Source organism: Colias croceus, chromosome 11 (genome assembly GCF_905220415.1).
Source record: "Colias croceus chromosome 11, ilColCroc2.1".
Lineage (NCBI taxonomy): Eukaryota > Metazoa > Arthropoda > Insecta > Lepidoptera > Pieridae > Colias > Colias croceus.
The window spans coordinates 10612120-10879330 of NC_059547.1; the positions used below are offsets into that span (position 1 = coordinate 10612120).

The 267211-nt window shown below is 33.4% G+C and overlaps 11 protein-coding genes across 13 annotated transcripts; 5 read left to right on the forward strand and 6 right to left on the reverse strand.

The window, feature by feature from the left end:
- Nucleotides 1-17454: 17454 nt before the first annotated feature.
- LOC123695620 (C-type mannose receptor 2-like) lies at nucleotides 17455-23131 on the forward strand. The gene is made up of 7 exons (XM_045641523.1): nucleotides 17455-17503; nucleotides 17869-17982; nucleotides 18589-18732; nucleotides 19928-20122; nucleotides 20989-21122; nucleotides 21869-21989; nucleotides 22743-23131. Exons 1-7 carry the CDS (start codon nucleotides 17455-17457, stop codon nucleotides 22925-22927), a joined length of 942 nt encoding a protein of 313 aa, XP_045497479.1. The 3' UTR covers nucleotides 22928-23131.
- Nucleotides 23132-24770: 1639 nt separating this feature from the next.
- Nucleotides 24771-30242, reverse strand: LOC123695702. Its single transcript, XM_045641611.1, has one exon. It carries the CDS (start codon nucleotides 30240-30242, stop codon nucleotides 24771-24773), a length of 5472 nt encoding a protein of 1823 aa, XP_045497567.1.
- Nucleotides 30243-40412: 10170 nt separating this feature from the next.
- Nucleotides 40413-154250, forward strand: LOC123695612 (allatostatin-A receptor). Its single transcript, XM_045641515.1, has 5 exons — nucleotides 40413-40642; nucleotides 98917-98963; nucleotides 144188-145051; nucleotides 150758-150913; nucleotides 153937-154250. The coding sequence occupies exons 3-5, from the start codon at nucleotides 144224-144226 to the stop codon at nucleotides 154036-154038; spliced, it is 1086 nt and encodes a 361-aa protein (XP_045497471.1). The 5' UTR covers nucleotides 40413-40642; nucleotides 98917-98963; nucleotides 144188-144223; the 3' UTR covers nucleotides 154039-154250.
- Nucleotides 154251-202855: 48605 nt separating this feature from the next.
- Nucleotides 202856-204770, reverse strand: LOC123695705. Its single transcript, XM_045641614.1, has 2 exons — nucleotides 203677-204770; nucleotides 202856-203193 (listed from the first exon to the last, which is right to left on the reverse strand). The coding sequence occupies exons 1-2, from the start codon at nucleotides 204746-204748 to the stop codon at nucleotides 202856-202858; spliced, it is 1410 nt and encodes a 469-aa protein (XP_045497570.1). The 5' UTR covers nucleotides 204749-204770.
- Nucleotides 204771-215056: 10286 nt separating this feature from the next.
- Nucleotides 215057-225175, reverse strand: LOC123695706. The gene is made up of 7 exons (XM_045641615.1): nucleotides 225169-225175; nucleotides 224572-224688; nucleotides 223285-223353; nucleotides 220772-220942; nucleotides 219161-219424; nucleotides 218636-218799; nucleotides 215057-215251 (listed from the first exon to the last, which is right to left on the reverse strand). The coding sequence occupies exons 1-7, from the start codon at nucleotides 225173-225175 to the stop codon at nucleotides 215057-215059; spliced, it is 987 nt and encodes a 328-aa protein (XP_045497571.1).
- A 1013-nt stretch (nucleotides 225176-226188) lies between these two features.
- On the forward strand, nucleotides 226189-229958 carry LOC123695749 (secretory phospholipase A2 receptor-like). Its single transcript, XM_045641666.1, has 6 exons — nucleotides 226189-226303; nucleotides 227132-227245; nucleotides 227614-227754; nucleotides 228025-228219; nucleotides 228539-228793; nucleotides 229201-229958. The coding sequence occupies exons 1-6, from the start codon at nucleotides 226249-226251 to the stop codon at nucleotides 229365-229367; spliced, it is 927 nt and encodes a 308-aa protein (XP_045497622.1). The 5' UTR covers nucleotides 226189-226248; the 3' UTR covers nucleotides 229368-229958.
- A 5159-nt stretch (nucleotides 229959-235117) lies between these two features.
- LOC123695793 (macrophage mannose receptor 1-like) lies at nucleotides 235118-238052 on the reverse strand. Its single transcript, XM_045641720.1, has 6 exons — nucleotides 237979-238052; nucleotides 237579-237692; nucleotides 236903-237043; nucleotides 236335-236529; nucleotides 235952-236194; nucleotides 235118-235390 (listed from the first exon to the last, which is right to left on the reverse strand). Exons 1-6 carry the CDS (start codon nucleotides 238031-238033, stop codon nucleotides 235206-235208), a joined length of 933 nt encoding a protein of 310 aa, XP_045497676.1. The 5' UTR covers nucleotides 238034-238052; the 3' UTR covers nucleotides 235118-235205.
- Nucleotides 238053-242650: 4598 nt separating this feature from the next.
- LOC123695707 (odorant receptor 85c-like) lies at nucleotides 242651-247645 on the forward strand. Its single transcript, XM_045641616.1, has 8 exons — nucleotides 242651-242696; nucleotides 243732-243868; nucleotides 244481-244841; nucleotides 245193-245346; nucleotides 245806-245911; nucleotides 246443-246538; nucleotides 246915-247073; nucleotides 247570-247645. Exons 1-8 carry the CDS (start codon nucleotides 242651-242653, stop codon nucleotides 247612-247614), a joined length of 1104 nt encoding a protein of 367 aa, XP_045497572.1. The 3' UTR covers nucleotides 247615-247645.
- Nucleotides 247646-251347: 3702 nt separating this feature from the next.
- On the reverse strand, nucleotides 251348-254457 carry LOC123695411 (glucose dehydrogenase [FAD, quinone]-like). Of its 3 annotated transcripts, none has more exons than XM_045641251.1 (4): nucleotides 254227-254457; nucleotides 253736-253879; nucleotides 253058-253191; nucleotides 251348-252985 (listed from the first exon to the last, which is right to left on the reverse strand). In XM_045641251.1, exons 2-4 carry the CDS (start codon nucleotides 253872-253874, stop codon nucleotides 251390-251392), a joined length of 1869 nt encoding a protein of 622 aa, XP_045497207.1. In that variant the 5' UTR covers nucleotides 253875-253879; nucleotides 254227-254457; the 3' UTR covers nucleotides 251348-251389. The 3 variants fall into 3 exon arrangements, with proteins under 3 accessions (XP_045497207.1, XP_045497208.1, XP_045497206.1); XM_045641252.1 differs by having other exon boundaries at nucleotides 254168-254457; XM_045641250.1 differs by having other exon boundaries at nucleotides 254142-254457.
- Nucleotides 254458-257453: 2996 nt separating this feature from the next.
- Nucleotides 257454-258257, forward strand: LOC123695412 (oxidized purine nucleoside triphosphate hydrolase-like). Its single transcript, XM_045641253.1, has one exon. It carries the CDS (start codon nucleotides 257563-257565, stop codon nucleotides 258061-258063), a length of 501 nt encoding a protein of 166 aa, XP_045497209.1. The 5' UTR covers nucleotides 257454-257562; the 3' UTR covers nucleotides 258064-258257.
- A 360-nt stretch (nucleotides 258258-258617) lies between these two features.
- Nucleotides 258618-265246, reverse strand: LOC123695410 (nuclear pore complex protein Nup85). The gene is made up of 9 exons (XM_045641249.1): nucleotides 264985-265246; nucleotides 264216-264905; nucleotides 263852-263974; nucleotides 263478-263690; nucleotides 262324-262433; nucleotides 261538-261755; nucleotides 260692-260901; nucleotides 259965-260064; nucleotides 258618-259793 (listed from the first exon to the last, which is right to left on the reverse strand). The coding sequence occupies exons 1-9, from the start codon at nucleotides 265057-265059 to the stop codon at nucleotides 259589-259591; spliced, it is 1944 nt and encodes a 647-aa protein (XP_045497205.1). The 5' UTR covers nucleotides 265060-265246; the 3' UTR covers nucleotides 258618-259588.
- Nucleotides 265247-267211: the final 1965 nt, after the last annotated feature.

Genomic DNA, 267211 nt, shown 5'->3' on the forward strand with positions numbered 1-267211 from the left:
AATGCGGTTATCAGCTAAATTTACTATTGATTTATTATTAAATCTACCGCTGAAATTAACAGATGTTATTAGGTACAGCGGTTAACGTATAACTCATGGGCATTAGGTGCAATTCCCGGTAGAGACACTCGTGTCACAACAGACAGATTGGTTCGATTCCCGGTGGAAACTTGTACATAAAGAAGTCTAAAATTGACATGAATGGTTTTCTTATCTACAAGAACCGATTAATGAACAAAAAAATTGGTTGTCTGTAAAGTCGGTTTACTGACGATAGTTGAACGTGACAACGTCCGATTGTGCTTCTTTGTCGTTCGTTCCGCGCTCTCGCTCGCACTTCAAGCCTTACATGGAACGCCTCAGAGCGAGGTAACGCCGCATGAGTCATGTTTTTTCGTGCGTGCAGGCGGCTCTATCGAATTATAAGACGTTGTCACGTCAAAAAAGCTATAGTAAAGTATTATACAAAAACTCTGCACTAGTATAAGTATACTTTAAAAACAGCATGTTATATGTAATTTAATCAAACAAATAAGCAACATCTCATACAGCAGCACAACACCACATTTCCTTGGGAATTTCCATTGGGCGAAGCCGTGGGCAGACGGAAAATCTATACTACATATCTATATAAATATTAAAAAACGAGTTTGTTTCTTTGAACGTGCTAATCTCAGGAACTACTAGTGCAAATAGAAAAATTCTTTCGGTGTTTGGCCCATTCATTGAGGAAGTCATCGAGGTTAAGTATATAATATCATCACGCTAAGACCAACAGGAGCGTAGCCACGCGGGTGAAATCGCGGACGCAGCTAGTAGTAACATAGAATGCAAGCAGTAACATAGAATGCAAGCGCATTCTATGTTACTACTAGCTATAATTACACTATCACCTACCTCTGATATAAAACAACGAATAACTTACGGAACCCGTCTCCCCTGGCGCGGGCGGTCTACTAACGTGGCTCCAGTACTGGCAGACCTGCTGCATTTCCTCTGTATCCTCGCGGCCAGGGTAGAAGCCTACCAGCGAGGTTCTTGGCTCACCACACCCTTTAGCATCCAGGTTTGGAACTTGTGGTAACTGTGTTGAGAAGAAATGGTTAAAAAAATTCATAGTAGTAGGATGATTACATTATGTGTTTCAATGCTGTTTTTATAAACTATGCGAATTTTTCTTAAATACGTTTTCTTAGAATAAAAAGTCAATTCTACGTGTTGTGTAGAAGTAAAAGTATTTAAAAAAAACATTCAATCAACCTACGGGTAGAAACAAGCAAAGAAAAATCAAGTCCTATATATTTGTTTAGATACAGCTCTGCACAAATCTCAATTTTATTTAATTACTAGTGGTCCACCCCGACTTCGCCCGTGCTTACATTTTCTCCAACTCCGTACTTCAAGGAATATTATAAAAAAAGATTTAACGAAATCGATTCAACCGTTGTCGAGGTTTGCGCTTGGCGATTTATTTTTATTATATAAGATTGAAAATTCAGCTTTCTAATCGCTAGAAATTAATTACTTCTCATATTCAGAAACCCATTCATAAACTGTAAACATATTTAAACAGTTGTAAATCAAACCAATGAGTGATCTGTGTTTAGAATCGTAAATCAGAAATGCTCTGAATTTATAACCACTCCTTGCTATTTATGGTCAGTAAATGAGAATTTGAATTTGAAATCATTATTTAACTATTTTATACGTTATATTTAACACTCAAGGGACTGATAAACCGCTTAAAAATACAAAATAATAATAATAATAACTTGTTTACATAGAACTACTTTAATGAGAGATATAAGAGATTATGAAAGATATAAGAGATTAGAGATAAGAGGTTTAGTTGAATTTTATTCTTCTGCTGCTATAATTAATACTATACTAATATTATATAAATAAAAATAAATATAATTATTATAAACGCGAAATTTAGGATTCTATAGATAAGTTAATAAGCTTACAACCGCTACACTTACGTTTCTTTAATTTGGAAACATTGATAACACACGATCTTCTACATAAGAAAATCTCTATAAGCTATTGTATTTTTGAGATGTTATTATAACTACCTTTCTGTAAAGTTAATTGAAAGTCTTTAAAGTTACTATATTCTTTAAAATAGACTAACATTTCATAACATACTAGCTTTCCATCCGCGTTTTCACCCGCGTCGTCAAAAACTTAACAAATTATACACTGAAAACAGAATGAAAATCGGTGCAGTGATTTTAGAATTTATTGTAAACAGACAGACAGACGCAACAAGGGACGTTTTATAAGATCAAATAGCACAATAGCAGCTACGTACCTGATCTATGAAGGTATATTCAGCAGATTTAACAGCAGATTCCTCGGAGAGTTGCATTGGTTCCCAACATTGGCAGCACAGGAAGGACAACACAAATGTGACACAATCAGTTACATATTGTACATAGCCGTATAGATTTATAAAGCGATGGAAAATCGGCTGAAAATGGTATGGCGTTAGTTTTATCATGGAGACAATTTTACATGATATTTTTTATGCTTTTTTGACAGTGTCATTCATAAAGAAGACATGGAATACAGGATATTCTGCTTGCAATGTGTCAAATATAAGGTCAAATAGTTACATGTTGTCTTTCGAGAAAGTAGGTTTAGATGGCGTAATAAAAATATCTGTGAAAAATATATATTTTTTCCCGACATTGGCGCTGCTACTGACTTGTCTACTGACCCTGTGTAAATCAGCACTTTCCTATTGCTTCGAGAGTGTAATTGTTTAAGAACCATGTGGGAGAGTATAGAAAAATAACGAACTGGAAAAAAAAATGGAATTGCATATTTTTCTATAATTTGCTTCCAAGTTTTTATATAGGTAGGTATTTACGCTGGAAATTTTTATTGTAGTTGTTTTAAGCCACGCTTATATTTTATCATTAATTTAATAAACTATTATGTGAATTTATATTGATATTTATAAAATATGTTCCTAGCTAAGAAATTTAATAGGTATCTATCGAAAATATTTACATTCTTAGAAATGCGAACTTTATAGAGTTTCGAAGCAACATTTTAATGTAATTGCTGGTTTGCTCGCAAGAAGCATTTTAGATTTTAAAAGTAAATAATTATTTAGACGTTTATTTAATTGCGGTTTTTCTTTTAACGATTATTATTTAATTTATATCGAATACCCTTTTACCCGACTGCGAAAGAAGGAGGGTTAGGTTTTTGTATGTATGTATATTTCTTTGGCACAAAGCCCAAACCGCTGGACGAATTAAAAGGTGTTGGCTAGGTACATAAATTATTAGCAATTGGGCTTTTGTTTTAATTTTAATAATATTGTTATTTATTTAATTGAAATAAACTGAAATAAACACAAAATAATACTATTATTTGTTAAAACTATTTTCGCTAACGAGATGGACCCTACATTACTTGGTATTTTACTCCAGTAATATTTTATGAGTCTTGGACGAGGGTCTGGGAATGTTTCCTATCAAATATGCAGCAATGGACGACTGTATTAAACTTTAATGGAGCGATTTATCGAAAGTCCGACTTTGCTATTAAAAGTTTAAATTACTCTATTGGCTATGGTAAGAGGCTCTGATTTGCGTTGGCGTAAATTAAAATTAGCAAAATTATTCATTGAGGTAGGTATATATCTATCATGTGCAAATGCATTTAAAAATATTTAAATTGGTAAGGTTAAATTTCGACAATTATAATATGAAATTGTTAACCAATTCTTATATCTCACAGTATATTATGAAGCTTTTACAAAAGCTTCCTTCGTGTCAGCAGTATATCTTGCTCTGTCTTACTAAAAACTAACTCAAAGAATTCATCATTTTTGAACATATATTGCTGTTTTTAACAAAATAAACATATTATCAACCCTCGACACACTTTACGGTATGAAAACACAATGTAATTAACCATTAACCTTATTAAAACAATACTGAAACCTGAATGAATGAACATTGAGCATACATGCGGTGCGGCAACGTCGCGCGATACGTCACAAGTACCTCTTTTATATTTTCCTTTCAAACGATGTTTTAATTGAAATAAAGGCTGGATCTTAATTGGTATGCTTACAATTGATATTTGAACTCTCGAAGTCTAACAATTGCTCCTTTAGAAGCCATATTTAATTATACAATGGGAATTTATTCGCATTTAATTATTTTGTATTGTTTGATGTTCGTAACTCGATCTGTTTTATTGGACCTGTTAAAATATTTATTTGTAGAATCAATTCGCTTTGCTAAACTTTTAACACATTTTCTTTCATCCTTTTGTCCCGTGATTTTGAAAGAAAAAAGGTTTAGTACCTACCAACATTTATAAAAGAAATAAGATACCTACACACTTTTGAATCAAAGTTACACACTTTTCATTTACTTGGAACTTTTAAAATAATTTTTCAATTTTATTGGTGTTATTCTTTGAGTATAAGACCGTTATTATAAGTAAGTATAATAAAGGATCAACAGGAAATATTCAGTTGGGAAAAGGAAAGTTGCAAAAAGTTAGCAATCGTAGTGAGAAGAATTATTAAAAAAGTTCGACCCCAAAACTTTGTTAATTACTGGCGAAAATATTTTGCGAGTTACAAAACCTTTCGATTGTATTTCTTAATCTAATCTTAATGTTTATAAAATAAACAAATATCATTAATTATTAGGCAAAGTATAATTATTATAGAAATTATTATGAATTATTTTATTTTTAAATCAATTGCTTACAAAATTTTCTATACAGGTAACTAGATCTGCCTTCTACACCAGTCAACACGTCTTAAAAACATTTAACTCTACATTAGGTAGCCTCTCTTTCAACAATATTCCATCAAAAAACGTTTAAATTTATTTCCTTCTTGTATCAAGGCAGTTTACTAAACATGACTCATGAAATAACTAGGTGAAAGAATTTTAAGTAGGTTTTTTAGTTAACCCATCAGTATTTCGTGTTTGCATTCATTTTTTTAAATTATATGATAGGGAAGCGCTTGACCACGATCTCGTCTGGTGGTAAGCTGAGATGTGGCCTAAGATGGAGCGCGCTTCCCTAGAAGGTACCCGTTCACTCTTCGCTCGACTCTTGCCATCTTATGTTCTATAATATTATTATATCGGAGATGAGCTGAAATTACCAAACGTCTATTTTTTTACACCTTACTAAATCATAAGTTGATTCTCGAGATGTTTTTAATCAATCACACGAAGACGGAGCAACGCGCAAAATATTTGGTAAAATAATTTATAATCTGTTTTTCCCGCTTCAACCCAAGCGGAGACGGGTCGCATAATTATATGTCTGTCAGTTATATCCGCTACGTAATTCTTGGTAAAAATATCTATGAAAAATAAAAGATGATAAACAAGATGATAAAGGTATTTCTATTTTATGTAGTACGTAGATCTCTGCCAAGCGACCTGAAAAAGAAATGAAAAAATAATAAGTTAATATACTTATTAAAAAGAATACGTTGTTATACCTACTTAATACTTATTCTTTTTAAATTTTTACATTTCATTTTTCAAGTCGCCTGGCAGAGATTCCTGTGCAGCAAAAAGGTCGCATTTTGTGCGAAATATTTATATCTAATTAATTTTGTAATTATTTGTACAATAAAGCATTAGTAATATAACATAAATAAATGGAAACATTTCTTTTATGTAGGTACTGATATATTATATCAATTTTACTCAGAATACAAAGAATGTACTTACTCATTTACTAAATTACGTACCAAATATCATACATAATAAAACCTTTCATTAATAAAGCTTTATTGGGTTTTTATGAAATATGTACGTTCAAATAATAATAAATAATTTCAAGATGTATAACGTTGAGTTAATTGAATGATATTGTTAACAAGAGACGATCGTTTTTAATTTAGCATTTATGTCTAGGGTAATATTTGCTTTTAAATATAATTAGGCGCAGTAAGTAATAATTTTCATTATTATAATATTGTATGTAATAACTGGAAATAGACATTAATTGTAATACTGAGAATGTGTGATAGAATATGCAAAAAATAAAAATACTTAACAAATTATTTTCCACAGATTCCACGTATCTACAACTGAATAGAAGAACTTGATATTTTTTATGTAGACATTTTTGCGGGTAGATAGATAGAGGAAGGTTTAGTAGATAGTAGATACAGCTTATATTCAAAACCTTCCTAGTAATTATTCCTCAATAAGAAACTTATATAAATAACTCTCTATTCGTTTATTATCATTATAGAAACATTAGAAACACCTCATTTTTTCAGTCAGTCAAAAGGTGATGGGTCTGAGCGTCCGAAATGAAAAAAGAAGTCGCAAGTGTACTGTTACGGGATGATTTAACGGTATAGACCGTTTTCCAGTTGAATGGTGTTAAGGCACTTTGTAATAGGATGTCCACGCGTTTTGTTTTTTGTGGATTTTTTAAAATTAAAATAAAGTTGGTAGGGATTTGCAAAAGCATCTTTATAATATATGAAAACTGCGGACTAACCAGCAAAACTGAGAAAGCACATTTATGTTTATCATTCATCATCATTATAAGCCCATTGTGTTCCCACTGCAAGGACACGGGAATCAGGCCACCCACCCGTCTCGTCATGTTGTCGAACTTTGATTCGACATGTCAGTTTTCTTCACCGTTTCGAGGAGTGGAGGAGTGATGTTGTCCACTTGCGCAAATAAATTGAAAAATAATTCTATTTCCGTTGTCTGTAGTTAAACCTGTTAATCTAGAGTAATATTATAGAGCTGAAGAGTTTTTGTGTTTGTTTGTTTGAACGTGCTTATCTCAGGAATTACTGGTCCGATTTGAAAAATTATTTTGGTGTTAGATAGCCCATTTATCGAGAAAAGCTATATATCATCACGCAAAGGCCAATAGGAGCGGAGCACTGTGGGTAAAACCGCGGAGCAGAGCTAGTCCTCTATAAATATTGTAATATTAAAAAGTTATTTTAATAGCACATCATACATATTTCACATCAAAAATAATGGTAAACCTCGTCTACCCGCATCCCTTGTCCATTCTGATATCATTTCAAGCGGAAGAAATTCGTGTTGATCCCGACTCTTTATCTGAAACCAAACGAATTTGATACGTAATTTATAGGACACATGGTTTATATTCGCGTGACGCGTTTACGTGCTGACGTTTTTATGAAAACGTTTTGTGATGGGATGACGTAGCTTCAGTTAGCAAGTACTAAGATTAGATTATTCTGTACTTTGGGATAGCGGTAATGTCTTAATTAAAGGTGGTACTATTTTATATTATATTAAGTAATGTATGGTGATTCTATTTTCGTAGGTAGTTTTTTTTAGAAATTCATATTCAGACTTTGTTTTTAAGGTAGAGATCTAAAAAGGAAAAAGTTGTTTATTTTCTCTCATCTGTTAGTTACATAAGTCTTAGTATAGACATAAGTAAATACATTTATTTCAGTACAAAAAATAAATTATACGAACTATAAATGGACTATCTAAATATAGAGACTTCCTCGATAATTATTGGACTATCTATAAGTGAAATAATTTTTGTAACCATACCCGTGGTTTCTGAGATTATCACGTTCAAACAAACAAACTCTTCAGCAATATAATATTAGTATGGACTATAGATATTAATAAACATTTCATAAAATATCTGTCTGTCGCCACGACAATCCGAAAATAATTTACCAATTATCATTACATTTTGTCGATACAGATAGACGTCTTGACATTTGGCCGTTTTCAATAGACAGATACTAATTTAATATTATTTGTATTGTAATTGAAAACCATCGGCTCGTAGGCGTAACGAAGTCTCGTCTGGAAAATCGGCTTTTACACAAGTACCTATATAAACAGCTTTTGTATTGTGGTATTTATAAAACATAAGAAGTGGGGTTTTTCCTTTTCTTTCATTGTTTTAGAAAGTAAAAATACAGTTAATGAGAGGGTAAACAGTGTGGGTAGATGCTATTTTTATCTACTTACGTTTAAGAATCAATTCCTTTCTTACGTTTAAACAAGAAAGTAGGTATTATAATATGAGATCTTAATTAAACCAATCACCAAAATGGATCTCATTTGTTTGAAAATAAAGTCAGGAAACCACTGTGTGAGGTTTCAAAATTTCTCTTATAAATAAAAAAAGAGCGTGTATGCCGAGCACTCGTTTCAGAAGTGAAACTACTTTGGCAAGATTCAAAGATTCAAAATCGTCGCCTTACCCCATGACGTGACGGTATTGCCTTATAACGCGACATTTGAATTTTACTCTCAACGTGCTCATAAAGAAGTTTCACTTAAAAAAAAATGAGAAAATATTAATTTAGGTAAACCGTTTTACCGCTATATTGGAACAATTAATAAAAAAATATTTATCTTAAAATATCGCAATATTTACAATTATTATTATTACTAATGTAACGCAAAAACAACATGTGGTGAATGAATAAAAAACATCGCATTTCATCGGACTGTTTATTTAGAAGCAAGAGATATTTTTAAAACATATGGAAAAATTGAAAATCCCATGTTTGTGTTATATTTGTGAGCGTGATGATCTGATGGGCCCTCTTCACAATGGGCAGCGTTGGCCCAACAAATAATCGTCCATGTTTGCCGCCATTACGGCCATTTATTAACATCTATAATGAGAGTATTAATTAAATATTTATTTTTACAACGTTAATTTAAAACGAACTAACCCCATTGTTCTTCAACACCCGTAGGCTGAACTGCTTACAATCATCAAACAAATCTGTTTTAATCAAACCCCGAAGAATTCATTTGTTTTGCAAAACTTTGAACGTTTCAGTTCAATTTTAACTGGAATTTAGAAATATTGATATTGTAACAATGTCTTTATGAACCAGAATTTGAAACAACTTGGAGTATTGTATTTAAATATGAATAAGGAAAATTAAAATTCAATTAGATTTGGAAAACATATTTGGTTATAATTTCGTCGGTTTAGTGGTAGTAAATTATTATTTATAATAAAATAATATTCTGGACACAGAATGAGCTTTTAATTGAAGAAAAGGGTTCGAAATGGGTCGAATGCTTAAATAATTGAATCATTAATTTATGGTATACAAATTAAAAATATGTAAGTACCTAAATTGCAAAGGACTAGTTAAGTGCTCATGGGCACTCTTGACACCTTCAGCGTTGGGCAAGTAGAGGCAATCACGATAGTGAAAAAATAAGTCTATGATCTGATCAACGGTCATTAAAGGTATAATAAAATTGTCTTTAATATATTTTTGTTATTCTATAAAAGTGTGTTTCTTGTTTCTTTCTTAGATTTATCGCTTGTGTAATCAAAACTATGAACCAAAGCATATATTTTTGTAGCGTATGTATTTATACTTTGGTAGGTGTTACTAGTTTTTGTGACTTTTAGCGAAGGTAATGAGGTCCAGTAAAAATCAGCACTATGTGTATGACATCAGTAAGTATCTATACTATCAAACTACATACAAATAAAGAATTTATACAGATTAGCAATATTCTTAAAATCAACCCGATTATTCGCGAGTAAAATCGCGAGCCACAACTAGTACCCATTACCCAATAATTTAAGGTACGGAAATTAACTAATCGATTATTACAGTTAGTTACATTTGAATCCTATAACAATTTAATTATTTGGCTTTTAATTTTCAGTTACTTTCAATTGAACTTTGCCCTTTTAATTGGACTTTTATTTACTCTAACGCGTAATTGTTTTGGACAAATGAATACGTTTATATTGCTTTCGAATATCGTTTGTTTCAACGTGAAAACAAGAGAAATACAAAAATGTTTATTTTGTTAAATGTTTTTTTAAGCTATTGCACAGCTTCTATCGCGGGCCTTGAGCGCGGGGACCGAATCGAGAAATTCCGTAACGAAAAAACCTCACGCTCCCCACTCCGACGGGCGGAGGTGTTGCTTGAAAGCATAGCATGCAATAGCTTTACCGCGGCAGTCCCCGAGTGCCACATGTCGTTTTATTTTCTAACCTAAGAATATAATGTAAAAAAATTGTAAACATAGCCCTCGATGTGATATTTTTGAAACATAGGGAATACGTGTAAAACCTATTAATTTAAGTACAATTTCCTATACTTTATAATGAACAACTTCATTTCCATTCAATTCCAATCATATTTCAGTACGTTATTAACATAAATTTATAAAGAATAGAAAAAATTCGATCACGAGGCGGGACTCGAACCCGCATCCTTCGCGCCATTCCGGGGCGGATGCCTCACCAACTCAGCCACTCGTGACCCGCCTGAGCAATCGAATTTATTCTATTCCTTCAGTTTTATGTGTCTTAACATTTCATAAACTTCCTTTAACCATAAAGTATTTATTAAAAGCAAAGGGCTTTAAACCTTAACAAACAGAAGATTTCAATTAAAAATTACATTCCGACTGAACAATGGTACATTGAAAGTCGCTATTCGATTCAAATTTCTCTTAAATTTCACAGAAAGGAACGTAATATCTTGAATAGCTTAATTGTTGGAATACTTTTGTGATTTTGACTTTGCTTCTAACGCCTTTATTGAAATTATTTACTTTAATTGACCAATTCCAATTCCAATACCTATAGTGTAGGTATTCTTTATTTCGGTCATAGACCCAAACTAATCAACGCACTTTCTGTATTCTGCATTCAGATTTCAGTTGTTAGTTTTTATCGTTCTTTGCTTCCAAATAGGTAAACAAAAATAATATTTTTTTTTTTTCATTCGACGAAATCTAACTACCTACAGGCCTACATGCATTCATCATAATTATTATCTCAAGGTTATTTCACGATAAATTATCTTTAATTATCTTTACATAGATCAACATTCCTGTTTACAATATAACAATCAACAATACACTCTATCACATTCGTACTAACGTTCTAAATCGATTGTCACACCAAACCAATGACACTTCCCAGAATCCAAGATGGCGGACGGAAATGTCAGACCTTCCATTTCCGCTGGGCTATCTAGCACCTTTACAAGCGGTCGGATTAATTACATTTCACTGAACTTCAATATAGATTGATGACAAAACCTCTAGTCAGTTTGATTTAGCTTTCTGTCTACTGCTTTGTCTTTTTTTAGAACTATAATATAAAATGTAGTAACGTGTCCCCTTGTATTGGTGGATTCTTTCACATTAATTGTTTTTTTCTTTAGGTATCTTAGTATATCGACAAGAGTCGCAATAGTTCTCTAGCAAATTGAGTAGGGTACTCTTTTAGAGACCGTCTTCTGAATATTTGATTATACCTACCTGTCGCTTTTGCTCCTTATTACAAGAAATAGTTTTTATTTCATAATTATTTATTATTGAGAAGTCGAAAATATAAACACGATGAAAGCGACTTTGTCTATAACATTAACGTGAAAGGTTGAACCTATTTCTATTCATTTATACTATAATAAATATTTAAGACAAAACAAGAAAAACTATTTTTTTATAAATTTATAGAAAGCTGATGTAATAAACACGTCCTTCTGAATAAATCTACCACCGAAAATAAAAAGAAACAAGTGCGAACATGCTCATCTAAATTACAAACTACCACACAGCAAAACACGCAAGCGAACCATCAAAAACTACACTAATAAGTCCTTATTATCCTTATATCAACAGTTTGCAGAACAAGTTACAATCTACTGCCATCTATCCCATTTAATCACCAATGGACCAAGATCTCTTTAAGATAAGTTACGGTTGTGTGTGATAGTGATGGTAATGCTTATTTCGTAATGAGAATTGTAAAACAAAGGTTAACCCTTAATTTGGCACCGATAAAAATATTCAAAATATATGAATTTGACAATTTTGTGGTTTTAGGAGTATGTCATAAAGTTCTCGAAAAATGAAAAAAAATCTACCATAGCCCACTGCTGGGAAAACCTGTGTCCGTCACAGCGGACACTGCCAAATTACGGAAAATAAAAACCACAGCTATTTTTATGTTTTTTTACTAAAGAAAAATACAGAAATGAAAATTTTAGAACTATTTGATACCGAAGTACAGTTTATTTTGTATGAAATTAAAAAAAAACCCATTCAAGTTTATTTTGTATGAAATTTAAAAAAAAAGTCTCTAAATTCTACTTCTGTTAGTTGAATTGAATTGCCGAATTTTTTAACTGAATATGAGTTTGTCTGCTCTACGATACTAGTAAAATATCTAGAGAAAAAAAGGTGAAGGAAACTCAAAGGTGAATCATCTTCTGGCATGTCTATGTAATCATCCTCCTCACCTTCTTCTATTGTCGCTTGGTGACGGAATTGAGTTACTCTCCAATAATTGTAAGTCAGCTGAATTTTTTTGTTTTTTTGGTCTTTTGGCTTTGAGTGTAGGTGGTTTCCTAGATCTTATTTTTCGGGGTGCTTATCAAGAAGCTATTGGTGTTATAGGCGTTGCAGGCAATCAAGGAATAGCAGATAGGGACTGAACATTTTCAAAAATGGACTCGCCAATTTCACACACGAAAGAATCTGGTCATCAGCAGGTCTATCAGAATATTCGGAGTGTAATTCTTCATCGACGGATGTATCTATTGTTACGTTAGCAAGGGAAGGTGGTGCAGATGGTGCAGGAGAAAACAGGGGGGTGGATGAATTAGTACGTGCTTCATGCAATTGAGTTTCCGAATCTGATATTTCGCTAGCATGGGAAGGTGTATGTTCATTTGGCACTAAAGCAATAATTATACTTGCGCGATTAGGCTGTTGGCAATGAAAAAAAATCCAAACTCACACACACACATTTTGACGGTGTCCGCCGCAGCGGACATATTAATAAAGTGGTACTTTTCTATACAATTAGCAATGTCCGCTGTGACGGACAAAACATTTCGGTTACAAATAAACACCATAAAAATGTAATAAAGTGTGTATGTTTTTGTAAATAATGATTGAAATGTTTATGATCTAATAAATAAATATAAAATTCAATTCGTTTTTCGACAAAAAATAAGAAAAATAATTATAAATACTTTGAGCAAAACAGGTGGCCGCCTTTTCACAGACATTTTGCGTCCCAACTGACATATGCAATGTTGTCACAATCATTGCTTAATTTTTTACTATTTGTTTATGGTATAAATAAACATTTAATCGATTAAAAATCGATGAACATGAAATAAAAACTTGACAGGATTTATTTTAAGTAAGTGTCCGTCACACCGGACTATACCAAATTAAGGGTTAAGGGTTTATAAACAATCCTGCCTCTGTTGAAGTAATTGGGAGCGATAAGAGCTTTGATTTTTCATCTTGCGAAAACTTATGTGTGAAATTGAATGTAGTTTTTACCAGTGTGCGATGCCACAACAAAATTATTGTACACTTGCCCTTACAACAATAATATCATATATCATATAGTTGGTGAGGCATCCGCCCCGGAATGGCGCGAAAGGATGCGGGTTCGAGTCCCGCCTCGTGATCGAATTTTTTCTATTCTTATAAGGGATCGAATTTTACATCATTAAGATGCTTGAATATCAGTAGATAATAAAATAAACAATAATTATATAAATATCGTTTATAAAACGTTATGTAAATAAATTCTACGTTATGTAAATATTATTACAAATAAGAATCATATAATAAAATATAAATTCCACTTAGTTATATTGAAAATTGTTCAACCATTTACGCGTCTGTACAAGAACCTGTGAAAAACGTGCACACATATAAAGTCTGGATACACGCAGATGTATTTTCATATCAGCTTGCTCACATTTTTTTTCTTTATTCTACAGGGAAATACATACATTACCAGCTCATTTCCGATATCAATTCCTAGACACAATACCCAACGCGCAGTGAAATGTAAACATCTTTGTCAGGATCCTATTACGATATAAGAAAAAGAAAAGCTCCTTCTCATTCGATTGGAAAATGCAAATTGAGAAGTTTCAAATAGATTTTTGCCACGTGGAAAGATTTTTGATAAAAAGATTTGGTTGTTGTTGATAAAAAGATAGAGAAGAGAAAAAGATAGAGAAGAAAAGATTGTTGATAAAAAGATAGAGAGAAGTTGGTTGATAAAAAGATTACATAAAGATTTTAAAATATTTATGTAATCTTTTTATCAACCAACTTTAAAAAAAGGAGGAATTTTTCAATTCGACTGTATTTTTTTGTGTTTGTTACCTCAGAACTTACCATTGGCTCAACCGATTTTGATGATTCTTTTTTATTTGAAAACAAGCGCCCATTTCAATTTTTTCCAGTTCTGACAGTTCATTTTAAGACGGTTTAGCTTTGTGATTAAAAATAATTATTCGTAATCACAAGTCGCTTTCCGCTGTCTGTGTGTCTGTTTGCTTAGATCATCAAAATTACGCAACAGCTTTCGATGTTTTTTTTTAAAGATAAAGTGGTTCTCGAGGAAGGTATATAATTTATCTAGTATTTGATACAGAAATATCAAGGATAATATTATGTAAATAACGTAAATAAATAATGTAAGACTGTTACTTCTTAAGCCATAGAGACTCTTTATAATTTACTCATCATTTAATAGCACATAATCTTGTGTAGACCTTTATATAGGCTGAGTAATGAGTACATATTATATTGAATGTAAACTTATGGAGAAAATTGTTAGATGTCTTACGGAAATGAAAATATTCTTATATCGAATACGAGCATTTTCTCTCTTCCTACTGGTAACGTACTTGTAAGTTGAATATCTTGTTTCATAATATTTATATTAGATACTATTACATTTTATAAAGAGTTTTTATATCTTAGGAAATATTTGATAACGATGAATTAAGGAATCTTAATATCTGGTAAGATCAGTAAGATTTTTATTGAAATAAAATATATATTTGACTATATCCAACAATTCAGAAATACTTCAATCCCATACTTCCTTAATACAATATGATTTCTCATCTAATATATAAAAATCAATGCCACTTTTCGTTGTAATTCCATAACTCGAGAACGGCTGAACCGATTTCGATAATTCTTTTTTTATTATATTCCTTGAAGTACGAGGATGGTTCTTATGTAGAGAAAACGTTAATATGTACCACGGGCGAAGCCGGGGCGGACCGCTAGTATATTATAAATAGCTTTCCACCCGCGGCATCGCCCGCGCAGTCAAAGAAAAACCCACATAGTTCCCGTTCTCGTGGGATTTCCGGGATAAAACCTATCCTATGTCCTTTCTCGGGTATCAAAATATCTCTATACCAAATTTCATGCAAATCGGTTCAGTAGTTAAGGTGTGATTGAGTAACAAACAGACAGACAGAGTTACTTTCGCATTTATAATATTAGTATAGTATATTAATTTTATAAAAGAACATTAGCAACACAATCTTGGATTGATGTCGTTCAAATTATATTAAGAAGTCCGGTCAAAGTATTGAGTATCCTTACAAAACATATGATAGTCGAATATTTCCTTTTCACTCAAAGAAGACGTATGTAATAAACCAAAATACATTTCTCAGAAGGGCAATGTGTAATGTAATTAATGTTCTGAGAATTCAAAAGAAACATTAGCTTCTATAATATTGTTATTATTGCTAAATACTTTTTGTATATGTTGTAATTTTTATCTTTACTTTTTTCTAGTTTGTGTCTATCCTACTTCTAATTATACTTTTCATAATTTTATATAATGTAAAAGTTTTATTTTAAGCAGTAAATGTTTGCATTGTAGGAATGGAACGTTAAAAAATTATTAATGAATATATAAAAGAATATCTGACAATAGTTGCCTTAGCTCAACTTAGCTGTATAGTACAGACTTACTAGTTTTATTGGATATTTGAAATTTTGTAGCATGCTTGCTTTTTACACGCTTTATATTAGCTTCACCTGTATGTTTGTAACCGACTTCTTTGGGCGCGATTTTGACCCACTTTAAACGGCCACATTTCGTTCAAACTTTGTAGATTTATTGAGGACCGATGACAATACACTAATTTGATAAAATTTTCTATTTTTTAGTTCGGTTTTCTATAAAAAGCGTGTTTTTTAGTTTTTTTAAACTATTATTATTAGTATAAGAGAGCTCGTATGAAATCCCGTTAGTATAGCAATCAATGTAAAGTGAAGGAATAAATTTTAATGTATTCTCCGTCAAAAATAAAAACTATTTGAAAATAACTTACAAAAACCATGACATTACTTTGAAAGGCAATACAAAGATCGCTGAATTGGCCGTATAAAAAAAATTGTAATCATTAGTTGAAATATTAAAAATTTGGTCGAAAATTGGCGTTTAAAAATTTCAGTCACGCGAATGAACGAATGTGGAAAATAATTCCATTATTACCGTTTATTTCACGCTTTAAATTCAACACAAATTAATTGCTACGCTCCATGTAACTTGAAGCGAACTGCGAAAATAAAAATTACAGATTGGTGAACGATTGCACTTCTAATTATTTTAACTCGTATTTTATTGGGAGAGCCATTTTTATTATTAAATCGGATAACACTAATATGATTTTAAAATCCGCATCTGTTGTTTGAGATTGTCTGTTCTATTGTATCTCCGTAATTGCTAACAAGTTTAGATTAAAACAACGCTATTGTTTCTTTATATTTAAGTCAATATTAACTATACCTATACAAAATTAATAATTATATATAGGTACACATAAATAAATGTTTGCGCAACAACCTTAAACTGAAGGGGTTTAATTGCATCTATTATTATTTTTAATCGGTCTGTCACTTAAAATAGTGCCGATATACAAAATGATAAGTGATAAGTCGATAATATTAAACGATTTTGGGTTTTACGCTTATCATGGTTACCGGGATTAACCGGGATAAAATGACCCTTTGAACTTCCATAACCTAATTATTTCTATCAATGAAAAGATTGCGATTTTTCTCGGGTAAATATTATTTATTTTACTGCTATTATCATTTATCGTTATACAGTAGAGATAAAAAAATATTTTACACGAGACGATATTCGATTCGTCATAAACTTTTGCATTTATTGTAAAATTACACTGAGTACTGTAATTTGTGTTTAAATAAACATAAATTAGCATTGAACTTAGGAAAGTAAATAATCGTGTACATACTACTTAATCGAATGATTTAGTTTTATCCAAATACATCCATCGTTAATTATACACGATAAAAAATTGGTTGACTGTAAAGTCGGTTTACTGACGATAGTTGAACGTTACAACGATTGTGCTTCTTTGTCGCTCGTTCCGCGCTCTCGCTTGCACTGGAACGCCTCAGAGCGAGGTAACGCCGCATGAGTCATGTTTTTTCGGGCGTGCAGCCGGCTCTATCGAATTATAAGACGTTGTCACGTCAAAAAAGCATCAATGGATACGATTATCGTGTCGTATTGTTTATCGCAACATGTAAAATTATTAATAATAAGTTTATATTATACTGCTCACTATCAAAACATTTAGTATTCACTGCAATGAAGTCATATTTAGTGCTAATTATTTTCTGTGTTATCGGCTCTCTCCGTACGTAATTATAATAATCTATTAAATTGCATTAGTTCACGTTTTAGAAGCCAGCAATTTTTAGTAACTTGTGAAAAAACTAATATTAAATAAATGAAATTTTTATTTTTACATTATTAATAATATTTTCATTCTTATTTTAATTATTAACAACAACAATATTTAGTGTAATGTTTGTTACTGAATATAACATTTTTACCCAAAATTTCCATTACATTTTATATATTATTAAAAACAGTAGTTTGAGAACGTTATTTTAGTTTACAAGTTTATAATTGTTTCTTGGTATACCTAATCTATTTTTCTCGTTTATAATTGTTTCTTGCTATTCCTACTCTATTTTACTCTATTTTGTGGTACTCTAGATGGAACAAGGTTCAGATGTGACTACCGATATTCTCAAGGTGCCAAGGGTTACTTAAAGTTGCACAGAATACCAGCCAATTGGAGAGAAGCAAGATTAAGATGTCATCTTGAAGGTAAGATTTATTAAATTACTAAAGTCACAATCAAATTAAATAACTTGTTCATATTACCTATAATTGAAACTTTAAAAAATAATCTAAAATTATACGGGATTTAGAATAAATAATTTCATTCGCGTTAATTGTATATTTTTACGAGTGACTCTAATTCAACTCTAATAGAGTCAGTTACAATCTCTGTCTGTTTGTTTCGATTTCACGCTTGAACCACTGAATCGATTTTCATATAATTTCGTATATAGATCGAGGGCAAACTTAGCACTCGATCTTCGATTACAAAAAAAAAATTGCGAACCATCCTCCTCTATATAGCATAAGTCGATAATTATATAGAAGTAAAGATAACTTATAAATTATTAACTTTCCGCCCGCGGCTTCGCTTGTTTTGCCTAAAACCTAATAAATTATATACTAACCTAAACCTTCGTTATATACGAACCTTCCTCGAGTCTCACAGATTCACTCTATTAAAAAACCGCATCAAAATCCGTTGCGTAGTTTTAGAGATTTAAGCATACATAGAGACAGACGGCGATAGCGACTTTGTTTTATACTATGTAATGGTAGGAAGATAATATATTATGAATGTGACGTTTACAGGAGCCAAAATAGCATCACCCCTGGACCAAAACCTGAAGGAGGTAATGATCTCCATGATGGATGTGACTCCAAAGCTGAAGTGTAACGGAATCTTCACCGGGATACACGCAACTTTCTCTAGAGGAGATTTCTTCTCAGCTGAAGGTGAGAAAATAATAAAAAAAAAATATTTGAAACTTTTTTGGGGCAACCCTGTATCGATAAAATTTGGTGTCGTCAACCCTGACTCTTATATAGAACGTTTCGTAAAATGTTTTTTCGACTTTTTTGAGACTAACTCTCAATGTTCTGGTATATTATTGTTGTAAGAATTGAAACGCTTCTACGAAGTAGCGAATAATTTTACCTTTAGTTTGTTTTTCTTTCATTACATGCAATTAATAAAAATCTCTTATTTTCATATCTACACAGGAATTTATTTTTCTTCATAAAGTAATATGAATTAAAATTTACATAGGAAAAATGGTACATTGTGAATTCCCTGTTTCATAATTTTATAAATCACTTCTTCGATGACAAAACGTGTTTTTCAGTTTGTACCTCTCGTGGCAATTTTTGTTCTGCAAGCATACATAACTTCACAAAAATCGGTCAAGCCGGAATGATAATATATTATACTTATCGAAAAATATCTCTTTATATAAAACTGAATCTCTATTTTCCTTGGTCACGGCATCACGTGTGAACGGTTCAACCGATTTCGATAATTCTTATTTTGATGTATTCATTATGGTCAGGTGAAGGATCTTATGAAAGAAAAAGTTAAGAATTTGTGCTAGAAATAATAGAAAAATGAGTAAACAGACAGGATAACCGTCTGTCGGGACCGCTAGTTGGTTTATAAAGTTCCCCCGGGGTTATCACGATAATTTGACTTCCACGTATCGTGTTTTATTTCTTTGACCTCAGATATAGGTACATTAATTATGTTTATTTTTAGATCGGGTATTCCCATCTGTTATTTTTATGTATATGAGGAAGGTTACTTTTTAACTAATAAGAGAGAATAAAATCGATAAGTCTAGGATTGGATGGATAGTGTTAAAATATTTTGTATTGGCAATAAAGTCGTAGTAGTTCTAGACCAAAAATATTTTCATGTAAAATGTTACCTATAAAAGTCATATATTGTTATGAAAAAGTTATCAGATCTCGTGTAGAGCAAAGCGTCTAACTCTACACTTGTAACTTTACACTTTTAACTCTACTCTTTTGACTCTACAAGCCTCTTTTAACTCTACAAGCACCAACTTAACAAACTCTACCTTAGTACCTATACTTAATATACTCTACCTTAGCCATTTTACGGCTTAGTCATTTATATTTAACAAAATTTCAGGAGTTCCTCTCTCCAAGATCCCGCACACTTGGGCAGATGGTGAACCAGATAACTATGAAGATAACGAGAGCTGCATACTGATGACCAGCGCTGGTGAATTCGCTGACGTCAACTGTTCAGATACATACCCTTATATGTGTTATAAGAAAATGTCTCAGAGCCTAATCATGAGTGCCTGTGGTACCACTGATCCAGGTAATATTTAGTTCTTGTTAATGTGAAGGTAACAATGACAGCATGAAGAAAAATGGATACTATACAATATACATATAACAAATACTTGCTTCGTCTTTGCATGATATATACCGAAATACACCTACTTTTTATAGTGGTAAGTGGTAAATGGTAAAACTATGTTATGAAGATTTAAAAGTTCTTCTAGAAGAAGTCTAACTGAATGTACTATTGATTTAGAGTTTGAACGCTACTTTTTCTGCTTTTCTTTCTTTGTAAACATCATTTCATGCTATAGGTATATTGTTTAAATGTTTAAAAATACTTATGAATACAAGTGATAACTGCGTTAAAAACAACCGACTTCAAACTTGCACTTGCAAAATTTACAAATACCTACAGACAAAAATGCTCATAAAATAAAAACTACTGCGCCTATCCGAATAAAATTTTTATGGGACCAATTCGACACCATCCCGCATCGAACAAAAAAAGAATCACGTAAATCGGTTCAGAAACCTCGGAGTAATCGGTGTACATACATAAAAAAAAAAAAAAATATACCGGCCGAATTGATAACCTCCTCCTTTTTTTTGAAGTCGGTTAAAAATACTCAATTTTTCCATCGATAGACTTATAGAAGAGAAGATTAGACTAGAACTTTTTCGAATTCTGTTCCATCGCCGGAGTTCCCGGACCATTACGAAATATCTCTTCAAGACTAGAGTGAATAGGCTTCTTGTAGGCAGACCTGCTCCTTCATAGATCACATCACCATTTAACATCAGGCGTAATAGTGGTCAAACGTCTGCCTATCTAGTTTATAAACTGAGGTTCAGAAAGAAAGAAAGATTACGATAATTACGATAAATTTAACAACTTTACAGAATACAATATCGACATGAGGACTGGCAGTTGCTACAAGTTCCACACAGTTCCTCGCACCTGGTCCAGGGCTTATATGACCTGTGCTGCTGAAGGCGGATACCTTGCTATAGTTAATAGCGAAATAGAAGCACATGTGAGTAGAAATATAGCGGGTCTACAGAGTGCTGTATAAACTGCTTTTAGAATTGATGGTACCTCTAATTAAAATGGCTATATTATAAATGGCAATATGTGGCAATATCTGTAGTAACTGCTTTCTGAATTGATGGTTACGTAATAGTATCTGCTGAAACTCCTTTGGATGGTATGGTGGTACCTTATAGTTATAATGCAAAAAAGGAGTCTCCTTAGTCTTCTGTTTGTTTGTTTCCGAAAGATGTCGTGTTTATTATGTTTGAATTTGAATTTATTTTTTTCCTATTTAATATAAAATGTACATGTACATTAGTACATTTATTAGTACATAGTACATTTTACATTAAATAAAACTAGTCTTGAACAATTTTCCATAATTTTATAACATTTAACTCAATAGCTTTTTCTTCACTGTTTTTTTTTTAATCTGATTCACATTTTCAATATTAATTTTTAAATGCCTTACCTTACCTTTTTTATTTTTTTTATTTTTATTTTTTTTTTATAGTGGGGAAATCTTCCAAAGATACCCACGGCCCCCGGGGAAGGAGCCGTGGGTTATGTCGGATTCTTACCGACTAAAACCCCACTGTGATCCGTCGAGCCGCTTTAATGAGGGGGCCGCGGGTATTTGTTAGAATTCTTCCGCAACCCCCTCGGCTGCCTTACCTTACCTAATGTTTTCTCGTCCATCCTTACCATCTTTTCAGTTAATTTGAATTAATATTTCCCTTTCTCTTCCAGGTGATCAAAGAGCTATTCGCCAAGTATCCAGGTGGCAAGATGCGCGGAAACTTCTGGAAGGACATCGCTTTCCTGGGCTTCCATGACTGGGGTGAACATGGAGAATGGCTGACCATAAACGGTGAGAACTTCTTATTATTATGAGCTCCTCTCTGAGGAATGAAAAGTAGATTTCACCTCACATAGCAGATTTTTCAGATTTGCGTCCGACCCATTATCTATATAATATATGTATACATATATAAATGAAACCTGTTTTCCTTGGTCACGGCATCAAGCGTGAACGGGTGGACCGATTTCGATAATTCTTTTTTTATTATATTCCTTGAAGTACGAGGATGGTTTTTATGTAGAGAAAACGTAAATATGTACCACGGGCGAAGCCGGGGCGGACAGCTAGTTATATTATATTAGCGAAGTTTCCAATGTTGATAAACTCTTAATGATTGATAAATCGCGATTCTAAATAGTGGATTAACACGGAACAAATTTAAATATTTAAGAAGCTTTTTTCAAGGATTTTATTATTTTATGAAATTTTGTATTCTTTTGGAAGTTTTTCGTTCAGTATCACTAAATAATCTACACTCATATTATAAAGAGGAAAACTTTCTTTGTTTGTTTGATTGTAATGAATAGGCTCATAAACTACTGGACCGATTTTAAAAATTCTTGCACCATTCGAAAGCTACATTATCCACGAGTAATATAGGCTAGGTTTTATCCAGGAATCCCACGGGAACGGAAACTATGCGGGCTTCTCTTTGAAAACGCGGTCGAAGCCGCAGGCGGAAGGCTAGTAGATAATAAAAAGAGTTTAGAAACTTAATTATAATATTTCTATTTCGCTTGCACTAACAGTATATTATTTCAGGTGATACTCTACTCCAAGCTGGTTATGATAAGTTCTCTGGTGGTGAACCAAACAACGCCACAACAGGGGAGTTCTGTGGCGCCACCTACCGGAACGGCATGTTTGACGACCTCTGGTGCGAGAATAAATACGCGTTTATATGCGAAATGGATCCTGGCAGCTTGGCTTGTCATGACGATACTTAAAGTATTAGAAAAGTTTATTTAAACATTAATAACTGAGGTGGAAAAATGGAAAATGCGTGAAAATTTGAAAAATCCCGATATAAAAAGTGCAAAAATCCCTCATGTTATTAATTATTTTGAAATCCATACTAATATTATAAATGCGAAAGTAACTCTGTCTGTCTGTTATTCAATCACGTCTTATCTACTGAACCAATTTGCATGAAATTTGGTATAGAGATATTTTGATACCCGAGAAAGGACATAGGCTACTTTTTACCCCGGGACATAGGATAGGTTTTATCCCGGACATTCCACGGGAACGGGAACTATGCGGGTTTCCTTTGACTGCGCGGGTGAAGCCGATGGTGGAAAGCTAGTTTATAATAAACATTTTATCACGCAAAATATTCGCTTGACGTCGATACGAAAACAAAGTCAACGACATTTTTCAAACACTTGTGTGCTTTAAAATCATATGCCTATCGTGCTTATAAAATAAAACCTGACCCCTTCTGATGCACTCAAGTGGAAACAAAGAAACTTGTTATGTATAAAGACTTAAGAAAGTATGTAGGTATAAAATGTATCTGTGTGACTTATTAGTCTTGTAGGCTAGATTGTAATTATATATAAGGTGCTATTTTAATTAGCAACCTTATTTAATTAAAAAAAAATCTGTGTGTGACTGTCTCTATATTTTGAACTTAATAAACTTGTTTATCAACCCTCTTGCAGTTTTACTTTTCCTGTCGTGTTATTTTTCAAAGCAACCAAAAATTGTTATTGTTTCAAACAGGACAAAAGTTGCTGCCTAAGTTTTAATCCATTATATAACTCCGCAAAATAAAGCATAGTCCTCTACCGCGTGCATTTGTTTGTATGTTCACGATAACCTCAAAAACAGTAGCACCGATTTTTATTCTGTTTTCTCATATGGATAGCATGTTTCCCAAGCAAAGTTTTAGTACCTATACTATTTATTAAGTTTAAGACAACAAAATCGCATCGTAAATAGGTTTCTGAACTCGTAAAATATGCACGATAAAAGACAACACAAGGTAAATAATATATTTACAGCCAAATAACGTCGGGAAATCCTAGCTTATGATAAAGACTGAGAGATTTATACCTAATATTGCTTACCGTATCAAAATGTCGAGTCACAGAAGATTTGCCTTTTCTATTATTTGCTTTCCCAGTATATTTATTTTACCCAATTTCGCTGAAAGAAGGGTAGCTAATGTTTGAAATTAAATTTAATATCTTGTTTTGCTAATATTTTATATTGCAGTTCGTAATAAAATGAAAATACAAAACTCGAGAATTGTTACTTTTATGAGCATTTGAAAAACCTCATAATAACAATTTCACGAAGAATAAAAATCTTTTTCCATACAAAGTAAAAGTTTACTTCTAACTCTTGACAGTAAAATTATCATTTTATCGATAACTATTGTGTTTATGGTATGAAATTACATTAAACATTATTTGTTTGGATTGTAAAATGTATTAATTATAGCCCCGGTCAGTGGACTGTATGTTCTTGAATAGGGTGAGGCGCAGAGGTTCCCACTTGTTGATTAAAACTCGCAGCGATTTCCAAGGTGATTTATTTACCATACAATATTTACAAATCTTACAGCCTAAGTACATTTCTATCCTACTTAAAACTAACGGTGGGTACGATGAGTAACATGAGCGTAAGGGCACAATACGCCCCGCCCACTCGACCCCACTACCGCGGCCCGGTGCCGTTTTCGCTGGGTATAGCGCGCATCACATAGGCGCGCTCCCGTTGCCCGTCGCTCGGCGCCGCCGTCGTCCCTGTAGTTGCCGTCCGCACCAGAGGGTATAGCGCGCATTACATAGGCGCGCTCCCCGTTGCCTGTAGCTCGGCAACGCCGTCGTCTATGTAATCGCCGTCCGCAACAGCCTCCCCCCGGTGAAGTCCTCGGGACGCAGCCTCTTCTACGGGAAGGACGACGACCTTTGTTACCGGTCGCTTTAATTGATGCCCTCTTGATTGCACCATGACGCTTCTGATTTCCCCATCCGGTCCGGGAAATGTTTGCGTAATTCTTCCTCGTGGCCATACATTTCTTGGAAGCGCAGCGTCGGCAACAATGACAATATCGCCAACCTTAAGCGCTTGTCTATCATGTCGCAGGTGGCCGCGTGGGTTGAGTGTTGGTAAGTACTCGCGTACCCACCGCCGCCAAAACTCGTTCGCTAGCGCTTGAGCTTTCTTCCATGTTCTTTTTGTTACATGTTCACATGCGCCTACTAACGGCATGTCGGAAGGGCCACCCAACAGAAAATGGTTCGGAGTGAGTGCCTCCGGGTCCTCTGGTGTCACCGGCACGTGTGTTAGCGGTCGAGCATTGATCGTGTGCTCAACCTCCGCTAACAGCGTAATTAATATCTCTTCGTGCGGTTCTTTTTGGAAAAGTACGGCGAGAAGCGAAGTCTTTACAGAACGAATAAGTCTCTCCCACGCGCCGCCTTGATGTGGTGCGCCGGGAGTGATGTACTTCCAGTTCATTCGCTGTTGTAGGCCATAGTCTTTAAGTTCACTTTCCCATACTTCAATGGCTCGACGTAACTCAGTATCGGCGCCGCGGAAATTAGTTGCGTTGTCTGAGTACATAACTCGCGGCCACCCACGTCGCGCTGCCATACGCCGCATCGCCATTATTGCAGAGTCGGTAGTGAGAGCGCCGACTAACTCTATGTGTACAGCCCGTGTTGAAAGGCAAGTAAATAGAGCCCCCCAGCGCTTCTCTCTTCGGCGTCCTATTGTGATCGTCATTGGACCGAAATAGTCGAGTCCGCAATTCGTGAATGGTCGCACGAATGCCTCGGTCCGCTCCGCAGGTAGGTCACCGAAGTTCGGCATAGTGGGCGTGGCCTTCTTTATACGACATGTCGAGCATTCCTTCGCTACGGCCTTAACTGTCGGTCTGACTCGCAATATCCAATATCGCTGCCGTAGGTCGTTAACCACACGCTCATTGTTCGCGTGCAGCGCTCTTTCATGTTCTCTTCGCACTAATAGTCTTGTGAAGCGATGACCGCCGTCTAATATGACGGGAAACTTGCATACGTTCGGTATGGCTGCGTGCTTCAAGCGGCCGTTCAGTTGCAGGAGGCCGTATTCGTCTAGCACGGGGTCAAGTTTGGCTAGTCTGCTGCTTCGACATATTGACTTTTTGTTCGTCAATCTTTCTATATCTTCCTCAAACTTGTCACGTTGTGAGGCTTTTATTGCTAAGCGTTCGGCTTCTTCTAGCAAATTAGCGTCGAGCGTCGTCTTGATTTTCTTCGCTCGATTTATAAACATAAGCACATAGGCGATCGCTCGTATGTAACGCTCGTATTTTGAAAAGCGTGTTACATCCGGTACGCTCTGTCGTATGTCGGCTCGTTCTGTGGCTGTGTGATGTTCAACAGCCGCCACTTCTAGCCACGGTGCTTGTTCGGGCCATGATTCCTTCGGTTCGCGTAGAAATGCAGGGCCGGTGAACCAACGGTCGTTCTCGTTCTTTTCTTCGTTATTGATACGAGTCGCGTCGTCCGCCACATTGTCGGCGGTAGGCACCCACCGCCATTGATTTATCTTCGTTAATTCGGCTATTTCACCCAGCCTGTTCGCCACGAATGGAGTGTGACGAGCTTTATCGTTTCGAATCCACTGCAATACGGTTGTTGAGTCCGTCCAATATGTGTGACTCGCCACGGCTAGTCTATGCTCCTTTAGTATAGCGGACGCAAGACGTACGCCGATTAGTGCGGCCTGCAGCTCGAGTCTTGGAATGCTTTGTGTTTTCAACGGCGCTACTCGCGCTTTAGCAGATATCAGCGCTATGCGTACGTTTCCGTTCGGCTCTTCGGAGCGCCAGTAGGCGGCGCTTGCGTACGCTTGCTCAGAGGCATCGCAGAAAACGTGGAGTTCGACTTTAACTCCCCCCGTATTGCCGTACCATCGTGGTATTCGCAGCTTGGTGATGTCATTTAATCGTTTCAGCCAGTCATCGAAGTTAGCGTAGTCTTCTGCCGGTATGGGCTCGTCCCAATCAAGCTTCAGCCTCCATAAATTTTGAAGTATTATTTTGGCCGTGATTGTATAATAGCTTATGAGTCCCAGCGGGTCGAAGATTGACATCACCGTTCCTAGCGCTTCCCTCTTTGAAGGAGGTCGACGGCGCTCTTTCACGTCGGTGTGAATCCTCGCTAAACATGTGTTGAAAGAAAGTTTATCTTCTCGCGGGATCCACACCATTCCCAATGTCTTATTCATATCGTGGTTAGTGGCCACTAGACTCGCGGTCGCCCGTGTTCGCAGGTCGAACGGCGTGTGTTGTATCACCGTGTCGCGATTACTACTCCACCCAGCTAATGTGAAGCTAGCGTGGGCGTGCACATGTATGACCTCCTTGATTGTTTGTATAGCTTCGTCTTCGGTCCTGAAGCTATCGACGAAGTCATCCATATAATGATTTTTCCTTATCGCTTCATATGCTAGCGGATGCGAAAATCGGAAATCTTCAGCGTTCTTGTTTCTAACGCTGTGTGCGATGAATGGCGAACTACGAGCCCCAAATATCATTGAAGTCATTTTAAACGTTTTCGGAGGGCCCGTTCTATCATCGCCTCGCCAAAGGAAAAGCTGTGCGCCTTGATCTTGTTTTCTAATCTTAATTTGAAGAAACATTTCTTTAACGTCGGCCGTCACTGCGACTTCATTTTCTCTATATTTGTAGAGTATTCCCGGCAGTGACTGAAGTAAGTCGGGGCCGTCTAGCAGCTCGTCATTTAGGCAGACGCCCTTATCTCTTGCGGCCGCGTCGAACACTACTCTGAGTTTTCCCGGCTTGTTTGGGTTAACGACTGCGAAGTGCGGGAGATACCACGTAGTAGTCGCCGGTAAGTCATCGTTTGTTACCGGTGCGGCGTATCCCTTGTTAATAAGATTTTGAATCTCCGCCGTGTATGCATGTTTGAATTCTTCGCATCGGTCCATTTTGTTCTCAATGGATTTTAACCTTTTTCTAGCCATCTCATAGTTTAACGGTAGCGTAGGTTTGTCGGTTCGCCATGGCAGGCCTACTTCAAAACGTCCGTCAATGCGACGTGCCGTTTCTTCGAATATGCGTATAGCGCGCTCGTCGACACTCGATTTTCTTTGTGTTACTTTTATACCGAGTGCGTCGATTTCGTAGCTTTTCTTCATTAGTTTTTCCAACGATTTGTTACTAACGCAGTCATCGTCGTTTTCATACGTATGTAACACATTTTCACGACTTAATGTTGTTTTGGGTGTGGTGCCGTGTATGACCCACCCTAGTCGTGTGAGTGACGCTACAGGTTCGCCACGTTTGCCGGTTCTCAGCTTTCTTGATATAATCAAGTCCCAGTTATCGGACCCGATTAACAACTTCGGTTTGACTTTACCGATGACGTCTTTCAAAGGCAATCCTTTTAAATGATTGTATTTCAGCGTGTTCGCGCTTATTGTTTGTCCACCTATTGCTAGGTTTGTCATTGTTCGCACACGGATCGCGTGTGACGCTCCATTGTTTCGTCGGCTTATCTTAATTTGCACCGATCTACTGTTCATAATGTCGCTTGACGCCCCCACCCCGCTTATTCGTAGGGGTTGCGTAGGTCCGTTTAATTCAAGCTCTCGTGCGAGGTCTTCATCGATCAATGATATTGTTGATCCCTCGTCTAATAAAGCATACGTTTTGATTTGCTTTTCGCCATCCGATTTTATATACACCGGACATACTTTTAATAAAACAGCTTGGTTGTTGCTGTTAATAGTAGTCGAGAGTACAACTTCAGTCGGTTTCTCTTCGATCGCTATTTTTTCTTCATGTAACATCGGGTGATGCGGTTTATCGCACCCGTCTATGTCGCACCTTTTATGCTTGCACCGGGATCGCAGGTGCGTGCTAACAATGCATTGAAAACAGGCTCTCGCCTTCTTCATTCGTTCCCAACGCTGGCTTAGTGACATATTTGCAAATTCTTTGCACTTTGGTGTTTCATGCTCGCGCCCGCAACATAAGCAACTTATCTTTTTATCATCGTTATTAGTCGCATAAATGTTCGCGCGGCGTAGCGGTCGACTCTCTCTTTTTTCAACTGTTGTTGTCTCTGTCTTCTTACTGTAGTTGTATGTAAGTTGTAGATCCGCTTCTTTGATGAGATAATTCGACAATGTGAGAAATATGGGCTCATATGTCGTGCCATGTGCTTGACCGTAGTCCGTCCACCGTGCTTGATAGTGCAGGCTCAGTTTATTTAATATTTCTCTGACGAGCATCGTACTATTAACGTAGCTTCTATCCTCTATGCTGTTTAACAGCCAAGCTATATTTTGTACTTTCACGGCGAATTGGTTAAGTTCTACAGCCGTCGTGCCGGGTCGCGGCAGCTTCTTGATCTCATCCATTGCACGGTCGATAATTATTTCGGGTCGACCATAGCATTGGTTAAGCGTTCTCATTATTAGCTCAGGATCGTTCGTTGTGCTTAATAGAACCGCAACAGTGTCGCGTGCGGCTCCCGTTAAACAAGCACGTAACCTGGCTAGATTCTCAATGTTTGTATATTTGTACAGTCGCGTCGTGTCCTCGTACGCGGCCTTGAAGTACAGCCATTCTGTTACATTTCCATTGAACTGAGGTAAATCGAAGCCTTGTCTTGGAGGCGGCCTTTGTCTCGTCAGCTCCTCAAAGACTTCAGTTAGCTTTTCTATCCCGCGATCTCGGGATCTTGCTCTCGGTGTTCCGACTTTCGTTGTGTCGTGTTCTACGACGGGTGACTCATCTCTACGTTGCCCGACCGTATCTTTAGTCCACGCGACTTGTCGCGATGACTCCCCCCGTGTTGGAAAAGGGGCGTCACCGTGTCTTAGTGGCATAGCGGTCGCTTCTTGGCTGTGTCTTTTGAGCCAGTCTTGTACTCGATCTTCTGACTCTATCGGTAGCGCGTCCGTTCTGTCAACAACGCTAGCGTCGTCAGCAATTCTCGCAATGTTCGCTTCCATTTCTTTAAGTATTTGCTCTTTTTCGAGCGCTATCATTTTCTTTTCGAGCGCTAGTAGCTTGCTTCCTGCCTCTGCTTGTGCTTCCTTCATTCGCGATCTCACAGATCTCGTCGTTCTGACTGAGGCCTGTGACTGAGTGTCGTCTACTCGCGTTTCCGTTTCTGCGGGTGCTGTCGTCGTCGTTTCTCGTAGCTCAGACGGTGATGCGGGCGGTCTTGTGTGTGTGACGGCCGCTGCATCCGCCTCGTCTGTCTTCTTCGGTCGGTTGCGGGTCATCATCTTCCCTAACGTCCCTAACGTCCCTAGCAGCCCTAACAGCCCACGGCGAGGTGCTGTAGCAACAGTGTTCGCTCACCGTGAGAATGGAAAAGGTGGATGAGGTAGGAAGGAACTACCCAGCAGAGGACGCAAGTGCGTGAGGTTGCTCGAGGACAAGGAGGAACACCTTGCCCCGTCAGCGTGCCTACAGTCCGGCCCTCACACGATCTCGCGCCTTACCGGCGAAGTCGAACTGTACAGTCGCGTTGGATGCGAACTGGTGACTGCGTTCGAACAGTCACTCCCGCCTTGCGGCGTTAACTGCGTGCGCCCGTTTGGCACCGTTAGGTGGGCTAACACACAGCCGCGGTAAACCGCGTTAGATAAATCAGCCTCGTAGACACGCAGCGCAGTCGTCGTTCGGCTGAGTGTCTTGTGCTTAAGACTGAAGATACGCAACGTTCGTAGCTCGGCGTATTATCTTCTTTCTTCTTAATAAGCACGTCGTCTTCGCAGTGAAGTTTGCTTCAACAAAATCCGGCGCGTCGATGGACCAGGCACTATTAATTATAGCCCCGGTCAGTGGACTGTATGTTCTTGAATAGGGTGAGGCGCAGAGGTTCCCACTTGTTGATTAAAACTCGCAGCGATTTCCAAGGTGATTTATTTACCATACAATATTTACAAATCTTACAGCCTAAGTACATTTCTATCCTACTTAAAACTAACGGTGGGTACGATGAGTAACATGAGCGTAAGGGCACAATACGCCCCGCCCACTCGACCCCACTACCGCGGCCCGGTGCCGTTTTCGCTGGGTATAGCGCGCATCACATAGGCGCGCTCCCGTTGCCCGTCGCTCGGCGCCGCCGTCGTCCCTGTAGTTGCCGTCCGCACCAGAGGGTATAGCGCGCATTACATAGGCGCGCTCCCCGTTGCCTGTAGCTCGGCAACGCCGTCGTCTATGTAATCGCCGTCCGCAACAAATGTATGAAAATATTTTCTGTTAAAATTTTCTGCATTATAAACAAACTAATAAACAAGACAAGTATTATGAATACATAGAGTTAGTTTTAAAAAACTATTCCCCGTGAGTTTCATCGATCGATTTTCATTATTTTTTTTTTATTTAGCATAAAACATACAAAAAAGTGCCTTTGAATTTATAACGAAATACATATAAAAGCAATGTTTACTTTACTTCCAGTTCCATATTGTCTATAAATCAGAAACACACTTTATTTTCACAGACACAAATTCACTTGCAAGAAAATTTATAACTAAACTAGCTTCACGTCAAGTCGTGTTATTTCCATCCCGTATTTTACTCGCATTTTATTTTCTTGACAAATACCTCTTTTCAAGTCTATTTCTCTTTCAAATTTCATCAATATCAACAGACAGACACAAATAGAAATATTTTAGCATTTATTAGTATGCGTAAAATCCTTTTTTTGCGGGACAGTTGCTTTTTAGGGTTCCGGAATGAAATGGCAAAAAACGGAACCCTTATTTTGTTTATTTATTTCCATGTCACACCGTCTCGTCTAAATGTTTTTTTTTATGGTTCTAAAATAAACCTTTGGTACAAAAATATTTTGGATAAAGTTCGTACTTTCACATTATAATGACTGCATTCGACTAGGTCCAGGATCGTTCATAATTGGTCTCCTTATTGGTGTATCTTCATGACAATCGAAGGCACTGAGTCCATGCTTCTTATTGTACCAGAGAATAACCAGGACGAACGTGATGCAGAGGATTATGAAGAATATCAGCATGAAGAGGAAGTAGAGCTGAAAGGAGAAAGCTATTGTTAGAAAGATTTTCATTTCATAGAAGAAAATTATACGTCATAATAATTTGTGGGAGTTTGAGGAAATTAATATACTTTATCTATACCATAAAATAATCTAGTCTAGACAGTAATAAATCTGTACGGTTTATAAGTATATTATACTCGAATATGATACATTATCTCTAGAACTATTCGATTAATTATTTTTGTCATCAGTTCAAGCTACATTATTTCTGAGTGCCATGATTATATGTTACAAGCTGTGCCCCGCGGTTTTCCCCGCAGTGCTCCGCTCCTATATTAGTCTTAGCGTGATGATATTATAGTCTATAGCCTTCCTCGATATATGGGCTATCTAAAACCGAAATAATTGTTCACATCGAACCAGTAGTTTCTGATTAACGCGTTCAAACAAACAAACTCTTCAGCTTTATAATATTAAGTATAGATATTTTTAGTATTCAATATACAACTTAGGGTTCATACGCACTATGCGGGTAGCCGCATTGCGGGTAGCCGTCCGGCTGACCGCAGGATGCGGTTGCGAATGCGGCCAGTCGGACGGCTACCCGCAATGCGGCTACCCGCATAGTGCGGTTGAAGAACCGTTGCGATTTGCGGTCATGTCGATCCATTTCAAAGATGGAAATGGAAGAAGTTGCAGCTATTTACTACATTTACACACGTTACGTATAGAAGAAAAGCAAAGAAAGAAGTACTGGGTGCATCCTTATTTGCAAACACGAGATGAGAGCAAGCATTTTGCAACCACGTGCACACACTCACTCAATGGCAGGCAGCCGCAGACTGAACCGCACAGTGCGTATAGCAACCGTCCGGCTGGCCGTCACTCGGGCCGCAGCTCTCCGAGCAACCGGAGCGGTCTGCGGGTAGCCGCATCGCAGTGCGCATAGAAATGAATATTACGTACATAATTGTGCTTGCGGTCAGCCGGACGGCTACCCGCAACGCGGCTACCCGCATAGTGCGTATGAACCCTTAATGTATAAAGGAAATTCACTAATATACAACCCTCGTTTCCAAAAAGTCGTTTACATCTCATTTCATTTTCCTCATTTCCCTAATTTTCATGCATATAATTCTTCCGGAATGTTCTTCTTAAACCTACAAAAATATGACCCCAATTTTTTGTTAACATCAAAAGGCGAAATGACGGTTTCTCGATGAGGTAATTTAAATGATTTTCCTTTGATCGTAGTTAAATTGACAAATAAGAGTTCTTACCACAGGTTCTTGTTCTTACAGACGAATGGCAGAGGCTACTTCAGCTGTCGCCACCTGTCGACGGCAGCCGTCGACATATTGACTGCTGCCGCCGACGTGTGGCGACGGCTGAAGTAGCCTCTGCCGTTCAAAACTTAGGCCGGTTGCAGAGCTTCAGTGCGTACGTCAGTCGCGCTTGTCATATGTATGGAAATACGCATGCGTATGGTCGGTCTAGCTACGAAAGGTTTTATGAATTTCCATACATGTGACAAGCGCGACTGACGTACGCACTGATGGTCGGTGAAGCTCTGCAACCGGCTTTACCGTTCGTCTGTCAGAACTCTAAGGGATGCAGGTGTGCGCATGCGTGCCTCTCAATGATGTCATAAATTGATATTTGTTTGCACTCTTAAGTTTATGAGGCCACGTTTATGTTTATCTATTTGCTTTAATTTAGTTAAATAGATCAGTGGCTATATTAAATTCACTTGGTTGAAGCGATTAGTAGAAAACTTTTGTAGATGTGATTTTTGAAATAGGGTGATTATATGAACTATCTGAATATTTCATATTAGTTCACCTATAATGTATAAAAAAATTTCTTATTTGGAGATTCACAGAAAACGAATGTCACGTGTTTCAACTAAATTTATCTTATACCTAATATTTTATCGTTCTGGATGCATAGTTTAACAAGTATTTTTAAATCTTATATTCTGTTCTTTATATCTGTTTTTATTATATCAATATAATAAAGAACATTCTGATGAAACTTGATTTAAAAATACACAGACTCGATATTTCGTAGGTACTTTAAGTGTCTTCCTTCTTGACAATCTTCACAGTAACCACTTCATATTATTCACTATACACTCATATATTTTTACTGAAAATCCGTTTTATTAAAATGATATTTCAGAAGTGTAAGAAGTATTCTTAAATAATAACGTTACTTATTGATTGCAAAAAGTTTAATAAGTAAATTTAGATCGAGTATAGATTACCGGATTTAAATGGCGATTAAAACATTATATTTATCCATACTTTTTTATCATTCCTGATAGTAAAACAGTAATAAATCTATACGTAAACAATGAAAGCACACATTAACAAGAAATATTATCACAACATAGTGTAGGTACCTTTTTTAAATTTCACAATTTGAGCGCAACATAATATTTATTTGACCCTATCAACCGACATGAAGCAAACGCATTTTTGGTCCTTCGCGTCCGTTAGATATACATTTAAACAGGTTTAAAACACGATTTATTGTTTATATAACTACACTAAATTAGTGACAATTAGTACATCGAATTAATTGAATATTAATCCTGATAAAAAACTGTTTAAATTTTAAAAATATGTACATATTTATAAAAAAATATCACAAAAAACGTACCCCAACATAAGCGAACAGGGTTGCGTAAGGGGACATGGTGTTTACAACTTCAATGGAAAACTGACTGGCTCTTGGGGCACATTGCCAAATATCTCTTCTCCCGTAGACTTTGTTATTATTTTTATTGATTATCACCTTCGCTATAGTTTCCCGTGGCGTTACCTATGGTGTAGAAATAAACTTTCTTTCTTTCTTAAAGTCAATCATGATAATATACTTAAATTTAGAAAAAACAAGTAGGTGATTTTATATTGACCATGTAAACACGAACAAAATAAGACTGTTAATTAAAAATATCTGCATTCATATTTTGTAATACGTTATAATATAGAACGATTCAACGATCCGCCCCTATCTATACTAATATTATAAAGCTGAAGAGTTTGTTTGTTTGTTTGAACGCGCTAATCTCGGGAATTACTGGTCCGATTTGAAAAATTATTTCCGTGTTATATAGCCCATTTATCGAGGAAGGCTATAGGCTATATCACGCTAAGACCAACAGGAGCGGAGCAATGCACAGCTAGTTATATTATAAAACGGATAATTTTGTGTTAATATTATTTCGAAGTTATACATAACTAGCTTTCCACCCGCGGCATCGCCCGCGCAGTCTAAGATAGTTCCCGTTCCCGTGGGATTTCCGGGATAAAACCTATCCTATGTCCTTTCTCGGGTATCAAAATATCTCTATACCAAATTTCATGCAAATTGGTTCCGTAGTTAAGGCGTGATTGAGTAACAGACAGACAGACAGACAGAGTTACTTTCGCATTTATAATATTAGTATGGATATAAAGTGACTTATAGTAAGTACTAGCTTCCGCCCGCGACTCCGTCCGCGCGGATGTCGGTCTTCGCGTGGATGGTTTATTTCTTCATTTTGAGTAGGTACCTCTGACAATAAAATCTTATAAATATCTATTGGACCCAATTCCCAAATACGGCTAGGCCTATATAATAATACGCAACGTGTGTTCGCGGTTCTACGGAACAACGTCTATGGATACAACTGAAAAATTAAGATTAATTTTTTTCTACGTATTTTTCCAGGATAAAAAGTATCATATTTTACGCCCAGGATAATAAGGTATAATTACATACAGACAGACAGACAGACAGACAGACAAAAATTTTTTTAATCACATATTTGGGTTTGGTATCGATCCAGTAACACCCCCTGCTATTTATTTTTTCAATATTTTCAATGTACAGAATGGACCCTTCTACAGATTTATTATATATATAGATAGAGTATAGAGTCAAGTTAACATTATTTCAAAAATGATCATACGTAAGCATGAGTCATAGTTAACAAGAAACAAATTGATATTGAGATTTAATATCAAGTATAACCTTGTGTACCAAATCTGGAAATACAAGTCCATAACAAATTCGGATATAAATCACATGTTTACCATAAACTAGAAAACATTATTGGAAATGTTCAAAACACTCTCGAAGAACTCATATAAATTTGTAATTTTACGAGAACTCCCGTAAAACCAGCGTAATACTGGCACTCAAGTGAAAAGAGCAGATTTCGTCGTTAAACAACGTAAAAATCCTTTCGAAAGCGAAATATCATCACGTGGAGTGTCAGGGATAATGTTTTATTAGAAAATTCCTATTTAAATTTATGTCCTCTAACTTTAAATAATGGCTGGGCAGACGAGCGGTGAAAACGCCGAGAAATTTAAAAAAAACATAATTATTAGGTACGTCAAATAAATATTTATTATTTCACCTACAGATAGAAGGTTAACCGTCAAAGCTACAGATTCAAATCCCGCCTTGTCAATTTTTTTTCCAGTTTTATCTTTTTTTTTTTTGTAATTAAAAACTTTATATTATCCTGATTTAAGGTTCATTTTTTATTGTATTAACTTGCCACATGACTTTATCGATATAAAATACATTTCAACCTTGTTGCTCTCTCATGTTTAACAATCGCTCAAGTTATAAAATACATAACAAGAAATGAAATTTCCAATTTTAATTATTAGTTTAGTAAACGATTGGCGCCTTTTATACTCTTGATGTCTGCATATATTATAATTTATAATACTTAAGTGTATATATATTTGGTACAATAAAATTTTAGATATAATATGTCCGCTCTTAAAACTGTTCGTTTACACAAAACGCAATAAAATCTCTTAACTCTTAAGTCTTCTTGAGTACTATCTCAAAACATCTCATATATAACGTTCATCATAATCAGTGGAAAACAATATGTGATTTAGAGCAAATAAATCAAATTCTATTTTTTTATACGTTTTTATTAGTAAAACTCCTAAAGAAATAACAAATATGTACTGAGAAATGAAAAAAAAAAAAATGTGTGCGTGTACTAGTGTACACAAGTAAGAAGTGACACTTCTTTATGACCTTATTTAAAAAAAAGTCGAATCCACGCGTGGTAGGGATAAGAAAAAGATGGCGCGTAATGGAAAAATGTTAACTAAATTTTTTTCCAACCCCGATAAAGAAGTTTCACTTCAAAAAGTAACAATGTAGTTTTTTGTGGGTACGAAAAAGATGAACCGACTCTGAGGGATTGTGACAAGCTGAAAAATAACAGCAAGAGATTATTTAGGAAAAGGCGGACGTTCGCAAAAAAATTGTAATTAAGCTTTAAAATCTCAAAGTTGTTTATTTCTTTGGCCACTTTAATTTTATTTATCCATAATATTAAACATAAAAAGAACAGGTATTTGTAAAGTTGTTTTACATAAAATATATTAAATTTAGTTTCGAATGTAATACTTGGAAAGCGGAAAAAACTTGTGGCTTCTAAATCCATGGAGTATTTATTATTATAGTGTAACGAAATTTATCTAAAATAACTAATACTTTCGCAAAAATTTTTCCTAAACATTCTCGAAGTTTCAGAAATGTTAATTTTCTCACTTTTTAGCTTAAAAGAAACTATATAAGTTATATTTTATGCAGAACCTGTCAGGCGCAAACATGAGGGGTCGAGATGTAGGTGTTAGCAAGTGTAGGACGCACTAAAATTGATTTCTTGTTTATATAAAACTAGTAGTTTACCCGGCTTCACCCAACCAACCCACCCGGCTTGGATGTGGGATAAATAAAAAAAACGTAATAAAAATATTTAAAATTTAGCCTGTGGTGTTCGGTCAAGACTCTAAGGTGTTAAAATAATGTTTTAAATCTGTCAATTTGTTTTTAAATCACAAAAAAACAAGTGAAACATATTACAGCATTTCAAATACATTAAATATTCTTAAAAAAAGCTTTTTTCTGTAAAAGTGATATCTAGAGCAGGCTCCAAGGAGATGTTCGTTTGCAAAAATAGCGGACCTAAATCTGACTTCTGATATATATTGTATAGATCCCAGACATCCTATAGACAGATGTTGCCAACCAGTTTTGTGGTCCCCCTCCCCCCACCCCGGTAATTAAATATGGCATCAATCGTAAACAATGGACTATTGTTAATTATTTAAAATAATAATTAAAAAAATATATTCATGAGTTTTCAATCTATAGTGGTTTAAAGTTAACTCAAAAATGGAGCATTTTCGTAAATTTTCTAAAAAATCTTAGAGAAAGTGTAAGAAATGTTATAGTATGCTATATATTCGTGATCTACTCAATAAGCTCTTTCATATTTTGATACCCCACACGGCATGTTTTGGAAATTTTTATTTTTTTCTTTGTATGCCATATTTAATTACCGGGGTGGGGAGAGGGGGACCACAAAACTGGTTGGTAACATCTGTCTATAGGATGTCTGGGATCTATACAATATATATCAGAAGTCAGATTTAGGTCCGCTATTTTTGCAAACGAAACTCCACTGAGAGTCCGGTCTAATCATTTTAGATTAAAATAACCCACCCTGGCCCCGCCCTAATTGAATCGAGAAAGAAAACGTAACCTCCGAAATATTGTAGTTTTGTATTGGTGAAGAAATTTTCAAAATAACGACTCTAGATTTCTTTACCGTCGTTGTCTTCGTTTACGTGAATTAAACTAAATTAAGCTATTGCTTGGCTTTTATCGCGGGCCTTGAGCGCGGGGACCGAATCCAGAAATTCCGTAACGAAATAAAACCTCACGCTCCCCACTCCGACGGGCGGAGGTGTGGCTTGAAGGCATAGCATGCAATAGCTTTACCGCGGCAGTCCCCGAGTGCCACACGTCTTTTTTTTAAGTGAGGTTTTACTTTCGGCATTTAGTTGGTAGGTACCTACAATCAAAGAAAAATATTTTTATAAAATACTCATCATATCTTCTATAATATAAAAATGAATCCCAAAATGTGTTGGTAAGCGCATAACTTTAGAACAGCTGCACCGATTTCTTTAATTCTTTTTTTATTATATTCCTTGAAGTACGAGGATGGTTCTTATGTAGAGAAAACGTGAATATGTACCACGGGCGAAGCCAGGGCAGACCGCTAGTTTACTATAATAACATACATATTGAATTGAAAATCCTTTTGAACTCAGCAAAAAAATATGTAAAACGTTTCAACGAAATTAATAAACAATCACGTAGAGATTCGATTTGATATTTACATCGAAAACAAATATCAGATTATACCAGACGTCCACGAATCAATTACACATACTAGTTAACGCACGTAACTTTGTCTGCTTTTATTTGCAATATTTATGGAAATAACATTTTTTTTAAGTTTTATTATTGACTATTTAACGTAATAATGCAAAATAGTAAATAAAATAAACACTTGAACATAATGAATTTTAAACGCGATTTATTCGTTGACAGCGTCGGGTTTAATAGTATCACAATAGTACTATAATTCATCACAGTCGCTTTCTCTATCTCAATGTATATGCTGAATTTTTTAAAACTACGCAACGGATTTTGATGCGGTTTTGTTAATAGATAGTGATAGAGTGTGAGTAGAGCTAATAGATAGCAGGCGAAGCCGCGGACGGAAAGTTAGTAATGAATAAATTTAGTTTTAAAACCGTTAAATAGTCTTCATTTTTAAAGGCATAATACATAAACACAAGACAATACAGTTAGGTAAAGTCGTTTCGAAGTAAAGGCAGAATAAACAATCTAACAAATAAAAATGTTATTATATAGCTATTATATTACTTATAAAAGTGTGTTTGTTTGTCTGTCTATCTATCGCAAACAATCAATATTAAGTTGAATATCTCATGTTACTTACCCACGCAAATTTGTTGGGAAGAAACACGATACTTTTTGCTAGACATAGTACGTTCTTTATAGTTATCAAATTATTATTATTAAGGGCCGATTTTTCAATCCTTGGTTAAAATATATCCGTCCAATAAAGTATTACACGAACATTTTAAAATGTCACCTGTAAACTGTCATATACGGACATTTAGAATACATTTTTGAAATGGTAGTTTAATACGTTATTCGATGAATAAGTTTTAACCAAGGATTGAAAAATCAGCCCTAACTTTAATAGGAGAGCCAACCATAATAATATTATTAACATTAATAGGAGAGTCAGGGCGGGCGGCTAGTATGTATAAAGTAATGAGCTTTGTACTTTTTGTAGAGCGAAAAAGCTCCCGAATTTAGCATACTTTCTTCTTCACAGCTTTTTCAATATTGACAGACATTTTAACTCGACAATTTTGGCGCTTCCACGGGTTCCCTTAAAATCTTAACCACATGACAGGAGCCTTTAAGCCTGGTCACTTTTAATTAAAATATAAAGTGTCTGACATCGCCCACGGTGTACGCGATAGCTCAGTCAAGCTCAGATCGTCGCGGAGGAGTGTTGTGACCGCACACCAAACTTTCGCAGATTCGGGCGCGAACTCCGAATTACATTTTCGAATTTTTTTCTGACATTTGACGTTTTAATTTTTTTTTCATAACGAAGCAGTGGCGTCGCCCGTTTAGTGACTTGTCAATTTGGTCGAGTGTTGTGAAGTGTAAGGGTGACACTTTGGCCCGTCTTTGCTCATTAAAAGTGGCGTTTTCGTGTCAACAGGATGTGATGTAAGTGCTTTTGTATTCTTTCCGTTGGTTTGTGTCAAGTTTGTTTGACGTTTTTTGATTGGACACTAAAAGTTGCAACTCATTTCCTTTTGCAACAATGATCCATTGACAAATATTTTCAGGAGTTAAAATTAATGGAAACAGTTTTCTTTATCAGGATAAACATAAATATTAGTTGCAGTTAATTATGGTTAGACAACTAAACTATTAGTTCTCTTACAACTTTAACTGTATCCAACTGAATTTTTTATAAATAAATACAATTATTACAAATAAGTCAGAACAATACAAATATTCAATAAAACAACATTAAAATTAAAAATATTAAATGTGTTATAGATTTCCTATTAGGTATATATAATTTAAACAATTTGAATAATAATATCTCCTAAATTTTATTAATCTACTAACAAGTAAATTCAAGATAATATATTAAATAAATACAATTATTTATAAACAAACAAAAAAAGGAGAGTCGATGTTATTTCCTAATGTTAATATTTTTTAGCTCTAACTAAATTTTAAGTTAGATTATGGCTCTAAATAATTTTGATTGTTAAAACCACTGAATCAGTTGTGAAAATTAATAAGGCGTTTGATTTCGTAGTTAATAATATTTTTTTATAGACCGCATTAAAATTACGTCAAGTATTTTCCTTTCATCTCACAAACGACTTTCCGAATATAAAAGTAATTTATGTGATTCAATTTTTAATCAAAAGATAACTTTTAAATTTCAATTGGATTTCGTTTAATAAGTACCTACTGCATTTTATATTTTAAATATTTAGTAAATACAAAATCTCATTTTTGAAACACATTCAATATTAACATGCAAGAAAAATATGCATGAGTTCATGAGGAGAGTGAACAGGTAGATACATTCTAAGGAATTACGCTCCATCTTAGGCCACATCTCAGCTTACCATCAGGCGAGATCGTGGCCGAGCGCCCCCCTATGGCAGCATTAAAAAAAAGAGTAAATTGAAACTGGAAGTAACTAGAAGAAAATAATACAGTAGATACGACAGCGTGATAGAGAACATGCTTCAGATTTAAAATAGATATATCTTCATATAAATAAGTTCGTTTTATTTATATAACTCGATAACAGCTGGGTTGTCTTTTCTCCTCCTTGGAGATAATACCTATTAATAATAAAAAAAAAATCTTAAATATACCTGAGTTCATCCATGGTTTGAAACTAGTATTAAATAAGTTACATCTATTTTCTACTGGCTGTGTACCTCGGCTTCATATTATGTGGTACACTGTAGTTAAGTCGTATCAATCAGAAATCTTCGTGGGCCCATGCACAACATTTGTGAAGATCATCACGATATGATCATATACAAAGTTTATGTTTGTATAAGTCATACAAACAACCGTTTTTTTACACGCTTATACCCTCACGTATGTATGTGTAAAACCGACTTCCTTATAGTCGATTTTGTTTTACTTAAAACGGATAAATTTAATTCAGAATTTGTTCACTTACCTAGGACCTTACCTTACTCTCTTCCACCGTCGGAGTTCCCCGTGGACTACAAACTCCAGCTCTTCAAGTCCAGAGTGAAGAGGCTGTATAATATTATACAGATCAGCTATTAAGGTCTGATACTTTTACTCCGAAGGGCTATTATTAATTCTACTTGACTTAACCAGTACCGACCACATGAGGGCTTAAGAACTTAGCCCCAGAACGTGTAAGCTTAATTAACTTCATAATAATTTCAGTAACCACTTTCTAATTATAACATGTATTGTTTAAATAATTCTAAACAATCCCATTGCTAATTGTTACTTATTACAGCAACAAATTAACACCTACGCACATTTAGTTTCTCAGTTTATAAATAAATCCACGACTTTGTGTAAATAACATTAGTTGGAAACTATTTACAATTTACTTTTCCTGTTTCAAGATGGACGATCAAATATTTTAACGTTTTAATAACCCGAATAAATACTGTTCCAAATAACGATAGTGTATGTATTAAATCGCGTATATAGGTAAATACTTCTTAAATTATTTTATTTATCTTTAAAAGTTGTGTAAGTATATTTACGATACTTCATCATTCTATAAGATTACGAAAATGTCGATCACAGCGGGTAGTTTCAGAGCAATGTATTAAGAAATAAACATATGTACATGATAAATAATACCTCTTTTTTGGGTAAGTCAGGTAATCAAATAAATTTACCTGTCTAAAAGTTAATTTAGATGTAAATTGGGTGAAACCGCAATGTGCAGTTTTGCACGTTTAGCAGTAATTCAATAGTTTCAGGTTAAATTTCTGTATATCGGTGTTTATTAAAGCGGTATTATAAATAACTAGATTTCCGCCCGCGGCTTCGCCCGCGTTTGCAAAGGAAAACCCGCATAGTTCCCGTTCCCGTGGGATTTCCGGGATAAAAACTATCCTATGTGTTAATCCAAGTTACCCTCTATATGTGTGCTAAATTTCATTGTAATCGGTTCAGTAGTTTTTACGTGAAAGAGTAACAAACATCCATACATCCATACAAACTTTCGCATTTATAATATAAGTAGGATTACGTAATTTATACGATACATACATTGGTTTAAACGTCCTAATCATATCATACATTATTATATCTGCCCTATATTTGACTGCACGTTTCGCTAACATACATTGGACAAATTTATTGTAACACTACTTCCTACATAATAAATCTCTACATAGTATAAAACAAAGTCGCTTCCCTGTCTGTATTACCTATGCATTCTTAGATCTAAAGTACTCAACGGATTTTGATGCAATTTCTTCATAAATATTTCAGCAACACTTATATGATAGAGTGGTTCAACTGGAAATTTTTATTGAAAGTTGGCGAAGCGATTGAACTGAAAGCTTGTTTTTAATATATTATTTAAAATAATAATAGCTAGTCTTTAATAAAATCATAAACAGTAGTTTTAATTATTCATAGACTATCTTCTCAGTTTTACTCCCGTAATACGTTCACGACATTTCATAGTACCTGTACATAATATTATAGGCTATAATATAATATAGCTATGTCAGAATATTATAATCTATCCAAGAACCATTCATCCGTTCTTGCGTGATATCGTAACAAACATATTCATCCATCCAAACAATCATAATCAACTATTTTGTATTTATAACTAACTCTGCCCCGCGGCTTTACCTGTATTTATCCGCTCCTATTGGTGATAACATATAGCCTTCCTCGCTAAAGGACTATTTAATAATGAAATAATTTTTAAAATCGGAATTATTTCATGACATTAATCCGTTTAAGCGATCAAACAAACAAACTCATCAGCTTTATAATATTACTATAGAAAATTAATATATTCAGTCGAAAAACGATTTATTATGCGTTAAATACTGTTTAACGCATAATAAATTGTTTTTCATTTATTTAATGAAAACGAATAGCATTTGTAACACATGGCGCGAAAAAATAATGATTGACAGATGACATGCAGGGTTGACAGCATTTAATAAAGGGTTGAACAAATTCGCAGATCACTTAATGTAGAGATGGGATTACAATTATTGTTTTGGAATTATATTATCTTGAATTTAGTATGACTAGTCACTAGAAGAATATTATGTACAAATCTATTTACTACAAAATACATGTATGCGGAGTTAATTTGCCCTTAATCCAACAATATTAGTAATCTTAACAATTAAAATAAAATATTACAAACCCTATGGCCAGTGTCATGACTTCCTGATACAGTAGTTGCTAATAAAACACTTTTAAAACTTTTTAACCAACTTCCAATAAAGAAGAATGTTCCAAGTTCATCTGTATTTTTCAGACTTTATTTTTCATACATTATTTTCCAACTGACAGATAATAAAAACAGAATATACGCAGTACTCGTGTTGGCTATAAATGTTTGTTTGTTTGTCCTTATTTCAAAACAATGCATCCGATTGAGTGTGAGTTGGCTGGAGAGCAGCATAGATTGGTTTTCAGAAAATAATACTTGAAAGAGCAAGCGATGGATGAAATTTGCAAGTAAAATAGCTTTTGCACAATGTAGTGATATGCACTCAAGCAAAGGCGCGTTGAAATGCTAGTACCTATTATAATAATAAAATAGCTTTATAGTATGTAATAAGTAAGTTTCCTTAGTTTCCTTTTCGCGGAAAATAGTAACGAAACCAAAACACATCTATTTTTTTTTATTTAAACAAAATTTACATTAACCAAGAACAAACTCAAAATAAATAATTCACAATCCAATGAATGAAAAAGAGTATTGTTTTAAGATTGCTTTTTAACGACATCCCCAGCTTTCTCACAAAATTACTATTCGAGAAAAGCAATTTCACTTAAACGAATTCAATACCTTTGTTTTATTAACCGAATTCAAATAATACCTCTACCTGTATATTATAAAATATTTCCAACGAACACTATAGTACCGATAAAAAAAAATAAGAGACGGATAAAAAAACAAAACTATTAAAAATCAAACATTTATTTATTCAATTAGATTTCCTATAAGATCACTTTTGAATCGTCATAACATTTTTAACATTTACCACCGATTCGGAAAGCAGTAGGTAGGCAGTAGGCAGTATCTATGGAGAAGAACCGGCAAGAAACTCCATAGTTGCTCTTTTAAAATCATGTCAATATTACAATTTAGTTTTACCATGGACCCAATAATGGTTTTACATAGTAATATTACATTATAATTTATGTAACATTGAAAATTAAAAAAAACGACGTGTGGCACTCGGGGACTGCCGCGGTAAAGCTATTGCATGCTATGCCTTCAAGCCACACCTCCGCCTGTGGGAGTGGGGAGCGTGAGGTTTTTTCGTTACGGAATTTCTTGATTCGGTCCCCGCGCTCCAAGGCCTGCGGGCCGCGATAGAAGCTATGCAATAGATTTAAAAAAATGCATTGTCTACATATCAAGTATTATTACGTTGTTATTATTTATCTGTGGCATTAATAAATAAAAACGTTAAATCACAACTAAACTAAATAAGTGTAGTCAAACAATAAATGTTCACTGAGCGAACTGCAACACAGTTAAAAGAAAGAAAAATCGTTTATTTGAAACCGCGCTAGAATAAGTTAAAACTAAAAACTTAAATGTAACAGCGTGGTGCTGAAAAGAATATCTGCAACATATAGCGTAGTTTGAACACTTTTTTTAATGGTCCCCTATAGCAGAAAGTTCATTCAAAATATAAATGTCATCGGAAATGTATGTAATCTGTCATTAAAGAAATTCCTAGGAAATGTTTACATTTGCACAAATACGCATATATTGTGCTAGTTACTAGTTATTATTCGACGTTATTATATAACTTTTAAAACAATATTTAGGTAGTACCTACATTTCCTCCATAGCTCCAGAATTATCCCAGGATATGTAATATATATGTATTGCTTAATTTTTAAAACAATGCTTCTTACTTTTTCCAAAATTAGCTACAAAATACATTTTTCAGAAGATGTATACAATTCCTAGATTTCAAACTTTACGGTGACATAAGTACTATCTTTTCAAATTAGAAAATGTATTTATTAACGCTCTACGCGGCTTGCTCGGACGCTATTAACCTATGTAAATCGTGAAAGTTATTAATTTAGTAAATTGGTTCCATCACATCCTTGTTTATATGAAATGTTTATAAAGATGCGCATAATAACTTTCCAGGAACTCATATCTATGATGAGTAGTTGTTAGCTACAATTATTAAGAAATCAATGCAAATATTTCAGCAACACTTATATGAATTAAATAACTATTCCTTAACAGTCATTTCTACTAGCTCTACCACGCGGATTCACCCACAGATGAATCCACGGGCAAAATGAAGTACCTATTTCTATAGCTCATGTGTTACTCTGATTTATAATCTATACTAGTGGTCCGCCCCGGCTTCGCCCGTGGTACATATTTCGCAATAAAAGGTAGCCTATGTCCATTCTCGGGTATTAAAATATCTCCATACCAAATTTCATGCAAATTGCTTCAGTAGTTTAGGCGTGATTGAGTAACAGACAGACAGAGTTACTTTCGCATTTATAATATTAGTATGGATTACTGTAACGGTTCTTTTGAATGTTGTTCAATAGTATTTTCGTAAAAGAGTAACAAACATTATATTAGTAGGATATCAAACTACACTAATTATAATAAATGGTAAATACTTTAACATTTCAGAACATATGATAAGCGAAAAACATGTACAAATGGCGTTCTCTCTAGGGATAAAATCTATATCTTAACAATTATTCCTATATCCACACAGGAAGGAACTGAAATGAGCAAATTGGTAAGAGGGAAGGTAAACAGTGAGATGAGGAAAGGGTCGCACTTAGCTGTATCAATATGTACAGGACAAACGTCCAGTGAACTAATACTTGAGCGTTCTGGATTTGCAAGGATAGCTGGACTCTCTGGTGCCACTCGGATTGAAGTAGGATAAAAAGATAATAAAAAAAGACGTGTGGCACTCGGGGACTGCCGCGGTAAAGCATAGCATGTATTCAAGCCACACCTCCGTGCCTGTCGGAGTGGGGAGCGTGAGGTTTTTTCGTTACGGAATTTCTCGATTCGGTCCCCGCGCTCAAGGCCCACGATAGAAGCTATGCAATAGCTTAAAAAGAGCGCGAGTACCGAACACGTGTAAGAAGTGAAAATTCTTTGGCAAGATTCAAAGCTATCAAAATCGTCGCCTTACACCAAGACGTGACGGTGTTGTCATGACGCGACCTTGAAATTTTACTCTCAACGAACCTAAAGAAGACTCGCTTCAAAGAGATATGCCACTAAAATTAAACAATAGAATAAATATTAACGACAAAAAAAAATGACCAAATTCTAAAAGTTTCTTTGATAACAAGCAAATTAAATAAATAAATAATCCTTAAAACTTAGTTTAAAGCCGAACCGGAGACCCTGTAGATTCCGTCTTGTCTTAATTGAGGGTTAGAATTGGAGGATTTATCCCTAAATTTCAATGACAAAGCAAACAACGTCACGGTCATAAGCTAATTCCATAATCCCCAAAAACTTCCCGAAGTTGAGCAACTTTTATCAGTTTTAGACAATATTGAATTAAAAGACAATCCGTCATTTCAACTCCAATACATCTTCGGAAAGACACAAACAACTTATGGAATACTGTGCCGCGCGATTTCACCCGGCAAAATAAGTATTTATATAAGTCATATGTATGTATTATGAAATGTATTATTCTGATTACTGTAAAGTTTAATCCCAATCCGTGCAGAGTTTTTTTCGTGAAAGAAACATCCATCGTCACAAACTTTCGCATTTATAATACTTATTAGTAGGATTCTATACCTCATGTATTAATCTGGTACATAAGTAGTTTTTTCAAACATCTTTTCTCACAAACTTTCGCATTTTATAATATCAGTAGGAATCGCGAAGGTCCACGTTTCTGTCAAATTAGGTCAAACTGGTGTTTAACATTAAACTTCCTACCAAATACCAAACTACGCTCCAAGGATGAATTTGGATGCAATGTTTTTGCTGTTTGTCAGAAGTTTTAAAGAATATATAAATCGCTGGAACGTGACTCGAATATCTAAATCCATGGAATGTATTTGGGAGATAAAAATAATTTCGCTTCTAGCGCTGAACGAAAGTATCTTCATGATATGATTTTTAGTATTATTAATACTAAGTTTGAACGTGTCGGAGTTTTTGTTTATAACTCAATCAAAAATTATGCAGTCATTTCAGTTTATAAGAAACTAGCTTTCCACCCGCGGCCTCGCCCGCGTTTACATAGAAAAACCCGCGTAGTTCCCGTTCCCGTGGGATTTCCGGGATAAAACCTATCCTATGTGTTAATCCAACTTACCCTCTATATTATGTGTGCTTAATTTCATTGTAATCGGTTCAGTAGTATTTGCGTGAAAGAGTAACAAACACACACACACATCCTCACAAACTTTCGCATTTATAATATTAGTAGGATAGGTATTAAGTGTGGGTTCTTAAAATTACTTACATAAATAGTATAACAACTTAGTTAAAATCTGCAATACAAAGCTGAAGAGTGTTTGTTTGGTTAAACGTGTTAATCTGAGAAACTATGGGTCCGATTTCAAAAATTCGTTCAGTGTCAGATACTTAGCCTATTTCATTCCCATGACCGGCTATATAAAGGGATTAATGTGGATAAAACCGCGGGACACAGTTAGTAATCTAATGAAACACAAAAATATACTTCCATATTTTGCTGTTAAATTTATAAAATCACAGAAAATCACAGAATAAGTGCCTAAATTACGAATTAATTCATTGATAGTTTTGTTATTCCTTATCCAAGATAACAAAATAACTCTTTTATTCCTCGCAACCATCTGCCTACTTGTCTTACGAAAAATACAATAGCTTCTATAAACTACACTGAAGCAAGCTGTAAAGCGTTTATTTATAAGGGCTTGGTCCCATCTGGTTGTTAAAATTAAAACGCCATTTCTGTATTTATTAATTCTCTTAATGTTGAATTTAATATCTAAATGTTTCTATTAACTCGACATTTGTTTCCTTTTTTCTTCTAAACATCACTTATTTCCCTTTGTGTTATTTTTCATTGTATTTTTAATAAACATAAAATTTTAAGTGATCTTTTGTTCTATGTTAAAATGTAACGATTAAATGTTAAAAAAAGAATAAACAACATTTATGGAAATTTTCTTCAATGGAATTTTCGAACGTCCGAATATTCTGGAAGCGTTTGATATTATCACAATATAAATAGAAAAGCGAATACCAAAGAAGAATTAAAGGTTGTTAATAATGGCTATAATATTTAATTTAAAATTATCCTTTAATTACACGGCAGGGTTTCCTCGTGGAAATATTATTAAAGTACTCTGATCATGATTTTCTTTATAAGTTTTAAAAGCGTTAAACCTTATTTAATACAATTCAAATATAAACGTGAATCGGGAACATTTAATTTCTAATTATTCGATCGTATTTGTAGAAAAATGGATAAAAAGCAATTCCATATTATAAAGTTACCAAAAATATAAATATGAAACAAAGATGGTTCCATATAATTGCTCACTCATATATAAAATCTACACATAGGTATTTACCGTCACATTGGCTATCGTATGCCCCTTCCAAAGAAAGATTTCCAAATTTTTATCGCTGATAAAATTATATAATTTTAAGGGACGCTTGTCACAAATATATGTACTCATTACGAAAATCATCAGTAAAATTCATAAAATATCGAAAAGCTTTTTACAAATCGCACATTACCAGGAAAAATCTGAATCAGTGTTAGTATGACAAAAATAAAACACATATAAAACATTAAATTGTCTTAACTATGCATTATGAGGGTATATCCACATTACAACCAATGTTTAAACAACGCCATAGTCCCCTACAAACTCAAAAATCGCTTTTACACGTAACACTGCAATGTGACCATACCCTAAACAGTCAATAGTTAAGACAGCCTCATTCAACGTAACTATTTATTCTGAGACATCAAAAGAAGTGTTTGCCATAAAAGAAAATGTTAACGACATCATAATGAAGGCGTCAAAGATTTTTACGACACAAAATGAATTGTTATATCTTGAGCGCTATAAAATTGATGGGTAAATACGCTTTTTTCATGACGTATTTATTAAAAAATAATACACAGTTCATACATGTGAAAATCGCGAGAATTTTGAACTTTAAAAAAGTTTTTTATAGAAACTGAAACTTTAGGGAATAAAATAAGCTTTATTAAAGATCAATTTATGACAATGGTTATAACTAAGTTAATATTCCTGATATTTAATATGATGCTAAATAGTACAGCAAACTGATCACCTACTTGTCCCTAAGAAAAAATTGATCAGTCAAACAGATGTTTATTGTATACACAATGCATCTGCCCTTACCACTCTAGAGGACATGGGACTTTTTTTCATGTACAAAGGACATAGTTACATAGTAAATACATAGTGGTTAAATACTGTAAATTGTAGGTATGTTTTGAATGCGATTATACGTTTCACAAATTAAGATTTGTAGAAACGAATCCCCATTTCGTTCAGTCACAGCATCACGCGTGAACGGTTGGACTGAATTCTGTTTTGTTGTGTTTATTATGGTAAGGAAGTCCTTTGAAAAAAAGAAATAAGTTAATTCCACAGAGAATTAGAAAACTTCTCGTGTTCAATAGTTCGCCCAAATGAATACACGATATTTAGATAATTAAATAGAAAAAGAAGTACAACATAATATTCGATCAATGTGGTAGAAGTAATATATAATAAAGTGAAAGACTTAAAAATAATCTATATTAATATTATAAAGCTGAAGAGTTTGTTTATTTGTTTGAACGCGCTAATCTCGGAAACTACTGGTCCGATGCAAAAATTATTTCGGTGTTAGATAGCCTATTTATCGTTGAAGGCTATAAGCTATATACATATATCATCTCGCTAAGACCAACAGGAGCGGAGCAATGCGGGTGAAACCGCGGGGAACAGCTAGTATTGTATAATAAGTGTTGTCTGTGTTAACAATCTTGTTCTACAAAAAGTTATAGTATAGAAAAAAGGAAAAAAAGATAATCCGAAACTAATAGTGGATTAAAACTAATATAGATCTAAAATAATAGAGTAAATATATTTCAAGAAGGATTCGATTTATATAAGAAGGATTATGTATGAAAGAGATGATTGAATCGAAGATTTTTCTTAAGAAGGAATTCATTCGAACCAGTATTATATTAGTAAAAAGATATTTTTGTATGAACTATGTATGTCGAATAATAATAGATCTATTATTGACGAATGATTGGCTAAAATTTTCTACCATTTTGCTCAATTGGTCGTATTAATCCATTTGGAAAATATTTCTAGACCTCTATTAATATAATTTAGAGCTCTTTTCAAGATAGATACTATTTTAGACTAAAAATGAGTTTAATGAAGAGCGTGTACCGAGCGGTTTTTGTTTTTTTTCTAAAATAAATTTTTGAAAAAAAAACTTCAAGACTATACCTATATGTACAGATTTAAACTGAAAAGTAGAATCACATTCAAATTCGATGGTATTACATAATTTTGTTACAGAGATCCCATACTCCTAAACCATTCACATCAGCTCAGCAACATCAGATGGTGACCATTAGATGCAAAAATCTACATAGATTAAGATAACTTCTGATAAACAGTGTATATGCCACAATTATAAACAAAATTTGAGGGTTTCCCTCGATTTCCCCAGGATCCCATTATCAGATCCTGACCTGGTGACAATGGGACCACCTCTGACGTATGACGTACCAAATAAAAAAAGAATTATTCAAATCGTTTTATAATTGCCGGAGTAATCGCGTAACAAATATACAAAAAAAAAATACAGTCGAATTGATAACCTCCTCCTTTTTTTGAAGTCGGTTAAAAATCGTCGCCGCACTCCATGACGTGATGTTATTGCCATGACGCGAAGTTGAAATTTTACTATCAACGCGCCTAAAAGTTTTATTTCAAAAATACTTTAGTATTATTCCCTTTATACATATATATAGATATTGTAGTAAATAGGTAGATTATGTTTTATCATAATAGATGCAATGAAAATCAAGTGCGGACTAGGATGAGCTTATGTCATCCGAGTTTAGTATAAAACCGGGATTAACACATTAATTTAATCTCGGTTTAACCCGGTATAAAACGGGCGGACGGACCTCTACATACATAATTATATACATACTCTACATAATTATATACATAACTAGTGGTCCGCCCCGGCTTCTAAACATATTTCGCAATAAAAGGTAGCCTATGTCCTTTCTCGGGTATCAAAATATCTCCATACCAAATTTCATGCAAATTGGTTCAGTAGTTTAGGCGTGATTGAGTAACAGACAGACAGACAGACAGAGTTACTTTCGCATTTATAATATTAGTATGGATTACATTAGTATAAAATACTAGCGGTCCACATGATTCATTTTTATAGTATAGATATCGTTTGTCCAATTATGGGTCAGCAAATGCAAAGACCGTTTATTATCTAGGTTTAAATGCAATTTTTTATTGTAAGATAGTAAGATCTAATAAATGTCGCGGCATTTAAAGTTATTTCCTCGGCAACGGCTTGACTTGGCATTCATGAAATTTTTTGTGCATACCTATCGGGTACCTGAGAATTGCAAAACATCTTTTTTCATATCTCTATGAGATAAGAGTAAAAACGTTCGAAAGGGACAGATAGGGTTCTATTACATTTACGTTACTGTCAAAATCAATATAATTATGGAAATGAAATTAGAAATTAGTTTAACGAAGGTCTTTATTAAATAGGTACCAGCTGTTATACAACAGAGAGATCAACTTATACTGGTTAATTAGATCGCGTATTAGGTATCAAATTTAGTATGTATATCATAAAATATTTCATCATTTTAAATGAAATAAATCTTAATATCATTCCACTTTTTGTTGTCAAGCTCCACTCATTTTTGGTCTAATGAATATTCATAAAAGGTTACGAAAATTTATTTTGATTTTGTCCTTTACATATAAACTATAAAGGCACCCTTTTATAAGTATTCTAGAGGTCAGAAGAACAAAGGATCTATTTAGGGTCTGAATAATTGTTTACTAAGCGTTTGCGACTGACTTAATTCAGGCATATTATCTGAATGTCTTTGGATATTAAAGTTAAACAACATTGGATTTAGTATAATGAGAAATTGATTACAGTAAAGATACCATTGAATTTTAAAGCTTAGCTTTAAACGTCTTACGTACAGTTTTAAATGGAATGGCATTGAAGTTCAGATATAAATCTCTTACTGTTTTAGGTATTGGAATAAGAAAAAAAAGACGTGTGGCACTCGGCGACTGCTGCGGTAAAGTTATTGCATGCTATGCCTTCAAGCCACACCTCCGAGCCCGTCGGAGTGGGGAGCGTGAGGTTTTTTCGTTACGGAATTTCTCGATTCGGTCCCCGCGCTCAAGTCCCGCGATAGAAGCTATGCATTAGCTTAAAACTTATTTGAGAACCGAATATTAAAATTCAAGTATTATCTGTAATAAGTTGGTATACAAGTAGAGTACAGTACCATGTTATAGTTTTTCTGTATGTTTTCATGTAAACGAGATTAGTACTTAATATACAAACAAATAAACTTTTGCCCGCGGCTTCGTTCTCATTCAAAAATCAAAATTTGAATCTTTATCACTCTCATAACTATACACCTTCATGTGAATATATTATATTCTATTATCTGTTGACTGTTCTTAGTTTTACATCATTAATATTAAATATCTAAATCCCGAGCTTTCAAGAATCATCATCATCATCAGCCCATATACGTTCTCATTGCTGCTACATGGGCCTTCTTTGAGGGTACAGGCCATAATCCACCACGCTGGCCAAGTGCCGGTTGACGGATGTCACATGTCATCGAACTTTTGATTCTTCGACATGCCGGTTTCCTCACGATGTTTTCCATAACCGTCGAGCAGTGGTGATGTTAACATGCGCAGATAAATTGAAAAAAAAAAAAACAAATTCATTTCCTGCGCGTTCGCCACTGAGCCACCACTGCACCTTCAAGAATAATAATCCTAAATAGTAAATACTATGCTTAAAGTTATGTATGCTTAAAGCTTAAAGTAATAAAATATTGATTGAAGCTGTATTAAACTTCGGTTAGTCCCGCTATGGTATGGTCCCGGTATGGCACCCTCTTAAAATACCTATCAAAAAGTCCCGCTATGGTACCCATCTTTTAGATCTACGTTAGACAATAGAAGGTACAACTGAAAAGAAAAGTGTATCTATAAATAAATACTTTTAGGAGTGTATCAATAAAACGTCTGTTTGCGATATTAAATCAGTCTTTTATTAATTCAAAATATTTATAAAAAAATATCAAACAGTAAAACGAAATATTAATTGCAATGTAATTTTTAAAATAATCAACAATATTAATAACCAATAATCAACAATAAAAAAAATATAAAAAATCCACATCTCAGAAAAATTGCCTCTATCTAACCAAGCGTATGTTTTTGAAAAATGTCTACATTATATAAGTGTAGGTACTCGACTAGAGGACTGTTGGAATTGAGCCAGTTAAAGGTATAAAGAAAATCGTTTTCAGCTTCCTTTATTTCACTTGCAGTTAAATTTAAGTGCACTGCGCAAACGTATTGAATTTGAAAGAATTGTCAACACGTATTTGGGTGTTAAGGTTCTTTTTCACATTATTTTGTTTATACTTTTCTGATAACTATAATTAAAAATTTGGTTGCGTCTTAAATGTGTTTTATTTAAGTGAAACTTCTTTGGTCGCGTTGAGAGTGAAATTTTAAGATCGAGTTATGGCAATACCGTCACGTCGTGGAGTAAGGCGACGATTTTGGTATCATTGAATCTTGCCAATGAAGTTTCATTTCTGACGGGTGTGCTCAGCACACACGCTCTTTTTATTATAATACCTACCTACTTTAAGTATTGAAAATATTGGGATAGACATTAAAATAAATACCTATACCCGGCGCGGCCTAAGATGATCCCTATGACAGTTCGTCTTAGTGATTACTCGTATGATGGATCGTGTCGATACTTTACTATTTTATGGGCAAAGGCGTGGTTTGCATTCAGCCACCTCGGTAAACATGTTTTTACAAATATTATAAAATGAATTTTTAACGTCTATTATGTAAACGAAACGGTAAGTAAAACGAAAGTTTTCCAAAACATTAAAATACACCTTATCATTTTCTCGTAATTTTTAACCCGTTTAACACAGTGTATATTATTTTATCATGAAAATGGAATCCCCCATTTAATTTTTCTAAAAAACTTATATTATCATAGGTAAGTAAATTAACGCGAACGGTAATTATTAATTAAGTATGCTGCGATCTTCTGTTCCATTCAATAGTGAATGAACTATAGCTTAAGCATGGAAAAAATGTGAACTCGTTTCCATTATCGAAATTTGTTTATCGATACTTTCCGCACTAGTCGATAAATGCCAACGATGTAAGTTTTGAAGGACGTAAACGTAAAGTCAGATTGATATAATTTCTCGTAAATGATAAGAATTGTTATAATTCCAACGGAATATCATTGTAATAGGATAAAGCTACGTAAAAATTAATAAATGCCATTTTTAGACGCCTCCAATACGTTTCTAATTTAATGGTGACGCCATTACAAGTTTGTCTCTTGAGAATAACTGTCAGTGTCATAGGGATCATCTTAGGCCGCGCCGGGTATAAGTCATGTTTAAAATCCATTATTTCTAAATAATACTACCGTAAAGTCAAGCACAAGAAAATACTATTCAATAGGTATTATTTCTTTTCATATTAAACGAAGCAAAACCCATTCAGCAAATGTACAAGCCGTTAATAGTTTTAATGAGTATTTGTAATAAAACTAAGTGCTTGCTTTAAAATATTTTAGTTGATTTCTTCTCGAAAGTGCTTATTAACAAAGTCCATTTGAATGTATTTATTTATTCGACGAAATAAATGTTTGTGTTTGAATAAAATATTTAAAAGTTACAGGACGATTAAGGAAAGCTGGCATCTTCACAGTACTCACACTTATGCAATTTTACTGTAGAGTATGTTCAAAAACAAATGCGACTCTAGTTTAATTGTAGACTTGAATTGTAAAATGGGTGCGTTGTAGATAAATTTAATTATGAAAGCTCTCATTATTTATATGTAAAATAACAATTTAAAAGTAACTCAATCGATGAACTTAATTATTTATTCTCACATTCAATTTGTAATAGGTAAAGTATTGAAAATCATTCAATTATCAAATAATAATTAAATTTCATGTCATATTCAAAATAACGATAAAAACAATACAAATAACACGTGCTCTCACTTCCAATGCAATGTGTAAATTTTGTTGAAGTTCCATCTCTTCTTAACACTAGAGCGCTCGCGCCTAAAATTTTCCTTGAGTGCACGCGTGGGTTACATATGTCACCCATTACGACGCACTTTTTTTTCATAAAAATCGTAGTTTAAAGAGTAAACGAAGTACTTATTTATGAATCAACTTTATTTTTAAGTGATGAAACAAAAAAAATATCAATATTTTCTCATTTTACTTAAATTATGAGCTAAACATAAACCTCTGTGAAAAGTAACTAATTTTTTACTTATTGTGATCAATCAGTTGTTTTTACTTTGGAAACTACAAATTTGATAAAAATAATCATCTAATTATACAGTTTAGGAATACTTTGTTCTTATCCAATAAAATTTTATTTTCAATAAAAAATAAGTATGTCCTAGCACTCGAATATGAGTATTTTATTTGGATTTAAGTTACGATTATATATTAATAATTTCTTAAAAGTATAAATTTATCATAAGAGCAGTAAAAAATAAAAGGGGTATACTTGATTTTCACTCGTAATTGTATGATTTCAAAAACTTCCTAGAACGCTCGCGCGGGGGACATGCGTCACCCATGTACTTTTATATTTTCGCAGAGTACACTTCGTTGCACCAAGGAAGCTGTCACGCTGCTAAAATGTCCGGTGATTGATAGTCGGGGAATACCTGAGACAACAACACTCAAGCACGATTCTTTAAAAAAATATTTAGCAATATAATACACTGGGTGACCTATGTCCCCCGCGCGTGCGCTCTAGTGTTAATCGGCCTGTAATTTTTACCACTTAATTGTATTGTCAAAAAAATGACATTCCCCAGCCTTTTTTGGTATCAAATACGAAAATGCTCGAAAATGTATGCTATACTTTTATAATGTATAAAATATGAAATATCAACTATACAGGGTTACTTGTAAAACACCAGCAACCTCGCAGGACAAGATAGCTAACATCATAAGTAACAACATTTGTTCTACGACTTTTGGCATAGCGCAATAAATTATTTTTAAATGATTTTTTAAACTTTTATTGTACTCTCCTAACATTTGTAAGTCTATGTTCTATTCATTATCGGATGGACGACGCGACCCCCCCTTCCCCCTCTCGTTCGCTTCTTGTTTACAGAATTTTTGGGAGGCGTAGAGTTTATAATATTTAAACGGAAAATTAAATGAATATTTTTTTTGTATGAAAATAAAATCTAACAAATTATCAAAAGTCATAGAACAAAAATGTTGTTGCTTATGATGTTAGCTATCTTGTCCTGCGAGGTTGCCGGTGTTTTAAAAGTAACCCTGTATAATGATTAAGATTTAATTCAAATTTTATATATTTATCAAGAATTGTTTGTCAAGAATTGTTTGTTGTTTTTTATTGTATTGTTACCCAAACAATACAATAATTTCGTGATCTTATTTAAACTTGATTTTAAGATTCTTTAACTATATTTATTTTAGTATTACTTTACCTCTACATTCTCTACAACTATGAATTAAACTCGCGTCAAAAAAGGGTTTGTTTTTATAACAATCAACACACCAGACCTTTCCAATTTTGATTAATCATAACAGCCATGTTTATGTATAAAAGTTTATTCCATTAGTATTTTGCTTACAGGACATAATCAATAAACAATAATTAAAAGCACTTAAGCCTAGATTAGGTATGTCAGGGATTAACGTGACATCTATGAGTGCTCCATTATGGATTTTTCCATAATAAACATGTACCAAAACAAGGGCAATGATAAGCTTTAATAGTGTTTTATACACACCTCATATTAGGTATATGAATTAAAAATTAAAGAGAGCTGAGATTTTGTTTTTTTCTGTGTAATGTATGAACTCAAAAACAAACTGTATTAAACTTAATATAACGATAAATTAATTATCAACAAGTAACATAGAGTTTTATTTTTCAGAAACATGAATATTATTTTTTCATTTTTAATCCTGGTTTAACGTGGACGGAGGCGGATCTATAAAAATATGCTTGCTCTAAGAAAACTTGATTGTCTTCATATAAATAGGATTATAGAGATTATAATAATTATATCTGGATTAGTATTCGATTAAAGATTAATTGAAAAAATACCAAAACCCAAAAGTATCTTAATCTCAATTAAACTACAAATTAAAAAGACAATGAAATAAAACATTTACAGCCACTTAATTTTTCAGCCAGAAAAGACGAGGAAATAAAGTCGAATAATCTACGAACAGATCCCTTGAGATTGTACAGCTGATTTCGACTTGTCCCAGGGCCAATTAGCGGAGCGGAAAACTAAGTTTATCATTAATTCTTTTGTAATTAGGAAAGTATAATAAAAAATCGTTTGCGATAACACAGAAGGACTTTCGTACCTAGTATAAGTTATCTGTGGTCCTACTAGTAAGAAAGCGAAAGTTTACGAGGATGAAGTATAATTTATTGTTGCTCTTTCACGCGAAAATAGATAATCGGTTTTGGATGTAACTTTATACATAGATAGTTCGGTTATTATTTATTTTTAGGCTATGTTTTTATCTATATTTAAGCTATCACACACGTATGGTTGACTTGACTGTATAATTTTAAAAATCTTATTTTTTTAACACAAACTGAGTAATATATAAATATAATATTTTAGGTAATATTTCAACTCAACAAGCGGAGCCACATCAAGAGGCTAGTAGATAATTTCACGGTTTAAAAGAAATACTAAATGTTACAAAGACATCTTAATTAAACGTATAATTTAGGCGTCTTTCTCAAGTCGAGGTCAATGCCACAAATAAGAAAGAAAATTATTATGAAGCATTGACCGCTTCAGTTTTAATAAAAAGTAATATTATTTTGTAACTCATTAAGTAAAAAAGGGCCGAATTTATTGTCTCTCTTATTTAGTAATTAATTTTTATAAACAAAATGTCAACATTCCAAAATGTTTTATTTTAGAAATTAGATCGCATATTTTTTAAGTTCTCAATATAAATAGACTTTCGGTGCAGAAATAAAAGCTTGCGTTCTTAGCTATAAATAATTTAGATCAATAGTTTCATTAATCTCAAGGACTCAGATTGTTATTCAATTTTCTTGTTTCCTTTCATAATTATATATACCTATAATGCATCGACCGCTCCAGCTGGTGGAACATAGCTAAAACACAATAATTCTGGGACAACATACAGAATTGAACCTCTTTCTTACCTTTTTAAATGGTAGGTACATAAACCTGCTTAACATTTTTATACATAAGTCTTAACATAATATAATATAGGAAATATATTGTAATACTGTGATACTACCTACCTATGCCTGGCAGAGATTGCTGTTAAGTAATAAGGCCTCTTATACAAACGATGCCTTTTTTGTCATATTGTTTTTGATATTCTAAGTTTGTACAATAATATGTTGTATTGTATAACTGCTGTATATACGATATTATCCAAAAAATATGAAACCTCTATAACGCAATCCAAGTTTTTCCATTACTAAGAACAAATACGACTTCCTAACAAATACCAACAATTTATTTGGCATTTCAGGCTAAAACAAGATTGATTGATAACGTTTAAGTATGAAATATATTTGTTTTATTTTTTGTATTTTTTATTTTAACTCGTATTATAGTAATTAGTGCAATAAAAAAGACTTACAACCAATCTTACAATCCATTCGATAAATCGCTGAATATGACTTTGGATTTAGTAGTAGTTTACTTTTAGAAAGGAAAATAAAACCAAAATATAATTTAAAACATAGTATTTAATTCAAGGAAATAAAACCCAATAATTCTTAATTTATATTATTTAATCATTAATACATTATGTACAAAAAATATTTTAGAAAATATCTACTATCCATTACTTTTTATCACGTCAACATGTTGAAATACAGATTGTTATTTTTATAAAATAACTAGTTGTGCCCCGTGGATTCACCCACGTGGCTCCGCTCCTGATGGTTTTAGCGTGATGATAAATAACCTATAGCCTTCCTCGATAAATGGGCTATCTAACAGCGAAATAAATTTTCAATTCGGAACAGTAGTTCCTGAGATTAGCGCGTTCAAACAAACAAACAAACTCTTCAGCTTTATAATATTAGTATAGATTAGCTTTAATTATCTAAGAAATTACTTTTACCTGTATAATTAGGTATCGCTATGAGTTAAAAAGCAATACAAAATACTTAATCTAGACATCACATATACGAAATTAAATAAAAGACAATTATATATCCTACGTCTTATATATTATTTCTCTTTATTATATAAGCTTCTTGCTTTTTATAATTAAATCATAGACTCAAAGACTCCTTTTTCTTAAATTTCATTAGAGAGACTTCTTATTATAAGCACTTTGAAATTTACTTATGCTACAAAGTAGGGTTGAAAGAGATTGCAAAGAAATTGCTCGACTCAAGTAGTTTATATTAATTTAACGTTGGTACAATTAACTTTTGATATGAGTCTTTCTTCTTTTGAATAAGAAAATCGTTTTAGATAAATACACAAGAATGAATGATGTGTATAATTTTTATTGGACTTTTCTCCGTTTGTATAACTGATAAAACTTACAAAAAGTGAACCGGGCAGAGCTGGCGAGAGTAGCAAACATGAGCAAACTTAAAAATAATTAAGAATAGCTTCGGTGGTGAACCGATATTATGTATATGTATAGTATTATGTACCTACAATTATCATACTATAGGGACATAATACTATACGTCATATAATATATATTAACAATTCAGGTTCAAATAAATCAGACTTACATTTGACATGCAAATTGAAGGAAAAAGTGTACTACTCTCTCTAGACTTTGGAAAAGAGATAGGAATTATACAAGATGGAAATTTAATACTTCCTTTTTGTCAGCTTGTGACTGAACAGAAAAGAGTGGAAGGGAATGGAGGAGGCCTTTCCCAAATTAGGGCAAACAGACCAATCTGCCGATGTCGACTCATCAGAGTCTTAATTAAGTTTTTATATGCACATATTGTTTACCATTGTTGTGTCTGATTAAGGCTAATAAATAAATAAATAAATTTTGTCAGTTTAAACTTTAAACAAATCCACCGTCAACATCCACCCACAAACCTATTCCAACAGACTTATTACCAAAACTTAAATAGTTTCGTTAAACCCAGAATAAAAAGTCTTGGATTAACTTCAGTGCAGAAGATAATCTATTGTACTTTTCTATGATTTAACGCTAAAACATGTAGGTAATAAATATTTTACTTAGACCCTGGTTTTAGTCTGTGTTTAATATGTAACTAGATTTTCGCCCGAGACTTCGCCCACTTTGTCTAAAACCTCATAAATTATTTACTAACCTTCTTCTTGTATCACTCTATCTATTAAAAAAACTACTGCTAAGTTTTAAAGATATTTTATGTACCTATGCATAGGGACATAAACACAGAGAAAGTGACTATGTATAGTGATAAAACGGCAAACCTCTTACTACCATTCTGAATAGGTATACATGAATTGTAGCCGACAAAGCAATCAGGTCCATTATTACCATCAAAGCAACTGATTGGTTCATATCCGTCTTATTGAGCACAAATATCATTCGCCCAATATCCTTACAATTTTGTTATCTTATTCAAACTCTGATTCTGTACTTTTATACAGTTAATGTAGTGAATTGACTCGTTATTCATACTAAAGTAATAGTAGGATAAATAACCAATACGATATTTTAGTAAATTATAATATGGTAGGTTCTGATAAGCAGTTTTATAGGTATAAAATACAAATCAGAGATAATTAAAAAAATCAATGAGTGTTTTAATATAAATATATAGGTTAGGTAAATAACTAGCTTACCGCCCGCGGCTTCGCCCGCTTTGTCTAAAACCTAATAAATTATATACTAAAACCTTCCTCTTGAATCACTTTATCTATTTAAAAAAACCGCATCAAAATCCGTTGCGTAGTTTTAAAGATTTAAGCATACAAAGGGACATAGGGAAATAGGGACAGAGAAAGCGACTTTGTTTTATACTATGTAGTGATGATAGAGCATGTAGAGTTAATTTTTATAAGTTTAGACAAAGCTTTTTGATCCTATTTTTAAACTTTGTAATATAAACTGATTTATAACTCTAATATTTACAATTATTATTTAACTAGCTTCCGCCCAGAAAGATTAAGAAAAATTAAGATTTATTTTTTTTTCTTCGTATTTTTCCCGGATAAAAAGTATCCTATTTTATGCCCAGGATAATAAGGTTTAATTATACCAAGTTTCATCGAAATCGAACCGTTAGTTTTCACGTGATGCCTGAACATACAGACAGACAGACAGACAAAAAATTTTTTAATCACATATTTGGGCTTGGTATCGATCCAGTAACACCCCCTGCTATTTATTTTTTCAATATTTTCAATGTACAGAATTGACCCTTCTACAGATTTATTATATGTATAGATTATTATTTAATACTATTAATAACAAAATACACATTGTATCAGAGACAATAATCGAAAGGAAATAACCAATCAACAAGAGTTTAAAAGACATTTCATATACAATTTTATTCAGCGATCAATTGCTAGCAAAGGTCGCCCGGAAGAGATCGCTTTAAGTTAATAAGTCGACCTTTTCTATATTATTAACGTCTAGAATTGAATTGATCAGATCGTTCAAATATATTTAGTAGGTACTAAGAATTATTTATGGTACTAATAATAATGTTTTAAAATATTAGCGAGTCTTGTGGATGGATTCCATATCATTCAAAGGGTTTCAGTAGGAACACATATTACAGATGACCTACGTTTCGATTTATTGCAACATAGGAAGAGATCGTTTTTTCGGTCCATTAATTTATTATAAACGGTATTTTTATGGCTAAATGTAATAGTATGTAATTGTATTTTTTGGAACAAAGTTCCTTATCGCGCGTTGTGAAAGGGGGCTAGAAGGAAAAAAATCTTAACGAAAAGTTGTCACGACACTTTTTGCTAGAGTTGTGCGGCGTGCGGCGTGCGCGTGGTTCTCTGTCTGTCTCTCTCTAACTTAACACTTCGGATGTCCCTTGACATCGCTCAAGTTTTTTTAATTCTGAATTCGCACGCTTAGACAACTTCTAATGATAAGTGTGTTAAGATCTGTTAGTTTGAATTGAAATAGATTACCATAAGTCCCAGTAATAAATTACATTTATATAAATGCTTTTGATATTTTCTAAATGATTATGAAATCAATATGTGATAAAGATTCACTCAACGTACATCATAATATTTATTCCCACTAAATAAGTCTGGTCAGTTTCATAGTATTTTTCTAACAATAGAACAACAAAATCAATAATCACAGACTTAAGGGTGCTTTTCCACCAATGTGCGAGAATGTTTATCGAGGAATGTGTTTGTAAATAACCAATAGTAACGCTAAAAGCTTCAAACTGCAAACTAAATGAAGCGATATGATTGGTTATTCACAAACACATTCCTCGCTACACATCCTCACACATAATTGGTGGAAAAACACCATAAGCAATCAGACGAATAAATATTAATAAATCTTGAGAACAATATCCCTCACGTTTCCGACCCTCACGTCAATTGTTTGTTTAATTAGAAATAATATTATACGAATAAAGAAATATGTCTTCATATGGCTATGTTCTGATTGCTATGGAATGCCATTCAATCAAAATAATATATCTAATTAAGGTGTTATTTGGGGAAAATCCGTTTTCTTTGTAGAGATAGAGATACAAGTAGTTCATTTTATATTACTAAAGCTCTGTGATATTTTATTTTTCTAATGGCAATACCGTCACGTCATGGAGAAAGGTGACGATTTTGGTATCTTTGCATCTTGCCAAAGAAGTTTAATGCACGCTCGCATGTAAAAAACATTAGAAAGTGAGGCATTTCACTGCAACCAGACCTGCAGATGTTAAGAATTGATGCAATCTATGAAAGCGTGAGTAGATAGATCCTATTCACTCTTACCTTGAATAAATCTAAATCATACTCTTCTGGTAAGACTAAATGACTACTTTTCTCTAATGTTCTATGCCTTGTACAGCTACTGATTTACATTTCTACCCACGTCTAGATTTCCAAACAATTGCACAATTCCTGAAGCCTCCAATAGACCCTCTTCAGCAAAATACGATTTTGGTGAAAACTTATTTTATTGAAAGTTTGGAACAGTTTCAATTTTGGCTACTTTCGAGCGTCGTAACTAGCTATATGATTTTGAAACTACAGATTATACAACGGCAGTAGAAATAAAGTTTAAATCACATAATATTTTCCCAAATTGTGATCAAAACTACACCTTCAGTTCTACAATATTTATAAGTATGTGTTATAGTCAAATCCCGAAACACAATCTCTTCACGGAAGGTCTAAACCAGACCTTATCGAATCGAATCTTAGGTTTGGCAAAAGCCATCGGGCAATCCTCGAAATACATTTTAATTTCACCCTTTGTCACGAACGCAGCAAAGCCATCGCACGCGCATATGACGCCTCAGCTATACAACGACTGACGAAAATTGATTATTAAAAAGTACATTTATTTGGGCTTTGACAATATCATTATGCCAGATCTGAGGATTGACCTGTCCAACCTACGAGTGCCCGAGCTTCGGGGTTTGACTATAACATAATATTTATTATATTATAATATACAGTAGCTCAAAAATTACTTTGTATAATATTAAATATACGATATAAAAGAGAATGAAGAGACATATTCATTCAAAGAGAAAAAATGTCTGAACAAAGAAAAACTCATTTAAATTACACTTTATTGTCAACATTCGTACCCTGCTTCGCGTTGCACTTGACCTAATTTTATATTATAAGAACTGAGATAAACATATAATACAATGAAAGAATTTGGTATGTTTGTTTGTTATGATTTATTACAAAAACTAATTGTTAATTTTTCACTAATCTTTTGTTTTGAGTAACTAGCGTATAGAAGCGACTAGTTTGAAATAAACTCAATATAAAGAAAGAAAGAAACAATATAAGACTACATAGTCCTCACACGTAGGTGTGAGACGCACGACTTTCTATAGCTGTTAAGGGCCTTATACATTAATTAATTAATTAACACATCAAAAGGACTCCAAATCTTCCCCATAATATTAGCATTTCTGTCACATTTTCACTCATCAAACGATGTCACAGTGAAGAGATTCTTAAACAGAAATAGTTAGAAAGGTTTCAACTATCTCGTATCACTTACCTGAGCCTCGCGGTTAAACATACCCGTAAGGGTGCTTGTCCACCAGACGTGCTATGCAGCTATGCTGCGAAGATGTAATAGCTGTGAAACTATGTGACCAATTCCACTGTTAAGTAGAGAGTAAGATGTGATGAAGTAAATACGCGAAGAATATTTACAGCTTGCGCTTTGCGATGTATCGAAAATAGGTTCCGCTCTGCCCCCCTAGCCAAGTGGCTTTCTGTTAGCGTAGCGTTCAATAGATACATTCGTAGTCTATTCTATTGAACGCTACGCTAACAGAAAGCCACTTGGCTAGGGGGGCTGGTCATAGCTACACTACTCACGACCGTCTAAGTATGCATCTGTAGTATGCATCCGTAGCACACATCCGTAGCCCGCATCCATAGCTCGCACTCTGCCATAAATAAAATAAAAATCATATCTAAGTTGTATTGTAGGTGGAAACGGATACTACTAAGACATGATTTTTATATGGCAGAATGTGATTGGTGGACACATCAGCAATGTAGCATAGCGTCTCTAGTGGATAGCACCCTTACTAGTATGTCACTGGGGAAATAATAATTCAACACATGCATTGGAATATAAACCATATTATACTCTTGGGTTAAGATTAGAAATTCATCGTCACTGCTCGTGCAGACTTAATGACTTGGCAGGAATGTTTATTTCATATCTCTAGTGTTTTCTTTCAGTTACATATGAAGTTGTAGGAGTAAAAACATGAACTCATTATTTCTGGCATTCTTCAATTATAGTCAAGCACTTGAATACATACATAAATAAACACTCATACAACATCAACACATATATATATATACACACACACATATACACGCACGCATACACACACGCATATATACACATACTTATTACTTAAAATGGCAAGTAAAGTTTGAAATATTTTTTTGATACGATGAAAGAGATTGAGCCCCACAACACAGGGGATCCTAGTGTGAGGTTCAATGCAGCATATGCAACTATATTATGTATAACATTTTTGGAAACTGATAAAGAAATTTTTCATTCTCATAACTAAATAATATAATTGGGTACCTATACGCCAGCAACGTTTAAGGCATAAATTGCCCGACTCTTTAGATGCCTACTTGTTTTATTTCATACTTAATACAAAATATATGTATTTGAGATATTTTGAAGGAAGACCACGCTGTAAAGTGTTTAAGAATCGTCGAGTTAAATAATACAATTAATAAATCGCGTTTAAAATCCGTTAAAATGTCTTTAATCTATTTAATACTAGCTCTCCACCCGCGGCTTCGCCCGCGCAGTCAAAGAAAAACCCGCGTAGTTCCCGTTCCCGTAGGATTTCCGGGATAAACCTATCCTATTTCCCGGGGTAAAAAGTAGCCAATGTCCTTTCTCGGGTATCAAAATATCTCTATAGCAAATTTCATGCAAATTGTTTCAGTAGTTAAGGCGTGATTGAGTAACAGACAGACATAGTTAATTTCGCATTTATAATATTAGTATGGATTTAATCTATTTGCGATTTATTGTAAATAATGTTATGGGAATGGCTATTGATACTTGAAATAAAACAGCAATAAATCCAAAACATTCATACAAAATTAATTTGCTTTAAAGCGGTTTCAGCTAATATCTAAAGCTTATAAAATGGCTCCATTGTGCATTGCCCTGGTTGGCCGATAATCTTTTTTAACTGACCTCCCAGCATCAGAGTATTCGATTATAGTAGCTCTTCTATAGATGCGAAAGAGGTCAAACTAACAACTAGTCTAATTAAATGTTATTGGGAATGTTAGGAAGCTAAAATCGAATAAAATATAGTAGTAGAGTGAGTAGTAGTAGGTAGGCTAGAATAATGGTGTTCTTATTGTGATATAGATATTAAAAAATCGCATTTTCATTTCGAGAAAACATCTTAATTTTATAATTCTTTGATTCTTTATTAAAATGCAAATAATTCTTAATGTTTCTGGGATTAAATAGGAATCGATTTGAAATGATTGAGTGAACATTAAATATACGTTTGAAATAAGTTTTTATAACTTTGGTACCTTACTACTTACCTTCTTTTTAACCTATTCTACCAATCGAACCCAGTACTTTCATGGTCATAAAACCAATTCATTTACCACTATACCAAGGAGTTGACGTGACTCCGTTTAAAACGAGACAACATTTATGAGCATGTACATTGTACGTGACAACGGAGTGACAACACATTTGTCCCTCTAATTTTGTGCCCTTGAAAACTAAGTGCAGACCGTGTTTAGACATTTGCCCTATGTTCTAGAGAACTATAATATCTGGGTAATTTGGCTTGTTCTAGATAACTTTATAGTCTAGAGTCTAGACAATTACGCTTTCTAAACATCAATAACTTAAATAAATATAAATATTACAGGACAATTTTCACACGCGGCACGATCTGATCCCATACTAAGGTTTCGCTTGTTATGGAAACCAAATGGCTGATAAACATATACATAACGAAAACTACATTATTCAAATTCTTAGTATAGCTAGTATTTCATTAAAAACATGTTAAAAAAGCTTCAAGTACAAAAAAGGGTTATTTACTTAGGATGTGCAATATTATATTAAAAACAAGTTAAAAACATAGAAAAAGTGTCTTTCATCTTTACCTTGTTAAAGATTTGCCTCAGAAAATGTGCACTAAAATGCTTTGTAGATGGCCAGTTACACTAAGATTTATATGAATAATAAAAATAATATGACGCACGTCACGTAGTAGTGTCACGTTATTCGTCACGCCACCACATTGCATTGCGACGTGACACGGCGTGACGCTGAGATATGTGTTCGTTTCTAGCGTTTGTATTTAATTGGTTTTAACCCCCGAAGGAAAAAGAGTGTTATAAGTTTGACATGTCTGTGTATTTGTGTGTGATATTGTAACTCCTAAATGGATGAACCGATTTTTGTGTCCCGCGTACGAATGTAACTAAGTTATTTAAATTGAATGTTATATTTAATTTGACGATATTGAAGTGCATTTGAATGTTTTTTAGTGATTATTTAAATTGTATATTGGAGATGAATTTCTATAATTTCTTCAAATCTAAAACTTTACATATTTCTTTACTTAATTCATTTTAATGTATTTCATGAATAGTTAGTGTAATTTTTGTTCTATAGATACAGAATTTTCAGTAACAAAATTTTCTTTGTTTCATTAAAATATTTGACGATGATTACAAGTAATAACGGTTAAGTTTCAAGCCTTTAAATCAGGTCACCTACAAATTCTAGCAAATTCCACAGAATCTTTTGAGATGAAAAATAATTGTTCAAGTTTAACCGATTGTGCCGTCTTTTTGATTCATACCCTCAGCTTCTCTGCGAATCAAGTATTCCTTTACCCAATTTTGAGACTTATCCTTATGTAAATTACGCACAGAATCGCTTGAAAGTTAGCAACCACATGTTTTAAATTTTTAATCTGTGTGCAGTTGAGTGTAATAGAAAAAGTTCACATGAAAAGAAGACATTAAGTTTATTTCCTTACGAGGGAACACAATGCACAATATAAACTCTACATACAATTTTTTACTTTACTTATCGATAAGATAAAGTCGAAAGATATCCCAATTGTGTTGAATTAAAACCATAATATCCCAGCCATATTATAAATGCGAAAGTATCTATGTATGTTTGTTACTCCTTCACGAAAAGCTGAACCGATTTTCATAAAATTTGGCACACATACGTCATGTATGGTCATTTGGATCAACACAGGACAATCTGAAAATCCCACGGGAACGGGAACTATGCGTGGTTTTCCTTTGACTATGCGAGCGAAGCTGCGGGCGAGAAGCTATTATAATAATTTATTAAAAAGTATGCTCATTTGCTTCTTGAAATTGAGATAAAAATGGTTTAAATGTAGGTATTTATGCCACTGCATAATATTTTTATACGCTATCATAGTAAATTTCCTCACTCAATTTATATTTCTCGATAAACCACTTATTGTTGATTGTGCGAGTCATATTGTATAAAATATTTTATTATCATTTTGCTCAATTTTCTGTATTTACAGTTATTATCTACCGTTATATTTACTTTTGCCCGAATTGTACAGAGCGTATTTATGATGATTATTTTTTTGTTTCCTATCAAATTGTCATGTGTTTACGATAGAATAAATTTTTGTTTCTTTCTATGGCCGGTTGTAGAGCTTCACCGACCATCAGTGCGTACGTCAGTCGCGCTTGTCATATGTATGGAAATTCATAAAACCGTTCATAGCTAGACCGACCATACGCACGCGTATTTCCATACATAATATTATGACAAGCGCGACTGACGTACGCACTGATGGTCGGTGAAGCTCTGCAACCGGCCTGAATAAAGAATGATTGATCAAGTATACAATTTCTTTATTTTCTTGACTTAATCGTTGGTCATTAGGACATTATAGCTAACTTGTAGATATGTTCAAGGGTCATTACCCTAAATCATTCGGTTGAGGGCTTGTATCCAGTTGGAAAAGATGTTTTTGACGTTTTTGCGTTGTGTTGTTAATTTTGTTACAGTATTGTATGTGCTCATTTGTGACTATTTTTTGTGGTCAAATGCTTTAAGTTTTTTTTATGTTAGAGTAAGCAAAGGGCAAGTTGGCCACCTGATTTTGGTGGTTGATTGGTGCTGACCGCCGTCCATAAACACTAATACTGGTGGTGTTACAGATGTTCTGCTAGCCTATTATAATTTTTGTGAGATGAATTTTAAGTTTAGGAAAATTTATAGATAAGTATAGTAACAATAGATCTTTATGTATAAAATATATAGGTACCAGCCGAATTGAAAACCTCCGCTTTTTTTGAAGTCAGTTAATACCTAATGAGTATCGGTTATTGTATAATATTGATTCCTACCATTTAGTAAATAGGTATTTAACTTGCCTTTGACTCTAGCTAGTAAGCTAGCTTTGCTAAACTCTGATAGTAATGTATATTGTGTACATAAGTGTGTCTGCCCACACAGACATTAATATATCGGTAAAGGGCTTAAGAGATTGAATTTAATGATATTATATTGCCATAACCGTTCAATTATATTATGTAAAATATATAGAGAAGATATTTTAGAAGCTCTTGAGACATAGCGTTTAGACAAACAACTACTAGAACGAACACAATATCGGTAAATGTTGCGCTTAAAATATGTAAATACACGTAACTAGCTTTCTGCCCGCGGCTTCGCCCGCTTTGTCCAAAACCGAATAAATTATATACCTACTAAAACCTTCCTCTTGAATCAGTCTATCTATTAAAATAAACCGCATCAAAATCCGTTGCGTAGTTTTAAAGATTTAAGCATACAAAGGGACATAGGGACAGAGAAAGCAACTTTGTTTTATAATATGTAAGTAGTGTTTTATTTAGCATAATATAATATTTTATAAATAAATAACAAAATCCCACGGACGCTGTCCACATTTTAAAAGTTAATATTATGTTCGTTCTTAGAGAAAAAGATACTTTATTTTGGCGTCCATTAAAATTTCTAAACAATAAGAAACACATTAATGAAGACAGTGAAATATGTCCAGTGATTCTCACTTTATTGTGTAGGAAAGTTTTTTTTAGCCAAATTAATACCTCTCCCTAATTTAACAAACACTATGTGAAGGACCTGGCTCTACTTACTTCGCTCACTTTAAAACTCTAATCTGTCCCAAATTACAATGCACACTGCCTGTAATTTGCATTCAAAATGGTCCATAACTTTTTCCATTTACGCAAACTACCTTTAAACACAAAACTTCGCACCAAAGCTTTTAAGCTAATATTAGTGGTTACGCTGAAAAGTGCTAAATTTCACGATTTTCCCAGAATAAAACTGTTTACGAGTCCCTTGGGAACTTTAAGTGTTCAGATAGGTTTAGATCTGAAGCTGGCAAATATCTTGGAACTTTTATTTTAAATATTGAAATGGTTTTTAGCTGATTGTGGCTGAAGTTTGAATTAAGTTTGTGTATAGTAATTTAAATATTGTGTATATATTTAATACTAATCCATATTATAATACTAGCTTACCGTCCGCGGCTTCACCCGCTTTCTCTAAAACGATTTGAGATTTAAACTATCCTATCTCTCAAGTTGGACCGAACTGCACATGGTGTGTGAATTTTATTATAATCGGTTAAGTGATTTAGGAGTCCATTGAGGACAAACATTGTGACACGAGATTTATATATATTAAAGATTATAAATGCGAAAAATTCATCATTCAATTCATGTGAGTTCTTCTTTAAGAGATAATAATAAAGGTACCTATTTACTATTATATCTATAAATGGTTAAACTATTTATCTATAACTAGCTGTGCTCTGCGGTTTTACCCGTAGTGTTCCGCTTCTATTGATATTAGCCAGATGATAGGCTATCGAACACCAAAAGAATTTTCTAATCGATCAGTAGTTCCCGAGATTAGTTCAAACAAACCAACTCTTTCAGCTTTATAATATTAGTTTAAATTTGAGTAAATATACATTTCAATATGAACTTATCGAAAGGTTGTAATAGTGAGAAAATACCTCGAATTTTTATGATAGCGTAATCTCTTTGGCATACAAAGGCTTTCAACCAAAAAATGGAGTAACGGAAATTGTTCGTTGAACTTCAAATGGATTGTACCTACTACTTTATCCCCTTGTTCGACTCGGACTTCAATTTTTAGATTTGTTTTCTATATTGGTTGTTTTATCCTAAGGTTTTATCTATTTGATTGGCTGTCTCGCTTAATAAGTTCGAAATAAAATGATGGAATTGTCATAGCTTTGAATAAAACAAGATTTTTTGTAAGAAATTTATTGTTTAAACAAGATTATAAAAATTATAATCTACAATGATATTTCTGCACAAACAAAAATAGTTTAAGCGAAATTTAATAGTTAAGAACACACAGGACTATATTACTTGACTAGTTCATCAAAATTATAACTGCATTTGATAGCCAATACACTTAAAAATAACTAGGTTTCCGCCCGCGGCTTCGCCCGCGCAGTCAAAGAAAAACCCGCATAGTTCCCGTTCCCGTGGGATTTCCGGGATTGCGTCATTTTCCCGGGTAAAAAGTAGCCTATGTCCTTTCTCGGGTATCAAAATATCTCCATACCGAATTTCATGAAAATTGGTTCAGTAGTTTAGGCGTGATTGAGTAACAGACAGACAGAGTTACTTTCGCATTAATAATAATAGCGTGGATTTACTTGGCATTCATAAATACAAAACACAAAAAAAATACGAAACCAAGCAAATTTCGAAGTCGTCATGACGTCATCGTCTCAAGTGAGTTTTGAGACTCGTTAATTAGACTGAAATCGGGTCAAGTCAAAGTTAAAAAGCAGGTTTAATTCAGAGATGTATGGAGGGCTTCACACAAGTTGTAGTAATGTGATTAGGTCTATAAATAGAGCATGTATTCGTCCTGGAGGGCTTTAAGTGAATTTTGAAGACCTGTTTTGTGAATGTAAATTCTTGTTTTAATTACTTTTATAAAGGAGAGGCTTGAATATTATATTATATTATTAATTAATAATTAATAATATAATATAATAATTAATAATTAATTATATTATATTATTCATATTCAAGTCTCATCTTATAGGTATATAAACTGAATTCAATCTAATTTAATTCGAAAATATATAAGGATTTTAAAATATAGGATAAGGCGAAGGACGCGTGTTGTAATATAATTTGTTTTTATTTTATTATCTTTAAAAAAATAAATACACGTTCATAAATTGTTTTACAGTATTTTCCATTTCAAGAATACTACTTGATACTGTTTATTTTTATTTTGATCGTTTAAAATTATTTATTCATTGTCTTTTGTTGCTGACCGTACTTTAAACTACATTATAAAACACAAGAAATTACAACATTATCATTAATAATAAAAGTTAATGGTCTCTAATAATACTTTTTAACATACCTACAGCTAACGTGCAATCATTCAGAACACATGCGCATGTCGGTAATTACTTTGCATAACGAAATCCAGTCATCAGGCAGCCTAGGCAAAACGCGAAATAACCATTTGGACCTAGAATATCAATAAATCTAAATACCTTTTCCATACTTTGTAATTTTTTCAAGATTTCATGTCCTTTATTCATTACACTTACCTTGGCAACGCCGAGAGTAAACAACAAAGTATAAACAACAAATAATTGTATTTAACTAAAAACTAAACCACCTACAAATTTTCAGAACAAACTTCTTCTAACTATCTAGAATGTTTTGAGGTTACACAACCAAAAATAATGCAGTCGAATTAAAAACTTCTTGATTCAATCAGAGTCCTTAGAAGTCGGTTGAAAATACAGAAAGAACTATCCACTCGTGAAAATACACATCCTCACAAACATTCGCATTTATAATATTAGTAGGATAGGATAAGCATACTTCTATTTATTCATACTGAAATGCTACTTGAATTAAACATGAACACAATGCTTAAACTAAATTTCAAGCTCTTGCATTCCTAAATATATTATTATATCTTATAACAGTCTGAAGTAAATTATTTCCCATTAATAATTATTAATTTCTATTAGTGTTAACCACACACCTACAAAGTACACACACACATACAAATCAAACACTTCGTAAAATAAATACTTGTGATATTATCTTGTTCCTCATGTCGTTTTCCCAGTGGACTTTCCTTATTCATTTAGGGGAAATAAATCAAATGCTATTTATGTTCGTTCTATTAATATGTTTTTCACACGTGTAGAATAATGATTGCCATTATTCATAAGATGATTTTTTTCGGAAAAATGTCCTCCTAGTCCTATCTTACTAATATCATAAATGTGAAAGTTTGTGAGGATGTGTACGTGTAAGTGTGTAGGTGGGTATGTTTGTTACTCTTTCACGCAATTACTACTGAACCGATTACAATGGAATTTAGCACACATACCTATAGAGGATAACTTTGATTAACACATAGGCAACTATTAACTATTCTGTGACATAGGATAGGTTTTACACCCCTAAATCCCACGGAAACTGGAACTATGCGGGTTTTTCTTTGAATTCGCGGGCGAAACCGCGGGCGGAAACCTAGTAGGTATATAATAAATAGTAATTTAATTTTTAATAAATAATTTACCTACAAAATATACAAAATATTCACTGTATATTATACTTATCTAATAAACTGAAACTACAAAAGCTTCATTTAACAGCAAAAAATCTTATTTATATTATTAAAAGAACACATTTTTCTTTTATTTTATGTTCTTTCTGTGTTTCTATTTCTTCCGTGTGTGAAATAGATTATATTATTGAATAATAAAAGCAATGGTAGCCACTTAACTAAACAGACAAATAAAAAGACTAAAAAAACTACAGCAGAATCAAACAATACTTAACTATCGTAAAAAATACACTACCGCGTGGATTGTTTGAAGATCAGCAACAGGTCTCGACAAATATTTTATTTTTAACCGACGTTAAAAAAGGAGACAAATCAAAGCTTCGTGCTATATTTTTTAAGAACTTTAATTCGCCTGTAGAGTGTAGACGTATTCGATTTTCAACAATATAATATTCAATACAAGCTTTCAAACATAATTATAGTTATAATATATTCTTTATTGTACACAATTTTTAATTTTACAATACCAGGATATTAGAAGCAATTGGCGGCTTTATTGCTAAATAGCAATTTCTTCCAAGCAACCAGAACCAGACCACATACAAAATGTTCAGATTGAAATTAACTAATAATGAGAACTATTTATTTTAAAGAAGAACTTTTTTATACATTTTCAACACAAAAAATTACTTACTGGAATATTGATATAAAACACACTATGTTAAATAAATACATAAAATTCCACTCAGCGTCTGTCCGTGTATTCCAAGCTTAGGTATCACGTAATTTATTCACTAAGTTACGAAGAAACCTAAATTCGTATATTCAATAATGTTTAACATACTTTAACTTTAGCTTATCAGCAAAAAGGTTTTCCTAATAATGTTATATATTTCAAGAGAGAAACGTACTTGAATAATAAACGTACTTGAGTAGAAAATCAAGATAAAACAGAATTGAAAACAAATATAGGTGTAGAACTTGAAGACTAGAAAAACTTAGGATATCGTTCGTTATCTTTAACTGACTTTACCACAGGAGGAGATGCACACTGCACAGTTGGTATTTCTATTCTTTTATTAACTGTCATATTTTACAAAAGAGAGCATGTATGCTGAGCACACGTGTCAGAAGTGAAACTTTATTTGGCAAGATTCAAAGATATTAAAATCGTCGCCTTACTCCATGACGTGACGGTATTGTCATGACGCAACTTGAAATTTTACTCTCAAAGCACCTAAAGAAGTTTCACTTCAAAATTAACTCTGGGAATATTCATCTACTCAAAAATAATTTTAAATAATAACTCGCCATTAATAGCATTGCTGATAAAATAAAAAAAAATGCAGAAATATACATTTATTTTATACTAACACAACACATACATACATACATACAAAATACACTTTTGATGCAAATATTTTTAATTAGTAACCCGTTTATTGTAAAGGACACTACACATTAGAGCTAGCGCGAATTGAATGAGGTTTAATTTCCCTTTGAACAAATTAAACGCAATTGCGATTGACCTAGCTTCAAACTGCGGCTTCTGTGAAAGATAATAATATGACATAATATATGCTTTGTGAGGATTCGTAGTAAATGTGGAAATTTCCATTTAAATAAAAGTTAATAATGGCTTAAATAATGGTATATTACGTTAGGTATTTAATAAAAAATATAAATAACAATTTTGTTTAAATAGCTAATCCGCCTTCCAATTTTAAGAACTAGAGCTTTTTTTGAAGTTAGCTATGAATGTACTATGTTTGAATATACTATAGTAGGTATAATATTATTATGTGTTAATAATCTGTTATTTTAATATACTAGCTTCCGGCACTTTGTCAAAAACCTAATAAATTACAGTCTAAAACTACCCTTGAATCACTGAATCTATTAAAAAAAACGTGTCAAAATCCGTTGCGTAGGTAGTAGATTTTCAAACCACTGAGTGGATATTATCCATTTTGGGCCGTGTAGTTAAAGGAAGGTGAGGTATATATAGTAGATATATGTAAAGGGACTGTCAAATGTCATGAACATTGTCCTTGAAATATCCGATAACCATAGACAGAGAACCTTTTTTTAGTTTCTTGGGATCAACTGTGACGAGCGGATAATACGCCCGGGACAAATAGACCTTCGCAAAATGGCAACCTGTTGTTAGATAAAGACATATTCTGGAGACATTTTAGATTCTGTCAAGGTCGAGAAAGAAAAATCTTTATGTTTTTGTTGATATCTCTTTCTGCGTTATTTAGTCTCCACTATCCACTCTGAACCACCATTTTATGAAACTTCAAAAACTAAAAATTTATTAATACGTTAAGACCTTTTTAACGGATATTAAACGCGATTTATTCATTATTTAACCCATCGTTTCGAACATTTTACAGCGAGCGTGGTCACGGGGCTTTTATTTCTAAATATATAACTCGCTTAAAATCATTCATACAAAACAATAAAATATCACTATAACACGATTAATCTTGGTAAAAATATCTTCTAACCATTCGGATCCATTTGCAAATGTTTCCTTTAACGTAATTGTAGACGTGAATCAGATGGTACGAGCTAGAGAAAACGAGTTTTGAATCCCTTATTGTGAAAATCCCGATAGCTTCAAAATTGTGCTTTTTCATTGTAAAAAAATTGAAATGAATGTAGACCGTATTTATTGCCACAATAATTTTGGATACAAAAACTTATAACGTCCCAGAAATATTCTCCTTTTGAAAAATATATCAGTTTTGAGGAGCATTTGGTATTGAGCAGCAAGTTATGCTAATAATATTATAACTGAACAGTTCGTTCGAATTTTATCGTTAGATATGCGTGATTTCTTAGTTTTTCTAATATGCGCGAAGCCAGAAAGCACCACTAAAAATAATATAAAGCTGTAAAGTATGTTTGTTTGAAAATGTTAACCTCTGAAACTACTAGATCGAATTGAAAAATTATTTTGTATTGATTTTTTTTTTGTTGAGCAGCTATATAAAATCATCTCGATGTGGGTGAAACCGCCACAGGCAGTAGGCCGGGCACAGCCAGTAATTTATAAATCAAAGAGACAGAAGAACTCAGAATGTTCTGGATAATTATATCAAATAATCCATCAATTGTTACGTCAATAGCTATCGAGGGTTTTGATGTGTTTGTTTGTGCGAACGCCAAAATTAGCTGTGCTCAGTTTACAGAGGGATATTTGTTTTGATAAACAGTGTAGAGTAACAGTAAATTTGTCGGTTTGTTGGACGATTTGGTAAATCTAGGGAATGTGGTAACTTGTGGTAATTGGATTGAATGTAAATATTATTCTGCTTTGTCGATCTGTTTCTCTGTTTATCTGTCGAGGAAACTAGATTAGAGCTTAGAAGCCTGGGTTTCTAAATAATTTAGTACGTATACCTATAGGATGCTTCATAGGAATCACGCTGATTCTGTACTACTTCTTAGAATGAAGGGACTTAGGAGAAAAGCTCCTTGTAGTAAAATACTGGCTTTCTATATGAGATTTATGGAAATCCATCAAAGTATACGTAAAACAAATACATTTCTTTTCCCATTGACGAATTTGTTTTTCTTGTTATATTTATCCCGCAATCGGATGATTAATCCATTCGTTTAAGGTAAGTAATGTAGTATTGTTATGTCTTAATATGTGTGTTTTGTATACTTACATCTGTTTTTGTTCATTCAATGTTGAATAAATTGATAAGAAAAAAAAATGTTTTTCTTTTTAAATGGAATAGATTGCATTACCAAGGCAATACCTTTCATTTTACGCTAGCATTTAACGGATTTTATATGCGATTTCGTTATATAATTCGTATCAATAATATCCATACTAATATTTAAAGCTAAAGAGTTTGTTTGTTTGAACGCGCTAATCTCAAGAAATACTGTTCCGATTTGAAAAATTATATCGGTGTTAGATAGCCCATTTATCGAGGAACGTTAAAGGCTATAATATAATATTATCACTCTAGTGGAGCATTGCGGGTGAAACCGCGAGGCACAGCTATTAATGAATAATTCGCGTTTAAAATCCGTTAAAGTCTATAATTTCTAGATTGATTTCTATTAATATGTGTTCAATTATACTTTTAAATAATTTTAATAGCCAATTTATTTGTCAGTGTAAGGTAAATTAAATTGTAAGTATAAATTGTTAATTTTACCAACATAGTGTTGTTAGTTTATTGTGTTTGATTTAGTGGTTTAGCTTCAGTACGCACCGGTTTGATATTTAACTTTGACTGGCAATCAGTGCAATTTAGAGAGTTTAACTAACTAGTCGTGCCATGCGGTTTTTCCTGTGGAAAAACTAGACGTTTGACCCGGGATAAATCAATTCGGTAGCTTTACAGTTAAATCTTAAATAACATATAATAATATTTATTAGAGACATTCCAACGAAAGAAATTTGATGTGTATCGAAATTGAAAAAAGAGGCATTTTTAAGAAATAGAAAAAATTGTGATCACGAAGTGGGATTCGAACCCGCGTCTTTTGCCATTCCAGGGCGATACAAACTTATATTTGTAAAGAATTTTAATGTTATAAAAACTAAAAATATTTTAAAAGTGTTATCAAACAATTCACGAAACTAAAAAAGACGTGTGGCACTCGGGGACTGCCGCGGTAAAGCTATTGCATGCTATGCCTTAGTGGGGAGCGTGAGGTTTTTTCGTTACGGAATTTCTCGATTCGGTCCCCGCGCTCAAGGCCCCCGATAGAAGCTATGCAATAGCTTAATACCCTCCAAACAGATTTACAAGACCAAAAGATAGTCCAAGTACCAATTAAGAAATTACAATGATTGCCTTACTGATTTTAACTCCCAAGTTGACAAATAATATAAAGATCAAATAGCCAACTAGTTCAGGGTAAACTGAAAGCGGTAATTACTTTAGAAGTTTATAAATATGCGGAGTAGTTTGCCCCAACTTTATCAATTACTACGGCATTGCCACGATGCCTGAAAAAGAGACTCACGATGACTGGGCGGTATTTTAACGAGCGTTTAGGTTTATTGTTTGATGGTTTTGTAATATTTGTGTACTTTAGGGACAATACTATGTTAGAGTACTATACTATACCTTTTCCTGGTTTGAACATCCTCCAGCATTTAGTATTTTTGTTATGTAAAAAAAAAAAAAAAAAAAAAAAACATACCGGCCGAATTGATAACCTCCTCCTTTTTTTGAAGTCGATTAAAAATACTAAATGTATACATATTTTGTAATACTGTAGATTATGTATAAAACTTCGAAGTTTTGACTTTTCTATTTTATATTAAATACGACCGAATCCTATTTTTATACGAACATATTCCTAATTAATTAATAGTTGTTCAAATTGATTATTTCATTGAAATGGATAAGTAGAGATGATATACTAGAAAATCAATTTTAAATGATGCTGTACCTTTATAAAATGTAACTCATTTAACTCAACGTATCTAACTGTAAGTACCTTGTTTTGTAATCTTAATTGGCTCCTAATTCTGTATCAATATATTAAGAAATGATATTTACTGTAATGCTGTATGATTACGAAGAAATAAATAAATAGGTATACTTAAACTATCCAATAACATTTATAAAATAAAATACACACTGTCCAAGTTCTCCAAGATATAAATAATGAATTCAAGGATCTGCATCGAAATGAATATGTATGGACCAACTTCAAGTTAAAAGACAATGAGATTTTTCTTTTGAATAAATTGCACGAGCAATTTGAATTCTGGCTTATTAACATAAAAATTACACGCACTTTCCAATGTTTAAATGTGTTGTTAATGAATATTAAAAACCAATGAATATAGATGTAATTAATTGGAAGGTTTTAAGAGTAACTATTAGAGATTTATTTTTCTCTTTCGAAATGAAGTTGGAAATTAATTTAAATCCTTTCAAAGCTAGTTTAAGCCTTAAGGCCGTGTACGCGGTCCGTGCGCTGTTTGGCTCAAATATGTGATTTTTCAAACCAGATTGTCCATCAACCACTTATCTTACAAACATATGAATTACTAATAATTTTAGGAAATTTTATTGTCTATATAGTTAGTTAAGAGTTTTTTTCAATTAATACAGTATTTGTGAATACCATCAAGATAACTGAGCCGATGATTACTTGATTTCACTTTTAGTGTCAATTTCGAAGCTAAAAATATCTGAAATTGCTGACAGATCTAACACACATTTTTTTTTAACTAACTGCAAAAATCCTTATTAAAATAGTTAGTTAAAAGATTTTTTTTATTTTGGACTCCTAACTTACGAAATTAAAATCCGAACAATGTGAATTTTTTTAGAAATTATAGTCGACAAAATGATTATTTTCACCAAGATATTTGACTTAGTTGAATATAATTTATACATATTGCAATAAAAGAACGTCTTACTTATAAGATTAAATTTAAAAAATCAACTAAGGTACCTCTATTATTTTTCTACAATTTTTTTTAAAGTACTATAAAACACTGCGCGCGACCCGATTAAAATCAGTCGGCAGCGAGCCTTCCCAGAGAGAGGACATGTTGCTCGGCGCTCTCCTGTGGACCTATGCTGTTCATAGTAAAAGGATAGCGCAAGCCGCGATCTATCGTAATAGATCGCGGAGATTTTGACTTGCGTTAAATTGAATAAGCCCTCTTAAGGAATAATACATTTTTGAGTTCGGTTGTTAATTTAGAGGTTAGGTTATTAGAATCTGTATCGTTTTGATTAGTTTTGTAGACTCTACACACTTAAATGTTATAGGTTATAATCAAGAAGCTTATATCTAATACATTGGAGATTGCACTATGAACGTTGACTTGCCAAGTTAGGTGTGAAAGGGACAAAAAACAACCAGGCGTCATTCAAGGTCATACCTTCCCGTGACAAGTCAACGTTCATAGTGCAATCTCCAGTGTATTAGATATAAGCTTCTTGGTTATAATATACCTTTGCCTTAAAGTCAATATAGTAACAGAATAAATTATATTATGGGCACCTAATATGCCCTTTTGATATAGGTTATAATGACAACAGATATGATTTAAAGAAACACCGCAAAAGCTATGAAAAATATGCAATTAAGTTTGAACTCGATAATTGAAGCGAAACTTAACCAAATTCTCCATTAAACAGTAGAAGAACTTTTAAACTTATGTCTGGCGTTAATCATCTCTACTTCAAAACATAATGTTTTTGTGAAAGTTCTCTCTTCTCTTTTACATTATGAAGTCTAAGTTATTTATAATGTAGGTGGTTCCGTATTTTTAAGCTATTGCATAGCTTCTATCGCTAGCCTTGAGCGCGGAGACCGAATCGAGAAATTCCGTAACGAAAACACCTCACGCTCCCCACTCCGACGGGCGGAGGTGTGCCTTGAAGGCATAGCATGCAATAGCTTTACCGCGGCAGTCCCCGAGTGCCACACGTCTTTTTTTTTCTTGTAATTTGGTGAACACCAAAACTCCTTACCATCCTTAATATACCTTTGAGTAAATATGTATAAAATTATGCGCTTGTCTTTCTTTTTTTCATTGCAACGGACAGCGTTGTCTGGCGTATCTTGAAAAAATTAGGAAGCTTGAGAGACAGAGGCTCCTTTTTACCGCGGCCATATGTATATCTCTGACCATCCTCCAAAAATTATTTAAACGCTAAAATTCAAAGATAATCAGACATACACAACCAATATACCGCAGCTTAACTTCATTTCACGCAAAAGAGTAAAGTTATGACCATCAAGTTGAGTCGCAAAAACATGTTATATCACTATTTAGTATAAAACAAAGTCGCTTTCTCTGTCCCTATGTCCCTTTGTATGCTTAAATCTTTAAAACTACGCAACGGATTTTGATGCGGTTTTTTTTAATAGATAGAGTGATTCAAGAGGAAGGTTTTAGTTTAGTATATAATTTATTAGGTTTTAGACAAAGCGGGCGAAGCCGCGGGCGGAAAGCTAGTACTTATATATAAGAAGGTGTGCTTGCGTGTCCTTGTTGCAACAAAGAGATTAACGGGATTAATAAATATAGTTCATAAAAACTAAACACGCTTAAACTCATGAAATTATTGTATTACCGATCCTTGATAAGGGTACAGATAAAAATTGAATTTGAAAAATATACAAATACCCATAAAACGCAGCTTAACTTCATTTCACGCAAAAGAGTAAAAGGGCTGATAGACGTACGAACTTTAAAGTCGCGGTTTTAAAGTTCGCGTACTTACTCGGCTCGCGGCGGTGACAGACGTGCGAGCCAAGGCGGGCTTCGAGTAAAATTTCAAACATGTTGGATCGTCGACGAACTTACTCGACGGTTTTTAAGTACGCGTACTTGGGGTGACACACGAGCGAAAAAGGTCGTCGAGCCACAAGTTCGCGTACTTACTCGTACGTCTGTCACCCCTTTAAAGTTATGACCATCAAGTTGAGTCGCAAAAACATGATATATAATATAGTATAATTAATTTAAAACTCAGAACAGACATCAAAGGATAATATTAAAACGGAACGTTATAAAATATTTAATTACATCTACGGAGTTTCTTCGTTTTCAGTTCCATACGTTTTCATTTTAAATTAATATGAATTAGTGGGACCGATCCACACTCTGAGGATGTACTTAACCAGGATTTACTTAACTTTATAAATTTAAATTTGTGAGAATTTTACGCAATTTAAACAGTTTTAATTATTTTTAGGGTTCCGTGGTTACTGTAAGGGTAAATTACTGAGACTTCGCTGTTTGTCTGCACGTATCTCATGAACCGTGATTACTATCACGGTTTACGGTGTTACTACACATTTGACTATTTCAGAGAATTTCGGTTGCCGCTATAATCTATACTTAATATTATAAAGCTGAAGAGTTTGTTTTTTTGTTTGAACGCGCTAATCTCAGAAACTACTGGTCCGATTTGAAAAATTCTTTCGGTGTTAGATAGCCCATTTATCGAGGAAGGCTATATTATATCATCTCGCTAAGACCAACAGGAGCGGTGTAGGGTAAAACCGCGGAGCACAGCTAGTTAAGTATAAACTAAATATTTATTTCAAATCCTTAAAATTAGAATAAACTAAATATTTAAAGCAGGCTCCTATACAACAAACTCGAAATAAAAACTTTTTTGCTCGTTAGTTATAACAGGGTTCACACAATTTGTTTTGCTGACTCTACTCTGTAGAAACTGTTTTCAGAAACGGTAGTTTATACTTTATGTTGTAAAAAAGCGCTTCCAAATGAAGTCCATCTGAATAAATAAATGTTTGGCTTCAAGTTTGAGTTTACTCAGTCAAATTGTAGAGAACTCCTTTTAACGTTATACGAAGTACCTAACTCTTTAGTAATCTGTGGTTTTACTGTGAAAAATCATAACGTATCCGTAATTAACGTATTTTTTTTTATGAATGACTAGCTGTGCTTCGCGGTTTTGCCCGCATTACCTACTCCGCTCCTGATGGTCTTAGCGTAATTATAATAATTTATATGTAGCCTATAGCTTTCCTCGATAAATGAGCTATCTAACACCAAAATAATTTTTCAAATCGTACCAGTTGAAGTAATTCCTGAGATTAGCACATTCACACATAATCAGCAAAAAATACGTACACATACATCAACACACACACACACACAAGCCACCACGATAAATGCAATAGTATAAAATATTATAACAGAGCTTACACAAACATCATTGCTTATAGTACCGAATAAAAACACACATTAGTCAAAAGTTATTTAATACTTTACAATATTATCTATACTATAGATCTATAAGTATTTTAGTATCAAAACGGTAACATATTAAACATACTTGTACCTCCACGTGCGCCGTAATAATATTATCAAACTAATGATGCATGTGACTTGCTTTGCTCTTATTCAGTTAAATGGTAATGAACTTAAGTATAACATAGTTAAGTTGAGGACGTGTAGTTTACTCAAGAAATTGCGCCCAGGAAGGTCGGGGTAGTTAAAGAAACTTAATATACATTTTCTAATAAGTACAATGTGACTTCATTAGTGCAGTGGTTAATGGCCTTATTTATTAATCAAATCAAATCATTAATATATTTCTCCTCACAATTCCCAATAACGTAAATTATTAATCTACATGCATACAAAATTATCAAACACATAGCTGAAGTTGGAGGAGCTGGTGTCTGAAATAGGTTTTAACCGGTATCACAGATCACCGTGGACCTGGCCCTCGGAAATAAGATACAATTACAAAAATAAAATATTTTTCACATAATTCAAAAGTTTATGGTTAGGTAGTGAGGACGAGATAAGTTTATTGTTATTTAGAATTTAAAATATACCTACATGTGTGTGTATGTGTGTGTGTGTGCGTGTGCGTGTGCGTGTGTGCACGCGCAATCGAGGTTGATGAGTTCAAAAATTATATTTTTTATACTTAAGTATAAAAAATATAATTTTTATAATAATAAACTTTTAAACAGAAAGACAACTTTCCCAACATTTATATTGAATCAAGTTTATATTTTGTGTAGTTGAGTTATGTGTGTCATTTTTAGGGTTCCGAACTTCAAAATGAAAAAGCCCTAATAGCATCGCTTTTTTGTTCATCCGTCTGTCTGTCAAGACACTTTTTGCAAGGAACGCGCGGAGGTATCAGGGTTAAATTTATATTATTGTATACTCGAGTCTACGGTCCGTAGAAACTGTAAAAATTCAAACTTATAAGCCAACGCCATCAAAAGATACAGCCGTTTATGCTGCAAATTATCGCAATTTCGACATTAGCAAGGGAATCAAAAACGACAGGGTACTTCCCATGTACGTAGTCTTGAAATTTGGTAAAAAAACAACGTCTTACAGCACAGATAAAGGTAAAATTGCTAAAAGCGTAAATTTAATTCACAATATAATCAAAAATAGGTTTCGGAGCTGAGTGCGCGAAATTTTATACTCATATTTTTTCAAATCGGTTAAATATAGGCATCATAAAACGCGTTCTTACGTTCTTCAATCTTTAATACTCAAATCTTATTACGACTTATAACTCAATAAGTATACTCAGACTACTTTAAGCTCTATTCCAATAGACATAAATCTGAATATCAAGTGCCTTTATTGGAAATTTAGATTGAATCCTTCGAGAAGGATTATTGAAATACAATATAATTATATTTATTTATATAAAACGCAAATGTAATTTAAAACATGGTTGCCATGGTAATAATGTTAAAATGTTGATAAAATGATGAAATTATATTATGATGAGAATATTCATGGTGATCATCATACTAATTCGTATTATTTATGTGTATTATATTCACAAAATATAAAGCTCGGCGCTGCTTTCAGGTTAATACCGCTTTTCTATACAACCTGTGCCCTTCACCGGTGGCAGTGGTGTGTGGTCAGTGGTCAAAAGCACAGGCAAAAAATTTCATCTCCTTTTTAAACTCTTTAGGGGTTGTATTTTGAAATTAAAGTAACAAAGAAAGTCGTTTAATTTACATAATTGGTTCAACTGTTTATAATATTATGTCATTTTAAAAAACAAATTTAAGGTGCATTTCCACCAATAATGAGCGAGGATATTGTGTAGCGAGGAATGTGTTTGTAAATAACCAATAGTACCTTTTCAAACGCTAAACTCTTCATACTTCAAACTAAATGGACATTATTATTTAATTTATTGTTTCTTGCACATTATCGGTGGAAAAGCACCCTTATAACTACCCAAGTAGAGCCCGGGCGAGCAGCTAGTCGTATAAAAACCAATTTAGCGATTGAAAAAACAATGTTAATCAATTGAAAACATACGAAACCGTATACATAATATCTTTTCAATGTATCCTAAAAAAACTTAGTCGTAAATTAAATACCTTTTCTTCGCTGTTTTGAGCAAAATAAACACGTTCTACAAAAACTATTACAAAACAATATAGAAATTAGGTATTTTATCGTGCGTACGTACGTCTCTTTGCAAAATTATACGACATTTTATAAGAAAAATAATTTTGAAACGATTCATAAGACTGTAACTCAAAATGCTTAACAAAATTAATATTTAATCACTATTTAACTAGCTTTCCGCCCGAAGCTTCGTTCGCTTTATCTAATAAGTACCTAATATATACTACAACCTTCCTTTTGAATCACTCTGTCTATTAAAAAAATCCGAATCCAAATCCGTTGCGCAGTTTTAAAGATTTAAGCATACAAAGGGACATAAGGACTTTGTTTTATAGCGACTTTGTTTTATAGGTACTATGCAGTAATTATCATGAACTAGCTTTCCATCCGCAGCTTCGCCCGCGCAGTTAAAGAAAAACCCGCATAGTTCCCGTTCCCGTGGGATTTCCGTGATGAAACCTATACTATTTACCGGGGTAAAAAGTAGCCTATGTCCTTTCTCGGGTATGAAAATATCCATATACCAAATTTCATGCAAATTGGTTCAGTAGTTTAGGCGTGATTGAGTAACAGACAGACAGACAGAGTTACGTTCGCATTTATAATATTAGTATGGATATAAATATTTTGAACCACTAAATCAGATAAGATAGTTCAATTTCACCACAAAGACGTGAAAACTAAAGGTGTCATTGCAATCGGTTCATAGGTAGTTGAAAATTTTAAGAAAACAATAATAAAAACACCAAGTTTTAGAATCCTAAAAACCATATAATCAAAATAAAGAACTTTTCCTTTCTCTGAGAAGAATCAGATTTTTGTAATAAAATCGTTTCATACCCGCCTGGGGCCACATACGAGTATATTAAGCCATTTATTTTTATTTGTTCCTCAGAACCGCCTCACAGCATGGCCCGAAATTGGAAGTTACATAATATTGAACATTCCAGAGATTATTGCATTGTGCGAGGTTTTAATTCAATTTTGAATACGTTTTATTGAGGGATTTTTTTAATAACTCAGTTTCAATTTTTGTTTTGATTGCGCTCTCGTTTATATGACGATCTCTGATTTGTAACAATGGCGTTTTAAAACTATAGAACCCGTTTGTAATTTTATTTTAATACCATAGCATAATAACGAAAATAACTTAAATAAGTAAACGACTAATAAAAATTATAAATGCGAACGTTTGTATTTATGTACGGATGTATGTTTGTTGTTCATTCGAAAACAACTGAATAAATTTTAATGATACTTCTCAGTTGCCAAGTATCATTAAAATTTATTCAGTTGTTTATTGTATGTATTGTATGTTTATTATATAACTATATAGCTTATGTACCACAATAACATAATATAAGCTATTTAGAGAAATCCTTTTGCATTAAACTGCGCAACACAGCCAGTTTAAAATAAACCCCTTCTTACTAGGTACCTTAAAAGATCATAATAATTTAGAAAATTTCGCTATTTTACATCCCGACAACAATATAATTATTAATTATTATCATACGCTTGAACCATTAAAAAAGAGCGAATGTGCCAAGCACACATGTCAGGAGTGAAACTTCTCTGGCAGGATTCCAAAATCGCTTACTTCATAACGTGACAGTATTGCCATGACGCGACCTTGAAATTTTACGCTCAAGAAGATTTACTTCAATAATTTACAATTCTTTTATAAACACCACTGGGCTATATTTCACAAGGCCCCTCGGAAATTGCGAAATGTGCTTGAAAATATATATTAAGTCGGTATAAAGTGATGTCTCAGGTGGTAGAGATAAGTTAAGGTGTTTCAACAATTCATGAAGGGAATTTTAAGTCATTGTTTGAATAATAAACAGCTTGAAAATTTCTAAAATAAATTATAAATGATTTGTCTTATTGATATTTTCATTGACATTATTGCTTACAATTTTAAGAGTAGAAATCAATTTAAGTAAAGTATTGGTAAGTAAAATATTTATTAAATATCGCAAACTAATAAACCACGAATGAATAGGAATTAAAATAACAGTATTGATAAAAAACTTACCTAAACATAGGTAAGTTTTTTACTACTAAATAGTATAAATTTATACTAAGAATCTATATATATAAAACTCAAATATGACTGATATAGTGATCTATCAACGCACAGCCCAAACCACTGGACGTATCGGGCTGAAATTTGGCATGCAGAACTCGAACGTTCGAAAGTGAAGTGAGTCGACTCACTCAGGTGAGATGCGAGTTCGGGCGCGTTTTTTACAGAATAGCCTAGCAGGTATATGTTAGGACGTAGGCATCCGCTAAGAAAGGATTTCTCGAAATTCTTGCTGGAAAAACCGGGATGCACGTACAAAGTCGTGGGCGGAAGCTGGTAAAATATAATATGAAGAAACGCTATATTTAAAAAAATATTTCACCTAGTTACTCCTTCAAGATATATTAAATCTATAATTCTTTGAAGGATATGGAAATTCAGGTAAATATCCAATCCAAATTATACTTACATTTAACCTAACCTTGTATTATAGCCCATTTTCCCTATAATAAAAACTAGGGCACATCGTAATAACACCCTAATCATCGCATCACAGATTGCTTGATTTGGCGCCAATATTACGTAATCTCTACCACCATGTTTATGTCGTGGTCATATCGAAGATTTGATCATTTCATGATATGAGTGGCCATTTCACGAAATGGTCGCATATCGTGAAATGGCCAACATAGTTTGATCAGATCGTTAAATCGTCAACGTTTCACGATTTGGTCATCCACATTTGGCCAGATCGTATAAAATATAAAGATTCCATAAAATATTAAAAAATTTCAGAATAACTATATTCTAAAAACTTGTTTAATGTCATTTAAGTTAGTGCCGCGGCAGCGGCCGGCGAATGCCAGAATCGAATCGTTTTTGCAATAGAAAACAATTAGGTTAGGTTAGGTTACACTTTGATAAACAACGCACGAGCCGAGCGAGCGTGCCGCGGCAGCGGCCGGCGAGTGCCAGAAGCGGATCGCTTTTTAAAAAACAAACAATTATAATAATATAGTAGTAGTTTCTTAAATTATTTTATTTAAGTCGCATTTTTTCTTAAATACATATAAGATATCCACATTTTCAATAGTATGTACTCGTACCTCTTCGTCGTAAATTCTTTGCCATGACTTTCTTCATAATATTGTTATTAAACGAATTATGAAGTTTTTAACTGCGAATAATTTAATTTTCGCCAGCGGCCGCCATTTTATCACATAAACACAGAGCTTGCAGCGCCTCTACCAACGATTAATGTAACTATTTTACGATATGATCAAATAATTTTGGTCATTTCATGAAAAAACCGTGCGTTAATTGGCCATATCGTGAAACGATTTCTTATCATTGATCTGCCCAAACCACATCATGATGTGGCCAAACTAAATTGGCCATTTCACGATATGCGACCATTTCGTGAAATGGCCACTCATATCATGAAATGATCAAATCTACGATATGACCACGACATTTATATTATTTAGGGGTCCGTAGCAAAATTGGAAAAACGAAATCCACGAAACATGTATTTAGTTTAAAGTCTACACAATTCTTTGTGTATGTTTTCCTTATATTCAAACAATTAAAATACCTATGTGTGCACCGTTTCCATTTGGTTTAAAAGTTTATCTTCAGTTTATGTCAAAATTATATTTAATTATTTAATTGCATTTATTACTTATTCTTAAAATCTATCATACTCAATGCAATAAAATTTTTAAGGCAGTTTTCATATTTTTAGACGGCTCATAATAATAGGTATCTGATAATAAAATTAATTCGTTACAAAATTATTATAAATATTGGATTATAAATAGCTGTGCGGAATCTGTACGAATAGCTGTACGTAAAAAATAAATTAAAGTACTTAATATCTCAATATCATCTTCTTTTTGAAGTCCATTGTTCAAGTAAACACCTTGATATAAATAAGTTCCGCGAAAAACAAAGTCATACAAGAGTAATTCAACTTTTAAGTATCAATTTCATTCATTAAGTTATTACAACTTGGTTCAACTTATTTGAAATTTAATTTATTCTTATTTAGCTAAGTATCGATGATGTAATTGTAAAAGATTGCTTTTATAATCGTTTTTAAATTTAATTAATGATCTCAATTTTAAATCAAATTATTTGGCAAGTGATAATGAAATTATCAAGAGAAGCTATTTTGTTGAGTTCGTGCGTTGTTTTTTTTTTAATTATTATTAAATTAGAAAACATTATTATATCCGGTATATTCGTACTTTAAAGTTATGTAAAAATACAACTTCATCTTCACAATTTTATTATTGAAATTATGGAATATATTTAACACAATTTATTAAATTCTGTGACGATTTTTTGGTCATATTAATATTTTACGTAAAAATAAAAATCAGTCCTTATTAAAATCATAATTATCAGAATAAATACAAAAATACTTTTAATTTAATTATGATTTTGATTATTGTTCCTTTTTTGCTTTAACATTTCCAATATCTATAATATGTACTATGTACTAATATTATAAAGAGGAAAGGTTTGTAATTATGTATGTATGCCGTATGATTTTCACGCATAAACTACTGGATAAATTTCAAAAATTATTTTACCATTAGAAAGCTGCATCTTCACTGAGCAACATAGGTTAGGTTTTATCCCGGAAATCCCACGGGAACTATGCGGGTTTTTATTTGAAAACGCGGGCGAGGCCGCGGCCGGAAAGCTAGTAAAATAATATAAAAACGGTAAAAACCTGAATTTCCTGCACACAACGATGTTACCAATTTCCTTTTAGACGTCGCCGTCGTTATCAACAACAATATACTTTGATCAAAGGAATTTAGTATACGGTCTAGTAGAGTTACCTGGGTAGATATTTTTAATTAATGCAATCTTTAATAATATTTAATAATGCTATAAAGAAGAAAAAACAGTTTTTTTATTTTTCAAAAAAACTAGATCCATTTTTTTGGCCATTAGAAAGATTCTCTTTACTTTAAGGTACTTTTTTATCATATACTAGCGGTCCGCCCCGGCTTCGCACGTGGTACATGTTTACGTTTTCTCTCCATAAGAACCATCCTCGTACTTCAAGGAATATAATAAAAAAAGAATTATCGAAGTCGGTTCAGCCGTTCTCGAGTTATGCACTTACCAACACATTTTGCGATTCATTTTTATAGTATAGATTTATGTATGTTAATGTTTTTATTTTCCTGTATTGTATTATAATAAAACCTAAAACTAAATTATAAGTAGACAATCTTCATTTTCTCAGGTATGTAATCAAAATATTTTTTCACGTTTAAAGGCGGATTTATACGTGACGGGAAAATACTTCGGACGGGACGTGATTGCCTCGTTCAAAACGGGAACGTGGTGCAAATGCATACGCACCGTGGCATTGGCACAAATTTTCCGTCGTCCATTTTCGATAGGTACTTAGATTGTATCAAGGCGTCACTAGGTACTTATCTCTCCGGCGCGAACGGAGCGACTGTGCATACGTAGCGAAATCACGGACGGGACGGGGCACGTGCGGGACGGGACGGGGACGTGCTAAACATCGTCGGCGACGATATTTTTCCCGTCCACGTTCCCGTCCCGTCGATGTTCCCGTGACATATACGTATTTGGATACATTTTGTATGCAACGATGTTTCCAAAACTTCCCGTCACGTCCCGTCCGGGTAAAATCCCGTCACATATGCAGCGGCCTTAAAAACAATCGTTATAAACAAACATACATACACTCTTTAATCTTTATTATAAACAAAAAATACGATGATAGTAAAGTTGGCGTTTCTAAAGATAGCTTGCTAAATAGAGCTAGTAAATATAGGGTAGGGTAGATAGAAAGAAGTATAAAAATAAAACTGCCTTTCAAAGCTTTAAGAAGTTTTCTGTTAGAACTTCCATTAAAGCTTTAGAATGAGACTTTATGAAAATTTCAATGCGTTTTGATGCTACAAACATCAACAACATGTCTGTCTGTCTCTTCTCCGCTCCTAAACCACTGAACCAACGTGGATTAAATTTAGTAAAGAGAATTTTATCCCGTAATAAATACGAGGGAGGAGCCTAGGGCGAAAAGCTAGTACCTTAGACGATTTAAACTATAGGTTTTAATCCAACTATTTTTTTGATAAGGTACCTACCTATTATTTTTAAAATACTAATGTAAACGTATTTACTACTAAATACACATACATTTACAATCTCATTCTCAGAAAAACCACGGCACTTCAAAAGTATGAACATTTCTAATTCTATTCTCCTGTCCCAGAGACGTCATAATTTTTAATTTGTCTCTCTTTGTATTTGAAAAGGCTCTTAATTTGCTTATTTAGAGGTATAATTAGGTCCCGTTTGTCTTGTGGACGTTTCAAATGAAATTCTATTAAAATCACAGAAAAGCAAATTTTACAGTTTTCTAAATAGATTGTAAATTGGTAACAAAACTTTATGTTATCAAAATATTTGTTCATTTAAAAGTGCTTGAAAATTGAGATAAACAGAAAATACTATATGACTTTTCTATTGTGTTTACAATAAAACTCAATTAGCTAGACTTACTCGAACTTTTACGAAACTACTGGACAAATTTGGTTGAAACTTTACATTACTATGTTATGCATCACATTAATACAAGAGCAAAAAACATACAAATACAAATAGGTACTACATATAAATAGAAATACATAATATAAATACATAGAAATTAGAACTTCTTTATTTTGCACGAAGTTTCGTCTGCATCGCGGTAAACAGCTAGTGACAAGATACATACATTTTTTGAACATACAGACATATTTTTTCATTTATTATAAATCAATTTCTTAGCAATTTAACTATTGTTCCTTTTTTTATTTAATATATACAGACCTTAATACAGACATTTTATTTATTAAGATTTCTAGGAATTTATCTGTTTTCTTATTTAATTTCATTACTTACTAGTACCTACCTGAATCCACATTCCGCGTGGGATTCAATAAGATGAGATTGTTTCTCTGTAATTTGCAACATTTTTCAGTTGATCCTACTCTCCTTGGATGTAATGTGATGATTTTTCTTTGAAAATGAGTTGTTTAATTTACTATATAAAGTTTTTATATTTATATTAAACCTTTATACAGTAGTCCAAAATTTATAATGCGCATGCAGATCTTCTCTAATTATCGTATTTCCAGAAACACCCGAATCACCCCGAATCATTGAATCGTAAGTGACCTAAACATTAAACAATGCACTTGCATCTTGCACCTTGTTCGTAAGAAATAGGAGTCAATTCAAAGTCACACATAATCGAAAACAATTCGGGCGGTAAGTGACGGTAGCCTGTCAGTCAAAAAATTCAAAAATCCGTCAATCGTCTTTATATATTGGTGGAGACCGCACGTATTATCTCTGTATAGAATTATATAGAGCTGCTGTTACATACCCTTATTAGTTTTGTTTCAAAGTTGAATTTTCCGATAAAATGGTTATTTAAGAAAAGTGAAAGTTTATAAGAGCATAATGAAAGTTCTCATCAGTCTACGATATCAGAAATAGATATTATCCCTGATTCTGTAAATCCTTGTAAACCAGTGTTTGAAAATATTATTTTTTTTAATTAATATAAACGTTGTCTTATTTTAACCTTTCATACATCCAATACTACGCCAGCTTCAGTAAAGCACTTTAAGTATAGTTTTAAGTATAGATTTTTCCAAGTAAATAAATAAAACAAATATATATTTGCAATCGTGTGGCTTATCCTCGCTATTAACTTACATTGAATTATCGAAACAAATTTCGTTACTTATCTCTTTTAACATTAAATCACAATAAAACTCATAATTATAATAAACTATGCATGAAGAAAATACATTTAACCACTCTATATACATAATATCGTCTTCGGAAGCTCGGAGAATATGACAGTTGCCGAACAGTCACGAACTCTCTATGCGCATTATTAGTTTGGGAGAACTGTACGATTGTGATGAAAAATACATACAAATTCTAAAAGAATGATTTTTAATAATATGATCATTTAGCATTAGACTCGCCTGATCGTCTTTTATAATAGTGACTCTACTTGTTTTAAAAGTCAGTTTTGGTCGCTTGTGCAACTGGAGCCTAATATTTGCCTGGAGAAGATCACTACTAAGTGATTAGGCCGCCACTTTATCGTTTTTATTTAGTTGTATGATATTATAGAACCTTTCTAATCTCGGGAACTACAGGTCCGATTTGAAAAATTCTTTCGGTGTTGGATAGCCCATTTATCGAGGAAGCCTGAACCTGTTGGTCCTGTTGGTCCTGTTGGTCCGCTCCTGTTGGTGGAGACCAACAGGAGCGGAGCACGGCGGGTAAAACCGCGGAGCACTGCTAGTATATTACAATAAAATTAAAAGCCTTGCAAAAAGTTTACCAGGTCGGAGACGCGTCGAAGCGACTTTCATATAAAAGTCGTTGGTGTAACCAGAGCCTAATGTCTGGCATTTTGCCATAACGACGTGTCGCTCGTACCAATAACGATGTTCTATTAATTATATGTCGTCATTGTACGTGTTTAGACGTTAACGATCAAGATAAAGGTAAAATTTAACGTTACGTTTTTCATTGTATGGATTTTAGTTTATTATATTAACTTGCGGTTGGAATTTCTTATTTCCAAAATCATCTTCTATATTTAGACCTACACGTATAAGCGGTACATCCATACTAATATTAAAAATGCGAAAGTAACTTTGTCTGTCTGTCTGTTACTCAATCACGCCTTAACTACTGAACCAATTTGCATGAAATTTGGTATAGAGATATTTTGATACCCGAGAAAGGACATAGGCTACTTTTTACCCCGGGAAATAGGATAGGTTTTATCCCGGAAATCCCACGGGAACGGGAACTATGCGGGTTTTTTTCTTTGACTGCGCGGGCGAAGCTTCTGGTGGAAAGCTAGTAATATATAAAACAATCTTACTATTTTTGTCCATCTGTGTGTCACTGATAACGTAAAAAGCAATCAATATATTTTGATATACTTTAAATTTAATATTATTTAGTACCTCCCAGTTCAAAGAAGAAACCTCTCAAAAAATACTGAACAAATAGTACCTATAATACCTTCAAAATTATTATTTTTTCGTGTAAATAATAACGAATTTTCACACAAAGCCTCCAAAACACTTCCTTAACTTAAATAGACTAATAGAACTCGAACAAAGCCGGGTCAAGTCGGTAGTAAACCATCACAGTTTTATGGACCGACCTTGTTCACGAAATTACTCTTTGCTAATCATGTTAGTACAGTAACTAGACGTTCTTGTGTATAACACTGTATACTTATGTATAACACTGTATACTTATGTATAACACTGTATACTTATTACTACATATATTATAAACTGGGTAAATATATAACGAAGCGTCTATGAGGTAAAATAATACATGTTAAATAATCTTGACGAAGTAACATTAAATATCAATTACAATATTATCTACTTAATATTATAAAAGCGAGAGTCTGTCTATCTGACTCTTCGTCACTCCTAAATCACTGAACCGATTTTGATAACTTGGTACAAAGATAGTTTGATACCTGAGACTGCTTCCAAGTTCCACGGGAACATGAACCATGCGGGCGTTTCATTTCAATTTTCATTTCAATTGAAGCTCAAAGCAACAGCTTGTCAATAATTATAAAAGAAAACATGAATAGCCATATTTTTTCCTAAATCAAAATTAAATATTGTATTATAGTAATTATTGTTCTATTTTCCCACACTCCGCACAAAAAGAAAACTCCCTCAAACTTCAAACAATAAAACCATTTGACCATTAACCGAGGATACAACAGTAATTGTTTCAAAACAATAAGGAAAATACTTGAGAAGTTAATAAAACAACGTCCATGCGTCCTTGATACTCTTTTGATAAAACTTCCAACGAACTTATTCAATAACACATTGTAATCAAAGTTGGACATTGCAGACTGCATGGAATATGCTCACTATGGTGTAACTTTTATCAGAATGTAGATTCTTTACCTGTCTATCACTTTGTTTGGTGTAACGTGCTTTGAATATTGTCCTAAATAGACTAATCTATACTAATATTATAGAGCTGAAGAGTTTGTTTGTTTGAACGCGCTAATCTCAGGAACTACTGGTTCGATTTGAAAAATTATTTCGGTTTTAGATAGCCCATTCATCGAGGAAGGCTATAGGCTATATATCATCACGCTAAGACCAACATGAGCGGAGCCACGCGGGTGAAACCGCGGAACGCAGCTAGTACTACATAATATCTGGGTTTCACGCAAAATCTACAGGAGACATTTTGATGAAACTTTTTTGTTACATAACTATTAGTAACGTTTAAGCTGATTTATCACGAGGAATTTACGCATTCGCAAACGAAATATTGCATTTTATAATGTTTGTTATAGGTTCTTCATTTTCACAGCTACCAATCTACACATGGCTAGTGTGGTTAATAGACTTGACCGCCTTAATAGGTCTGTGTCCTAGGTGTGTATCTCTACAGTGGGAACAATATTATACCCAAGATGATCTACCATTTACCATATTACATATACCTACCAATCGTTTTCAGTATTTCACTAAAATTCTATTATAACGCACTGTGGTGTTCTTCACTTTATTTTATTACTAGCTTCCGCCCGCGGCTTCGCCCGCGTTTTCAAAGAAAAACCCGCATAGTTCCCGTTCCCGTGGGATTTCCGGGATAAAACTTATCCTTTGTGTTAATCCAAGTTACCCTCTATATGTGTGCTAAATTTCATTGTAATCGGTTCAGTAGTATTTGCGTGAAAGTGTAACAAACACACACATACACATCCTCACAAACTTTCGCATTTATAATTAATATTAGTAGGATAGGATTATTGTTTCCACTTCCTAATCAAAATCTAATCACTTGAAGACTACGAACGGTGATCATAATATTATAATAGTGACAAAACAAAAATGATGCAGATAAATCACTACGTCAAAGACACGACAAAATCGCGTTGAGATGGGTGAATCCGGGAAATGACGTCATATCGTGGAAATTCAATTTGCCCAATGAAATCTTTGAGAATTGGGAAGGGACAGGAATTCCACCCTTTTGTGTTTCATGTGTAGTTTTTAGAAAGGTATAGTTGTGGAAAATTAGTCCGAATGGCTTTACCTACCTACTACATTTTATAATTTACTAGCTTACCGCCCGCGGCTACGCCCGCTATATATCTAAAACATAATAAATTATATACTAAAACCTTCCTGTTGAATCACTCTATCTATTAAAAGAAACCGCACCAAAATCCGTTACGTATTTTTAAAGATTTAAGCATACAAAGGGACATAGGGACAGAGAAAGCGACTTTGTTTTATACTATGTAATGAACTATTTGACGCATCGTAAGCCTGCTCTTAAAAGGATATTATCATAACATTACAATATCATATATTGCTCTGCCTTGTGAACTAGGTTATTACCTGTATCTCAGAAGGCAGTGCCTTCCCTTACAAACTCTACATCCATACTTAATATTATAAATGCGAAAGTAACTCTGTCTGTCTGTCTGTCTGTTACTCAATCACGCCTTAACTACTGAGCCAATTTGCATGAAATTTGGTATAGAGATATTTTGATACCCGAGAAAGGACATAGGATAGGTTTTATCCCGGAAATCCTACGGGAACAGGTTTTTCTTTGAAAACGCGGGCGAAGCCGCGGGCGGAAAGCTAGTACATTATATTTCATACTATGCTTCTCTCGCATCAGTCTATAATATTGTAAAATGGTCATTTGCAAAAAGAGGAATACCCGACACGAAAATAATATAGATTTTTCATGTTGTTTGTAGATAAGCTAGTTCAATCAGGAATTCTTCAGTTTTGTAATAATATTATGGGCTGTAAATGGATAAACTAAAACACTTTTTTAAATAGTACCTTCACTAGATAATATTATTATGTAGTTAACATAATTGTGTAATGAGAGTTTTAATTGCATGATACTTTGATACATCAACCATTTAAATGTATATTGTATAACTTTTTAATTTTAATTAAATCTTGTTCCAGATATTCGTGATGGACCTTTCAAAAGGAATACGCAGTTAGAAGCAGCTGTAAGTAAAATTAATTACCCTCTATATTTAAAATTTTTTAATTATTTAACTGACCTAAAATAATACTACAATAGATAATACTACAAAATATTATTAGAACTTCCCAAAAGATTATCTAATTACTGATCGAAAAAACCATAAACTCGGTCAAGCCGTTTCGTAGATGTTCGGTTACAAACGTTATAACGCAAGAATGTTAGATAATTAGATGATATTGTGTTTATTATACATAATATTATGTAATTATATATTATATTATGTAAACAGCCTTTACTCCATACAATTAATCAGATTCTAACTCGATTCTTCACACATGACACGACGCTATAAATTATAATGACGTCATACCTCTTGATATAATAATTCACGACTGTAAGGGTTCTTATCCACCAAAAATGTGCGAGAGAAATGTGTCGTGCGAGGATGTCTAGCTGTGCTGTGAAAATGTGTGGAGGATTCCACCAAAGCTATATTATGAGGAATGGCCGCCTCCTTGGTACAGTGGTTGACGCGTGAGCGTAGTACCGAGGGGTCCTGGGTTCGATTCCCGCGGAGACGAAGATAAAAAAAAGGCGTGTGGCACTCGGGGACTGCCGCGGTAAAGCTATTGCATAGCATGCCTTCAAGCCACACCTCCGAGCCCGTCGGAGTGGGGAGCGTGAGGTTGTTTCGTTACGGAATTTCTCGATTCGGTCCCCGCGCTCAAGGCCTGCGATAGAAGCTATGCAATAGCTTAAAAATGGCTCGATCTGGCAGGACACAGAAGGCTAATCACCTACTTATCCCTAAAGAAAATCGATCAGTGAAACAGATGTATCAGATGTATCAGATGTACAGATATACATCTGCCCCTTACCCCACTAGGGGACATGGGACTTCACTTTACTTTTATACAAGGAAAATATGTCGTGCAAGGATTCGTTGCGAAGCTGTGAAATGTCTTCTATTGCTCAAAATTATACAACTAATAAACATACCTCGCAAGCATTCTTCGCACATTTTCCTCGCACACAATTTATATCCCTCGCTTGTTTTGTATGCGTAAAAACCTAGCACCGCTGAGCCGTTTCCACTAGAGCTGCACTGAGCGAGGCTAGGCAAATGAAGCGATACTATTGGTTCTTTATCAAGACATTCCTCGCACATTATTGGTGAAAAAGCACCTTTAGCAATTTGTTGTAAGTATGTTCGTATTTTCCTGTTGTTCATAAATTCAGATTTATTGTTCTTGAATATTTTCTATCATTATGACAATAATGCTTGTAGATTATCAATTTCTAGCTGTAAGATTGTTCACTTTTAAAAACTTAATGTAGGTGAGTTTATTGATTCGGATTTTCTTGAGTCTCTTTTCTATAACTTGAACTCATAAATTAGTTTGTATATGTTAATGGTATAAATAAATAAAAGATTAATTTATAACAAACATTATACCTAGTATACTAAAAAATAATAACTAATAACTAAATAATAGTATACTAAAAAAAATAATAATATGAACATTGATATGTATTTTTTTTCAAACCATTTTACCTCATTGGACGTTCATGAAAAGTTTTTAAACATCTTTGCAAATTTCACGCCATAGAAAGAATAAAAAGAAAAAGTAAAAGGTTTCCATATCCTACCGAGAAACGTAGCAAAAATTCACGTGTGTTTTCAACAAAATCAAATGTTTCAAGTTTTTGCCCATTGTTTTTAAAAGGATTCGTTGTTTCTGCGTTTTGTTTTGTGTTTTTTGCGACTGTAAACATTTCGTTAAAATTTTCGAGTGTAACATCGCTATTTCAGATTTTTAGGACGTTTTATCATAGTTTAGTTAAGAGTGTTTTGAAACTTTTAAATGGTAAACTTTTGTGTTATAGTGCTGTTGTACACAAATGTTCAATTTATGAAATATGACGAACCATTTTTAATGTTACTTAAAATAGTAATATGATGCGAAAAATTACTTATTCATAAAACAACTTATATCAAAAGACAACTTATTATTAAGTTTATAACTGTGTATTAAATCGATAACCATTACTACATCATTAGTTATTAGTATAAGAGCCTACAAACACACATATATAATTATATACCATGTACGATGTAAGTCGTACAGAATTTAGGTACCAAAAATAATACATAAAGGCATCGTATTAACCATAATGATATAGGATGCAGGACAAAGAACTAGGAGCCTTTCGCATTCGGAGAAATAAAACAGAATCAAATGGAGAGCTTGTGTTGTAACATGACGCTCGTTCGTTAGCTTTTATGGACATAGTGTAGTAGGTATTTTCGCTTATAGAGGACTTATTTTTAAGAAGTACATACTACTGTTTGTGATTAGGTTCATTATTTACTTTAATGCACTATGCATTACATTTGGAGTACCTATTCAACTTTATCGGCAAAAAATCAGCAGCTTTTGTGCTTGAAATATATAATATATTGATCGGTCTAGTAGTTTTTTTTTAGTATGGCAGGTAATCTCTCCGTAACAGACAAAAAAATCCAAAAACAATTCACTCCAGTTACATATTTTTCTCAGTTTTTCATCCTGTGCCAAATAATAAAAGACAAACTAACAGAAGTATATTATACGGAAACAAGCATACACTTATTTGTATCTAGAATAAGCATTTACCAACATCTTGTAGTCGTATAATAACTATTAGCAATGCAGCTGCGAATTGCATTGTCTAAGCTTGCATACTATTGTAGAGAATTAACATTTCGGCTTGCAGTATCGAGCTAGCAATGTAATTCTGAAGTTAGAAGGCTGAGTTGTAGACTTCAGCCTTCTAAGGCGAGGCGAGGCGTTGGAAGAAATGCTTTAAAATCAAATGTGAGAGAAAATAGTATGATATTATTTTAATTTTCCATCTATGTACTTATATAACTAGTTTTCTGCTGGCAACTTCGTTCGCGTCCGACCAATCCCTTTTCTACTTTCTATACGATTTGAGTTTCATATAAATCCCATAGTGCGGTTTTCAAATAATATGTCACCTTCTTTAAAAAATGAAGGAATATTCATGTAAATATATGTGATAAAAAATTATGTGTAAAAATTCGTAGGCAATTTTACAAGATGTTACTTCTACTTACTTATACTAAGTTAAAATTAAAAGTATAACCTTAAATATAATAAATATAACTAGTTATCTAATTATTATCATCAAAAGAATATATAATCAACGAGTTAACCGCGTTGTGTGTAAACTGCCTAAACCACAACAAGATTTCATCTTATCACGGAATGTTGCACAAGTCGATAATATGTAATTAAATAAGCCATTCCTCATTGCTTAGTAATTACTTTGCGCATTGCTCCGCTCCTGTTGGTCTTAGCGTGATGATAATATATAGCCTTTCTCGATAAATGGGCTATCTAACACTGAAAGAATTTTTCAAATCGGACTAGCAGTTCCTGAGATTAGCGCGTTCAAACAAACAAACTCTTCAGCTTTATAATGTTAAGTATTGTATCAGATTTATACATCTGAGAAAAAAATCTTAAGATTATAAAACACAATCAAGCAAATATTTTGTTGAACAGCTTGGAATCCTTTGAAACCGCCATTAATTTATATTAAATTGAAAATAGCATCGCTTTTAAACTTGAGCTTCGTTATGAATTCCATTTTAAGAATAATACTATAAGCAGGATTTAATTAAAACGCAATAGGAATGTTATAAAGGTTTTACAGATTTCATATAGTTCTTTGAATAGAGCCATAGCAAAAAACTATTAAAAAAAATAATAAGCCATTAGAAGCCTTCTTTTTATTTCTAATTGAAATAAATACATAACAAAGTTAATAGAAAATGTTATCTTATTTTTAATTTCAGCAATAATAAATAGCTTTAGAGAATTGTATTTTGCAACTAGCTTCCGCCCACGGCTTTATTTATTTATTTATTTATTTATAATTCTTTATTGTGCAAAATATGGTCAAACAATAGTATACAAAAGGAAGTAGTAATACAAAAACATAAATTGCCCAAAAGGCGGCCTTATTGCTAAACAGCAATCTCTACCAGGCAACCTGGCGGGAGAGGAAATGCAAGAAGATTATGGGATAGTGCAAAAATACAAACAAAGTATTAATGCAAAGAAAAAAAAAAAATATATATATATATATATATATAGATATCTCCATGGGCACTATGTTGATCAAACGTGCCATATAGTTAGTAATTATTTGATCCGTTTTCACTTGTTGATCCGGTTGGTATTTGTGGATCCATTGCCACACCACCGTCCGTATGTGGATCCGAACGGAGCCACAAGTGTAACCATCAGTAATAATAATAATTACGTGCTTTTTATACAAATCCACCTTTTTTGCGTTTAAGCTCTTGTTGATCCGATTCAAATGAGCCAATCAGAGCCCACCGAGCTCAGCCATTGGTCGCTTGCGGCCTTAGCCATTTGAAGGTTTAAAGACATTTATTTCCGTTATAGAAACGTATGTTGCCGTTCGCCTTCCATAATTTGTTCGGATCTTCGGGAGGGCAAGATAGCTAGCTCGTCTATTAGGATAGTGGCGATTTGATGTTGAGATTATAATATTTGTATTAATGTTTTTATGTAGCGCTTTGCGGATGAACATACACGTATTATAAAAGTATAATTGTTTTAAATTCATTATTTTAGTGTCGTCGTAGATTTTATTTGTAGAAGTTAAAAAAGGATAGTTAAAGATAGTTTTAATGATTTTATTTTGTAAAATTTGGGGTGGCGCTAATTTATTTTTGTAAGCACTCCCCGATACTTCTATTAAATACATTAGGTGCGGCTTTGCTAACGTGTTGTAGATGGTGTGGCGTAATTTATGGGGTATGCAAGAAGTAATATTACGCAGAGATCTAAGAAGTGCTGATAATTTATTTTTTAGATGGTCGATGTGATAATTCCATTTCAGAGAGCTGCCGATTCGCAAATCTAGGTTATTTCTCGTGGGTTTTATGTTCTAATACAACACCGTTAATTTTAAATGGAGCGTATGGCGGAATAATTTTGTTATGAGCTTTGAATTTAGATATATTTATTTTTAGGAGATTGCATTGAAACCATTTATTTAATTCATTTTGTGCTTGAGCTATCATGTCATGTATAGAGGGAACAAAATAAAACAGACAAGTGTCATCCGCATAAAGTGTTAGGTGACCCTTTAGCTTTAAATCTTGTAAATTATTAATATTAATTAAAAAAAGCAATGGGCCTAGAATCGAACCATGTAATTGGTAAGGGAATGCTATCGTGGTTATCTATTTTAACTTTTTGTGAAATATTTATCGATTTTTTAAATATTATGATTTCAGCATATCTAGTGCTTTACCATTAATGTTAATGGATGTTAATTTCTTTATTAAAAGTTCGTGAGAAACGGTATCGAAGGCCTTTTGTAGGTCAATAAACACTCCCAAAACTATATTGTTTGTGTCAATGTTCTGTTTCATTTAAATAGCTGACAGAGTGTTACTTTTTGGCTTAAATCCGTATTGACGCACTGAAATAAAATTAAATGAGTCTGAATATTTTTCTAATCTCGTGTGTAAAATCTTCTCCAATATTTTTGACAATACTGGCAAAACCGAAATTGGCCTATAGTCACCAGGTTCAAATTTTGAGCCACTCTTATAGATAGGAGTTACCTTCGCTATTTTTAACGAGTCCGGAAAACGTCTTTGAATTATGGCTTGGTTAAAACAGTCGCATATGGTATGATTTAATTTTTCTTTGATGCATTTAATTGCTTTTGTAGTAATACCATCAAGACCTGTACTACAGTTTGAAGTAAGTTTTTAAGCTTATTTATAATTATATATTTTTACTGGCTTCGGTAGGTCTGAACTTATTAGTGAGGTAATTTTTAAAATTTCGTAGTTGTCTTTAGATTTCCTCTCCTCTGAGTTATAAAATGTCAATTCTGGGAAACCAGCAAAAATTACATTTTTTTCGCGGCTCTTTCTGTCCCGTAGTTCCTTGATTAAGTTTTTATTTATATGAAGTTGATTTTTAGACGTAAAACCCGATGAGTTGGCTCATAACTGACTGATTTATTGATTGAAGATTTAATTTCAGTAATTTTATTTTACTCTCACCCTGGTTTATCTGGGATTCTAATTGAGAAATAGTACTCTTCAATAATATGTTTTGTTCAGTAATTATCATACATGCTCATGACTTAATTTCATTGATTTGATTCGTATTTTGGCGAATTAAATTCAAAGATTGTTCGTTGGACGATTTAATTTCGGTAATTTGTGTTTTTACCTCAGAAATGTTTTCATGAATTTTGTTTACTATTTTGTTCATTTGAGCATACATATTTTTCAAGTAATGTACTAATACGGCTCAACTCCGACCGAATATCCTTCATATCATCACTAAATCTGCAATCTTGTTCTAGCGGTTGTTTCCGTTTTCTGTAAGTAATTTGAGTATCAGTTGGCGTAGAACTCGTAGAAAACGAACTTAGCTTCGATAGATCGGGATGCGATCCACCGGTAGTACCCACTGCACCACTGCTGGTTAAACGTGTTGGCGATCTGCGTACACTCATATTTACTCCGCAATGGATAATTTGTGCAGGAATATGAGTCGTCATTTGTTTGACCTAAATCTAACATTTTAATTATTTTATCAGATTGATATCAGAATCAGGGCAAAGGCGAACGCTACATGTCAATAAATATTATGATAATTATCTTGATATTTACTGATGATTCAAGAGGTAGGTTGTTGAATTTATATTTTTTGGTTTTTATGGCATTCAAATGCTTTATAAATATTCAATAGATGGCGCGCGGTGTGTCCCTTAAGACACATAAAACTGAAAGGATAGAATAAATTCGATTGCTCAGGCGGGTCACGAGTGGCTGAGTTGGTTAGGCATCCGCCCCGGAATGGCGCGAAGGATACGGGTTCAAGTCCCGCCTCGTGATCGAATTTTTTCTATTCTTTATAAATTTATATTTATAAAGCATTTGAATGCCATAAAAACCAAAAAATATAAATTCAAGAAAAGGTCGTGTTCCATCGTTACAATATTGTATTCACTGAAAAGTGCTTCATATTGGTTGAAATGGTTGTTAAAATCATCTCAATAGATGGCGCGCGGTGTGTCCCTTAAGACACATAAAACTGAAAGGATAGAATAAATTCGATTGCTCAGGCGGGTCACGAGTGGCTGAGTTGGTTAGGCATCCGCCCCGGAATGGCGCGAAGGATGCGGGTTCAAGTCCCGCCTCGTGATCGAATTTTTTCTATTCTTTATAAATTTATATTTATAAATTTATAGGTAGGTTGTTATTTGTAGGATGCATACTACTTGAGAATTATCACCGTCACTGTATCATGTATGACGAAAGGTTCGTAAATATCTATCTTTTTAGGGTTCCGTATTTTTAGTTTCACAACATTTTCTATAAGTTTCAATTGAATTACGGTCAACTTCTTCAACTTGCATAAAACTCAGGAGATTTTTTGTTATATACACTATCATATCAATACAATATCATGCAAGTGCATATAAATGGAACAGATCAACATACGACTTATGATTTGGTATATAAAACGGAGTCAAGAAGTGTTTGAGCATTTCAAAATTTGAACCGTTACTGAATCGAGTTCGTCTAGTCTAGGCGGATTTAGCAATGTATGGAACATTATACCTAACTATAATATGTTTGTGTACGGAGCCAACAAATACTGTAGTGTTTACGAAAAATTAATCTACGTTACTTAATATACAGTTTCGTTTTGTCGGATCAAATAAAGCTTTAATTTTGATAATATATATGGATCTGATCAACATACGACTTTGGATTTGGTATATAAAACGGAGCCAACAAGTGTTTATGGGTTTCTGAATTTCGGCCGTTACGGAGTCGATTCAGTTCGAGATCTTAGCAATAAAAATGTTGAGTATATCAATTTCTCCATGAATACGTTTGGCAACGTCGCCCAAAAATTTGCGCCGTTGCCACTCCGGGCAAGATCTATGCAACCGGAGTCGAGTAATATTGGGGTAAAGGTGGAGTCAGCAATGCACGGCAGTCGGGCTGGATCAACTTAGTGCCCAGGTTGGTATTTATATATATATATATATATACATTTATAAAAACATATATACCTACATAAAAATAAACAAATAAATTAATATCATAAATACAATATCTACTACACTACAAATACATAAAATAATACATATAAAATTATACATACACATACTAAAATAAAATACCTAAATATAATGAATAAAACAATGAATGGCTTCAGAAGGCAGTAAAGCAAGGAGAAGAAAAAAAAAAAACAAAAAGGAATAGTAACAGAAAATTGAAGAAGCTACTGTTGGGATAGATAATAGTCTTTGAGTAGCTTTTTAAAGGAGGGGAGTGATTGTGCACGTCTAATACTTTCAGGCTTTGTACGTGTATCCCGTTTTTCCCGTTCCCGTATGAATTATAGTAGGTATATTCTTTCATAGCGGGTACCTACGTCCTAACATCTACCTGCATGCCAAATTTCAGCCCGATCCGTCCAGTGGTTTAGGCTGTGCGTTGATACTTGATAGATCACTAATTATCAGTAAGTCGGACACTTTTGAGTTATATAATATACTAGCTTACCGCCTGCGGCTTCGCCCGCTTTCTCTAAAACGATTTGAGATTTAAACTATCCTATCTCTCAAGTTGGATCGAACTGCACATGGTGTGCGAATTTTATTATAATCGGTTAAGTGGTTTAGGAGTCCATTGAGGACAAACATTGTGACACGAGATTTATATATATTAGAAGATTTAGGTATATATAAAAAATATGTCACTATAAAATATAAAAATAAAATAGGTAGGTAGCCTGTATTGCTGTTACTTTTCATAAAATATTACATGCCAATTTCTTAAAAACTAAGTTAATTTTACTTATTCTAATTTTTATTTACACTTTCGGCAACAGGATGTTTATAAGGAACAGCTTGGCATCTAAAGATTTCCATGTATTTCTGTCTTTTGCTAAACGGGTCCATACAGGACCAGCTATTTTCTTAAATTCATCTTCCCATCTTTTGCTATGTCTGCCTCTGTTTCTTTTGCTATCTCTTGGATACCATTCCGTTACTAACTTAGTCCATTTCTCTCTACTTTCTCTAAACTCTATATCAACAACTCTATGTCTACTCTATGTCACTAAAAAGGTGTTAATTTAAATATCAAAACGTCTGCAACTGCTAAAAATGATATTAATAAAATGAAAATATATTCGATACATTTAGTATGGTGCCTGGTGTTTGGCGAATTGCAAATGACACGATCCTTCCAGTTGCTTCTGCGTACCTTTTGAATTTTATTGGCATACGAAATAAGTGTTTTTCATAATTTTCATATAAATGCTATGACTTTTCTGACATGACATTGCGAATAGACGGCCGTTTGTTATGTCGAAAAAAAAATTAAATGTAAATATCTAAAATATCTTAGTTTATGTAATATCTATCTATACATATAATAAATCTGTAGAAGGGTCAATTCTGTACATTGAAAATATTGAAAAAATAAATAGCAGGGGGTGTTACTGAATCGATACCAAACCCAAATATGTAGTTAAAAAAATTTTTGTCTGTCTGTCTGTCTGTCTGTCTGTCTGTCTGTATGTGAAGACATCACGTGAAAACTACCGGTTCGATTTCGATGAAACTTGGTATAATTATACCTTATTATCCTGGGCGTAAAATAGGATACTTTTTATCCTGGAAAAATACGTAGAAAAAAAATAATCTTACTTTTTCAGTTATCCATAGACGTTGTTCTGTAGAACCGCGAACACACGTTGCGTATTATTAATTTAATATAGGCCTAGCCGTATTTGGGTCAGAGAGATATTTATAAGATGTCATTGTCAGAGTTACTCAAAATGGAGAAACAAACCATCCACGCGAAGACCGACATCCGCGCGGACGGAGTCGCGGGCGGAAGCTAGTACAAAATAAAATAATATCTCTGATATAATCTGAAACTGCATAAATAAACCTTCATTTTTCTTTCAAATACGGAAAATTATTTAGATTAAGTATATAAAGATGTATTTTTTTCATTAATTAAACCCATCGTGCAAATCAAAATGAATATTCTCCATGATTTAAAGATTTCTATGGCTGCCAATCACACTGATTACCCACATAATATTATAATTCCAAACATCCTACATAAGAAAGCATCGATTATTGAAGTGAAACTTCTTTATCGGGGTTGGAAAATAATTTAGTGTAACATTTTTTCGTTACGCGTGACATTTTTCCGTTACGCGCCATCTTTTTCTTATCCCTACCACGCGTGATTCGAAGTATTTCTGTAAAGTTGCATATAGTAAATTATTAGGTCGTAAAGAAGTTTCACTTCTTACGGTGTGTACAGTAGTACACGCACACATCTTTTTTTTCAATAACAAATCCGCCTGTACACGTGTCCTTATATATTTATGAAAAATACAGATTTCAAATATGTAGTTCAGTTTTACGTTATTACATGCATTTTTAGTACATTTATTACGTTGTCAAGATGTCATCTCGTACAAACCGTTTATAGTAGAGCCATTTTAATAGGCAACATTTGACAGTTCATCAAAATTCAACAACGTAACCTAGTAACGACGACATAGAATAACATGATATTTCGTTTTGTTAGAACTGCACATATGCTTAACTTTTTTTCAATTACGATTACATATTTATAATAATAATGACCGATACAAGTAATTTTAAGATTTCATTTTACTGATAAACCATATACTAAACATAATAAACAATTTCTGAATTGAAGAACTGACGTCGCTACAATTTTGTGTCAATAAACCTTTTTTCTTTTTAAATACTAGAGACGTTACTCTAAAAATCGAAATCTGACATCTAGAATCGAATGCATTGATTACTTGTGAATAAAAATCATCATAAATTAATAAATTCGATTGACAAATGTTTCAAATCCGTATCGATAAATTCACTTTAATCGATGTTTTTAAGCAGGTTACCTCTCTTCGAAGATAAAATTGATAGACGTCAAATGTTGCCTATTAAATTGGCTCGACTATAATAATGAAATTCCCTACATTGCGCTGTCAGCTGTATAGTAGGTCCATTGAGATGACTCTGCTAATGTGATGCATTTAATTTTATTATTTACTAGCTCTGCTCTGTGGTTTCACTCGTTTTAGAAATTGTTTTACCGCTTTACAACATTTGCTGTCGCAACTATTGGTTTTAGCGTAATGTTAGAATATAACCTATATATAATATGAATTATTTATTGATCACAAAAATAATAAGCCATTGCATAGCTTCTATCGGGGGCCTTAAGCGTGGGGACCGAAGCGAGAAATTCCGTAACGGAAAAACCTCACGCTCCCCACTCCGACGGGCTCGGAGTTGTGGCTTGAAGGCATGCTATGCAATAGCTTTACCGCGGCAGTCCCCGAGTGCCACACGTCTTTTTTTTTCTGAGATTAGAGCGTACAAATAAACAAACTCTTCTTATATAAAATATTAATGCGGAGTCCCTTAATTGGATGGGGCCATAAACAAAGAAGAAGAAGAAATATAATAATATATACTTACGCAAGCAAGCACGCAAATATGCAAACATAAGCACACATAGGTTAAGCTCATAAAATATTTGTAAAATAACATTCAGATTAATAATACTCATGCTATAAAAAATGCTGTAAAATTCAGTATTTTTCGCCTTTCAGTAGCGTAGAAATAAATCTGAGCCAAGTTCTTAGTTAAAATGTTGTTTATAGTTCAAGTTGGTAACTTGTACTTAATTAGTGTCGTATGAGTAAGCTATTATCGCTTGAACTTAGCTTAACTTAAACCATAAATCGTATAAATGTCTTATAACAACATAAATTACTTTTGAAGTTTACACTTTTTATTACTTTTCATCCTATAATTCATGTTAGACATTTTAATAGAGGCTCTATTCATCAGCAGGGTTGTCCATTATTTAGTACTAGCGGTCCGCCCCGGCTTCGCCCGTGGTTCATATTTCGCAATAAAAGGTAGACTATGTCCTTTCTCGGGTATCAAAATATCTCCATACCAAATTTCATGCAAATTGGTTCAGTAGTTTGGGCGTGATTAAGTAACAGACAGACAGACAGAGTTACTTTCGCATTAATAATATTAGTATGGATGGCAATAAATATCTTTTAAAAGAGGCTTATTTTACTTAATTCATCTTGCTCCTAGTAGATATTTAAGGATTTAGGCCGTATCTATGGAGTAATTATGCAATCAAATCAATTAATTATGCATAAATATATATATTAAGGACATTTTTCACACACTCGATCTGTTCCTAAGTTTTCGTTTGTGTGATGGAAACCAAATGGCTGATAAACATACATATATAATTTTTAAATAAATACTTAATATAGGTAATTAACACTCTGACACAGAGCAAACATTGATGTTCATTACATAAATAATTGCCCTGGGTAGGAATCGAACCCACGACCTCTAGCTTGTAAAGCCGGGTCACTACCAAGTGAGCTAACAGGTCAGTAAAAGTGTATGAAAATAACTAAAATAAAAAAATGTGTGCGTGTACTAGTGTACACACGTAAGAAGTGAAACTTCTTTATGACCTTATTTTTCAAAAAATAATTTACTATATGCAACTTTACAGAAATACGTCGAATCACGCGTGGTGGATAAGAAAAAGATGGCGCGTAACGAAAAAATGTTACACTAATTTTTTTTCCAACACCGTTAAAGAAGTTTCACTTTAAAAGCTTTGTCAATCAGAAAGTCTAAAAATACAACAGAACTGATTGGAAATCAAATTTGTATTGTGTTAAAAAACATTGCAAATTTGATTCGATGCTATAGAAAAAATAATCGACTCGCTTCAATGTTGGCCAATTTTATAACACGAAAGTCGAAAGACACTATACGACGTTACACTAAGTACGAAAGAGTACTGCATTGTACTAAAAATCATATAAAATTGAGAGGAAACAGATTGATTGATGATGACTAGTACAAACATAGTTAATTAATAATTGTTGTTTGATGCTTTTCAGTCGACTTAATACTTGTTTTAATTAATTAATAACTTGTTTTATTATAATGCATAATGAATACGTAGATTTCAAACTAACAGATACCTAACAAACGTAGTTGTTAATAACAGATACAATTAAAATAAAATTCACTCAGTCGTTCTTTTAAAACAATTAACAATGGTAAACTTTGCAGAATTTTTACGTAAGTCATTCAAACTAACGCTTCCCTGATTCCTGGTGTAAGTAGATTTTAAGTCATAACTCGCTGCAGTAGTTAATTTACAATAAAGTTAACTGAGAAATATCTAGGAACAAGCTGTTTCATTTATTGTTCAGGTAAAACTTGCTAAGTTAAAAATATGAGTGCTGCAATTTCTTACAATTTCAGCAGTAGAAATAAAGTACTGAAAATACAATTTTTTTATACTTTGTCTCGTGTTTGTTTATAAAACCTACATCCTATTCTATTGTAATATTATAAATTCGAAAGTTTGTGAGGATGGATGTGTGTGTGTGTTTGTTACTCTTTCACGCAAATACTACTGAACCCATTACAATGAAATTTAGCTCACATATAGAGGGTAACTTGCATTAGCACATAGGATAGGTTTTATCCTAAAAATATTTCCGGAACGAAAGCTAATAATTTTTATCTGAAACTGTAAACTAAATTTTATTGTTATTTTATGCTGTATTAATTTTATTCAATTGGTAAAACTGACTGCATTCCACTGCACGTAACGCGATAAAACATAATATTATATTCGGCTAATCTGCATTTTACTATGAAAATATATGATGCTATAATTAGCTACTATTATGTATTCTGTGCTATAATATTATGTTATATCACGGTACGTAGAGGAAGCACTAAATTAAATATGTGAATAAAGATAATACAAGCTTATCGGTTTTAAATTGGCTTCAAATCATATAATAATAATGTATTCTAAATATTATAAAGCAGTTTCTCCCGCGGCCGCGGACTCGGGACTAAACTATGAGCTTACTTTTAATCCAATATTTAAATTATTAGGGTTCATTTTTGTAAAAACAAGATAGTCTATATAGGTATTATTATTTTCCCTGGGTCTGACTATTTTCATCCCAAATTTTATTCATATCTAATTTAGCTGACAGACAAACTTTCGTATTTATAACATTAGCATGTTCTTAGAAAAATATACAAACAAGTACAACTTGCTCTTGCCAAAATTTATTCTACCTCAGTATTTACTTAATTATGGACCTGTCAAAGTTACAAAACTCTTTTCAAGTTACCGATTACTGAGGGTCCGACCGCTTGAAGCAAATAATGCTTATACTTGACTAAGTTATCCTCAAAGTTAGGATTTGTTACATACTTTTCCAATATGTCACCATATTTATTGAAACTTAGTCGATTATACTCGTATTGGTTCTTTAAAGAAATATGGGATATGAGTTTTGAAATCTAATTTTACTCTCTTGATACCGTGATTGTAAGTTTTAAGTGTTTGTCTGTGATTTTGTATTTTATATTATTCTTGTTTTCTGCCCACAGCTTCACTTGTGTACTCTTTATAAAAGTGAAGTCCCTGTCCCATGTCCCCTAGTGGGGTAAGGTAAGGGGCATTATACATCTGTTTCACTTATCGATTTTCTATAGGGACAAGTAGGTGATCAGCCTTCTGTGTCCTACCAGACCGAGACATTATTTTTTCTTCGTCTCCAGCGGGCATCGAACCCAGGATCCCTCGGTGTTACGCTCACCCGTCAACCACTGTACCAGGGAGGCGGTCAAAATCTATTATTTATGATGACGTATTAATTATTCCTTTTTATAATTTAATCACATGCAAATTGTAACTATGCAAATTGTACAAAACCTTATCATAATGTATTGATTAATTTTAGTGAACGTAAAAATTAAACATAAGTTCCTACACTTATACACACGAATTTAAACAAGAAAACCATATGCAATAATTAGTTTATAAATTAGCTATAAAATCTTATGCAGGTATCATTTTTTTATACCCCACCACAGGAAAAGCTCATACGTTCTCTTTAGTTCGTCTTTCAAGGAGTAAGACTGCAATCACTACAATAATTAATGTAATTAATAGGTAACAAAATAAAAAAATAAACATTTAAGCTATGCTTTTGTTTATTTATAGGATCTAATTGAATAGAGCGCTTCCTGAACCACCAAAAAATTTCACGAACATAATCATAAATCATTAGCCGCTATAAATTACGCAAATGTGAAGCAAATCGCTTACTATCTGACACATCAGCCCATTAAGCAGTGAAAAAAATACCCATTTTGTACACCATTAATATCTCAAATTACAGGTACTTTTACTCCATCACAGATAATTTACGTCATGAATATATTCATAGATAAAATCATTGTTTTATTTGATAAATAAAATTACTTATCTGTGAGTGTTCACGTCACTTTTGTTTTGGCGCGAATATTAATGGCGGGAAAGTCTATAAGATTGTTTCGTTTTTTTTATAAATCGGTTTTCTTTGTTCAAAAAAATAATAAGTGCGTTTATCATTGAATATTCACTTGTAATATATACTTTTTGCTTTGTTTTCTTATATTGTGTGTTTGAGAAGAATAATAAAAAATGTGTGCGTGTACTAGTGTACACACGTAAGAAGTGAAACTTCTTTATGACCTTATTTTTCAAAAAATATTTTACTATATGAAACTTTACAGATAAACGTCGAATTACGCATGGTTGGTAGGTATAAGAAAAAGATGGCGCGTAATGGAAAAATGTCACGCGTAACGAAAAAATGTTACACTAAATTTTTTTCCAACCCCGTTAAAGAAGTTTCACTTCAATAATCTAAGATTTCCGAAACAACCCTTTTGTATTAAGTTGTTTAGATGTAAGTTAGTTACAAACTTAACAAACACCGTTAATTGCATTTTCGTAATGAAACAGAGATTTCATTACGCATCAATTTTACTCAACTGTGCAAGAAGATGTTTACGATGGTATATTCTTTGATTTGGCGAAAAATTAAATCTTCAAAATCTAAATTACTACTTACAAATTTTAAGCCTTGCAAGCTTAAGCTTAAGCAAATTTTAAGCCTTGCATTTGTCTATTTCTTTAAGTTGTCAACAATTTCCTGGTAAGGGAAAATATAAATTGCTCTCAAAAATAGTAAGAAAAGACATCTAAAGATATAGTAAGAAAAATATATATTTTCGTTTTTAGTAAAGATAAATATTTTATAAGCGATTATCTGTAAACGACACTTCTCCGTTCTCGGCCAAATAACTTTTCCCTGCAAACTATCACCCTTCGAACAGTAAAACAAGAAAAAGGCGTAGGACCTGTCACTCTTCTGTCGTATATTTTGCTAAATTATTGTTCAATTGTTTTTAATAGTTTTGCTTGTGTGCTGAACTTATTTTCGTCTTGTCAGTCAATTTTTATGTCTATTGGTATCCCTTGGTACGACGGACTAGTTTTATGATAACATAGAGGCTTTTTTTAATACCTATTATAAAAGCTTATCGTGTTCTTGAAATCCTTCTTTTATAAACCATATTTAAATATAATCCCTACTAATATTATAAATGCGAAAGTAACTCTGTCTGTCTATCTGTTAAGCTTTCCCGCTTAAACCTCTCAACTGATTTTGATGAAATTTGGCACAGAAAATCTTTTGGACCCTGAGAACGAATAAACATATAAACACACAGAATAAACCTTTTATTGCGAAATATGTATATTTCGCAATAAAAGGTAGCCTATGATTACGACGGGCGAAGCCGGGGCGGACCGCTACTATTTAATAAAACATACCCGAGGTATAAATTAGAACTATTATTGAAGATAATATCGCTAGAAAGTGTATTTTTTTAGATTCTAGCTATATTGAGAAAGAATTAATCATCAAGTATACCAACATTAAACACTGGACATTTTTTTTTCACGGAGAACATAATATTATTTTACATGCAAAACGATTGGAGGCAAATTTATTCAATGCGTTGTCGGAAATTATTTTAATTTATTATTATTAAAATTCCACAAGCGCCGCCCATTAGCATAATGTTTATGAAATTTGTGAGAATTTTACAGAAATTCCTGCGCCTGATGGATGTTTTGAATTTCAAAGTTTCATTTGTTTAGGATAGACAACACACATTAATCAACATAATAAATAATACGCAAGGTAGGTTTGTCTGTTCTTTCCACGTAAAGACGTTTTGTTTTGCAAGTAAAATGTCATTTTTACTAGACAAAGTAAATGGAACCAACTGGAAGGTTTTTAAAAGGCTTTCAAGTGCCTCACAACAGCCAATTTGTTGTTAAATCTTGATATGTACGTATACCTTTATAATACACACAATACACATTAAAAAGGTAAAAATGATTATCTAGCGCCAAACACACGTGTACAGGTGAAACTGCTTTGGCAAGATTCAAAGATAACAAAATCGTCGCCTTGCTTCATGACGTGACGGTATTGTCATGTCGCTACCTTGAAATTTTACTCTCAACGCGCATAAGAAAGGTTCAGTTCAAAAAATATTTATTCGTAGTAAATAAACGAAGTTATAAATACACATGAGAATTATTCATTATAAAATATGATTTTATTTGTATTTGTAGTACCTACACTTGAAGTTATTTATGCTATGTAGCATTTTCTACATGAAAAGTTTTTCTGAATTATAATTTTTATAAGTACTTACTTAATTTGAAATTATTTTTCACATTTGTATGATACAGTAAATATTATGAAAAGCTGTATTTGTGGAGCAGTGGTGGCTCAGTGGTGAGACCTCGGACTTCGAATCGATAAGTCCGGGGTTCGAGACCAGGCGAGCGCGCAGGATTAAATTGATTTTTCAATTTATCTGCGCATGTTTGTAACATCACCACTGCTCGAACGGTGAAGGAAAACATCGTGAGGAAACCGACATGTCGAAGAATTAAAAAAAAAGTTCGACGACATGTGTCATCCGCCAACACGCACTTGGCCAGCGCGGTGGATTATGGCCTGTACCCTCATAGGAGGCCCGTGTCCCAGCAGTGGGAACGTATATGGGCTGCGATGATGTATTTCTTAGTGTAGAATATTACTAACGTAGGTAAATCTTGAAAATAAAACCTACTTCTGAGAAATACTCGTTCCGACCGATAGCCGAAGGCATTTTTAGGCTTTGCGATTTTTTAACACGGAAAACATAACAACAACATAATTTTCATAAAATATAAAATAACTTTTAAAACATATTTAATATTTATATATATTTATTGAAACTTTAGAAATATTAAAATAGCACTTTTTTATATACTCTACTATAGTGGTTAAGAGTTATATTATATTGTAATCGTTTGGACCAATGTCATAAAAAACATCGTTTTTCGTGAGTTTTAATTTTCAGTTACTACCAAAGTAAGATAATTTCTTTGAAATGATGGAGTTCTTTTTTGTCCTCTGTAATTGTACTGTAACTGTAATTGTTAAAATGTCTCAATGTGCCTTTTACCACGTTATTTGCTATCATTTAAAGCAAATTATTCAGTAGAACAGGTGTAAAATGCATCAGTCCCCTGACAAGGCGACGGCCTCAAGTCTCATTTGATTTGCATACGATTTAATTCGACCGTGCTATAAGAACGCTTGAACCAGGTTCCATCCAGTCATGAGGGACTAGGTACAGATCAAAGGCACTAACTACATTACGCTTGAAGTTATTAGTGTAAGTTGATAGAGAATTTGGAGTTACTCAAATGAAGCATTGTTTGTTTTTTAAGTAAGTAGTAAGTACCTACATAATATGTTCGATTTAATTACAACAATTTGATACCGTTGTTATCAAAGACATTGTCTCTTATGTTTTCCAGCATCCAAGCATTTGAACATAAAGAACAAATCATAAGATTTTAAAATAAAAATGTGTGCGTGTACTAGTGTACCTACACAGTACACACGTAAGAAGTGAAACTTCTTTAGGATCTTATTTTTCAAAAAATAATTTACTATATGCAACTTTACAGAAATACGTCGAATCACACGTGGTAGGAATAAGAAAAAGATGGCGCGTAACGGAAAAATGTCACGCGTAACGAAAAAATGTTACACTAATTTTTTTCCAACTATACTATTCTTACGTCAGTAAAGATAAATAATATTATAGCACTTGGTTTAAATGCCGTTTATTTATTATTTACGCTTACATAAACAAATCCTCGAGCGGTGCGTGTCATCTGCAGACGAAACTTAAATCAATCAGGAAGAAGCAGGAAAAATACATTTATTATTATTACCAGGGTATTAATAAGAAAGAAACACGAACACAACAGTAAAACAAATTTATTATAATTTCAAACACAGCATTGACGATTTATTATATTATGACATGGACGATATTGTAGTCATATTTTTTATTAAAATCTTACCTTGATCAAGTTACAATATATACAGCTTTTCAAACTTAAATTCACATACCTTATCTTCTAAAATACATAATAAACTAATCTACAGTGTAAGAATAAGAACTAAGAATATACTACAAGATAATATTGCGATTACATCTCTGGATTAATCTCGGCAGCTGACTCCATGCTCATGTACCTAAAGGTGTCAGTCCTGTGTCTGATTTCTCTCTCTAGTCATGTCAGTTCCCTGTCACGGATATACACTTACCCAATGTATTTCGTGTTATTATTTTTGTTAACTTGTATTGTATTTATGTTCGATAAAATGGCGTGAAATTAAACTGATTAATCTTTATATAATGTAATCCATAGAATTAAAATGAAGCGCAAAACTCAAGAGTACGAGGATGGTTCTTATGGAGAGAAAAAAAAAATTGGTTGCCTGTAAAGTCGGTATACGGGCGAAAGTTTTACGTGACAACGACTTTTTATGTCTGTCTCTCTCGCTCTTAGGCGGGCTAACCATGCCCGAGTGGAAGGGACGCGTGCCTCTCACTCGCTCTCATTGTGAGCGCATAACGTGAGCGGAGCGTAACGCAGTTTCTTGAAGTGTCACCCGGCAAACCAATTTATAAGACGTTGTCACGTCAAAAAAGTATACCTACATGTACCACGGGCGAAACCGGGGCGAACCGCTTGTAACACAATAATAATGATTTAAATCAATGCTATGCATTTTTTTCATGTTTGAAAGATTAACTCCCATATTATTATACTTTTTAAGATTACACAACATTCAAGAACTCATATATCTATATCTAAATGAAAATTTCTCTAAATTTAGTCAAAATTGTTGTTTTCGTTTCGTTTTTTCAAAATTGCAATTTTCATAATATTATTCGATACAAAAATTTCCAACTAGCAATATTATACGTTCTCATCTATACATCTATACATATAATAAAATCGTAGGAAAGTCAAAACTGTACATTGAATATTTTTTTTAAAGAATACCTGGGCCGTGATCTATAATCGATATAGAAGCCAAAAACATAGTTTTTAGAATTTTTGTCTGTTTGTCTGTTTGTCTGTTTGTCTGTTTGTCTGTATGTTTGTCTGAGCTAATCTCGAAAAGTACTGCATAGATTGACTTCAAATTTTGCATGAATATTACTAACAGGTCGGGTGAGGCTATAGGCTACATATTATCAAGCTATCACCTACGGGGGAGGAGCTGTGAACCTTTATTTTTCTTACGTATTCCGTGTATTACGACAGCGTACAATCTAAAGACTCATGTTTAAATGTTGGTTTCGAGTAAGCCATGCTATTATCTAGCTTTACAAAATAAAAACTATGTCATTTACGTAATTTGGGCAGAGAAACAGTTTAATGAATTTAGTAGTATAAAGACAAATTAGAAACAGCGCCATCTATTAAAGTTATAAAAATCAAATCAATTTACACGTTAACTATTGGAAATTAATAATCAAATGACGCATATATAAATGTTGTTTGACAATATCTATATTGACACTATAAAAATTATGCCATTTAAGTAACTTGGGAAGAGAAACATAGCTTATAGAATGTAAGTTGTATAATGTTAATTTTGTAACAGCGCCATCTATGAGATTTCGTAAAAATCAAATCAATTTACATGTTAACACTACTGAACACAATGTTAAAAATTAATAATTTAAATATAATTATGTTATTTATTTATTTAACTCTTTAACCCATATCTTCCGTTCCCTATAAGATATATTTCGTGTAAATAATAAACTACATTTTTTTTAAAGTACGAGGGTACTTAGATGTTTATTATTTTAAGTAAAAATAGACACCATTATCTACAGTTAATCTAATGATTGTGTTCCAAAGAGTATACTAATATATTGTTGTGTTCATTAGTTACAATGTTAAAAATCTTCGTGTTTTATATATTTACTAGCTTACCGCCCGCGGCTTCGTCCGCTTTGTCTAAAACCTAATAAATTATGTACTAAAACCTTCCTCTTGAATCAGTCTATCTATTAAAAAAACCGCATCAAAATCTGTTGCGAAGTTTTAAAGATTTAAGCATACAAAGGGACATAGGGACATAGGGACACAGAAAGCGACTTTTTTTATACTATGTAGTGATATTTATAAAGCAATTGAATGCCATAAAACCAAAAATATCAAGTGCAATCTTCGTGTTTTATGAATTTTCACCATCATGCGTTCCCACAAAAGGTAAGTTGTTACTTACAGGTATTTATTGAAATGAAATGAAATGAAATGAATGATTCTTTTATTATTTTGAGGTGCATTGGGAACAGAAGTTTTTGATAAAATTTTATTTGTAAGTAGCTTTTTTTATAGATTTACAGTTAACTTTTGATTTTTTTATTTACAGATTCAATGCTAATAAAATTATATCGCCTTTGGAAGACGATTTCTGCTGATATTTTTACTACACCACTTGAAAATTGATGATTTGATGATAAAGACAGTAGCAGCGAGGATTAAGTGGAAATTAGTAATCATCCGCTTCGTCAATTTTTGACTGAAGTTAATGTCCAACGTCCAATGGTTCAATCATTGGAAGTATCTCGGGAAATTTTGGAGGATATTTTTCAGGAAGGAGAGGAGGGGCAGCCAACCACATATCAAACTACTACGTTTTAGTACCGAAAAAAATTTTATTGCCAAATGAAACGTAAATTTTGCACTCACAACTTTACAAGTAATGTTTTTATTTTGACTTTGCGGTTATCTGATTATAATATTTATCGTTATGGCTATCGACGTACCGACCGTACTGGGATCAGAGTAGGTACATGATATTATACAGTTCATCATCCAGGATTGCTTAGAGCATTTTCACACTGAAAAAGATGTTTTCTTTGAATCGTAGTTGCTTCATTTATTTATTTTTAATCATTTTACATAATATGTTTTATATTTTATAAATATATCATTTTCATTATTTAAGTAGATAAAATAAATTATGTAACGGTTTTATAAGAAAACACATTATATTTGTTAGGCGACGGTGATTTCTTCCAGGCAAAAGATATTCATCAGCTCAATAAAATTGAACAGTATGTTGTTAGTTATTCTTTAGATTCACAATTGTAATGAGCATTTCCGCATGCAAGTTGTATCGTAGTTTAGATATATCATAGTTTTTACATATTATTAAAGTTCCAACAAAACCCTCAAATTTTTTAGTAGAGTTGAGCAAGATAATTTGAAAAATGTGCCGTGTTAAGTTTTATAGAAAAGGTTAGTTCGTTGGTAATTATTATTTCTTCTTCATTTACATGTTGTTAGTAAAAATAAACTTTAACTAACAGTCAAAGTAGTCAAAGTATATTTTAACTAATACTACTTAATATCTATTATACTTATGTTCAGTATTTATCTGTATTATTATTGCTTGACAATTAATATATTTTCATGTCGTATACCAAATTATAAACATAAGTTTAATATGTAATTAGCTGGATTTATTTTTACACACTCACAGACTTATGTTTTATGTTAAATGTTAAAAGAGTGTTAATATGTAGTGTAAATCATAATACATTTTTTCACAATTAAAAATAATCCTTTTTTCTGATGGTGTTGGCATTGAATTAAACCGCGCTGTCGTTTCGTTCACAAAAAGTGATGTTATGAGGAGCATATTCGGTCCTCATATCATAAAAAATCTGTGCGAAAACAATAAACACGTGTGAGGCCCTCACGGCAGATCGGGGCGGTCTGACGCGAAGTGGGGACAGCGTTGTCACTGTATCGCTCTAGCCACGCTGGTCAACAGACTTATTCGTTATTTCAGTTTTGTATTAAGACCGCTGTGACATCCAACCCGTGAGACAACCAAACCCGGTCTCCCCTACTATCCCGTGAGACCGAACCTTCACTGAGAGGGTATGACGTCACACAGCTGATTGCAAACGGCATATTGTACTATCCCGTGAGACCGAAACCCTCACTGAGAGGGAATTTCGTCTCACTACTGATCACGACATTTTATCTCGAGAATCTGAAACTTTACTCAATATGAAGACCGTTTGACAAATGATAGGGTGCATCATAATAAGATGAACATGAGCATAAGCAATGACTAGAGTAGGGACGCGAATATTACAATTATATAAGACAAGAACGATTAATAAGTTTGTTTAATGAAAGATTAAGAATTGAAACTATTCGGTCTCTGGAAACGTACGAATAGCGAGAGGCCCGTCTTACTGCAGACAGATTTCGTCATAGTCTTAATGTCTTGAGGTAAACAATCTACGAATTCGGTGGTGTGGTCTGACAAATATAAAAGTGGGTTTGCTTATAACCTCACAATTGATTACAGATCATTTTCTGTATAGGCGATATTAACGTAGTATGTTCTTTTTGTAATGCTTTAAAGTGTAGTAAGGCGAGTCGGCTTTCGTTTGAAGATACACCGAAACCTTTCACAAAATCACTACTTTTAGAGGAACATACTGTGCAATTAGCGTTTAGCTACTATTATGTATTCTGTGGTGCAATGTAAACTGTTATTAGACAATATTCGCTCTTATAGTAGTGCGTTTCAAATGATCCTTTGGTGCTCAATAATTATCAGAAGATCCGTTCATGCTTACTTTTAAGATACAAGGTCAAGTTTACCATTTGATAGGATCCCTTTTGCCTGAAGGCCAAGCTAAGTTTGTTTAAATATATTTTGTATTCGACTACAACGAATAGTGGAATACAAGAAATCAATATTTCTCAAATTTAAAACTGAACTCATTTCACAATTTTAGAACAGGTTAATTCGTATGTATGCAGTTTTAAATCGACATTAGAAGCTTTTCCTCAAGATGGTGATATCGGCACTCAGGAACTCCCTGGACGTGTTATAACGCCCAGGCCACAGTATTACAATTTTTCCTACAGTAGGGCGACGAATGTATTTTCGCATAGCAACGGAGGGGAACTCGCGGGGGGTCAAGTGACGCGGGCCACGTACCACAAACATGCTTAATTTGTGGTATCGAGCGCGAAAGATAGTCATCGTGTTTTTAGTAAAGTTACTATGTAAACTAACGTAATTTAATACTTAGGTACATATTCTATAATGGTGTGCTCAAACTGTTAATCTACATTTAATTTAGATTATTATTTGATACTAAGTAATGTAGAATTTAAACCACATTCATGTTTTCTTCAGATTTTAAGATTTTCTTATCAGAGTGTTCAATTTTAATGTAGTTAAATTTTATAAGAGACAATAATTAAGAAAATTTTAAAATAAAGTGTCACGTATTTTTTTTAAACGACGAATGACGAAAAACGACCTAATCGCGGACGAAGTCGCGGGCAACAGCTAGTCACTATTAATACTTGGAGTTTCGAAAAGTTTGATCCGCTCTATCCATTTTAATGAAGGACCCTAACTAGTTACAAATATCGATTAATACTACACTTTCAATCTCATGTGATTAATTTTGACATGTTTCTAATCACCTTCAAATTATTTATTTGAACTATCTACTAATATAATAAATCTGAAAGTAACTCTGTGTTTGTCAGTTCTTCACACCTGACACATCGATTTAGATGAAATTTGTGTCTGAGACAGTTTGAGACCTAAAAAAGGACATAGGATAGGTTTTATTTCGGCAATCCCCCTGGAGCGTGAACTACAGGGGTTTTGCTCTAGCACGGGCGAAGCAGTGGGCGGAAAACTAGTTCTCTATACGATATTAAATAATTAATATTGTATAACATATATAATAAAGGTAGGGTTAGGATAAAACAATTAATTACGATGATGTTGTGTTTGCTAATCTCAGAGCAAAATAATAAATTTGAAGACAATATTGAAGGAGAGAGAGGATGAATGGATAACTGATATACATAGGTAAGTATTATTTTAGTCTCAAAGATACCTATCATACCGATAGACATAATATTACCACCGGTCCAGTTTCAGTAATTTCCAAGAGTAGAGCCGACAATAAACTCAACAGCTCTGTTAGACACGGGTCAATTTTATATTTTAATTTTTCACAATATCCCATATTAATGCGATAAATTGATAAATGCCGGCGACCTTTTTCATAATATTGCTTGTGATTCACAAAAAAATTCAAATAACTTTTATTAACATAATAAATTGAAAAAATGTCACATAAAATTAAAACGTGTGATTGATTAAACAGATATATTATCTGTGTCCTGTCTGTCTATATGTCTGTCTGTCTATATCTGTGTCTCACTTGCAATATTTCCTTTTATCAAATATTTCATTTCAGTAATCTCTGTGTTTGTTTGTCTTTTGCACCACTTGGAAATGACCTGAATAGTTAAATTTTATTAATATTTATTTATAACGCCAATACAATAAAATATTTCTGTTTTTGAAGTGAAACTTTAGGCGCGTTGAGAGTAAAATTTCAATGTCGCGTCATGGCAATACCGTCATCTCATGGAGTAAAATTGAAGTAAAATGACGATTTTGATATCTTTGAATCTTGCCAAAGAAGTTTCACTTCTGATACGTGTGCACAGCACGCACGCTCTTTTTTTGGTAAAATTAATTTCTATAGAAAGTTATCTTCTTCATACATAACCTTAGCTTAAAAAGAATGTAACTAAGGCTATAAAAAATAAAGTTAAAATTAGTACCCTTAAAAATTTTACGTCTTTTCTTGGACCATGCAACATAACTACTATCATCTCTTTTCTTCAAAATAATGTGATGCGTAATTAAAATTTTGACAGTTCATCTAGGTACTCAAAACTATACAGTATAGTACAGTCGAATCCGGTGCTTTTAGTAACTTCCGATTCATATATTTTGAAAGATGCCTCACAAACAATACTTATTTTCGTCCATCCGTTATACTATTTTTAACTCTTATTACCACATAAATCAATCAATGGATACTTACTCAGATTAAAGACGATATTCATCATTGATAATTTGATTTCATAAGAATGTATTTTGGTGTTTTATGAGGTTATTATATACTAGCTTTGACCGCTGCTTTGATTGTGTACTCTTTGTGTATATATCTTCTCTACTAGCTGTACCCTACGGTTATACCCGCATTGCTCTGCTCCTATTAGCCTTAGCTAAGAATTTTTAGTGGACCATTAGTTCTAGAGATTAGCGCGTTTAAACAAACAAACAAGATCTTCAGCTTTATAATATTTATATACTAGTGTAGATTATTATTCACCAGCTATATTTTTAAGTGCAACAAATTTTCTTAATTTCAAAAGATTTTGGTGTCCTGTGTGTGTGATGATTGTATTTGCATTTGCATTCAGCAATAGACCGTATCTTATTGTTATAAAATATAAGGTGGGACTTAATAATGTAGGAGATACATTGAATTATTTTCGCATTTATATTATTTAATTTAAATATTAAAATAATAAGCACTAGATACAATAATATATAATATAATAGATAAAATTAATATAGATAATTTATTTACAATCTATTTATATTTGCATAAAAATAATGTTCTATGCAAATATAAATAGATTGTATTTCAAAGCTCAATAAAAATTCACATCACGAAAATACAATATTTGTGAAATTTTATTCGCATGAAAAGATAATATCTCTTCATATTTTATTATTTCACGTTCATCAAAGCTTTGAATTCGATACTATTTCCATTATATTAATGTTATTCGAATTCAGCTGACCCAACATAATTGTATGCTCATAAAATCGTATTATAATAAACATATTTTGTAATGGCTGGTTTACACAGTGCGAGCTAGCGTACGAGTAAGCCTTCCGAGTAGCTGCACTGCAGTTACTCGCACTGTTTGGACGTAACTTACGAGTAACTCGTACGTGCGAGTTGGTCAGTAGCTCGCATCCGAGTTACTTCAACATTTTTTGTTTTCACTCGCCTGCTCGCCCGGCAGCAACTCGCACATGACAGCGGCTCGTGCGTCGCTCGCATCGTTTGGACGCGTTCGGCAGTAGCTGTCATAGAGCGTATCACCGTTTTTTTTATTAAAACAAGTTCACTCGACATCGCAACACGACTCTGACAGAGCAGTAGCTAGGTGTGGTGTAGACAGCAAAGGCGAGCCGAGCTACTGACGTACGAGTAGACAAACCGAGTAGCTGTCTACTGGCCAGGCAGCAGCACGCACTGTGTAAACGAGCCTTAAGTTTAAGGCGTAAGTTACGTCCAAACAGTGCGAGTAACTGCAGTGCCGCAGGAAGGCTTACTCGTACGCTAGCTCGCACTGTGTAAACCAGCCATTATGTCTGTTCAATCATACGGAATAGTAATTTGTAATTTATATGTTTAAATTTAAATTTATATGTATTTGCGAGTGGAACAAATATTGATATAGTTTCGCTCATAAAATTAGAGTGTTTGCGTTTATATTTTACTATTTTTCCGCCCGCGGCTTCGCCCGCTTTGTCTAAGACCTAATAAATTATATACTAAAATCTTACTCGAGAATCACTCTACCTATATTAAAAGAACCGCATTGAAAACGGTTGTGTAATTTTGAAGATTTAAGCAAACAGACACACAGATGGCTGAAGCGGCTTTATGTTTCACTACAGAAGAAGACACAGACCGACAGACGGCAGAAAGCGGCTTTGTTTTAGACGATGCAGAGTGCAGACTAGCTGTGCCCCGCGCATTTACCCGCATTGCTGCGCTCCTGTTGGTCTTTCAAAAGATTATTCAAATCGGACACGTTTTTCCTGAGATTAAAAATTGAAATTGAATTGAATTTTAAAAAATTCTCATTGACAAGCATTTGAATGCTATAAAACTAAATATCAAATATAAAATAACACGTTCGCGAATTATAGCAGCACTTTTAGCTAGTTAAAATTGTTAAATGTAAACTGAATTTACACAGATGATGTTTAAACTAATATTGAGTTGTGTTTGAGTTACTGAAATTAAACCTCAGGTGAAACATAAACAACACAGGCATTATCTGGTTTCACATGGGTACTAATGGAATATACTACTTTCGTGGTATTAGTTGCGTTTGTAACTTGATACTGCTCATTTAGAACAAATCTTTTAACTGATAGAGAATAGTTATAAATTAATTATATTAAATACTAGCTTTCCACCCGCGGCATCGCCCGCGCAGTCAAAGAAAAACCCGCATAGTACCTGTTCCCGTGGGATTTCCGGGATAAAACCTATCCTATGTCCTTTCTCAGGTATCCAAATTTCATACAAATTGGTTCAGTAGTTAAGGCGTGATTGAGTAACAGACAAACAGACAGAGTTACTTTCGCATTTATAATATTAGAATGGATTTAACAAGACGTTTATTTTGATCATTGGGCCCATCAAAATGGTCATAGGTAAGAAAAATACATAAGAAAACATAACATTTATATGTTTCTGCCGTAATATAATTTATATGTATTTATTTATTTATTTATTATTAATATTTATATACTTCCTTATCTATATATTTATTTTAAGTATCTAGACTTAATTCTTTTTTTAATATTAAGACGAACCGCAATCGCCGGTACAGCCTGAAAATCAGCGCTGCTTTTATGCAGCATTTTGCTGAGGCTGTATCCGTTTGCCTAATTGTAAGATAAATTTTATAATGTGTTTGGCTGTGTTTTTTTTTTGGCAATAAATTTGTTTTCTTTCTGTCTTTCTTTCTTAATTAGAATAATACCACTGATTACTAAATAGTAATAATTGAAATTTTTTATCATTGAAATGCTTTGTTTTTCAACAACCATTTTCTATCATGCAAAATATATAGGTCAATTTGTATAAGTTTATGACACCCATATAATACCGTTGAAAAAAATATTAAAATTGTTGCCTTTTTGTCTTCTGCCTGTTGACGTGACGGTCACGCTGATACCAGCCTCTCACTGGCGAATGTCTGATAATATTAAATTGAAAATCGCAATCTACTTTGAAAAGTAAGAATTGCTTTCAAACTTCCAATAAGCTACTTATAAAGAATTAGGGTTGCTTCACCCATTTCATGATTTCAATCACAATAGGGTTGCCTACAAAAACTTAATTTTGAGCTAGAAATAAGGCGGGTCTACACAGATCGAGCAACCTCGCGAAGCAATTGCACGAAGCCTTTATCAGTGTGGCGCCCCTCTGCCAATTGTCCGAGCAATATAATATTCATGGGGCTTCTTGGCATAATTAAAATAATCAGCAGCAGTGTTAGAATGTGTCGCTAAGACAAACGACAAGACAATCGTTACATCATACACCACTCGTAATCATCCACAGCACACATCCATAGCACACATTTTACGTTGACTGACCGGTTGGCTTGGTTGCTAGTGTCCTTGGCCCCTGCCTTCCAAGCCAGAGGTCGTGGGTTCGATTCCCACTCGGGAAAAAAATTTGTGTGATGAACATAGAAGGTTTCTTTGTTTCTGGGTGTTAATAAAGCGTATTGTCCTGAAATATTTATTTATTTACACATCCATGGCACGCATTTTTCCATATAAAAACGTATCTTAGTGGAGTCCATTTCCATTCATTTACCTCAATGACTATAATTGGTGGATATCAAACGCACGCACGGCAATGTAGCACAGTACATCTCTGGTGGAAAGCACCCTTAACCCTGCTACTTCGTGAAGCTGCTCGCTCTGTGTAGACCCGCCTATGAATATTTTACTACATCAAGAAGAAGCAGAACACGTGTTCAACATCAAGTGCCCACAATAGCTTGTTTTGCATAAATTATGCATTAAATTTGCTAAATTATTCAGAAATATTAATAGTACCAATATGTCAACGTCGCGTCGACGGCGTGGAAATGGAAAATTCCAGAACGTTTAGATATTTCCTTTGCATATAAATCAACAAAAATACATTTATTTTAATACAGACACAATAAGAAGAAGTTAAGTACCTACCTAATAACAAAGAATTTATAGAGAATGAATAAGCACTAACAATTAAATGTAAACTAATATTATAAAGCTGAAGAGTTTGTTTGTTTGTTTTAAACGCACAGGAACTACCTACTGATCCGATTTGAAAATTTTTTTCGGTGTTAGATAGCCCATTCATCGAGGAAGGCTATATATCATCACGCTAAGACCAACAAGAACGCACGCGGGTGAAACCGTGACCTTGCTGTAAAGTGTTAAGAACGTAAACTTGAACTACTGCGTCGACTTGAATACTGAAACATTCATATAACTACCTGAATTCCAAAAATATAGACTAGACTTTAACAAGAAACATGGTATTCTTGCCTCGCACTTCTAATCATCTAATGGTGATTAAAGATTTTGTAGAAACCACGAGGCGTAGCTATACATAAATCATTTACTGATAAATTAATTAAAGCATAAACTATACTTAAACTCAATTAATTATACCATTAATGGCCACTTTACGAGGTCTTTCATTTGATAGCAGACGAGCCCTAATATCGTGTCAACACACTTATAAAATTAGCTTTGAAATTGATGTAGTCTTACAGAGTATATGATTTTTATTACATCATCCAAACTTATTTTAGCCTATGAAAAAGACTCTCAAAGCAAGATTATAATACATTATTTCATCTATTTAATTAAATTCCATGTTTTATGAAAATTAAAAATTCTAAATAAAGCTTTCCGCCCGCCTTTACTTGTCTCGCGTTCAAGCGGGATAAAAATTACTGTATAATATAAGTAGTTCGTCAAATTTCATTCAATTTATAATTTATTTATAACACTTCATTGTAAAAAACAATGTAGGAAATGTGGTACAAATTAATGAGGTACAAAAATTTTGCACAATTATAGGCGGTAATAATATTACTAGGTACATATCTACATACACGATAACTCTTACCAATTATTCCTCATAATAGAAAACCTTAACCCAAACAAAACAACTCAATTTCGATAAACAAAGGAATACATTGATTTAGAATTATTGAATAACTAGCGGTCCGCCCCGGCTTCGCCCGTGGCACATATTCACGTTTTCTCTACATAAGAACCATCCTCGAACTTCAAGGAATATTATAGAAAAAGAATCAACGAAATCGGTTAAGCCGTTCTCAAGTTATGCGCTTACCAACACATTTTGGGATTCATTTTTATATTATAGAAGATCGGTTACAACCCGGTCAAACATTTACACATACACGAAGTACTTGTTCCAGTGAAAATATTTTTCGATCACAAGCCTCGACGATGTATGTCACTATTTAGATAAACATTCCGTGCTAAAAAGAGAAATATTTGTGAAATTTCTGTGAAATAGAACAGACTAAAAAACTATGCATCCGTGATAAAAGTTTATTCCATCTATTTTACGATATGTTGTAGGTACAAAAATTTTGTAGAAATTTTAATTTTGTCTATTCCATGTTACAGTTTTGTTACGTCAAAATAGTTTTACTAGATCTATACTAATATTATAAAGGTGCAGAGTTGCTGTTTGTTTGTTTGTTTGGACGCGCCAATCTCAAAAACTACTGTTCCGATTTGAAAAATTCTTTCGGTGTTGGATAGCCCATTTATCGAGGAGGCTTTATATCATCACGCTAAGGCCAACAGAACGCGGGTGATACCGCGGAGCGCAGCTAGTAAGAAATAATTCCGAAAAGGTAATGTGTATACTATTACATTATCGTATAAGTATAATCAATCAAAATCGTTTGTCGTGGTTGCCTGGTAGAGATCACTACATTGTTATAAGGCTACCCATAATTATTGTGCTGTATCAAATTGTTTCTTGCTTTATTATATTAATGTTCCATCATACTAATATTATAGATGCGTTGAAGTGTGTTACTCTTTCACGTAAAAACTACTGGAAGGATTTTGATGAAACTTTACAGAAATATAGGTTATTATACATCTGAATAGCACATGAGCTATAGAAATTTATAATTTTGCACGTGGGTTCGTCTGCTAGTGTCCAGCTAATTCCAGATAAAGGTCAAAATAAAATTTATAAAGTACGTAGTAATTTTTCCTCTTAACGAATAATATATCTATAGATTTAATACAGAATTGTAATGTTTCAGCTACAGTATAAGCCCTAAAAGTCAATGTAGATAACAATATAAATGAATTGGGATCACTGCAGTCATGTCGCCTCGACATGGACACGAGAAATGCTCTTTGAGGCAATATTAGTGTTATCGCACACGTAGAGTATCGTTATTTTTAGTTGGCGTTTTTGTTAGGAATTTTTTTAATTAGTAGAAAAAGTTTGGAAGAAGCCTATCAAAATTAGCGTTGCAACTATTTGATTATTGCATTGCATATTTTTCTATAATATTTCTTGTAAAGCCAAATAAACTTTTTTAAATTTGTATTTAGTTTCCAAAACTACACACATTTAATAAGATGTCTGAACATACCTATACATATTTTTCATTGGCGTTTCAATTGCCATGCTTCTAAATCAAGTTTCATAAGAATATACACATTTAAACAATTTTTTGTACACCACTATGTATTTGTATAAGTGTGAAGTCCCGTGTCCCCGTAGTGGAGGTAAGCGGCAGATGCATTATGCATACATCTGTTTCACTGATCGATTTTCTTTAGGGACAAGTAGATGATCAGCCTTCTGTGTCCTACCAGCCCGAGGCATATTTTTTTTCTTCGTCTCCACCGGGAATCAAACCCCCTCGGTTCTACGCTCACGCGTCAACCACTGTACCAAGGAGGCGGTCAATGTAAAATGTATTTGTATGATATTCAATTATTACAAAAATAAAACGTTTAAAAAACCTCGTCTGCGAGAGATATTACGTGAAAGCAATTTAAAGGGACGCCTAGACCGTGAATTAGTGCTATTCATTGCGACTCTCTGACCAAATTAAAACCCACTTCTCTACTTACCAATCAGATAGTGTGATCATGGTTTGCGTTTCTTTGTAAATTCAATTGAAGAATCGTGTTAAATTTTTATTAACGAATAAAGTAGACCTAGATAGAATATTTACACCTCTTATCTCTTACTTGTTACGGAGACATCTATTCTATAATATTAGAAAGCAGAAGAGTTTGTTTGTTTGAACGCGCTAATCTCGGGAACTACTACCTAGTCCGATTTGAAAAATTATTTCGGTGTTAGATAGCCCATTTATCGAGGGAGCCTATAGGCTATTATATCTTCATTCTTCAAGCTAAGACCAACTGCAGGAGCGGAGCACAGCTAGTTTTTTAATAAACTTAAACAAATACAAACAATAACAAAAATACAAACAACAATACAAACAATACTATTAATAAACACTGTGAGCTTTTCGACATTTTTTCGGACTCCCCCAGCAAACTCCGCAAAATTTTTCAAGATTTTTCTTTTAATGGATAATATTAACTGTATATTTTTTTTTCCTGTTCTTGTTAATTTTCTTTTAATATGTACTTAAAAATAATTAACGCGTTTAACGTTTTGCATGCTGTGTTTGCCAGTAAGTGTTTGTTACATTAACCATGTTTGTTTATTTTGTGTATGTAAACTTTTGTTGTAAAAATGTAAACAAACGTTGGTAAACCAATAAATAAATAAATAAATAAATAAATGAAATGAAAACATTTCATCTACGCTAAATTTTACATCGACTTATATATTTTTTAAATAAATAGGTATGCATATTAATAAATTCCTACAAATCATAATAAATACACGACAGAATCAAAACATATTTTATATAATCTTGCATGATACATCTGATTCATGAAGACGGTTGACATTTGCCAGAAGCCATTTAACGCGAGGTATTTCAACGCGAGGCAAGATTTTAGGATGTGAAGTGTGGGGGGCCGTTCGCGTGACTCGCGCTCCTCGCGCTCCTCGCGTCGTTTGTTTTTCGTAACGTGCGCTATGCCACAGTGTAAAATATATCAAAAGTAAATTGTAATCAATTTTTATTATGTAAGCAATGTAAAAGTGTTTGTGTCAGATTGTAAATATAAAAGTAAATAAAGTAAGCATTTACAACTTTATAAACTGAGATAAGTAGGTACTGGGAATTTATTAATTAGCACAACATAATTATGGAAGTACTTGGTGTAACTAATAAATATTACTTGCTGCTACCAGTAGAAGCTTAGAGTATTATTATATTAGAATAGTATAGAGCGCGTGTATTGCACAAATTGCTTAGTGCGCATCGAAGGCAGATGAGCTATAGATACTATATAAATGTGTGTGTGACAAATAGGGATGGGTAGGTATCAATTGCGTGTTGATCTATCGATAAGTTATGTAAATAAATATGTAACATAAGAAAATATATTGTTCAATATGTTATTAAAGGAGAAATGTATGAAGAAAGTATAAATATATGTAATTTTAAATAATAATGTAAAGTCTTCTATTAATTATAAGTAGTTTAAAAAAAATGTATAATTGAAATATCTGAAAAAACGTGTGGACTTCTTAACTATTAAAATTAAGAAAATAAAAGATCGGGTTTAGTACTATTTTTTAATAATAAATCAAATAATAATAGTATTTAATGTTAAATAAAAATAAGAATTAATTAATAATTTAAAATGAAATAATAAACAATATAAATATATATCAATTCTATACCTACCAAAACCTTCAAAAATCAATTTAGCGGTTAAAATATAATATCGTAACATTACATACTTTACATTTACACTATAATACATTCGCATTCATAATATTAGAAAGTGTATGATACAAAACACAACACAAAATTATTTTTAATATATTTTTAAAAGAGTTTTAATATTAAAGTCAAATATTAATATGTTAAAATATAGTTTTTCTTGTAAACTATCGAGTACAGCGTTGGTCAAGTCACATCACTACGATCACGTGGCGGCAGTAAGGTGTGCGAAGGGTGCGCGAGCGAGCCTGCGCGTGTCCGCCTCCCACTTCCCCTTGTATTTATTATCTAATATCTATTTATTTAATCAGGCATAGTATGGTGCTGAAACGAGACATAGAAGGAGCGTAAATAAACAGAATGGAAGCAACCTTATAACTCAATAAATAAAGTATATTTTTAAATGTAGTTCCGTTTATAGTAAAAGCCGCTTTGCGTGTTTTATTGTTTCGTCTTTCACATTCGTTACAAAAATTGTGATCGAGTAACGTCTACTGCACTCTTCCTAGTTTATAATGTCAACTAAAAAAAATGAGACACGAAAAAAATCTCAATCGTCACCTAGGAACGTATAACGTAGAACCTATAATCCCATATAATAATTACCATTCCGTATTCACGGTTTCTGTATTCGAGGCATATATTTTATGGAACATATACCCCGCCAATAAGGAACTTTTACTGTAGTGATTAATAATTATTATAAGTCAATAATCATTATTATTTGACTATTATCAATTATTTTTAACTAATAATCATTATTGTTTTTTTCCTTAAAATAAACAACTGTAATTAATAATAATAGGTACCCCAAAATTATGCAAATAATACACCAATTACGTAATAATAATCCATACTAATATTATAAATGCGAACGTAACTCTGTCTGTCTGTCTGTTACTCAATCACGCCTAAACTACTGAACCAATTTGCATGAAATTTGGTAAAGAGATATTTTGATACCCGAAAAAGGGCATAGGCTACCTTTTATTGCAAAATATGTACCACGGGCGAAGCCGGGGCGGACCACTAGTATTATATATATAAAACAAATTATTATAAACTAAACTCTTATTTCACAGTAACGCAGCTTTTATCGTTTTGAAATAAAAGCATACGAGGTGAAACTTTATGACCAACTGATATTTTTATTCTGTGTCATCAAGTAACTACGTTTTTATCATATTACTCAATTTACATACCGTTTCTTATAGTTTACTCTTTTTTTTGATACTGACACTGCTTTCTTCCGAATTTTGTTTGTTTTGTTACCCATTTTCAATAATTTATCGTTACTCAAAACGTAAAATCGAGCGGAGATAATTTGACACAGGTCCTACGTTAGCAAGCGCCTGATCAGGACTGGCGGGGTAGCGGGCAGCGCGGTTTGTAAAGAAAACGCTGGGCAACGTTAAGTTCTGAGATATAATATGTATTTAATAATTACAGGGCTTCAGTAGAAAACCAAAATTTAGCACGTTTTCTGCAGTACATCAAAATACATATCCTTATATAAAAATTATTTCCAAAATCAGAAATTTCATTAATAAATAATTCGTTTTCGATCTTTATTTTAGCCTATTTTTATGATTTTATATGATCGACCAAAATACACGTGGTTGTGTAACAAATTAGCACACTTTTTAGGAAATATCTTGAAGTGTATTGATTATTTTTTCTAGAAGCGTCATATAATTGCAAATACATGAAAAATTTGATCTTGCAAACCAATTTTACTCCGCTTCGCTGAAAGGACTCCCCTTAAAAATATTAACTGCAAGTTGGCGCTTTTTACACATTTTTAAGATTTTTTCTTCTTTTTCAGTCGATTTATTGCAATTCCGCCATGTTCTCATTTGGCTCGAATATTTTAAATAGCAAATTCAAAGCAATTTTTTATATTTCCAAGTCTTGGATCGTGAATAAATTACCATATTAAATAATGTTGCAAGAAGGAAGATTCGATATAAAAACTATGTTTTATTAGAAATTCATTTATTTTAAAAATGTTAAATGAAGTTAAATTGAACAGGAACTCTAGAAAATTTTATTAATATCCTACTAAAATCGTTTTACTAGCAAAGTAACTTGTTGTTACTACGAAAATTTTAAGATTTCAAATGATTTTTAACCGCCTAACTTCTGATATATACCTTATTCGTACTTATACTTGTGAGAGAATTATAACAGAGTAGTTGTTATGTGGCTACCTTCGTATTACAATGTACTCTATGGTGTACAACATAATGTCGATATTGAATTGATATGAAATGCATGGGGTTACGGGCCATGCTATGGTTTATATTCCTTGAGTCAGTAGCTCGATGTTATAGTCTCGGTACTACCATCGACCGCGCAAGGTGTGCGCACTGAGTCATTATTTAATATTATTTCACATATCTACCTAATTATAATTAATTATGGAGAGTTATTTAAATTCTCCGACATACTAATGTTATTAAAATAATGTTCATTGTTCTGTGCTTTATGTGTGTTAAAAACAACTGCACTGATTAAAAAAATATTTTTAAAGCCACATTTTTGCCTAGTTAGGATATTATCTCTTATTTTATTATTCAACCGAGAAAAACTGAGACAAATTATTTGGTAAATTAATATGTAATAAGTACCTCAAATACACGCAAAAGTAAATTGTGCGTGAGCAATAATATCCATAAATTGTTAAAACTTCTAATTGTGTTTATTAAAAGTTCTAGAAGATTCGAAACTTGTGAATATATTTGACGGTAGCTTAACTTTGTATGCGTAATTTTAATGTTACTTTAACGTTCATTTTATTCTGATGAGTTTGGAAATTTGCGACTCGCTTAGAACTTAATTTTAATAAATCGTGAATTCTTGGATTGAATCTTATCTTCACCCATCTTTACAAGTTTCAATCACTCATAGAATGAAATAATTTCATTATAAGCATCATCATCCATCAGCCAATATACTATGCTCCCACTGCTGAGACACGGGCCTTCTATGAGGGTACAGGCCATAATCCACCACGCTGATCAAGTGCAGGTCGGCGCATGTCACATGTCGTAGAACTTTTCGTTCATCTACATGTAATGGTTGGTTTCCTCAACATGTTTATTACTTCATCTATTCATGGTAAACTTAGTAACAGTAACAAACTCAAACTCAAACATTTATTTATTCAATTAGACTTCTTTGAGAAGCACTTTTGAAACGTCAATACATATTTTTAACATTTACCACTCATTCGGAAAGCAGTATCTATGGAGAAGAACCGGCAAGAAACTCCATAGTTGCCCTTTTAAATCATTTCAGTAATAAATATGTAACAGTATATTATCATAATAAAATATAATTAATCAAAACAAAAAAAGATACATGAGAAATAATAGAAAATGTGTGTGTGTACGTACCCTTACTCTACAGATTGATATCTTCCATGCGTCATATTATTACAAAATATTATCACCATAATATGAAATTTGGTACCGAGATGGATTGTGATTAATGATATCGCAGAGAATACTTATTACGTGGGTCATGCGATCAAACCCGCATGCTCAAGCTAGTCTAACTTGAAGATAACATTTACTTATAAAATAAAAATTTCGAAAGTTGAATTCCAAGCTTAATCTTTTACTTTAACAGGATAATGAAAAACAAATTTTAATTGAACTCAACCTTAATGAAAGTTAATAATTCATTGTACCTTGCAGGCTTTTCTGCGCTGAAAGAAAAAATACAATAACATCTTTTATCGTTAAATTGTTGGACTTCGTTATGATTTTAATTGTCTAAATAATGTCACGTAATTTGCGCCACAATTTTAGTTAAGAAAATGTTTTCTTATAATGCTCTCAAGTAATCTTATAAATCATAATTGGACTGAATTATTGTTTAACTAAGTTAATATATTAGGTAATGCACTAGTCATACTACCTAAATAAAATTAGCACGTTGAAATGTTGTAGTATCATCATCATCATCATCATCATCATCAGCCCATATACGTTCCCACTGCTGGGACACGGGCCTCCTATGAGGGTACAGGCCATAATCCACCACGCTGGCCAAGTGCGTGTTGGCGGATGACACATGTCGTCGAACTTTTTAATTCTTCGACATGTCGGTTTCCTCACGATGTTTTCCTTCACCGTTCGAGCTTCCTTTTAATGCAAAGGTGATCGATAAAAAAATATTTTTAATTTTTTCCCGTTAATAGAGAAAAGGTGGTAATAAGATTTTTTTTCAGCTCTATCATTTCCTTAGGTAAACGAGAACGAATCAGACAGCAAGTCATTCTATGAATCAACTCAAATAATAGAAAAATACGTGTGGCACTCGAGGACTGCCGCGGTAAAGCTATTGCATGCTATGCCTTCAAGCCACACCTTCGTGCCTGTCGGAGTGGGGAGCGTGAGGTTTTTTCGTTACGCAATTTCTGGATTCGGTCCCCGCGCTCAAGGCCCGCGATAGAAGCTATGCAATAGCTTAAAAAAATTACTTACAAATTAATGCTTTACAATTTTATACTATACAATAAAACTCCAGATTTAACATTGCATATTACATATATATTATATAGTCATTGTAATCACTCGAGCGAGACATTTCAGAGGATATGAATAATGCTTCAGATCGGATTACAGTAAAAATACCCTCCATTGAACAAAGTGCTGAAAGCAAGATTATCGTGAATATTTATAACTGAATCCAAGTATAACTCTGGCATTCAGAATTTCATTGCATGATTTATTAAACAATTTTACTTTACCCTTTTGGTTTTGTTTTTCGCTAGATTGAACTTGGATGCTCGACTTGGAAAGTTCATTTTTCTTAGCAATATCCATTTTAAAATTACAATATTTATAAAACTTTTAGAATTTGTTAAATATCATATTCAAAATATTTTGATTTAGAATACTAATTCATAAACTTCTTATGTTAACATTAATTCCAAAAATACAAATACATATTATGTAGGTACCTCATAATATAGTATTATATTTACACATAAGAGCATAACCTAACTTCTAACGACATGAACTCAAAAATAATATCTACTCTATGTAACAGCAGTACATGGTACATCACACATCACCATTTCACAATAATATCCAATCCCTGAAAATCTTGAATTATAGATTTCCAATGATATAAGAACTATTTCTTACATCAAAAGTCGTTTATTTAACACATATTCTACCAAAATGTGAATACGAATCACAAGAACTCATATCAAAATTGAGCTCAAAGGGTAAATAAAAATGAAATTTTCCTTGAAAAATACTCTCATATCGTCGCTTCGCAGGTTTTCATAACAATTCATTACCATTTGACGTGAATAATGACCCCAGGAGAGGGAATAAAATTTCTATTAAATATGGAGCGGAAAAATGTACGCCGTGTTCTCTCAATTAAGTGGAAATTGAATACAGATTGTAATTGATGATACAAATTGTTACAGAATACTGATGAATAGATTTTTTAGTATACAAGGAATTGAATTTTTTTATTCATTCATGTTATAATTATTGATACGTAGATACTTTCTAAGAAATAAATGTAAGTTTAAAATCATCTAGAAAGACGATTTTAAACTTACATTACTGCTTTTTTGTTTTAGTGACCATTTTGTGTTGTACAATTTAAATGGATTCTGGTTTGTGCAAAAGTATTTATCGTTTATTTATTTAAAGGTATAAGTACAAAACTATGATGTCAATCCCATCGCACCTCCAAAAGATAGTACTATATAAGTATCTGTACCGTTTATTGCACTTAATTTCATAAGTTTTGAAACCTTAATATTTACGACTAGGTTTCCGCCTGCGGCTTCGCCCGCGTTTTCAAAGAAAAACCCGCATAGTTCCCGTTCCCGTGGGATTTCCGGGATAAAACCTAGCCTATGTTACTCGTGAATAATGTAGCTTTCGAATGGTGAAAGAATTTTTAAAATCGGTCCAGTAGTTTATGAGCCTATTCATTACAATCAAACAAACAAACAAACAAAGAAAGTTTTCCTCTTTATAATATTAGTGTAGATATGTATATCATCACTCAAGAGCTTAATATATCTCGACTGCCTAAACTATTTCCAAGCCGTGAAGCCTAGTAAGTCAGACTTCAATCAGCTCTAGGTTGTGTGTGATTAGAATGCATATGGAAAGATCTAGAACTTGTAGAGAATCTAGAATATATTATAATTAAAGTGAATAATAATAGTTTTTAAAGGATTTTAAACGCGATTTATTATACTCTGAGAAGATGATTATTTATTAATATTTTTTTTTCTTCTTTATGCGCGTTGAGAGTAAAATGTTGCGACATGGCAATACCGTCACGTCATAGAGTAAGGCTACGATTTTGGTATCTTTGAATCTTGCCATAGAAGAAGTTAAGTCCACTTTTGACACGTCTGCTCGGCACACAGGCTGTTTTTTTTTTTATTCTATAAATATTTATATTTATAGTCTGTGGATGCAATTTCTTCCCCTTTTTCTAGGCAGAGCTACAAAGTGATACATTTTGTCTTTTACGCGTTTCAATTTATTGATGTTTTCATAATTAAATCATAAATTCTATTTTAAACATCATTTATCATGAATACATTTACTCAAGTTAGATCTATGCTTACATATATTAAGTTGAACATAACTCTTCCTCGAGAGACTAAGTTACAGCGAAAACCACGAACGCTATTAAGCAATTTATAAGTACTAAGTGAGTAGAGCCTTTAGCGATATGTTTCACTAAGTAAAGTGGTGAAGAATGTTAGAAGCAAGGAGGATTTGATACCCGGTATAAGCAAATTTCTTTAATTGTTTAGTTTACAATGAAGGTTTGAGACTTATGTTATGAGCTACAGTAATTTTATCTGTAAACGTTGGTATTGTTTTTTTGCTGAAATAAAGAATTTTCTTTTTCGTTTTCATTGCTCTACTTCAAGTGAAACTAAATTAAAAGAAGCATTTACAAATAATTAATAATTAATTATTTATTTTTTGTCAAAATACCAGCCTTTTATTTGATGAATCGATTGATAAACCAACGTCTTACTGTGAATTTACATCAAACGAGCGAACGCTTATTAACTCACTATGTCAAATTATTTCAGTGTAAACAGGCGTAGAGAATTATTTCGTCATTCTTAGTACGTTATAGGCAGTTTTCTAACTGAACAACCTAGAATACGAGTTTTCGTTTACGCTAAAAGACCACGAAAGAATGCTCTACCTCTATGTTCGTTTGATGTAAATGCACCGTTACACAAAAACATATACATATCTGCGCATTTATTAGTAAAATTAACTATTTACAATCTACATATATCTATACTAATATTATAAAGCTGAAGATTTTGTTTGTTTAAACGCGCTAATCTCGGGAACTACTGGTCCGATTAAAAAAAATATTTCGGTGTTAGATAGCCCATTTATCGAGGAAGGTTATAGGCTATATATAATCACGCTAAAACCAACAGGAGAGGAGCCACGGGGGTGAAACCGCGCGGAGCAGCTAGTATATTAATATTTGCTAATCAAGTTATAGAATCGATTAACAATTAGATAACTATTTGAACACATAAGTGACTATTACAACCGCATGAATATACAATTCCAATTATTCAATTTGCGCTAAGTGCTGGAACTTATATTAAATCGATTGAGATTAAAGTTTGTTATGAACAAGGGTTGAAATTTGAGTTTATAAGTACCCCGTATAATATGTGATACTATAAATATTAGACTTGAGAAGATTGTAGAAAAGTTTTGGTGAAATTGTATAAAAAAAATTAAATTTTTACATCTTTATGTACCTAGGTATTTTTTTATTTAATTAGATGAAGACATTTTTATTATTTTTTAATATTAAATGAAGTTTTTACTTTTGAACATGTTCATTGAAGCTTTTCACTATAAATCTATACTTATAATATTTTAAAGCTTGAGAGTTTGTGTGTTTTTTGTTTGAACGCACTAATCTCGGGAATTACAGGTCCGATTAGAAAATTTTTTTTGGTGTTTGATAGCCCATTTATCGATGAAGGCTTTAGGCTATATATCATATCGCTAAGACCAACAGGAGCGGAGCAATGCGGGTAAAACCCCGGAGCACAGCTAGTATATAATAAACACACATACTTTATGCATTAACAATTTATCATCAAAATCCGAACATTTACGCTGGTTGCAGAGCTTGACCGACCATCAGTGCGTACGTCAGTCGCGCTTGTCATAATATGTATGGAAATTCATAAAACCGTTCATAGCTAGACTGACCATACGCACGCGTATTGTCATGCGCATTAGTGTCATAGTCATACAATTGTTGATGCGTATCGTCAGGACCGACGGTGCGCACTGACGGTCGGTCAAGCTCTGCAACCAGCCTTAAATCAAAAATATCAGCAATTGGTACCAATAACGATATTATCAAACATGTCAATCAATATTTAGTTAATTTTCATCCAACCGTTTTCATATTGGTAACATTTGTTACTACCAGTTATGAAACCTAATCATTTACTCTGATTGTTTCCGAAATATGAATAATAGAGATTAAAGTAATTTGGAGTATAAAGGGCAGCGCAATTAACTAAGTACTTGCTAACTTATATAACACTAATTTTCACAATTCATGTGTACAATTATTGTTGTACGGAGTTGGCTGCCAATGGAAGTAATTTAAGCTTTCGGTATGCTTTGTTTTATAATTACTTTTCTATTCTAAAAGTATATTAATATTATAAAAGAATATAAATCTCATCTTCTTATTTATTTCAAACTTACCATAGCACTTTTATCTTATTATTATTATCGGAGATAAATAAGTACCTACTAAAGATCTAATCAAGCAAACTTACATTTATAAATGTTTGCATTTAAAATTATAAAATGAAACACCATAATTTATTATATAGATACATTAGAGTTACAAGATTCAACACCTCTCACTTCTAAAACAAAACAGGCAAATACTTTATAAGTACTTCCCAGTTCCCACACAATCACTTAATTAAATACCTTATTGAAACAATAAATTTGGGAAACCAAATAAAACAATCATAACAATACGCGGCTTCTCTTATTTATTAAAATGTAATGAGACAATATCTAGAAATCTATACCAATATTATAAAGAGGAATTAGGTTTGTAATTATGTATGTATGTACCTATGTATGGTTTTCACGCATAAACTACTGGACCGATTTTGATGAAATTTGCCACAGACAATCTTTAGACCCTGAGAAAGAACATAGGCTACCTTTTATTGCGAAATATGTACCATGGGCGAAGCCGGGGCGGACCGCTAGTATAAAATAATTCCAAAAGCAAACACAAACAAACTTCGAGATAATATTTAATAATAACTTGATAGACAGATATGATTCAATTATTATTACGGCTCATGAATTTATCTTTAGTTGTCTGTGGCCTATTTATTTTTAATTAACAGATTTTTATTGTAGACGTCAGCCTTTGTAAGAGAAATAATTGGATTTTTGTACCGAAACAAAGGTATAAAAGAAACTACCAGACTCTTGAACAGACAAGAGATGGATGGGTTTAAAAGCGTGTATTTAACAAAGGCAGCGTTTAAAAGATTTTCGCAAAGTCATTACCTAAGTACATAATTAGGGTTGCATTCTTCATCAACCAATGCAAATTAAATGAAAATCAAAAATTCAAATTCAAATCATTTATTTGTTAGAATTGTGGTAATACAGAAGATCACATCAATAGAAAATACTTACGCTAAAAAGCAAATTTTTACTATTATAATAGTCTGAGTAATGCAAGTCATTTAAAAATGTGATTTCTAATAAAGTATCCTTCATTTATAAGTTTTTTATGTTTAACTTCAACAAAGATGAAAACGTACATATCATAATATAGCATATTGTCCAAAATATGCTACGAATTGCAAATCTCTATTACATTAATCTAAGTGGGAGGTTCCGTATGCTCAACATATTTCATTTTAAACGTTGAACACAAGCCAGAAGTTATAATATAATCCCATAACCATTTAATCTCTTCTACGCATGAATTATGGTTATTACTGACTGACCCTCTTAAATATAAAGTATCACACAAATTAAAACACATGTCAAATCCCTTGACCCAGAATATTTTTTATATTCAACAGGATTTCCTTGTTACAGGTAATTACATCAAGAGCAAGCATGTGCTGAGTCAACATGGAGTCAACAGAGGACGAATTCTACAGCATATGCCTGAATCTCACCAGTGAAGAGATAGCCAGCGTCGGCGGGTGTAATTACAGCGCTGAATACGAAAATGGCGAATTGCTTGAGAAGGTCGTGTCCAGAGTTGTACCAATCTTCTTCGGATTCATTGGAATTGTTGGCTTGGTTGGCAACGCTCTGGTCGTGCTCGTCGTTGCTGCAAATCCTGGAATGAGGTCTACCACAAACCTGCTCATAATCAACTTGGCTGTAGCTGATCTGCTCTTCGTTATTTTCTGCGTACCTTTCACCGCTACTGATTATGTTATGCCCAGATGGCCGTTCGGAGACTGGTGGTGCAAAGTCGTACAATACTTCATCGTTGTGACTGCCCACGCTTCAGTATACACGCTAGTTCTGATGTCTCTAGACAGATTTATGGCAGTGGTACATCCGATAGCGTCAATGTCAATACGAACTGAGAAGAATGCTCTGCTGGCAATCGCTTGCATATGGGTGGTGATACTGACCACAGCAATCCCTGTAGGCATTTGCCATGGAGAGCGAGAGTACTCCTATTTCCATAGAAACCATTCCTCTTGCGTGTTCCTGGAGGAGCAGGGATACAGCAAGCTGGGGTTCCAGATGTCTTTCTTCCTGTCATCATATGTGATACCCTTGGCGCTTATTAGTTTTCTGTATATATGTATGCTGTCAAGATTGTGGAAGAGTGCACCAGGAGGGAGGGTGTCAGCTGAGAGCAGGAGGGGGAGGAAGAAAGTGACACGAATGGTTGTGGTCGTTGTTGTTGTGTTTGCGGTGTGCTGGTGTCCCATACAGGTAAATATATTAAAATAAGTTGTTCTATGCCTTGGCTTTTCTCTCTTTAACCCTGCAATTATTAATTACAGTTTTCTTTCAATGTTGGCTTATATAATATAGAGACTTTACTCTATTTATTTAGTTCATTTTCTGTACAAATAATTTGCTATTTCTTGGTATTGAAAAAAACAGCAAACAAATCAGCCAGTTAACAGCTCCCAAAGTTCCCAATTCCCAAGGTTTCTCACCTCGTCCATTACGAACTTTTAACCCTTAAAGTCGAGTTTATCAAACAATATAGATCCATCTAAATTGAAAGACGCTCCCTAGTTCATTAATATCTTCCTTTATTGCTATCGTTTATCTTCTGCGTAATAATCAATTAACATTCATTTTTGTTCTCATCACATTCAATAACGTTAATAATCGGGGAAATATTTTTCATTAATTCATCGAGCTTATTAAAGACGTAATAGATATCTCAATTGTAGTCTGTATTTGAAATAAATTAAAAATATCGAGTTTCAAAGGTCTGTTGATTTGATTTAATTAGAATTGATTAATAAATAAATTATTCAAAAGTTACATTTAAGACTTGTATTGTTTAATTAATTTAATATCTTTGAGTTTGAGTTTAGCTCAAACGTTCTCATGAAAGTATGAATGCGTGTGTGCCTATAAGCATATGAATAAATAAGGATGAGTGACAAAAGCTTCTAAGGATATAACTTTTTGATACTTTGATAGAGTTGGCATAAGAAAAGAATATTAAAATCTATTAAACTGACGGCCGTTTTCAAATCTATTTATTTAGAGCCTAGTGTATGCGTATGATTATTCCACTCTAGTTGTGGCCCACGGCCCTGCCTGTCAAAGTCAAATTAAAATACCAATGATTACGAAAGTGTAAAAAATTCTTGTGAACCAAAAAATTCTGAACGAATCTTGCCGAAAATAGGTTGTTACGCAAACATTATTATAGATACCTACAAATAGACGAACATTAACATTGTTCAAAAATAATAAATCTTTAATACTACGCTACACTAAATCTAAAAAAAGTATCGTTTAAAATCGTTTATTAAATAAAACAAAAGCGCAGCAAAATAATTTATACAACAAAGAAACAATTTGAATAAATCTTCTTAAAAGTATTAAATCAACAGAAAAAGCTTAACAATATTTCAGATAAACACTCAAATTTCTGATTCCAATAAACACCTTTTATAAAAACATCAGTATTTTAATTCATAAACCATTATTCCGAACAATAAAGATTTTGTTTAGTATTTAAATGAAAGGCAACCTTCAAAAGGCTACAGCGACTATTCTTTTGACAAACGCAGAAAATAATTGAATGAGATGTTTGTAAAAACAGTACAGCTGTGGACTTTTAATTTGTGCCTTTTCGAGGCTTCAAACGCAATTACAGTATAAACACAGCTTTGTATCTTTATTTTTAATTTAACATTTCTAAAAGCATCTTTCCGCCTGCGTCTTCGTCCGCGTGGTGTAACTATGCGACTATTAATGTCCGATAAATCGCGAATACGAATCCGAAATCGCGTTTCAAATTCAGATAAGATCAACAGAAGTAAGAGCACTTCTGTAGTACAAAGGAAATGTTTCACTTTACTCAGACAAACAGGCAAAACTTGTAACCAAACTTACCATTATAAAGTAATTTTCAAGCTTTTTAAAATACTAAATCTATACTGATATTATAAAGCTGAAGAGTTTGTTTGTTTGTTTGAACGCGCTAATATCGAGAACTACTGGTCCGATTTGAAAAATTCTTTCGGTGTTAGATAGCTCATTTATCGAGGAAGGCTATAGGCTATATATCATCACGCTACGACCAACAGGAGAGGAGCCACGGGGGTGAAACCGCGCGGAGCGGCTAGTATCAAATAAAGTACAACCAAACATCTTGACCTATTTTACTACATTAACCTCTTTCATCCGTTGAGTAACTGGGTCTCAAAAATCCTTCCTGATTTATCGAATGTCTTGACCTTTCCCTCCCATATATTTGGTCCGCATCATCCATCATCATTTATAGGACCCCACGTATTACACGCTTATTTTGAATTTTTAACCGACTTCCAAAAAGAATGTTCTCAATTTGATGCTATTTATGTTCACTTAGATTTTTGTAAGTCTTTATGTAAGTAGTTTTTTTTTTAATCGAAAAAGAACACTTTTTGTTATGTGGAGAATATAGTGAAAAAATAGTTTGAAACTTTGATATTCTATGAAGAATAAATTGAAAGTTCTTTAAAAAATTATACTTACAACCTATTTTATTAATAGATCCACTATTACTTTCTGTTAAAAAATCTTTATTTAAATCGAACTACGAAAGTTTATCAAAAGGAAAGTTTGCAAAACAAAATACAATTCCTAGATTCTCAATACAAGGGACTTTAAATAATCACTATAAAATATAAGAATAGTATTAAATACAGTACTATCAAACTAATATTTCCTTGGGTCGTTCCAAGCCGAATCACGTACGAGTGATACGGCACGTGTGACACGGCGTGACGCGGGAAATATTAGATCAAATTGTAAGATTTTGAAATGCAATTTATTTTGGGTTCACTATCAGAATTAGCTTTTGAAATTATTTTTAAAAGTGCTTCGATTCGGCTACCCCATGGTACATATAAAGCATACAACTGCACTGGGTTCTAGTACCTACCTACACTGTACAGTGTACAAATCTAACGGTGAAAGAATTTTTGAAATTGGTCTTATTATGTTACAATTTAAACCTTTTTCTTTGATCGTTCCTTAAGCTTTAAGAATCTTTTCCGATCCGTGTAACTTCTATGTTATTATTATAATAAGTAATAAGAATTATTACTTTAAGAAATATACATAAACTAGCGGTCCGCCCCGGCTTCGCCTGTGGTACATGTTTACGTTTTCTCTCCATAAGAACCATCCTCGTACTTCAAGGAATATTATAAAAAAAGAATTAACAAAATCGGTTCAGTCGTTTTCGAGTCATGCGTTTACCAACACTTTTTGCGATTCATTTTTATATATAGACTAGCTGTGCCCGCGACTTCGTCCGCGTGGAATAGTGACTGCATAGTAGTTACTACTTAACTTTTATTGAATAAACACGTACTACCATAAATAATTAAAAAAACTTTTAGTAAAATTTATTACTAAACTGAGCTAAAAAGATAAATGCCTAACTAATTAATTTTCTACGTAATTATGTCATATTATTTTTAGGCACCAGGAGGGAAAGGAGCAAATTTATTTTCCTTCCTTCCTTGTATGGATGTTTTTGACAATAATATATTGTACAGCAAATGAGTGCCGAGACAAACGTCAAAACGCAAAGGAATAGAATCCGCTATCGATACTAATTGACATTAAAGCGTACTGATGATGTTTTACTAAAGATTTGTTCACCCTACCAACGACGACGACGATCACGAACAAAATTTTCATCCAGTCGCAATTTAATAAAATTGTGCAAAACACATCATACGCTTATGACAATTATTATCGTAGCGGATTCCTTCTATTCCTTTGCGTTTTGACGTTTGTCTCAGCGCTCATCTTTCCTGTCTCGCGCCTGTAGTAACTAAACCGTTTAGACTGTGCAATAAAAATTATATTAAAAAAAAACCCAACGCAACGAAGAAAAGTGCATAGAAAAAGGAATAAATAATTTCACAAACTTCCCGAAGATCTTTAAAAATAAATACCATTTTAAATATTTATAAAAATAAAAAAAACAAAGTCGTCGGGGCTGCCATACCATCATTATCATATTATCATAATTTTAAAGATCGTCGGGAAGTTTGTAAAATTATTTATTCTTTTTCCTTCATTGCGTTGGGTTTTTTTTTTAATTTTTAAACTTCGGTTTCTTATTTTCATGTAATATTTTCAAGTGAGCGAGACCTACCTTTACCTCCATAATACATTCCTACATCATATTGATATCTATAAGTTTGTTGCTCCTTGACACCTTTTAAGTTGTGCCGTAACCGTGCACAAATTGTAATGGACCACAGTGGCAAAAGAACTGGTATATTTAAGAAAAAAATTGCCAAGCGCCGCGCCAGGCCTATGTGGCTTTGAGTAGAATTCAAAATTTCCAGGGTGTGGCTATCCTCTCGCTTCCATATCCCCCTCTTCTTTCACAGACTTTCAACCTTTCCATCCCTAGTGTAGTAAATGGCAGAACCGATTTTGATGTAAACCATATTATCTAATTGTACCTATTGTCCTATTGTCTAATTGTACCATATTATCTAATTTACCTAACGGATGAACCGATTTCGATAAAACATTACTAATTGTAATTCACACGTTGCTCTTTCATATTTTGATATGCCGCTTGAGATATTATTTGACCACATTCGATTATTGTTCATTCCCACTTTTACCGCTGTAATCTGTGCTGTAATCTAATAAATGGAAAAACCGATTTGAATAAAAATAGAACTATAACTGTACTTCACCCGTTATGCACTTTCATGTGATATGTCACTTAGGTATACTTGACAACAATCGTTTCTTTCATTCCAACTTTTACCAATATATAGGTATAGTAAATGGATGAACCGATTTTGATTAAATATGTCCAATTATACTTTACACGTCATGCACTTTCATTTCATAATATGTCACTTGAGTCAAAATTCATTTTTTTATTACCTAAAACTTTTATATCGTATATCAAATAAATGGATGAACCGATTTTGATAAAATTATTATTATTTTATTATTATTAATATATCACTAAAGTATATTCGATAACTTTAGTTATTTTCATTCCTACTTTTACCTCTAATAAATGGATTAACCTATTTTGATATAGTTTATCTAAGAACCAGCGTCGGAAAATATGCTGCCTAACAAAAAAACCGCATCTAATTACCTGCTAGCGAGCTACGGTGGCACAAACAGATACACACACAGACACACATAGCGGTCAAACACTTATCACCCATCTTTTTGCGTCGGGGGTTAAAAATATTATAATACGACATAATTTAAAGGACATTTTATGTATAAAATTTACCTAAAAATAATCATAATTTTAATTTGACCCCTCCCCCCTACTACCTCAGCTTACCCCCCCCCCCCACCCCCACCCCACCCTTGGGGACTTTCGATATGATCACATGGACATTTTATAGAATTAACTTACGTTTTAACGTACACTGTATTATAATAGTGTACCATAGAATGCCTTAGCAAATGTTCGCCGTGAATACTTAAATGGTCATAACTTTTTTATTTATAAACCGATTGACATGAAATAAACATTAAATGTTAAATGAAGATTACCACAATATATTAATGAAAACCGCATTTAAATCGGATAAGCCGTTTCTGAGATTAGCGTGTTCAAACATACAGACAAACAGACAAACGGACAAACAGACAAACAGACAAAAAAAATTTTAACGACAGTTTTGGGTTTGGGATCGATTTAGTAATAACCCCTGATAATTTTTTCTTACATATTTTCATTGTACAGACACCACTTTTCTAGAATTTTATTATATGTATTGATTGATGATGATGTCAATATACTAGGTATATTGTATTTCATCATCATCATCGACTTATTGATACTCTGCAATATATTTATTTCCTGGTACGATATATGTACATTTACTTTGACTGTCCGCTTGTTTACCCACTATTACCTTTGCTTATTTACCATAACTTATCTTGTTTCAGATTATTCTCCTGGTGAAAGCCCTGGACAAGTACAACATCACCTACTTCACTGTGACTGCGCAGATCGTCTCTCACGTGCTAGCGTATATGAACAGCTGCGTCAACCCTGTGCTCTACGCGTTCCTGTCTGAGAACTTCAGGGTTGCTTTTAGAAAGGTACTCAATGTAATAATGTGTGGTATTTAAGTAAAATTAGCTTAATTTAAATCCTTAATCTTCAATAAAAACCTAATATAAAACAAGGTTTGTATTTACTGTACCAGCTAGTAACTCACTGGTTGGATTTCTATTTGATGGTATCCGATGATAAGTTCCACAGCAACATAATACCACATTTAAAGTAGTTTTGTTACCAGTAAGTTTTTTATTGACAAATAGGAAGGCTTTTGATCGCAATCTCGCCTGTTCTGTTCACTCTGCTGCACTCGACCCGTTCACTCTACGTTTGAAGACCCCATTTTAAACCCGTCGGGGAACACAGATTCAGGAATCAAGTTCAAGTATCCCTATATTGTTCTCTAAATAAATGAATTATAATACTATTTGTGCATACAGCTTCAAATAGTTTGGTTCATTTACTTGCATTGAAAAATTCGTACAATGTACCAATTTTTGAGCAAATGCAGTGTATATTGTGCAACACACATTTGCAAATATGTCGACCACACTTCCAAAGTGCAGGACGACATCTGCAAATGTTTGCGTATTCGTGCGAATGTGAGTAACGGGCATAAGAGGCGGTTTATCCGCGCACGTTGCAATATTTTTGCATTGATGCAAATACTGAAATATGCTTTTAGTCGTACACGTGTACCTTAAAGTAAGATATAAATCATAACTCAGAAAAAAGTAGATACATACCTGCTATCCAATACTAATATATTATTGTAATTCAACTACATTAATTTAGTAGTTTTTAGGAATAGCGCTTTCGACCCAAACAATATTCTACCGTCAGTATACAAATTTACGTGATACTAGTGAAATATAATATCTAATTGTTTTTTTTTTTTATAAAATCACTAAAATTCATGTATAATTGAAAAATAACTTCGTTTTTAATTAAATATTTATTTAATTAAGTGGCGCAGGGCGGTCTCAGTCATCCAATTTGACTTATTAGCACTATGTTATAAGGGTCCTTATGTACATAACATCAATCCTAAGGCTACAAAATATAACTAAAGTATACTTAGGTGAGAAAATATCATTAAACTTAAGAGTATAAAACCTTCTTACGCCCTAAAAGCTCAAAAGCTGAGCATTTTACAGTGTTTACAGAATAAAATAGGTATTAATAAATGTCTTAAACCGTAAAACATGTTACTGGTACAACAAGAAAATTATTATATGTAAAACTTGTAGATAAATATCATAAATAGAAGAGAAATAATAGTGTACCTACTTAATTATCTATAAAAACTGTAAAATTTAGATCCTATATAATTATATCAAATCAACTTTATAAGAAACACTAGCGGTCCGTCCCGGCTTCGCCCGTGGTACATATTTCGCAATAAAAGGTAGCCTATGTTTTTTCTCAGGGTCTAAAGATTGTCTATTTCATCAAAATCGGTCTAGTAGTTTATGCGTGAAAACCATAACCATAATTTTACAAACCTTTCCTCTTTATAATATTAGTATAGATAACGTAAAAAATATCCAATGCAAACGGAAGCAGCAAAAATATAACATAAACACAATTTTTCAAAACTAATCCCTTACACAGCTAAAGACAGAATAACAACGCTCTCTAAAATTTATTACAAGTAAAATCCCAACATGACGCAAAAGTTATCGAGGTTTCATAAACAAATGTATGAGATTTATTCGAAATAACTGGCTCCCCTTTGATGTTGATTAATTGGTTTCTTCTTTTTGTTTTTAATAAAGTATAAACAATAGAAGAGCAGAACAATAGGTATTAAACTAGATATATGAATACTTCAAAGTGAATGGGTATCGAAGAACGAAATACATTTGATAAATGTTATGTCCATTTTTTATGAAATATGAGAACATCAATTATTTATTGTTTTGCCCTTTTGTCAGTTCAGTGTCAGCTGGACATTTAGGTACTGTTGTTTTGACAAATATACAAATTTATATTAACATAAACACATTTCATTTTACGCATTTCTATATATGAATGGTTAATTGTTATTATTTTACAATTTTGCTAACTAATTAGACTTATATAATTATTATTTAAAAGACTTATATAAGTTTAATTTATTATATAATATATTAAACTTATATAGAGTTTAAAAAACTAAAAAGACTCTGTAATAAGACAAAAATAATTCATGGAATTAATCGAGTCTAAAAGAGTCGGTTACATACGAACATACTAAGCATACACACATACAGGTGAAGGTAATAAAAGCGTGTTAAAAATACCTTACAATGTTAGTTATAAATCGCAAATCTCTTATTAACATTACATCCATGCATTTCATATTAATTATCCCTACCGCCATTCAAGAACTAATCATTATTTTCATCGTAAATTAGTCCAAGTCCCTTTTGCAATAACGTGACCCCGGGCGGGGACCAAGGGTCTATTAATGGGACCCTTACAGTAAGCAATTAGGTGCCACATCCTTTTAATTTGCTTTTGGCACTTTGGCACTCGAAGAATGAATGAATAAATGCTGGTAATAGTTTTTGAACAACGTATTCTTGTACACAATGGATTGGTTATATTGATGTGTTTTGTCGACTTGACTCTTGTTTTCAATCGAATCTTTTTAGATAGCCACACAAAGAGTAGATATAATAAAATTCCTAGAATAGTATTATCTGTGATAAAATCCTAAGTGTGTATTAAATTTTGATTGGGATGATTTTTTATTTCTGAGACAAAATATAGTCTTGGAAGAATGTTGTAGTGTGTTGTTTATTATCTAATCTTTGAATTAAGTTATTTCAATATGTAATAAAAACTTAATTATTAATTAAGTTCAATTCATATGTCAAAAGTTCATCATAAATTACATGCACATAGGTAGATACTAACTAAGCTAAACTACTTTAAAAATTTATACATAGATACTATTTCTAAAAATTTGTGTTCAAAATCTAAAGAACAAAATGGTCTTTAAAATGGTATTATATACCTACATTTATGTAACCTTCGAGCATAATTTCCTCATTTATTCATTTATTTATTATTCCAGGTGATGTACTGCCCGCCGCCATACTCCGACGCGATGGCCCGTGCACAGCCGACGAAGACGACACGCACCGGCAACGGGAACTCCTGCCACGATATCGTGTGAGAGTCGTTACGCAGTCGTACGCACGTCGCGGAACAGGCGACGATCGTGTGAACGTACGGCTGTGTTGCGTTAAAAAAAATTGGAATCGTTTGATTGGTTGCTTGATGATGTTCTGAATTTAAATTGATGTATTTAGTTTTAAAACAAAAATTTTAGTTGGCATGTTTGCCTGCTTATTAACCAACTTCTTCGATCTCTAATAATAATAATTCAAAATGAAAAAAGATTATAAATGTTAATTTATTTCAATAATTAAGTAATTTTTTGTTTCTGGTTAAAAAATGCTTGTAATTACATTATGCAATCTCTATGCATATGTATATGACGAGTAAAGTCACGGGTCACAACTAATGCCGTAACAACACAAAGTTAGAAAGGATAATCCAAGTATTAGGAAGATTTAAACTTTGAACTAACAACGAACTTAAGTAGAATAATAGGTACTTGCAATAATTGATGTTCGTCAAACTAAAGAACAGACTTGATTTAAGAAAATTTAAAATCAGCTGTAAATGTAGGTAATTAAGGTTTCCATTTTCTGCTTTTTTGTGGTGTTTGTATTTTCTATGTATTTATTGAACTGCTGTCCTTAAAGATCAGCAAAAAAGTCGATTGGTTTATTAATAAGAAAACTTTTTTTCTTTTTTAAATAAATTTTCACTTTCACGTCCTATTATAAGTTTATTTATTTCTCCTCACAATTCCCAATCTCATTAATTAATCTACATGAATACAAAATTATCAAACAATATATTATTATAATTTATAAAATCCATTTTATATTTTGTGCTAAATTTCATCGCTATCTGTTCAATCATATTTACGTGATGTAAAATAAACAGACAAACATGTGAACATTATATAAATAATGAAGGTACATTAGAATATCTTCAAGTGGCCAATCGTTTAATGATAGACTTCTATTAAGTTTAAAAATATAACTTGACATTAATATTAAGTTTATGTATGAATATTTATTAAACATAAGTAAAAGTTGAAATTTATGTAAATATGTAGTAATTGATGTTTTGAATGTAGATACCATGTTTAAACGATTTGTAGAAGCTTGTAAATAATTTTTATATAGATAGATTAAAATTATTATATTTAAAATATTAAGCTGTAATAAGTGTATATAGATTATTTTTTAAAATTAACTTCAATCCATATAATGAGCCCAATATGGATTTTAGTTGATTTATATTGTATAAAGTTTTAGCTTACATCGAATGTTCTAGAATCTAGGTTATATAAATAATTAGATTAATAATAATTAAGTTAGCATAAAATGCTATTGTATAAATTTGTAGTTGTTATAAATTATTGTTAGACATAATCGCTTTGGAGAATCCAAATAAATTAAATGTTTAAAATGTTGTTTTATTTATGTCACAAAATAATATGGTAATAATATTCCTCGTATCGCATTAGATAGTGGCAAATCTTGACTCGGACTGGTCAATTCAGGATATTAATATTCTAAAGTGCAAAAGAAGGCATAAATAATTAAAATTGAATACAAACATTACAATAATCCAGATATTCTTCATTTATGTCAAAGAAATGGCATTAAAATGCAGTGCCCTACATAGAAAGAAGAATTATTACATATCCAATGTATCCATATCTATTTTTAAAACTATCAAATTCGATATAGCCGATTTGCCACTCAAACAGAATATTTACATGGTAAATACTTTTTTATTACCGTGTCACATCACGTTAAACATGAGCAGATTACCTACACACATTATGAAGGCACGTGAACCTTAAAAGTATCTATAGAAATGTCAAAAGCACGTACATACATAGGTACATACATACATAATACAATATATACAGATAGAGATCTGAAATCTTAAAAATAAAAGCCAAGTATCAGGCTTGATGTCGAGATAGCGGCACGGGCGATTCATTTCCTACGTGACGGTCTCTTTGGTCGTTACTCTGAAGGTACGGCCACATCTGCGCTGAAAATCAAATGAAAATTTTTAATTAAAAAAAATTTAAGACAGCACCATGATAGTAATTGAAGTGATGATATTGGTTGGTAAAAGTTTAAAAATATGCTGATATTAATTAAAGGATTTTTGATGGAACTGCATTTTATAGTTTAGATTTTTTAAAGAAGCACAAAATTAAAAATATAAACTGTAATTATATATTTCAATATGTCAAAAAATGTATATTTCAACTCTATAGATGAATTTAATTTAATATTTTACTGTGATACAAAATAAGACATTCATAGATTAATATTGTTTTTAAACTTTAAGACAAAATTTTATGGCAAACATGGCTCCATAGTCCCTTATTGTGCATTTCTATATGTTTCTGTAATCTATACTTGTTTGTGTGTGCAACAAAAAATAATATTTATTTACTTATTCATTCAACGTTATTCGTTAAAGTCGCAGTTGTGCACGCACCTTAACGAATATCCGGAACACCGATTTTTCTCTTTTTTACAGTTTCGAGGGGAGATTTACGATTCCATCCAATGATGTTCTTCAATATTGCATTTAACGCTCATAAATCTTTTACACGTTGAATTATTAATAACTTGAATTCAAAGATAAACTAGCCAAAGCTTTTCAAAAAGGAATCCAATTATAATTCATGATACCTACTTCTACTTGATTCGTGTGCTGTTTAAATTGAAAATCTTCTTGAGTAAGTATTTGGAATAGAAAGATATTTCAGGTCACTTATTTATACAAATTTTAATACAATCCATACTAATATTATAAATGCGAAAGTAACTCTCTGTCTGTCTGTTACTCAATCACGCCTTAACTACTGAACCAATTTGCATGAAATTTGGTATAGAGATATTTTGATACCCGAGAAAGCACATAGGATAGGTTTTATCCCGGAAATCCCGGGAACGGGAACTATGCGGGTTTTTCTTTAACTGCGCGGGCGATGCCGCGGGTGGAAAGCTAGTATTGTATAAAATATGAAACAAAAAGGAAATGTATTTGTTCTGAAAAACTTAACCTTCAAACAGACGATAGAACCTTGTGAAAACGTTTCATTTCGATCTTCAGATTATCGCTGAAAAATACATTCAATACAAATTAAGGGAATATTGTATTGTTACATAAATTACGAAAATATTTACACACGGCCAGAAATTATTATTAGACGTTAAAAACGTCTCAAACATTTCTCAAGCATCATTTCATCATACTTAAATCCTGCTTAAATATTTACTTGTATGTGACATAATCTTTCTCAAACCTTAATCAAATTAAATCTCAATTCAGAAACCTATTGCCGATAATTTTCATAATCCCTTTTATCCTAATTGAAGAGACAGATCTATTTTGAGCACGTCTTATAGTTTAAATTAATGTAAATATTAGATTATCAAGGGATAGGTAGAATAATTTAGATAATATTGATATTGTTTATTATTAACGCTATTTGTGTTTATACGTTATCAACCTGATAGCCATTTTTAGTAGATTGGTAAACTATATATTTATGTTACACTTACATACGACGTTAAATTTTTGTTTTTTTTTTATCCGACAAAAGAGTAGTGGTTTTCCTATAAACAGATAATATTATACTATATTGTTTCTATTAAATCATTAAAATAACAATTTTAAAGAAGCACTATAAACCGAATTAAAGAAAACTCCATATTCCAAAACAAAAGAAAACGAATGTATTATGGAAATGTCTTTGTTCCAACATTTCATTGTATTACAGGAAGGATTATAAATTATAACACGTTAATATTTTAGGTCACATTTGTGCACTGAATGCTTCTAAAGAAATTGTAATACTAAACCCTATTTTACTCATTCCGAAATATCAAATTATAACGTTTATAAACGTACATGTATAAAATTATGGTCCGATTTGAATAATTTTTTCGATGCTAGATAGCCCATTTATCGAGGAATGCTATCGGCTATATATCATCACGCTAAGACCAACAGGAGCGGAGTTATGCGGGTGAAGCCGCGGAGCACAGCTAGTACACAATAACAATCAATAGATCTAAATATATTTTTGACAAAGAATTCGTTCTTTAAAGATTGATATAATGAACTTATTTATTTTTAGTATATCATTTTAAGCAGTCTCCTCACAATGTTTTCATTCATTATTAATAAAGTACGAATAATTATATTGAAAAAATCCATGCAATTTTTGCATGTTCGTCTACTCTCATGTCTCTCTAAAGTCTGTCAGAGGTCGTAACACCTGAGCCACCCCTACTCTGCAGTCTTTTATCAGAAGATTACTGAAATTTATGTTGACAGTACAGAAGAAAATGAAATACGAATTTTTCAAATAAGATAAATTGAAAAGCAAAGTAGACAGATTCGGACGAGCTCTATGTCAGATAGAAAAGTAATCGAATAAGAAAAGACTTTGTTATTTACTGGTGTATTTAATATTATTGTAAAACATGTATACTAATATTATAATGCTGAAGAGTTTGTTTGTTTGTTTGAACGCGCGAACGACCTAATCTCGGGAACTACTGGTCCGATTTGAAAAATTATTTCTGTATTAGATAGCCCATTTATCGAGGAAGGCTATATATCATCACGCTGTGATTAACAGGAGTGGAGCCACGGGGGTGAAACCGCGCGGAGCAGCTAGTATAAAATAATTGTGTTAAATGAAATCAATGAAGTTTCTTTCAACAAATACCACGATACCAGGTGAGGGAAGAAATTAATTTAAATTAACAATTGACTCTTAATGGATTTTAAACACGTAAAATCAAACTCAAGAAAATATTATATTAGAAATTGTATTTTAATATTAACTACAAGTGTAGGTGTTGTAGTGCACGAACATTCAAAGATATATCAAAAAATAAATGAATAAAAAAAAGCTCCCAGTAGGTAGAATTTCATAAATTCCTGGAATTTCGCTGTCATATACTTGCTGAAGACTTCTAATACAAGGAAATGTAATATACTAGGTTGGGTTGCAGGAAATATTTCTTCTAATGCATAGTTCGGGGGCAAATATTATTGTTACGTACTAAGCTGTAGAACAAACGAGCGTTTAAAACGCGGCGTTTTATTTTGTCATTCGCATTCGATTGCTCCACATTTTGTTCCACATTTACTTATGTTAATGAGAATAAATGTAAGTATTTTAAAACTATAATACAAAATGCTCTTTACGTTACTAATTTTCACTACTCTACTAAAGTAGACACATACCTACATGATACAAGTAGGTACGACATAATTTTGAAATTTCTATCATCCAATCTTTATCTACTTAAAATAATATTGCTTATCAATAACTATGTAAAGAACAAGAGTTACCAGCATCCTCCCTGAATAATGAAATAAAGTGTATTCATAAAAGCTTCGTGTGTAGTCGCCCTTACGCTGTCACCAAGAATATGATAGGTATCATGTGTCATACCGTCAATAACTACTGTGACAAAGGTATTAATATCTTTTGGGGATATCGCAAATACGTCATTAAGCCCTTGACAACATTAAGGACACCTTTTACCTCATTCTTTTATATTTTATCTGTATAATAGAAGGACACGATATCTTAAAGAAAGGGATGACTTGATAACAATGAAGAAATGATAATGTAGGTATATACTTAACATAATTATTAGGAAAATGTGCGAGTAGAGCAGAATTGACACAGTTTAGGAGAAATAAGAATGTTTACAGATAATGACATGGCTAAAAATATAAACTAAACAACACGATTTAAAATTGAATTCCTTTATCTTGGTCACGGCATTACGCGTGAATAGCTCGACCGATTTCGATACTTTTTTTTTGTGTTCGTTATTACCAGGAGAAGCTTCATATAAAAGAAAAACTTAAAAAATACTTATAATTGAATTAAACTTTACGCTTATTTGAATTTTGAACTTCACGCGTTTGACAATTTGTGTGGAGACAGAACAATGTCTGTTTGTCTGTTTAAACCTTGGTTTGAGAACCATTAATAAAATTATAGGGACATTAACCATCCAAACATTGACGATATAAATATCAACACATTATTCCACTTGAATACGAACAGAAATAGATTGAATAAGGTGAATGTACATTCGAGATTTAATAGACTGTTTATATTAACAAAGCATTAACAGTTTGTTACAACCGATGTTTAAATGTTGTTTATAATGACTCATATAATTAAATTGTTAAGTTTGGTTTTATGTTATTCTGGTAATTAAGGCTTAACATTTAATTTCAATGGATAATAATAACATCATTAAAATTACATTCATGTATATGTATTGTTTATTCAAATTAATACAACGGCAATATTAAAATGGGTGATTAATTTTACCTATTGTGCTAAAATGAGTTGTGTTTCTCTCAGACTAAACAAAATGAATAAAATATTTAAATATCTTAGTTTCTGAAGAAGTTTTCTTTTATCAAAATGTATACTAATACATAACACAACACAACACAATAACATAAATTCTGGACATACTTTGTGAGTGTGTATGCTATCGATTTACACGCAAATCGTAAAACGAAAGTAGATGAAGTTTGTTCTATAGATACACAGAACCTTTGTACTCAGCAAAGGCAACCTACAACTGACTGCGTGAAATAGATCATTGTCTGATAAAACACACGAGAAACCGCGGGTGCAAGCTAGTGGACATAATGCAGTAACAGAATCCCGACACAAATATATTGGTCTACGCAATGCGCTGCAATTTGTAAATACAACAGTAAACGTTTAAACGTGAAGAAAATAGTTTTTCTTTGCAAAAAATGTAGTTAAGATTCATGATCATAGATAAGAGGTATATTTTGTTGGTTATTCAATAAAATTTTTTGTTGGTTATTCAAATACCTACATCACTATTCATCGTCGATAGTTTCAGTACAATTTTCTTTTGTTTTTTTTTTCTCTTTATATGTGGTAATGTCAACTAAACACAACTAGTAGATACAAGCTTCACCAGCCTTTCGAAAGCATAATGTTGGCTCTATTGTTAAAGGCCCTATACAGTAATTGTTTAGTAACACGCTGATAGTACATTGTTTCAGATATTTCTTGTTTATCACATGTATACTCACCCTTACAGATGCACAGCCATCAAATGCAGTTCTATAAACAGCAGACAGTATTGTTACATGGGTCTAATGATGCGTTCAGTATTTAACAGTTCTCTAATGTGTTCCAGTGAAACGTTTAATGGCGAGATTGTTTCAACTAGTGTTGTAGTTACAAATGTCTATAAAAATAGATAGATATAAATTGCATGTCAGTTGTATTTCGCAGATGTTTTTAAAAGTAAATCGGTACCTAATTGTTATGTTCCAGTGAAACGTTTAATGGCGAGATTGTTTCAACTAGTGTTGTAGCTACAAATGTCGATAAAAATAGATACAGAATAAGATAGATATAAATTGTATGTCAGTTGTATTTCGCAGATGTTTTTAAAAGTAAATCGGTACTTAATTGTTAGGTGAGCTATCTTTTCTTCATTTTTTCAACATAACTACTTACCTACCTCTATAATTATTGACTGATAATATATTTTATTAATCCGGTAACGGATGATTAATTAATTTTAACCGATTATCGGACGATTAGACAAGTCGATAATTATTGATTAAATTAGAAGTATTGCTTGTTACTCATAGTAGACCTTTATAAAAAAAGACTATTGCTCATAATATGGTAATCACTTTGTCTATAAGACTATAACACAAATAATTTTACAGTACTGTCTCTTCAAGAATGTATTTAAAACATTAGTGTGGCTGGCACACTAAATGGTTTTTTTATTATGCCGGCTCCACACTCGCGCCGCGAAGGCCCGCGAAGGCCGCGAACCGCGAGTGTGGATGGTTTCGCGACATCGCGTTCGCGCTTCGCGGCGTTCCCCGTCCGGTGGCGGTTTTTTGGTCCGCTTCAAAGGGTTTGCGAAGCGCGAACGCGAACGCATCCACACTCGCGCTGTGTTCACAGTTGTTCCGAATTACGTATTTTATGTTTTAAAAGCAAACATAATTTTAGTGCATAATATTTTTATTAATTCTCATATATTCTCATTTATAAATTCTCCTTAACTTGTTTTTTGGACTTTATAAATGCATAATTGTAATTCGCTAAAGCGCACAATGTCAGAGCAGCAGCAACTTCCACGTCCATTTTAATCAAATGCGCGAACGTTAAGGTGAAATGAGACCCAAAACAGACGTTTCGAGCTCACGGAGAATTAATTTTTTTGTTCAAAAACTACCAATTTGATTTTTTTTATTTATCGATTTATTTAATTGAAGAGTTGGTCTAGTGACGCTTGGGCACCGAAACACGATTGAAAAAAATTGCCTCGATAGAAAAACGTTGTGAAGTTTCCCAAAAATTAAACGGAGAATCAATTTCATTTGGACAATAGTAAAGTAATATCAATGAAACTTTATCCACATCCACTTCCAGTCAATTCTTGAGAGACGTGCGGGATTAGATTTTACAACTAGTACATCAGGAATTAAAAAAACATATATTTATAAATTATGAGCACAAAATTGCGCGTAGGCCGGTCGCTTCCGCCGTTCTGCCTCCTGTTAGTCGACGCCAACGCGTCTTAGAGAGCAGTCCTGTACAACTTTTTCGCGCGATGCCGTTGTCTACTCGCATACGTGATTTAGTGTTAGTGATACTAAAGTTTTTCATAATCATGGTGAATTTTGGTGGCCAAAACATTGATGTGGTGAGAACATTAGGAAGAAAATGTTGCGAAGGCAGATGAAAAAAACTACAGTTATTGAACCTAAATAGGTAAGTTTAATGTTTATCATGCTTATTTATATTTATTATGTCTTTCGGCCGCTACAAGTCTAAAGATTTCAACTTCCAATATTTTGATTACTAGGTATGTTTACAAGTCTAAATTGAGAAACGCATAGATCAAAATTTGATAGCTACATATTTTTATTTGTAGTAAGTAATAAATATTATTTTAGTTTTTTTAGTGGTATATGTTTACAAAGTCTGAATTTACTAACGCACAAATCAAGATTTTAGAATTTTATGCACTCCGTATTTATATTTATTTATAATTTTATTATTGGTATAGATAAGTAATGTTTTAGTTATTTTTTGAGATTTCATCTTCCAATAAATATACTACTGATTTGTGTATGTATGTTTATTTCTAACAGCGAAGCGCGACCACGAAAAATCCGATGAGCAGCCTGCAAGCCAGGACGCAATAAAAGACAAACCATGATTACCGGAAACTGATGAAGATCAGACAGTTTCACATAGTACCTTTTTTGTAAGTTTATCTTATGTCATTTATTTATAAGTCATAAGATTGAAGATAGTAAAATATTTCAGACTAGTGTAAGTTATCACTTACAAGTGAGATCAGAAACAACCCTATTGCGTATAACTTTTTTGTTTTGTTTTTTTTTATAATGTATGATAACTATTGTCTGGATTCTTTCACTGCACCAGTAATTGTATTTTTTTTACTTATTAGATATGCTATTTGAGGCATAATGCCGATCTTCTAACAATTCTATATACATGTGAGCAATCCCAAGACAAGGGTCTAAATTAGATATTATATATAATTTTATTTATACATATAATACATAAATTCGAATGAATACATTCATTCGAATTGATATATGTATGAGTATTTTTTAATTTTTTTTATGCATGTTATGCATAAGCATAATTACTTATAAATTTTATATAAAAAAATATTTGAAAATTTTGTATGTAACAAATTTACATCGATGCCGACAATCGACTTTTTTACGAGCGAGGACAATAGAGCGATAAACGAACGCACACAGCTGCGAAATTTTTACTAATTTTTATAAAAGCACTTGTTATAATAATTGCGGTCAACCGTAAAATTTTGCAAACAAAAGAACGTTCTCGGAAAGTTTGCTGTGTATGACGCCGACAATAGAGTTTATTACGGGCTAGGATAATAAAGCGACAAAGGAACGTACACAGCTGCGCAATTTTTTCTAGTTTTCATGAAAGTATCTTTATAATAATCGTGGTATTATAATTAGTTTATCAAGGAATAAGGCTATTTTGGTATACAGAATTTTCGTTCTCAACTGTTATAACTTATTATGGTTGTTTCAGCAGCTCAATGTACAATGACAGCCCAAAGTGACGGGCAAGAGACATATTTATTTACGGAACAAGGTGAAGAAGAAGAAAAAATGAAAGTAGTATCAAGAATATAAACATTGGAACAATAAAATGGTACTAAAACCAGCATTCGCCAATATCTGATGTTATATAATATATCAAATGTCAACATTCTATCTTATTATACATCATATATCTAATGTTAAATATATCAAAATGCCGGATATATTTAAAAAAAATCAAAATTGTAAATAATATTTTTTTGTTATTGATTTTTTCAATAATTATATGATATACATAATATATGTAAAAAAAACCAAACGTAAAAAGTATTAGTCTATTACGTATTTTTATTATCATATTGTACGTAAAGTCCCCATGACGAAAAACTATAAATTTTGTTTAGGTACAAAGATTTTCAAATAATTTACATAGGTAGCGACAATTCTTACAATAACAGATCATTTCATCATAAAATAATTTAGTCGCAAGCTCATTTTTTGTAACCAGACTTGTACCAATTAAAAATCGACCTTCGTGCAAAGGAACAAAGGTCGATTTTTCTAGTCCGATGGGCCCGGCAACGAAAAGACGTTGCCGGATCGCTTTACTCAGCTTTAACCGCGCGAATATAAGAATTTAAGTAAAGTTCATTGAACCTCCGTTCGTTCCGTATGTTTCCGTCATCTATTCAGTTGTGTGGCGTGGCGAGGGGATTTTTGTGAAGCGTCCCGCGCGCTCTTATGCTCCACCCAGGGGGCGTAGCCCAAAAGGTGCACAAACACGATTGTATTTCGTCTTAATGCGAAAGGTCGCGAGTGTGGAGGGCTATATTTATCGCGGCGTGTCAACGCGCGAACGGCGGCCGCGAAACGCGCCCGCGGTTCGCGGGCGAGTGTAGAGCCGCAGTTAAAATCAATGATTTTGTCTTTATTACAATGTTCTTATGTTATTTTACAAATAGTTATATGATGTACACAAACAATTAATAAATACAAATACAATATTGAAGTATCTACATATTTAGCTAATACGGTCTTTTATGAATATACTATAGAAATATAGTAATTTTAGCCCGTGGTCAAAGTCAGGTACGTATAGTCATCATCATCATCATCATCAGCCTATATACGTTACCATTGCTAGGACACCGGCCTCCTATGAGGGTACCATAACCCCGACTTATCGATACGAAGTCAGAGGTCCCACTGAGCCACCACTGCTGCGTAAGTATAGTAGGTATTTAAAAACAATATGTAACACGGATGCTTGTGGGCGACGTTCACTTACCATTAACGTATATAAGAAATGGCGTATATTTCTATCAAACATTTAAAATTAGCATCAACAAAACGGCTCAGGTGCTATGGAAATTCATTTCTTTGAAGCACCGAAGCTGTCGATGGATATCTTTAGTACATTGGCAGTTTGGAATTGTTTATTTGAGAAAACAGTAGTAATCAGATTGAGAATTATCAGTACATGTACACATTTGCTGCTATTTTTTGTAGGAACTATGATTAGGGTTTAAATGAGTTTTAATCTTTATTATTCTTTCCAAAAAATATAATCAATGAAACAAAATTGCACGTGTAATATGAGCTACATAGAAATTAAGATATTAGGACTGTACAATAGAAATAACACCGAAGATACTTGTTTTGCTTGTATGCGTTTCACTGAGAGATTATCTAATTTAACCCGCCATTGGTGACCTTATATGTCTGTGAGACCGGGCAGTTAAAGAAACCCAAATATTTTTGTCACCGTTTATCGAATTACACTGTGGTTTCGAGTAGCTGCCTAATTTCGCGCCCCCTACCGCTAGTCTATCCCGCGAGAGCGACGCAGGCGCAGGTTACAGAGTTTTGGCCCCAACCCGGTGCGTGAGACCGGCGTCACCAAGTAAGTAAGTCAAATGGTTATTGTGTATTTTTTTATTTTACTCATTTTGTTAAAGCTGTTGTTGTAATTTATAGTTTAATCATATAATTCTATTATTAGTAAACGTTTTGCTAGATTTGATCGATATTTTACAAGAAATTCTGTGTTTTTTGTTCAAATTGTGAACATTGTCTCAGCATGTCTTACGAAAGAAATCAGCGTCGTCTCGAGGCTCTTTTGCAAGAAGCAGTATCGGATGAGGATAGATTACAAACGTCATTGGAAATTGAATCTGGAAGTGACTTCGAACCAGATAATTTCGAACCAGATCGCACGTAGTAGGTACCAACTTGCTCTAGTTGTTTGGCTGTTGAAGATGAGTGATTTTAGTATTGTATATTTATTTTTTTGGTCGAAGTATTACCATATATGTTACTTCATTTTATGTTTTCAATGTCATAAGACTGACTAAGCCTAATTTTATTGTTAAATAATTAAGATTGTTGCTTTATTTTTGAGTTTTAAAAAACCTTTGTTAAAATACTTGAAAATTTTAGTTATTTCAAAGATATTGTCTTATGCTAATAAAAGATATTTGATTTATGAAATACCTATGTTTTATTGACAACAAAACATCAAATTTTATATCTATCCCAATAAAAAGTAGCATGAACTGTAAATTACAGAAAAACTCGTAGTCAAAAACCCCGGTGCGTGAGACCGGGGTCACCAACGGTGTAAGTCAAATTCACGTCACCAATGGCGGGTTAAATATTTTTATAAAAAAAAATTAAAATAAGTTTATTGTAATAAATATTGATTTTGGAATATTCGTCTCTATTATTATATTAAACGAAAAGCGGTTTTAAAAAAATAACATATTATTATTCTGTTGAAGAGATTTTCCCTTGAAATCGTGTGACTACATTCTATTAAGATAAACACGCGGGAAAATCATGCGGGTCGCATAAACGTCTATTACGTAGAATGAACAGAACATAGTTTAGGAGTCAGATACTAAATTATTGTAATAAAAGTATTTTTGTATTGTTTTTTTTTTTTTTGTACTAAAGTTGAAGAAAGTGAATGAAAATGTGACTGGTGACAAAACTAGACTTAAATATACAATTGATATGCTACATTAATAATCAGCTCATATATTATTGAAATTTCAAGTTTCAACCTCTATTTTCTAAAAATAGGATAAAGTTGGTAACTAAAAGGTTACCGTTCTTATCGTAAAGATTTCACATACAATTTTATTATCTCAATAGTAATATGTAGGTAGTAAGACGCATTCTAAATGTTTTTTCTTTCATTCTATATCCCTGTACGTTTTACTGATCTTTTTTAAACGGAGTTTTATCGAAGTTATGACTCGTGCACTGCAACACAAATGAGAGTCAGCAGAAAAAAGGTTCACAGGAACGAAACAGAAATGAAATGATCATAGTTTTTTGCGGTATTCAGGGCAGCTTCACTGATCTGTCAAGCCCTCATCTCATCTCGGTAGTTTCCTTTAGAATATTCCCTCATATTTACTATTTAATAAACACGGTGCGCAGGTCACGCGTGCTTCGCATTAACTATGCCACTTGAAAATAACGTTAGCATAAATTTATTAAAGTGAAACTTTTATTACATCGTCTCAAACTTTTTGGTCTGTGTAGCGCATGTCGCGTGACGCACGATACGTACGATAATTATCGTACAAATACGATAATTTTTAGTTAAATGTCTATAGTGTGAAAAAAAAATTCACTTTAACCGTGGTTTCATAAAACCACACAACATTTTTTTTTATTTATGACGTACCTACTTAATAACTTTTTAAGTTAATTATCTTTGCTATAGTTTAATTTTTAGTCTTCATACTATTTTTTTGGAGCTTTCTACAGCCGATTTCTCAAAACACTCAACATTTTTTACTATTTCAATAGCAATTTTATAACATTATTTTCAGGAGGTCAATACTTAAACAAAAATGAAAATACAAAATACGGGAAAAGTAGGTGTAGAAAAGTTTTGTTTTTTTATTACGAAAATTGACTACCGAGCGATCCCACTATTAATAATTCCGTATAGTTTATTTTTATTTATTTTTTTATGAAGAAATGTCCAAAGATATTGTGTCAAAAATAAATTGGTTCAACTTCTTCAACTTCCTCACGTTAAAGACAGCTGTGACAGCTTTCAGGAACTGCGGAAGTGTCAGAGGGAATACATATCCGGGAATTTTAAAGCTCGCCACGTTGAAATTGTGATAACAAAGATGTAAGGGAAAACAATAGTGAAGTAGATATTAAGTTATACAACATTCGAATGCTTTTTATTTTGCTAGCGAAAGACGTTCGAACTCGTGATCGATTATTTTCTATTCTGTAAAAATTTCTCAATACCTATTATAAGGTACCTATTTTTAATCTTAGTATTATTTCAAAAGGAATTTGTTAATATCTAATCTGAGTCTGTAATATTTAAATCAGGGTATCTACTAGTTATATCTTGACTCAATTTAAATTAATCTTTTTCAATTCTTTCTCAATTTGGAGTTTTCCGCTCGGGAAAATAATTTCAAAAGATTCGATATTTTTTACGTGACAACGTCTTATAATTCGATAGAGCCGCCTGCACGCACGAAAAAACATGACTCATGCGGCGTTACCTCGCTCTGAGGCGTTCCATGTAAGGCTTGAAGTGCGAGCGAGAGCGCGGAACGAACGACAAAGAAGCACAATCGGACGTTGTCACGTTCAACTATCGTCAGTAAACCGACTTTACAGACAACCAATTTTTTTTTTATAATTTCAGATTTAAATTACAAAGCTTCCTCTATTGTACATTATTTCCAACATCTCCAAGCCAAAATCTATCAAATCGTTTACAGTTCAGCGCACACCCTTAATATGAACATATTATAATATGAGATACATACATGCATAAAAACATTACCATCTTTTCATCATATTGACCGCCTCTTTGATATTGTGGTTAACTTAGGGGTCCAGGGTTCGATTCCCGGTGGAGACGAAGAAACAAAAAATGTCTCGGTCTGGTAGGACACAGAAGGCTGATCACCTACTTGTCCCTAAAGAAAAAACGACCAGTGAAACAGATGTATGCTTAATGCATCTGCCCGTTACCCCACTAGGGGACGTCATCACGGTCAATATTCCAATCCAAAAATAACCAAACATACTGATACTCTTAAAAATTATGAAGCACACTAAAACACTAATTGAAAATAGCAATTTAAAACTTTTTGTGATGACGTAACTACTCGTTTGATATTATTTATTTATCTTCCGACGGGATTAGAATTTTGTTTGACTTGTTTATGTTAACGTAATCCGTGCATGAAAGGTTTCAACTATTTATAATTCACTGATTGACACAAAGGAAATTAACAATAATTATAAATGATAATCAAAACAATTGTTGCGTATAAAATTATATTATATTCTCTACATATAAAAAGAAGGTTAATTTACCTTGGTCACGACATCACGCGTGAACGACTGGACCAATTTCGATACTTCTTATTTTGAAGTGTTCGTTATTGTGAGGAAAAGGGTCTTATGAAAGAAAAACTTAAGAAATTTGCGCCAAAAATTAAGAAAATGGGAAAATATAACGGCCACGTAAACTCCACAGTTTTGACAATTTGCGCGAAGTCAGGACAACGCAACGTCTGTCGGGTCAGCTAGTTTAAATGAGTGAGTGAAAAGTGAATTATATACAATCTTATAAAATCTTCTCAAGAATCCATAAAAAAACGTATCAAAAACCATTGCGTAGTTTTAAAGATTTCAGCATACATAGGGACGGAAAGCGACAGCAACTTGTACGACGAACTACGAGTAGTTCTTGTAATAAGCACACTACAATAACTCTTACTTCAGCAGTAAAAAATATATTCCCGCCAAAATAACTTAACAAAATAAATTCCACTCCGTAGCGCTAAATTGCAAAACCACTGAACATCACGTATTCATAAAGTAATCGAAAATGGCCGACGTATTTATTTTTCCGGCTTATTTAACGCTCAGAATAAACGGCCGGTCCATTTGTATGGGGTTTATTTAGCATTTCATTGAAATTATGTTTCCGTGATGCGTTTCTGGTCATTTTAGAGACCAAAGGTCAAAGTCGAAGCTATCGGATAAATAAGGTAGACCTATAAAAAAAATTCTTTATTCGTTTCAAAAATAGTTACATATTATGTTGCATTGAACCCCACACTAGGATCCCCTGTGTTGTGAGGCTCGCTCTCTATAAATAAGAACTAATAAAATGGGAAGAAATAATAGGTATGGTACAAGCTTGGTACAAGATATTTGATAGAAGCATTAAATAGCAACTAACAATACAGACAGCCAAAAAAATACTAAACAGAATATTATACTGTAGTCTAAAACTTTCCACCCGCAAAATTTCCCTTCGCTTCACGCTTCACGAACATAGATAATAATAACATAAAAAATTATAAGACCACTTTGTTAAGATTTATAATTTACTCCAGTAGCAGATATTAATTTGTTTTTATTTTTAAAATTATATAACCAGGTAAAAATTTAATCCAAATATAAAACAGTGGGTTATTTTTAAAAATAAATAAAAAGGGACGTCATGTTTCACTAACATTAAAGAAAAGGGTAAATTGTAAGAACCTTTTACTTCTAAGGTACTTCCTTTGGGTATTTCCTTATTGAATTAGTTTTATAACATTTTTCTTTCTAATAATAACATGCTTGGTTGCTATGATAACGAGAAAATAGGTAACGGCCGCTCGTAAGGGCAATTTTAATCAAAGATATATTTAATTAAATCGTAACGAACTTCATATAAATTGTATGTTACTCAAAGTCTTAATTTCTGCATACCCATACTGTTTGAAATCTCTTTATTAATAGTAGCCTAGAAGAGATCGCTACCTAGCGATAAGACCGCTATTCTATATTTCTACTTGATTGTCTCTGTTTATCTTCTATCTGGGTTTTATGTTATTTCTGTGTGTCTGTAAATAAAGTATTACATATCTATATATCTATAAATCGAATTATTATACATACATACTACCTAATATAACAGCAGTTCAACAAAACCTATAACATGGACCTTTGTCGATTAAGCCAAGAATTTAGTCAAAGGAAACAATTTAATATCACCATCTTGTCTATTTGCAAGACAATTCGATCTAGCTGTCTAGATAACTTAGTCACAGTGTTCTGGTTAAGACCTATTGAGTTTAGCACTAGGTATTGTCTTGAGTAGGTTTCGATCCTTTTGATAAAAATAAATAATCGAAAAGAAATAGAATTATCGAAGGACAAGATGAATTTTAAAGGTGCAAATGAAACATAAATGTTACACAATATATATAAGTAATCAATGCAAAGGTCGGCCTTATATTCTGAGCGTTCTATTCCAAGCAAAGCATAGGTAATATTTCTCTATCAAGATCAATAAACTTTCCAATAAAAAAAGAATCATCAAAATCGGTTCAACCAGTCGAAAGTTCTGAGGTAACTATCACTAACTATCAGTCGAATTGATTACCTCCTTTTTTGAAGTCGGTTGAACAGGCCTCAAACAGAATGTCATTAAATAGCCTCTCAGCTGATTCTCAATAACCTTTGAAGAAATGTAAATAGAAACTTATTTATAAATCTAAGAAAACACTTCCACGTGGCGGACTCGGCCTTGTTTTCCTTTCTCAAGTCCGTACTTCTTAGTACATATTAGATACTTTTGAAAGGAAAATAAATGTTTATTTTGTTAGCTCTATGTTATGAAAAGTCTACTAGGTACTTTAACTACTACGTACCTAATGAGTAAGTAGACAAGTTTACAATTTCATGAACTAATATTATTTACGTACCTTCAACAACAAAAAGTCGAATATCATTACCAAAATATGAGTTTGAGATTGAGTAAAGTGATCTGAAAACTTTTAAATCGACTTTCCAGTTCATGTAGGTAACACAATTCACTAGAAAACATTTCTTTAGCGATTATGTAATTTTACCACGGACAGAAAACGATAACCAGTGACAGGAACGACGAAAATATTTCACCAGAAATCCAAAATTAAAATACACTGCAGACTCACTTATCAAAATTGGAGGCTGATTGATGATAATGTCATTTATTCCGGAAGATATATTTTTCTAAACGAATTTTAATTCAAATAACATTCCCGTAACACTGAAGAAAAATCTGCAAAAATATGACGGTACAGCTGATGTGAAAAACAAGAAAGAGGCTGTACATTGCGCAATTATTATGTCTGGACTTCAGGTGTGATTTAGCAGCGCGCAATGTATTAAAAAATAATTCGTTCATCTCTTACTGCAAAGAATATAATACGTACGGGTATAAATTTCGTAGGATCCTGTTTCAAATGATTTTCCTTGCATTAAAACATCATTTTTAACTCGAACCTATACTTTTTATTATTATAAAGCTGAAGAGTTTGTTTGTTTGAACGCGCTAATCACAGGAACTGGTCCAATTCGAAAAATTATTTCTGTATTAGATAGCCCATTTATCGATGGAGGCTATATATTGCTATATATCATCACGCTAAGACCAACAGGAGAGAAGCAATGCGGGTAAAACCTCAGGGCACAGCTAGTACCTACCAACATAGATATAAAGACACATTTCGAGCACAACACTTTAAAAAGGTTTTATATTATTTAAAGAAGTTTGAAGTTTCTTTTCAACGGTATTCAATACAAAGATGAGTATCTGTAAAAATCCAGGTTTGTATAAAGGAAGACAAACAAGCTATTGCTTTGTGGTATTCAAGGGTACTTCAACGATTCCAAGTACCTAGTGGTTTCTGAACCGAACCTGCGGTGGTGCCTAATTGCGATGTAATTTAAAGTACTTCTATGAGTTTGCATTTAAATTATGGATGATATTCGGAAATAGTGGTACAAAATAATTTGAAGTATTGATAAATTTAGTGATTTTTTTTTGTCTCGTACAGACACGTGTTACGATTACTGACAAAGAAAGTTATTTTTTTTTGTGATCAACATAATGTTCAATTATTCATGTAATTATTTGAAACGGTATAAATTTACTCTAATGCAGATACACAAAAATATATTTTAAATACGGTGAATGATCGGCACAGTAAAATTATGAATTATTATTTTCTAAAAACTATAGAAATCTAAATAACAAGACAGATTTTTATGCTAAAAACACATCTACAGAATACAGATTTACAATAATAGTCAAAGACATAATCACAATGCTCTCTTGATCATGAATCTCTTTAACCAGATTCAAATGCTCGAATAATATTAAAGATTAATAAGTCTGATATTCCCTTATGAGTATTAAATAATAAAGTTTAATTTACAATCATATTTAACCCTCGAAATGAACAGTTAATCTAAACAAAATCTCTTTGACCCTTATTAGATTGAGCTGAGAATTATGTTAACTGCTTTGTCTCATTATATTCATTCACGTATGATGAATACTATCGTAACATTAATCGTTTTCTTTATTAATCGAATAACTCTCGACAGCGAAAGGACTTGTTCCCGTTGCCGTGGAATATCCAGGATAAACAAGAGCGTGTGCGCCAAGCACTCGTATCAGAAGTGGAACTTCTTTGGCAAGATTCAAAGGTAGCAAAATCCTTACTCCATGACGTGACGGTAGTGCCATGACGTGATGGTATTACCAAGAGGCGACCTTGAAATTTTACCTCAACAGAAGAAACTTACTCTCTCTAAAGAAGTTGCACTTCAAAAATATCCTTTTTCCTTTCTAGGTTTCAAAGAATAATTGAACCTAGTTTCATTGTAATCGGTTAAGCAGTTGAGGTGTAAAGAAGATACAGACGGACAGAGTTATTTTTGCATTTATAATATTAAGGATTAGATAAGATATTAATTGTATTTATTATCGTTTAGATAATCTAAATGTTGTTAATTAATGAAAATCTTTACTAGGTAAATTCGTGCATATGCCGTTTTTATACTGAAAGGAAACACACAAGCTTCTGAAAAGTGTTTCATTGTGATTTTATACATAGAACCTCCTTTTTTGAAGTTGGTTAAACATAAAGCAGTATAAATGTGAATCTTCTCATAATAATATTTGGGATCACCAAATAGATAGCCGGTCATTTGGAAGGCTTATGTGGGACTAAAGGTCCATCTAGTGGGCTCTATTTAGAATTGTTATTATTGTTTTAAATGTAGGTAACCTTTCTCCTTTTAAATATAATTAATAATTATTGCGTTTCAAATATTTGGATTGTGTATAAAAATTAGGTATAGGTAATTAATATCTTATCTTAATATATATAAATCTCGTGTCACAATGTTTGTCCTCAATGGACTCCTAAACCACTTAACCGATTATAATAAAATTTGCACACCATGTGCAGTTCGATCCAACTTGAGAGATAGGATAGTTTTTATGAAAAAAACGTAAACATGTAGGTACCACGGGCGAAGCCGGGGCGAACCGCTAGTATATATATATATAATAATTCTATAATAAATAAATAAATATATAAATGAAACCTGTTTCGCGTTGTCACGGCATCACGTGTGAACGGCTGAACCGATTTCGATAATTATTTTTTTATTATATTCCTTGAAGTACGAGGATGGTTCTTATGTAGAGAAAACGTAAATATATACCACGGGCGAAGCCGGGGCGGACCGCTAGTGGCATTATAAAATTTTCAGGCGTTTTTTCCTTTGAATCTTTTTATGAGCATTTAAATAAATGAATGCACAAGTTCGTTAATGTGTGAAAAATTAACCAGTGCTTTTATTTATTTCCCTTTACGAATTACTTATAGCTTGGAGATTTCAGATATAAAATTCAATTTACATTTTTTGTATTATATGTTTCGTGCAATAAAAATTTTAACTTAAATACAAAGTAACAGTTACAATCCAATTTAGTTAGCTTTTTATGAAAGATATTATAATACAATAGAAATTTAAATAAATATTTTTAACCTCTAAAAAATATGTATTTCCTTCTTACCAATTTATACGCTATACATTACACCTCCTTTTCCCAAGTCGGTCGCCAACCAATAACCCAGTGACGGACACTTTTGCCGCATTCCCTGATCCAATAGAGATCTCATTAAGCTCCATTGAGATCCCTTGAGACATCCACTGCATTCTGCACACGATGCAATTATTGCATGACATCCTTATTATTTGCGACAGATATTATATTACAAAATGGCTATTGTATGGAAAAACTTGTATAAAACAAAGTCGCTTTCTCTGTCCCTATGTCACTTTGTATGCTTAAATCTTTAAAACTACGGAACGGATTTTGATGCGGTTTTTTTTAATAGATAGAGTGATTCAAGAGGAAGGTTTTAGTATATAATTTATTAGATTTAGACAAAGCGGGCGAAGCCGCGGGCGGTAAGCTAGTAAATTGAATATAATAAAAAACTTTATTTCCTTCAAATTGTCAGAACTGGATGGATTTTAAGCGTGTTAAATAATCATCAAAATCTGTACTAACTCAGTCGAATAAGAATGAACTTCTTCTTATTCATTCTTATTCGACTGAGTTAACCCAAAAAAACCCAAAAAACTTCTCCTTTTAATAAAATCTGTTGAAAATGGTTAAAAACATTGAAATTTAAGATGCTTATATAGGCATAATTATTATCCCAATCATCGGATTTGGAATTTTGGAGAGGAAATGTTTATTTTCCAAATAATGTTTATTACATTTTATAATGTAAAAGATAATCATGGCTTGCTAAAATTATTATTACGTATATAATACTTTTGCATGTAGCACAACATTTTTTTGTTTAAACTATAAACATCTACACTAATATTATAAAGAGAAAAACTTTGTTTATTTGTTTGTTTGATTGTAATGAATAGGCTCATAAACTACTGGACCGATTTTAAAAATTCTTTTACCATTCGAAAGCTACATTATCCACGAGTAATATAGGCTATTTAATATTATCACGCTAAGACCAACAGGAACGGAGCCACACGGGTGAAACCACAGGTGAAACCGCGCGGCACCGCTAGTATTTAATATTTTAAAATCCATAACAAAAATTGATAAAACCTGCACAATTCCATCAGTTAAAACAACAGACTAAAAAACAATAAATTGTATGTTCAAATTTCACAGCTAGAGGAATGTATTGATTTCCAAAAAGCAACATTTTTATTTGAAATTCCACGCTTTCATCCGTATGGAATCTCTCTATGGAATGATGTTTGCATCCTCGCTCACAAATCTCCATATTAAATACCATTCGGCAGTCTGCTAGCGAAAATGTTATTGTATGCATTTTAAGCCCAAGGGTTGAATTTTGAAGGGGCCTTAAAGGATTTTCTCCTGAAGGGATCTCTCACTAAGTTCGGGATTTCTCACTAAATATTTAGTATCTTAACTTGATTGTCTCTTTGATGTAGCTTAAGTTTTTGACTTCTTAGCGTAATGGTGATATAAACCAAAACAATGTCATTGGAACTTTATACCTGTAAATGAAAATTGTTAAAAAAAAACTAACAATTTAATAAGATAATTTGAAGTGTTTACTCCTCAACTAATCTTAGATATTATCATCGATTCTTAATATGTGTACAAAGTTTAAATTTAAATAAGCCGTTTACATACAGACATACAATTGCAACTAACAAAATTGTGTTAACACAGGTGACACATGATGATAACATACTACTTAGAATAGAAAATCATTCAGTAAATAAACTAGAAATATAAAAATAATTCAATCTTCACATGAATAAATATCTCATTTGGTCTGACCAGTAGGTCCAAATTAATATTAATATCCACATAAACCAAACATTCGTTCCGTGACCTGTTTATTAAAATCATTAATTTAACATTGGGATTATGGCGGGTTGGATAATCGTGTCAATATTGAGGAATATCAGTGGTGAAAGCGGGAAGGGTTATTATACAATTTGCATGACTGGGCTTATACGAGAATGCGTAACCATAGCCAGTCAAATTAACTAACTTTTACTCTTATGTGATGCATTTCGACGAGATACCGAAAGATTTATGGAGGTGAAAGTAACGTTTCAAATCTGCAGTAGTAAAAAATATCCCTGTTCACTTGTAAGAATAGGTTTGATTTTAAAGTACACACAACATTTTGGACAGCTTTTTATATTTTACATACTGTTTATATTTTATGAGGTTCTAAAAACTAGCCAAGTCAAATTATGAGGTTCAATAGGTCATTAGTTGTTTGCTTTGTGAAAATAATTACATAATTTAAATGAAAAAAATCATATTTTAGAATAAACGTTGTTCTCTAAGGGAAAATAAAACAATTGAGTTTTCAGTTCACCTAAGAACTTAATACATCTTTGTAAATAAAATTCTGAACTGTCTCAGAACTTGGCACACATTTAGATCTCATTTCTTTTTTTGGCAAATTAAGTCAACGATTGAACTCGGCTCCAATTTTTACATTTATGTTTTTGGTGGGATTATTTTTACAGCAAAGTTTTACACTGAGACGTTTTCTTCCGTTTGGTCGAATCCGCGGGCTAAAACTAGTTACTTCATACACACTAAATTCATATCTTACATACTCACTACTCAGCCAGTCATATAACTTCACGAACACCGTATTTTACACATTTATAATAAAACGTGCCATTGTCTTTCAGCTTTATGGCCACAATCGTAATTCTAATAGATAGATCCATTTATATATCACGACGTTTATCGTTAACGATATCTTGACAAAGTATACTAGAAAGTTTCTAGAAATACTATTCGTTTTATTAGACCGTAATTCAACTTTACATAACGAGCCACTTTTAAAATGTTTGTGATGTCTAAATAGCAGTAATTGAGAATGAGCTCTCATATAAAATACAGTTGAAAATAACTTTGAAAAAAGTTTTGATTAGTTGAAATTATTGTAATGTCACCGATCCGTACAAATTTGAATTTAATCTGTCCATTTCGAGTTGGTCAAAATCGAACCCAAAACAGTCAGTTATATACAAATATAAAACACAGGTGTAGCTAATTTGAGCATGACTACGAGCAGAATTAAAAACGGAATAACTACGGACTTCTATAAATAAATAGCCGCATATTTACCGCGGCACCACTGCTTAAATCAGTTAAGGAAAATCGAGGAAAACAGTACCAAATATATCAATCCAAGAACCAATCAATTCAACGTGTGACATGTGCCAACACACACTTAACCAGCAGGCATATAACTTTTAGTAGGAATGAAAATGGGATAATGATATTTTTTCGTTGTCTTTCATTTTACGGGAGCAAATTTTTAAGGATTTTTAAACGCGTTCATTCAAATTATATATTAGAACTACATATGACGGAATAAATAATATATAATACACCTTAAATTTTAAATATGTAGTCTCATTATGATTACGATTATCGTGTAGGCGTGTTAAGTCGTGTCCTCTAAAGAGCTTCAGTTATTTGCAGTATTCTAACGTTCGGACATAAATATAAAATGTAGTTTGTGTAATGGAGCTGTTATCTGTAGAACTTGTCTTATTATCGGTCATCTTCTTTGCTCGTTTTCTTCGGTTATAAAAGTGGTTATTTCAAGTGACGTGCGTGAGTGGCCGTTGTTTGTGAATCACATGAAATCTTTATTTTATGGATTGTTCTAGATGATTTCACTAGTGTTGGAATGAGGATAAGTGAAGATAATATACGTTTGGGTAGAAGTGTCAGATGTAGAGTCGGTATATTTGAACTATACAAAGTATAGACGCAAAATGGATTGTTTATCTTTATTGGTTTGTTTTACTAATGCTACGATAAAAATATAAAATATTATGGTTATACCCGTAAATGTAGATTATATTTATGAAATTATGCTATGCAACTTCTCTTCTCTTATTTTCTCCACTCTCTACATTCCTATTCAAATGTCACGACAGAGTACTAAATAGTAGCTAATGATATCACATTGACTGTTTCTAAAATATCTTATATAAAGAGTGAAACAATAGACATAATAATTATTCTGCTTATCTACGCAAAAACAAAAAAATGTCCCAAAGGGCCACAAAATACAGTGAAACAAAAAGAATACGGGCCATTAGGTAAAATAGCGGTAGGGTCCGGACGGGGACACGATTAGGGCCCATCCGTTGAGGGCCTTTAATGATATCTTTTATGTTTGCGATAATACCTTGTGAGGCAAAGGTTGACGGGATTTTGGTTATTAAATTTTATTTGTGTTTACATGTATACAGTTAAATATACCTACCTACCTAGTAAATCTGAAAGTCAGTTTGCCTGTTACGCTTTTAAGGGTACGTTCAGACGCGTGGCAAGCAGCTTCGCAAGGCAAGTAGCCCGGCAAGCAGCCCGCGCGCTTACGGTACAAACAAATAAACGCAGGCGCATGCACAAGCAACATGTTTACATGCTTGTGCCCGTGCTTGTGCACGTTGAATGTCACTTTGAACGCATGCGTCTGAACCCACCATAAGGCTGAACTATAGATAGAAAATAAATTAAGATAACGTTAAACAGGTTACTTTTTTCAAAACATCAACCCCTAAAGTAATGAAACAGGGACTGAAAGTGTTTACCGTGGTTTTCCTCTTGTGTGAAACGTGACAAAGCCATTACCACATATTAATACATAACACCTTGTACAAAAGTTAGTTCATTCATGAGATTCCCTTTGATTACTATTCCCTTAATATAAGATAATTAATATAATATTGTTCGAACCTCTTTGTCTTGTGTTTGTGTAGTGAAATGTATTCATGAAGGCTTCACAGCATGTATAGACCAGGAGGTAGCTGTTAGTTTTTGTTATAATTATAATCAATCTTAAATGTAATAAATCATCTTAAAATGTATATAAATAGTGTAGATAAATATATCACTACATAGTATATAACAAAGTCACTTTCTCTGTCCCTATGTCCCTATGTATGCTTAAATCTTTAAAACTACGCAACGGATTTTGATGCGGATTTTTTTAATAGATGGATTCAACAGGAAGGTTTTAGTATATAATTTATTAGGTCTTGGCCAAAGCGGGCGAAGCCGCGGGCGCAAAGCTAGTAAGATTATATTATTTGCTCTATATTTAATAGCGTATAGAATATAGGACCTATTTTAAATTAAGCACGTATTATATAGTCGAAATAAGTATAAATGTTTTTTTTGTGTACAACGCGAGTGAAGCCGCCGTTTAAAGCTAGTATTATCATAAATAAGCCGCACAGGCTTCAGTACAATTATTCAGAAGAGAGAACAAAATAGATCGATGCTAAAGAGTCTTACATTTCTCAAACGTATAATTTAAATGTTTATTTTACCCGTATAAACAGGGAAAAGCGGTATTTACAAGGGACTCTTAATTTGCAATGTCGTTTATATTTCCTATTTATTATAAACCACATCAAATGACTGTCAGGGGATCAATCCTGTGGGTAGTATGTAAATAAAAGCGGTACATTTATTTCCTGTAGTATAACCTCAGTCAAGCATGACTTGCAATCACACAAATATTTTTTAAACCGAATTTTTAGCATATTTGTGTGATTGCAAAGTGACTAAAAGTATAAAAATGGAAGTTAAATAAATACAAATTACTCAAATATCTGAAAATCTCTTGAAAACCGGAATAAAATTTAAACGATCACATAAAATATGCCAGAAAAAATAATCGTTATAATTATTTTACCAAAGATTATGTCACGTTGCAATATAAAATCACACCTCCTATTTTTTGAAATCAGTAAAAGAAACACAAAAAGGCAAATATATGATTTATGTGAAACAACCATATCATTTTATATCACAGCCCCGTGTGATAACAAATTGTGTTTAATCCCACGGGAATACTGCAATTTTCCGGGATGAAAAGTGGCTTATATGCTATTCCAGACAGATTTATATCTGTCTCAAAATTCCATTCAACTGTTTTGATGAGCTACTATTTATCTATTCTATATGTAAATATTACAATTTGATTATATCACAGTTCGCTAAATAGTAACTAAAAAAAACCTATATTTAGTAATAAAAAACTAAATGTTTATTCATCATGTCATAGTAACAAAACAAAAGTCACTAAAATTTGTAAAGGCAACATAATTATGAAAGATGATGATGACAAAATTTTAAGCTAATTACATGTCTCATTAAATGTCATAATTTGAATAATAACAATATACCTCATAAGATAAGTTAGAATAATATCCAATGCGCTCCTATACTATAACTACTTGGTGTTGCCATAAATAATTGGGTCACCCCCTCCCCCCTGTCAAACCCCCATAATAGCTCTGATTGTTGAACCGACGCGTGGAAATAAATGTTCCGTATATAATTATGTTCATAGAATATCTATAAATACAGTAGCTTTATATTTTGGTACACAATTCTTGTGTTTAACGTTCTAATAATGTATTTGAAAGATAACGTAGGTTGTAAGTTTGTTTCTTATAATGCCTAAATAGTCGAACAATGAATTATGAGATTTCTAACTTTAGATAGAACTGTCTTTTATGTTCCAAAAAAGCAAACGGTCAGCGATAAAAATCGATATTTAAATGTTAATGCAAAAGACATGAAAAATAATTGACGAAAAAATAAATTTTTGGGTAAAATAATATTATAATAATATTTCGCCATCACTGAAACATTATCCTTTATAATTGAGTATATTGTTGCTTGATGGATCGGTTTTAATTACGTATATAAATAACTGCGAAACAACCGACTTCAAACTTGCACTTGCAATATTTACAAATACAGGCAAAAATGCTCATAAAATAAAAACTACTGGGCCTATCCGAATAAAATTTTTATGGGACCAATTCGACACCATCCCGCATCGAACAAAAAAAGAATCACGTAAATCGGTTCAGAAACCTCCTCCTTTTTTTTTGAAGTCGGTTAAATACATCATAATTAACTCGATGGTTATAACTTATTATGAAAGAAAAATAAAATGTGTACCTACATAACTTGTTTTTAATTTTCATAAAAGTAATGTTTTATTTATTTATTACCAACTAAAAGGCAAGTACATATTTATATTCTTAATTCTATTTTGAACAATTAGACAAATTAGCCGTATAATTCTCGCTCCCGTGGAGCTTGCTTGCTCTGTATAAAATTTCATCGTAATCAGTTCAGTGGTTTAGGCGTGAAGAAGAGGCAGACAGAGTTACTTTGGCATGATAACATTAGTAATTCAATGGAATACGCCATTCCAACCAGTAAAATTCACTAAAAACAAAAACCTCAATTTCTCAAATAAGCTAAGCACACCTGATGAACGGATAAAGGTTGAAAAATGGCGCCCAATATGACAATAGATCATACGAAACGCAGTCTGTTTTCCGTCTGTGACAGTGACGGATCGGTTATATCAGTAGGGCGAAGGGCTAAGGCGGATCAATGGGTTTGTGTTCTCAAAGTTGCAACTCCGGTATATAGTATACCTTTAGGCTGGTTGCAGAGCTAGACCGACCGTCAGTGCGTACGTCAGTCGCGCTTGTCATATGTATGGAAATTCATGAAACCTTTCATAGCTAGACCGACCATACGCACGCGTATTGTCATGCGCATTAGTGTAAAGTCATACAATTGTTGATGCGTATCGTCAGGACCGACGGTACGCACTGACGGTCGGTCTAGCTCTGCAACCAGCGTTAGAGATCTCGAATTTGTGAATCTTGATGGTGAATAAAGTTAAAGTTAAAGTTAAAGTTAAAGTTAAAGTTAAAGTTAAAGTTAAAGTTAAAGTTAAAGTTAAAGTTAAAGTTAAAGTTAAAGTTAAAGTTAAAGTTAAAGTTAAAGTTAAAGTTAAAGTTAAAGTTAAAGTTAAAGTTAAAGTTAAAGTTAAAGTTAAAGTTAAAGTTAAAGTTAAAGTTAAAGTTAAAGTTAAAGTTAAAGTTAAAGTTAAAGTTAAAGTTAAAGTTAAAGTCATAGTCATAGTCAAAGTCAAAGTCAAAGTTAAAGTTTAAAGTTTTTGTATCCTGTAGTCTGTAATATAACCTGTATTGTCTTATGTGTTTGTTCTAGCCGCTCCAAGTTGATCAAAATTTCTGCATTTTCCCACTCAGTTCCAAATGTTAAATGTCACAGCCGTATAAGTCTAACTGACTGAAATTTGAGTTTTGTCTCTCCCATATACACTGGACATTGTCGAAGTTCCTTTTTATTGGGTGAAGCCATTATTTAAGAGAAGAAGAAGAAAAAGAAGTTTTTATAATTTTAAAGTTTATGTTAGATTAACGCTTTATAACACAGAATTTGTGTTTATGTGTGTGTTAACACATACGCTGCAACATGATACATGACATTCAAACACACAGCAGGGCATAACACGCTATAAAAGACAGATAGCTGAGATTGCTTAACAAAAGTTAAAACTGCAATCCTAAATGTTGAGAATCGCAGTCACATAAATGCTTTGTCAACTTTTTCAGATTTAGGTGAATGTCAATGGAGTGTTTGACAGATGTGTTACCGTAATACTTACATATTTTCCTACGACTCAGTCACACATAAAAAAGGTATTTGGGATAAAATTGCCCGATTTGAATATAATGTAATCGTGGATTTAAAATTGTTTGGATTTATGGAAATGCATTTATCAAAAGCACGATACTTCAGTTCACTTTTCACTTTATTTTTCGTACGTATTTGGAATGTTTAAATGAATACAATAAAAATGCAATTAAAACCATCATCAAGTGTTTTTTTTTTAATCGAAATGTATTGCAAATCTGATGGTAATTTCCTAGTACATTATCTTTAACACTGATTTTTTTATTAATATTCAGTCTTTTATAAGTCATAATTAATACTTATGTACATAATATCTATAACACTATAAAACAAACACAACAAAAATTATTAGCAAAAAGAAATAAACTTGTTGGATTGAGAACCTCCTCCTTAGCAGTCGGTTAAAAATCATTCATATTCACGAATGTTGACGTCACTAAAGCTAATACTGCAATTTCAGAGTAATGTTAATACAAACAATAAAATAGTTCGAATCATCATGGGACTGAGCCAATCATTCGATGCAAACCGATTTGAATAAATATACCAGAATACTGCTGTATTGTATTTTCATTTATAACGTTATTATTGTCCTTGAAATAAATGTTATATTTGAGTATTTTGAAGGTTTATCTATTTTTATTTATTTTTTTTATTTTTATCTATTTTTATCTATTTTTATTTATTTTTATTTATCTATTTTTTATATAGGAAATACCACTTAGAATAATAATTATAAAAAAACCACAACTGCAAGAAAAGACCTTCATTAGGTATTTGTAATCTACCTAGTTTTCAACAGATTGGCAATAACTATTTAATATTGGATTTGAAATAGATTACCTGAGTAGAGATCAAGTGGGTAATAATACCCAGATGGCTTTTGTCTATATTTTCTACAAACATACAGACATTTATAAATAATAATACAATCATTTGCCTAAGAACCTCCGTAAATTTCCACTACTTAGTTGTGCTGTGTTTAACTACAGGTTTAACTTCGCAAAAATCTGGCTCATAAAATATGTATAACGACGAAACAATCCCAATTCATTTACTATAATAATATACCTAACTATGAAATAGTATTGTTACAATGAAAATTGTTTTATTATAAACTTGTTAATTGACAAGCGATTAAAATATTTGCATGTTAATAAATTGTTGATTAGTGTTTTGTTAATTGAGACTGTATTGTTAACGACGAATTACGCAAATCACCATTTAAATTTGCTTCAACTAGGACAACATATTTTTTATTAAATATAATATCATCTCAAAAACTGCCGGAGCAGTTTAAAAATAATTTATTAATTAATAATAATAGACAGCTACCTATATTATTCATATGTTACCGGGCTGAGCAACCAGTTAGAAGATTAATTTAAAAAAACTCGCACCACACTATAGCACGTGTATTAGTTCTAAATATTATTGCTCTAATAACATATTATTATTCAACGTATCCCTGTGAAAACATTATATCACACAATGGTGAATTATTTATCTAAAACAAACAGTTTGTCGCTTTAAATTCAGGCTAGGCGTGAAAACACAACGATAAGCTAAGCACAGACTAAACAAACGAAATTATAGAGCAAAATCATAAATAATTTTCAGCAAAGATAAATAAATTAATAAATAAATGGTAATGTTGTAAAATTCTCAACCCTTGCAAGATTTTGTTACGCCAAAGAAAAAAATACTCAAAATTTTAAAGTTCTAGAACAATTATAAGAATACCATCTAGAAAAATTTGAAGACTTAACATAATATGACATCAACATACAAGGCGTAAATTATGCGAACCAGCGGGTTACAATGATGTCATAAAACAGTATTTATTCCAGTCAGTATTTAAATTAGGTACTTTCCTCCAGGGCCGATCGAAAATTTCCTTACTGTATATCCAGTCCTTCCCAGACTCTTGTCTACATAAAATATGCAACAAAGAATCTCTTCAAATAAAATATAATAAACACGTATTTCCACACATATTTTCAGTATAACCTCTCAAAACAAAACTATTCCAAATAGTTGACCTAAAGTTGCCAATGTGGAATTTATAGACTTACATTTAGTCCAGAACAGATTTATTGTATTTCCTTCCTGAACTAACTCTAAACAACAAACTAATATTTGTAACTAATATCCGACCCGTATGAAGTCGAATTTATGTAAATGTGTTAGCAAAATACCCATTTTATACTGAAACTGTGATAGTTTTCTAAGAAATATTAAAACTAGCATTGAGACAGGAAAATCAGAAATATTTCAGGGATTTGTTACAGGCAAAATATAAATATTTAGCTAGAATATTCAATTGTTTTTCTTTGTTAAACTAATTGCTTATAAATGTGTATTCACTGTACATTTTAATATAATCCGTATGAAAGTAGGTACTGTGATAATTTATAAATTCTCTATGCACCATACATGCATCCAGGCGATAGACTGAAAGAGAGGGATACAAATACCAATTGCATACATCTATCACTGTCACACAACGAAAAATATCTGCAACTTTCTGCAATGAAGTCACAACGTCCTCGTAAAGTCTCACGCGTGTTTGTACGAAAGAAAATTTATTTAAACTACAGAGTGTAAAGAGAATTTAAATAAAACAGAACACAAATTTGACCTTAAAATTGTAAATTGTAATTGGGCGGAGCAATGCGAGTACAACCGCGGGGCATAACTAGTACGTTACACATAGAAATAAACAAAAATTATATTAAATTTTTCAAAATCCTTAAACAGTTGCATGTAAGCCAACCTTTACTAAAGCTTAATCTATACTAATATTATAAAGCTGAAGAGTTTGTTTGTTTGTTTGTATGTTTGTTTGTTTGTTTGAACGCGCTAATCTCGGTAACTACTTGTCCGATTTGAAAAATTCTTCCGCTGTTATATAGCCCATTTATCGAGGAAGGTTATAGGCTATGTGTCATCACGCTACGACCAACAGGGGTGGAGCCACGGGGGTGAAACCGCGCGGAGCAGCTAGTATAAATATATTCATAACGCATCATAACGCTTTGTAATAACATTAGAATCAGATACCACAAAACCCATAAATATAATTTCAGGTATACTGATGTCTAATAGTACCGTAATTTTAATTTTATCTGTTAGAGACTATTTTATTATGGCTATAGAGACATATTATTAAACTAGTGGTTCTCCCCGGCTTCGCCCGTGGTACCTACATGTTTAAACTATCCTATCTCTCAAGTTGGATCGAACTGCACATGGTGTGCGAATTTTATTATAATCGGTTAAGTGGTTTAGGAGTCCATTGAGGACAAACATTGTGACACGAGATTTATATATATTAAGATTATTATTATTGTAATAAGTACCTATGTAGGTATGATAATTTCTACATAGAATAAACAAAGTCGCTGTCGCTGTCTGTCCGTCTCCATCTTTCAAACTACGTAACGATTTATGATTCTCGAGGAATGTTTTAGTTTATAAAAATTTAAAAGCTAAAGAATTATTGCAAAGAAATTTTTAATAATGTAAAAAAAAACATAATTCATAATCACAATAGTATTATACTTACAACAACAAGATAGGAACTAACAACCTAACGCTAACTGAAATATTATCATCACAGATCACAGAAACTCATACACGCCCATCAAGTTTACATTAATCACATTACAAATATTAATTTGTCGTTAGTCATTTGTATAAACCAAAACTTCTGTCCCAACAGACCTATGATTCTTGTACACATTATATATTGTCATCGTATCGAACTATATTCAAAATATAAACTTTGCTTTCTTACCTATTTACTTTTCAATTTAATTTCAGAGAAGTTCTTTATTAAACGAAGGCTGTTATTGCATTTAAATGTATCATATATAATACTAGCTGTGCCCCGCGCGGCGTTTTTACCCGCAGTGTTCCGCTCCTGTTGGTCTTAGCGAGATAATATAATATAACCTATAACCTATAACCTCCCTCGATAAATGGGCAATCTTACACCGAAAGAATTTTTCAAATGGACCTGTAGTTCCTGAAATTAGCGCGTTCGAACGAACAAACAAACTGTTCAGCTTTATTATATTAGTATAGATTGTAAAATAACTGTGAAATAAGAAAAAAAATGTATAAGACACGGAGAAAATAAAACCAAAATTGATCAGCTTTCACAAAAATTATTTATCAAATACTGAAAAATTGCGACAGAACAAAATGTCTTTTAAACAATAATCTTTTATACAGTTCCGACAGTATTGTCTCTTCGTATTCGACATTTACAATGAACTGACTTGAAATAACTTTTATCTTATTGAAAACTGAATGTTTTTCTGCTTTATTCACATCAGACTTGACCTATTTAAGTTCAGCAGTTTACAATATGCCTCGATAGCGGTGCGCCATACAAATTTCAATACTCTACTTCACTGCGTGAAAGATGTTTTTCGCAACAAAAGTAGGTAGCTATTTCCTTCTGTAAAGTGCTATTCATATTCAAAAGCTCATGAAGATTCCTTCAGCTGTTTTGACGGAACGTAGATCGTCAAAGACTCGCAAATAAACTTTTTCTATGATTTTAATCTTCACTACGAAAAAGTATTACAAACTAAAATACGTACCAGAAAACCGCGGAGTGGTTGCTTCCATATAATTATTTAATTCCATTAAAATTACGACTTACAAATTACTTTTTATATAGTAGATAGCGTTTTCTTTCATATCTACCTTCAAGCGGACTATAAACCTTATATCTATTTGCTTATTTAGAAATTAAAGACTTTTTAACGGATTTTAAACGCGATTTAATCATTATATTATTTTCCCGACGTTTCGAACACTTTACAGCGAGCGTGGTCACGGGGAGACTGACCGTGGTCTATTATATTAGTATAGATATAATGATTAAATCACGTTTAAAATCCGTTAAAAAGTCTTTAATTTCTAAATGTATAATACTCGCGTAAAATCAAACCCTAGAAAATACTATCTATTTGCTTTCTTTTCTTCAGTTTACTTATCACTTTATTGTGGAATTAATCAAATACATAAAAAAAGACGTGTGGCACTCGAGGACTGCCGCGGTAAAGCATAGCATGCCTTCAGGCCACACCTCCGTGCCCGTCGGAGTGGGGAGCGTGAGGTTTTTCGTTACGCAATTTCTGGATTCGGTCCCCGCGCTCAAGGCCCGCGATAGAAGCTATGCAATAGCTTAACAATTTTACAATAAACAAAAGCACAAAGGGCGGCTTTATCCCTATGCAGTGATTTCTGCCAGGCCATCACGAGGAGAAAGGCAAAGATGCGAAATATATTGTTCTGGGCAACCAATGCTTGAAATAAACATACCTAATGAATGTTCATCCACTATCCAATCTTTTAAGTAATAGCATACAGGCCTAAATTTTCAATTACTACCATTTGTTAATTGCTACCGCAGTCTCACGAACGATTAATATCATCAAGTTACTGTTTACTTGGCAGAAGTTGGCGCGAAATCGGCCATATTTCTAACTATGCAGTTAAAGCTGAAACTTCCCAGGTTTTTTTTTTTTTTTTATTGACGATAGGGAAGAGCTTGACCACAATCTCGCCTGATGTTAAGCTGAGATGTGGTCTAAGATGGTACGCGCTTCCCTAGAAGGTACCTGTTCACTCTACGCTTGAAGACCCCCATATTGTACTCGTCGGGGAACACAGATTCAGGAAGCATGTTCCAGTCCCTTGCGGTTCGGATAAAGAATGTGGAATCGAACCGCTTAGTCCGGGTACATGGAACGTCCACCATATGGCGATGCCTAGAATCTGTGCGCCTCGACGATCGATGGAAGAACGGGGATGGCGGAACAAGATCGTGCAGTTCCGCAGCGCACTCTCCAAAGTGTATCCGATAGAAGACCGATAAGCTAGCCACTCTACGGCGGTGACCGAGGCTCTGGAGTTTTCTGCCTACAAGATCATCGTTGTTAATGAGCCTCTTGGCACGCCTCTCTATCGCCTCAAGCGCCAGGTTTGCCAAGTTGCACTAAATCTGGATTTACAGGCATTAATCTGAACTTATGTTCGATTGATTTAGATTCCGAGTTTATTTACATTGAAGTTTTTAACTGATTGGAAATAACCTATCTATCTAATTTACTTTCGCAATATATGAGCAATATATGCATTATGCAGGAAGCTGATTGTTTACATTGTTTGCAGCAGGACAGTTCTTTGGCATATTATTATAATACATGATGTTACATATTATGTATTTTGTAAAATTAAATTGTAAAACTGACATGTTTAAAAAGAGTACCTATGGAGTTTCTTGCCGATTCTTCTCCGTAGATACTGCTTTCCGAATCGGTGGTAAACGTTAAAAATATGTAATGACGTTTCAAAAGTGCTTCTAAAAGAAGTCTGATTGAATAAATAAATCTTTGAGTTTGAGTTTGAGTTTGTAGATATGCTAATAAATCAGATAGGAGAAACTCCTAAATCGATTTTGTAAATTGCACAGGATAAAACTACATAATTTTGAAAATTATTAAAATTACAGTATCCTTTACTTTTTTTTTTTATTATTATTAAGTAAAATCAAACATTTTTCCACGTACGTATAACCCACTATACCAAAGTACATTTACCTTAGTATAGTATTATCTCTGGAATTATATTATCTGTGCCTCGGCTATATAATTAGAGCCCATCAAAATTTTACACTAAACGACCTCAATCTAGCGTTAAATTTGGCTCGTTTCGCAAATTTGATCAACGCCTACAAACTTTGTACTAAATGATTTACCTTCCGGGAATGTAGAAATAACAATTTGGGGAATAATGACCAGATTGAGAGGGGGGAGGGGAGAAGGGGATTTAATTAGACGCTGTTATCGCTTATCATGTCAGAGTAACGGCTGTTTATTTTAACTGTGTATCAGTGATTATGCACGCAATTGATTTAGTATAAGGGTAATGTTACACAATTTCTGTTCAAAGCGTTTTTTGCTTCCTAATCTAAGTGCTTTTTGTTACACTTTTAAACATATTATGGAAAGGGTAAATGTAAAAAATATACAAAAGGTAATGAAAAGAGTTTCCCACAGTAGGTAGGTACCTATTGCCGAATTAAATAATTATTCTACATAATGATCAACTTAACAAATACATCAAAAATGGGTTAGTATTTCAAAATAGTACATGAAGCATAAAACACATAAATTATACTATTGATAGCAAGAAATTTTGTAGATAATATCTCGTTGATTAGATATCATCTTATATATAAAATAATTGATAACCTCCACCTTTTTTTTGAAGTCGGTTAAAAATAAGTCGGGTTTTCCTTCCTGACGCTATAACTCCAGAACGCACCAACCGATTTCCACGGTTTTGCATTCGTTGGAAAGGTCTCGGGCTCCGTGAGGTTTATAGCAAAGAAAAGGTGTCTCTGGTGGCGAAACGGAGTTCGCCCGGTTTGCTAGTATTTTCTATAATATAATGGAGATGAAGGGTATTTTTCTTTTGTAGGTTTAATCTTAAAAATACAATTTTATAAAGTCTACTAAAAAACGGTTTACTAAGTAATCACCTAAATCTTTTTAGCCCTGTTGACGCGAGCGAAGCCAGGGCAAACGGATAGTATCAATATATAGAAGTCCCTCCCCTTGTCAAAATATGTAAAGATAAAAGCTGATCATTATCAGCAAATACTTAATGAATACTTAACGTAATGGTCGGCTGAGAACCACTATTTAGCTCGATTCTAAGTATTGAGATTGCGGTTAAAGCATTTGGTCTAACTACGCCCTATATTCAATATTAATTATTTAAGAGATGCGGTCGTAGACACTTTTAAAAATTAGTTACGTTTAAAAAGTGCTTCTCGAAGAAGTCTAATTGAATAAATAAATGTTTGAGTTTGTTTGAGTTATTTAAAAAAACTAGAAACGATGTAAAAATAGACTATTTCGCCTTCCAAGTAAATAAAACTACATATATATCATAAAACAAATTCCTCCGCCACGTCTGTTAGCGAACTCAAAATCTACAATAATCTTAATTGTTTTCAACAATATAGAGTACATAATTTTTTAAGCTTTACACAACACGATCGGAAAGCTGTAGATTAAAAAATATCATGTCTCAAATACGCGCTCCTTACCACAAATGTGACCTTTTCGTTAGGGCCAGACAGGTTCCACCGAATTCTTTCTAATCTAGATAGGACCGGGAGAACAAATGATACACTGCCACAGATAATATAATGCTAACCAATCGTTACAAATTGTCTTTGGGTAGAATTTATCTCTTCTAGGACTCTATAGATGGAATAGACAATTGATGTACTGCGCTAAATAGATATCTGGATAATTTATAACACAATCTATTATTACATAATATAATAAATCTGTAGAAGGGTCAATTCTGTACATTGAAAATATTGAAAAAATAAATAGCAGGGGGTGTTACTGGATCGATACCAAACCCAAATATGTGATTAAAAAAAAAATTTCTGTCTGTCTGTCTGTCTGTCTGTGTGTATGTTCAGGCATCACGTGAAAACTAACGGTTCGATTTCGATGAAACTTGGTACCTTTTTATCCCGGAAAAATACGTAGAAAAAAATAAATCTCAATTTTTCCGCGCGGACGGAGTCGCAGGCGGAAGCTAGTTTACAATAATATTGATAGTAGAATTCGTGATTACATTAATGTTCACATTTACCGAGACTTACTATCATCTGTACTAATATTATAGACCTGAAGAGTTTGTTTGTTTGTTTGAACGCGCTAATCTCAGGAACTACTGGTCCGATTTAAAAATTATTTCGGTGTTAATAGCCCATTCATCGAGGAAGGCTTTAGAATTTTACGTAATATAGTTATAAAAAAAAATTATATTTTATGTTACTATTTATGATGCAAACATGTAAGCAAACATGCTACAAAAATATGATTGATTCAATTACAATTGTTTTTTTTTTTCGTTGTATTAGTACTTTGGTAACAAAACTCACACAATATTATGTGAACCTTGCAAACATATAAACCTTTTTGGGGTTGAATAAAGTCGTAAATACCAAACCGGAAAGTTTGCTTTACGTTGTTTACCAGACACACACACACACACATGCACGCGTGGTATCAATATACAAACTCTTGTAAAAGAACTGAAAATCAGTACTGCTTTTGCGTAAAACAGGTTTTTGTTAATACCTAAAATTCATGGCGTTCTCAAAAAAAAGGTATTTATATTTTATTTCCTGATTTTCGATATAAGTGAAGGATTAAGATTTTTTTTTTGTTTCAAATTACTCGTGTTACATACCTAACTATACTTCATTGCATTTGATTTAGATCTGTGAAAACTAATAAACATACAACATTTCTGATACATTAATCCATACAGTTTCTCGTTGTATAAATAAAATGGAAATTTAAAACGAGCTATGTGACTCCATCAAGTGCACTTTGTCCCCTACTAAGGTTTTGTATACTAAATCTCAAAAAATTTCAAAAAATTCTATATTTATGAAATCTTGGTGAAACGTTTGTAAAAAACAAAACCGTCAAAATAATGTATTAAATACATTTTGACAACGCCCGCAATAAATTGTTTTAGAGAAGTATTATTTTAAATAAAAGTTCGACAAATAAAAAACTAGGTATTAATAATTGTTAATAATTTTAATAAAACATAAGAGAAATACTCAGAAATAATTACAAGCTTGTTACTAAAAGTAAGTTACTATTTACCTTTGAATGTCATGATTTTAACAAAAACAGAATATATAACCACATAATAACCAAATAATTCAAAATATGATCTATAATAATAAATAAAAATACTTTAGAAACTAGAAAAAATATTATAGTACGGGAATTTCAATATTCGTATGCTGACAGGTAACTTATATCCGCAATTAAGCACACGCTCTATAAGATGCTATGCTATAAGAAGATAGAAATAAATCTAGAAAAAAAATGACGCGTTTTTTATAAACCATTCATTCACACCGTTCGTTCATTCTCAACCATTCGTTCATTCACAACATTGATGAAATACATAAAACCCATTCAGGAATAGTATGTCATATCAACACACACTTAGAATCAAAAACTCTCTTACAATGTAGTACAAATGAAATTAAAGTGTAGAAAATTTTCATTTAAGAATTTAAGGATCATCGTGTGGCTAGGCATTACCACGAAATCGAGAAACAAAATTCATTAATTCACCATAGTATAGCATATCTCCTATTGATGTTACGGTATAAAGCTCAATCGGAGGAACAATCGAAAGCTTTCGATTTTTTATAAAACCAAATATCAATCAATGCCATCTTAACATACACTTACCTACATTAAAAAAAACTCTTTTATTACTACTAATATAGCATAGACTAGCATAGCATATACTAGTGGACTTACCCAACTCACAATCAGGTCACAAAACGCTGCGGTATCGCGCTATGCTTGCTGACGAAGGCCTTAGCTAGCATATCGTTTGATAGTTACGCATTCATCTTGTATTGTGTCCTTAACTTTGATAAACTCAAGTTTTGGTAACGTTATTTAGTAGAGCGTTTTCTTTAAGTAGAGGGATGATGTAGGTTACAGGAAATGTATTAAATTCGTCATTGTATACAATTTCTAGAAAATGTTTACAACTGGATACATTTCCTAGATTCAACACATTTCTGGTAACATATTGTAAGTATTTTCACAAAGCAAACTATCTATATAGGTATGCGTGTTTGTGAGAATAGTTATTTTTTACTACATGTTTGAACGTGGATCGTATTTGGGTACAATTTTTACTAGTCTATCTGAGTGTGTTTTCTTATTTGTTTTCAACAGACAGGTAAATAATAATAATAATAAATAACTTTATTGACATTAAAAAATAGGTACAGCTTATACTATATGAATCCATAGGCTCCTGAAGTCCTGAATTAGTAGAGCCAGTGGCTTCTCCCATTAATTTTGAAACAGTATACCTACGTTATGCAAAATAATTCTGCTGTTTGTAACTTTAGTTTTACAAATAATATCTCCAGAGCCTCGCTCATCGCCGCAGAGTACCCAGGTTAGCGGTTTTTTAACGGATAGACTTTGGTGAGTGCGCTGCGTAATTGCACGATTTAATTCCATCGATCGTCGAGGCGCACGGACTCTAGACACCGCCATAATATGGTGGACGTTCCATGTACCCGGACTAAGCGGTTCGGATCGACATTCTTCATTCGAACCGCGAGGAACTGGAACATGCTTCCTGAGTCTGTGTTCCTCGACGAGTACAACATGGAGGTCTTCAAGAAAAGAGTGAACACACGTTCACCCGTTCACCTTCTAGGGAAGCGCGCTCCATCTAAAGGCCACATCTCAGCTTACCATCAGGCGAGATCGTGGTCAAGCGCTTCCCTATCAGACAATAAAAATAATAATAATACAAACAGTGGCCGGCTATGGCTCCTAGACTACTCCTAGCTAGAGCCTAAAGCTGAATTTTCTAGATCTCTAGATCTAGAAATTTTATAGATCTCTAGATCTAGAAAATAAGAGCTAGAGCTCTTTAAAATTAAAATATAATAATTCAATTAAAATAATTAATTAAAGGAAACATAAAACTTTTTACTAATCCTTCCATATAATTGAAAGCTATTATTTTCATTAATTATAAGACCAGAGTTTCCAAACACTTTACTCTCGCATTACAATTGGAATTACAAAAGGTGTAAAACAAAAATAACAACGCTTTGATACGAAGGAATTACTTAGAGAACCACCTTATAATAACAATTATGTTTTATGATTAATCAAAGTGTTGAAATATTTACTGACTGCGCAAAATGTAAAACTAATTAAAACTTATATTTACTGAGTTATCTAGTTATAAATCACAGACATACATTAATGTATGTCTGTGTTATAAATAATACTTCTTTCTTTCTACACACACGCACACACACACACACGCATGACGCACGCACACATACACAGTCACATTCGAACATGGGGACGCGTTGTAAAATCAAAGGGGTTTATTGTTCCATTCCGATACCCTACATTTTCTGTTATGGGATATTAACTTGTTTTAATGACAAAAAAATGATCAAATAAAACTTACAAACAACTGTAAGCGCTAGTAATCATTTATGACTAAAGCACACACTCTAAATACTCAAAACTTGTATACCTACTTGAAAAACTTTACGCTCTTTTCACAGTTGGAAAAAAACTTGTAAAATTTCCAATTCCGTTGAGTTGGTACTTCATTCCAATTACTTACACACTAAAAGCAGGTGGTGTGAGGGTTTATAACATTTTATTCTTATTTTACGACCACCGAACGGTTCGTAATGTAAAACCGTAAAGATTTACTAATTAAGCCTAATTTAATTAAGACGCTATTAACATTTATGTTTTCGTAAAGTTATTGTGAAAAACTGACTGTAAAAAAGGGCGTGTGTGCCGAGCACACGTGTCAGAAGTAAAACTTCTTTGGCAAGATTCAAAGATACCAAAATCGTCGCCTTAGTCCATGACGTGACGATATTGTCATGACGCGACCTTGAAATTTTACTCTCAACGCGCTTCACTTCAAAATCTTTCGTTTGTACAAAATCTCTTGCACATATTTCATAGGTACATAATGTTTACAGTTTGAATATGTGCGTCTCCTCGTACGTATTTCAAAGATCTCACGATATGCTGGATTATAACATAACACATTGCTGCTTTGGTATTACAATGCAGATTTGTGGAATGCTAGTTCCATTCCGGTGCTATGTTTCACAGAAAATCTCTTATGTAGAATTTATAAATATGTAGATATACCTACAGGCGTCTGTTGTGAGAATGTAAAATACACAACCTCACACTTTAACAATAGTAGTAAGTATTTGAAAATATTAATATGTAATAATCTGAAGAAGAATATCTAAGCTGAAGAGTTGTTTGTTTATTTGGTCCGTTGGTTGACCGCGCTAATCTCGGGAACTACTGATCTGACTTGAAAAATTCAATACGTGTCCTATCTATCCATTTATCGAGGAAAGCTATTATCTATTAGCTATTATCTATAAGTATTATCATTACGCTAAAACCAAAAAGGAGCAGAGCAATGCGCGTAATCACGTGGGACAGAGCTAGTAAATAATAAAAATGAATATAAAATAGTAATAATCATATAGACAACCCTGTTTCTGGTTTCTGTTGTCAAAAAATTATTCAGTCGGTCCTTATCTATACGTTTAAAAAGTGAAAAACACAGTGAATTACAAAATATTTATCACGGGACGCTTTATTCCACCGAATGGTCACTCACAATACAAATGGGGTTGATTCGAGGGATGGTTGTGATTGCTTTAATGTTAAGTCACCCCTTTAATACGCATCATTTAATGTTAAAGTTATTATAATTTTTACCTTTGTTACAATACTGATTCTTAAAAAATTGTGTCAATGTTCGTAAAAAATGTAAAAATGTGTTTTTCGTTCGTAGAAATATTCAAATAAGTATTTAACAATGTGAATGTTTGGTTAGGTAAGGTACAAAAATTCATATATATTTCACTGATAGCCTTTATTTTACAGATGCCTTTATCACTATACAATATACATAGTACCTATAAAAGAAAGTCTTTCTCTGTCCCTATATCCCTTTGTATGCTTAAATCTTTCAAACTACGCAACGGATTTTGATGCGGTTTTTTTAATAGATAGAGTGATTCAAGAGGAAGGTTTCAGTATATAATTTTTTAGGTTTAAGTCAAAGCGGGCGAAGCCGCGGACGGTAAGCTAGATATTTATATTCATAGAATAATGGTTAGAAATATAGAAAAAAGCATTTGTAGTCTATACATAGAGGATTATAGAACGATGGTTACCTACATTGACTTTTATAAAATAGAGAGTAAATCCAAGGTTACTTGATCTCTGATCCAGAAACAGTAGGGTTCACATGGGGTTCTATCAAAACTGTTCCCCCATCCGAAATGAGTTAACTCTGAACAAATTCCATATAAAAAAATCCATTAACCAAAACAATAAAACGGGAGTATATTACATTGACATTCCTTACTCTGACCCTTCAAATGTGATTACAAATAAAACACAAAATAATGCAAAATACCTCAACCTAAAGGATACAAACTCAATTACATGAAACCTTTCAAAGAAACCCCGGACAATGCTTTTATCTTACTAATTCAATATGTTGATGTTTTTATGTTTGTTTTTCCCTGGAGGCGATATCTACATTTGTGAATTTGTAAGCCATACACGGTCTACCCTTGATAAAGGTATACCTACGCAAGTCCGGTCATAGCTCAAAAAAAGAGCGTGTGTGCTGAGCACACGTGTCACTATTGAAACTTCTTTGGCAAGACTCAAAGATACTCCAAGATATCATGTTAGTACATGAGCTATATCACTAGCAAGTATCATGAAAATCCGTCCAGTGGTTTACGCGTGAAATAGTTACAAAAACGTACATTCTTTAAAACTTTCGCATTTATAATATTAGTAACATAGGTTGAGAATTCTTTTGACGTAAAATAAAAGTCAAAGTTTGAAGTTGTTTTATTTTAAAATACAAACAGACGCTAAAATATTCAGCACCAATGGGAATTTAGTGTCAGGATTTCCAACACTGAAAACTATGAAATATCTAAGAGAGTTGTTTAAGTTGAGCAGACTCAAGTTATACAACTTTGTACGAAAACAATCAAGTTGCTAGCCTATTTATGCAATACTAGCTGTACCCCGCGGTGTCACCTGTATGGCTCCGCTCCTGTTGGTCATAGCATGATGATATAATATAATATATAGCCTTCCTCGATAAAAGGGCTAACTAATCAACGAAAGAATTTTTCAAATCGGACCAGTAGTTCCCGAGATCAGCGCGGTCAAACAAACAAACAAGAAGAAGAGTTCTTCAGCTTTATAATATTAGTATAGATGTAATATGATATTGATAAATTTTATTTATCGTATAAAGAAAATTTGTCGATAATGTCGATGTTATTTTAATTATTAAAATTTACACCATTGCGTTTGGCATTTCCGGATTGTGATCAATTTGTTTAATTGTTAAATTAAAACAAAGGAACTATTTATTCCGAAAAATTTTAATCAAATAAATACTCCTTTGGTATGAAAAGGATTTAAATGCTTTTCATCGCCAATTGAAGCTACATTTTCGTCTACTACTTAAATTCCTGAAAATACACATAATTAATACATTATAATATGCATTTTAATCTTTATATATAAACATGAAACCCGTTTCGCGTTGTCACGGCATCACACGTGAACGGGTGGACCGATTTCGATAATTTTTTTTTTATTATATTCCTTGAAGTACGAAGATGGTTCTTATGTAGAGAAAACGTAAATATGTACCACGGGCGAAGCCGGGGCGAACCAATAGTTAAATCATAAAATAAAATACAACACAGTTTATCAAACATCAACCGCCTAAACTAATTTAAAGACAATCATGAGCAAACTCAACGGTATACGTCATTACAACTACTTACAAAGCAGAATGTAAAGGTGATGTCACATCTTTCCACTTTGCTGCTGATGAGAACCGAACCCATTATAACGACGTCGATAAATCACGCTTCGCAGCTATTTAAACTGCTCTTTTGAAATCTATTCATAACGCAACACACGCGCCCGTCCTTCATCAAGCATCTAGTTGATAAGTTGCTAGCTATGCCATGCGGTTTCGTCCAAGTATTGTATAATTTTGATACATAAGCTACATCACTGCGAAGTGTTATCAAAATCTGCTGAGTATTATTTAAATGATGGATTCACTCCCAAGGAAACAGTACAGAATTTTGTGATATAGAGTATCCCAGTATATTTCAAACCCAGAGCCGCCAAAAATTAATAAGAGAACAAAATATATATTATATATTCTACGCATAAATTATGTAAATTGATTAAGTATATTTTTAAATTACATTGTGTGAACACTGGCTCCTGAAAAACAGTTTACAACTATATTAGGAGCCTGGGTCATTAAATTTTTGTAACATATAATGGTGCAAATAAATGATTTATTTATTTATTCGTATTATATTTCAAATTTCAGCTCGCCTCTTTAACAAACAGTAAACAATGTTGTCGTTGAAAAGATTGATACGCTATGTTTAAGCCCAAAATATTAACAAAAGCTTTACCTGAATTCATTAATCATGGAAACAACTAGGCCTGTGTTTTTAATTACTTTGGGATTAATGAAAGCCTAAAATAATTTATGGAACGGGTTATTTTAGCACCTATATACATATTGGTTTGCGTATTTTATGATGTCCAGTATGAATTATCTGTTTTCGGTAAACAATTTATGGTCGGAGTAATTAAGTTCTGTATTTGAGCAGCAACATTTAGGCTTCGTGTAAAATTCGTTGGAAAATACTGCTAGAGGCTAGTGTCAATAGAAACTGGTTATTAAGGCTGAAATTCAGTCAGGTTGCTAACGCATATTTATTCATATCTATGCCGTGCCCATATCGTAGATTTTCTCATTTCATGAAATGGCCGATTTAGTTTGGCCAGATCGTTAAATCTTCAACGTTTCACTATTTGGTCATCCACATTTGGCCAGATCGTCGATCTGGCCAAACGTGAATGGCCATTTCACGAAATGCGACCATTTTTGTTTCTTTTTTAAAAATCGATTCGCTTCTGGCATTTTTTATTAAAGTCTAACCTAACCTAACCTAACTGTTTTCTATTGAAAAAACCATTCGCTTCTGGTATTCGCCGGCGCTACCGCGGCACTAACATAAACAAGTTCTTAAAAAGTTCTGTTAGTATTGTTTATAATTAATATAGGATCATCTAGTATATCCGCTATATTCTATATACGCTATATACAAATGGCGGCCAAATATTCTACCTACAATATTTTTCATTTCTAGGTACTTCACTACTCTCACACTATGTATGCAATGAATAATAAATAAATAGATGCAATTTCCTCGAAGTTATTCAGCTACCACAGGAACAGTCAGAAAGTTCAATATTTAAGTAAAGAATTTACAATTTAGCACAAAAATTTAGCCTTTGTCGCATTCTAAACTACTCCTTTGTTGTTTTCACTTAACTTTATACATTCGTACTATTCAGGGATTAATATATTAAGTTAAAACATGTTATGTTTAGCTTAATCTCAGTGTGAACGTTCTTATTTCTTTTGTTTCATATTTCCCAGACACTGTCCAGCTTTAGCATTGTTTCTATAATCCTGTATTTAGGAGCTGAACTAAACGTGGGGACAATATAACGTTGGAAAAAAAATAAAAACGTCTAGTATATTTATATATTATACCTTTTAAGGAAAGTGTATTAATTGCATGGTACGTATATTGTTTTTAATACATCCGAATTCTATAAATACAATTTTAAATGGCGGCTTAAACGTTTTCTTTTAATAATTTTTTACTTAAAGATCGAAAAAAATTCGTAGGCTACTTTTGTTGAATACAACTTGCGTCTGATGAGAACAGTTAAGTGTTATTCATTCATTCAAATTCAACTGACAGATAGCTGAAAGCTAAAATTTTTATATTTCATGGTTAAAATTTAGCTTTATAACAAAATAAATAACTCTACCACAAATAAAGCACAGATAACCCAATCTAACTATAGAAAAACTGTATAAACTCCTCATACATATATCACATGCTAAATATATACCTTTGGGACTAAAATCAAATTCGATTATTCAAAACAGTAGAGAGTAATCAAGACGTATTGTTTATAACAAGGTTAACGCGACCCTATCACCTGCAAATATATTCTGATTATATATAACCGCATTAAAATTCATAACATGATAGTTATGATAAAAATAAACATAATAAACAATAACAATACACCAAAGCTAGTATAAGAATAAAGACAACTTATTGGAAGAAATTGTTAATCTTCTCTAAAACTATAGAGCCAAGGCTTATTGAAAAAAAGATCATCATCTCAATGAAAAATAGGTATCATAGAATTGATTGATAGATCAATAGTTTTCCCTAAGTGATAATCGTGTGCTGGTAGAACTAAGTAGAAGGGTACTAACTACGGTGAAACAGATATGAAGTGAGTCTATATCCCTGAAGAAGGACAGACTTAATATTTTATGGATTAACATTCGTCCTTGGATCAAATAACCCGTAATGGAATAAACAAAACACAGATAAATAAGTATCATATTATGTTTATACTAGGTTTCCGCCCGCGGCTTCGCCCGCGCAAATTAAAGAAAAACCCGCATAGTTCCCGTTCCCGTGGGATTTCCGGGATTGCGCCATTTTCCCGGGGTAAAAGTAGCATATGTCCTTCGTCGGGTATCAAAATACCTCCATACCAAATTTCATGAAAATTGGTTCAGTAGTTTAGGTGTGATTGAGTTACAACAGACAGACAGAGTTACTTTCGCATTTATAATATTAGTACCTGGTCGCGCCAATATAAAAAATATACGCAAATATATTCTCGATATAAAGTGGACTGTATTTAGATCAACGTGGTGTTAGCAAAGAGGGGAAAGACGGGAACACACGGCACATACCTCGTCGGAGGGAGTAGCGTCCAGAACACAAGCCGCGCCACGCGGTCAGGGTCCTCCAGCTCGCGGCGGGCAAGAACGGGTCCAGTCCAACACTCCACACAAACACACACGCGGCGGTGAGCGCGACCAAGGGCCGGGGCACGGGATACCCCGGTGGTGGTACAAAAGCACAATGCCTGATGATCTAGAGAGCCTCGTGGAAGCTCTCCGGCGGTGAGTCCCGATCCTCGCGAAAGATCGGAGAGAACTACTGGCTGTCGTTCGTGACATAGGTAGGTCACGTGACGAGCGCTAAATAGCGCGCGGTGATTGGTTGTGCTCGTATGTAGGGAAGGATGAAGGAATACACCACAAATAATAAACATTTAATTTCTACATTTACTATTTTAATTATATTGGCGTTACCATATCCACCCGCCCTAAATGGGTCACCATTTAAAACCAATCATAAGATACAGCGAAAAACTATGACTCTAGGATCGCATAATGCGCGCGGGTTAATAAAGTCCTAAGAGCCACGGCGGTAATATAAATAGCAAATTCTATGGCTCCAGGAGCGCATAATGCGAGCGGGATAATAAAAAATCCTAAAAGTCACGGCGGAAAATATAACTAAGAAATTATATCGAAAGCGGTGCAAAAACTTAAAATTAAACTTAACTAACTGCGGTAATATATTAATGCGATATAACTATTGTCTTGGAAGCGGACATAAACGAACGACCGGGCGAAGGTAAGCTCCCTTGGCGGTTCTAACTGTACAAACGCGCCCGACGTCGTCCTTTGAAGGATGTACTTTCTCTACGACGGCTAAAGCCCAGGTTAGGGGCGGTGCATTATCATTTATCACAACCACGACCGTTCCAGGAGTAATAGGTGTGGAAGGCGTATTCCATTTCTGCCTAACCTGCAGACCGTGTAAGTATTCCAATCTCCAACGTTTCCAAAACGACTGGACTAACTTGTCCAGTAGCGAATGCCTATCAAGCAAACTGACGTGATCAGATTTGACTTGCGGCGCGGGTAATGCTAATAAGAGCGCGGTAATTAAAATAACACGAAACAAATGCGTTATAATATTCATATATTTAATATGATAATAATCAATGATCATGATAATTATGTGATCATTGCGCGGTAATATCACTGGATGCTTATGTGCATATTCCAGGGCGGTATCGCTTAGACGTCCGATGAGGATTAGTCTGTTGCGAATAAAAGGCCTCAAGCGGTTGAAGGCCTGCGAATAAAATGTATAATAGAGTATATTAGAATACTCCTCTGCAAAATATTTATTTTGCAGGGCGGGAGTAATTTTATTTACAGCGAAATTAGGTTCCTCTACGGTCATCATAACACCGCGGCGGGATAATAATATAAGGAACCTATAAATATAAAATACACGACGCGACGAGACGCGAAGGGCGGTATCGTATAAAGCGCAATGCTTTATAGGCGGGCACACAGTGTGCGTTAATAATTTTCGTTCGGGAATGTCTGCAATAGACTCACCATCAAGACTCCTAAGAGGCCAATCAGATGGGTCCGAACGAGCCCACTGGGGTCCTTGGAACCACAGAGGGTGCGAGACGAGATTTTGTGGCATAATGCCACGCGAAAGAACATCAGCGGGATTTTCAATACCAGAAACATGGTAGAAATTATCTGATGGGATGTTATACGCGACTGTGGGAGCAACGAAGCCCATCATGTCCCACAGACGGGCGGTAATTGACAAGATGGAGCGCTTGATGCACGTCACATCGGCGGGTGCAGTAATTTTAAAATAAAAACAATCATCAACAGTAGACCAATGCAGACCAAGTAATTTATGTTGCACGGTCTTATCAAACTCCACCGCGGAGGGTAAAAGTTTGTGCGAAGCGGGAAGATTATCTAACACATTTCTACTATTACTATTCCATTTAACTAGATCCCACTGAGCTCCCTTAAACAAATCGATGAGCTGCTGCGACGCGGAAACTGCTTCACATTCCGTGGGAATAGAGAAGGCGATATCATCCATATACAACGAGGAAGACGCAATGCTACTCGCGAGCGGATATTTCGCGCCGTCATCTTCTACGAGCTGTCTTACCGTGCGCAGTGCATGATAAGGACTAGACTTGATGCCGAAGCAAACTCGATTAAATTGATAAAGAAGTAGCGGATCCTGCGGGCTGAAACGATATAAAAAACATTGAAAACGACGATCAAACTCACGCATGAAAATCTGCAGGAATTGTTGGCGGCAATCGGCGGTCATGGCAATCGCGTGGAGACGAAAACCTAAAATTATTGTAAACAAATTGCCTTGTAAATTCGGCCCAACATGCAGAAGGTCATTCAACGAACGCTGGCTTCCAGAAGTTGGCATGCTAGCATCTAAAACCATGCGCAGCTTAGTCGACGATTTATCCTCGCGCAGAACAGCGTGATGCGGTATAATATAAATAGGTGTAGGGTCACGCGGATCATACGGAGGCGCGGGTGAAATATAATTCTTCGTTAGATAATCTTTTATGACGTCATCATATGCCAACCTTAATTTAGGTGAAGCCTGTAGCTTTCTTTCAAGACACATGAAACGTTTGCGAGCATTATTAAATGAGTCACCGAGAGTTTAGAAATCATCCTTAAATGGAAGCGAAACGATATATCTGCCACTCACGGGGTCGCGGGTTGTAGTTAATTTATAATATTCTTCACATTCAACATCATCGGGGTGTTGAACGGGCGGTGCGGTAGGAAGCTCCTCGAGCTCCCAGAAACGCCTGACTAATGAGTCAATAGCGGCGGTCTCTTGAACGTGACAACACGTCAAGGGCGGTTTATGTATGTTAGGTATGGTGGGTACTGAACCCATTATTACATAGCCTAACACCGTGCGCAATGCAGCGGGCGCCGACGAGTCACGAGATGCATGAACTACGTCGGGGAGAAGCAGATGAGGGAACAGAGAAGCACCGATTAATAAATCGATTTTATTTGGCGTACCAAAACTCTCATCTGCGAGCGGTAAATGCGAAATATGCGATAAGACAGAAGTGTCTATAACAGCGGTAGGTAATAAATCCGTAACATGATCAACAACTAGCGGTGAAATATTAAAAGATATGTTGTTGTCAAGACGCGAATAAAATTTTATATTTACGGAATTACTATTTATAATTTTTTCTGAACCACCGAACCCCTTAATAATAGTACGTTCGGTTTTCTGCGGTTTAATACCTAAGCGTTCACAACATTCATTCGTAATGAAGTGACTTTGCGAAGCGGAATCTAAAAGCGCGCGAATAATAAGCCGTTCACCTTTACAATTATAAGCTACGACTTCAGCGGTTGATAATAAAATAGTACATTGTTTATTCGCGGGCGCGTTGCATTGAAATGCGTTATCAGTATCAGCTGTATAGCTAGCGGTAAATAGCGCTACGTCAGAGCGGACGCACTCGCCCGACGACGGCGGCGACGGCGCAGGCAACGGCGGTGTGCTGCGCGGCGGGGGATGAGACGCAGGCGCGGGTATAGAAGATTCGCGTTTCAAATGTAACATCGTATGATGTTTTAATTTACAAATGCGACAATTAGAATACGACGAGCAACTAGAAACTCGATGTTTTATACTGAGACAATTTATACACGCGTTTCTATCCTTTACGTATTTCAAACGTTCCTGCGGACTCATTTTATGAAAACTCGAACATTTAAATAAATGTTGATGCGTAATATTTTTACAAAGACAATTACTATAAGCGGAATCAGCGGTTGTTACGTAAGACTGATACGTCTTAGGCGGTGCGGAAGAAGTATTATTTGAACTGCGGTTATAATTATTATTCTTTCGAGGCGGTTTATTTATTCCCGAATTTGTGGAAGGATGAATGCGTTCTAATACCTTCGCACGAGTTTGAATAAATTGAACTAAGTTATCAAAAGTAGGCATTTCACTACCAAACTCAGTCTCGAAAGCGCGAACGGTATCTGAGTCTAACTTCTTCAGCGCGATATGAACAATCATTAAATCTGTAATATTATCTAACTTTATATTTTGTAAGGCGCGCACTGCGCTAATAAAGTTATCTGTAAATAAATCAAAGTTTGTTGCGGACGCACAATGCAATGGTTTAAAATCAAACATTTGATTTAAATACGCGGAAACTAACATACGTTTATCATCATATTTATCTTTTAAAGTTTGTAAAATTAAATTATAATTTTCAGCGGAGGGGGTTATACCAGCTATAACAGTTGTGGCCTTCCCCGTTAATTTACCTAGTAAATAATATAAGCGCTCGGCATCTGTAAGGCCGGGATTGTTATGAACAATTGATTCAAAATTCGAAAGAAACAGCGGAAATGAGCGAATATCACCCGAAAATGGTACTAATTCAATAGGCGGTAATTTAGGCCTATTTTTATGCAAATTATTAATATCTCCATGTGACGGACATGGTTGCGAATATTGAGATTTAATTCTTATAACTCTGCTATATAAAGACTCGAATGCAACGAGACTTTTATAATCAGGTTTCGCGGTAGGTGTTAACGATAATAAGCGAGTATTGTATTCGTCTAAACATTTTTCAAATCTTTCACGTAGTGATTCTATCTGCGCGGACTCGTCAAGGAAACTTTCCATAAGCGAGGCGTTGTTATGAACGTTTAAAGACAAATCATACATTTGTTGCACCATTTCGAATATAACTTCGCGTTTAGCTAATAACATGGATAACTGCGAATCATTTATATCTTCCGAATCATTAACATCCGAAGCGTCACTATCATGTAACTTAGTCATTTTCTTAGGCGGCATTTTTAATAACAAAAGTAAATATTCAAACAGAGAATGTTACAATAAAAGTTACAATAACAAGTAATACGACCAAATAAAGTAGGTCAGTGACGCAAGCGTAATAAGAACAGAGTATGCACTATGCAATTACAATATGGTCGGATTATAACAGCGGATCGCGGAATGTAGGTACTCAATAAATTTCGAGTGCGGGTAGACCGTAGATAAATATGATGTAATATGTTCGATTTATAATGATTTTAGCGTTATAACTGCGGATAAACGATATGAATATAGTTTTAATTAACTATTTTAATAATAATATACGCGTAACTTAATGTCACGGGCGGAATAAAATATATTTTAAGCGGAAAATAATAGATGACGCAATGTCGATCTATGCGGTTATAGTTATTTCACAATGAATGTACTATTAAATCACTTATTAGGGCCTACAATGAGTATCCTAATAAGGGCGGGTTTAAAATATATTTTATATGAATAGTAGAAGACGCATTGTCGTTCTACGCGGTAAATTAAATAGTATTTCGCATTGAAGATACTACTAATACGCTTATTAGGGCCTACACAATGAGTATCCTAATAAGGGCGGTGGAATCATCAGGTTATGTACGATTCGTAAGGACTAACAATGGTTACTATCCGGGTCGAAGGTACCAATCAATGGTTACTATCCGGATCGAAGGTACCAATCAATGGTCGCGCCAATATAAAAAATATACGTAAATATATTCTCGATATAAAAGTGGACTGTATTTAGATCAACGTGGTGTTAGCAAAGAGGGGAAAGACGGGAACACACGGCACATACCTCGTCGGAGGGAGTAGCGTCCAGAACACACGCCGCGCCACGCGGTCAGGGTCCTCCAGCTCGCGGCGGGCAAGAACGGGTCCAGTCCAACACTCCACACAAACACACACGCGGCGGTGAGCGCGACCAAGGGGCCGGGGCACGGGATACCCCGGTGGTGTTACAAAAGCACAATGCCTGATGATCTAGAGAGCCTCGTGGAAGCTCTCCGGCGGTGAGTCCCGATCCTCGCGAAAGATCGGAGAGAACTACTGGCTGTCGTTCGTGACATAGGTAGGTCACGTGACGAGCGCTAAATAGCGCGCGGTGATTGGTTGTGCTCGTATGTAGGGAAGGATGAAGGAATACACCACAAATAATAAACATTTAATTTCTACATTTACTATTTTAATTATATTGGCGTTACCAGTACCTAATACCTATGGATTATGAAGTTAAGCTGCTCATCTAATATTAGGCTAATATTATAAAGCTGAAGAGTTTGTTTGCTTGAACGCGATAATCTCAGGAACTACTGGTCCGATTTGAAAAATTCTTTCGGTGTTAGATAGCCCATTTATCGAGGAAAGCTATATATATTTCATCACGCTAAGACCAACAGGAGTGAAGCCATGCGGGTGAAACCGCGGAGCACAGCTAGTTTAATATATTTTTAATATGTAATAATTCAACTATCTTAAATACAGATATAGATTACTTTTACCATGAGAGTGAACACGACTGAGCTATAATTGTATAAAACATTATAAACAGAAATAAATACAGCTATGAAAAACAACATATTATTTAATAAGGGTGTGATATATACCCTGTCCACGGCAGACTCGTCAAGCTTATATTAGGTGTTTTTGAAATTGTTTTTGCGTCGTTCACGCACGAGTACTCACATGTGTTTATTAGGAAAACATTATTACTTTGTTGTGTTTACACTTGACCGCTTACTTTACTAGATTAAATATGGAAAAGGCTTGTTTTTATACATTAAAATATACGTTTTCTGTTTTGGAATGTTCTTCATTCATTGATTATAAGAAAATATCTGATCTGTGAATGTATTCTTCATTATCTAATATATAGATATTATATAGGCGAAAGTTTGTAAGTATGGATGTATGGATGTATGGATGTTTGTTACTCTTTCACGTAAAAATTACTGAACCGATTACAATGAAATTTAGCACACATATAGAGGGTAACTTGGATTAACACATAGGATAGTTTTTATCCCGGAAATCCCACGGGAACGGGAACTATGCGGGTTTTCCTTTGCAAACGCGGGCGAAGCCGCGGGCGGGAATCTAGTTGTTATATAACATGACAAAAGTCTGCGCGCTGCATGAAGAAAAATAAAACTACTATTATAAACAAATATAATACAATATAACTCGATTATGAATCGCGAAAATACCGAAAAATTAAATGTTAACATCGATTTGAAAAGCAATTTCTATAGAGAAGAACCGGTAAGAAACTACAGTACTACTTTTACAATCAAGAAAATGATTCATAAAAGCAAACAGCTTCTAATTGCTAGATTAGAAATTCACTAAACAAAAGAACGTATTACAAATATTAAATAGACAAACGATTTAATTTATATTTCTGCCAAACATGAGTCTTTTACCTATACAAATTATTTTATTCTTCACTGATTTTCAATATTATCAATTTTTCCATTGCCTTATTTTATATTGGATCTTCACCAGAAAATTGAAGCAACAATTTTTGTTTCACCGCAACTCCATTAATAAGCAATTTTTATTGAATTAATCAATGTAATGGATACGGACCGGGGCAGAACAAGAAAATGTTCAGTATTCAGGAAAAGGAATGATATAAATTATAATGTATTGTTAGACAAAAACTAAGACAGCGCCAATAGAAGGGATGACAGGTGGTGGCGGATTTGCAAATAAAAGCGCTGGCGCGCTCATTCGCGGCACCATTCGTCGCGAGTCAATTGACAGACTACAACTCTGCCCGTTTGTGGAGTCAACTGCCATGTTATTGTCCTTTGCATTATATAAGTTTTTTTTATTACAATTAAGTAAAATTAAGTAAATTAGTGAAAGTGAGTTTTAAAAATTAGTGTGAAATTATTTCATTATATTTTGTAAATTTTGTAAATGTTAAGTTAAATTAACGAGTTTTGATTATATTTGTTACCTACGTTGTGTTTTTTTTTTTCATTCCCACTTCTGTTCCTAAATTCAGAAGTGGGATAGTGATTCTCACGCGTCCTTAACCGTTTGCTTTCTGAAAATGGCAGTTTGACTCTTCAAACGAATTAGTTCATAACACTTTTAAAATTACCCTCAATAATACTTAATCTCTAAACCTTTTATTCTGTTTCGTTTAAGTGAAACTAAAATAGTAGTTGTGTGGCTAAGTATATAACGCAAAATTTTGGTGAGTATATTCCAATCATTTGCTATCTAAGGAGAAGCGAGGTTCTTATCAATTTATAGCTTAAAGCAGCTTTGGTATAATTGAAGTATTTATTTAAACCACTTGTGATTTGTGTTTGGTTAAAAAAAAAATTACAGCATATGATTTAATTACGCTTATTTCATCTTTGTACAGTACGATACGTATTTTTTTAATGTACCCGCAACTTTGTTTTTTTTTATTAATACGTTAACGAAATATTAAGTTAGTGTTTTTTTTTTCCTTCATATTTAACTTTTATCGATTCCTTATATCGACATTTTCCTCCATTGTAAAAAAAAAAAAGAAATATTTACGTACGAGATGCCTAATAATAAGCACAAAGACCGAAGCCGTTCTAGGAATCGTAGTGCTACACCCCCTATACGCAGCCGACGACGATATAGTCCTTTCAACGATGCATTAACACAACAAATGCAACAAATTTCAGATAGACTAAAGTCGTTAGAAGAACGTCACTCTTCTCCGTCACGACGAGGATCCAACACTGGCGGTGTGACAACAACGCCGCCGAGGTCACGGATCGTCGTCGAGGCCGTCGCTGTGCATCCGGAGCCTGCGGCGCACTCAGGGTCGGCGGTCCCTTCATCACCGGGACATTCCGGGAGCGCCACAATCGGCTGCGATCGTAACGCTACTAATCGTATTGTTGATGCTATACGTTCAATCAATACGACGGTGAGGTTGAACCAATCTTATTACATTTCAAATTTTGATCCGAGTATAAACGATATAGAAACCTGGTGTGAGGAGGTCGATTGCGCTAAGGTTATAAATCAATGGAATGATAATGAGTGTCTATCTCGTATAGGTAATTGTTTAAAGGGGGATGCTAGGACATGGCTCAATGAATGGGTAACACAAGACCGTAGTTGGAGCAATTTTAAAAAAGAATTTAAACCTTTGTGTCCTAAGAAACCTGATATCGCGAATATTTTATATGACGTCATGAGTACCAATTCTGATAAATACCCAACGTATGCAGACTATGCTCGTCGTTCCCTTCTAAAGTTGCGTGTTGTTAGGGGGTTAAGTGACGAACTTATATCTGCAATAATAATACGAGGGATAACGGATCCGCAAATTCGTGCTGCAGCTATTAATGCAAAGCTAACGACAAAGGAATTAGTTGAATTCTTTTCAATTTACGTTAAATCCAATTCCTCCTCAAACAGACATTTTGAGCACAGGTCGCGCTATGATCGTTCTTTAAAATCTGAACGTGTAGTTAATAATCGTAAACGACGATTTAACGAACAGAAATGTTTCTTGTGCGGTCAACATGGTCATACACAATCAAATTGTTCTAAAAAAGCTAAATCGATTCTTTCTAATCAAATTAATGACCATAAATATTTTTCTATTAATAATTCGAATAAATCTGTATTGTGTGATTTCTGCAAAAAGCCCGGCCATAAAGCTGAGGCGTGTTTTGCAAAATTAAAGTCTGGTGGCGCGTAATACAAACAATGTTAATTTTTACGAAGAAAACCCGGATAGTAAGAATAAAGATTGTTGTAGCTGTCATCCAGGGAATCCCAGTCGATGTCTTAATCGATAGCGGCTCTAGTATATCATTAATTTCCTTACGTTATTAAAGCATTTGAAATGTGCGCGAAAGCCTGCATTTAGGATCTTGCGTGGTATTGGTGGGCAGGAAATTGAATAGACTTATTTTGTCACTTTACCAATAGTTTAATGAAATTACTTTAGAAGTAGATTTACACGTAGTTAGTTCAAAATTGATGAATACACCAATCATCATTGGTACCGATATATTAAATCTTGAAGCCCTAGTTTACGTCGACGATGTCCTCATTATGAGCGATACGGTTGAGGAGGGTTTGTCGATTTTACGTAGAGTTCTTAAAACTCTTACGAGCGCGGGGTTTTCCATAAATTTAAAGAAATGCTCTTTTCTATCTGCTAAAATCAAATATTTGGGACGTACGATTAGTCAGGGTCAGGTACGACCGAGTGGTCAAAAGGTTAAAGCTTTGGTCGAAGCACCGATTTCAAAGACCGTTAAACAAAACGGACAGTTCCTTGGCTTAGTAAGTTATTTTCGACGTTACATAGCTGGCTTTGCTTTAAAGACTGTGTCTATTACGAAGTTGACGAAAAAAGGGGTACCTTTCATTTGGGGTAGTGAACAAGAAGAAGCACGCCAAGTAATTATTTCTCATCTTACCAGTGAACCTGTGTTAGCTATTTATGATCCGGCTTTACCTATTGAAGTTCACACAGATGCCAGCTGTATGGGATATGGCGCAGTGCTTCTTCAGGTTCATGAAAAGGGGCATAAGCGGGTGGTGAATTACTTCAGTAAACGAACACAAGCTGGAAACTTTAGCCGTTGTAAAGGCCTTGCAAAATTATAGACACTATCTTGTTGGTGTTCATTTTACGGTCGTAACTGAATGTTATGCACTCAAGTCAATCCAACAAAAGGATTTGTTACCACGCGCAGCCAGATGGTGGATATATTTGCAATATTTCAATTTCACACTAGAATACAGTAAGGGTACGTATATGTCACACGCTGACTACTTGAGTCGAAACCATGTACATTGTACGCCTTTTGAAGTTATTCACGCAGATATGTTAGGCCCACTGCCTCAATCTAATGGGTTTAATAAATGTTTTAATATTTGTTGACGCTTTTTTCAAATGCTGTCTTTTTTATCCTATGTTTGGTCAAGATTCCACTGAATTAAAAATATTTTTTATAATGTTATCTCTTTGTTTGGGACCCCTAAATTATTTGTGGCAGATCGGGGTCGAATGTTTGAGAGTTTCGAAATAACAAAACTTTTTACATACTTGGGCATTGACATGCATCTCCTAACACCAGAGATGCATAATTCAAACGGGCAGGTTGAACGTTATTGTCGAACCTTACTCAACATGGTTCATATAGAATGTAATCACCGACAAAATGATTGGTCTGATGTCATATGGCGACTACAGCTGGTTCTGAACATCACAAAACAGAAAACTACAAGCTTTTCACCTCTGAATCTATTGGAGGGTATTGAAACTGCGACACCTGTTTGACGTAACCTCATTCGTGACATCGCACTAGAAGGCTCTCGTCCCAATCGCGACGCATTACGAGAAATGCGTAGACAACGTGTTTCTGAGCGCTTAAAAAATAATCAACGTCGGCAAGACGAAACTGTAAATGCTAGCCGAAAGGCACCACGGTTATTTGAAATTAATTCTTTGGTTTTTGTTATAAAACAGGCTCAAGCAACTGGCAAACTCGACTCGGGTATGCGCGGTCCATATCGCGTGGTCAAAGCGCTTCCCCACGGTCGATACGAGCTGCAGTTACTGGCGGGCTCTTATGGAAAATCGACGCAGGCTCCGGCAGAATTCATGGTGCCGTGGCGTGGGGAGTGGACTCCTGAGGCATGTGCTGCGTTTTTTTGAGGGTGAGCTGACCCCTAATTTGTGATAAGCGAACGACGTGCCTATGTCACAAATGATAGTTTTCCCATGATAAGCTAACGTCGTGCCTATGTCATGTGGTTGTTTTATTTTACATGCGTAACGTATAATATGCTAACGTCGTGCCTATGTTATACATTTGTCTTGGACTCATGATAAGCTAACGTCGTGCCTATGTCATGTGGTTGTTTTATTTTATATGCGTAACGTATAATATGCTAACGTCGTGCCTATGTTATACATTTGTCTTGGACTCATGATAAGCTAACGTCGTGCCTATGTCATGTGGTTGTTTTATTTTATATGCGTAACGTATAATATGCTAACGTCGTGCCTATGTTATACATTTGTCTTGGACTCATGATATGCTAACGTCGTGCCTATGTCATGTGGTTGTTTTATTTTATATGCGTAGAGTGTAATATGCAAACGTCGTGCCTATGTTATACTGTCATTGGTGTCAGAGATAGCGAACGTAGTGCTTCCTCTCTATGTATTGCGCTTACCTGTTAAGAGGAGTGGTAATGGTTATTAGTTGCTAATATTTTATCATTAACCCTTCCCAGATGCTGCCAGTATTGAAGATGAGGAGTCCACAAATGACCGAGTCGTTGTTGTTGAACCTGTACCAGGCACTTCGAGAGGAGCCTGTACTTCTCCGCATAAAACAAAGGAGAACGAGGACGTCCTCCAGTCAGGAGAGGCCGTGTTAGACAAAAACTAAGACAGCGCCAATAGAAGGGATGACAGGTGGTGGCGGATTTGCAAATAAAAGCGCTGGCGCGCTCATTCGCGGCACCATTCGTCGCGAGTCAATTGACAGACTACAACTCTGCCCGTTTGTGGAGTCAACTGCCATGTTATTGTCCTTTGCATTATATAAGTTTTTTTTATTACAATTAAGTAAAATTAAGTAAATTAGTGAAAGTGAGTTTTAAAAATTAGTGTGAAATTATTTCATTATATTTTGTAAATTTTGTAAATGTTAAGTTAAATTAACGAGTTTTGATTATATTTGTTACCTACGTTGTGTTTTTTTTTTTCATTCCCACTTCTGTTCCTAAATGTATATTAATGGCCGTTTTATTTAGGTTAAATGTTTTATTTTGACTAGACTACTATCCTCGCTATAAATGTTGAAATTTAGAATCTCTCGCAAAAAAACTTACAGAATTTAAATAAAGATCACGACAGGTACACGTTAAAATCTGGACTACCGCATAAAATTACAAGCGGTATCACGCAAATAAAACCGAATGTTGAAGCTCTTGCAGACATCTAATTTACTGACTTGATATGTTCTACATTTATCCCTTAACCATCTTTAAATTCTTTAACACTACTGTGATCGCGTTTAATATCTATTAAAAACATGTTTCTTTATCTGGATCAACAGTGCCACAGTTATTCTTCTGTACATTTCTATCATGCTTCTTATAACACATGTAAGGATGGGAGCAGTTGACGTCAGCGTAGAACCCTTCTTGTGTGATAACCAGACAATCTTCGTTACCATCTGCGAAGTCAAGTTCGCCAGGTATAGCCATTTCAACTGCATCCTTTTTTATTCATTTCATGGGCATTCCTGAAAATTAAAAATTAATATAGTTTAAATAAAAGGACCTGTGTGCCGAGCACAATTGGCAGAAGTGAAACTTCCTTGGCAAGATTCAAAGATAACACAATCGTCGCCTTATTCCATGACGCGACGGTATTGCAATGACGCGACCTTGAAATTTTACACTCAACTCGCCTATATTAAGAAGTTTAACTTAAAAAACTGAAAAATACCTTTAATAAGTCATGAAATTATTGTATTATTCGACCGATCTTTAACCGACAGAACTTTATAAGTGTACAAAGTTTGACTTGAAAGCATTGAATCTCTGTTCTCTCTTTCTTACAATACAAGGAATATTGGAAAGAAAGAAAGAAAGAAAAAACATTTAATCCAACACACAAAAATAAAAGAAATAAAACATACAAAGAAAAAAACAACAAAGTAACATGCATCGAACAAAAACAATATGAAAATTACAATAAAAAGAAGTATGCATGCCATTTACATAATACAACAATAGGACAAAGGTATTGTGTATTACATTATTTTTGATAGCATTAGGTGTTGAAAATGCTATAGAAGCAGCTTCAGGCGTGATATTTTAATTTATTCCTATGATGAAATACTATCATGATTTCTTTGGAAGCATTCTATCTGGTATTGTGTGGTAGTCTCTCAATACTGTATTGAGAGACTGTCAAATTCAAAGGAAATGTAAGTATGAAATAATATAAAGACCTTTGTTATATTCATTTTTATTTGTTAAATGTAAAGATATTGTGCGGATATGAGACTATTATTTAAATTTTATTTTCATTTTATTGTGTATGAATCTTCTTATGCTATATAAAGAGCCTTTTTGAATAATACGAGTATAGAAATTGATTGATGATTGATTGAAAGAAATGATTCTGCGCTCTTTACTTACTATCCATACTTAATATTATAAATGCGAAAGTAACTCTATCTGTCTGTCTATTACTCAATCACGCCTAAACTACTGAAGCAATTTGCATGAAATTTGGTATGGAGATATTTTGATACCCGAGAAAGGACATAGGCTACCTTTTATTGCGAAATATGTACCACGGGCGAAGCTGGGGCGGACCGCTAGTAAAAAATAAAAATGGAAAAATTTCAAACATACCTAGATATGCTTGTAATGTAAGACGTATTAACTATTCAATTGCAAATGTTCTTGCTTCTTGTTCCGATTTCCCTCGTGATCAACCGAGATCAAAAATATGGCTTTATACATATTGCTCTGAGTATATAAATGTAGATTCCTAACGGTAAAAATCGGTAGAGTAGTTTTATCATACATGCAAAAAAAGTTTTATCACACATACACAAAATCTTTTTATATTATTTATTTTTTGCAAAAAACCTAAACTATTTCAAATGGTTCAAACAAAACTTAAATGGGACCAACCAAAAGGCACTAGCTTTCAAATAAAAATATTCAAAATCGGTTCATCCAGCTCAAATTCTGAGGTAGCAAACACAAAAAATAAGAATTGTTTTGTTAAATGATTTCTAGTTTAATTTCATCAAGAAATAGATTCATCCTTTAAATTGGTTAGTAGTTAGGTAGTTTAAATTGAAAATAAAATTCTAATTATTCATAAAACGTATAGAATTCCTTAATTTTTTTTCACCGCTAGAACCCTAAAACTGTACACTCGAACAGTGAGACGAACTCTTATCTACACCATTAACACCTTAACACAGAAAGAATTCACGTAAATTGTTATTTTTCATGCTAATACTTACATTTAACTTCAGCTAAGAGAATTAAGCACAAAGTTACAAAAAGACATCCTTCTTATCAACTTACTGAAAAAATATTTGCAATCGCCTCTTTCATTCAAATATTTATGTATAAGCTGAGTAAAGCAAGAATAATTTACGAAACATAGGGTTCCGTACACATAACGCCATTATTGCGATTACCATTTCTACGGGTATAACATACATACTTTACACATTTTTTTAATCTCATGTCATCAAATATTTTTTTCTACTATATTTTTTCACACAGGGTTCATCAAAATCGAGCATCCACTTGCAGACACACACACACACACACACACAAATCTATATCATAAAAATAATATAAGAATATAATTGAAGGAACCCTAGATTCAGTATCATTGAAATGTTTAAGGATGTGGTGAAAAGATGTTTTTTTATCTTTGACTTTTATAATAATTAAAATTACTGTGCTGATTATGATTTATTTCGATTGTTATTTTTATTAAATCAACACAAGATCCCAATTAGGCTGTAACTTCTGTTGAGAATATTTTTATATTGTAGAATTTCAAAATTATATTAAAAAAAACAAATGCACTGACTACATATATTATTCATATATATATTTGTTGTTATATCCATACTAATATTATAAATGCGAAAGTAACTCTGTCTGTCTGTCTGTTACCCAATCACGCCTAAACTACTGAACCAATTTTCATGAAATTTGGTATGGAGATATTTTGATACCCGAGAAAGGACATAGGCTACTTTTTATCTCGGGAAAATGACGCAATCCCGGAAATCCCACGGGAACGGGAACTATGCTGGTTTTTCTTAGACTGCGCGAGCGAAGCCGCGGGCGGAAACCTAGTATAACATATAACGAAGTTAATGTGAGATAGGAGACAATCATTTTTATTCACAATACAAAAAATCGCACTCAAATCGGTTCAGCCGTTCACATGATACCAAGACTCCCCCACATTTTTTCTGTCGGGTAAACATTGTTTAATCGATACAATATATAAGTAATTATTTGGTTCGAATGTTACGATTTTAATTGAATTAAAAAAATAAATTTATTAACCCGGATAACGGATAACCGTAAACCGGATCCGGGTGATATTTCGTATGTACCGGTAACCTCATAAACGGATATCCGTATCCACTAATTTATAATAACTATCTGCTATTCGCTTTCTCATATTAATACTAGCTGTTGCCCGGGGCTTTACCCGCGTGAACAAGATATATTTTCTTTTAACAAACTTTTTAAACTAAATAGTGGGCTTAAATATTATCAAAATGTTTTTTTTTGCGGATGCCTACGTCATGCCTAGTATGCATGAATTCAGAAAATAATGTAATTCTAGTCGACAAACTCGATTTATTTACAAACGATATCATTTTCATATCGGTATTATTAATTACTAATAACGTTATTATTAATCATATTAATGGTCATTCATATAGAGCCATTATTTGCTTTTACAAATAGAGAGGAAAGAAAATAAAACAACGTGTAACAACATTTATCTTTTATTGAGAAGGATAGAAGTACAGTGAAGAAAATTGTTCTTTTTAAATATAATTTATTCAATCAAAAATGTCCCTTCAAACTTACATATAAGCTATCTGGAGCTTTTTCACAAATGTACGGTAGTTTGTAATTACAAGGAGTGTTGCTAAATTTTGATGTTATTAAGTTAACACTGGCACAACTGTCTCCATCGCCCAGGGAATCCAGGAACACTTTACATGGTGTATAATTTGGTAGGGTCGTGTTACCTGGAAATGAATTAAGAAACTTATTATATATCCATATCGAAACATTATTTTTGTTTAGAATAATATAACTTAAGTTTGAAAACCATCTTCAAGTTCAGTCAAGCCTGGACATTAAATGGGACCATGAATCTATCCGGAATGCTTTCAAATAAAATAAAAATATCAAAACCGGGTCACCAAGTCACTCGTAAAAAATTCTTTTGTTACAAAAAAATACAGTTGACTTGAGAACTTATTCTTATTTTTTTTAAGTTGGTTGAAAAAACGTCACTTCCCGCTATCTGTCCCTTTATGTTTAGATATTATCAACAACGGATTTTAATTCAATTTTCTAATAGATAGAGTAACATCACAAGATTACCATACAAACTGTGCCAGCCCATATCCTTCCAATTATAAATACCAATAAACGACTGGTTTTTATAATATCCGTAGTCTCTAGAATCCGCCGGGTTATATTGTATTCCCGCCTGTAACAATTGCCTGATGACGTCATTTTCTTCCTGACTGTCTATGGTCACCAGGTGAGCACCTTCTGCATAGCACATCTTAAAAGCGGTGTTCCAACTTTGGCCTGTACTGTGGAACTTGTAACAACTATTGGTTTTCTCGTTGAAGGTATATCCTGAAAAAAGCAATATTTTTTTTCTTCAATATACCTACACAAAATATTATATTATAAATGTAGATATAGAACCAATTACGAATTGAACAACCGTAATCTATACTTATAATAAATCTGTAGAGAGACCAATTCTGTACATGAAATATATTTAAAAAAAACTATGAAGGGGTGATAAGGGATCGCTACTGATGCCAAAAATGCAATCAGTAAAATTTTTGTCTGTCTGTCTTTCTGTCTGTATATTCGTTATAGAAACAAAAACTACACGACGGATTTTAACGAAATTTGGCACAATTATTCTTTATACTCCTAGACAGGTTATAGTGTACTTTTTATTACGCTACGATTAATATGAGCAGAGCAGTGAAGGGAAATATTGGGAAAACGGGAGAAGTTACTCCATTTTTTAAGCTTCCGTCGCGTGTGCAGCCTTAATGGTTAAAGCTACATAGAAATGATGTATGACACAAATGTTCTTAAATTATTATTATTATATAAAAATAAATTCCTAGGCAGCATATGTCTATCTTTTAAAATTGACTCACAATAACACGTGAAACTTCAATAGCTTAGCAATTCGGAGCTTTCTGATTATATTTGTCTACTCTTACGTTTACAAAACTCTCACTCATCCCTAATTAAAAAAAGTTAACATTATTACCTATTCAATAAAAAAAGAATCATGTAAATCGGTGTAGAAACACCAAAGTTATATATATGAAATACGCTATAAGTCATCGCGCGTGAATACAGAATCATACCATAAGGATTATTTTAGTGTATCAGTTGCCGCGTTCGACGCGCTTCGCGGTAATAATATACTTATATTATAAAGAGGAAAGGTTTCTAATTATGTATGTATGTATGGTTTTCACGCATTAACTACTGGACCGATTTCAAAAATTCTTTCACAATTAGAAAGCTTCACTGAGCAACATAGGCTAGGTTTTATCCAGGAAATCCCACGGGAACGAGAACTATGCGGGTTTTTCTTTGAAAACGCGGGCGAAGCCGCAGGCAGAAAGCTAGTGTTAAATAAATTGTATAATGTGTCTCTTATAATCGCGATATCTCAGTAATGGTAACTCTTAGGAAAATAACATGAAGACCATTTTTGTAGAGAATTTTAAGATGAAGATTTTTATTAATAAAAAAAAATACCGTTTTCGAAAAAAAATTCAAAACCCTCAAATTGTAACCTTTGACCCCGAATATTTTTTTGCACATATAGGATCGGAGAGGATCTTTAAACCTTTATTTGTTAATGTACACCTCTGCTCTCGACCAAAATTTGGCATTGAAATTTGTTATTTCAAATGTCTTTAACCCGGCTATTTTTTTACTTACCATTGTCGACAGTACCACATTTGTTCTTAGAAACAACCTTTTCGTGTTCCAAAAAGCAGACATAAGGGAGACGGTTAGTGCATCTAACATCTGCAGAAAGACTATAGGTACTAACAGCATTATTAGGCTCACCTTCAAGCCATTTTATTGGTATTCTTAGTAATGGTACCCCTTAAAATAAAATAACAATTAATTCTTTATTGCACACATAATTTAAAAGAACACACACACGCACAAGATAAGTACGCACAAATGATTGAACAATCTCTTCCATACACCATTTCTGTAAAAGTGACATTTAAAAAGAGATGTCTGAAAAACTATAAGTGAGAAGATAAACATTTTAACAAAAAAAAGACGTGTGGCACTCGGGGACTGCCGCGGTAAAACTATTTATTGCATAGCATGCTTTCAAGCCACACCTCCGAGCCCGTCGGAGTGGGGAGCGTGAGGTTTTTTCGTTACGGAATTTCTCGATTCGGTCCCCGCGCTCAAGGCCCGCGATAGAAGCTATGCAATAGCTTAAAAATTAAAAACCTTCAAGTTGTCAGAACTAAGCCAAATTCAAATAGGACATGGCAGACACTAGCTTTCAAATAAAAAAGATATCAAAATCGGCTCAGCCGCAAGTTCTTAGGTTTCAAACCTAAAAAAAGCCCGATTGTGAACCTCCTCCTTTTTTAAATCCGATGTAAAAAGGAAAGTTACTAGGTTTTAAGCACAGAAAATGTAACGTTGAAAGCATTTTGTATTCTTTATAAATAGTGTAGTTAAATTATTATTTAAAGAACGATACATCATATTGTAATATTATGTCAAAGAACTATAACTTCTACCCAACTTATTGATATTCGATAGTCCCAGTATTATCATCAATCATGCAAGCCTTTTAGAGATAGAATTTGTAAATGTAATATATTATAATTATATTTAAAAAAATTCTGTATTTTTTTTCTATATTTATCTATAATAAAACTTAGAAATTGAAAGAAATGCCATTACTTCTGAAACAAATTCTTACTTTGCATTAAATATTTTATTAATATTTATACATATATTTATAACGCAAAGATGACAGACTGACTGATCTATCCTTGGATCTATCACAATCTTTGAAGCACAGCCCTAGCTACTGAACAGGGGCCTTAGACAAACGTACGTAACGCCATGGAATAGAAACTGCTAACGCTAATTATTGACATAAGCTCATGACATTTTGGTAATGGTTCGATCACACTACCAACGACGCAGACGACCACGATCAAAGTTCCAATCTTGCCGAAATTTGTTCAAAATCAATATTAAAATCTCCCATCATTCTGGTACTCAGAAATAAAAAAATTCGAGGTCAATTAATAAAAAGAAATAGGGTTTTTTGCGATTTTCGCCGAGACGGTAAGTTTATCATACAATCACCTGAACCAAAATTGTATATAATCTAATTATCTATAAAAAAGGTTAAATACATTTTTTTCTAGGAGCCACCGTTTCTATGAAAAACCTGTTTGTTTATCCATTGATCTCAAATTTTTTTTTTCCAAACACCAATACGACAGGAAATTCTTAAATTTCATTTTTAATTGTGTTTTGCACAATTTTATTTAATTGCGACTGGATGAAAATTTTGTTCGTGGTCGTCGTTGTCGTTGGTAGGGTGACCGAATCCTTAGGCAAAACATCATACGCTTATGTCAATTTCTATCGATAGCGTATTCTATTCCTTGGCGTTTTGACGTTTGGCTAAAGGGGCAGGGGCCTTAGCCAAACGTCAAAACGCCAAGGAATAGAATACGCTTTCGATAGAAATTGACATAAGCGTATGATGTTTTGCATAAGGATTCGGTCACCCTACCAACGACAACGACGACCACGAACAAAATTTTCATCCAGTCGCAATTAAATAAAACTGTGCAAAACACAATTAAAAATGAAATTTAAGAATTTCCTGTCGTATTGGTGTTTGGAAAAAAAAATTTGAGATCAATGGATAAACAAACAGGTTTTTCATAGAAACGGTGGCTCCTAGAAAAAAATGTATTTAACCTTTTTTATAGATAATTAGATTATATACAATTTTGGTTCAGGTGATTGTATGATAAACTTACCGTCTCGGCGAAAATCGCAAAAAACCCTATTTCTTTTTATTAATTGACCTCGAATTTTTTTATTCCTGAGTACCAGAATGACGGGAGATTTTAATATTGATTTTGAACAAATTTCGGCAAGATTGGAACTTTGGTCGTGGTCGTCTGCGTCGTTGGTAGTGTGATCGAACCATTACCAAAATGTCATGAGCTTATGTCACTAATTAGCGTTAGCAGTTTCTATTCCATGGCGTTACGTACGTTTGTCTAAGGCCCCCGAACGTACTAAAATTTGACATGCGAATAGACACTAAGAAATAATTTTCAGAAAATAGGGCTCCATGAATAGTATTTATATTAACTACTCGGGCGAAGCTGCAGTCTAGTTCTGCTTATAAAACCTTGCAATGTAATTCACAGAATACCTACCATCTATTGACGCAAAGTCCCCTTTAGAGAAGATAGAGTGAACTTCTTTCTGAGTATTCTTTCGTTGTTCTTAGTGCGATCAAAATATTCTATGCAATGTTCTAATACTGGACAACACTAAATACGAGTTTTCGTTTACACTAAAAGATCACGACATAATACTCTTGCTCTAGCTCTAGCTCTATGTTCATTTGATGTAAATGCACCGTAACCTTGACTAGTTTTTGACCACTTTGAACGGACAGATTTAATTCAAACTTTGTAAACTAATCAAGGATCTGTGACGATAGTTTTTTCGTATTAAACCGTGTTTTTTTTAGTTTTATAAACTATAATTTCATTCAAACTCAAACTCAAACTCAAACATTTATTTATTCAATTAGACTTCTTCGAGAAGCACTTTTGAAACGTCAATACATATTTTTAACATTTACCACCGATTCGGAAAGCAGTATCTATGGAGAAGAATCGGCAAGAAACTCCATAGTTGCTCTTTTAAATCATTTCAGTATTACAATTTAATTTTACAAAATATGTAAGTAACTGTACGTATATATCATAATATGCCAAAGAACTGTCCTGTGGTTTTTACGCGACAACCCTCCATGGGTTTTTATCTTCCATATATTCCTTAATGCTGTAATAGGCTCTCTGAACTAATACGTTTTTTACATAATTTTTAAATTTAGCACTACTAAACTCTTTAATACTATGAGGAATTCTGTTGTAAAAAAGTATACCTTGGCCCTTAAATGAATTTTTAACTTTAGCTAACCGGTAAAATGGCATTTCAATTTTATTTCGGTTCCTTGTGCCATAACGGTGTCTATCTCCTACTCTTGTGTGTAAGTCTGCGTTTTTGTGTACATATAAAATATTATTAAATATATACTGTGATGGTACTGTGAGGATACCAGTATTCTTAAAGAGATCTCTTAGTGAGTCCCTAGCACGTAAATTATATATAGAGCGTATGGCTCTTTTCTGTAATATAAATATAGTTTCTATATCTGCAGCCCTGCCCCATAGCAGAATTCCATAGGACATAATGCTATGAAAGTAGCTAAAATAAACCAATCTAGCCGTGTCTTCATCGGTGAGATGCCTTATTCTTCGAACTGCATATGCAGCTGAACTAAGCTTAGCAGCGGTGGTGGCAACATGGGCCCCCCATTGTAGCTTCTCATCTAGTGTCAAACCAAGAAAAACAGTAGAATCCACAGGGTATAATACCTCCCCGTTTAAATCCCTCCCCATTTTATTTATATTATAAGATCTAGTACATACCTTCAATCTCACATGTGTAAGACGCATTGGGCCAGGTATCGGGGACAAAGTGAAACTTTATGGAGCCACCGATTTCAGGATAGTAGGTATAGTCGAATCGATAACCATCATCGTTGCCTGAAAACGATTTAGTACAAGTTAAATAATTAAAATATATTATGTGAAAAAAATATTTATACTCTATATTAAACTTCCCACACTTTCATTTATATAATTTTTAATATAAAATTTGTAAACATTTCATATATTTTTCCTTATCTTGATTGAAACTACATCTATGCTTTATTAGCTGTGCCCCGCGGTTTTACCCGCAGTGCTCCGCTCCTGTTGGTCTAAGCGTGATGATAGCGCCAATACCCTTCCTCGATAAATGGGCTATCTAACACCGAAAGAATTTTTCAAATCGGACCAGTAGTTCCGAGATTGGTGCATTCAAACAAACAAACTCTTCAGCTTTATAATATTAGTAGGTATAGATTAATTGCAAATCGTGAATGAAATGTCAATAAAAATATAAGGATACTTTTAATAAAATTTATTTTTTCACTTAGGTACATTTAACTTCTGCAAAAATTAGCAGACAAAAAACAAACAAACGTCCCATTTTTCCAAAAACTTAGTAAAAGTAAAAGTAAAGTAAAAATTATTTATTCTTTAAGACACGTATACATCAGTCATAATACATACATTAAATAGTGCTTAATACAGTTTCTTAAAGAAAAACGTTAAAACACAGGAAATAAAATCATTGGTTCCCGCACTAGGCAATGCCTGTCCTGCGGGACCGTGAAATGTTTAATAATTTTATAAACAGAGCGGCGATTATGTTATGGTATACATATATTTAAAATTCAGATTTAAATTTAATACATTAACATAATACAGATTAAAAATTAAATTAGATTAAAAATTCATACAAACAATAATTAAACAAAAGTGAAAAAAAAATAAATAATTAAGAATAAAATGATGGTCATAATATAAAAAAATTGATATGATTTCATAGCAATCGTCAATGAAAAAGGCCTGTTTCATACCGATTACAATCACACTGGCTTAAACAAATGCCACAAGAAATATTCAAAAAAGTTGAAGACGAACAAATTGCTCAGTCATATTTATTTATTCATATGATTATATTCGTCCATGTTCATATTCATTGCATAGTTACTTACAAATAAAGAATAGATTTCCCTTTTTCAATATTAATTTTTCGATATAGGTACTTAGGCAATTTTGAGATTTATTTAAGTTGGGTTCTGTATAGATAATATAAACTTATTATTAGTTCTGGATGAATTTTATTTATAAGTAAAAATACCGTTAATTGTCGTTAATGAGCTATTTATATGTTTTTTACTTACTTATGTAGAATATACAATGTTAGTAACTTATGAATATTGAAAAGAGTTTTTTGTATTGATACCTAAAGGCATTCGCGGGCCCCTAAAATTTATCAAAAAACAATGGTAATAAAAGGATGGGCTAGTGGTATTCTTATCATCACGCAATTAATAGTTTTCATAGCAAACATAATCCATCCTGTGCAGATAAACAGAAAATCATTTGCATATTCTTGATTATTTAATAACGTAGGCGGAGGAAACGATAATAGAATAATTATATACACATTAGTAATATTAATCACTGCTAGTTAATATTTTAAAGTGATCCAACATGTCCAAAACTATATTGAAATTTATTGTGGGCTTCATGTGCATTTATTTAGCTGGTGAGTGTATAATATAATGTTTATTTAATGTATAATGCACGTTTTCCAAACGACTACAAGAATTAAGTTTTGAACCGATCGCAACTGAGCTACGAGCTCTTATAGAGCCGCGAATTTCCTAGTATCCCTTTTCAAAATACGCTTGTAATCCATACTAATGTTATAAATGCGAAAGTAACTCTGTCTGTCTGTCTGTTACTCAATCACGCCTAAACTACTGAACCAATTTTCATGAAATTTGGTATGAAGATATTTTGATACCCGAGAAAGGACATAGGCTACTTTTTATCCCGGGAAAATGCCGCAATCCCGGAAATCCCAAGGGAACGGGAACTACGCGGGTTTTCCTTTGACTGCGCGGGCGAAGCCGCAGGCGGAAACCTAGTCATATCATATTTTTAATTTAAAGAATAGAATAGTTGTTTTGATTCACAAGTCTTTTCCTTTTTGTCTATATTTTTTAACTAAACATCAATGATGTAAACGTTATTTTTTAATGCATATCATTTTGTTTTTCGAATTGCTTTTCATTTGTGTTTATTTTGATATCTATACTAATATTATAAAGCTGAAGAGTTTGTTTGTTTGTTTATTTGTTTGAACGCGCTAATCTCGGGAACTACTGGTCCGATTTGAAAAATTCTTTCGGTGTTAGATAGACCATTTATCGAGGAAGGTTACAGGCTGTATATCATCACGCTACGACCAACACGGGTGGAGCCACGGGGGTGAAACCACGCGGAGCAGCTAGTAAATAATAAAATCCGTGTTGTATTGGCGGAATATTCTAAATTATCAATATAATTAATCTTAAATCATGTTTTGCAGATAGTATAACATTCCGGTATGACTACGAGTACAGCGTCGAAGCGAGTGGATGGATCAAGCATCATCAGGTCCCAGCGACCTGGCAGGAGGCCAGGCTACGGTGTCACCTTGAAGGTAACCCTGGGTGTTAGGTGGTCAGACTAAAAGAATGAAAATATTATAAGGCACTCGTAAAAAAATTACCAAAAATACTTTTTACTTCACCACTCTTGATATAAGAAAGTAATTTCAACATAAAATTAAACTCCTTCAAAAAGTTTAAACAAGGTTTTCTAAATAGTCTATTTCAAATTAAAAATTATAAGCACCTTTAAGTTATAATAAAATATAATTTAATGCTATATTTTTCGATAATCTTTGAATTACAATTCGACGCTCGTTAATTTTCAACTGTCCGAACGCTGTTCCTGATTATGCAATTTTTCAGTAGGCCGAACTAGAAGAAGCAATAATAATTGTTCACCATGTTTTTCTGTCATCAGGTGCAATATTAATATCACCGAAGACAGCAAACCTCCAGGAGGTGATGAAGAGGACCATCAAAGATACCCACTCGGAACGCACTGGTATATTCACAGGAATTCACGCATTATTTTCTAAAGGAGACTTTCATTCGGTTGATGGTATGCAATTTTTGGAACATAAGTGAAAAAAAACTTTAAAATTATACTCGGAATATTATTATTGATTATGTAATTTAAATAGATGATAATGATGAAGTAGGAAAAAATTAAAAAATACTCACCATTAGTCACACGACACATGCACCGTAAAGGAAAATTAAAATTGTATACAACAAATTTTACTATAATAACCCAAAATTCAATTTAGTAAATCTAACACGTTAAAATATTGAACTTTAATTTAAATAATATGTGCCATGTTTAACACAGGTGTCCCTTTAAATAGAATGCCCCTTAAATGGATGGACTATGAGCCTGATAATTTAGGGAATGACGAGAGATGCATCGTAATGGTAGCAAACGGGACGATAGCTGATGTCAACTGCTTCGATGTCTACCCTTACATCTGCTTCCGAGATAAGACCCAACATGTCCCTTTGACAGAGTGTGGGACTGTGGATAGAGGTGAAGTGCACAGTCATATTTGTGTTACAATTTAGTTAGTAAATAAGTTCAATTATTATGTTTCATTCCCTGAACTATGAAACATAATTGCTGAAATAATAATGCAAAACATCGCAGTCTGTCTTTGTGTACTGTCATTTTAGAGCAGTGTAATGTGTGTTCAAATATTTTTACTATAAATAGGTACATTAAATTAAAATCATCTAAGTTTTCAAGCTTACACAGAAGAAACGTTTTTACTTATTCATTTAAACCATGTATACTCTAAACACGTTTTGAACATTTTGGAAACTTGCATGCATTCTTTCCTCTTCTTTAGAATACGTTTTGGACAACAGAACTGGCAAGTGCTACAAGTTCCATTGGGTGGCCAGAAACTGGACCAGGGCCTTCATGACTTGCGCAGCAGAAGGTGGTCACTTGGCTATCATTAACAGTGAAGTGGAAGCCACAGTATTAGACGACCTTGCTGCAAAATACCCTCCTCGTAAATTTCGTTTTACAAGATTCGGGCAACTCGCTCTTTTGGGATTCAATGATTGGGGAGACGATATAGCGTGGACGACTGTAGAAGGTAAATTCATGTAGATTCAATATTTTTTGTTTTTATTGATTAAACATGGAATAAACCAAAGAACTAATCAGGCGATTTTAAAAATATTTTTCTATTAAAATAACTTATAATTAAGTTAATTTGAATAATGTTATAATATTAAAAGTGCCTTTCTAGCGCTTTTCTAGTTTGCCAGTACCAGATCTTATTTTTTAAATGAAAAAAACTGAATATTTGCTAATATCATCTGCAAAAGACAACTTAAAAGCACGGTTAACTTAAATTGTAAAATTGATTTTTGTACATATTCCACATAACGAAATTATAAAATAAAATTGAATAATTAATCAGAAAATAAGTAAGATCTGTCGGCACTGGGTCTCACTCTACCCTTGTATACCATGAAATTAATTTTTTATCTTTAACAGGACAAACCTTACAAGAAGCTGGCTATTATCAATTCGATACGCACATAATTGATGAGTATCCTCAAAAATGTGGTGGAATGTTCATCAGCCACGGAAAACTGATAGACTTTAGGTGTGATACTCGATTAACCTTCATTTGTGAAAAGAATTTTGACAGCCTATTGTAATTTAACGACTGTAAGACTTGGCTTTAGACGTAAGAATTAAAACGTAAAAACATAATATTATGTTTGAATTAACGTCTGCATCTTCATGACTTCATCCATGTTGATCATATACATGTATGAGCTGTTTCAACCCTTATTTTACTAGAATATTATCCAATTTACAAGTCATCATACATCAGTTATACACCGGAATTTCGTCCGAATGTCCATTTATCTGTTTACCTCTAGCTTGTTGTCACTAAAGTTTCTAAGAATAATTAAAATATGTACTTTTCTAAATAGGAGTGCTTCGTTATTTAAGACTTGTAAGTCTAAAGATAGGCCACCCTTTAAAACGTTTGTAAACTTTTGCTTAAGTAAAGACAAGAACAAAGCGCCTTGAAAGCTTTTTAAGCCGTATTTTATCTTATAGTACAGGAGATGGGTAAGCATATGGTCGTGACTCTATTCGCATACAATTTTTTCGAGTTGCTTGGAAAAAATCACTCACGAGCGATAAAGCCGCTCTTTGTATCTCTATTATAAGCTATCTTAACTATGTAACAAAATTTATTACTGTGTATGTACAATAAAGAGTATTTCATTCATTCATTTCATTCAATTTTTTGGTCGAAAATTTTATCATTACATTAAGAGCTCTATCTTTACCTGATGACTGATTTTTACAGACTGCTTCTAATTTTCATAGACTGGAATTACTAATGGTATTGATTTTTAATTAAAAACACAACATTTATATTTCAGTTTATTTAAATTTTAAGATTTGCGCATTGGTTTGAAAATTTAAATATTTTTCATTATGAATGATTGTTTTATTGTGTATTTTCCCATTGTTATAAATACATAATACACTGTTGAGATCATTGTATGATATACATAATTTTCAACATAAAAACAATACATAATTTACAGAAAATAAATCTAAAAAACATGACATACTTTTTCACCCTATAAATTGCCCCTTGCCCTAAGTAATAAGGAACTTGCTAATATTATTTTCTAACTACCCGTAAGTTCTGGTTAACTGAGATTTGCTTGATTAATTAAAAGCGTTTTGAGTTCGCTCGTAATTAGCTATCATTAATCAGAGAGGATAAAGGCCGAGATACACTGGACATATTATATAAAAAAAACTACAGTGCGACACAAAAGAGATGACAAAAAATGAGGGCGCCGCCGTCGCTCATATAGCAACACTGATACTGCGACGCAAGCAATCTTGATACTATAGAATAAAAATCAAAAAAATAAAAAGTAATAAATACCGCGATTTAAAGTTGTTTCATTCATCATCGTGTAAATTTAAGACAAAAATACATTAGTATTTTAAATGACCTACCTAGGTCAAATTTTACTTAAATGTATTTGGAATTAGTTTATAGAAATCGGTCAAGCCATTTAGACTGCAGAGGCGCACATAGAATCAAACATACGAACAAACAAACATACATACATACAGCTCAAACCTAAGGCTCAAACACATTACGCTCCTTCTGGGTCCGTCAGGTAAAAAAAACAAGGTGATTTGAAAACTATATATTTTTATTTATTTTTTGTAGATATTCTCCTTCATTTTTACTCCCTTGCTCCACTATCCTGCGTACTGTGCTTTCAGAAACCCCTATAACAAACGAATTAAGATGAATAAAATCAAATAGTACATTTAACATATTTATTTAGTAGCTTAAAACTATTTTTTTTTTATGTCGGAGGCCAAGACTCACTTTGGATCCCTGCGTCCACTCTAGTAAGAAGCAAGTAAGGATTCATAGATAGCTGTATGAAAGTAGTTATCACTATACTATTTAAGGCTGGTTGGATTGGATATAACTTCTTGACTCAAATTGTGCTGGTCGCACTATAAAAACTAGTTTTTGTTTACATACAAATAACCTCAAATTAAATTTCAAAAACGTAATAATCGCCATAGATACGTACATTAAACACTCGTCACTAATGGAATATTCTATTTTACGTAGTACTGAGCAAAAATAAATGGAATCTCTCCGGTATAATCTGCTGTACGTCTGTAAACGTTTTCCAAATATTTTTCTCGTTTTTCAGCTTGAAATTATGAGAAACACCGAATGAAAACTTTATATATGGCATCACGGACACCGCTACGTTTAACCTTTTTCATGATTTCTCCTTTTTTGAGTAAATTTCTTGTTTAAAATAACAATTTTATCTCAACTTCACCAAATAAACAACAAATTTTTATTCAACTTGACAGCTGCATTGATAATTCAGGGTTGCCAGATAATGAAAAAAAAATTAGTTCCAAATTAATTAATTTCATCTCTTTTATGTCGCACTGTAAACGTAAAACTTTTTTATTCGTGGACATTTTTAAATAGGTTACAAAGAATTTTAATAAATTAGTATTTTGTAGTATTGATCTAAGTTTGTTTGTTAACTGTTAAGAATATAGTTCCAAATCCGTTCAATATGTGCGACTCTAATATATCGGAATCGGCTTGTATACCAGGGGTGAGACTAAATCTTGTAAATCTCAGCATTCATTTCACTTTAAATAATCTATATTATTATTATTATGTCTCTCTCCATAATACACGGGTATCGCCGTAAGGATGATACCCGGTCCTTTGGAAGGCTTACGTGGGGACACAGGTCCAACACGCAGAGGCCCTTTAGAGAATTTAATGTGTTGTGGGACACCAGCCGCAGCCTGCCCATGGCTGCACTATAGAGATACAGCCCTGGGCAGTCCGCGGCCAATGTAGGACTATTGCAGAAAAATGGAAATGAATAAAACTGGGTTATGGAAGGGGGTGTTAGATGGACTGGTATATTGGGTCTATGGGGGCTATGGACGTCTGCCTTTTCAATATTAAAAATTGAAAATTATGGCAGACGGTGACTCGCCAGTTCGGTCGATGGGCTCCCAAAAAGGTTACCGATAATGGCAACAAGGGGGCAACATCAGCTGAACGGCTGGGGGTGTAGAGAGGTGCGGCACCGGTTTCACCATCGCGAGCCCGCGGGCCCGGAGCGGGTTTCCCCGCTATTACGCCATTAGACACTTCCACCCCCGAGCATATAGCTCTAGCGGCTCCACTCTGGACGGCCAACAAAGGCAAGCCAGAGGTGGGGGATCCTGAACCTCGTCATTGTTCACTCCGAACTGCCACCGGGACAGCCCAGAGGGGAGGACAGGGACCTCCCCCGGGAGCGCTCGGTTCCCGCGGGGTCGCTACTCCCCAACACCTCGCCACAAGGTGCCCTGCGGGGTGACTGACTGCACGGTTGGGATATCTATTGTAGATATGCCAACCGGGGGCGATGGGGTCGTCACATCCCTACGCCTTTATTATTATTATTATTATATTATTATTATAAATTAGTTTAAAAATCTAAAAACACGCTTTAATTATAGAATCAACTAAAATCAAGACTTTTAAGGATTATTTTTACAGAATAACACTCAAGTGTCACCGGTCCTTGATAAATGTGTAAAATTGGATTAAAATTTAGTGTCCGTTACAGGCTGGTCAAATCGCAGTCTACATGAGTCAGTTACGAGCTACAAACAAACATACAGGTGAAGTCAATTAATACAAAAGCGTGTTAAAAATTCGTGCGGTGCGATGTGTGCCACCACCTTTTCCTACCTATAATCATAAATCGTGAACCGTATTATTTCCCCATTCCGTGCTAACTTTAATTAATTAAACATAATAGTCGTTAATTATTTTTCACATTAAATTACCTTTTTTATTCTGATTTAATCAACGATCGTAAAATCAACATAAGATTGATCATTAATTGAATGAATTATTTTTTTGTTACGGGAAATAAAAAGTCATCACAGACACTCAGATTAATTATAATTTTAGTACTTTTTTTTATTACGGGATATAAAATGTCATCACAGACAGATTAATTATAATTTTAGTACTTTTTTCCAATTATTTTTCTTCCAACTTTTCGAGTCGTACATAAGCCTTGCCTTAAGGAATTACGACTTATGTCCTTTAAACCTAAAGTTCCTCTCTAGGATTTATCAGATAAAGCAGTTTTAAATAAGGTATTGCTGCGCTTAAAGTTTATTGCTCACATAAATATGTCAGAATAAGCACCATTCTTTACGGAGTAAATTCGTATTTTTCACAATTAGGAAACTGCAATTGTTGTTGGACATTCACTGATTCAGTTTTGATATATCAATTTATCATAGTATATACACAATTATATCAACTTCATTATATTTTCTTATATAATAAAGTAATTACTTTGTTGAAGTAGGAAATTGGTGCAATAACAAATAATAAATAAATTAATATGTACCTATTAATTAGATACTACAAATTTATTTAAAAACATGAACAGACGGCAACTAACCTTATTTCTAGTAAACGATTTATTGATTAGTCATATGAATTTCAGTGTGGATAAATGACGGATCCAGATAAGTCATCCTGCGCCATCACTTTCCCGCATTGGAAAAAATAATACTTATAGTTTCTTGGGTTTAATTTTATACTACTGGTACTACTGGTTCACTGCTAATAATTTATTATTAAATGCAAAAAAAAACAAATTGTGTTGAATTTATCCTTCCAAATGTAAAAAAGGTGAAAAGGGATATTATTTTAAACGGGGAGGTATTATACCCTGTGGATTCTACTGTTTTTCTTGGTTTGACACTAGATGAGAAGCTACAATGGGGGGCCCATGTTGCCACCACCGCTGCTAAGCTTAGTTCAGCTGCATATGCAGTTCGAAGAATAAGGCATCTCACCGATGAAGACACGGCTAGATTGGTTTATTTTAGCTACTTTCATAGCATTATGTCCTATGGAATTCTGCTATGGGGCAGGGCTGCAGATATAGAAACTATATTTATATTACAGAAAAGAGCCATACGCTCTATATATAATTTACGTGCTAGGGACTCACTAAGAGATCTCTTTAAGAATACTGGTATCCTCACAGTACCATCACAGTATATATTTAATAATATTTTATATGTACACAAAAACGCAGACTTACACACAAGAGTAGGAGATAGACACCGTTATGGCACAAGGAACCGAAATAAAATTGAAATGCCATTTTACCGGTTAGCTAAAGTTAAAAATTCATTTATGGGCCAAGGTATACTTTTTTACAACAGAATTCCTCATAGTATTAAAGAGTTTAGTAGTGCTAAATTTAAAAATTATGTAAAAAACGTATTAGTTCAGAGAGCCTATTACAGCATTAAGGAATATATGGAAGATAAAAACCCATGGTGGGTTGTCGCGTAAAAACCACAGGACAGTTCTTTGGCATATTATGATATATACGTACAGTTACTTACATATTTTGTAAAATTAAATTGTAATACTGAAATGATTTAAAAGAGCAACTATGGAGTTTCTTGCCGATTCTTCTCCATAGATACTGCTTTCCGAATCGGTGGTAAATGTTAAAAATATGTATTGACGTTTCAAAAGTGCTTCTCGAAGAAGTCTAATTGAATAAATAAATGTTTGAGTTTGAGTTTGAGTTTACGAGAGCGTCTTAAGCCCTGCGTACTCACGTACCTGCAGCAGGGGCAACATTGGAACAATCTCGGTTTTTCGGCGGTCGGAGCAATTTCAGTTGTTCTGTAAATTGCCCCTGCTTGCCTATGCACATCACAATTAAGGAGCCAATTAAGGGTGCAATTCCAATATTGCCCCTGCTGCAGGTAGGTGAGTAGTCGGTTTTAGAAACGTCTGGTTAAGTAATAAAAAGAATACGCATTTAGATCATACAGTCTTTAATTTCTAAATGAATAATGCTTTAGCTGTTAGCATATGGTACCCCCTGTTGTTTCCTGTTCTTTACTAATTAAACATCAGTGTCATCGAGGAGGCTGTCGACGGTCTTCTCACAAATAAAAGCGAGTTTCACATAACACCAGGCGTCGTTGAAGAGCCCATTCCTGAACATGGAGCCGCAGTGCTCACCAGGGCTGGCGTTGTCTGGCTCGCCTGGGTGGAACTTCGCGTATCCTGCTTCCTCTAATGATTGCCCTAGATTGAACGGACTGTATTAATTGTAGGTAATTACGTATTCATGATGTAGTTAGCAGTTTCAATATAATTTAACGCCTTACGCCACAATTTACCTTACACCAGATTTCATTTCCATCGTATTACGTAGTGTTAGTAGTAGTAGTAGTAATAGTAGTAGTTAAACAAACATATTTATGTACAAATGTTATAATTACTGTTGAGTTTGTTTAAATATTCTGATATAAATAAATCAAGAAGATTTATAAATAAATCGAGAAGCAAACATTATTTTTTTTTCTTCTTAATGGTACATTGTATGTATATTAACAGGAGATGACAGTTAAGTTAAAACTTAGCGCTGCCAACTTGAAATAAGTTTAAGCTCTTTGTCCGTTTTGAATTATTAACTAGATCACAAAAGAGTTTTGAAACTTATTCTGACCAAAAAAAACTTACTAATTTTTGATTATATTGATATAGTAGAAGACTAAAAAAGACTATCAGAATCAAAGTACTCAAAAATATTTAAAAATGGCGTGAAACGAATTATTACCAAGTTTGTTTAAAACGAATTATTACCATGTATGGTAGTCCACACTCCGTCCTCTCCCCAATCTTGGAAGCCCAAGAATATTGTGTCATACGGCAGCTTCTCCGCCTTGTGTCTCCCATGCAACCCTTTCAGAACATTTGCTTCCTCATCACTGTTGATGATGGCCAGGTGTGCTCCTTCTGCTGAACACACCATGAAAGCCCTGGTCCAGTTCCGAGGAGTCAAATGAATCTTGTAGCAATTCCCCGTTCTCTCGTCCAGTTTATATTCTAGAATTAACAACATTTTTTACTTTTTTTGTGCAAGACGAGGCAATAAAGGCATCACCTGATGGTAAGTGCTCCATGTTGCCCATATGCACCCATAATGCCTGAGCCATTGTATGTTACTATACACATAGTTCAAATACCTGGGTCAGTAGTACCGCAAGCGTTCATGATCATATTTTTAGTCCTCTTTTTGAAGCAAACGTATGGATAAACTTCGTCACAGCTCACGTCAGCTATCGTTCCATTGGCCACCATAACGATGCAGTTTTCTGCGTTATTCAGATTATCTGGTTCGCTGGGCATCCATTGGACTGGCATTTTTCGAAGAGGTATACCTTAAAATTGTACAACATTAAAAAGACCCTTTCTAACTTTAAAATAACTTGATGCATTTACACGTTTACAAGTACTTGGCTTATGTATCTTAAATAGTTATACCTACTTGAAAAAAAGAGCACTTTTAAATTATTTTTTATTTATGTAAAAAATCTTTCTTAATACAATTGTTTAATGAATAATGTGAATGAATGACAAATTAATTAGACACTTTGATTATAGACTATATTATGTAATAAATAATTGGCACGCTGTTAAATAACGGCTAAACATGCTGTAATTATTATATTGTAAGTTATAACACCCTAAAATACCACGTTTAAATGAAAATAAAGGATTTATTTATTTATTCATCAAAATGAAGGAAATTACCATCGACTGAATAGAAGTCTCCCTTCGAGAAGGTCGCGTGGACCCCTGTGAACACCCCCGAGGCCTCCGAGTGAGTATCAGCCATCACTCGTCTCATGATTAGCTCCAAGTTTCGTGTGTGAGGTGATGCCAGGATTGCACCTGGGAATAAATACTGTTGAGATACGAAATTTGGTATAAAAGAACAAGACATTGATGTTGATAGAATGACTCAATTTATTAAAAAGTATACTTATCTAGTGTCCTTCGTTTTAAATAGAGGATTTTTTTTTTACTTAGTTTATGTCAACTTTTAAGTGTTTTTTTTTTTTTTCAAGTGAAACTTCTTTAGGTGCGTTGAGAGGTATTACCGTCACGTCATGGAGTAAGGCGACGATATTGGTATCTTTGAATCTTAGCTGATCTTAGCAAAGAGTTTTCACTTCTGACTCGTCGTGAATGTCATTACAACAATGTGTACATTGTGTGTACATTACATTGAACCGTGACGTACCTTTTCATTGATGATGTACATTTAATTAAGTCCTTAGAAATAGAGTTGAAATTTATTAGATGTTTATTAACAAGCCTCCAAGTTTATGCGATAATGTGTCTATGAGTGTGGATCGTTAGTCCACAGAATTTCTAGTGACGGTTGCATCCTGTTGAATTGTAACCAATAAAAGTTTCATGGTACCTTCCAACTCACAACGAAGTCTAGCATCTTCCCAAGTAGCAGGCACTTGATGCAGTTTGACCCAGGCATTCACCTCTTGATGAAATTTGTAGTCGCTACGGAACTGTCTGCAATCTGACCATTTGAATATGGTTTAGCATTTTGTTAGAAAATAATTATAAAGTATTAAATTACTACCGGTCCGCCCCGGCGTCGCACGTGGTACATGTTTTCTTTCCATAAGAACCATCCTCGTACTTCAAGGAATATTATAAAAAAAGAATTATCGTAATCGGTCCACCCGTTCACGCGTGACGCCGTGACCAAGGAAAACGGATTTCATTTTTATATATATAGATTATTTAAATAATTGAAACTAATTGTTGTAATCGTAAATTTATATAACGTAAAATACACTTACCAATACAGTTGAAAAGAACTGTATAAACACTTAAAATAAATAAAATAAAAACCATGATAGACAACAGTTTGTCAGCGGTTGATAATAAACACTATTTTTAGTATTAAATACATTTAAATGAATAAATGAATCAGGGATGTGGTTTTAATGATAGAACTGTGGGAAAATAATCTGCGTGAGTCAAGCGTTCATTTAAATATTTATTTATTACATAAAATAGCTCTCCGCCAGCGTCCTCGCCCGCGTAGTCAAAGAAAACCCCGCTTAGTTCCCGTTTGCGTAGGATTTCAGGGATCAAACCTTCCTTTCTCAGGTTTCAAGCTGTCTCTCTACCAAATTTGTAATAGTAAATCCATGTTTTTGAGTTTAGCCAGGACATACATGCAGATAAACATTATTTTAAGGAAAAAACCATTATCGCGTATTATTATAATTTTTGTTTCATGTAATTAATATTGTACACAATACTACTACTTGGTACTTAAGTGTTACTATTGCGAATGTTGTGTATTCCTATAATTGATTAATACATTAGATACATGTGGCTAATGATAATGTTAATGTCTTTTTATATGTGTAATATGTGTTTTTTGTTGAATGTTGGTATTCATAAATAAAAAATAAACATCAAAGTGTTTATTCACATTACATCCCATGTTCCCATAATTCAGGTTTCAGGTTAAATAAAAATGCAAATATCTTGTCAGTTTGCCTGTTGATGGCATCAGGCCGGAATTTTCGCATTTTCCATCTAATGGCGCTGTTAGGATGGTTATGAGATTGTAAAGCTTTCATCGTGTATGCGAAATAAATTCAATTTTTGTCGAATACACAGAATTTTAAGGCACTAAACGTAAGGGTTCTGTAATAATGTATTGCATTCTTTGAAACTACGTTACCTTAACAGTATTAAGCTGTCTTTAAAGGAAATACGACTGTATGTTATAATTCAATCAACTAATTAGCAATATATTAAAGTAATAAACATCAAGATTAATTCAAATAATCTGTCCGTATAATAGGCTTGTGCGGAAGACACACACGAAGGCTTGTGCACGCGGTATAGTTACGTAGTTGGTAATTATTTGGTAATCTTAGATAAAGTGATTCAAGAGGAAGGTTTTAGTATATTATTTAGTAGGTTTTAGACAAAGCGAGCGAAGCCGAGGGAGGAAAGCTAGTATATTTATAATTGTATTAGGTATAATATTATATATTATAAAACTATTATTATATCAGAAAACTATTATTATATAATATTATATATTATACATACTATTATTATATAATATTATATATTATACAATAATAGTTTTCTGTTTGTAAAGTAACGGTTTGGAGAGCATCTTTTAGTGTTTTTAACAAATAAATAAATAAATGAATTCGTACGTAAAGACGTTCTTCGTATTTATACATAGAAATAAAGATTAAAGGGAACTATTAATTAACAGTGATGAATTGTTAATACATTGTCTTGTGCTGAAACCTTCTAATATTTTATTTATTTATTTAATTAAGGTCAGCCAACAGTTGTTTACATCAACACATACATACAGAAACAATAACACAAAATAACTTATATAAATGCAACAGCTACTTAAAGGCTAACACCACATGCAAGATAATAAAAACAAAACGGTTATGAAAACAAACAAGGCAGTTACTTAGTACTTACAATACAGTTAGTTTACATCTTAAGTTTAAACAAAAAAAAAAAAGATTTCAAAAATAATTTTCTTAATAATCTAAATTGGATTAACATTATGACATTATGAATGAAATTATATTATAAGCTCAATGATTTTAAATTAAATTAATAAAGTGTTCATAGATTTTATTCAGGAACAATCTATGGCTATCAAAATTAATATCTGTTACATCACTACACTCATTCAAAATTTTAAACATTCTTAGAAGTGGCGAATTAGTACCAAGAACAGTTCTTCGTAATGGAGGGTAAAAAGGTGTAATACAGCTACGGGGATACCTATATGGCACGCGAAATCTAATTTGACTCAACAAACCGGGACAGTCAATTTTATTTCTTACAAGTTTGAATAAGAAAGATGCATCAATAATGTTGTATCTAACATGCAAAGCACGCATTTTAAAATAGTTAAGACGCGACTTATATGAAGGTAGTTGTCTAAGCTTCCCAACAGAAAATGCTAAGTGCCATAGAAATCTTTTTTGTACTCTTTCTAGTCTTAGCATGTGAGTAGAATAGTGGGGTCTCCATACGGAACTACAATATTCCAGGCTGCTTCGTACCAAGCAGTTGTATAAAATAATTTTTGTTCGGCCCATACTAACATTTTTCGTATTACGTAATACGAACCCAAGCATTTGGGACGCTTTTTTCGTTACGTTCTCAATATGTGGTACAAAAGTTACTGATTTATCAAACAGGACACCGAGGTCCTTTATTGTGTCTACTTCCTGCACTACATGGCTTCCAATATAATATTTTGACTGCACTACAGAGTTCTTTCTAGAAAATTTTAGATGGTAACATTTTTTTGGGTTCAACTGCATATTATTGAGTGCACACCATTGAATAAGCCGATTTAGATCTTCCTGTAGGAGACCGGTATCACTTGGTTTATCGATTTTTATGGCAAATTTAAGATCATCTGCATACAGAAAAGCCTCTGAGAAAGAAAAACAGCATGGCAAATCATTAACATAAATGTTGAAAAGGATTGGCGCTAAATGGGATCCTTGCGGAGCACCAGACGTAACATGATGGACATCGGATGCAAAGCCATTTACGACAACGACAAATTCTCGGTTTGTTAAGTACGATTGTAGCCAATGTAAAAACGAGCCAGTAACTCCATAAGCCGAAAGATCAAGTGAATGCCTGATTAATAGGCTTTAGTTTGATTGACGTAATTCTTGAGTCAGAGCTTTCATGAGCGTTGGATAATAACATACGAAGCCTTTACCTTTGTAAGCTTCTGCTCTACCATTCACTACAAACACCTAAAATGAGTAAGATATACTTTTATATTATTTATTTATTTATACTTTATTGCTCTAAGATTTTAAAGTGAATCTTAATCTTGTTATAAACTGCAACTGCCGTCTTATAACTAAGTAGTAATTTCTTCAAGACAAACAGACAGACAGATAAGTATGTATATCATTATGAAAACACTATGCTATACGACACTATGCTATAGTAATATCGTTTCTGTAAATTTTGTTTTTGTGTGCAATAAAGTGTTTTCTATTCTATTCTATTCTATTCTATTCTACGACATACATCAAAAGTATTTAAGGACATTGAATTCCTTTAAAAAACATTATAATTAATATTATGATAAGACAATTTTTTTAGATAACAGTTGTCATTAAAAGCTCTATAATATTATTATGCAGACTATTTCCACAGCTTAATTGAATGCTCAAGCAATTTCCAAAAACAGAGTATTTCCACACGAAGAACCTAGCCTAACCTTGAGCGGTACATAAAAACGTCTACAAATATAAATTTTCTCGAAACACCACTCGATATCACTTGTCTCACGGTGAAGCGTGTGACACTCGTCATCGGTAATTTCCCCAGAGAAAGCTGTATCACCGTCGATTCTTCACCACAGTAATACGTATATTTTACTGTCTAATCGAGCTGCGAACCATTGAGACTTGAGTGCTATTTATTCGTAAATCTTGTCAAATGTTTTACATAAAACACGCTGTTAAACGGCGCGATGTTTAGACACGTATTTACTGCTTGATGTGATAAAAGAGTATTTATGGGGCAATGGTCTTAAATGTGTTTGTAGAGAAAATATTCAGAATGTTTTCTTTAAAATAATATCATTACAAAGTAGGACTATTCCTTGGGCATTTCAAATAATATAAGTATTGGTAACTAGCTGTGCCCCGTTTGTTTTACCCGCATTGCTCTATGGTCCGCTCCTATTGGTCATAGTCTAATAATATGTATATTGCCTATAACCTTCCTTGTTAAATGGACTATCTAAACGTGAAATAATTTTTCAAATCGGAGCCGTGGTTCCGGAGATGAGGGCGTTCAAATAAACAAAATCTTCAGCTTTACAATATTAGTATAGATACATTAATCAAAAAGTTTTTGAGCTTGAATCCATCAACAATCAAATTAGTTGTGACAGATTTTGTACCTATCCTATCCTGGGAACTTTAACCTTAAAATCCCATTATGAAAACGGGATTTGTTTCTGGAAAATTATAACTGTCTCACCAAGCTAATTTTTCTTGAAAAACTTCAATTTATGTTGAATTACTTATTTGGAACCCACAATGTTTTTATATGAATGGGAAATGTAATGTAATTAGAAAATATGTTGCTTTAAAGAAATGAAATAGAAATAAAGCGATTACTCAATTTCTTGCCTACTTTAATGTTAAAAATTAGCATTTATAAATTATTACTTGGGGGAGGCCTATGTCCTGCAGTGGACGTCCTGAAAGGATGTAATGATGATGAATTATTACTTCCTATTTCCCATCACTAGCCCGTCTGGCAAAAGAATCAAGCTACCTTGTACAGGGTGTAATAACATATTTGCTACCTATGCAAATAGGTATCTACATTTAAAAAAAAATTATTTCAGGTGGTAAGAAGTTTCAAGACATACCCAAAATGTATAAACTATATTCGTTTATATTAACTGTACTCATGATGTATCCTAACCCTGCTAAAGATAAAGTCAGGTTTTATGGAGCAGGTAAATAGTTATCTCAATTATTTATTTTCAATTACGTATTTTATGAATTAAAATTAAATCCATTCTAAAATTTTGAAAGCAGAAAGAAATTTCAATACGCTACTCGTATTCTCTATATAGAAAAATAAATCAATATTTCTCTTGGTCACAACATCACGCGTGAACGGGTGGACCGATTTTGATAATTATTTTTTTATAATATTCCTTGAAGTACGAGGATGGTTCTTATGGAGCGAAAACGTTAACATGTACCACGGACGAAGCTGGGGTGGACCGCTAGTTTGTATTATATTTTCAACTAAACATTTATAAAGATAAAAAATTTGCTGTACTATTTATTCTTATCAAATGGCCGGATTTAATATTATAACTAGCTGTACCCCGGGGTTTCACCCGCATTGCTCCGCTCCTATTGGTGTTAGCTTGATACCTAATATATAGCCTGTAGCCCTCTTCGATAAATGGGCTATCTAACACCGAAAAAATTTTTCAGATCGGACCAGTAGTTCTCGAGATTAGCGCGTTCAAACAAACAAACAAACAAACAAACTCTCCAGCTTTATGATATAAGTATAGATTCTGCTACAACTGGAACAAATCAAATAGCATAAGATTGAGGTTCACCCTTTGTCAGAGGTTTTGCCTGGTACCTTCAACACTTTCATACAAACAATGTTTGTTTACAACTTTGTTTAAACTAACCCTTCAAAGTTTTACAAGACTCTGAGCAACACAAATACATTACCCATACATAATGTATATAGACGATGTATATAGACTACTAGCTGTGCCCCGCGGCTTTATCTGCATTTCTCCGCTTCTATGGGTCTTAGCGTGATGATAAAAAAAAGTATTTTCAATTCGGTTCAGTTCCTGAGATTATTGCGTTCAAACTAACAAACAAACTCTTCAGCTTCATATCTAAAACCTAATAAATTATACATATACTATAAGCATATATAGGAATAGAGAAAGTGACTTTTTCTTATACTACGTAGTGATTATTAACTAGAGATTTTTTTTATCTTCTTACAGTTTTGATCGCGCTATCCTGTGTGCCCCAATTTGGTTTTATGTTGTACGACATAAGCATTCGCATTGATACCGGTGATATGGAAAACCTCGTCAGACAAATGGTCATTACCATCGTTTTATTGTTTGTTTTAATTAAGGTAAAATAAATTCAAAATATAACTATTAAAATGTATAACGGAAACTAAAAATAGGGACTGCATTTAGAGCACGAGTTTGAGAACATAAATAAGAAAGAATAACTCAAACTAAAACTGATTTATTCAACTGGGTTTTCTTCAAATCTTCAAAATTATAGAATAATTATTAACTACCATTCTGAATTATTTTCATTGGTAGTAGTAAAACTATTTGATAAAAATGATAAAATTATAATGTTTAACTTAATCTCACATTTTAACACAATAAAATGAAATCTAGTTACTACTACAAACCAAATTTTTCAATATCTTTAACTCAAATTATAGATCTAATATAATATATTATAAAGTCGAAAGTTTGTATGGATGTATGGATGTATGGATGTTTGTTACTCTTTCACGTAAAAACTACTGAACCGATTACAATGAAATTTAGCACACATATAGAGGGTAACTTGGATTAACACGTAGGATAGTTTTTATCCCGGAAATCCCACGGGAACGGGAACTATGCGGGTTTTCCTTTGCAAACGCGGGCGAAGCCGCGGGCGGAAATCTAGTATTATAATAATTTGACATTTACAACATTTACAAAAATGAGTTCTTTTTCAGATGTTTCTAACCATATTCCGAAAGAAAGAATTACGAGCGATTTACAATATCATCGAGGCTGACTACGAAAGCTTCAACAATCTGCCAGAAGAAGAATTATCCATTGCCACTGAAGCTATAGAAAAGACTCAAAAGCTGGAGAAAGCGTGGATTCTCATCATCGGTTCTGCTGCAGCGTCTTTCCCACTGCTAGCCTGTGTTCTAACAGTCCACTCATCTTTCACGGAGAAGCCCAGAAAGTACATGATTCATGAGACCATTATGCCCTTTATCGATGACACGAAATATTCGTCTCCGTTCTTTGAAATCCAAGCAGTATACAGCTTGTATATAGTTTGGCTGGTCTTCGTTGGATACACGGGTACTACTTTTAGTTTTTTGTTTGTCAGTCTTCATGTTTCTGATAATTTCCATTGTTCAATCCAAATACATAATCCAAATATTTTCTTTTGTATTTATTTAGAACTAGCTGCGCTCCGAGATTTCACCCGCGTGACTCCTCTCCTGCTGGTCTTAGCGTATATATGGTATATGTAGCCTTCCTCGATAAATGGGCTATCTTACACCGAAAGAATTTTTTAAATCGGACCAGTAGTAGTTCCTGAGATTAGCACGTTCAAAAAAACAAACAAACTAACTCTTCAGCTCTATAATATTATTGTATAGATTTGGAACTAATAAAATAATTAAATTCAAAAATTTTATTTTGTAGGTTTCGACGGTATGTTCTCTGTATGCATACTCCATATATCGTTGAAAATAAAGCTATTTTCACACAAGCTTTTGCATTTAATGGACGACACAGATGTACCAGCTATAAAACAAAGAATTGCTTCCATCGTGAGAGATCAGTGCGATGTTCATAGGTATAAAATTTATAAATACAAAAATAAACGTATATTTAACGTAGTTAGTAATAATAGCTCAGCTCCTAAAGGTTTAAAAGTCTTGAGAAGGTGAAAGAAAATCAGTTTATCTCCATATTGCTCATCGCCACTGCTCCAATCCATTAATGAAAACTTTCTGACGAAATTTTCTAATGAAACAAATATGGTGGATTATGACCTAAACCCTCATTCCACTGGGTCAAAAGTCTAAAGTATATTTTCTCGGAGTGGGAATAAAATGAGCTGATGATGGCATTATTTATTGTATATCTTTAATTACTAGTGAGTAGGTTTAAGATTGATTTAGCGCACTTTTTACTGCGGTGAAACATGGCATTCCTATGAGAGTTTTCGTTTAATCATTTGAACAAAGCCGCGGGTGAAAAGTTAGTGTTAAAAATTTTCGTTTAATAACGATTATCTTATTCACAATTGCAGTTTTATCAAACAAATTCAGACGAGCTTTGAAATATGGCTGGCTGGGATATTTCTCATATCCGTGGTACAAATTGGTATGGCTCTAAGCCAGACCGCTACAAAAGGCGTACGTACCTATCCACGTTATTTTGTTCACACATACTATTTCACTTAAATTTAAGTTACTTTAAACTAGTCACTTGCCCCAGCTTTACCTCATATGTTCTAGGATAAAAAAATCAAAATGTAGTCTATGTTACGCGGTATTTACCTACTGATTTGTTGTGTAAAATTTTATTATTTTCAGGTGAGTAGTTTTTAAATTCAATAAAATTGAAAAACAATATTTTATATACCTACCTTATTAATGTGGTACTTTGAAAAATGTTTTTTGTTTGATTAATAGATATTATAAATGCGAAAGTAACTGTGTCTGTCTGTTACTCAATCAAGCCTAAACTACTGAACCAATTTTCATGAAATTTGGTATGAAGATATTTTGATACCCGAGAAAGAACATACTACTTTTTATCCCGGGAAAAAAAAGCAATCCCGGAAATCCCACGGGAACGGGAACTATTCGGGTTTTTCTTTGACAGCGCGGGCGAAGCCGCGGGCGGAAATCTAGTTAATTATAACTTCATCTTTTTCTATTTAGGAAAGTGAAGTGAATATCATCTACTATGTGTTTGCTGTGACCACGGCTGTGCACATCTACCTGCCTTGCTATCTCACTTCTGATGTTACTTTTAACGTAAGTTTTATAGAACTGATTATTTTCCAGTGAATTTTTTAATATTTATTTGCGACCACTTAACATCAGATAACTACTGCTTCTTTGCCTGATCTGCCATAAACAAAAATTGCTTTAAGAAGAGACAGAATCTCCTTTTTGCATATTATTCACCTTTCCGACTACGAAAGGAAGAGGTTTATAGGAAGAGGACTTTCGAGTGTATCTTTATTTATATGCCACGCTCTACAACCCAACTACTGGACCGATTTTAACTTATAAGGTGTCGTTGATCATCAGAATTATTGTGGTAGTGACATAACCATAAGCAAGCAGTCGGGATTTTTCATACTTTTAATACTCGTTGTCAAACTTTACCATGGCTTTGCTTACACAGATGGCTGAAGTACCGAACTGTATATACGCTTGCAACTGGGAGTCAACCTCTGACACCGGCGTGCGCCGCTCCGTCGCCATCATGCTTGCGCGCGCGCAGGTGCCCACGCACTTCAAGGCGTACGACATGCTCACGTATAACATGAAGATGTTTGTTTCGGTGTGTTTCCTTTTTATCTAATATATAAAAATCAATGCCACTTTTCGTTGTAATTCCATAACTCGAGAACGGCTGAACCGATTTCGATAATTCTTTTTTTATTATATTCCTTGAAGTACGAGGATGGTTCTTATGTAGAGAAAACGTAAACATGTACCACGGGCGAAGCCGGGGCGGACCGCTAGTATAGGATATAATAGTGGTTATATTATGACAAATACACTATATATATATGTACCTGTTCAAATAATATAAAAAATAAGCGTAACATTTTAAATTACTGGCATTGCCACGCGCTTTTTCTGCGGACGAACCTGCGTCCCGCGCGCAAAATCAAGTATTTTTATAGGTTCTGTCTTATTCTGGAAGGTACATAAGCATTGACATATCATAAAAATCTTTTCAGTAGATAGTTTTTGCGTGAAAGAGGAACATACATACATCCTCATAAATTTTCACGTTTGTAATGTTAATAAGATATTTCTTCTTGTTTCAGATAATGCAGACAGCATATTCGATGTACACGCTCTTGAGATCGTAAAAATGTAATTTTGTCAACATATTTTGGGTAAATGTAGTACCAAATAAATTTGATCATAATTTATAAAAGGGCTTTTATTTTATCTAAAAGAATCAATTTTACACTTGTGGCTCTGATGCTAAAAAAGTGTATGCAATTTTTAATACTTACGACTGTCGGTCTGTCCTATGTATGTTTAAATCTTTAAAACTACACAACGGATCTTGATGCAGTTTTATTTAAAAGGTAGAGTGATTCTCGAGAAAGTTTTAAGTATATAATTTGTTAGGTTTTAAACAAAGTGGACAAAGCCGCGGGTGGAAAGCTAGTTCTTTATACTAAAGGTTTTAACAACACGTTAACATAATTTAAATTGGAAACAGTAGTATGACGCTTTTAAATGAGTAATAATTTTTTAACCTTTGTAAAGTGAAAAATAATTATTACACAATACACAATCATTACAAAGATAAATGTTTTAAATCGCAAACCAGCGTAAACCCAACATTATTAATAAGTCTCTTCAAAATAGAGATAAATAATTTTGGTATGTAATTAAGGCCGAAAATATTAATCCGGGCGGACCTCATCAACAGAAATATTGTACTTATTTTATAAATTCATAACTATTTTTCAATTTTCTTTTGATGAAATCGTATAATTTTTATTTAAAACTAGCTTCCGCCCGCGACTCCGTCCGCGCGGATGTCGGTCTTCGCGTGGATGGTTATTTCTCCATTTTGAGTACCTCTGTCAATAACATCTTATAAATATCTATTGGACCCAATTTCCAAATACGGCTAGGCCTATAATAATACGCAACGTGTGTTCGCGGTTCTACGGAACAACGTCTATGGATAAAACTGAAAAATTAAGATTAATTTTTTTCTACGTATTTTTCCAGGATAAAAAGTATCCTATTTTACGCCCAGGATAATAAGGTATAATTATACCAAGTTTCATCGAAATCGAACCGCTAGTTTTCACGTGATGCCTTAACATACAGACAGACAGACAGACAGACAGACAGACAGACAGACAGACAGACAGACAAAAATTTTTTTAATCACATATTTGGGTTTGGTATCGATCCAGTAACACCCCCTGCTATTTATTTTTTCAATATTTTCAATGTACAGAATTGACCCTTCTACAGATTTATTATATGTATAGATGTGTATTGTATTTATTGATCATACTTTCAATCTCGTTTAGATAAAATTAAGCAAGTCAACTATTTAAAAAACATGTAAATTAAGATTAAGCTTCTAAATACACGATTGCTCATTAGATTCGAAATAGTAATGTGAAGTCCAGCGTCCCTTTCATAAATAAAACAGATATGTATTATACATCTGTATTCTGTATACGTATCCAGCCAGACCGACACATTTTTTTGCCTTATCGAGAATCGAACCCATGTGATTTCTACGATTACGCGTCAACCACTGTACCAAGGGTGAAGGGTCTGACGCGTACATATGCAGTACAATCGAACCTTACTTCAAATAACCTTACGACCCTTCTGACTGTATCTAATATATATTATAAAGGCGAAAGTTTGTATGGATGTATGGATATATGGATGTTTGTTACTCTTTCACGTAAAAACTACTGAACCGATTACAATGAAATTTAGCACACATATAGAGGGTAACTTGGATTAACACATAGGATAGTTTTTATCCCGGAAATCCCACGGGAACGGGAACTATGCGGGTTTTCCTTTGCAAACGCGGGCGAAGCCGCGGGCGGAAATCTAGTTAATAATAATTAATCTAAGCCTATATATATTGGCTATTGCTTCAAAACGGTTATGCTCAACAATAATAAAGTTTGAGCAAGTTTTACATCTTAATTTCGTATCGTCAAGAATTCGGTTCAGTTTCCATGTTAAATTAACAGAGTTATAAAGTAATTTTGGGCATCCCTCTGATATGAGGCTTTTGCTACTTTGGTTAACGATATTCTGGTCTGTTTTTGTATATAAATAAGCTTTAAACAACTCTCTTTGAATGATAAAGATAATAAGACAGATTCAAGAATCAAGTGATGATTGACGTTGAAATTTTCCAATGTTATTCTTGATTGATTGTAATTTTTTTAATAATTATAGTTATATATCTGATTGAAAATGAAAAGCATAAATTACGGACAGTCTTTATTTTTTTAAAAAGCCTCCAAATAATGCCTCTTTAGAATTACCACATGCCCTTTATTGAAAATTTTTACTTTACAGTACTCATCAGACATTATTATTCTGAACTCGTGGTTGTAGTAAGGCTTTCCTTGTCATTTATTAAACTTATCTGACTACCAACATCAGCATCCCGATATCGTTTCTTCTTTCCCACTTCCCTTCCCATCCTGTCGCACACATTCACAACACTCTCCCTCAGTTCTATCGGTATATCTCTAACAATAACGTCTTTTAAAAGTGCATTCCTTATTTCTTTATCAACGTAAGATACCTTCTTTTTACATTTCTTTTTCTTCTTCAAACAGCTTTTCACATTTCGCCAAATCTCCGACAATTCCCCTTTCGACCATAGTTTGTATAATTTTACGGTCACATTGATGCAGCAAATGAAAGAAAACAGGAAAGCTACAGCGCTGATTATACAAAGAATGATAGCCAATAACGCTGATCGGAAACAACCACTAAAATCTATCACCTTATCATCTGAACATGGACATAATTTACCATGCAACAAATCCCTTAAAAGATTAATGTTCTGGGAAATTGTCGAGCAATTCGACCTTGCTTCGACATAACTTACATCGTCATACGATGTCGATTGAGTTACGGTTCCCAAACCAGTCGTTATTGCATAAATATCTTGAACTGTCATTGGCGTGTCTAAGTCTCTGCATGAATTTACATCTGGAATATACACAATGTCAGGTAATTCTTTTTCAAAATCACCGATACATGTGGCGGCTTCTATGCATTGTTTTAAACTCTTGTCATAAAACGGCTTATAACCTAGATATTTGAAATCACAATTAACTGGAGCACAACCATTCAATGGATCTTGATCAATTGTATCACAAATTCTTCCTTTATAAGCGCCTAAATAAGGTTTTAATAATCTCTTTGATCGCTTCGTAATCCTTGTATCAAATCCAATTTCAGTCTGTAAAATGTCCTGATAAGTATTACATCGATAAGCTAAATTTATATCACAGTATCCTTTCAAATCGTGTTGATATATCGCAGGATAAATGTATATAATCGTCTTACGGTCTCTTGGTCTGACTACCTCATATGCCTCGTTATATAAGTCCATAGAAAGACAGGAATTATTTCCTTGATCAACTAAACAACACTTACGTTTTACTGTATGTATTTGGCAAGTATGAAATCGATCTTCGTTTTCAATATCTATGTAAAATTGAATACCTATAGAGTTCTTAATAAGTGGTAGAATGCCTTTATCTACGATTGATATTGGTACGATTGCAGTAAAGTGAACTAATAAAAAAACTAAGGAAACTATATTTATAGACATAACATTATCAATTGACAATGTCACTTATATCAGTATTATTTTTTATTTGTGGTATATAATGAATTATTTGCTCTGCTACCTTATAATGACTTGTTGAATCGAATCGAATTGGTATATAATGGAGAAGTTACTAAACTTGTTTTATATAGAAAAGATAAAAAGAGATAGAAAGTATCAATTAATTTCAATTATTTAGTACTTTCGAGGAAATAATTTCAGTGCTCAAATTTATCAAAACGAAATGTTTTTAAATCACGATTTTATTCAAAACTTGACAAAATTGTTCATAGTTCCTCCTTATTGAAAGAAACTAAATGATCCTCTTTAATGAAATCAGAAGCTCTTTCAGCGATCATCATTACGGCTGCGTTTGTATTAACACTAGGAATTGTTGGCATTACACTTGCATCGGCTACCCGCAATCCATTTACACCTACAACTCTCAATTTACTATCGACTACAGTATCTTTATCTCCCTGGGCACCCATTTTAGCTGTTCCAACTGGATGATACACGTTGTATGTCACAGTTCTTGCCATGCATTCCCAGTATCCATCACTTCTGAATTCGAAACCATCACAATCATTATAATAAATTCTTTGTAATTCCGCTCGTGCCGCTTTAAACGATTCAGTATTGACTATATTTGTAACTCGCTTCAAACTTTTAATAAACGTAGTCATGTCTCTGTCATCACTAAAATATTTAGAATAAATTTTCGGATGATCTGTAGGTAAGTTTGAACGTAGCAATATTTTACCCTTAGAATGAGGCCTGCAGAGGGCCACAAAAAATATGATCATTTCACTTTCTGCGTTCATTTTTGCAAACTGTTTGCATATTTCATCATTAAACGACATAATGTTTCTGCACATTGGATAAACGTAACTTGTGTTGGGAACAAAATAATTATGATCAATTTGAACATCTGGTAACTGTTTGCCATCTGGCACAGATAGAAAAGCATTTATGTTGGGCTGATCATAATTTGTAGAGTGTGGTCCAGTCTGGTCCAACAAATATTGAACAGCAGCTTTATACCAATATATGTCACCCTTTTGTTTGGCTCCGGTATTTAATGTTACTGGTATAGGAATACGAACGTGATCTTGAAGATTTTCACCAACTGGTAAATCTTGTACAACTTTTATTTGTAACTCTTCCAAGTGTAATTTAGGTCCAATTCCAGACAACATAAGTAACACGGGTGTATTAACAGATCCTGCGCTAACTATAACTTCTTTAGTTACATAGAATGTAGCCTTTTGTTCATTATGAAGGGAAACCCTTATGCCTATAGCTTTCCGATCTTCGAAAATGATTTGCTCGGCAAAAGCATTTTTAAGTATGTATAAATTTGAGCGATTTTTTGCACTATTAAGGAAGCTTGTTGCAGTGCTCACTCGTCTACCCTTGTAATTACTACCACGGATTTTACCATATCCCATTTGAGTTGGTCCATTTATATCTTCAAGATATTTTAAACCCATTTCTCTATAAGCAGCCATAAGTTTATCAACGATTTCAGTGTGCGTGAAATTCAACTGATCAATAATGAAATTTCCGCTAGTTCCATGATTTTTTCTTAATTCAGGATCGTTACGTATGAATGGACTGATAATTTTTTCACTTTTCTTGAAGTATTTTTGTATTGTGGGCCAATCCCAGCCATCGTCAGGTTGAAGGTTCCACGGTTCGTAATCTCCAGAGCTGCCTTTCATATGAAGCAGACCATTGATCGAGCCAGTGCCGCCTAACATTCTCCCACGTGGCCAAAAGGACGTCCCGTTTACTGATCCTCTGTTTGTGCTTTCATCTTTTTCTGTGTAATATTGCCAAGCGTGAATACTATTATGAGTAGCACCAGAAAAATTTGGAATCTGAAAATACAAAAATAATTTGAAGCTTTGGAATTAATGCAGGTAAAATTGAACTTAACAATTTAAACTTACGACAGATTCTATAGGTGGATCACCACCAGCTTCTATAAGCAGGACCTTCCAATGATCGACCTCTGTTAATCTGTTCGCAATTATAGAACCAGCTGTTCCAGAACCGACAATGATGAAGTCGAAGGATTCGCCATCTTAAATGAAATCATATAAATGGATAACAACATAATATTATATAAATTGATGTGATGTTTGTAGTTAATTAACGCGAATAAAATAGATAGGATAATTTTTAAAATATTTTTTAATACGTACCTATCTCTCGTATATAACCTACTAGATTTCCGCCCGCGGCTTCGCCCGCGTTTGCAAAGGAAAACCCGCATAGTTCCCGTTCCCGTGGGATTTCCGGGAAAAACTATCCTATGTGTTAATCCAAGTTACCCTCTATATGTGTGCTAAATTTCATTGTAATGTGTTCAGTAGTTTTTACGTGAAAGAGTAACAAACATCCATACATCCATACTTACAAACTTTCGCCTTTATAATATATATTAGATAATTTATGTCCATTTTGAACTTGTGTCTGATATTTATTTATATCAACTTTTATTGGTATTTCACATCTAGACGATGTTATAGGAGTGGAATAGAAAAAGAACATAGGTACAAAAAAGTTTATTTCTGTGATTCTGCACCGTGTAACCTCTAACGCGTAATTCTGGAAGAGTCCAATACCTGCTACTCTGTCCAGGTGATCCTTAGGCCAGGGTTCTGATATCAAGCATTGCGCAGCAAGCAGATGGGTCAGCAAATTTGCGAAGGTGCTTCCAGCAGCGCCTTGCAGTAAGTCTGGACATTGGCTTGTACACGCCATGTTATCTACGTAATAAAAATGAATCACCAAATGTTGCTAAGCGTAAATCTCGACAAGAACAAGAAACAAGAACGGCTTGAAAAATTCGGCAATTTTTTTAACGTTCCTTTTAGAGAGAAATCTCGAAATAAGTTTTTTATGAATTTAGTAACGGACTTTGAAATATTCTGTATTATAGAATAACATACACTAGACACAATATAGTTAGAAATAAATAATAAATTCTAGATCGGTTTCATGTAAATCAATAACATTTTATGTACCTACCTATATTTAAAAGAACCAATAATCACCTCACAGACCACATTATCAACAGAAATTATAGCAAACAAAATAACATTACATTACTTACATTATCAATTAAATACAACATGGATTAAATAAACACATCTTATCTTATCACTTTGACACACTGATCTCGTATTAATTTATACATGAAACATTAATCAATACGACTGCTCTCTATGAATTGGAATTTAATACTAAATTGTAAATTATATAGGTAGCGTATTAGCTGCTCTTCTAATCTTCTATTGTGTATCTGTGAGTACAAGTACATATTATAAAATTGGTTTTATTATATTTCTGTCTTGCTGTACCAAATAAGCTCCGAAACAATCTTTTGTGAAAATTTCAAGCAAGATACATACATTATTTCCGAGTGCATATTTTATTTTTGTGTCATAGTTGTGTTAAATTTTACCGGAACGCACGAGCAGTGTTTTCATGTGAAGTTTGAATTTTTAAAAACTACTTACTGAAGATGTTTGATTACGTAAAATAACAGTATTTTCCTAACGTGTAGCTTATCTATACTATTAATTAGGATAACTTGAAAAATCTGAAAGGTTTGTTTGTTTCAATCTCAGGAACTACTGGGCCGATTCCAAAAATTTTCATCGATATAATCAGCATATAATATGAACCACAGACGAAGCTGGCGCGCTAAATATACAAGCAAAACAGAAATCTAAAGCTAGTTTCAGAGAAATTCACATAATATTACCTCATACATAGGTGTAGGTACACTCCAAATTTCGCACACATACATCATTTTGCTCCATTGAGCACAGACTGCATTGATATCAATCTAATAGACGTCTTGATTAATATTAGCCATATGTCTTATGATTGCATCGACCTGTCCCCGTACCATGATGTCTTAAAGCAGTATTATTTCTAGTGAGGAAATATGACAGAGCTATGTAGATTGCGTAGCTCTATCACTTTCCCACATTAGAAACATCATGTTATTGATAAGCCATTCATTTAGTCTTCGAAAAAATGAAGACCTGAGACAGGACATGGCTGCTGCTTATAAGAATGTGGTGCTAATTTTTAATATTGAACCGATCATGATCTCATCGAAATACCTAAATTATACGTCAAAAAATGTAGATAGAGAAAGTATTTCACCGCTCCCGGAGTGCATTTTAGCCTAAATGCACTCTAAAAGCGGCAAATTCGTCTAATAAGCCACTATAACTGAATCATGTCATCCTGCTTTAGCGCCTAATGTGTGTGTTAGTGTGCCCTTGTTGGTGATCGAATATTCTGTTGGTAACCTTTCTAGTATCTACAGCTTTTTACCTATTAATATCAATTATTAGGTACTTCATCCATAGACCATACATTCGGAGTTCTTATAAAGGCTTATAAAGCTTACCGCCCGCGGCTTCGCTTTCTCTTAAGATTGAAACTATCCTATCTCTCAAGTTGGATCGAACTGCATATGGTGTGCGAATTTTATTATAATAAGTGGTTTAGGAGTCCATTGAGGACAAACATTGTAACACGAGATTTATATATAAGTATTAAGATTGTTATTATAACAATAGTGGGAACAATAGTGGGTTATTATAAAACCAGTGGGACTTTTAATATATCACCAATGTAAAATTAATCTAAAAACCAATGCTAAAAATCGTTCAGGAAACAACGCATAACCTTCACAACGTCTAAAAATTTTCAGCTATTGTTTGATAAATGATTGCCAGATACATTTATCAAAGATCTGCCAGAAAGACTTATTTATGTGCCAAAGTTTACAGCCATTTACAGCGGAACCAAGTGTATGTGTAGCAGATGTTTACAACTATTTTCCGAAGTTTTTCTAGTATTAACTTAGAGACAACAATAATATTGCTCTTTCAGGAAATTTAATGTAATTTATAATGTTATCTAAGTAAAAATAACGCCGGATGATACAAAATTATTCCTAAATTTAAATGATTATGTGTACTTATGTTTTAAATGTTTATGACCAATGTTGTTATTCAAGTATGTAATTTAGATTACGTAAATCGTTATCGTTAGCTCTCTCCGTATCCTGTTTAACTCTCCCTACTACTTCGATTATTTTTGTTAGCCCAGGAGGGCTAGAGCTTCTACAGCCGGACTTAGGTAAATACTTCGTATTTTAATTAAAATCAATTTAACAAATTTTCTTCCAACTTCTTTCAAGTAAAATTAAACGGATTCATTGAACCAAAAATAATTATTTTTTTCTGTAGGATAAGGGATTACCCCTACTTACTAATTAAGGGATGACCCCTACTTACATAATACATAAATTATTATAAATGCGAAAGTCTGTCCTGACTCCGTCTGTCGGTTCGTTCTTCACGCCTAAACAACTGAAACGATTTTGATGAAATTTGGTACGAAGATGGTTTAGACACCTAAGAAAGAATATGAGATAGTTCAGTGGCAGCGAAAAGATTTACCTTCGTCTTTTTAATATTAGTAGATATAATTTGAATTTCAAACTAAACTTTGTAGAAGACATTTTTTAAGAAAATTTAAATACTGCACACGAAGCTGTATGGAATCGCAAAACCGCTGTTATTTATTTTACGATTGTATCCCCGCTCATAAATCATCTACTCGACAACACCAGAGAATGTTTCTGATTTTATGACGTGCAGTTAAATATAAAAAATTGATTTAACACCATAAAAATAGATGATGGCACACTCAACTTTATTCGCATCTATACAGTTCTATGTGAATTTCGCTCTTGATAAAATAATAAATAGACAGACTAATAAAAAGTCGCTGTGAATAATCATTTGAAATTTTGAGTAGGTAATGATTTTAAATGTACCTACGCCAAAAATACACAAAATGCAAATCAAATAAAGTCCGAAATATCTCAATTATCATAGTCAATAAGTAAGTTAGTAGCATTGAGATATATATATGGAGACGACACCGCCTACATCACATAAGTTCCGCTCAACATACGCCATATAGCGTAACTACACGCTCATTTTTTATTTGTTTTAAAGTGAAACGCATCAAATATGCCTTCGTGTGTGTTACGATATTGCACAAATATTACAAATAATACGGAAAAGTGCAAAGGAATTACTTTCATTGGTAAGTACCTAACTAGATAATAATTTTTTTAAACTTAGAGCAAAAAAATGGCGCACAGATTTTATTCGTGGTGTCTCCTCCATACGAAGTAAGTAGCCATTTTTTATCTGTTTTCGGTTTTCGACTTTCGATGTGACTTTCGAGGTCAGTTTGACAACAAGCATCAAAGCATGTAATATGTCAAATAAATATTGACATTTGCGATGGACGAGTTGAAACCGCAGACGGCAGAATTTCATTTGAATTATTATAAATAAATAAGTTAAGAAGTAAATAATATCTACTGGTGATCAGTTAAATCATAAAAATGTTGGTAAAGAAAGTATTCACCCTGGTCTTCCTGAGAAAAGACAGCGAGATTTTATTGGGTTTTAAAAAACGAGGTTTTGGTGTAAACAAATGGAATGGTTTCGGCGGGAAACTGGAACCGAATGAATCCATCGTTGAAGCTGCAGCTCGGGAACTAAAAGAAGAATGCTGTGTCGATGTAAGAACTGGCGATTTGAAGAATATAGCTCATTTGGAATTTACATTCGAAGGGGAACCTACACTGATGGATGTGCGAGTTTTTTCTTCTGATATTTTTCAAGGAATCCCTCAAGAAACTGACGAAATGCGACCCAAATGGTTTCATTGTGACCAAGTACCATTCGACGATATGTGGCCGGATGACCGTATTTGGTTTCCATATATGTTAAAGGGAATATTATTTTACGGTAAATTCCATTACAAGGGCTTGGATACTATATTAAATTATAATATCGAAGAATTAGAATCTATGGAATTGTTTTATGATAGACATAAGTAAAAACGTTGTTTTGATACTGCTTGATTTTTTGTGATAATAGAGTAAGATCGTGCTTTGTTTAAGTGTTTGTTTTTCTCATACAATGTATGTTAGAGCTATTAGCTAGTGCGCAAGAGCAACTTTTGTCTCCGCAACTATTTTGTCTCTCCCATCAACTCTATGGGCTAGTAAGAAAGTGCGCGCACGTAGCGACGCAACTCCCCATGGGAGAGACAAAATAGTTGCAGGGACAAAAGTTGCTCTTGCACGCTAGCTCTTAGTTATTATGGTTATTTTATAATTTATGATGTTTTAATAGCATATGACACTATTGGGATTTAAATATAAATAAAAAATATATTAAGAGAATTGTGTGTTTATTGGTATACTTATTACCTATACAAGTCACAGTCCCTTTTAAATTTACACATCTCCAATTCCACCTTGAATCAAATCAATGTCAATTTATGCATTATTTTTTTTCTTAGAAACTTTAAAATTCTATAGAGAAATTACACATTTTTGATGAAGATTATATTTGTTAATATAACAAGATAATGATTAATAAAACCCAATCAAAATCAACCTTTTTATTAGCTTACTCTTTATCTTATAACTATTTTGCCACACAGTAGCTCCTTTAAAAGTGTTTCACATAAACAGAAAACTTATTCTATTTTGATATTATTTGTTTATAAAGTATCAAAAATCATAATCCTAATTTTTTTTAAATATTACATTACTTGTTTCATTTCAGGACTCACGTTTCCGGAAATCATTTTTGAGTTTTTTGTGCAACAAATGTTTTAAATCATTTTAATCAATTTTTGTTTATGAAATCATAAATTTAATGGTAAGTATACATTATTTAGTTGAGGCTTAATTACTAAGAGAACTTAGAGGCTTAATAATTACTGATACACATTTTAAATTTGTGATCATATTATGAATTTCACTCTTTTAATATGTTAAAGTATCTACATAAAAAATTAGAAACCAAAAAATACTTTGTTATGATATCAGTTTATTAATAATCTTATATATAAAAATGAATCGCAAAATGTGTTGGTAAGCGCATAACTCGAGATTGGCTGAACCGATTTCGATAATTCTTTTTTTATTATATTTCTTGAAGTACGAGGATGGATTTTATGTAGAGAAAACGTAAACATGTACCACGGGCGAAGCCGGGGCGGACCGCTAGTATTAAATAATAATATAGCCTTTTATTCCTAAACATAAGGGTTACAGTTTATATTGTTTACAATAAAATTCCAAAATTCTGTTTGCCACAAATATTTCATATATAAATTTTGTATACACTCCAGAATGACAATACGAAAGGTCCTGACATGTGTGGGCAAGTGAAAAAGTTTTAACCTGTTTTATAAAATTTGCGGTTATAAAATGCTTACAACCTGTCTATCTCTCCATTGGTACACATCACTTTAACATTTCGTATCACAACACATCCCGCTAATTTCCTTTAATTTTAAAACCCTTCGCTGTACTGACATGCACAGCACAACACTGAATCACAGTCATACTACTCTTCATCCTTATCATCCATCAGCGCTGTCCTCGCTAGGTTCCTAGCCAGTGCCAGCCTCAAGAGTTCAGCCTTCTCCCCAGTGAGTTGGGCAGCGCGGAGTTCGAGGCACAGCATGATCTCGTACGTGTCTTCAGCGGATAGCACCGGTGTCTCCGTCTCGAGGAGCGGCAGACTGTCTAGGAGGAGTGTTTCCCAGAAACTGAAATTATTTATGTAATATTAATAAATGATTTTTTTGTCAAGGCTTATTCGATCAATACCCTGAAGTTGGTTTTTAATTTCATTACTACAGATTTTAATAATAAACAAGGAAAGAAATCGCAATTATTTAAGAATATCTGGTATATTATGTGTTAATTGTTACACTTACTAGTCAGGAACAATCTTGGAAGTCATTAAAGAGACCAGTAACTTAGCAGCTTTCTTGAACTCCCTACCCTTGTACAGTCTGTGAAAGTCGCAGTATTTACCTGAAACACAAGAAATTATGATTAAACATCTGATTTTCACTCCCAAACTGAGCATTACCTATGTTCTTCTCGTAGGATATTTCGTAGTTACCTGCAGTTCACATAACCCGCAGTCAAAATTCCCAGAGATGAGTTCGTCTCACCTGCAGTTGTACTGCAGCTATGCAGCTGTCTCAACGCAACATGTCTTGCCCACGCCACGCACATAGCACCAACATCACGTTACCATCAGCTATATTATCTATACTAATATTATAAAGCTGAAGAGTTTGTTTGTTTGTTTGAACGCGCTAATCTCGAGAACTACTGGTCCGATTTGAAAAAATCTTTCGACGTTAGATAGCCCATTTATCGAGGAAGGCTATCCATACTAATATTACAAATGCGAAAGTAACTCTGTCTGTCTGTTACTCAATCACGCCTTAACTACTGAACCAATTTGCATGAAATTTGGTATAGAGATATTTTGATACCCGAGAAAGGACATAGGCTCCTTTTTTCCCCGGGAAAAAGGATAGGTTTTATCCCGGAAATCCCATGGGAACGGGAACTATGCGGGTTTTTCTTTGACTGCGCGGGCGAAGCTGCGGGTGGAAAGCTAGTAGGCTATATATGATCCCCGCTCACCCAGCAGCAGCAGCGTGCCGTCCACCAGCAGCGCGGCGCCGGCGGCGGGCAGCAGGTCGGCGCGCGCCCCGCCACAGTAGCGCCGCAGCGCGGTGTGCGCGGCGCGGCGGCACAGCGCGGGGGCGCGCGCCCGGGCGCCCCACGCGAGCGCGCCGCCCACCTGCCCCGCGGACAGCCGCCGTGTTGACATACACCCGCATACCGTTTGCACTGCAACGTTCCCACCGAATAGCATGCATTTTCAACTGAACGTGGCAGACGAAATTTGAAACCTTTTTTTTTATTTGATGAAAAACCTCATCATATTTTTGAAAAATCAACACCAAAGAATCCATGGTTTTAAAAAATCACACATATCCGCAAATATGATTTTTTTTTATGTAATTGTCTTAGCGTTAAGACTTCAAATTATGGTTAAAACCATCCAATAAGGCGATATTTACATCAAAGCAAACTTAAAAAGTCTAGAAACTACAATATAAATAGAACTAAATAACAATTACTTTAAATAATCTATCGTCGAATTAACAGCTAAAATTATTAAAGTTCCTCAAAATTATACATATGCAATATATTTTAAAAACAACTACATTGTGTTATCACCCCAGCTGCATTAAAGGACCATTACATCCATGCGACAATAGGAGAAAAATTTACAACACAAATTTAAAAAATTACACAAGTCAATTTTCAAATACCATTAATTAAATAAAATTTGTGCAAAAAACAAAAACATTTCCTATACACGTAAATTAACATTTTAAAATAACAAACTAAATGTATATGTAATATGTATATATTGACAAATATCAAAAATATTTAAATTAGAACCAAAAAGTTACTTACCAACTTCATTCAACCCATATTTATTTGCTTCCGCAATAATCCTCATGGCTTTCGCCTCTGAATCCAGCGGGATCCTCTCCAGCAGCAGCTCGGCTCTCTTCAGACCTTCTGGCGGACATGTCGCCAGGTACGATAGCCCCACCGACCAGAGGGATTTGTGTTCCATCATGAGCGAACCATATTCGAGGATGAGACTGTCTCGCAGCCGGGCTGTAACACTGAAATTTATAAATGTAATAAATAAAAATAATCACAATTGAAATAATTACAAATAGTACAAAATATCCTCAAATCTGATTATATCAAAGGGTAAAATGAACTGAACATATTTGACATATTATTTTGTTTAATTGTCAAATGTAAATTTTTGTAAACCAAGCTTGCGAAAATAAAGAATCATAAATTCCTGGTAGAGATCACTACTTAGTGATAAGGCCGCCAAGTTAGTTGTACTCTGTTTTTAGATGTAAAATTAATTCTAAGGTTTCCTATTTGTACAACTAATTAAGTATAAAATAAATAAAAATCATAAATTATAAGCAAAAAAAAACTTACTACCCACCGAAAAAAAAATATTTTTATGACCTTCACACATAACACACATAGCTTTTATCATTTTTTTAACTACCCACAGTAAACATTTTAAAATCTAAGCGTCCGCGTCGCCCCGGAATGGTTACGAATCTACTGCATGTTAGCATAATTAGTAAAATAAATGAAAAGCAATTGTAACGTGTTTTTAGACCAATAATAAAACAATAAATATCAATTTTAACAATAACTTACTCAACTTGATGCTTATCCACGATCTGCAGCTTGCCGCAGTGGTAGAGCATGTCTATGAGGTGAGTGACGAACCAGCCGTTGTCTGATATTTGTTGTATTTCATGTATGACCTGAAAGAGATATGGTTATGTTGTTTTAACTGTTAAAAAACTCAATATTATGTCTTCCTCTTCTTCTTCTCGTAATTAGTGAATATTATTTCAACAATGGGGTACATGATTGATGTTTTCTTCAAACATCAGGGTTCCAAACAAAACACACTTCCAAACATCAGGGTTGTTGTTCGAAATAAATAAAATAAAATAGGTGAATGCAAGATTTAGACAACTAAATTTTGCATTCTCCTATTTCTACACTAATATTATAAAGAGGACAACTTTGTTTGTTTGTTTGTTTTTGGAGTGTGTTTGTGTGTTTGCAGTGTGTTTGTTTGTTTTGTTTTGATTGTAATGAATAGGCTCAAACTACTGGACCGATTTTAAAAATTCTTTCACGATTCGAAAGTTACATTATCCACGAGTAATATAGGCGGCGAGTATATGGAGCAGTGGTGGCTCAGTGGTGAGACCTCGGACTTCGAATCGATAAGTCCGGGGTTCGAGACCAGGCAAGCGCGCACGAATTAAATTGATTTTTCAATTTATCTGCGCATGTTGTAACATCACCACTGCTCGAACGGTGAAGGAAAACATCGTGAGGAAACCGACATGTCGAAGAATTAAAAAGTTCGACGACATGTGTCATCCGCCAACACGCACTTGGCCAGCGCGGTGGATTATGGCCTGTACCCTCATAGGAGGCCCGTGTCCCAGCAGTGGGAACGTATATGGGCTGATGATGATGATGATGATGAATATAGGCTAGGTTTTATCACGGAAATCTCACGGGAACGGGAACTATACGGGTTTCTCTTTGAAAACGCGGGTGAAGCCGCAGGCGGAAAGCTAGTTATTTATATGTTGAAAGCTACATTTGTAACTTAATATCATTGTTGGAATATCAAAGTTTGTAGAAATGTATAATTTTGTTACTCTTTCACACAATAACCAATTAAAGGATTTTGATGATACTTGGCAATGATGTAGCTTAGGTACCACATTAACAAATTATTTTTTTTAATAAAACCGCACTACACAGCTAGTTTTAAAACCCACCTGATGCAAATCACCTTCCATCACAGCCTGCACCATAACATCCAAATGTGTCCGTGTAGTAGTCGCTAAGCCTGCGCACGCGGACGCAGCGCTCGACAGCTCCCGGCGCTTCGCCCACGGGGTCGTGAATAGAATCCAACCTCCTATCACGTCAAACCATGAAAGATATTTGGCGCGGATCGTTTCGAACGCATTGTAGTCACCAATCATTATCTACAAGATTTAACACATAGTATGTAGTATATTATGTATACATTTATAAGAACAAAAATTTTTTCTATTGACATCTATGGCAGTCAGATCAAAATGTTGAGATAAAAATATAATAAATAAATCATGTTTAAAATCCAATAAATTTCTAAAAACCAAAATACCCTCAAAATAAGTTCCAGTTGTGGTTGTTGTGCCAAAACCTGACTGGTCAGCTTGGACCGACACTCCGCCTGCCAATGCTTCCATGTTATTATAAACTCTCCACTTGATATCCCACTGTAAACCTACAATGTGAACAAATATTATTTTTAAAACGTGCAAATATTTTAATTTTTGTTTATTGCTGAAAGAATTATTAATTAAAAATAGATTTTTTCTCATCAAACCCCAAATATTTAATAGAATACATTCCTAGGCAACTAAGTTTCCTTAAGCATTTTACCATTTTTTGCAAAAAAAAAATTTAATATGTATTGATACTTTCAAAGATAAGTAACCTTACCAATAACATAAAAAAATACTTACACTATACATAGGCATGGTCCTCAATGAATTATCAAGTAACTTAAATTCATTACTATCAGAATTTGAGTGAAGCTTAAGTAGTGCTCTTGCCACATCTATTCTTCCTTGAATAACCATTCCCATCACTGTGTCCCAGTACTCAGGATTATCTTCCGAACCTCGTTCACAAGCCTCCAACATAACAGCAGCACTCTGCTCATGACTCGGGTAGTGGAATCTGACCCAGTCCAATATGAACGGCAGAACAACTTCCCCCGGTATGACATCTACATACAGTATCTCGCATAAATGCCAAACACACTCAATTGAATAGATTATAGTTATGAATGTATGAAGATTCTTGATTTCGACACCGTCCGTTTCCTTTTTTGCGGCTTCTTGCAAGCTCTCCAGGCATACTCGTGTAATAGAACGATACAGACGAGACAATCTCACAAAGTCAACTGGATTATCCGACGTCTTTGCCGCTTCAGCTGCGCTTTGCACGGACAGGAATGCTCCATTCGCTTCGTTCACAAATTTGCGGAAAATAGGCGTAAAAAGTAAAATTTCTTGTCGTATGTCTAAAATTTTGTCATCACATGCGTCAGATGTTTTGCCGGCTTTTTGCGCGCGCGGGTATATACCAAACTTATTCCCGCGTCTCCAAGCACACGCGACATTTTTCTCGAAACAATTGTCCGGCAGTATCTGGAAAATAAATGGAACTTCATGTTTTTTTTCAAAAAAAGGAAAATAAAATACATAACCTTATTATTCTGTTACTTACAAATGTTTTGACGCGTTTTGACTGTTGATTCTCTAATGAATCAGGAGAAGGGTCTGAAAATCTAGACATTTCCATTTTGTCTGTGTTGTACTAGTAAACGTTAGTAGGTAATTACGTATTTACAATGTTTTAAAAAGCAGTATCACAAAATAGTATGGAAATGGAATAATTAATTGAATTATTGAAACCACAGATTGAATTTTGAAGCGGTTGGTACTTAGTATTTGCATGCGCCATGCAAATTGCAATCACATCAGACATCTGTCAAAGTCAAAATCACAGAGCACAGAACACTAGCCAATGACTAAGGAATCCTATTCCTTATTCATTGACACTAGCACAGTATTACAAAATTATTTCCTACAGGCTACAGTAAGGAAACGCCTTTGATGTCGCGCGATGTCGCCGCCAGTAGATACTTACGCTGCCACACGAAAATACGCCAGGGTTGCAACAAATGGGAAATAAAACAATAGGCATGACGACAGTATCCATAAATGATCGTATTAGTGTTTTTAAGGGAAAATGTATAATAAATAAATTAAATATAGTGACTTGAAAATCTTAAAAACATTAAGATTAATGAGATTATCAATAAAATAAAACATTGAAATTCTGCAGTTCGCCATTTTGACTAAAACACGCGTGACGTCACGATTAAGTAAACAACTCACGTCAGATGTATTTTGTTGTTATGAATATGTTGAGAATACGAATTTTTATTTATTTTCTATTGTTTCACGTATGCTTTATCGACTCAGAACAGAAATGTAATTGCGAATTCACGAATACGTGGTTTCGGGGTTCTCCACGCCAACTTTATACAATCATTTCTTATTATTTTCTCGCTTGAAATAATTACTAACACATTTTTGAGCATTATTTTTATGTGGATTCACACTGCAATACTGTACACTACTTATAAACTTTGAAATTCGTTTCTATAACACATATTAAATACATATTTCTTTAATTTTCTTCGCAATGCGTACAAATAATTACGTATTTACTAAAGAGTGACGTCACGCCTACGCCATGACACCTGCGAGCTGTTTTGGCACAGTAAATATTTTTTGAAAAATGGCTTTTATCTTCGTTAAATTTAAGTATATTACCGAAATATAGGGTTTTTCTTGTATAGTAAACGTATACCTACACACATTATGGAAGAGGATTTCAAAATCTTTCGTCATGCCTATTGTGATTATTAATATTATGATGAAATCATTTATTCATATGTACATTCAAAATAATTGCGATTATTAAATCTGATGTAATTATTTGTTCATAAATATATAATTACAGATATTGCACTGCTAAATATTATTTACGTGGACACTTTATTTTTGGATTTTCTTGATTGTATATTATAACATTTAACTAAGTAATGCATTCGCATTGGGATGTACAATCTGATTAAAAAATAATGAAGACAACATATACATAGCTTTGACAACAGATACAATTAATACAATCTTTCTGAAATATTGTTTCCTTCTGGGATTTCAATGTAGATTTACATCCGTAAACGGAACAGTTTGTGCGCGCCATAATAGAATATGTAAGTACCTATGTATAATAAAATGTTTACACAAAAAATACGACTGCGTCGTCCTTTCGCGCTAGATAAGGCAAACTAAGCGTGTTTGCCTTACGCGGCCCGCTTCGCCCGACCCCCCGCCAGTTCCCCTCCGTTTCTCTGCACAAGTACATTCGTTTCCGTACTGTATAGAATATAGATATTGTAATACTGTGACACTAGTGTCTAGTGAGTGTCTAGTATAGGTAGTGCCACAAACTTATCTGACCCGGTGGCAAGAACTGGAACTACGTGCCGCCATTTTGAAATGTCACATTTTCACAGAATTTTCATACGGAATATTTTGTTTCCTTGTTTTGTTTATATAGGTTAATAATATTTTGTTTATAAAGCGACATCAGTGACACTGTCACCGGGTCAGATAAGGGCGTATTCAGAAAGAAAGCTTGAAACTTATAAGCGCTTATAAGCGCTTATCGGCGTTTATCGGCGCTGGTAACCCGCGCAGGAAAATATATGAACATGCGCCGATAAGCGCTGATCGGCGCCGACAAGTTCCAACAAGTTTCAACAAACTTGTCGGCGCCGATCAGCGCTTATCGGCGCATGTTCATATATTTTCCAACGCGGGTTACCAGCGCTGATAAGCGCCGATAAGCGCTTATAAGCGCTTATAAGTTTCAAGCT

Bases quoted from the DNA above. Each gene is read 5' to 3' on its own strand.
- LOC123695620 (XM_045641523.1), top strand. From the start codon at position 17,455: ATGAAGTCATATTTAGTGCTAATTATTTTCTGTGTTATCGGCTCTCTC. The intron at 18,733-19,927 runs GTGAGAAAATAA...ACAAAATTTCAG, and splicing joins AGATTTCTTCTCAGCTGAAG to GAGTTCCTCTCTCCAAGATC. The intron at 21,123-21,868 runs GTGAGTAGAAAT...TTTCTCTTCCAG, and splicing joins ATAGCGAAATAGAAGCACAT to GTGATCAAAGAGCTATTCGC.
- LOC123695702 (XM_045641611.1), bottom strand. From the start codon at position 30,242: ATGATGACCCGCAACCGACCGAAGAAGACAGACGAGGCGGATGCAGCG.
- LOC123695612 (XM_045641515.1), top strand. From the start codon at position 144,224: ATGGAGTCAACAGAGGACGAATTCTACAGCATATGCCTGAATCTCACC. The intron at 145,052-150,757 runs GTAAATATATTA...ATCTTGTTTCAG, and splicing joins TGTGCTGGTGTCCCATACAG to ATTATTCTCCTGGTGAAAGC. The intron at 150,914-153,936 runs GTACTCAATGTA...TTATTATTCCAG, and splicing joins TCAGGGTTGCTTTTAGAAAG to GTGATGTACTGCCCGCCGCC.
- LOC123695705 (XM_045641614.1), bottom strand. From the start codon at position 204,748: ATGTGTCTTGAAAGAAAGCTACAGGCTTCACCTAAATTAAGGTTGGCA. The intron at 203,194-203,676 runs GTGAGTCTATTG...CGCTCTTATTAG, and splicing joins GCCTCTTAGGAGTCTTGATG to CATTACCCGCGCCGCAAGTC.
- LOC123695706 (XM_045641615.1), bottom strand. The intron at 220,943-223,284 runs GTAGGTATTCTG...TTTTATTTTAAG, and splicing joins GGACTTTGCGTCAATAGATG to GGGTACCATTACTAAGAATA. The intron at 219,425-220,771 runs GTAAGTAAAAAA...TGCTTTTTTCAG, and splicing joins ATGTGGTACTGTCGACAATG to GATATACCTTCAACGAGAAA.
- LOC123695749 (XM_045641666.1), top strand. From the start codon at position 226,249: ATGTCCAAAACTATATTGAAATTTATTGTGGGCTTCATGTGCATTTAT. The intron at 227,755-228,024 runs GTATGCAATTTT...TGTTTAACACAG, and splicing joins AGACTTTCATTCGGTTGATG to GTGTCCCTTTAAATAGAATG. The intron at 228,220-228,538 runs GTGAAGTGCACA...CCTCTTCTTTAG, and splicing joins GTGTGGGACTGTGGATAGAG to AATACGTTTTGGACAACAGA.
- LOC123695793 (XM_045641720.1), bottom strand. From the start codon at position 238,033: ATGGTTTTTATTTTATTTATTTTAAGTGTTTATACAGTTCTTTTCAAC. The intron at 236,530-236,902 runs GTAATTTCCTTC...TACAATTTTAAG, and splicing joins AGACTTCTATTCAGTCGATG to GTATACCTCTTCGAAAAATG. The intron at 235,391-235,951 runs GTAATAATTCGT...CGTTCAATCTAG, and splicing joins AGTGTGGACTACCATACATG to GGCAATCATTAGAGGAAGCA.
- LOC123695707 (XM_045641616.1), top strand. From the start codon at position 242,651: ATGTATCCTAACCCTGCTAAAGATAAAGTCAGGTTTTATGGAGCAG. The intron at 242,697-243,731 runs GTAAATAGTTAT...ATCTTCTTACAG, and splicing joins AGTCAGGTTTTATGGAGCAG to TTTTGATCGCGCTATCCTGT. The intron at 245,912-246,442 runs GTACGTACCTAT...TTTTCTATTTAG, and splicing joins GCCAGACCGCTACAAAAGGC to GAAAGTGAAGTGAATATCAT.
- LOC123695411 (XM_045641251.1), bottom strand. From the start codon at position 253,874: ATGGCGTGTACAAGCCAATGTCCAGACTTACTGCAAGGCGCTGCTGGA. The intron at 253,192-253,735 runs GTATTGGACTCT...ATTTCATTTAAG, and splicing joins TCACCTGGACAGAGTAGCAG to ATGGCGAATCCTTCGACTTC. The intron at 252,986-253,057 runs GTAAGTTTAAAT...TTGTATTTTCAG, and splicing joins ATCCACCTATAGAATCTGTC to ATTCCAAATTTTTCTGGTGC.
- LOC123695412 (XM_045641253.1), top strand. From the start codon at position 257,563: ATGTTGGTAAAGAAAGTATTCACCCTGGTCTTCCTGAGAAAAGACAGC.
- LOC123695410 (XM_045641249.1), bottom strand. From the start codon at position 265,059: ATGGAAATGTCTAGATTTTCAGACCCTTCTCCTGATTCATTAGAGAAT. The intron at 263,691-263,851 runs GTATTTTGGTTT...TAAATCTTGTAG, and splicing joins AACTGGAACTTATTTTGAGG to ATAATGATTGGTGACTACAA. The intron at 261,756-262,323 runs GTAAGTTATTGT...TATAAATTTCAG, and splicing joins GTGGATAAGCATCAAGTTGA to TGTTACAGCCCGGCTGCGAG.